Source organism: Lepisosteus platostomus, chromosome 11, assembly GCF_059453375.1.
Source record: "Lepisosteus platostomus isolate fLepPlt1 chromosome 11, fLepPlt1.hap1, whole genome shotgun sequence".
NCBI classification, from domain to species: domain Eukaryota; kingdom Metazoa; phylum Chordata; class Actinopteri; order Semionotiformes; family Lepisosteidae; genus Lepisosteus; species Lepisosteus platostomus.
The window spans coordinates 8,598,733-8,828,514 of record NC_142621.1 but is presented as its reverse complement, the minus strand read 5'-3'; the positions used below and the strand labels follow the sequence as shown (position 1 = coordinate 8,828,514).

General features: G+C 37.4%; 12 protein-coding genes and 1 long non-coding RNA gene across 34 annotated transcripts; 4 read left to right on the top strand and 9 right to left on the bottom strand.

Moving 5' to 3' along the window:
- Window positions 1–896: 896 nt before the first annotated feature.
- LOC148651943 (uncharacterized) lies at window positions 897–4,993 on the bottom strand. Of its 2 annotated transcripts, none has more exons than XR_015925199.1 (4): window positions 3,025–4,993; window positions 1,731–2,584; window positions 1,414–1,504; window positions 897–1,092 (listed from the first exon to the last, which is right to left on the bottom strand). It is a non-coding gene; the product is annotated as an uncharacterized LOC148651943 (long non-coding RNA). The 2 variants fall into 2 exon arrangements; XR_015925200.1 differs by lacking the exon at window positions 897–1,092 and having other exon boundaries at window positions 1,294–1,504; window positions 1,731–1,828; window positions 2,448–2,584; window positions 3,025–4,990.
- Window positions 4,994–8,796: 3,803 nt separating this feature from the next.
- On the top strand, window positions 8,797–23,547 carry LOC148651942 (ferric reductase 1-like). 2 transcript variants are annotated; one of them, XM_088598298.1, is made up of 16 exons: window positions 8,797–9,026; window positions 10,091–10,383; window positions 11,104–11,240; window positions 14,257–14,354; window positions 15,821–15,974; window positions 16,534–16,734; window positions 17,261–17,362; window positions 17,471–17,615; window positions 17,931–18,044; window positions 18,308–18,423; window positions 19,157–19,243; window positions 19,608–19,699; window positions 20,375–20,433; window positions 21,055–21,192; window positions 21,304–21,329; window positions 22,006–23,547. In XM_088598298.1, the coding sequence occupies exons 2-16, from the start codon at window positions 10,185–10,187 to the stop codon at window positions 22,093–22,095; spliced, it is 1,758 nt and encodes a 585-aa protein (XP_088454424.1). In that variant the 5' UTR covers window positions 8,797–9,026; window positions 10,091–10,184; the 3' UTR covers window positions 22,096–23,547. The 2 variants fall into 2 exon arrangements, with proteins under 2 accessions (XP_088454424.1, XP_088454423.1); XM_088598297.1 differs by having other exon boundaries at window positions 8,807–9,026; window positions 10,185–10,383.
- A 1,888-nt stretch (window positions 23,548–25,435) lies between these two features.
- LOC148651941 (ADAMTS-like protein 2) lies at window positions 25,436–47,066 on the bottom strand. 3 transcript variants are annotated; one of them, XM_088598294.1, is made up of 18 exons: window positions 46,717–47,063; window positions 39,696–39,838; window positions 38,167–38,242; window positions 37,460–37,562; window positions 36,601–36,746; window positions 36,343–36,466; window positions 35,380–35,460; window positions 33,830–34,005; window positions 33,262–33,691; window positions 31,136–31,373; window positions 30,732–30,835; window positions 30,000–30,126; window positions 28,942–29,155; window positions 28,368–28,523; window positions 27,701–27,871; window positions 27,148–27,324; window positions 26,078–26,222; window positions 25,436–25,908 (listed from the first exon to the last, which is right to left on the bottom strand). In XM_088598294.1, exons 1-18 carry the CDS (start codon window positions 46,813–46,815, stop codon window positions 25,790–25,792), a joined length of 2,829 nt encoding a protein of 942 aa, XP_088454420.1. In that variant the 5' UTR covers window positions 46,816–47,063; the 3' UTR covers window positions 25,436–25,789. The 3 variants fall into 3 exon arrangements, with proteins under 3 accessions (XP_088454420.1, XP_088454422.1, XP_088454421.1); XM_088598296.1 differs by lacking the exon at window positions 46,717–47,063 and having other exon boundaries at window positions 36,348–36,466; window positions 39,696–39,823; XM_088598295.1 differs by lacking the exon at window positions 25,436–25,908 and having other exon boundaries at window positions 26,086–26,217; window positions 46,717–47,066.
- Window positions 47,067–50,556: 3,490 nt separating this feature from the next.
- On the bottom strand, window positions 50,557–57,659 carry LOC148651940 (uncharacterized). The gene is made up of 8 exons (XM_088598292.1): window positions 57,094–57,659; window positions 55,947–56,081; window positions 54,973–55,119; window positions 54,111–54,209; window positions 53,737–53,826; window positions 53,316–53,465; window positions 52,789–52,848; window positions 50,557–52,546 (listed from the first exon to the last, which is right to left on the bottom strand). The coding sequence occupies exons 1-8, from the start codon at window positions 57,428–57,430 to the stop codon at window positions 51,765–51,767; spliced, it is 1,800 nt and encodes a 599-aa protein (XP_088454418.1). The 5' UTR covers window positions 57,431–57,659; the 3' UTR covers window positions 50,557–51,764.
- A 1,381-nt stretch (window positions 57,660–59,040) lies between these two features.
- Window positions 59,041–65,427, bottom strand: LOC148651939 (uncharacterized). Of its 3 annotated transcripts, XM_088598289.1 has the most exons (8): window positions 65,215–65,425; window positions 64,088–64,255; window positions 63,606–63,788; window positions 63,125–63,307; window positions 62,784–62,918; window positions 62,114–62,317; window positions 61,709–61,846; window positions 59,041–61,171 (listed from the first exon to the last, which is right to left on the bottom strand). In XM_088598289.1, exons 1-8 carry the CDS (start codon window positions 65,246–65,248, stop codon window positions 60,285–60,287), a joined length of 1,932 nt encoding a protein of 643 aa, XP_088454415.1. In that variant the 5' UTR covers window positions 65,249–65,425; the 3' UTR covers window positions 59,041–60,284. The 3 variants fall into 3 exon arrangements, with proteins under 3 accessions (XP_088454415.1, XP_088454416.1, XP_088454417.1); XM_088598290.1 differs by lacking the exon at window positions 64,088–64,255 and having other exon boundaries at window positions 65,215–65,427; XM_088598291.1 differs by lacking the exons at window positions 63,125–63,307; window positions 63,606–63,788 and having other exon boundaries at window positions 65,215–65,415.
- Window positions 65,428–66,819: 1,392 nt separating this feature from the next.
- Window positions 66,820–76,963, top strand: LOC148651938 (olfactomedin-like protein 2B). Of its 2 annotated transcripts, none has more exons than XM_088598287.1 (8): window positions 66,820–67,328; window positions 68,231–68,494; window positions 68,939–69,046; window positions 69,782–69,952; window positions 71,569–71,770; window positions 73,475–74,137; window positions 74,487–74,663; window positions 74,827–76,963. In XM_088598287.1, exons 1-8 carry the CDS (start codon window positions 67,143–67,145, stop codon window positions 75,426–75,428), a joined length of 2,373 nt encoding a protein of 790 aa, XP_088454413.1. In that variant the 5' UTR covers window positions 66,820–67,142; the 3' UTR covers window positions 75,429–76,963. The 2 variants fall into 2 exon arrangements, with proteins under 2 accessions (XP_088454413.1, XP_088454412.1); XM_088598286.1 differs by having other exon boundaries at window positions 66,821–67,328; window positions 73,472–74,137.
- Window positions 76,964–77,373: 410 nt separating this feature from the next.
- On the bottom strand, window positions 77,374–130,157 carry atf6 (activating transcription factor 6). Its single transcript, XM_088598288.1, has 16 exons — window positions 129,893–130,157; window positions 129,114–129,184; window positions 128,369–128,435; window positions 127,781–127,878; window positions 126,683–126,806; window positions 125,661–125,858; window positions 121,433–121,647; window positions 112,612–112,797; window positions 111,918–112,009; window positions 109,300–109,440; window positions 105,817–105,930; window positions 104,126–104,225; window positions 98,837–98,904; window positions 97,230–97,341; window positions 89,409–89,493; window positions 77,374–79,325 (listed from the first exon to the last, which is right to left on the bottom strand). The coding sequence occupies exons 1-16, from the start codon at window positions 130,002–130,004 to the stop codon at window positions 79,123–79,125; spliced, it is 1,986 nt and encodes a 661-aa protein (XP_088454414.1). The 5' UTR covers window positions 130,005–130,157; the 3' UTR covers window positions 77,374–79,122.
- Window positions 130,158–132,178: 2,021 nt separating this feature from the next.
- On the bottom strand, window positions 132,179–137,777 carry dusp12 (dual specificity phosphatase 12). Of its 3 annotated transcripts, XM_088598284.1 has the most exons (8): window positions 137,760–137,777; window positions 136,989–137,074; window positions 136,226–136,539; window positions 135,622–135,735; window positions 135,245–135,363; window positions 134,896–134,992; window positions 132,943–133,132; window positions 132,179–132,726 (listed from the first exon to the last, which is right to left on the bottom strand). In XM_088598284.1, exons 3-8 carry the CDS (start codon window positions 136,477–136,479, stop codon window positions 132,565–132,567), a joined length of 936 nt encoding a protein of 311 aa, XP_088454410.1. In that variant the 5' UTR covers window positions 136,480–136,539; window positions 136,989–137,074; window positions 137,760–137,777; the 3' UTR covers window positions 132,179–132,564. The 3 variants fall into 3 exon arrangements, with proteins under 3 accessions (XP_088454410.1, XP_088454411.1, XP_088454409.1); XM_088598285.1 differs by lacking the exon at window positions 137,760–137,777 and having other exon boundaries at window positions 136,989–137,088; XM_088598283.1 differs by lacking the exon at window positions 137,760–137,777 and having other exon boundaries at window positions 136,943–137,003.
- LOC148651935 (retinoic acid receptor RXR-gamma-B) lies at window positions 137,769–170,404 on the top strand. Of its 5 annotated transcripts, none has more exons than XM_088598278.1 (10): window positions 137,769–137,925; window positions 161,956–162,215; window positions 163,877–164,024; window positions 164,560–164,739; window positions 166,739–166,899; window positions 167,225–167,354; window positions 167,565–167,697; window positions 168,247–168,338; window positions 168,638–168,743; window positions 169,441–170,404. In XM_088598278.1, exons 1-10 carry the CDS (start codon window positions 137,769–137,771, stop codon window positions 169,586–169,588), a joined length of 1,515 nt encoding a protein of 504 aa, XP_088454404.1. In that variant the 3' UTR covers window positions 169,589–170,404. The 5 variants fall into 5 exon arrangements, with proteins under 5 accessions (XP_088454404.1, XP_088454407.1, XP_088454406.1 ...); XM_088598281.1 differs by lacking the exon at window positions 137,769–137,925 and adding an exon at window positions 146,673–146,969 and having other exon boundaries at window positions 161,970–162,215; XM_088598280.1 differs by lacking the exon at window positions 137,769–137,925 and adding an exon at window positions 146,675–146,969.
- Window positions 170,405–173,350: 2,946 nt separating this feature from the next.
- lmx1a (LIM homeobox transcription factor 1, alpha) lies at window positions 173,351–187,633 on the top strand. The gene is made up of 9 exons (XM_088598277.1): window positions 173,351–173,835; window positions 174,210–174,276; window positions 175,251–175,431; window positions 180,556–180,788; window positions 181,016–181,182; window positions 182,653–182,730; window positions 183,715–183,790; window positions 184,212–184,382; window positions 185,033–187,633. The coding sequence occupies exons 2-9, from the start codon at window positions 174,213–174,215 to the stop codon at window positions 185,179–185,181; spliced, it is 1,119 nt and encodes a 372-aa protein (XP_088454403.1). The 5' UTR covers window positions 173,351–173,835; window positions 174,210–174,212; the 3' UTR covers window positions 185,182–187,633.
- A 1,406-nt stretch (window positions 187,634–189,039) lies between these two features.
- Window positions 189,040–204,349, bottom strand: LOC148651933 (P-selectin-like). 6 transcript variants are annotated; one of them, XM_088598266.1, is made up of 23 exons: window positions 204,027–204,342; window positions 203,282–203,360; window positions 202,606–202,995; window positions 200,698–200,802; window positions 200,114–200,299; window positions 199,372–199,557; window positions 199,076–199,261; window positions 198,798–198,983; window positions 198,256–198,441; window positions 197,379–197,564; window positions 196,942–197,127; window positions 196,330–196,515; window positions 196,052–196,237; window positions 195,615–195,800; window positions 194,926–195,111; window positions 194,648–194,833; window positions 194,093–194,278; window positions 193,482–193,667; window positions 193,204–193,389; window positions 191,864–192,049; window positions 191,138–191,260; window positions 190,925–190,955; window positions 189,040–190,763 (listed from the first exon to the last, which is right to left on the bottom strand). In XM_088598266.1, the coding sequence occupies exons 1-23, from the start codon at window positions 204,027–204,029 to the stop codon at window positions 190,712–190,714; spliced, it is 3,759 nt and encodes a 1,252-aa protein (XP_088454392.1). In that variant the 5' UTR covers window positions 204,030–204,342; the 3' UTR covers window positions 189,040–190,711. The 6 variants fall into 6 exon arrangements, with proteins under 6 accessions (XP_088454392.1, XP_088454395.1, XP_088454394.1 ...); XM_088598269.1 differs by lacking the exon at window positions 196,330–196,515 and having other exon boundaries at window positions 204,027–204,349; XM_088598268.1 differs by lacking the exon at window positions 194,926–195,111 and having other exon boundaries at window positions 204,027–204,343.
- Window positions 204,350–207,113: 2,764 nt separating this feature from the next.
- On the bottom strand, window positions 207,114–214,823 carry sell (selectin L). Of its 4 annotated transcripts, none has more exons than XM_088598274.1 (10): window positions 214,712–214,823; window positions 214,328–214,409; window positions 213,343–213,732; window positions 212,264–212,368; window positions 211,500–211,685; window positions 210,643–210,828; window positions 209,873–210,058; window positions 209,552–209,641; window positions 209,209–209,230; window positions 207,114–208,719 (listed from the first exon to the last, which is right to left on the bottom strand). In XM_088598274.1, exons 2-10 carry the CDS (start codon window positions 214,401–214,403, stop codon window positions 208,635–208,637), a joined length of 1,326 nt encoding a protein of 441 aa, XP_088454400.1. In that variant the 5' UTR covers window positions 214,404–214,409; window positions 214,712–214,823; the 3' UTR covers window positions 207,114–208,634. The 4 variants fall into 4 exon arrangements, with proteins under 4 accessions (XP_088454400.1, XP_088454399.1, XP_088454402.1 ...); XM_088598273.1 differs by having other exon boundaries at window positions 214,328–214,406; XM_088598276.1 differs by lacking the exon at window positions 210,643–210,828 and having other exon boundaries at window positions 214,328–214,406.
- Window positions 214,824–219,659: 4,836 nt separating this feature from the next.
- On the bottom strand, window positions 219,660–224,754 carry sele (selectin E). Its single transcript, XM_088598272.1, has 13 exons — window positions 224,505–224,754; window positions 224,055–224,133; window positions 223,544–223,930; window positions 223,306–223,410; window positions 223,007–223,192; window positions 222,428–222,613; window positions 222,136–222,321; window positions 221,707–221,892; window positions 221,112–221,297; window positions 220,881–220,991; window positions 220,523–220,544; window positions 220,342–220,415; window positions 219,660–220,224 (listed from the first exon to the last, which is right to left on the bottom strand). The coding sequence occupies exons 1-12, from the start codon at window positions 224,505–224,507 to the stop codon at window positions 220,358–220,360; spliced, it is 1,695 nt and encodes a 564-aa protein (XP_088454398.1). The 5' UTR covers window positions 224,508–224,754; the 3' UTR covers window positions 219,660–220,224; window positions 220,342–220,357.
- Between the last annotated feature and the right edge of the window lie 5,028 nt (window positions 224,755–229,782).

Here is a 229,782-nt window from a genome sequence, read left to right as displayed (position 1 = left end):
CTATAAATATTGCTGTTGAACTGATGACTCTGAGAAAGAAATAGGTACATGAAAATGTACCTATAGTATTGTTTGATAATCCTAGAAGGGCTTTCTTAAAAACAGCATTAAAAGTATGTTGCGTATCCATTTGCGAATTCAAGCCAGTCAGATCCTGTTTTTACAATAGCTGCCTTTGAAGTTTTCATGCTATTGTAGTGCTTCAGCACTATGGCTTTATAAATTCCTGTTGTTCTTCTAATATGATTTTCTGTTTGGTTTTAAAAGAGATGAGGACACAGACCTTAAGACATTTCATATGTGGAAAAACAAGTGAATCCGGTATTTTGAGTTAGTGGCAGAACAGTGATATATGCAAAATAAATTTAAAAAAATGTGGTCCTAACAGTTGATCTTTGCAGAGTTCTTTAAAGACATTTCAGAGCCACAGAATGTTGTACAGAACAAAGCTGGTTCAAATTGAAATGCTTTGAATGACCAGCGGTCCAGAGTGTTGGAGAATGTGCAGTAAAATAACATGTTTTCTGTCTTGACTAATTTTTGCCATAGTCTCCCCTTAGTTTCCTTCACTTCCACATCATCTAGTCTCTATAGCTACTTGCAGTGAGTAAATTCCTCAGCATCTACATTTAAATGCTGCACTTACTGTACAATGGTACTGCATGTTCTCATTAATTGCCATGCCACTATTAAAGGTTGTGTGCCTATTAAGGAAAACAAGAACATCCTTCCACCTATTTCTCTTATTAAACACACAGCTAGCCCATTCAAAAGTCAGATTGGATAACCCTTGTGCACATCCGATTACATGGGACATATTAAACTGGCATGCAGTGTACTGTACTTTTATTGCGGGTATAAGCCAAAGTAAACTTTTATGTAGTAGCCAAGAGACATAAAATGCTCGTTATTTTATTTACAAATAGAAAATACTACATCTTAATCATTCTTTCACACAGTAATTTGACTTAATTACACATTTGAAATGCTAATAAGATTTCTGTTCTCTACTTTACATGTTTTTGACTCCTACTTCCTGCAGGAAAGTGAGAGGCTCATGGTTAGCAGAATCAGTATAGAATTCTGAAAAAGCTGGGGAAAGAAAGAATGACCGCATGTAACATCATATATCAGCAAAAATCCAAACACCTATCATGTAAGTTTATGGACAGCCTACATATATACATATCATCTAGTTTATCTTCTTGTGAGAGCTGGATTCATCTAACGTCTTCTAATCCTCTAAATCCACCAGTGTTTCCTCATTGAAAGTGATCTGCACATTCTATTCATATAATGTGACTGGAACATCTGCCTGCAGGTATTTAATGAATGTTACAAGTGAGGTCATAAAAATATGAAAAGACAGGTACTGAAATGTAATTATAGTGTTTTAACAGTCAGAATACTTACAGAATTCAAAGATAATGTGGTAGCGGATGATTTAACAGTTGGGCTCTTCACTTTGACCCAAAACGTCTCAAAATCCTTGACGAATGTTGCACTGGGAAATAACAAATATTCCAAAATTTTAGAGAAAATGTGCCTTCATTTTACTTCGTAAATTACAAGAATTAAAAACCGTGATTGCTCTGTTTGTCCCAGTGCTCGGCTTTAATGTGATATTGATGGCTACAGTTTACCATTTATATTTAAAATAAAACTAAACAACGACATTCTACTATAAAGATATGTACCTGTAAGTAGACAAATACAGAAAAAATTTCAACCTGAATTCAATATCGCCCAAGGTATTATTGCTTGGTGCTTTCCAGACAGCTTGCAATCGTGTCTTGGGTGAAGCAGATGTTTGGCTAAGTGAGGAATTCTAAGAAAAGAAAATAGTTATTAAACCAAAAACAGCTGTCAATGTGAATCCCACAATTTGTATTATTTTTATTGTTCAAAACACAATATAATTCAATGAACACATACATGTACAAAAAGACTGAGAAATCAAAATACGAACAACACTCTTTTAGATGCCCGTATCTTCACCAAAACCTTGTTAATTTGTGTTACGATTTGGGATTATAACATTCTATTTATCTGGGATCAAAAAAATTCCAAATTATTACAATTTGAAACAATTCCTCAATACATGCATTACACAACAAGCCCTACAATTTCCATGTTACCGGTTCAAAAAGAATCAAATGGCGAGTTAAAAAACGGAATACAGCAAACTGTCAAATTCAGTTTGGTAGCTGAATGGATTAGTGGTTAGGACTCTGGATTTATAACTAGAAGGTTGAAGTTTTGAATTCCAGGTGGGGCACTGAAATTGTACATTACGAGATATTTTACTCCCATTGCCTCAGAAGAAGATCCCGCAATACAGATCGGAAAGAATCGTATATCCTTGAGCAAGATATTTCATTCACATGGTTTCAGTAAAATGTCCTGGCATAAATGGGTAACAATAATAAGAACACAGCAGAACTTACCACCGCATTATTACATCTTAGGCCCTGACATTGTCCCAAGTCTATAGAGATGAAGGAACCAACAGCGCTGCTTCCATCGATCTTTCGAGCCTGTAGCAAAAAGCCCTCGAATACAGAAGTCTTTGTCTCCAATGTTACTTGAACAAAGAAAAGTGGTATTCAGTCAGGCACAATAGACGGTCAACAGTGAATACAGTAAACATTTCAAATGTAAGTCACCCTACACAAATATTACAAATGACTGATGTCAGGTATACCTAAGGGTAATAAAAAAACAAAAGTATTTTCCTTGTTAGAAGAAAACTGGTGAAAAGATTTTTAGGTGTGGTCTTACCAGGGGATTTGGATTTTCTGAGCAGCTCCATGCATCTTTAAATATATACTTTAAAAACAGGGATGGAAAATCAGAAATGAAGAAATAAAGAAAAGGCTATTGTAGCAAGATAGGATGTTAAGTCATTGTATTTTTTTGGTGTCCGATTCATATGGAAGCCAGAAAACTATCATCTTAAGGGGACGTTTTATTCTGCAATAGGTTAAGTGAAAATGGGGGGAAAAAATGAAAGCTGCTCCTCACCTGTGATTTGGTCTCCTGGTGCATATGTGGATTTACTCGTTGTAACATTAAATGGAGGAACTGAAGTCTGGGCAATATATCCAGTATGCCCTGGTATCATGCTATCGCAGGAGATTGCAACTGAGCCATTAGGGAAACCAAAAACATCTGTCACCAAATAAGCATTCATTAGAAGCAGGCTGAAAATTGTTTTTTGGTGCATCTAAGAATAAAAGAAAAACATTACAAAATTTTGTGATCCATTGATATATTTTTGGTGAATCTTTAACACTATCATGTTTATAGACTGTCATCTCCCATTATTTTTCTGAGCAAAAAGACATTGAAATTAAAAATTTTAAATTAAATTAAATTAAATTAAAAAAACTGCCAGGGTTGAACTCTCATTTACAATGCTTGCAACTTTGCATGACACATTCTTTAACTGAGTTTTCATTTATCAACTGTAATGTTTTAGGGTTTTTTTTATTTTCATTCACTTTCAACATTCACACTCATCCTGAATATCATTGGAATCTGTAGTACATTAATTTTGGAAGTTGGTTGAATTTATTGTCGCGGGAAGAAGACCTAAAAACTGCAGCTGACACTGTTTATTTTGATTTAAAAAGGGCAACCATTTTCAATTAAGTTCACAAAATGCTTTTTCCTTCATACTCTCATGGTTCAATCATATTTATGTCTTTCCCTCCTAAAGCAGAACCTTCTCTACAGATTCCTAGATTCTAGATGAGCTGCAACAGATATTTATCTCCAGGATGCTCAATATACGTGTTGTAAAGAAGCTGGTAAACCACACATGTGTTCTTATTTCAAGCCTGAGATATACAACTTTATACTTCTAAACATTTTATACAACTGATAGAAATGAAACAATCAGGTACTGCAGAACTACAATTGAAATAAATCTCTCCATTAAATGACTTTCTCGGTGTTTCTGAAATTCCTTGGCTGTCTGGTCATACAATTGAAATATACTGCAGTAAAGTTCTGTGATGGAAAGTTGAAGTTGATATATCCAAGGCACTGTAAATATTTGTGCTAATGTAATAGCTTGATATACTGTAGGTAGTATTAAGTGTACATTTATTAAATAGAAATCTTACCTTTTCATCAGTACCTGTAAGAAGTAAATCTTTGGAAAAGTGAGGTTTCCGATGAGGCTAGTTAGTTAATACTGGATGGTTTTATTGTGGTCTAAAGGGTGTCAGGTGTTCAGCCTTTGTCAGGTGTGTTTTACTTCATGCAGTTCCCAAGTGATTGAATTGCAGCTTTTTTTCTCAATAGAAATGTTTCCTATAGACATGTACACTGAATAATTTAACTGGTCAGGCCTTTTTCATATGGACAGTAAATGCAGAGTAGCATTTTTGCAATTACATAGCGTTTTTTACTTGTCCTCTCCATTGCCTTATTTTGAATATACATACGGTACAGTACATTCAAATGCTGTAAATGCTTTCAGATTTATGATGCATGGAGCTGCAATGAGGCCATCAACATTATGTTTGATATTCTAATAAATAATTGTGATATCTGTTAGCATTCTGCCAATAGGGTTATACGTCATGGATTTTGTGCTAATTTGGAATTATGGGAGTAAGTATTTCTGTTGTATTATTCATTGTGCATGTAGAAACCTTGTGTTTTACCCTTGAGCTGTTCTTCAGCAAGAGCAACTGGTATCCCTGGGGAAATTGGTGTTTATACCCAGGTGGTAACATTCATTTTCCCCTGTTCTGGGAGGAAGAGTGTAGCTGTGAGTAGTGCTTGTAACATGCTTGCCTTTGAACGGATTCAGATGAAAAACACTGTAAAACATTTCCACAGCTTTAACCTCTAACAAGATGTCTGCCTCATTTCATACCCCCTCGTGGTGCTTATCTGCCTTATGCCTTATACTTTTTAAAACAAAGCAAACATTAAAAAGAAAAATATAATGAATAAATTATTTATAGATGTTTGTTCCACTTTGAAAGAACCTCATAAGCATTGTTAATCAATCAACAATAATAAATATAACCTTGAACTTGCACCACAGAGTTGTCTTTTCATTTTCTCATATTAAGAGTTTTTCCCATTCATTTTTCTAAGTAGAATCAATATTCATGAAAGACCTAGGTTAGTATTTTACTATGGAAAATTCCATAGAGTTTTTTTTCAGTCCTTCTTTGACTTTAAATAAAGACAAACAACTGAAAACAATAGGTTCACACCCAATCAGCTCATTAGGAAAATTTGAAACCACTGAAATATGATCTGTTCTCTTCAATTGCGTTGCTATCATGTGATTTTTTTTTACTGTAATATGTCGGAAATAAATATAGAAAATTATGTTTGGACACACTAAAACGAATATATCATTTTAAATGAGTAAAAGTCATTCAATTCTTTCATTGTTAATCCATTTGACAGATTAAATTCTATCAGTTTTACGCCCTTACCCATTTCTTATATCAATTATACAACAATTACAATTTAAGAAATTAAATATTACATAAAAAAATATTAACAGGGTTGGAAAAACTCTAAGAGTGATGGGGTATTTAAACGATTTACAGTATTTCAACAATCTAAATTACAAGTGATATGTGGATGTAAACAAGTTTTTTCTATTAATGCTTGATGGTCACCTGACAAGAATTTTCACTTGTGAATTAGAGTTCATATTTAGTACTATACCTGAAACTCGCTTGGAAATGTTGATATAATGTACCAGTATCGTATTTTTTAAGCGTCAGATGAAGCGTGACTTCCCTTTACATTTGCAAGTCTCCAAGAGCTCATATTACCATTGTTTTGCTGAGTCATGTTGACACAGGGCTTTTTCAAGAGAGTGACGATTGCAAAACAAGAGTGCAGTCTGAAGAGAAGTACTGTACAGTATTTCAAAACCAGACTTTCAAGGCATGTCTTTTCTGAGTCAACCGCCAATAAGCCCTTCAAAAAGTTTATAACGCGAAACGAATAAGCTTGTAATAGCTATACTAAATAACACAGGTCCTCAAAGAGTTAATATCAAACATGTCTTCCTCTAAACTGGACGACATTATGTTTCTAGATACTTAGTTCCAATCTTCTGTGATTCCTGATTTTAAATCTGTGGATTTAGCAAATCGAAAAAATGATTGAATGGCTATGAACCATTCATGTGAGCTTTCTCTGTGTGTATGTGTCATCCACCTCGCGATAATATTTAGCAATCCAGGTGGAATAATAATTGGTTATTCACTAAAGCGAATAAAGTTTAATTTGCTATGGTGGCCTGAGCAAATGATTAACATTATTTTAGATCCAAAAACAGCAATGAAATAATGGAGTGAGCAACGCATAATATACAAAAACACAACAAGGTATGTGACGGGCAGAAATGATTTAATGATTTTACTGAAAAGGACCTCAGATAAAATTGAAGTCATTTAATCTTATTCTACAAATTATTCTACTCAATTGCAGTGTATATTAAAATGACTTGTGCCCTAGGGTCAGTCTGAGAAAAGCACAGCATCATCAATTGCAAGATGGTGCAGAAAGCTGCAATAAATTAAAATGACCCTAATGAATTACTGTATGACAAAGTAAGATTTTTTTGCACAATTTGTAACTTAAAACCTGTGAAGCATTGTCTACTTTGCAGAGACAGACAAACAAAATGTAATGACCTACTGTAGTAATGAGTGAAGGGAGCACCGTAAATCTTGGGGCAAGACATCAAATTTCCAACAAAACTTTAGTAGGTTATTCTGTAAACAGCATCAATAAACAGAATATGGAGGTAGTTCAGGTGGGTAGCTGCGTCAGTATGTTTAGTCTGCAAAGGAACAAGTAATAGGTTTATTCCATACTGAAAAGAAGAGAAAAAACAGTTTTGGCTGTGAAGCCTTCTTCAGGTGTGAGCTTTTTTTCCTTTTTTTTTACGCCTAGAGGAACATGTAAAACAAGATGAATGTGTGTGAGATCAAGGAAACCAAGTTTAGACTTGTCTTCAGCATGTAATCTTTTAATATGAGTTTTGAAAGGTGCTGTTCTGCACTCTAGGAAAGGTCAGCTGAACACAGATGAATGATAGGCACTATCTTTCACTAGAGAGCATAAGAATTTATTCACCATATACTTAATATATAAGGGAATATGTCTATGCAACAGCCCATTTAGAAGCATGGCTTGTGTGCACTGATTTCTTATACTGTATGGCTAAAGAGGAGTAAATGAGTGGACTTCAGACGTTCTCAAAAGCCTTAGCATTTCAATCGGCCAGATTGTACTTAAGTTGACAGCTCAGGGAATACCTTATGTTTCGCTTTAGCTTGTTGACAATATGACTAAAACAACCTTTAGAAAAAGATCCAAGCACCTCTGTTGGGAAGAGCAATATTGTACTCCAGTTTATTAGTTAACACACAAACTGCTTCATAAACATCACTGGAGATTCTCTTTTCATGCCACTTCTATTACATGCTGTGAAACAAAGTTCAATACATAGTAAATGCAATTGAAATACATTTTAGCAAAAGATATTTTAACCAAGTCTCAGAAATAACTAGTGTTTCTGGAGAACAGCCTTAGCCGACTGACTTATTAACAGGAGACTGCGTATGTACTATAAAAGATTAAGTAAACCTAGACGGAGCTATGCCAGATATGCTGTAGCTGCTTCGTGAATGGCAGAATTAGAGTAAATAAACTCAGAGCAAGGTAAAAACAAAAAAAATAATCAAGCATCGCGAAAGAATCACCCTGACAGATAGCTACTGTGGAACAGTTGGTCCCAGCCCCGTCATGGGAATTCCTTCTTTTTTTTTTTGTTCCATTTTTTCTGTGATTGAGTTTTAGTGATTTGGGATTTCTAGCGATTTTAGTGGTGGGAACCACTGACACAGTGTTTAACGGCAAAACGAACAAGTCTAATCTTAAATCTTAAAATGAATAAATACATTCTGAGAGCAGACCTGAAAATATTTCAGTCGGAAACAAAACTGTGAATCATCCGTGCTTAACAGAGAATTCCGTAAATGCCCGCCCCCCCCAAAAAAAAATAATCTGCGTCATGTTGTTTGAGTAACTCTACCCATAGCAGAAAAGTCATGTTTAAAGATTTTAGCCTCTGCTAGGCACCATCTTTGATGAAGAGGAAATATAAGGTATTTTTTATGCTTGTGCTAGTATTAAGGAACAACAAAAGTGAACATTAGGGCAGACTGCACCTATTGGCACACCAATAAATGTAAAAGCAATAAAGATTCAGTCCAAATTTTGACTCGCCATCGCTATTTTGTTTCTCTTGATAAATGTAGTGTAAAGTATAACAATTCAGTTCAGGCTTAAAACTGAAAAGCAACAAACAGACCTGATGTCAATAACAATGTAAAACAAAGAATAAAACCAGTGGACCTAGTCTGCCAGTCAACGATAATACAATACAAATTTTACCAAACAATTTAGGTAGCACAACTATCATTGGAAACGTCGTCTGAACTGCACTGGGAAGGAAGCTACAGGATTGGTGTGGTATCATAGGGTCTCAAACCCGCTAATTCCCCACCGGCATCCGCCTCTTCAATGCACTTTCCTCGCTTTCCTCTTTCCCTGAAGTCATGATAATTCATGTACACTGCTCTGAATTTCCCACTGCTTTTCTGTAGAAAACGAGTCCTAATCAGAACCGCCAACTGTAATCACACGAGCACACATGGACATAAGTAAGCAGAATGAACCGTATTATATGTCCAAAAGAAGACCAAGAAATTGAAACAGGAATATTGTACATCGTTCCTAACATGACCTATTGAAAAATCTTGTTCTCCTAATCTGGATGATAATACCTGTTCCGGTATTTGGCCACACCTTAAACCTGTATTACCGTTGTGAATAAGCATCTGTTTTGTGTCTCAAAACTGCTCAAAGAGCACCAAAGCACGGCGCAACTGTTAAAGGGATTTACAGTAACTAGCAGACAATTAGATTACTCGAAAAAGGCTTATTTTTGATTGTCTCTGATTAAGGTAAGTCGCATTATGTTTGCTGTACGGAAGGTGTAGAAACTCCCGTTTTTGTTTTACCCTAGTTGTTTAATGTTAGCTAAACCGTTCACTTACTATTTTCCACTACTTATTACGTGTGTTATTTTATCAAACTGAATAATCCTCAAGCGCTAGTAAAAGCAAGGTAGTGTCGTTACTGGTAAAGTAACTAGAACTGCAACACGAAAGCCAATTGTCAGTTTACTATACACCCCCCACCGCAATTTAAGCAAAAACTGTTTGCCGTTGTTTTGTATTTGCAGTCTGAGTTTGCTGTGTATATATTATTATGTGTTGTATTACTGTTCTTGAATTATTTTAATATTGAAGTTGATATTAATATTTAAACGTATCAATAGCATGATGCATTATTGACGGCGATTAATGTGCATGAAAGCGTAACTTTCCTCAGCATTAGATGTTGTTTCAAATGTGGTCAGCGCTACATGAACACAGTTTATTTCAGATTTGTTTAAGCATTTTATTGTAAACAATTCTTGCAGTTTCTACGTAAATAAAGAAGCGATACAGTCTTTGTACCTTCGGGTATTTCGTGTGAACTATTTCTGAACTAAAAAAATATAATTTAATTTTCCATAAGGGACCACTAATTTAATGTAATTAATTAAAATAAATTAGTGATTTAGTGGAACTGGGAAGCAGGTCAATACGGTATAGTGTGCGGTACGTGTTGAATAGTAATCGAGCTTCGTTTATTATCTCGCATCTCAATGACCACGTATTAATCATACTGCATTTTATCTGAAAAGAGTGCTTCTTTTGTAAAACGTTACAAGAATTACCGCAAACTCTTGATGAAGTCTGTCTGAATGCTACTGGAATAACACCCTACTGATAGAGGAAGAATATAGACATTATTCCTATACTGATAAATCAGAATTTGTTAGATATTGTGATCTCTACAATATATCTCCAATTACCACTTTCTGCACACAAATATCCTAATCCATATATATATATATTAGGGATGATAGTGTTTTCACAAACCTTTGCAATTAAAAACATTTTTTTTTGTAAAAATAAAGTCTACTGATGAGTGCAATTGTTTAATTCAGTTAAAAAAACGTTTTTTAACTGAATTAAACAATTGGACTCATCAGTAGACTTTATTTTTTTTAGATGGACAAACGGAGGCTCTTCTTCATCCTTCTCGTTTGTAAAAGTGCCATACTGGGTGTTATGGGATATGGGAATGGTGCTGATACATCTGCTTGCTCCAATATGGTTCCTAACCACGGCAGAAGCAGTCAGACAGTGACCTCTCCGTACAGTGTCACAACAAGTCAAAACACCTACAAAGAAGGAGACTCGATCAAAGGTAAGGATTATCTTGTCTTTGAATCATATGGTTTTGATATTTCCAACTAAATGTTTTTCAGTCATGTGAATTATAATAATAAGTAATAATAATTGCTTACACTTATATAGCGCTTTTCTGGACACTCCACTCAAAGCGCTTTACAGGTAATGGGGACTCCCCTCCACCACCACCAATGTACAGCATCTACCTGGATGATGCGACGGCAGCCATAGTGCCCAGAACACTCAGCACACATCAGATATCAGTGGGGAGGAGAGCAGAGTAATGTAGCCAATTCATAGAGTTAGTGTACTTAGTAAATAAAGGGGACTTTATTTTTTGCCATATGCTAAAAGAATATCTAATATTTAAAAAAATCTGAATAACAATCGTATTTAATGCATAGTTTTGAAAGTATTTGCAGAATAAGACGTTTGAAACGTTTGCAATTAGTTGATTGACAAGTTGTGATTACTTAATTGCTGTTTTGAGCACAACACGTTTGTAAATTTGCATTTTTCTAAAAGCGGTCTATGATTTAAAAAAATGTGGTAAGAAACTACTGTCCCTCGTGAGATTTTTTTGAGACTTAGAGATGGGCGCAGTTGCATCAAAGCAGTAGTGTGAAACATTTTTTCAAATAATGACACATTGTCTTTAGCTTGATTTAATATTTATACAGTATGTCATTGTATATGCAGATAAATTTAGGTGTGTTTTCTTTTTTTTCTTTTACAGTGACTCTTCAAGCTAATTCTAATTCATTCAAAGGTTTTCTGTTAGAGGCCCGAGAAACTGGAGGAAGCAGTAATCCTGTGGGAACTTTTACTGTAGCAGGTGCTGATTCTAAGGGTCTATCATGCAATGGGATCCAAGTAAGTTTGTTCTTTAACTTATTTGTATTACAAGTTAGGGAAACTCCTCAAAATATTTTTTCCTTTATATGGATTTCCTTACTTCGGTTGTTCAAGTTCTGTAGGAACAGCACTCCATCCCAAAGAATTCCAAAGTGCTCTACATACTGTATAAAAGAGGGCCCAGTATACAAAAGCTCAGACAGAGAAGTGAGAAGTTATTTCAAGTGAATTAGAGGAAATTTCAGAAAATGCAATAGCATCTTTGAGGATCAAGTAGTTAGGACCTCGGTTTTGCCCGTCAGAAATGCTTACTTAAATTGCTAATACTTTTAACCTTTTATTGTTTTGTGTTAACTTCCAAACTGAAGTCAATAAAGTAGCAAAAAAAAGTTACTTAACACTTTGGCTTTTGGCTGTCCTCGTTGTTTATTATGATTGGCAAATCATTACACATGTTTTATTTGAGCTGTATCATAATTAAAAGCTCTTCTTAATTCGGGACATAGTGGAAAATGAGGATTTTGCAATGACCACGTTTTACCGCAATTTCTACCAGTGTACTGGGATTGCGTAACACAATGAAGAACTGCTTCAAGATACAGATTCTCAAGACTTCTCAAGACCAGGAAAGTCTACATTTTTGTCCAAGTTTCCCTCTCAGTAGGAGCAGTAAGGTTTATGTTTGTATCTCAAAACCACTGGTATATCCAGGCGTTTATTGGTAGCAGATTTATCCAAATCTCTGAGCCGGTATCTTTCTGGTAAATTCCAGTCAGAATGGAAGTGTTATGGAAATATGTTTGAACAGAAAAAAAAAAACTGACAGCACACCCCACTTCCTCTTTTGTGCATTATCACAGTTAGACCACATACCTACGTCGAGTGCCAACTGAAAGCAGAGACTGACCAGAAACCAAAAGGACTGTTGTGTAATATTAGGACCCAGAGTGGTGAATTTACAGTGCCATTGAATTTTGTAGTGGTTAGAGGGAAGATGCGCCATGTGTGAGCTTAAAATTGTAAAAAAGATAATCATTTCCACAATTGGAATGTGTTGTCAGGGATAGGTATGCGAATATTGACCTCAATTTGCAAGCTAAATGAACTTGCATCAGACACTACCTAACAATGTTAAGTGTGCTAGGACCCCTTTCCTTCAGAGCAGGTTCTTCTCCCAAAACCATCAGCGCCCCCAAAGGACTGACAAGACAGTTATCCAAAATAAATAATTTTAATTTCTCTTGACAACAATTCTCGATCATCTAATGTTAAAGTATCCACAACTGACACCCATACTCACAGACCAGGATAAGAACTCCATGGACCCCAGGTATCCCAAAACAGTGTCCCAAAAGAGAAATACAGCATGGTCATTCTCCTGGAACAGCTCAGCCATGGGTCCTAGAATCCCTCCTTCCACCATGGTGTAGAAAATGGCGAAATGCTGAATTTGTCCATAGGTTCTGCCTAAGTGTTCTCCCAAATTTATGGCAGTTCCAAAAAATATAAATATATTCCGGCCAAATTTCCCTCTGTCCTTAGCCGATTATGGCCCCCAAATAATACCCATCTATGAACTGGCTTCATCACTCTGTTCTCCTCCTCACTGATAGCTGATGAGTGGCAAGCTTTGGTACTGGTGTGTTTTGGCTCCCATCGCATCATCCAGATGGGTGCTACACATCGGTGGTGGGAGGAGAGTCCCCATTACCTGTAAAGTGCTATATAACTCTAAGAGTGTAAGGAATTATTATTACACTGTTTTCTCCAAGTCCAATATCGAGTAGGGGAAAGAAGACAAGATGCCTGATCTTTTCTCTGCTGCTCTCAGTAGAGTCTCCCTCTGGGGTCCCAGTCCTATCCTGTGTTCAGTAGTGCAAGCTGTGTCTTGAATTCTTTTCTTGATTTCTCTTGACTGAGGATTATCCAGCCCATTGCTGACCAGAGCTCAGACCTTGAAATGAGAGGAGGGAATGTCCTACTTTTCACAGTAGTGTATGCAGAACTAACATATGGAGGCTAATTAATGAACTGACTGTATGGAGATAGCTGGGTGTTACTACGATGCATTGTCTATTCTTCGTCAATAATGGAGCCCCCTCTCAGTCTTAGTCTGTTAAACCTGTCCCACAATCCCACATCAGCTCTGAACGTTTTGGGCATTTATGCAAACAGTGTGTTGTTCAATCTTTGTTGATTGCTAACTGTCCCACTGTTTGTGCTAGGAAGGCACAAAGACTTTAATTAGAGGAAAAGCGCAAAGAAGGCAAATATATCAATGTTGACAATGATACTGGCCATTATAACCATATTCTATGTCAATATAGTCCCCAAGCTATTGCCCTTTTTGAATTCGCTGTTGTATTTTCGAATTCAGAAATAACGTTGTGATAACTGAATCAATGAATTTTATAGGAGTACAGTTAGACAAAATCCCTAATGTTGACACCCTTTAACAGTATTTTAGGATATCACAAAACTGGATATACAGGAGTCCTTGTGCTCTGTGCCTGTAGGAGTAGACTACTCAGCTCCATGCATCCTCTAAGAATAAAATGACTGCTAAAAATGGAGGGATAGATTATTACTTATTTGCTTAGTGGCCAGTCTTATCTAAGCTAACCTAAATTACAAGTTAAATTCTGTGTAAGTCCTCTATAATAATTAAATCAAGTATAAATAAGGCTAGCACAGTAAATGTGAAAGTACAATGCAATTGCCATTCAAAAATAAAAAAAGTAATAACCTACTGCTCAAACTGATATTAACGTCATTGAACATCATTAGTGTTATATCAGCCTTGAAACCATTAACTGATCAGGTTTAACATCTGGTAAATTGCAAAACACAAAACTAAACATACTGAATCCAACTAGTTTTTGATAAAAAAAAATGTTTCTTACTTCTTGTACTGGTACTGAAAATTGTCAAGAAAACCATTAGTATCTGTGTAACAGCAGGAGAGGGAAAGTACAGTCAAACTATGAAGAGATGTAGCCTTGAGCCTTAAAAAGTGTTTTTTTTTTGTCTTCAGAATTCAGCAGTTACTCAGACAACCAGCAGCAGCAAAAGTACCATCAGTGCCACCTGGAAGGCTCCAACATCTGGAAGTCTCAAGGAAATTGAATTCAGGTTTTTACTATTATTTAAAACCTTGTTATTTTTTCTTCTTCTTCTGTACTGTATATATGTTATGCTCAATCAGAAAAATCGGTTGTTCACTGTTGTAGGAAATTCTTCATCAGAGGAGCAGGACACAGTCTTGTGCAGATTCAGTTTTATTGAGCTCAATAAGATCAACAACGCGTGCCGGGTCTGCCCCACAGAACAGACAAACTGCAAGGGTTTCCCAGCTCTTATATACAGTCAGAAGAAAGTTTGTTTCACAATCTGAGTGCTTGTCCTGTTCTATGATATGGAATTACTTCTTGTCTTGCTCTAGGTTCTCTCCTTTGATATGCAGCAGATATTGGTCTGGTTTATCCTGTTTGTGGGTGTTGTTCCTGTCTTTTATTATATTGAGTTAAGCCACTGGACTGGGGCTGCTAAAGCAAGTCAGCTTTATAGCATCTTAGTGTAGCTTTTGTTTGAGGCTAAATTAACAGACCCCACCCACACCTCTCACATTGTGCTTAAGTGGTGATACTTTGATGCTGGATAAGTGAGATATACAGTATACATGTCCCACTTCATTCACCAAATAGATTTCATGATTTAAAAACCAATAACCAATAAATGATTTGATGTTTTCTAAATGTATGTAGTTTATGTTGAATAACAGTTTCTGTATTTAATTGGAAATTTAATACTTCACTTGGTGGACATTTTCAATACCTTATGTTTCATTGCTGTTGGTATTCAGATGAATTTCAGAAGCACCAATATACTGTAGCTCCAAAAAGGCATCTTTGAGTTGACAATTTGATTAGTTCACTGTGCACAAAAACCTAAGCAGCCATGCCTTCTATTTATTTCTCTGCCAGTTTGGAATTTAACTTTTTTTTTGCAATTTTAAATTTTTAAAGCTTTCAGAAATTAGTTTACAAAAAACTGAAGCCACTTTCTTTTAGGCTTACCTCTACTTATTTTGTTTAACTTTTAACAATTTGAGCAAAATGGTATTTTGAGGTTGGTCACTAAAATGTTTAAAATGTTAAAATGATTAAGTGTTTTTTTTTTCTTGTTGTTGAATGACAAATTCTGAGATTGAGTGAAATGGATTCCGTTTTACAGAAGCCATCAGTGGAATGGAAGCCCATAGGCACCACAGGAAAAAAAAAACGTTTCAATTCAATGTTATCTTGTTGAAACAAAATCTTATCTTGTTTAAATGCAATACAACAATTATAGTATTTAAAGGCAAAAAATATTTTATTTAAACATGATAATTATTTTGTTCAGAGATAATCTTATCTCTTTTAAATGCAAATGTTTTTTCTTCGTAGATCTAATGGTTCTGCATCAATAGGTTTCTGTATATCAGACTATTGTTAGAAACGAATTTGTCATAATGTATTACTAATAATTAGAGTAAAAAGAAATCCATCTATTGTGCTTGTTAAAACAGTTGTTACCAACCTTTTTACTGTCTCTTTCAGGGCAACATTTGTTCAATCAAAGAATGTATTCTGGGTTGCAGTCCCAAGTGCCAGTGTTGCTTATAATGGAACCCCATCTTCTGGAAGCACTACGCCATCTGTAAATGCCCCAGCACCTACTTCAACTACCACAAAATCACCCAGTTCTTCTTCAGTAGGTGTTTTGACTGAAAACCTATTCAGAGGCAAATACACCCAGTAGCGTTAAGCTTTACTGTAAAAAAAAAGGAATAGAGCAAATCTGTAATTGTGTTAATGAAACAGATCAGAAAAGGTTTAAAAAATATGGAATGGGTTCTATGCTGAGTGCTTCAACTGCCTTTCGAAAGATCGCTGTGCAAATCCTTGTCTTCTTTCTTTAACCCCTAAGCTCTGTCTTCGTGTGTTGTTGATGTGATCAGTATTTGACTCTTATATGATATCTGGCACTTTTCCATTCATGAATCTGTATCATCGCAGGACACTTTCTAATAATGAACAATTCAGCAAGTTTTTATCAGTACAAATACAATAACACGTGCAGGTGGAAAGTACCCAAGCTGAAAATATTGAAAAGTGAAATTGTATTTTACAAAGCTTAGCATGAATTTCCAGATGGTTAACATGCTGTACTTATGATGAATTCAGCATTGTAAATAATATCATAGTTACCAATCTATAATCATGCTACAAAATCTTCCAATACAGAAGGATTTTTTTTTCTGTGTTCACAGATCTCTGTTTCCAATGATGGTTGTGGGGTCAGTAAAAGCTGTTTCAGTTACCCTAACAGTTGTAATCCAGCCACCAACAGTGACTGTTACTTCATGTCAAGTGCAGTATTGCCTTTTTCATCCAATTCTCCAATACAATTCCAAATGTGTGGTCGCTCTGATGGCTACGTGTCCTTTGGATTTTCAGATGATGTAGAAATGGTAAGTTGAAATGGGCAGAGTTTGTTGTTTGTTCAGATCCTTTGTGCTCACAGGGAATTAGAGATTTCTTAGAAGTCATATATGAGTGATTTAAATTGGCGTTAATCCCTGAAGAACGTCTTATAGACTGGTTCAAAGCATATTCATTAATTAGAATTATAGAGAGGAAAGCCTGCCAAAGAAGGTTTAATTACACTGAGTTCTAGACACAGCTGTACCATAAGACTTAAATATCCATGAACAGACTTATTACCAGTAAATTACTAACAAACACCGAATGTGCTTGTTGTGGATCATGTAGGTTATAATAGATAGACATGTCACACATCATATTTACAGAGATGCTTATTTACAACGAATGAAGTGTAATACTTCAAAACAAAATTCCCTGTGCTATTCTCTATACTTTTCTAAACTGTTTAAATTGAAAGAGTGCCTCTAATTGCATTATTTTTCATTTATGTAATGATCAACAATAGATGCAAATTAATAGAATTGACTTGAATGACTGTATTTGTTTTCTCAGGGAAATGATGACATTTATGCTTGTGTTCTGGATGGAAATGGAGTTGTTCAAATCCAGCATGCGTATTCTACAGGAACAACAAAGCCAAACACATTACCTTTGGTACATTTATATATATATATTGGTGCATACTGATCAAACATATGTACATATGTATTTAAATATGTATTTAACTGTGTATACATTTTGTCTTTTACTGTTGCGTCGTAGGGAAACGTCACAGAGATAAAATCATCTTACAGCAATGGTATCATCTGCTGCTCATTCAATTCAAGTAACACTATTTCAACACAGAGAAGTGCTGGGAACAGTCTCCTGTACTACATTCTGTTTGCTTATGGACCTGCTTCGCAGGGTGAGCATATTAATTTAGTCCAGGGTGGAACTTAAATAATTTCATACTTTAATTTTAAAAAATTGTACTGACTTTAAGGGCTTATGCAGTTACCCATTTTCTAAATTGCTACTAAATTATTTTAATAGTTTCATATTTCTGTACTGTCACCTTGTATTACAAAGATTTATTAGGATGCAGTGTTGAGTATTTTGTCCTTTTCTTTGATAACTTGTTGACAAGATGTACTGTAATACATAAATCATTGCATGTCTTTAATCATATAATGACATCTCTTGCTCAAAAACATCCGGGACTGATTCATGCTCTTGACAGGTGAAATACAATATCACCCAAAAAGACCTTTTGTCAGTACTGGGAAGGTGGATCTTGCAGCCGCACAAGTGGCAAATGGGGGTTCTGAGCAACCAAGCATAATTAAGGCTCATGGTATGTACTGCTTAATATATTAAATTGCAAACTTTCAGATCTAATATTAAAAATCTTTGGTCACCTGGTTTTTAACTAAAGGAAATATTGTCCGTGGAAGGTGTCAGTATAACAGTGTGACAATTAAGGTCTAACTCTGTCTGAAAAGTATGTTACTCTTAGGGATGTATGAAGGATTTTAAAACGTATGTTTAAGTGGACATGGTTCTTTCTAATATTTTGTTTTCTGCTTTGTAAATCAACATTCTCTTTTTCTTTTGCAGGAGCTCTTATGCTAATAGCCTGGATGACCACAGGAAGTTTGGGCATGATAATGGCCAGATATTTTAAGCGAATTACAACGGGGAAAAAGATGTGTGGAAAAGATTTTTGGTTTCTGGTAGGTCTTCTCATTGTGGCTAAAACAATTTTTTTGAGCTGGTTCTTTGTCTTGAGAACTTCTTGGGCAGGCTTGCAGTGATGTTACCGACAGATGCATCATGCCACCAATTGAAGCTAGCTCCCTGTGCAACCTGTCAAAAGAAGCATGTCTGTAGTACATAGACCTCTTCATGCAGTTTTTGTAAAAGAAACAATTGATTATTCCAAATCAGGTGGGTTTACAATGTTTGTGACTCAGCAGTTTAGGAAGCCTTTAATTATCCAATAATGCATTATTAATTGTGCTCTATACCTAACATCTTTTAAAAAATGTGATGGTGGAAATCGAAACAATACTGATACAAATGTGGGAATTATTTGATAAGAGGTGTTGTAAAATCTGATTTGTTTTGTAATTTTTATGTCAGTGAACAGAGAATTCAGGAAACTTAATGATAACCGTTACTCATTGGTGCCGAGAATACAGTATCAGTGTCACACTGCCTGTCGTCAGCCAAAATGTTGAAATTAATTTAAAAATGATAACATACTAGCAACTGTTGGCATGTGTGAGGCTGCTTGGTGGCATGGTCTGTATTGCACATAACCTGACGACAGAAAGTATAGAAGACAGCATCAAGCTTAAGGACAGCCAGATTGCACATACTGTTGTATGAGGTGTTGTATGATAGTTGTATGAAGATGTATGAACATCTTCAGTGTTTTTTTAATGTTAATATCCTATTTTTTAGGTTCATGTGTTCTTGATGATACTCACTGTTGCTGCTACTATCATTGCATTTGTTCTGGCATTTTCATCTGCAGGAAATTGGAGTGGTGTAAGTATTAAGTGGAAGTTTAATACTCCTGACAAGCCTTTAAGTTATGACATTGCTCATTATTTATAAATGATACCATAAATCTCTGCTGCATTTCCTGTTTTCAAATACTTATGAAGACATTTATTTTACCAAAAGCACAAGTGTGTCGCTGGTTGCTATAGTTAAGGATTTTTTACACTTCACTGTGTGGAAACCCAGGTTAATGCCAACAAACTAGATCCCATCTTTGCTGATTTTACACTGGTTTTCACGACAATATGGCATCGTTAAGGTCATGATTCATTTTGTGCTAATTTTGCTGTACCTCCTAGTCTTGACCATTTTTATTCTGAGACATTTCTGTGTGTTTTTTTATTGGCAGGGAGCTCACCCAGTATTGGGGTGTATAGTGATGATTCTTGCCTTTGTCCAGCCAGCAGCTGCGTTCTTTCGATGTGATCCTACTCACAAATTGTAAGGAAATGAAACAGCACAACACAGAGCACAAAAGTCTTAACATTTCTATAGCATCACACAAGTCAGCCTATAGCATTTGCTTGCAAATATTTATTATGGCACTGTTGAGGTCCTTGAAAAAATTATCTACTGGAGCAAAAATAAATGCTTATGGGTTTCTTTAGAATTTCATTTAAACAGTCAGAGCGCTTAGAAAGGATTTTGAGTGCATGGATGGGTGATAACATCCAAATGCAGGTGAAGCTGACATGCTAAATTATTGGATATTTATGTTCAAGGAAATTCACGTTTCTGGTGTAGTCTGCTGTAGCTAATATTAATTTGAATACTTGTTAACCAGCTTATTCTAGCCCAATATCTACAGTAATTCTTTCATAAGTATGTGAGTTTTTAATTATTTGAAAAAAGAACTTGCTATGTTAGTACGCTAAAAGTCCACAATGCCCTAAAAAGATAATGAGTGGGGAGAATAAGGCAAGCTTGTTAGTCACTAGTACTGCAGTCTATTATCACTGGCAGGTACTGACATTTAAAAAAGCAGTGGAAATAATATTGTCTTGTAAATAGACCATTTTTAGTACTGGTTTCAGTTATGAAATCTTGAAATAAAGTATAAAAAGCTACTCGTGTTTCTACAATACCTTGATTTCACTTTTCCCCTCTAACCTTTAGGAGGGTTGTTTTCAACACGTTTCATGCTCTGAACGCCCTGGTAATCAAGATTGTTTCAGGTATGTACAGTACTTCTGTGCTCTAAGGTGCCCTCTGTTGCATGTTTGTCCCCCTAGTGATTTTAGCCAACACATTTGCACAAATACTGTTTGTATCGCCATTATTTAAGAGGTGGTTAACATACTTGATCAGGTGTTCATTTCCAGGGACGTCCTGTATTCCCACTTTCTTCAGCCCTACTTTAACCAGTAATAGCTTCTTGCTCAATGAATTACTTTGGACTCATTAGTTATAGAATTAACAGTTTAAAGTCCCGGCTGTAACAAAATATTATAGACTACGTCACTACTTTTTTTATTACATCAGTAACATTTACATAAGCACGACTGTGTAATTTTTTTGCTGTAAAAATTAACTAAAGATATTGTCGGAAATACAGGTGTTTGATTTACGGCCACAGGTTATGTGAATACTTAGTGAATGTAAAGCAGTAGATTTTGCATTTGAAAAATTACTTTAAAAAAATACTTAAAAACGTCATGTTTCCTGGTAAAAGATTAAAGAAGCACTAGTTGAATATTTGCTTTGAAGTTAAATCTGTCACTTGTGAATCTCTTTAGCCCTACATATTATTGTGCTCTAATGATGAGCTGCTTTAAACTGCCTGCATTGTTTTTCAGTGGCTGCCATATTTACTGGCCTGCAGCTTCTTGATAGCTCACCAAATCAGTGGCTTGCAAAAGTAATGGGAGGCTTTGTTGGATGGGAATTCCTGTTCTATTTGCTCCAGGACTTTCATTTGTTTTACAGAAAAAAAGGTGAGGTTGAAACAACCGCTTTTTAAAAGAAAAATAAAAGGTTACGTCTGTTACTGGATGTTAATTAAATGTGATGTGTTATTTTGTTTGTTTGTTTGTTTGTTTTTTCAGACATTTCAGAGACTTTTCTGAACACGGTAAGAGTCACTAAAGTAAACTGCTTTAGGTCCTAAGATTTTTTTAAAGTCATCTTAGCAGTGGAAAAGTGTGGAGAAAATAGACATACTTCTTCAGGTCCTTGGGTCCTGGATTCTGTTTCCAGGCTTGGGCGGTGCTATGATGGACTCTCCAAGGTGTAGAGCCATTATGTTGCATATGTTTCCAGAAGAGTCTTAGAGTTACCGCAGTCGTTGCTAGGATTACTGGGATTAAACCGTATTTCTGAAAATGGATGTATACGTTGGGAGTTATAGTGTTCTACTACTTATTTAGGAACTAATGTTGTGTAGTTTTGAAAATATTTATTGAAGGGCTTTTTTTGTTGAAATATGAACATTTTCTTTCTACTAATGTTTAAGGTATGTTTAATGCAATCTCAATTTACTGGTACATTTTCAAGTACTGTACCTGTGTGTCAGTTATGAACATTGGGTTACAGGACAGCAGAATATAGAAAAACCTGTTGCCCAGGATACTCTGGTTTAGATAACGGGACAGATTCTGATAGTTCTCTGTAAAAAAGTATATACAAAAAATGTTATAGTTCAAGGTCTTCATTTTCCCTATCATTATTGTAAATCCATCAAGAGGCTTAAATATATAAATATATGTAAATGAAAAAGTAAGGTTTCACTTAATCATTTTGTCTTTCAGATGAGGTTTGAAGTCATGTTTCTGGTCCTGTATCTACTTGGGAATCTTATGTTTTTAATTGCTCTTCTTGTTGGAATTGGTATGTCATGAAGACTTGAGCACAAGGAATTGTCAAATACCCATCTTGATGGGGTGTTAAATACATGTCCCTTACTCTTCCCAAGGCATAATAGGAGAAATCGCTGAAACGGTTGTTTTTGTCAGTAAAAAAAAAAATTTCACACCTGAATGTCTGTAAACGCAGGGTCATATTTGTGAATATTTTTCATTCTTTTCACATCATGTCAATTTAAAAGGTCCCCAGTTGTAAAAACAAACCAGTTTTAGTCCCATTTGTTCTTTTCTGCTTAACTTAATATCCAATCTACTCATACTTAAGAGATTGGGAACCATTTTAAAGATTTAAGTACACAATAATTATATGTCAATCTGACTGCATGCTAAGAGTAAATACAGGCCTTGGGCCTGGACTCCAGGCTTTCCAGGCTTAGGCAGCACTGTGATGGACTCTCCAAGGACTCTCCTCAACGTACTGTCACACTTTAAAAAATTCTTTCACTGTCTTTAAAAAATTTCACATAACTAAAACCACTATATCAAAAATCAAACAAGCACTTTTAAAAGCTAAAAGCTAAAACAAACTTGTTATATGAATACTATTCATATCATTAACTATTTGCTAAGTAATGAGTTTTTCTCATACTGATTCAATTTAAATATATCCATATTGAGGAAATATTTTGTCCTGCAAATATTTCTTTGCAAAGATGTTTTTTTCTAAAATAATAGTCAAATTTACCACAAAGTAGAAAAATGTTTTCATTACTGGCAAACATGTCAATATTTAGTATATTGATTTAGGCTAGTAATTTAAGAAACAGTTCTTTATCTAGTGATAACCAACTATCTCCAAGGTGCTTTAGTTTTAACAGCTACAGAAAAAAAAATGTTTCTCAAATTACTCTTCTCTGTTTATTTTTCCCATGTTTAGCACTGGTTAATGTTTCATTAATGTCATATTGCTGTAATAAACATTGTATCCAGACATTAAGATTTGATCTATATTTGCTGTTGTACAGTATTTTAAATCCTAGTACAGTATGTTTAATAAAATTTAGTTCAAACATCTAAAGCCAAAATGTTTGTTATTAAATGTGGATAGTTTTCTATAATCCAAGCAAAATGTTAATCAATAAAACTAAATCATTATTAGACTTTATGTCAAGTATGTCAAGAATGGCTTTGGATATTTACAATAACTAAAGATAGAACTAATATAACGAAACCACATATATAAAATATATTTTGTAATTTAGTATTTTTACAGTTTAAAATGTAATCAATACATTTTATGCTTGTAAAGATTTGGTGTAAATATTAGCAATTTTAGTACAAGGATTCTCATAAATAAAGACAATTTACCTCACTTATAAGATAAATAATGAAATAATGCCACAGCCAACTGAAACAACTATGTAAAGAACAAAATGTATTAAATGTCACTGTTATTTCTAAAGTATACAATAAAATAAATCTAGAAGATGTTTGGTACTTCTTTGTGTGACACTGAGGCCAATCATAAATAAATAAAAAAAATCTTACATTTACTTCACTATTTCCTTACATCTTCTTGTTCTTGAAAGTGCACAGCTTTTCTGGAAATCTGCTATTTTAACATTTATTAGTGATGTCACATTGTCCCCCCCGAAACAGGTTTTCTCCAGAAGCAGAACGTTAACAGAAATCAACAGAAGACAAAAGATAAAGCCCCTTCTGTTGTTAGCAGAAGTGATGAGAGGTTAAGCTGTATCCCAAAGGAAGCTTGTTGCTGTTTGGCATCACATAAACAGAAACAGGCTTTTTTCCAAACTGTTCTGTGTTAACAGAGAAACAAACGAGAACATGCAGTAAAAGCACTGGTAATTCATTTTTTGCCAAGTGTGATTCAAGTGCTTGTACTGTAGATGTTTGAACCAGTAACCTAACCGGCATTTGTGACTGTGTTCAAAACACTTTTAATTGAAGTCACCTGACATAAAACACAAGCCACATGAGCCACTTCTCAAAGTCATTTGATGGGACCACCCACTAACGAGCATTGACATACATAGTCCTATCATATTGGATTAAACACAACATGGTTTTGATAGCAAGTACACGGACCACCTTGTATATGAGGTCCCAATGTGATGTAAAAGCCTTCTTTCCAGCTGTTTCTATACTTACATGAACATGGTTTGGAATTGAGTGTTAACATGCTTGCTTCGCAGGAGGTTAGTGTGGAGAAGTAACAATGTGTGTTACCCTGTGCACTACTTTTAATGTTTTATTCTGACAGCTTCTGTGGTTATAAGTCTTAAACTGTTGTTTCCTGGCTCGTAACAGTGTGCCCGTGTGGTTATGAAGCAGTAGTTCATGAACAGTAGCCTGCCTGTCCAAAAACAGGATATTTCAAAAGGCAGTTGGCATTAACTCAAACCTTCAAATTGTTTTTGTACTGTACAATGAAATGCTAGGGACCATGATTTTTTTAACCCTTTAAATACAATATATTATAGCTTTGATACTTTTTTGTATATAGGGGAATCTGACATCTTTTTACATTTAAAGAAATTACTAATCTCATTCAGTGATGTTAAATTATAGCAAATTGTGATTAATTGTAGCAAGTTTTATAACGCCATATTTAGGACAATCTGTGCTACCAGTATACCACTCAAATAGAAGCCAGTGATCCACTGACTCTCAATGAAAAGGTGGGTAAAATGTTTTATCCTACCCTGATTAACTCCAGAATAATGGTTGGTAAAACTGGTATTAATGTTTAGGAGGCATTATTAGGCAAATTAGTAGAAATTATTAGATTAACACAAGAATGTCTTTTTACTTCACCAAATATCAGCACTGAGAAAGGGTTTCAATGTTCTTTCAATTTTAGCTTTGTTTGGTGCCGTGCTGGACAGGGGAATTTCAAAATGCTTTTATGTCATGGAGAAAAACAACATGATTTCTCATACATTCAAGTTTATCTCAATTCATGTTTTTACCTTGTCTTTTCTTTCCTCAAACCCTCATACATTGGTTAATTTTCCAGAACCTTCTCTGAGATTTTCTACTTTCTTGCGATGACAGGGAGAGAGAGAACTGGAGCTGAAAGCAAGTCTAGTCACACTTCGAAGATTGATAGTTCAAATTAGCCAATTAGTTCTGGTTATCTGAAATTAACTGATTTTACTGTAACAAAATAATCCATTTATATTTTGTGCTACCTTAAAAACATTATGTTAAATAAAACTGTGAAGAAAATTACGTTATAAATGAGTTTTTAAATAAGACTTCAAAGTACTGTACTTACCTTGAAAAGCGATAACAAGTAGGTAAAAAAAAAGAATGTTGGATGAAAAAGAACATCAGTTTTCAAAAAAAGCTTTTTCTTAAGGTTTATTTCATTTTTCTACCTGTTGCACACATCTTTCAAGAACTTTGATTTGTTGATACAAAAATCTGTACATGTCAAACAATAAGAAACGGCATCTACGACTTCTGCCAAAGAACATAATTCATTCAAGCAAACATTTCTAAATAGAACTACACATCCCGCCATCAGTCCAGATCTTTTTCTTTATCACAGCCCGATGAGCTGCCTCATGGCCTTTGTCAGTCCAAGAACAATGTTCATAGCACCTTTATAGGAGGTCTACCTGGACAAAGTATAGAACCTAAAAACTGTGTTCTGGTAGACTATGTCTTTAACAAGGACAAATTTCACATTCTTTTTGGTTTTCTACTGGGACTTGTTTCTGCATGATAGACAGCAGGCCTTTCTGTAGTACCAGTGTGTGCAGAGTTTCACTTTCAAAACAAGAGCACAGTTTGCAGTGGCTTTGTCCTGACACGCGTCATCTGTGGGGGAAGAAGAAAGGTGGTCACTTTTTCATACACACCGAATGCAACAAACTGGACGGTGCTCCAAGCAAAACGTTCTTCTTCTTTCAGAATGTGTTCCCCCCACGAAAATCTCCACAGTCTTCACTAAGATTTTTTGTTTTGTGTGTGTTGCGGCACAGTGTACCTGGAGCTTCAGTAGGGCAAGGCTGAACTTCACATATCTGCCTGGACTCTGGCTTAAGTCCCGATTCACAGCTGTGACTGATCTCTTCCCCTTGGTAGCATTTCACCTCACGCACCTTCACACCACTCCCACAGGTCTTACTGCACTGCAGCAGGAAGGAGAAAGTGCCCACAAAACACAAAAAACAAACAGGTTCTGCGATCAAATGAAACTCCACAGAAACATTTGGTGGATGGGATTAGATATGCTGTTGACAGATACTCACTTTTTGGTCCTGACTGAATATTAAAAATGACAGTTTAGAAAGAGTAGAGCCTTATAAATAGAAGAAATGACACTTTCAGATTGCCTTCAGTTCTGGACCAAAACTCTAAAAGTCACCAGTTTGATACCAAACCTTTTTTCTTTTGCTGGAGTCTGAGTTCTTTAGCAACAGATGATTATAAATATTTATTTTATAGTTTTTTTTATAGTGTCTTTAAATTGAATAATGATCCCCTCCCTGTGGAAGAAATCTACTATTATTCCCACTCCAGAAACTGCCATGCTAAGCCTTAACAATTATGGACCACTTGCTCTCACATCTCTCCAACAAAAAGTCTAAAGAGTGAACAGTGAAGCAGCACATCACAAAGAGCACACAGAAGCTTACTGACCCCCTGCAGTCTGCATAGAGAAAGGAGCAGAATAGACAACACAATATTCACACTATTAAATCTGGTCTATCAGCATCTCGACCAAGCAAAGACGATTGTAAGGATCCTATGTGTTGATTTTTTCTCTGCTTTTAATTCAATACAACCACTGCCTTGGATGGAAAAACTCTCAAAGAACTTCACTTTAAATAGTAATTTAATCAGATGGGTCCTAGACTGTTAATAAATAGATCCCTACTGGCCCCACTAACACCTCTTCCAGCAAGAACCTTTGCTTTCCCAGGAGGTTTCCCATCCAGATACTGACCAGGCTCACACCTGCTTAGCTTCAGTGGGTTGCCAGTAGTGAGGTACAGGGTGATATACTGTAGCTGCTGGCATAACATGTAGCAACAGAACACGGACGTACTGTACCTGTGACCAGGATGTAGTGAACCATTTGGAGCAGGGTCTCTCGAAACAGGCTGCCTCTACCTCTGGTTTCTTTGTAGGGTCACAGCTCTGCTCTGGGAACTCCTTGAAGACCCCATTCTCCAGCCCAGCACAGATCACCAGCCGAGTTTTCACACCCCGCCCACAGGTGGCATTGCACTGAAACATCCCCACAAACACCATTAAACGTGGCACCTCTGTTAAAGTTATAAACACTACCCACTGGAAAACCCCCCAAAAAACTATTTCTTCAAAATTGCAATTCTTGATATCCTTTTCCATAACATTACATACAAAAGTCAGCAAACTGGAAGCCACTAGACTGATCCAGCTCATTTGGTTGCTAGTGAATAATTAATCAGAGGTTCTCATCAGACCATTTTGTGAATAGAAGTAGTTTACTTCTATTACTTGCAACCCTATAGAAACAAGCAGTGATCTTCTATATAAGAAAACAATTGAAAACCGTCTGATGTACAATAAATATGTAAAACAAAACCACATGATGTGTAAAGGTTCATCTATTATTCAGTACCTTCTCCCATTCCTGCTCCACCCAATGGGCTGGGCAGTTCCTGTCTCCACAGGGATACACCGCCAGGGGCTTTAGGGACAGGTCACACTGTATGTCGGAGATAACGTTGCCATCGCTGTTCTTGCACACCACATAGCGCGTCATCCGTCCCTCGCCACAGAGCCCTGAGCACTTCGAGGAACAGTCCGGGAGAGAGGGAGAGAGCACCGTTTCACTCCGACACGGATACGACAGACTCCGCTTATTCAAGGGAGACCGTGGAATAAAAAGGTGTTTTTCCTTTGGCGAGAGTAGCTACGAATTTACACTCACACCCAATTTCTTTTGAAACCTCTGTTTTTGAGGAAAAAAATAGTATTACTCATTTAAAAACATTTGTTTTGAAATAATTGTATTAGAATAAATGCCTGTAGTTTTCCTGTTTTTTTTAAATAAAATACAGCTCATTCTGTTTATTTTATACAGCTTTTTTTGTTCATCTTTATCATGGGTGCCAATAAATTTTTGAGCCCACTGTATATGCTAGGATACCTTAAATAAATCTGCAACTCATGACGGCGTGTCCCAATACACATTTTCAAGTTCCCAAAGGCTTCCGGTGAGCCTTAAAGCTTCTTTTATGGTACAGAAATCATTCAATGCACTGCTTCAAAACAGCATGACTCACGGGACCCCAGTCGGACACTGTCCACCTCCTGTCACAGGGGGAGCCCTCACACTCCTTCTCACTCGCGGGCTTGGACGCCTCATCGCACAGCCACGTCTCCATGGAACAGCGAACCTCCCGCCTCATGAGGCCCCTCCCTCCGCACCTCGCTGAGCACTGCAGCCCACAGGCACACGACAGTCACACAAGTCACTCAAGCACGTGACCACAAAAACCAAGTTTTACTTTGCTGGCCTAACACTTTTGGAGGACACTGTGTGTTGTGTAAATGGGGTACCTAGTATGTCATAAGGTTACATAATTAACGGTTTTTATTGCCTGTGGAGAACTTTAATATTCATGTACATTTAAAGGAATTTTTTAATGTAATGAGCCTTCTTGAAAGTCGTAACATTTTAATAAGAGACATCTTGAATGAAGCAAAAAAACACTCAACATTATTTCTATTGAGGCCTCACCTAAGGTAATATTTTTGAAGTCTTTCATGATACAGCATAATATAATTTAGCGTTAACATTGTATCCAATACAATGTAAAGAAATGACCACAGGAAGCCTCAGAAGAGCAACTGTACCTCTGACCATTCGGAGATCTCCCACTGAGGCCCACAGCTCTTGTTCTTACACGGTTTGCGTGCCATAGGCCTCTGGAGGTTTGCGGCCTCGCACAGATCGTCGTAGACAGAGCTGTCAAACCCCGGTGCCATCATCTTCCAGCAACGCACTCCCCGGAACTGGTAGCCTTCCCCACAGGTTCGCGAGCACTCACTCCACCTGCTGGTCTCCCACCTGTTACAGAGGCTTATGGATTGAAAGGGAAACAGCACCCGACAGCCAAGAAGCCTCATCAGCCACTACAGTGTCACTGTAAAGTCACCCAAGTTCCAAAACGTACAAAGCTTTGGTCTAACAGTTTGTGCTTGAAAACTGTTGCTACTGATAGTCAATATATATGATGAAATAACAGGCCAATAAAATTAGACGAGTACAACCAATTTGATTATTCTAATAAACTGACTGTTGCTTTGGAAAAGAATGAGCTTGAAAAGGATGTTTGAAATGCTACCAATAGCCTTAAATATACTACTGCTGTTTTTCCATTTTACCGTGCCTAGTTTATTATGCTGTACTGTATTGCTTACTGCACCATAAGAACTTCTGTCTTTCATTTAAGAAATTTGTAAACTTTGTAATAATGGTGCTATTTTAAGATGTATTCATAATAGTTTGTAATACTTTTGAATAATTTGTAATACTTTGTACTATTCTTATTGGAACACTCGAAAATCTTCTTGGATGAAAGCATCAGCCAAATTAAGAACCAAGAAACATATCTGTCTCAGTTCTCATTGTACCTTGTTCGCCCCCTCTGTGGACAATAAGGAAACAAGCACCTTACTGAAGATACAAAGAAAAATACTGTTACAGAACAAAATTAGAACCACTCCTTAGCGCAGACATGGACTTCTACGTATATTTTTTTCAGAAGGAGGCACTACACTGCATAATTGTTAACAATGAATCTCCCTATACTGCTTCTGCTGTGAAGACTCCAGTTTTCAGCGGTTCTAGTCCAGCAAGTTTCAGCAGTTCTAACAGATATCTAATGACACCCTTTTCATTTTAGGCTGACCTCGGAGGGCACTCTTTCCCTGTGCAGAATTCGTGAGTGGGCTCTGGCCTTGCCAAGGCATCACAGTAGTTTTCGTCAACCTCCACTCCATCATAGCGAACACACATAGCGTAAGAGGTGCTTATTCCTGCGGGAAATGAAGATTTTTTTTTAGCATGATAAATTTTCACTTTTGTTTAAAATCAGGATATTGATTCTGTGGAACAATCCTTGTAGGAAGAAAGCCTGCAGGTCTGACAACATAAACCCTACAATTTAGTTCTGGATCAATGAATCCCATCAATTATTAAACACTCTGTTCTATACATATTGCCTGCAATCAACACAAGGTATTAGAAAAGTTTGCCTTCTGCGTCTGCTTTTGTCATTTATGCATAACCAAACTTTTTATCCAAAAAGGACAATCATTTTTTATCTCAATGGCATCCGGAAGGACAAAGGAATGGTGAGGGGCTCGCCTCAATGATATTGAGGAAAAGAACGGACAAAATCTGCTGCTCCAGTAAAGCTTTTCTGACACAACCCTGGAGGACATTTCCCTAATTCAATACACTCTTTGGCCAGAAAGGTTTTCAGCACTTGCACGAACACAGTTACTGATCTGCCAACTGGAGAAGGTTTTACTTATGAAAGATACACATGTTCACAAAGGCTCTTTCTGTAGACAGCAGTAAGAAAATAAGTGTGGAGTACTGTATATGCCAGGATGTATGGTGTGGTAAATAGATGCACCTGTAGTACATGTTGAACTGCAGGGTGCATGCGCGGATACCTTCCATCTGTACATGTCTGCCAGGCTGATGTCATGATCTACTGATTCCACCTCAAATTCGTTGCTAGGGAGACAGGAGAGAGGAGATGGACATATGAACAGAATGAGAATCTTCTTCATTTTTCACTTCAGACAATTTAGCACATCTGCAATACTGTAAGCAAAGTAAGACCTAATGTTACGTCAGTGCCAGATAACAAATCACATATTTGGCTTCCTTAAAGAAAAGCATGCACTAAATATGAATGAAAATTTCAAAGGATTTTGCCAAAGGAATATTTAGAGTACCATAAGCAAGAGAGAAAATGTTGACATAATACCAATATCCAGCTATCATACAAGGTGTTGCCCTCAACTAGCTTACCTCTCCGTTTTGGGTGCCTGTACGGGTTCCACTTGATGAAGATTGAGTAAACTGAGCCTCTGTGAGGAGGTGGAGTTCAGCAGAGAGAGCTTCAGTTCTGGCGTATGTTTGTAAGAGATGCCTCCATCAGGACCCATCTCGAGCTCAGGGGTCAGAATCCCCGTATAGCCTTCCAGGGACAGGTTGTTGTCTAGTGAGGCACTGGAGTTTTGAAGGCCAAGCTGTGCCTCAGGGCTCCCTGCGTTGGGATAGACAGAGTTGCATCCTGAGCTATGGTCCCCTCAAACTCTCAGATGTGGAAACGGTGCCTAAGGATGGACTCTTTAAAGGGGGCTTAGGAGCATGAGGTGTTTTGTTTTGATCCCACAGATCAAATTAGAGTCACAAGGAAACGGCATGATCATTTTGTACTTCAGTGGCTAAAGACAAATTAGTTAAACTTTAACTTTCCCTTTTATACAGCCATGAGGCTCAAATCTAAGCCCTTAAAAGATTAAAAATCTTCTTGAAATAGGCAGGGGGTATCCTCCACACATTTGACGGGGCACTAACCCTAGCCAAAATCAAACCTTGGAATCATGTTCCATGAGAAAATACCATACATGCATCTAGATTCTACACGTCCTCCCCTTGTACCAAAATACCTTTTCTATTTGCAAAGTTATCATACAAAACACAATTGACCCTTCATCTGGAACCTTTAATCCAGACCCACCCACCAATAAACTAACCACCTAATCTAAGATGCAGATAAATATCCAATGGAACAAGTAATAGGTTCATGTCATGCTGAAAAGAGAAGAAAGGAAACACAACGTTTCAGCTGTGGAGCCTTCTTCAGGTGTGCACTAAGCAGTAGGTCTTACTTTGCTCACACCCGAAGAAGGCTCCACAGCCGAAACATTGTGTTTCCTTTCGTCTCTTTTCAGCATGGAATAAACCTATTACTTGTTCCTTTGCAGCCTACGCATGCCGACACAGCTACCCACCTGATAAATATCCAATTGCACACACAGTCTATACAGTATATGACCCCAGTGACCATTTCAAGATCACCCAAAGACCGTCATGCTTGTCTGGCAACATCTTTTAGAAGACCGGCCTCTGAACAGACAGTTCAGAACTGTGAAGATCAAGGACTTCACCAAGCCAACAGCCTCTCATTTTTACATCTCTAATACATGACCACACTGAACTTTACGTCTTTGGCACGGCATTCCTTCACAGGGATACAAGAACTCCCATAGCACTGAAAGCCAAACCTATCCTTAAACTTGGTTCACATACTCAGTGATTGATTCTCTTTCTAATCTCTCTTTTCATGTATAAATATATATCTTCCACAATTCTCCTGGAACACTTTTCCAGTGATACTTCAATTCCCCCAACTCATTCTCACACTTCATCTTCCCAACCCCAACCTACTGCCTCACATTCCCGATCTCTCTCTCATTACCACACACAAATTAAGATGTTTGTTTTCTTTTCTCTATTTATTTTCAGTGTGGAATTTACTAATTTCCTTTGAAGCTCTCATGCTGACTCACGCTGACACATCTCTCCACTCCTACCTCTTTACAGTACTTTAAAATGTCAAAATTATAATTACAAGCACAGAAAAACATCATTTTGTTATAACAAGTAACCATTATAATAATTTGTAGTCTTCAACAGAAGCAAGTCCCTGCAGAAAATTTCTTTTCATTAATATCAATAATGTCAACATGACCTGGTAAGAATCATAGTAAGCCCATAGTATCCAATAATCAAATAGGGTAAAAAATGGTACTACATCCATGATGGGACACCAGTCCTGTACACAAGGATAATTTAGTAGTGCCAATCAACCTAGCCAGCATATCTTTGAAGGTTATGAGGATAGTGGAGCTTCTCAGTGAAAGCCCATACTTGAACCAGGAACCCAAGAAATCAAAGTAGGGAGCGCTAACCACCACCCCATCTCTTTTTACCAAGAGCACGTGATCGTTTCAAAAGAAAAAGCTAAATCCTAGTGCAGTCGCATATTTGACGAACCAGGGAAGAGGTAATCGGGTAAATGCTCAGCAAAACTTGTTTCTTCTTCATGTCCCTGGAACCCAGGTAAGGCCAATAAGGTTTCCACTTACCATAGCCGGTAGGTCCTCCATGGTCCTCCATCTTGTTTTCAAAGAACTTGTTAACAGACTTGAAGAAGACGAAGCCAGGAATGCTGGAGAGATTGAGAGGGGCCTGCAGCTCCCAAACCAACCCTTCTCGGTCTAGATGGGCTCCTGGGCCATTGTCAGAGGCTAGCGGAGGAGTGCGATTTCTATATCTGTACTCCTCTCCATCGCTGATCTCATTGTTGTCATACGAGAGCTCCACTGATATGTTGTTGAAGTTCCCAGTGGGGCCAGCCTTGTCCTGCTCTGGCTGCAGGCCCACACTATTCCCAGTATTTGCCACAGCATCTGAAAGGCCTGTCTCCGTCCTTGGAGGCACTGTCCTGAGCTCCGGGGAGGTGGGCACTGTGTACTCATATGTGATATGAGGCATCTTTCCATTTAAGTTATAATACTTGAAACAGAAAAACAGATCTGTCAGTGCAAAATGACCTGTGCCAAGATCAATCTAAATGTCTATAAATCCCAGATGTTCAGGGAAAATACATTTTGTGTAAAAAGCCCTGCCATTTTTAGCATATGGGTTACCTACCATCACATTGAGACCTTGATTGGTGGGTCCCTGTGCAATGATGTACTCAAATCCATCGGATCTGAGGCTGGAGGGCCTCCTGTACTTGAAAATGGTGCCTGCCACGTGGAAGTTCCTGGGATTGTCAATTACCGTGTTCCCATTAAAGAAGAACTGTCCCGCTTCATCTGAGAGAGCTAGGAGAGGTGAGAAAATGCTAAACATTGTTTAAAGGTAAACATTTGGTATGACAGCCAACAAACAGAGCAATATAAATGTCTCTGTACCACAGGGACAGACCAGATACTGTTTGCATTTCTGGGCATGTTGTTGCTGATGATGTGGAATCATGATATTACAATTTACCTGGACACCTGTTATCAATCATGTTGTTCTTTCTGCTTATCTGTACAAATGGGAAACATCAACCCCAAAGCTGAAGACTACAAAAATAAAAGAACTTTGTTTTAAAGCCTTGCTGCGTTTACATCTTTTTCCTGTCCTTAATCATTAATATAATTTTGAAAGTAGAGTGTAGATTGGGCTCTGTGATCTAGATGTTGCAAGTTCCTGGACTAGAAGATTCCCCAAGAAGTAGCATCATTTCTGCACTGTCAGAAAAGGGCTGGGATTAACTGCCCAGGGCTTTCTTGGCAAACCAGCAACTTTGCAGGCACCTGTAAGCTTGCCATGACATCACTGAGGGACAGGCCTCCACCTGGTGCTGAATCTCCCGTACATCACTACAGAGCTTGCTCAATGACTCAATGGGAGGATGAGCTTGAGGAGCCAATCTGAACTTCCTCAGGGGTTGTCACTGTGAACTGAGACATGTCTGGCGATTCACAATCAGTTGGATATAGCTTTAAAACAATTGGGAATTCTATTGGTGAGAAACCCAAAAGGAAATGTATATATATATATTTTACTGTGTGTGTTTCTAAGCTTTTCTTTGCACTTTCAGAGTTTCATACAACTACCTGATCTTCAATATGCATACATTGCTTGACTTAAGATTAAAACTCATCTTCTCAGTTTTCTTGATGTATGATTTATAGAATTTAGTTAGATAAGATTCCCATTTAAAAGATAAAACACCTCCTGCAATTCTGAATCTGCAGAATCTGTGACATTATGGAGTAGCTGGATGTGGACTTTTCATTCTGTGTTAAGGTCTAAATATATTTATGTCCTCTTCACAACATGATATTTATGGTATAGAAACAAAGGAGCTTGTTCGAGCTACCGTACAGTATGTCTCTAGAGTACATAATGTGCCTATGAATGCCTGAGCTTTAGTGCTTTAGAGCTGTAGAATGAGAATGATGGTGTTTCACTGTTCAGCTCTTCAAAGAGCCTTTTGTGATAAACTTATTTAAAAACTACTGAACTGTGCTGTCTTGCATCCCTACATTATCTACAGCCTGAAGTGCAGGCGCCCCCTAGTGCTGTACAGAAGGAATGATAACTTTGATCCTAGCAGGACAGAACTGGCTTCATTACATTAAAGTGCCTTGGAAGTGATTAGATTCTCCTTTGTAGAGGCTTACATAAAATAATTAGGCAGTTACCTAAGATGTTTTCTGTCTTTCTTCGTTCAATGATCTGGATGTCTGTTGCTCCTGCTGGGATGTTGGTTATAAAGTGGTAACCTAGGTAAAGACAAAAGTCATTATGGACAGTAATACTAATTTCAATACTTGAATTGAAACAACTATAATGGCTCTCTCTTTAATATGTCTAGTTTAAAATACAAAATGTTAAAACCTCCTGAAGCATCATACATTTCCAATTAGGAAATTCATAATACTATTTATTTTAGAAGAAAAAAACTTGCTTCATTACCACTGTACAGATCTCTTAGGTTCTTGATACATTTAGTTCCCTCTTCTGGGGTAGGCTTACCCATATGACCTGAAATATGGGTTTACAACAGCAAAACTGACATAGAGACTCCCAAGTGAATCATCAGGTAAAGGTGCTAGCCTGTGCACGAGCTGAACTCTACGATTGTGGGTTTGAGTCTGGGCCACGTCACTAGCCGACTGTGACTGGGGTTCCCCAAGCGGTGCCTCACAGTTGGTGGAGTCCTGCCAATAGTACTGTAGGTACTTAGTCCAGCCAATAGTACTGTAGGTACTTAGCCTCCTGCCTCCTGGGCACTTGCAGGCATTTTGTGCTGTCAGTAAGAGAGTAAGGTAAGTGTCTTTCCTCCGATGAGCACAGAAACTCTCTTTGGCCTCTGGTCCGTGTGATTTGTTAAAAAGACCAAAGGTCAATACCTACACATTCTCAATCATCCCTGTACGCAGTAGCAGATAAAAGATAAATACACAATTCCAGTCTGGGTGGTTAAAACAAAAACAGGTATTCTTAAATTATTTATTGAGTGAAAACAAATTAGCAGTGCATACAAAAAGATTTACCTAATACGATAGGTACGATATACGATCCCTAATTCATTTAAGTACATTTGATCAGATCAGTATAATGCACAAAGCCTTACAACCTCTTGTTTCCCATGTAAGGTATACCTAACTGTGCGATTCCTTTTCGGTACGATCCTGAAATGCGGCAGCACGATCCGCCATCTCCTCCACACACTCCACACTTGTCCACAGTTTTCCTGGAATACAGCTTTCCGTCACAGCCCACCATCTACAAGAGCACGCAGAAAAGGGTGAAGTCTTCTTGACGGGTCTCTTCTCCCCTGGAGCCTCCCGATTTACGAAGCGCCCGGGAAGCCCAAATCTCCTATCTAAATACAGGCACCCAAGGCAGCCCGGCCTTACCTCACACTTGCCCTCAATGCAGACTCCTTGATGGATGCCATCCCTACAGTTCGTGCCGTCGTGGGCGGGGACCAGCAGCTGTCTCTCCCCGCTGGTGGTAGTGCACTGAAGGTCACAGGGCTTGTTCGAGATGTTGATGTAGTCGTCTGAGCAGTGGGGTTCAGAGCACAAGCACCTAAATCAGAGATCTCCAGCGCTAGTGGCGGAACACCCCTGCCCACTGTTTTTCCTTCCAGCTGAGCTCCCAACTCATTTAATTGAGACCTTAATTTCCTTAACGGGTTTCTTGATCAGCTATTGTCAGCTGAAAACAAAAGGCCTAGTTAAACACATTACTTCAATAGCTTCAGTTGGGTATCTGAAAGCCCCGCTGGAACAAAAACCCAAAGAAACAGAAATTCTCAGCGCAGAAATTCTCAAGTCTATATCATCGTTGAGACCCTTAAAGACCTCCTTTAAAATGTACTCCTTTTTTATCAACTCTTGAAGAATACTGAGATTTCTTATTCTTTATTGAAAATGTAAGGTAACTTTGCTTTATCCCTGAAGCTTAAATGCCACCTTGTATTTCAAAGTGCTTAACCATTTGTCTGCTCAACAGGATTAGGAAAGTAGAAACAGGTTTATTTTCGATGATTATTTAACCAATTAAGGGGTCATCATTTAGAATGACAGACCACGACAATTATACTTTCACAGCATTTTTTCAGTGACAAGGTGAAGTTATACAACTTATACAACTTACAACCTAGGAATTTTAAGATGTGCAGTTTTAGTAATGCATTAATTGCAGAAGGATATACAGACCCACGTGTGTTGGATTTTTAACAAACAATCCTGTCATGATGAAATAGTTTACCTGGATAGAGAGGGATCCAGGTATAATGTTTTCTGCCAAAAGATTTAGCATTGAAAGACGAGCACTGCTGCTGTTTAAAACTGATCCCATTGTTAGGGCATAGCTGAAAACACAAAGAGATACATAAAAGGACAGAAATGAAGTGTGTTCTACACATATTTGGAGACTCTTTCATCCCTAATCTGTTAAATACATAGAGGTTTGACAAGCTGGGGAGGGAGGAAAAAGAAAAGCCTTTATGGTTTTTATAATGTTTGGTTGGGATTGTAATTAAAACACACTGTAGACCATAATCAAACAAACAACATAAAACATACAAAGGCTGATTAGCTTCAGGAAGCGGTTTTGGTTTTGCATTGCATTCTGAACTCTTCATGGATACAAGCTCCATCCTTTACCTCTGGGACCATATCAGTCTCTTAAATTTGACCTAGCCTTGATATGCTTTTGTTACACCAAACCAAATGCTATGACAAAATACATTTGTTTTCAGATTATACAACTATATAGAGTTTAGCACTAAAACATGCTGACAAAAATGCCCGTTCATTCACAATATAGTAGTGAAGATAAAATGATTCAGGCATCACAGATTAAATATGAAGGCAAGGTAGAACCTGTACTCTCATATCTGCAGACAGTCTGAAATTGCCACTACTGCTCTGTTCAGTATCACACTTACTGTACATGTTTTTTTAAACCACTACCTGATTTTGGCAGAGCTGATACTGCTTGGAAGATCCAACACAGATGGTGCTGTTGACATTTTGCATTGCAATGAGCCTGGAAAAAAAAGAAGAATTTATTGCAAAAACTGTGTTTTGCTTCTGGATTTAAAAAAAAGAAACCCCTTTCCTCCCCTTTAGCATAAAGTGGAACTACCACAGAATTGAGCAATTTTTGCTAACCATTGCGAACTGGCAGGATTCCAATGAAGTACAAGTGAATAAAAAGGCAATAATTGCTTCCTTTTCACAAAACATGTTTGTCTGCAGCATCATTTCTGCATTTGGCATCTCAAGCATTGGACCAATGCGGAAAAGTGTTAAATGTTTCATGCCTGTAACCCCCATCCAGACAGCAGATGTTGTACTTTCCCAGGCTTTCTCAGCACTATAATGAAACACTCCAAAGCATCGCCCAGATGATGGTTGCTTCCTTTTTTTTTTTTACTGCTCAAGGGAGTGCTAATGGAAGCCAGCTGTGACCTAAGTCCTGGAGTTATCAAACAAGGAATATCCCACATCAAGCCAGACTTCATATGTTTTCATATAAAGTTATTTACAAAATACATTAGCATTGGTGATCTAAAGGGCTGACTCCTGTCATCTGCATTGTGTCTGCATTTTGCATTATTTTATTTGTACTGATTAGAGCATGAAAAGCAGGTTCCCCTCCTCTCAAAAAATCTTATCTCCACTTCCCTCATATTTTGTCTAAAAGTCTGCTTTTCGTAGAACAAACGCTAGGCTAGAACAAACACAGCAGTCTAAGTATAAGTGCTATGCAGAACATTATAAAAAGAAAAAATCAGAGGGAAATGCAAATGATAAAACTCCTCCCTAAGAGGTCATATACATAACATTAATATTTACAGTTATGATCCTCTGGATAATATTTCACATTTTGTTTTTGTTCTTCTAATTATTTCAAACATTTTCAGAACCCAAGAAAAGCACAAAATCATTGTGCAAAATCTACTTTGTGTGGCTGTCATTGTTGTTGTAATCCACTGGTCTCGCCATGAGCAAGAGCATGTGAAATGGCCCTTCCTGCTCACTAGTCAATGACGATTGTAATGCGATGTATGAGCGAATAAGTACAGGTTGAGGAGAAGACACTTCACCGCAGAAATGTTCCAACATGATCTCCATGCAGAGTTAACAAGTAAGTAGTATTTGTCGGCAAAACCATCTTGAAGCCGAGAGCAACATTAATCTGTTGGATTAAAAGAGATGTATTCACAAGCCTGCTTGTTTACAATGCAATAGGGCTGCTTCGCATCACTGGAACTTTTGTTACCTCGTTCTGAATCGCAGAATATAGCGCCGTGCATACCTGGAAATCTTGTCTATTTCATGATGTAAACGAAATGTTTTACATGCTACTGTGTACATTTTGCTTTCATTTTTGTTTGAAATGCACTCATCAATGCCGATTCTTTCTAACACCGAAATATACAGTAAAAACAGTGCTGCAGTTCCCCTTTAAGCTAGGGGCTCCGGGGAGACTTTACCTCTGCTTCAAGCAGTGCCTTTCCTGGGAACGAACCCCTCCTCCACAGGAACGTGAGCAGGTGGACCACGAGCTCCATTCTCCCCACCACTTGGCAACCTCTTCAGCCTGGCTCTGGACATCCTCTCTCCCCTCACTACTGTCCTGGCAGAGACAAAGACACGGCTCGTCACACCCATCCACAATGCACTCAGGAGGGGGATCTCTCTTTTTCAGGAAATCACCAACCTCTACTCTCACCCCCTTAACCCATCACATTCCACTAGAAAATAGTTTTAGTCACATTTCAAGAAAATCAATGTTTATTTTATGGTGCCTCTCAGGGGTCAAAAGTCAATCACAGACAAGGGGCGAATGGTCAAAATGTGGAGATTCAATTACTGGAGTACCACAGGGATCTGTATAAGGACCCCTACTCTTTATATATTTATAGATTAGATATACAATGATTTATATAGCAATATATATAGCTATCCAACTAAAAATACAAAATGTTAAACACTAAAATAGAAGAGGCTACTCAGGAGAAAAAACGTAGATGTTTATGTTAACACATCTTTTACCTACATCGTATAGACAATGTGGGGAAGTGATAAAAAGAATCTCAAAATGTTACAATATATAGCTAGACATAACGATAGAACTGATGAGAATAAAGTAAACAGGAGTCAAAATATGACATGTATGACACTGAAAAGAGATCTATGTTTGTGAGAAAATTGTTTTTTACCAATGAAAGTATGCGGAACTTACTTCTCTTGGAATCAGCTTATAACGTCTGAGACAACATAGAGCAAGAACCTTTCTTTTGTTTTCCTTTTGTGATTTAGGTAATGATGACAACTATTAATCAGAGCTATAAAATATATTTTTTAAAATATTCTGTGTGGTTGGGGTAGCTTTAATATATAGCATGGCTCCCTCATTACTCTCATGAAGCAAGACATTTTGCATCCTTGTGGGAGATGTTTCTGGGAGACCCAGGGCTTCAAAAGAAGCATTTCGTCTGTTGTGTGAATAATGCTCTGGGTTTCTTCGGCACTCACAGACCACAACACAACAGGTTGATCCTTTACAGTGGATCCTCGGATCCTTCGACCTCTTCCAGTGTTTTCAGCAATTTTCCTAGGCAAACACTAGTTTCCAGAACACTAGGCAAAACAGCTCCTCACTCGGGTGCCCTACTGTAACTGCCTTCTGTGTACAACTTTGGTGATCTACTGCACTTCTACAGTTCATTCACAAATTTTACATTATTGAGTGTAATAGAAGTAGCTATGGGAACGAAGAACCAGTCTTGGTAGTAGTCCCTTGAAATTCCAAAGCAAGTTTTTCACCATTTCCAGTCTCCTTTTTGTTTTTGATAAAATATCTCATCTACGTTGGTGTCATTTCATTGCAGAAGTAGACATGAGAGAAAACCTCCTCTCTCAGGTTACTAATGGAGAGGTTCAGAAAATACTGGCAAACCTGGATTAAATTTCTGATGTCACTGACACTCTGGGAAAGATGATGAAGCAATTTTCTGTGTGGATTATTAGCTGTTTCTTGTGTTTTTACTAATTTCCGTATGTACCTGAAAAAGGGAAGATGATAGTAGAAATTCCTTTATTTTGTATAAGTTCTACCTGTAACTCATTTAATTGTTAAAGAAAACATTTTTAAAAAGAAATAGACAAGAGGCCAACAGTGTTTCCACTGCAACCATTTGAAATATTGCAGTTGCCAATACTTTACAGAGTAGCTTGAAAATGATTCTGAATATACCATTTATATTATAACTCATTGAGCAATTACTTCCACCACTGTTGTCATAAACAAATCTCACTCATACTAAACCCAGTTCACTCCCAGACAATATCTAATCAAGACACTTTATTTCAACAAGGCCTCCTATTCTCACCAGAAGTGGGAGAGTACTTTTGTGTGTGTTAAATCTGTGGTATGAGGGAAAAGAAGCACTGCAGAGAGACACTTCAATGCAGTTCATAAGAACTTCAGGTGTGATTTTCCCACTGGAAGCTGTCTGTAGTCTGGAATGGTAAACAAGCTCTGCATTGCAAAGACAGCATACTCTGTTCACCAAACCAATTTAAAAAAGCCATGGGGCAAATGAAATATCTGTCTCATTACTTGACAAAGAGCAGGCAAATTTGTGCCAAACAAACAGGGTTTGATCCCGACATGCCGCCTGCAAATGCTAATTCAATTCATGCACAGGTGCTTCAAGTTATTTCTTGAAGAACGTTAATCCGCTGCAGACGTTTGGAGTCTGGATGTAAAGAAGCACAGCGGCATACACACCCCAGCCCGCGGAAATAACTTCTTTCTCTGGCTCAACATACCTTATCGTGACATCAAGTCGAATTTTTGAATGCACCTGACTAATGAGCAACTGGATGACCCAATCACGTCAACCTCACAATTTATAATCTGTATTACAAAGTGCAAGGTACAAAGCATGCAGTGTCAAGCCCTTCATATAAATTAGGATATGTCTACAGTTTTTAAAAAATAATATATAATACTGCAATTGCAATAGATATTTGACCTATTGTAACTAATGCTTTACGACGTGGGTGGATTTTAGTTTTCATAACTAATTAGCCTCCATTTGAAATGAATTCTGGAGATCTGTGTGTCATTTTGGGAGATTTTCCAAAGCAGTCTTTTTCAGTACTAGAAAATAAAATCTTAGGATACAGCGATGTGACCACACTGCCTAAACAAAAGTATCTGATCATGTCATGTAACTAAACAAAAGATGAATTTGATATCCGTTCCCTTTGATGGCATAGATACATCAGTCCTTTAAAAATATTTAACATGGATTCGACAACAAACCATTAACAAATGGTTAATAATATATACTGGCTAAAATATCATTTTTTTATCTTAAAAGAAAATATAAACCTCAGACTCTTATCAATGACCCTAAAATGTGTGCCTTATGTATCTCCCTACATGTATTTGCACAACACTGATATTTCATTAAGCAAAGATAAGTATTATTTCTCTCACAAGCTTAAGTAAGTATATCTCACATGTTTCAGTCCTTAAATCCATATTGAAGGAATTATATGACCCACAGAAAATCCAACAATCAGGTTTTAAAATATAATATGCCAGTCCTGCAGGATTCCATATTATGCGATATTGGGGAAGTGGTCATTCCTCCCAGTTTAAGCTATACGATACAAGGAAAAGGTGCTTCATGTTAATGTGTTTTCTTAGAGTCCCAAGAGAAAACACAAATCTACCCCAACCTAATGTTTTATTTAGTCATGGTGTAAAAGTAGAGACATTATGGCTTAGATCTGAAACAGAGCATACGTCTGGCCATGAATCTCCTCTCTTTTCGAACAAAGACAAGCCAAGATAAAAAGCTTTGACATGACTCTGGTGAGTTAGAGAGTGAATCCGTCAGTTGGAGAGGGGGAGGCAGGGGAAGACAGAGGTGGAGGTGGAACACAGACACTTAAATGAGAGCCAGATGAAAGGGCGAGCGCTTGTGCTTAAATTAACCTGACTCTTCTTGTCTAGACATCACGTTAATCTCTCCCTCCAACCCTGGTATCAGGGAACATTAACGGCACTTAGAAGCTCGAGTCTGGCAGCCACTCAAGCAAGTTTTTGGCTGTTTCTGACCTGGCCTATCCATTTCTCAGATATTATCTTGATAGCGAAAGAAACACATCCACAGATCACTCCTATGCAAAAACAACAAGCAGAAAAAAGCAAACCCGAAAAACTGATATTTTAACCAATAGTCAATTCATATTTGAGGTTTTTAACCTTTGCACATGCTTGGTGTCAGATGATATGACACATGCTCTTAACCTTTTGCAGATGTTTTGCAGCTTTTACTTTAATGTAATGGTAGTAATGGGAGAAACAGAGTAATGGTAGAAGGCAGAAGTTCCAGTGAGTTGGTGTGTCACTGGAAAGGGACAACTAAAGGTGAATTCCATGTGGAAAAGCAGAATAAACATTTTTGCTATTACATTGTTTTTCCTTTCTTCGTTTCAGCCTTGAAATAACCTTTACTCATTTCTTTATTTAATGTATGTACTGTATTTGATTTTCTAGGAGATCAATGAAAGTATACAAAGATACAAAAACAAGTAAAGAAAATGTTTTGCCAAAGATCACTTTTGAGAGTTCTGTTGCACTACTCAGGCGAACACCTTACTGTTGTGAAAGACAGACTACAATTTGAATTAAATTTTTGGTCGCTTTTTGATTCCTCCTGTGTGATCATTTTACAATCCTCATTCAAAGATCAATTTCAGGAAACAAGGAGAACACACACACTTACTTTGACATTTCTGTATTTGAGGAGCAGTATAATTAATTCACTAGCATTACCTTGTTCTCTAAGAATAACAACGCCCCAAAATTAGGTGTACTGAAAGGTTTATGGAGTGTTTTCACAATATAATTTGGCTTAACCCGTTTGTCTGAGGGTGAACCTCAGGAGACGAGAAGGCTGGGACCCCCATGCAGAGTGAGGAGTGGAGGTGGGATACAGAAAGACCCATGTGAGGAAGAAAAGGGGATCAAGTATAGTATTTATAGTGTTTTCGGACAGGAAATGACATCAAGAGTGATTAAGAATTACTGACACCTGAGGCTGACAGAACTTCATTGTTGTCATCCCACTCGGACTTTCGTTATAATCTCCATAAAAAAAACATATTCCCAGAATCCATTTCTTAACATCTTATAACATTCACTCCATTCTTTTCCCCCTCATAAACTCTGCCAACAATTCCTAACACTTTTATAGGTCTCCTTTAAGACTTGCACGTAAAAAAAAAATTACAACCACTTTTATCAAATCTGGAACCAAATTTATTCTGGCAGAGAAAGCTCCACAAATCTTTTAGTACATGGTTTCAAGAGACTCAATAAATACCATCTACAGTATATCTAAACAGAGATAAGAAAATGTCCCTATAAGGCACAGTACTCTATAAGTAACAGTTCTAGCGTAACTTCTAGTTTAAGTCCATCTTTTATAAGAATAGCAACACCTACTCTAGCTACGAAGAGACTTTACAACTTGAGGTTGCACAAATAAAAATAATGAAGAAACCTCTTGATGTCATTACTTAGGAAGCTAAGAAACATCCTTCAGCCAATCTCTTCACACCTACAGAGGACATCGAGTCTATCCAAACAAGACTCAGCATGCCTGTGTTTTGTGTCTGGGTATGAGGAAAACGTAACCTCATACTGTAGCTACTGGGGAACACAGACATGTTGTGTTTTTTTTATCATGATTGGGCATTAAGATCTCAATGTTTACCACCTAGTGAGTTAGACCTCCATATACAAAAGGCAAAGTAGATAAAACTGTGACTGCCAGTTTTAAGACTACCACATCAAGACACGCCCAGTATAAACTGAAGTCATGTGAAATAAAACCATGCTCAGTATTTTAGAAATTCATAACTGATTTTTTTCCTTTACCTACATAGATAAAGACAGTAATTTAACCATCAAACAATTTGTAAATGTGAATATATTAAGTATTCTTTAAGCATTAAGTATATGGGCGTAAAAAAACACATAATTCATAGGAAAGGTTTAGCCACTTATCATCTTGTTTGACTACAAATGTCTTCATTTATAACATTAAATGCTAATATCTGAACACACATAATCTTTTATATACGTTATGTACTGCTGTCTTTACAAAGATTGCTAACAAACTGATCACTCTAATACTATTTTTGTAAAACAGCTTAAAAGAAATGGTGCAGAAATGGTTAGAAACTGCACATTAGCGCCATTTGTTACGTCTGAAGCTGTTAAATCTCCTTAATTGCATGACTTGTTGTGCCCAGGTATCATCTTTCAGGCCAAATGAACGTCCTCCTCACTCTTCCTAGGTCTCACGCCTGAGCAGTATTTGCACAGGCGGTCTATGGCTAATTGCTCATTCTTGTAAATTCAAATTCCAAGTCAACAAAACTTATCAATGCACAAAGCAAAACTTCCGAAAGTATATTTGTTGCTGTTGTCAGACTTGCAAGTAAAATGTAATATGAAAAATCTCAAGGCAGATTAAAGCAAACACGTTTAACACGTATTATTGCCCACACAGGGCAATAATAAACTCAAAATGTGCGACAATAACGAAAATATTTTAATTTCGTATAAAAATCCGCAATTCATGTTTCCGTCCTGTTGTCATCCAATTCATTTCATCCAGAACATGCAAAGTGTGCAATACCATATTCTCAGAAAAGCGAGCTCCGTACATGCAAACCCGTACATTCCCATACGTTGTCACCATTTTAAAAAGCTGATATGCAAATAAAAAGACAATACATTTTACATCGCCAATATCAAAATTTTCAGATGTTGATACTTTGTGTAATATTTAAAATGCTTATGCAGCAACAGCTACAATAAATATTAGTTCTTCTTATACCGGAATCTACAAGAAACATAATTTCCCCACACATGAACAGTATGTTCAATTGACTGAATTAGGTATTTATTTTCATTAAACGCACGTCCACTTTGTGTAAATCCCTGCCTGTCGCTCCAGTCTCATTAACCAAAGCCTACTGGACCACGAAGCCCCCTTCTAATAACGTTCAGCCACTTCAACAACTTTGAAAATTCCAGGGAGACATTAAGACTCCAGCTGGGCTTTGATCTCTAAGCTTAAAGACCACAAAAAAGAAAAAAGGTAATGCATAAAAAAATTTTTAAAAAAAAACCTGTGAGCGCTTAACAACGGATATAACCAAAAAGAACTACCTGGTGCCTTGGACCATATCGCATTTAAAGTCTTTTACAAATTCTAATACCTGAACTGCATTCTGTTAAATACGTTTAACATTCAGTTTCACATCCTCTGGATACTGTTAAAATGTCACATTCTTTTTTATTATATAGTTAAATGAACATAGACCTTTACTGATCATATGTGCCAGGAAAGAAAATCACCAGACTACATACAAAAGCTTATATTGCAATGGAACGAAATCAAGAGTGGGATTTACCTTAAAACTGGTGTTAGATGTTTTCCCAAAAGTTCCGAAAAGTAAGAGTGCACAACGAATAAGAATAAAGCCAAATCTTGCCTTCCCAAAACAGTGCATGGTTCATTTGAGAGCAAGGATGCCTCTCCCCTTAACCTCAGCCACAACTCAAAAGGAGGCTAGCACAAAAAAAGTTCTAATGAGGAAAAAAACCTAGATACACTAATGGCTTTACAACCTGCTGGCTTGGAGGAAAAGGGGGCTGGTCACACTGACTTTTGATTGACGTGGTAGACTCGAGGAACTTAGCACGTTGCCATCGTTTCTGCGGTATGTGTGTGCGCCGTGAGTCTCGGACTTACAGATCTGCGTCCGAGCTATAGCATTTGTGAGGCAAGGCGTTAGTAGCTAAGGTGGGGGGGGGGACGGATGCTTCCCACCTCTACAGCGTAGTTTTTTGGCTTCCGCCGGTAGCAGCTCAACAGGACAAACCTTGATTGCACGGTGGCAGAGTTCAAAATGGCAGGTCAAGCGTTCAGCTCCAAAGGCCCCCGACCTCTTGACATTTTAAAGCCCATTTTGAGGCGTATGTTCATTTTTTCCCCCCAAATGAATCAAACGTAAAACAACACAATCTAACACTTAATCATTTCAGCCAGAAAAAAAAAAACATAATTAGTGACTAGTGTACATAAATAATTGTAGTCTTGGTATCATTAAAGGCACATGCTGTCGATAAAAAGCATTCTTTTGCACGGAGGTTTACTATTTTTTTAAGGCCAAACTAAAACAAATGTCAAGGGGTTCTATACTGAACCTGCAACACACAGCATCCCAGTAACAACGTCTTTATTAAATACCATAGACTTCAAAGGAAATCACATCTTGGTTATGCACGTTTTAAAGCCTTTTTGAAGTAAAACATTTTTCTCGCACAGTTGTTGATCCTCACTAGATAAATGTAGCACCAGAGGACCTAAAACAACAGCACATTTCCATCTCTTTATTCACTCGCGTCATTCATAGAGTATCAGAAATGCACACTAAGATTGTTTTTTACTGTGTAGCATGTTTGTAAATGTGAAACGTTTTGGCATATTCATATACTTTCAGAGATGAATTTAAGTATTATGAAAAATGACAGCTGTCTTTGTAAGATAAAATGCTTGTGCAATAAGATAATGGCAGAAGAACAAGCCAATGGCTGTTGCCAATTGACAGTGTCACATCAAACCCTAGAGGTCACATGTTAGCACTGTACTGATGCTCCTAAAACAGACTGAAAAAGGTTAACCCTTCACATACCTCCACCAGGGCAGAGTGGTGGCACTGTGGCTAAGGATCTGTGCCTGTGGCTGGAAAGTTACTGGTTCAAATCCTGTGGCTGGCAGAGGAATCCTACTCTGTTGGGTCCCTGAGCAAGGCCCTTAACCCCAACTGCTCCAGGGGCACTGTACAATAACTGACCCTTTGCTCTGACCCCAAGCTGCTTTCCCTGTCTGTGTGTCTCATGGAGAGCAAGCTGGGGTATGTGGAAAAGATGAATTCATAATGCAAGAAATTGAATATGGCCAATAAAATGATCTTATCTTACCTATGGGCTCTTGCAAAAGTTACCCAACAAGAGATCCTGTAGGTTTTTTGGTTTGTTCTGGACAAGCAACCTGGTTTCACTTCATGTAAAAACCCTAATTATTTCTCATTAAAAAAATAAGTTTTCCATTTATGGCTCAACGGCAAAATTTTATTCTGCCTGGCAGCCCTTTTTAAACTTCTTTAAGAGCTTTCAGCTCGACCCGGACATATGAAAGACCTTGAAGGCTGTAGCTTTCCTCTCGTGTCTTTTCCTTTTTCTCTTTTTTTAGTTTTCCTTCGCTTATCTCTTCCACATCTCTGGTTTCCTTTTTTCTACCCCTTTGTTCCTGTTTTTATATTATTGCTGGATTTACTGTTTAGGTACCCCGTCTGTCATCCCATGATGATTATTCCCATTTGTTCATTCTTGCATATGGTACCATGTAATATTCTTTTCTTTCTGAAAAACCAATAAACAAATTGAACATAAAACTCTCATGGCTTCAGAAGGGATTGTAATTCTTAAAAGAGTTATCTCATTAGAGTCTTAACTTGCCAAAATGCTAGGGAAAACCATCTTTCATGCACTAAGGAGGAAAAATAATGTTAAACTATAGTGCTGTATATCAGAGTTTTAAGGAAGACAGCTTTGAGGTGGATCAATGCATCTGGCTATCATACTTGCCATGAGCCAAAAAATGTTTTTGACAATCATTGCTTTGTTGCCACGTAAAAAGTAAACCTTTGTATGCAGCATTATTTTGTAGATAGGCTTTCTCATTCCCATTCCAGCTAATCATTTGTGTCTGAGTATGTTGCTATTTGCCCAGCTGCCTTTGAAATAGTTATTTCTTAAGATATTCAGCTTCAAAGCTTCATTGGAAGAGGCAGTCCTGTGTGTCTGGGCATTGACTAGATAACATTCATAGTCACCACCCCTAGTCTTTCCAGATCTCAATAAAGGTGGGGACGAAAACAGAACATCAACACACCTGCCAATCACAAATTCCAAGCAAAGCATTTCCTGTATGACCAAAAATTCTCATTCAGGAATTCCACTCTGGGCTTGATGTCTGGCTTTCTTTAAGTTTTCCTTAAATTCAGTGAAGCAGTTTCTCACATCTGATCTGCTCTATAGTGAGGCTGCCGGGACTTAATGGCTACCAGGTGTCATTCAGGTAGGTGGAGGATGAAGTGGGTCCCCTACTCTATGTGAAACAATTTGAGATTCTTTCAGATGAAAATCATTAAAGGACATCTTCATTTCAGTTTTGATTAAATTCAGACAAAATGTATTGAAGGAAACAAACTGGTACATGCTCCATAAATGGGTCTAGACAGCTGCTCACTACTGTAGCCAAACTTAATATATGATCTTTTTCAATGTGAAAATTTTGTATAGACATTTCAGTGATCTTGCATGTTGAAAGAGACTTTAAATATAAAATTAGCTACTGAAGAAAATAACTATTGAGAGAAACGTACAGTATTGTAGTATGCCTGCTGATTCATTATTTCTGAAGGTGAAAAAAGTGAGAAATCAGGTACAAATTAGTGGTTTACATGTGACCCTGAAGAACAGTGATTCTGGTTTCTGAAAAACTTGTTCCCACACTGAAACCTCATGAAAGTTTATTGTTTTAAGAAGCTATCACATTCACTAATCAGTATATACAGGATAAAAATGACTGAAACAGACTAAAACTAGAATGGAAAGAAATGTGAATTCACAGTAGTTAATGGCTTCCCTTCACTGAAATAAACCACCCCTGGAATAACAACGTTTTCAAAAACCAGTAAACCTCCAGCTATGCAACCCCACAATGATTTTCCTATGAATAAATGGATTGATATTAGTCACTCTTTGATACAATGAAAATTTGTGTTCTGCAGTTCAACTTTCAATGTTTTAAAGCATAGAAGAGCAAGGTTCTTGAGCTACTGTTCCCAGACACTGTCAATAAAAGAGCCATCAATACAGTATGACCTCTGTGCTGAGTGTAATTCCATACGTTTCCTTTCACTACATGAAAAACTGTACAGCATCCATGTGATGTGGCAAGAGATGCATAAAATATGCTTGGAAACAAACAATATTAGCTATTATTTACAACTGAGTCACCAACAGACCTTTAAATTATACTGGATGCTAGGCAGAAAAAGTAAAAAATTACTCCCCCCAGTGGTGAAAGGAAAGAAGACACCTTTTAATTTGGTGGAGTCTAAGAACCTTCTCTCCCATTATAACATTTCAGTACTATGATACAAATTAACACAAACATGTGGTAACAAAATAGATTTTTATCTTTAATATTTGGTATTAATTACAAAATTCACAATCATATAATGTATGAGCTCTTAGTAAGGCACAATCAAACTGGTTAGGTAAAAAATCCTAAATCCTAAATCATTAGGATCATTAGCACAGAATAAAAGATATAAAAAAAAAACATTTTATGCTCATGTCGATACCGACTCAGACAACATCAATTCACACCACCTCTCTCCGAAAAACACACTTTGTTGAGAAGACAATAAGGTTTGAGTTGTCTTCTGTGAGTAAGTAATGCATTCTATATACACCATTTGAAAAACTGAATCAAAGGTGTAAAAACAGTTAAAGAACCTGCACACATTTAATTCATTTTTTTGTTTTCTCTTTACCATTACACTATACATTTATCAGGTATTTATGAATGCACTTGCACCCCTGAGAATTTCCAGCTAAAACTCCATACTGGATTTTCAGTACTGCAAAAATAGTTTCACAAGTAGAAGCCTTTCAAGTAAAGCAAGAGCGCAAGTGATAAAAAGCAGAGCAGACAGTATCAAATATACAAAACATTCATAAAAATATTCTTCTCCTTTTCTTCCACTATTTACCAAGAGCTGTAAAGCAAGTACTCTCAAGTCAGCTGGTGCAGAAATTCATCTACCCTTAACGATAATTATTTGTCTGAACCTATAAGATTTGTTTTGAAACGCACAAAAACATATGCTCATTTCTCCAAAAAAAGCAAAACCCCACCCAAACAGTCTGTTTAGTCCTGGTTTTCTTTAACCAAAGGAAAAACGACTGAAACCAATGAGAATGAACCTGAGGACCACACAGAAAGCTGGCAAAAGCAATTTAAAAATGCATCAATTTTAAATCTCTAGAAAAATGCTAAATGATTAGCTGCTCCCCACAGCTTTTCCTTTCATGAAGAATCATACCTGACCATTCGCCTTTTTTGCCGACTTGGTCCCTAAATCTTAAGAACCTTTCAGGACAATGTGAGGATGATTTTATTTTATTATTTATTGGTGTTCTTGTAGCTAAAGTAGAAGGAGAACCAGTGCAATCCCACTTTATTATTGAGACATTGCATCTCCTCTACATCTCTACCTTCCAGTCAAAAAATAGGTTTGAAATGGAAAAAAGTGGGATCATTATCCCTCACTGTAAGTGCTTAAAATTGGTCCCAGGGACAAAGGGAGAACATTTTGCCATCTCAGCTGGGTTCTTTGTAAGAATCACAGCTTTGCTTTTCAGTACCATCTTCAGCTGTAACGGGTACAACCAAATGCGAAATGCGGCTCCAAAGGCCTCCAAATTTGTCAGTGTCCATCTCGTTGAAAGTGGACGGGTGGTGGGAAGACAGGAATTTGTTCTCGATATAGTCCCGGACCTTCTCCTCCACGCTGCCCAGAGTCTGCTCGGTGCCCAGCTCGTCCTCTTCCAGAAGAACGGTGAAGATGAGAGACACAGCCTTGTAGGCCGCGTTCTCGTGGTCACAGTACTTGTAGAAGATGAGTGTCGAGTCTGGAGGAAGCTCTTCAAACCGGTGGATGACTGCTGCCCTCTTGTTCCCCTCAAACGCGGCTGTCAGCTCCTCATCTATTTCCAGTTTGACTCGGTCACTGTCCAGCGCGGCTTTGCTCAAACCGTCTATGTGGAGGGCACTGGCATTGAGGGCAGAGGAGTAGGCCCTGGCCAGGCCACTGGCCAGACAGTGCAGTGTCCTCTCAGCCTTGCGCCCAGCAGTCAGGATCATGCTGACGGGTTCAGTGGGCTCCTCTGACTGAAGGTGCTTCTCCATGTGAATCCTGCTTCTCCTCCACAGCTCCTTTCTCTGGCTGGGGAAGCTGGACTCCAATTCAAGAATCTGCACATCAAAGTTTATGTCTGTCTGATTTTTACTTCGGCGGACTCTTTCAACGAAAGGAAGCACAGCCACGAGAGCCGCAAGGATCAACAGAGCCAGACACACCAGTAAAAATTTAGACAGCCATCCTGTTTGGGAGAAAAAAACAATTCTGTTATTTAATTCTTCCATGTCTTTGGATAATTTTAATTTTTACATTTCTAAAATAAAACGAAAGACTTTACAACTGCTGAAAAAACAAATGAACATGGGTAAAACATACTTTAATACAAAATCTTCTCACAAAATGTTAAAAACATCTGCATGACAATGCTAATCTAAAACAGAACTCTTTTATATTTAAATAATTTCCGCAAAACAAAGTACTGACCTTTTCTGGGTTGGGGAGAAACAGGACCCTTTTTGACAACAGTTTGTCCTGTGCTGTATTCTAAATAAACATAAAAGAAATATGTATTTCTAGTTAAAACCATTGTACTGTATATGAATATAGCTGAATACATTTCAAGAGAACCTACGTTATATTTCTGTTTTTGTGTGCAAATGTTACTGTATTATAACATCTTTTCATATCCTTTGTGTAAACTGGAATAGGAACTAAATTAAATCTGTATTTGCCAATGTTCAACTGCTCTTTGTGTTCTCAATATGAATTTAAGTCATCAAACCACATAGCACAAGGTCTGCAATATCTCATACGTAATTTTGATTCTTACAGACTCTCAAGGAGAAAGGCTTTACCATCTCATAAGAACCACTATATGCAATTTAAAACAAATATACCAAATATTTGAGAGTGGCCATTAAAAAAAATAACAAAATGTGGATTAAAATTACAGGAAATGGCAAGCAAATCAAGTATTTTACTGTTTAAACTAGTTTTAACAGCATCCTTACCTTTTTTCTTTTCACGTTCTACAATCCGATTCAATCGAGGAACATTCAGCAGGCACTCATACTGTTTAAGGGGGCTGCATGGGGGCCCTTTGGCATAGCCTGCATTTGACATACTGTGATTAGAACCTACATAGTTTTGTTTTGGCAGGCCTAAAAAGAAAAAAAAAGTCAGTATTAGAATACTGCCATTAGGCTGTAACCCAAATTCTCAGGCCTTAAAGTCACCTTTCATTAAAATACACCAATGTTTTAACTCACACTGATCTTGAAATAACCAACACAACAACAACAGTTTTTCTAAACCGATTACAAGGCTAACATTTTATTTAATGTGCAAAACTATGAGACAAAATAAATGCCATGCTTTGACCCACGCTGAATTAGCGTCTTTGCATTAGTGCATTCCCAATGGTCACAGTACCTGTTTCACTGTCCTCCACAATTCTGTGACTTCTAATGCTCCTCCTTGAAATACGTTCGTCAGACATGTGTGCCGAATACTGACGAAGACCTGGAATGAAAGGAATAAGAAAGGCATTGCAGTAGGGCAGGTGCTGTTATGCCCCTGATTATAACCAGCTATAAAAAGGTCAGCATCTTTTCAAGTTTATTTAGACATTGAGACACCATAGTGGAGTAACAGAGAGAAACCTAAGCCATCCTATATTCACATTTGACCTTTTCCACATTGTATTATTTATTTTCTATATTGTATAAATACAAATCCTAAAACTGCAACCATGAGTGGTTTTTCTAATTGTCTGATTTGCGTGAGACAATCCATCGGTACTATACCTTCGCTCCTCTCCAGAGGTGGAGGTTTCTGGTTCCTTGATAAGTTTATCGATTCACCTTCAGTGCGGCCAATTGATTTATACATATATCCGAGCAAATCTAAAATCCAAAGAAAAGGATGGAAAAAGAAGAAACATTTACCGATGATGACTGCAGTCAACTTACTGGTCTCATAAGGAAAGCTGTAGTATTGGGTTACTTTCATATCTAGTCCTTAGGGGCCAGAGTTGCAACATTAGTGCAATGTTATTCTGTTAAAACTGGACTTCACCCAGTAAACCCAACTTCACCTTTGATCAGGTGTTTTGCAACCCAGTCAGTCACTAAGAGGAAAATGTAATCTGACGAAAGGCTAGTCATCTTTCCTGTTCAGTGGTCTACTCTCTGGTTTGGTGAAGCCCTGACAGCTCATTATTTTAAGGGTAGCGTTAGTGGTTCCTAAAGGGTTGGAGAGAAACAGAAACCTTTTTGCCAACAGTTTGGCTTGTGCTGTATTCCAAATAAACATAAAACAAATATGTATTTTTCATTAAGACTACTGTATATTAATATAGCTCTGACAGCTCATTATTTAGGGTAGCGTTAGTGGTTCCCAAACCGTCACAAATACTTGCTTGTACAGAGAGCTTTTAAAAAACCATTCTACTTTGAAATAGAGGTCCCAATCTATGCAGACAACACAAGAGTACTTACTCCAAGTCCCTGTTGTCCAACATTACAGCTTTGCCAAAATTGTTTTATATACAGACAAAACCAAAAGAACTGAAAGATGACATCTCTCATTTAGTTGAAGTGCACAGCGAAAGAATGTTTTTCCCAGCTCTGTGGTGTGACCCGATAAATCCCCAGTCTCCATTACTACCTTCAGATTCTCTATCTGCCAGAGGAACTGGGTCTTCCTCTTCTTCATTCATCTCGATATCCTCTTCATAATCCTTTGGTGTCCCAGGATGGCTGTGATCTTCGTCGTCAAACTGAACTTTCCTTATTTTATTGGGAGAATCACCGTCTGTGAAAAGGGATAGAAGAATAACTTGGGATGTTTCTGCACGTAACAATGAGCTTACCCATCATAGTCTGAAACTGGGACGTGATTCATGAAATCTCTTCTGAGATCAGACAAAGCCTGATCCTGTTGGATCCTGTGGTCCTGTTAAAAACTTGGGGAAAAAAATACATTGAATTGATCACATAAATCTTAAGGTCTAAGAAGGCCTCCACCGTTAAACTAATCACGGGTGTGCTGTGAACAATTCCTATCTGGTTCTCCAGGTGTTTTGGGTTTTGATCAAACCAGTGCTGCCAGGATATAAACTAATAACAAGATCAAATGGCTAGTTCTAATGAGTCTTGTCAACTTAAGTGTTAGATGCCTACAAAACCTGCAGCCCCGCAACAGGATCGCCATAGGATAAGATCCTCCTGAAAAAGCATACAACCACCACTATAAAAAAAAAAAACAGGATGTGGGAGGGCATGACACCACATGATAGCTTGGTGGGGTTTAGATCAAAACCGTTACTGCTTTGGAAGTGCTGGGAGAACGTGATATTAACTGCAATATCCACATTATTAAAGTCCCACACTCAGGAGATTGTACCCTTTTGTGTCACCTACACCTCTTAGCTAAAATCGAGTGCGTCGCAGTGGACATTTTGAGATCTGAATAATGTCTCTCTTGAACACTGGAGAGAATACTGGAAATCATTTCCCGTCACCTGCAGTTACCAGGTATTACAGCTGTAGCTGTTTATGAAACTTATATGACAGCATCTAATGTATTAAGTGGTCCTCCCATAAGAGAAACTCTATAGGTCTAAATCCTTCATTGCTCACCCTCGCCATCTTGCTGCAAGTTTTCTTCTTCGATTTCCATGTTGTCATCGCCTGCTCCAGCCTGGCTCCCATTTTCAGCTGGGGTGTCTTTTTTCTTTCTCTTTCTCCTTGCTCTGCTCTCTTCCGACACTACGACTAAATGCCAATGTCAGAAATTCACAATGTTGCATTTAAGATTCTTATGCCAGTACGCACTCCAAAACTCTATACCAATAAATCCATCTGTAACTAACGTACTTAAAAGTTGCACTATAACATCATGAACACTTGAACATCGTGTACAAGACATCCACTTTATTTTAAAAAAGCGTAACATCTTTGGAGATTAGCGCAACACAAAGTAAAAACAAGAAACGTTATCTATGATCAATTCATTCTTTTAAAAAAATCAGTGCCTACGGGCATCTTAGTCTTAGGCCACCAGTCTTAATAAACCTTTAAAAATCGTTTAAAAACGATGTTGTGAAACGATTTTTAAAATTATTTTCATAGAGATCCGAGACTTTCTATATAACGTATTAATTAATATAAAATTCTAAAGAGTTGTTTTAATTTGCGGTCTTCCGATTTCCGGTTATAGCTTAAATTATAGTCCGTTATGAAATGTGAGTTAACAACGGACCCAAAAATATGAATAATAAAGTTCAGCGTGACAGCAACTTCACAGCTGTCATTAATAAAATGCAGGTTTCATTTTTTTATATTTTTAAACAATATTTACGCATTTTGTTTTGCATTAAACGGGGTTTTCCGTCGCAAAACGAAAGTGAAACAAAACTAACTGCGCGGGATGGTTAAGACTAAAAGAATAAAATTCAATGGCGAATAATACATTCAAACTTAATGCGTGCATGTGTGTCATCTGCTTCATTTTTTTTTTCAACGAATGTGCGCTTCTTATTAAGCAAAACCGTGTCACTGAACTTACAGTTAGCAAGAATATTGTATTTTAAATTATGAAAATCCTTTTTAAGAGTCATTTTTTAAGCCCTGCTATGTTATCTAACATTTATGAACAAGGTTCACGGTTTGGGTCACTAATGAATGAAGGCAAACTACTGGCTTGCTTCAAAACCTCCATCCATGTTATGTCCTCAACTCAAAACGTACTTAAAACAGCTCATCCGCCGTTTTTACGCCCACTTACCAGTTTTCGCTGCTCTTTGTCTCGTTTCCCGCATGTTTAATTCCAATCTTTTCTTTAAAAAGTCTTGCGAATCCGACTTCCGTGATACTTCATCCCCTGCTTTTACGAGACACTTGGAGGACTTCCCTGCCGCAAGCCGGAAAGAAGAACTGGAGGTTGTTTCCTGGGGACTAGTTTTGGAAGAACACAAGCGTTTTCCGGAAAAAGCGCCTTCGTGTTGAGCAGAGTCTGAATTTGCGCTGCGAGCCGCAGAGCCAGTAGAGTTTCTCTCCTTAATGGGTTGTCGCGCTGTCACGTCAGAAAAGAACACACGTTTTTTCGCTGTTGTTGTCGACATTATCTCGGTAGTTTTAGTACCGCATAATAGTTGAAGTATTTACAGATAAAAAAATAAGACTTAAGTGTTTCAGGTTGACAGGCCCTTTCGTAGGTTTGATAACAGCACTATCCTGTAGAACGAAAACGCCGAAACGAGGAATCTTGCAATAGAGACTAATTCCAAACTCAGCTTGGATTCCAGTGTTCCGTCTAATATGGCTGTCCCAGTCGCATTCCTGCAGGGTTGTGTCGTCAGATACAGGATCTTAAAGTGATAGCAGCTCGTCAGTGGAATTTGTCCCTCCTAACATGTTGCTGTACACAACGATTTGTGCACACTAACCGTTATAGCAGTTTTGTGGTCCTTACTCCTGGATTACTTTATAGGCAAGGTCTCGACCTTAGCTGGTCAAGACCTCTAAAACTACCTTCTCGTATTGCAACATTAAAGCTTAGATTTCGTATTTAAGTGATAATACCAAAGGAGTGGATTGTCACATTGTACCTATTGAGAAATAAACTATTTTACTTTTTGAGTTCGGACTGCATTAATAGGTTAGCACAATATTTCAAAGTACATTTTTCAATATGAGAAAGACGTGCACCTTATGAGTGTTTTACAAAGTATGTGTTGGAAAAAGACGTCTGTATGGGTTCAACATCTGCTAACTTCTTAGCACAAGAACCTATCTGAATTATGGGTTCTTCAGATTCCAGATCTAATATGAAAATTGAGTTGAAGCAAAGTACCCTATAGAGAGAAATTGCACTCCCAATCTGTTAAAGTCTGTACAGAATTATGAGAATTTCAAATACTTATATCCTGAGTTTAGATGTGGCTACAGAAGGCTCTACTAGTGTAACTATAGATAATTGTGCACATAATTTATTTTTTGATATTTCAGTCTCCTATTGACTAAACCAGAAAAGAGTATGTGTACAGCATTAGAAAGTGTCCATGTATCAGAAATGAAAAGGGGTAAATTTAGGTTATAGAAATGAGAATACCACCCATTGACCAGCAGCCATATCACCCTGCAACTCACAACTGGCAACCTACTAAAGCTAAGCAGGTATGAGCCTCAGCAGTACCTGGATAGGAGACCTACTGGGAAAAACTGTAAGAGGAGTTAGTGGGGCCAGTAAGGGGTGCTTTCCCTGTGGTCTGTGTGAATCCTAATGCCCCGGTATAGTGACGGGGACAATATACTGCAAAAAGGTGCTATCCCTCGCATGAGATAAAACTGAGGTCCTGACTTTCTGTGGTCATTAGAAATCCCAGGCTGTCTCTTGAAAAGAGTAGGGGTGTAACCCTGGTGTCCTGGCCAAACCTCCATTGGTATTGACTAATCATGGCCTCCTAATCCCCCTTTGTGAATTGGCTTCATCACTCTGTTCTCCCCACTGAGAGCTGGTGTGTGGGGAGAGCTCTGGTGCACTATGGCTGCTGTTGCATCATCCAGGTGGGTCTGCACACTGGTGGTGGAGGGGAGTCCCCATTACCTGTAAAGTGCTTTGAGTGGAGACCCAGAAAAGTGCTATATAAGTGTAAGCAATTATTACCACAGATTGTATAATAAACAATGCATACACCAGTATATCTCTGGATTCTACAAACATTTGTACATCTTTAAGGCACATAAATCTTTATTTACTACACAAAGACATAATTTGCATGACAGACTGAATGAAGTTCAGGATCCAGATGGTGGCCGGCTATCATCTTTAATAAACCAGGTATTATAAACTAACCCTGTAGAAAATGAAGAATTTTGTTAGACTATTCAGATGAGGAACAAGCTCCAGAAGTTTTCATTACTTTCTTATCCATTCCACGCAGATCGAAACCTGTCTATCATTAATTTGGCATGATTTATTTATTTAAATGGAGAGAGAAAATATTTGATTCATTTTTCCCAATGCAAATTTCAGTAAAATGTTTAAGAGTGGGTAATGCTACTTAATTTAAACAGTTCAAATTCACTATGACAGTTTTTGTTTCAAAACCATCAGCAACCAAAACATGATTTTATAACTAAGGACAGTAACTGATGTTTCATGGCCTACAAACCGTAATTAAGGAGACACGATAAAAAAGCATTTTCAGAAATGATTACAAAAGCTGACAATTGTGAAAAGGTTACAGAAAGTGTCATGAAATTGACAAGCAAAAAAAATCTCTCTTTTCCAACACTTAATAGAAGACAAAGAAGGAATCCCTGGCTTATAGTTCAGAAAAACTATATAGTATTTTCAACTTTTGTATATCTAAATATGCATGTTATTTTGGGAAATGTATTAAGTGCTGTTATTTAAACATAATATTCTTATTGCTAAACCCCCAGAGATACAAATCTGTTCTTAAACACCCTACACTCCATTTTTGGAGAACTTTGTTCTTCAGTTCATGTTGGTTAAACATAACTTTTGTCTTTTTACTATTACTTCACTTTGTTAAAACTGTGTGAATTCTGCTATGTCTGAGCTGTGAAAAAATTTAAAATCTCTAATTTCATATCTCTAGTGCTATTATTATAAATTTTTCAAGGCAACGTTAAAGTGCATTGACACAAGGTAAACAGGTTTATGATTATGTTACTCAGTGTATGTCCAACGAAACTGTCATTGTCAATGCATTCCATTATAGAATGTCTCTTAAAATTTCCGTTTTTGACTGTACACAATATCTAAGATTCATACTGGAAAAGGTGAGTAAATCATAAGGCTGCAGTTTGGTTTAACAAGAGACATAAGGGAACACACTGGTTAAGACAAATGTCCTGCATTCCTGAGCTGCAGTAGCCAATATCAGTAAAGGCCCAGTTGTACATTCCAATCTCCATACGTCTTTTGGTGAGAACTGAAGGTTCTCTTCACAGATCGCAGCCTAACCTTTCACTTCTCTCCTCAGTGCTAACAGGTAAAATCAAGTGTGAGATCCGACTCCAAAGTCCACTGAATTTATCAGTATCCATTTTATCAAACACAGTTGGCTGGACTGATATAAAGAAATTCTCCTGAATGTGATCCTGCACCTTCTCCTCCACGCTGCCCAAATTCAGCTGTGTGCTCAGCTCGTCCTCTTCCAGGAGAACAGTGAAGATGAGAGACACAGCCTTGTAGGCCGCGTTCTCATGGTCACAGTACTTGTAGAAGATGAGTGTCGAGTCTGGAGGAAGCTCTTCAAACCGGTGGATGACTGCTGCCCTCTTGTTCCCCTCAAACGCGGCTGTCAGCTCCTCGTCTATTTCCAGTTTGACCCGGTCACTGTCCAGCGTGGCCTTGCTCAAGCCATCTATGTGGAGGGCACTGGCATTGAGGGCAGAGGAGTAGGCCCTGGCCAGGCCACTGGCCAGACAGTGCAGTGTCCTCTCAGCCTTGCGCCCAGCAGTCAGGATCATGCTGACGGGTTCAGTGGGCTCCTCTGACTGAAGGTGCTTCTCCATGTGGATCCTGCTTCTCCTCCACAGCTCCTTTCTCTGGCTGGGGAAGCTGGACTCCAGCCGAGTAATCTGCCTGCGAAACACTTCGATACTTCTGTTCTCCCCCTTTTCAGCAGACTGGCTTTGATGCGGCCATTTGAATAGCCACAAGCCAGCACCCACAAGTAACACTAGAAGAACTGCCAGAAATGGACTTAGTTGGGGTAAAGCAGAATTATAAGATTGTTGGTTGTCTCCATGTCCTTGTGGTATCATAGTTTTGTTCTTCTCATCTGCTGGTTCAGACGTAATTTTAGGATGCGTGGGCCTCTTCTTATCTCGTTATGGAGAAAGATTTTACAAAGAATAAATATCTAATAAAAGTCATCGTATTAGTACATTCATTTTTATACTGCATAATACCCACAACCATCCATTTTCTAACTGTTTTTTCCAATACAGGGCTCCAAAGCAGCAAGGCAGTAATACTAACCATTGTACTACCATGCCACCTATACTGCATAATAATAATAAAAGTCTTACTTTTCTCCCACATCTGATTCCTTATCGCTTTTTTAAGATAAAAAGGAACATGGTTTCTTTAAGTAATGCCAAACAGGCAACTGCAAAAGATGGAGAAGTTTCACTATTCTTGTCTTGTTAGGTAGAGTTTCCTGGTGTTTTTGGCGAGAGAAATCTTTGATACGAAGGACAAAACAACTAAAGATGATTTGTGGAAAGCATGAGAGAAAAGAAAGTCTTTACATTAAGGCTTGCAACACCTGGACTCTTATCACAAATAAGATCTTAAGTAAAGTATTTCAGGTAAAGTATTTATGGAGAAATTAGTTGACAAATTAAAACAAACGTTTTACCAGTTGTTTCTTTTCGGAAGGAGTCATTCTGGTCTTTTTCAGCAACTTTCTCCTTTCTCCTCCTAACGTCAGATTTATCAACTACAGCCGAGACCTCTGGGAGGAAAGGCTGTGAAGCTGTGTCAACAACTGAATTTCCTGTAGGCCGAAAAAAACAACAAGAACTTAAGACTTTGTCTTTTAGTCTCATAAAACATAATTCAAAGTCTGACATGTAAAATAAAAAGCCTACAATCATTTGAATCAAGGCCCATCCAACTGTCCAACTGATCCAACGATCTCAAAACTAAGCCATGCATATAAAGACCTTCATACAGATTAAAAAAATATACACGCCTTACAACACTATTCATATATTCCAAAGTAAACAGTCATTAGATTGCATTTATATTATGGTGGTCTTACCACTCTTGTTTCTTTGGTCAGAACCTTGCTGGATTTCTTTATCAATGTCCTGTTTACAGCTAATACTCTTGTCTTTTCTGTCACTGTCCACCTGGACATTTTCAGCATCTTTCTCTTTAGGGCAGGCAGATCCCTCTCTCGAAGCCCAGTCTTTCTGTTGAAGAGGCGGTTGAGTGGACTGAGTGTCAGTTCCTTCTACAAGACCTGAAACCCCCAAGAGAAGGACCCATTTTACTTCCATCAGAACACAACAGCAAAGATGACATCTGTCCCCAATCCCAAAACCTACAGTAAAAGGTTCAACATGTTACACAAACAAAAAAAAAACAGAACTCAAGGTGTCCAATATCTCTGTGCCGCAAACAACAATAATACAGCGGTCTCACAGTTCTCAGCCACCCCACTTTGAACTCCCTAGTTATATGGAGATGGAGTTTCCTGCCTCTACTGCAGGTGGGTAAATTGAAGACTAGTGGAGGAAGACAGATTTTCTGGCAGATCTGCTGTCCCCCAGTCCTCATGTCTTTCAGATGTGCTGTCCGAACGGGCTGTAGTAGATGTTCTGTCAGCGCCCTCTGCTGGTTGTGAATAAATATGCACGCTTGTACCTTTACTCCAGATGTCACCCTAACTTAACAAACAGGCAACAACTAAAGCAAAGACGTTGTACCAGTCTTGGATTTCGGACTGGAGTCCCCCTGGCCCCTTTCACCACCTTTCTTTTCAGGTAAGGCAGATGTCTCACAGGAAGAGTCCTCCTGAAGAGGCTTTTCAGTGGACTGATTGGCAGCATTTTCTGAAGCGCCTGAAACCCCCAAAACAAAGAAACATGTACTTTGATCCATCAAAATGACTAAATGCAACAACACAGTACCAAAGATTACATTTTTGACTTCCTCTCCTAAAACATCAAATAAAAAAGGTTGACAAATCAAGACAAACGAACAGAAATGAGTCCATCAGCTCTGTAAAAACAACTCTAATACAGGAGTGTGAATAAGGAAGTTCTACCAATCTCGTGTTTGTGATTCTCTTGGTCTTTCTCAGGGGCTTCTGTCTCTGATGAGCAGGAGGCTTTGGAACATAATTGTGTTTCTCCATCACTTGTTTCTTGTGAGATCTGCTCATCTGCCACGTGTATCTGCTCATGATGAGGCTCTCCAGTGGACTGAGAGTCTTGTGCAGAATCCAAAGCTGAACAAAAGAGAAAACTACTTTGACTCACCAGGACCAGAAGTACAATAACAAAGAAGACATTGCGGGACATTTCTGAAATCTCTATTTGTTTTCTGAAACATCATCTTCAGAGTATAATAATCACAGCCAAATAGATGTACTGTACACATACAAATTAAGACATCAATAAAACAATAAAACCATCTCCTAAAACATCAAATAAAAAAGGTTGACAAATCAAGACAAACGAACAGAAATGAGTCCATCAGCTCTGTAAAACAACTCTAATACAGGAGTGTGAATAAGGAAGTTCTACCAATCTCGTGTTTGTGATTCTCTTGGTCTTTCTCAGGGGCTTCTGTCTCTGATGAGCAGGAGGCTTTGGAACATAATTGTGTTTCTCCATCACTTGTTTCTTGTGAGATCTGCTCATCTGCCACGTGTATCTGCTCATGATGAGGCTCTCCAGTGGACTGAGAGTCTTGTGCAGAATCCAAAGCTGAACAAAAGAGAAAACTACTTTGACTCACCAGGACCAGAAGTACAATAACAAAGAAGACATTGCGGGACATTTCTGAAATCTCTATTTGTTTTCTGAAACATCATCTTCAGAGTATAATAATCACAGCCAAATAGATGTACTGTACACATACAAATTAAGACATCAATAAAACAATAAAACCATCTCCTAAAACATCAAATAAAAAAAGGTTGATAAATCAAGACAAACGAACAGAAATGAGTCCATCAGCTCTGTAAAACAACTCTAATACAGGAGTGTGAATAAGGAAGTTCTACCAATCTCGTGTTTGTGATTTTCTTGGTCTTTGTCAGAGGTGTCCATCTCTAGTGAGCAGGGGGCTTTGGAAGATGAGCATGTTTCTCCATCTCTTGTTTCTTGTGAGGCTGAAATCAGCTCACGATGAGGCTCTCCAGTGGACTGAGAGTCTTGTGCAGAATCCAAAGCTGAGAAAAAGAGAAAATAACTTTTACTCACCAGGTCCAGAAGTAGAATAAAAAGAAGACATTTCTGAAATCCCTATTTGTTTTCTGAAACATCATCTTCAGAGTATAATAATCACAGCCAAATAGATGTACTATACACATACAAATTAAGACATCAATAAAATTCGGACACCAAATTCTAAATGATATGTTACCCTGCAATGAGACCTGAAATTTGGTTTATTTGCACAAACCATGAAATCTTCACACTAATGCTAAGGATTCAATAGATCTGCATATTAAATACTTGTTGAGTTTCTCTTATACGCTAAGTAGAGAGTTACTGTTGTAAGATACATTTCCATTACTGAACAGCACCGAAAACATTATTAATAAAATTCTACGTTACCATATAAAACGATGTAACAAGATAAATATCGAACTGTAATTTAACGTAAGTCTGTAATATGTCATGACAAATCTGCAAAGTTCACCAACCAGTAGTATCGCTAAGGGATTGAAAAGAAAAAATACTATCAGTAGACGTTACTACTGTTACATAATGACCTTAAAACAAGAGCTTATAATACAAATTATCGAAAGACAATTTAGAAATAGCAAAGATACAGTATAAACCCTTTTAATAATTTAGTCTTGCACATTCTACACTTACTATTAAGCTTCATAAATGAAACCGAAACTTAGGAATTTGTTGCTTCCTCTACACATTGAGAAAAACAATGGACATCAGTCGCAGTTAAACTGAGTTTTTAAAAACGGTATCAAGACACTGCATTATAAAACCTGACAGGATTCTGAATGAGACTCAGTACTCCACTGTAAACAGAAAACTGAAGTATCGCAGTGTCGACGAAAATAGCCCAGCCATCTTTTGACAGCCTCTAGGCTTTATTAATCTTCGATATGTTTTGAGGGTATTTATTTTACTTTATTTCTATGAGCAAGTAACCGAAGCTCACCACAAGTCTTGGGTAACGAAGCATCAATCTCCATGCTTCTTCTTTACAGCGATTTGGACGATGAACTTTGCACGCCGCAACACCTCCACACCATCTATTTCCACATCATAACTTCCACGGCGGTACGGTTTCCCCCGGACTTTGTTTAGGGGAACACGGGGACGTCACACGGCGTCGACTGTGATTGGATCATCGCTGTCTCCGGTATTTACAGTCCTTAGAAAGTCGGAATCGGAAAGTGATACAGTAATACATTTTGAGTAGCGTGCTACGGCCTGATAAAACAATTAAAGTGAAGTACCTTTTCAAAGCTTACAATGATTGCAGGCATTCTAACGAGTCCATTTATTAACTTTCTACAGAAAGTTTAAAACACTATTTTTTTTAATATTTTGAAAAAAAGAACTGTAATTACTCCGGTTTGTGCCAAACGTTTTATCGTAGATTGTATAAAGCGTAGAGAGAGTATTACTCTTTGTATTATTTAATTTAAGAACAGCCTAAAGCTTTTAGATTACTGTGTGATTTTGTTAGCGCTCTGGTCTGGGGATGCTTTAAATTATAAATTTCCCTGATTTTATCCTATAATAGTAATTCTAAATAAACTGATTTATTAATTGACTAATTGGTCAAAAATAAAGCGTGAAACTACAGTTCTGGTAAATTATACCACAATTTATTGCGGTTTATCATAGATTATAATGGTGATTATTGTATCTTTTCATTTGTGAGATTGGCATTTGGCTGGCCAGACTCCTGATGAACCATTCAAGAAGCATAAAGCTCTAGTGATGGAGACGTTTGGCACAAATTCTGCTGTGTCCCAGTGCTACATTTAATTGACCCCTGGAACACGATCCCCATTTCTGATTTAGCACAGTTAGACACGATTTGTGAGGTTACCAGTGGCCTTAAGGATAAAGGACGTAACCTTTCATATAAAGGAGCTCTTGTGGTTGGTTTAAGTGTAAAACTGTAGCTGAACAGACGACATTAGGTCTGAGCATCTTCCCAGGCTTACCAAGAAAGCCCCCCAGAGGTTTGGCAACATAAATGCCAGAAAGGGTAAATGACGTATGGGACATCTTTTCTGATATAAACTGCAGATGGCGCTACTTGCCCAGCTAAGGTCTAGTGCTCCGTTAACAAGTCCAACTGCTCTGAAGAACGACAACCTGCAACATTGTCTCATGCAGAAAGATCAATCATCAACCATTCATTTACAATCCAATCCTGTCTTTTTTTTTACGTTACAAAACTCATGCAACATAACATAATAATAAAAAACACGAACAAATAAATACTTATCTCGAGTACAAATAGCTTTCTGTTTTTGCTCTAGACGATTCAGTACATTTTCTCTTAAAACTACTACTGCTGGCTTCCTTTAAAAATACTATAAAAGACTTCGGCAGTAGGTTACTTCTTACTGCTCCTTCACACAAGCAAAACTCATTAAAAGTATTATTTAAAGACATTTGGGTTCTGTAGAAATTGACCATGCAGGGTGAAATATCCCTATAAGCGAAATTGCTCGGACTATACAATCTTGCAGTATGCGTTTAAACTCCTCCCTGCTTTTGATTAATCCAGAGAGAACCTTCCCACCGAACACTTCTTCGCTGCATTCGAAAACTCTTCTGCTTGCGTCCATCCACTTTTCATACAATCACTGAAGGATTTACGATTACCGGGACTGCACGGGATTGTTTTTTTAATTTAAAAAGGGGACACGTTTCTTTGCAATTTGGTGCTTTTAACTCTATGCTAGAAACTCCTGGAACCCCATACAGAAGCAGAATGCAGTTCTTATTGAAATAAAAAAGGGAGAATTTCTGGATATTGCGAATTGCAAAGAGGATAGCTGCAGCCAGAGCTGGTTTGACCACCCAGTCAATAAAGCACTGACTCTTGCAGAAGTCTATGTGATGGCTAAATTGGAGCTCTTGTGTCTTTTGTGGTGTGTAGCGCTCAGTGGTACTTCACCTGCACCCAATGGAACGGCGAACAACAATATTAATGATGATAAGACCAGAGGGACAGAAGAATTAGACGAAGACTATATTGAAACTCTTGGAAGTGAGACGGACAACCAGGAGAATATTTTATCACAGGTATTAAATGATGCGCTGTGTTTTTTTTCCAGTGGGTATTTGTGTGTGAAATTCCATTCAGCCTTGTTTAAAGATTGATATCTTATTTTTCTCTGTCTTCATGAATTTCCTGTGAGAATTATAAACGCTATTTAGTTATATCTAGATGGAACGGCTTTTGCAGGATTTCTGAAAAAAAAAACGTTTAATCCTGAGCATTAAAAAAATGTAAAAACGCACTATACAGTATGCGCTTCGGTTAACATCAATTTTGGTGGTCCCTTAAAGCTTTAGTCTTTAAATTTGCCAAAATATTCGGCAAAAGCTATAAAACGTAATGCACTTATGTAGCGGAAAACATAAGTACTGTACTAGAGTCACTATGGGATAGTTAAATTCTGGAGTACTGAAGAGGTGAGATTTATATGCCCAATACTGTATAGAAAAATACAGACAATCCATGCTTTATGAAAGATACAATTTACATTTTTTCTTACGGTTTCATTTTTCTATCTGGATTTATTAAGGTGTTTGAGGCAATTATGAGATTATCTTCATACTCATAAACGACAACTAATAAAATAATAATTCTGGAATCTTTAAATTGACATTCTCCCTAATCTGGTTAAGATCTCTCCACAGTGTAGTCTACAACTTTTTAGCGCTGCTTAATTGTATGTTATTTCAAGTAAAAAGACCAACAAAAAACACAAACTATTTTAATGAGAATGTTTTTTTTTAACGAAACGGATCCCTCCACGATATCACCCTTTATGTTACATGTCAGTATTTTTGGGGCGGTGGGGTGGTGACTCCCTTACCATACCAGGGGATTAGAAATTATTTTTCAGAAATGTTGAATATGTCAATATTGTGCACTGGTAACGCTGCTGGAAAATACATACATGTTCTTTTTATTGTAGCTGCTGGGTGATTATGACAAAGTGAAAGCGGTTTCGGAAGGCTCTGACTGTCAGTGTAAATGTGTTGTCAGACCCCTGAGCAGGAACGCCTGCAGGAGGATTGAGGAAGGCACTACCAAAGCGCAGGACTTTTACACAGTGGAGACTGTGACTTCAGGCCCAGGATGCAAGTGTGCCTGCATTGCTCCTCCTTCAGCTCTGAACCCCTGTGAGGGAGATTTCAGGCTGAAGAAACTTCAGGAGGCTGAGGCACAGAATATTAAGGTAACACTTAGACTGGAAGCGTCCTGTATTTTCTGCCACCCATAACAGCCCCATTACATTGTCCTTCAGCTTCATCTTTTGGTGTGTTACATAAACGTGTTTCTCAAATAAGATTCAGCCATGTGTTACTTTGGGCCACATTTCTGATGTGCAAATAAAAACGTACAATATGGCGTTTATTTTATTTTTATATACAAGTCTGTTGTACATTTGGTATGGTGTATGGCTTGGTATAGCTTTTGTGTTTTACCTCAGTTGCTTCAGGAAAAACATATACAGAATGTTAATATGCATATATTTAAAAGAGGAAGCAGAATTTAGATTTTTAAAATTAGAACGTATACTTTTAGTTTCATTAGTGTGCATGTCTAATTAGTGCTTACAAAAGTGTTCCAGAACGTATCTCAGATTGAGCTCATTATGCATCCTTGCCTTTTCTCGTAGCTTTCAACAATTATAGACTTACTGGAAGGGGCCTTTTATGGTATGGACCTCTTAAAGATACATTCAGTCACAACCAAGTTGGTTGATCGCATTGACAGAATTGAAAAGGTAAGTCATCACCTTGTTCAACCAGTTCCAGAAAAGATGCTGCAGTATTTTGAGATAATGTATCAATAGATATTATCAGTAAAACTGATCAAACCCCCCCTCCCAAAAACTTGTTCCTTATAAATACAGTAAATTAATATCTGAACTATAGTCCAAAAGATCTGAAAGAATAAAAGAAAAAGAGTAATTACTTAAGCAATGTTTACATGCTTAAGCCTTTTGTTCACTGGACTAACCATATTCCTTACTAAAAACTACATTTAGTCTTAAAACTACTTTGCCAGGACTATGACAAGTAAGAGCTCAGACTGATTAGATCTGTTGCACTAGTTTCAACAGATTGTCAAAATATGTAAACACCGCATGATGTTAGAGCTTTGCATGCATTGACAAAACTGTCCGCAAGAGCTCTGAAGTTTAAAGAACAAACAAAAAAATCATGATAGCTTTTGAGAGTAAATATGCACTGGAAATACTGTTTTATATCGCCACAGCATGTTTTATATCGCCACAGCATTGTGTTTTTCAGGACAGTGATGTATAATAGTCTCATAGTTGAAAATAGTGTTGGTGCTATTCTTATAAATTCATGTCTGAATGAAACCATCATCACATCAATGAAGTGCTGTGGGCTAGCTGGCAGCCTCCTGTCAATCCTTTGAGTCGAGTCAGCTCAACCTGCCTGCCACTACAGGAGAAGGGTGTTAGGTTCTGAATATTGCCTTGTTTCCTTAGGCTGTTTCTGTAAACAACACCAAAGAAAAACAAAGTGCAAAGAGGGACTTTGATGGGCAGACACAGATTAAAGAAAACCAGTCACTCCACCAAATTGAGAAGAAGAAACGACTGAACAATTTGGCTTTAGCCCTGCAGAGAGATGCTGCTGCTGCATATACACACACTGAGGTAGGACTCATCCCAGTGGTGTAATGTACCCTTACAGAATGGACTTCCTTTCTCTGTGTGGGAAAGTTTATAGTTTGTTTATAATGAGTGCATGCTGACAGAGGTACAGTATAGCTGTAACAGACACCTAGGAACCTTCACAGCACATTCATTACCCTGAATTTGCGTACCGTTTTAAATTATTTTAAACCGTCATTACCCTGATTGTTTGAGAGCACTAGAGTCTCATCTCACAGGGGTCTGGTGTTTTGGTGTAATGGGGCAAATGTTCATTTTGACTGCTGATCTTGGGCTCTCAGAAGAGCTCTTCCATTAACAGTACCAAAAACATGAGAAAATAAGGCAGAATCTTTAATACGGCTCTACTGTATATGCTCTAGAAATGTACGTTTTCAAAACATTCCAAACACATGCACTTCTCAGTCCTACGCTGTGTTTTAAGAAACTGATTTAATGAATCAGGAAAATGAATGTCATGTCTCTTGTAAATAAAACTTACATATTTTTTACCTATGTAAAACTCATTAGTGTCAGATATTTAACTTCCATGCTACTGTTCTTTCTGCTTGTCAGATTTTTGTCCCTGTCTGGGAAAACTAAGGGCTACAAAAGTAGTTCATCAATACACAGATTTATACTCCTGGTAAACGTATAATTTTTAACACACATCCTTGGACTATGAATCACTACAAATGCTTACCATGAACATGATTAGATATTGGAAACAAATGACCAACCCATCACATAATGTAGCTTTACTGCCAAGTGACCAAAAGCATTTTTTCCATTACTTTTCTAATTTGAATGATTAAGACAGGAAAAAAAACTTTAAAATTATTTTCGCCACTTGAGACTTTACAGCTCAAATTATTTATATAGAAAGAAGCTTTTGGCAGAAGATGAATGTCTTTTTGCCGAGCACTATTGGCTTACTTTGTGCAAGATTCCTTCTGCTGCTCCTTACACCTACAGTTGAACTAAGTGTGGAAACTGAGCTGAAAATTTATGAGCCGTTTTACTTAGCAAAATTTAGCACCTAGCTTAACAGGGTTTGGGTTTTGTAGCCGGGATATCTTGTTTTCCTAAAGTTAATTCCTGGAATGAATTATTTTATAATTTTCATTTTTACCACACACTGGATCTGTTAAAGCATCCATATTGTAAAAGCTTGGATCATATCAAAGTGAGCCTTTTCTCCCCCAAATGGCCAAGTCTCAATTCTGTTATTCATGGAACAATTTTTCCGACAAAACTAAGTAAAACAGGACTCATAACAGTGAAGCCAGCTTAATGACAAATAACAAATGGAATGGAAGAATCATATTGGACATGAAAACAGTTAAAGTCCGGTGGGAAACTATTGGAATGTTTGCAATATATGTTTTTATGTGGAGCAAGACCATTAGTGACTTGAAAGACAAGATCATAGATCTGGAATGCTGTTTTTAATGCATTTTGTTTATAGTCACCAAGCTCTTCCATTTGTATGAATGCCACCTTTTCTGTTTGTGAAAAAAGTGATTTCCATAGCGCAGAAGGTGATCAGCATTTGAAACTGTGTTCTGATCATTTCTTGGTCCATAATATAACACTCTTCATATACTTGCCTCCAACAGAAAAAATATGAAGAAAGATTTATCAATGATCGAGAATTCACTAAGCCCCACTTAAAGAGAAGTCACACTGAACTCCCGACTCTGGCTCAGCAAATTAGGGAGCCACAGCAGACAAATGCCATGGGGAAATCGGCCATCATCAGAGGAATAACTTACTATAAAGCCAACAATGTGGAGGAGGACACTGACACTGATGAACAGCGTAAGCAGATCCAATATTGTCCTTAGAGCACCTATTTAGTAGATCCAAGTTTCACCCAATGTACATTTTTGATTATTTACCTACCTAATGTAAAATTGTTTAAGTCTCATGTTACAGACATATCTCTTGTCCGGGTCACAGAGAACCCTGCTCCTTAACAGATGTGTCAGAGCCCCATTCATCATTCAGCATGCGAGTCAGTGCCAACTGGAGCAGCCTGTCTCTAACTGACATCACTGCATACTGTACTTGCAGGAATCCAACAACTCACAATCCAGCAAGCGGTATTGTTTCACCAGAAGCCACAAAGACCCTTGCTAACTGATTCAAGCCAACAATGCAGGGTATCCCAGTCACAACTTGCTAGTAGCACATGATCTATGTTCCAGTAGTGCTCAGCCTTACTCTCTGAGCAAGTGTCTTTCACAGAAGAGCTATTTAGAAGCCCTAGGCATACCATTTTCTTTTGCATAAAAATGTATATTCAAGAGGTTAAGTGAGATGCATATCTGCTTAAAAAACCTAACATCAACCCAAACCAAATGGCAATTACAATACCATTTTATAGTTTCTATACCGAGGATTATTTTTTTAGCCAAATGAATTTTTGTGGTTTTTCCATTTCCCATCATTATAGTGTACACGAGTGACTTATTAGTTCACTCTCAGCTGTTCTGTTGTTTGCTACTTGACCACAGCTGACGTACGCACCAGATTCCTCTCAAAAACAAGACAGGCAACTGTCCCTTGGTGAACAAATGCAAATGTACAGCACAAACCTGCTTTCATGTCTCCAGGCTGCTGTAGTTACATCTACTCTGGTGGTTACAAAAACATTGGCAAGGTGTTTTTATAGCTGAGTAACAGGCTATTTCCCAAACAACAGAGGTGTTTTTTTCCCTTTTGGTTTTGCTCTTGAAAACTGGCAGTTACCTACAGAACTGACCAGAGATTTCCAAAGGCAGAGTTTTGTTTTTATTCAATGCATCTTGCCTTTATCAGAACGCAGCTTATTTCTGGGGTCACAGTAACCCAAGGGGATACTATATCTCAGTAGTATAGTGTGCAAGTCAGGACCATACCTTGAATGGGACGCCAGCTCATCGCAGGGGACACACAGATCACACAGGGACGATTTAGATACACAGCTAACATAGCCAGCATGTTTTTGGAAGGTAAGACGAATCTGGAGCACCTGGAGAAAACCCACTTAGACATGTAAAGAATAACGAATCAGGAAGTGCCCCAGTCCCAGACTGAAACCAGATTTTATAAATATTGTTTGTAAAATATAAGATCTTCATGTTTTCTGTGGTTACTACTTACTGTGGCAAATGTACATATGAAGAAGCTATGTATAATGCTCGAGGACTGTGATACAGTTATTGCTTCAGTTGAATTTCTCCCTCTTAATTGTTAAGTATGAATGGAAGTTGTCTCCACTCCTTCACTGAAACAGCAGGCTATTTGGCTATGAGGTGTGAAGGAGTTGTTTTTTTCCCAAGCCCCTATAAAATGAAACAAGTGCCTTTTTATTAGACTGTGGAGTCTGCTAAAGCAACTAATATTGACTTTTAAGGCAAAAAAAAAATGAAAAAGCATTTGCATTTGGAGATTATTATTTTCACAAGGTTGGCAATTATTTTTTTTGAGACTTAAATACTAGCAGCTTTTAGATCACTTTATTTCTTGCCTATCCAGCAGAGGATGAAAGTTTGAGTGGTGATGGGCCTACAGATTTGCTGTTTGAAGAGCAGCTTATCAAGCAGACAAGTAATCCGGCAAGAAGCAACAGCAGGCCAGAACCAATGGCAGGACCTCCCACACCTACGTCTTCCGAGAGTGAGACAACTCAAAACTCTCAGTCAACACAGTCAGCTACGGACCCTGCCACTGAAGAATCTACAACAGCTGCCACTGTATCCTCTGGGGTTGTACCGTCTTTCACCATGACTGCCCCTAAGTTCACAACCCAAGAAACCACTGTGAAACATACAAGGACCACTCAGCAAAGCCCTGCCATTGCCACAACGGTTCCGGAAACTACCATCTCCCAGGGCACAACCACTGTGGCTACGACAACCAGTACTACAACAGCAAGTACTACAACGGCTAGTACTACGACAGCCAGTTCTACAACAACCAGTACTACAACAACCACCGCAAAGCCGACTACCAGCGAAACAGACTCTGTTACTGTACCAAATCTTACCACAACTAGGGCAACACTTCAAAAAACCATCACTCCTGCTACAGTCCCACAAATAAAAACTGCCGGCCCTTCTCCAGGGGTAAAACCTAGGCAGCCTTTCCGCTTGGATGAGGTTGTATCCCAGGAAAATATGGGGGATGAAGCACAGAAAAATGGTGAGTCCTGGCTTTCATCTTAGGTTTGCTCTGGTATCTCATGTACAAGTTTAGTTTCACTTTTGTTTAGCCTGAGCAACATTTTTTTGTCTTTATCGAGAGCCAAGAACGGATGTATTTATTACGCAACGGATTCACTGAACAATTCACTTGAGCCTATTTATGCAAAATGTTAGTGACACCTTTCCATGTAATCACACTTGTAAATGAGTATGCCTAAGTCAAAGAAAGACTCTTAAATGAAACTACTTTTTTACATTGGTTTTAATGAACTATGCCAGAGGTAGAGGTGGATGTTAAGCACACTGAAAAAAACAAAAACACTAATTTTGTCAACTTTTGTTAATAGGAGTGTGTAAGGACACCTTGTCCACAATTTCTGATCCCGTGACTCATAACACTTACGGTCGGAGTGAAGGAGCCTGGATGAAGGATCCCAAAGCAAGTGATGACAGGATCTATGTCACAAACTATTATTACGGAAACAATCTTTTAGAATTCCGCACCATGGAGAACTTCAAGCAAGGTATTTTCTGTGTCATTTCTTTACAACAGGCAATTACTAAAAGGAGAATTTCTGATTGCCAATAAATATCCTATCATTTTAATTCACAACTATGTTTTTTTGCCCCAGAGAAAAGTGTTCAAAGAGGTTTACAAGCTAAATGTTTTTTTTTACCCTTCCTAAGGTCGCTGGACCAACTCCTACAAGCTTCCCTACAACTGGATAGGCACGGGACACGTCGTGTACAACGGCGCGTTTTTTTACAACCGAGCCTTCTCGCGTGACATCATCAAGTTCGACTTGAAGCAGCGGTACGTGGCGGCGTGGACAATGCTGCACGACGCCGTGTTTGAGGAGGAGACGCCCTGGAGGTGGAGAGGCCACTCGGACATTGACTTTGCGGTGGACGAGAATGGACTGTGGGTGATTTACCCGGCCATCGACGACGAGGGATTCCATGAGGAGGTGATCATCCTGAGTAAACTGAACGCGGTCGATCTGAGCATTCAGAAAGAAACCACGTGGAGGACTGGCCTTCGGAAGAACTTTTACGGCAATTGTTTCATAGTATGTGGCGTGCTTTACGCTGTGGATAGCTACAACAAGATGAATGCCAACATCTCCTATGCCTTTGATACACATACAAACACTCAGATGATACCCAGGCTGCCTTTCCTTAACAATTACACTTACACCACGCAAATTGACTACAATCCTAAGGACAGAGTTCTTTACGCGTGGGACAATGGGCACCAAGTTACATATGCAGTCATATTTGCGTACTAAGAGGGGTCGCAGAAAGTTACAAAACAGGTTCTCGGCACTTTTCTGTATAAAAAAAAAGAATAAATAATTTTATATCCCTGTGCAGATTGTAGATCAATCTACTTGGCTTTTTACTTTTTTTTTTTTACTGGATGATGTAACTCGTACCGTTTTTGTATAGCTTCCTGTTTAATGTCTACCATGCGTATGTTTTTTTTGTTTGTTTTTTTAACTATGTTATTTATATTTCACTCCATTTCTCACCTCCAGAAGGGCTGGCAAATTAACTCCTTCATCACAGCATGACAAGGCTTATATTTTACTGCCTGCTATAAGTCAAAAATATATAATTGTATATACTGTAATTAAAATACCAAATAGAGGAAAATAAAGTACAGAGGAATTTAGGAGATAGTCTCTGGCCTTTCCTTTAATGTTTTAAAAACTAGTGAAAGACTATTGCAAGACCTGAGTACACACAACAATAAAAACAAACCGAAATAAGGATTAAACCATTTGCAAATAAGAATATGCACCTAAGCAATGGTATTGTACAGTGACATTTGTATGCACCTATGCAATAGGTGTGAATTACTGAATGATGTCACTATATGATATATCACACACCTCGTTTAAAACTAACAAAATTAATACTATACTGTACCAGTTTCAGAATTGGTAGCTTTCAATCCTATTTATAGTCCTCTGCATTGTTGTTCCAGTTACACCAGAGACTTAAATTCTTAGCTCTACATGCCCCCCCCCAAAAAAAACCACTTAAGCACTCTTCCTTTGGATTAGTTGAACAGTAACATATCTGAGCAGTGTGCAGTAAAAGAAAAAACATTTTAAACCCCACTTCTTTAGTTACAGGTCATTTTCTAGTTTGAGTAACACAAAAAACAGTCATAAATCACTTTTCTGTACAATACATGAAAATTGCATGTAATTTCCACTGGATTATGGGTAGTATTCTAATCCAGAAATTTGAACATGAAAGAAACTGTGGACAACACTACAGAAAAATGATGGTGTATATAAATGGCAATGGAAATACATCAAAATTGTCTCATTGGCTGTGGCAAAATGACTATGGTTTGCTTTGTGGCTTTTCTTTAATTCCCAAGTTTTAGCAGTCTGCATAACAACTGTTCTCTTTTGAGTTTCTCTAAAAAAAAATGATTAATGTGTTTTTCCCTGTGTATTTTAAAACACAGCTTTTAGAAAGTAAACAGAAAATCGGAGACCTTATTTCATAGGATAAATCATTAATGTTTGAAATCTGTTTGCAAACAAAATGTTTTCAGACTGAAACAAAAATGATCAGTTTTATTTGTCTAAATTTTACAATACAATACAAAGATCAAATGAATCTCACAGACTTGTCCTTTCTTAATGAACTATCACCACACATCCTAGGTTTACAGGAAGGAAAAGCAAGAAAAACTTTTGATCGATACATTTTTTTTTGTCAAAGTAAAAAATAAAGTAGAAACTCAAAACAAAATACAATTCCCAAACAACAAGTAATTTTTCACAGGTTTTGACCCTTGATTTTAAAAACATTTTTTACACTGTTGGTGGTTGTGCATTGCACATATTTGTACATTGTTATAAAAAAGTGAGCACTGCAAGCGATATATAAGCAAAGTTCACAGTTGAACTGTGCATCTGCCAGAAATCCTAATTAACCAACACAGTGCTGTTCAGCCCTTTACCTGCTGTAAAAGGTTTTCCTTAATGACATACTGCAGTCACACTACACATTGACCTGGGTGTAATGGAAAGTCAAGCAAAACTGAGGATTAAAAAATAAAACAGTGTTAAAGTATCAGATATTTATCAGCAGGAATAAACTACAATTTCATTATAATTTAATTAACCCTTTATAAAGCAATTGCATTTCACCAGCAACCTGTGGTTTTAAAAAAGGTTTTCTTAATTACACAATACGCAAGTCCCAAGGTTCAGAATAGCACTGGAAATGTTTTATTACTCTTACAATAACTTTAATATAGCATATCCTTTAAGTAAACTATATTTCGTTTTTTCAAAATAAATACAATATATATTCATCTAGCAACTTCAGTTAATTCTTTAAATTTTTAGCACAAACATTCAGCTACTTTTAATCAAATTGGTCTCACATTCCGCATAATAATGATGTCCTACACTACACCGGATAGTGTATCTGAATAATCTGTATAAAAGTCTGGATAATAAACACTGCAGTGAACAGTAGGACTAGCCCTGTATGTATGCTGCTGAGATCGCTGTGCAAAAAACTGTGTGATCTGTATAAAGAATTAGTTTAATAAAAGTAAAACCTGCACACCTTAACCCAGGTGTTTACACAAGCTTGTCTGTTCACTGCACTGATTCATCAGTGTAGGAGCCAAAAATGTTGGGCTCCTTCGACATGCTCTCTACCATTAGGAATTTGGCTGTAATCTCAGGTCCTAAAGCATTTTTTATTATAGTCTTTTAAGATTTTTTGATAGTTCATGTTCAAACTGAGAATTCTGAAACACCCAAAGCAAGTTATTTTTAATATATTTAATTACATGTGGAACAGTGCTTTTTCAGCACTTTGAAAAAAGGAATATTACAAGCTGTATTTAGAACACTAGGGCATTTCCTTTCCTGAGGAACAGCTTCAGAAATGATAACGTTAATAAGAATCTTTGACATCTTTTTGCATGAACAATTCAAATACCATACACAGTACAGATATTTGTTAAGAAGTATTGCTTTTGAAGTATAAGTTTTCTTAAAATCTTCTTCGTATTTATAGGGGAGTGGTATAATTTTTAATTGATATGGATTTTATGAGGCAGCTACAACGCGAAGTGCAAACATCTAGCGTAATTATACTGTATATGACAGTATAAATATTAAAAAAAACTATATCTCATAACCTGAAAAAATCTTTAAAAATAAAGCAAAATTGAAGACAAGTTATGAATAGAAGTGTGACTTTAGCGGTCAATGATTTAATTTTAATGTCAAATCATAGTTTAATATCAATTGATATGATCCAGCATAATTTAATATTATAGATCCTTTAATGTATGTATTTATTTATACGACTCCAACTAAATTAGAGGATATGTTAAGACTTTTTAGCTTTTCACATCTGTGACAAAAGCTTCAGGTCTTATTTGAGCCTTCATTCTGTGGCTTGGTGCGCAGGACCAAAAAAATTGTTGTATGAACAGGAAAAGAGAGGAACCCCGTAAAAGCAAACACTTCGTGTCGTAGAGAGGTGACTCAAGGTTCATTCTTGAGCCACCTGCTGTTATTCAACAACTTCTTTGATGAGGATAAGAGGCTGGGAGCCCACAGCCAAAACAGAACTTAGACGTCACACACCCGGCAGCTCCACTAATATAGGGCAGAGGTATAGGAGAGGAGCTGTACCTGTTAGTCACAAAGGACACAAAAGCGCCTGAATGAATGTGTAAAACACAACTTGAATTCTGGATTTCTGCAGAACGGGCTTTAAGATATTCGGAGGTATTTACATTAAAGTTTACACTCTTTAGCAGACATGATTGAAAGATGCAGAGGAAAAATACATTCAGTGAAGAAACAGAATTTAGGGAAAACGTAATGAAGGTGACCTGAAACATTATCTTCGGAAAGACGTGCATTCTTAAAAAACAATATGTATAAAACACACTGCTGGGTATCATTCTAGCGGTGCACTCCAGGCTTATGTGGCAGAACCTGTGATTGCTCCGACAGGTGGTGTGGCCTGCCTGCTGGCGGAGGAGTAGAAAGAGTCAGTCTGATTGCCACTGGAGGCCCGTAGGAATGGGGGGATGCTGGAAGCCTTGATGTGGAGGATCCTGGTGTCCATGACCTCACAGTCAATCTGCATCATCACTTCGTATTCTTCTTCCTTTATCACACTCTCTGCAATAAAAAAACCAAGCCATTTCAGGAACACAAACCAACATAACTCCAACATAAGAAAAAAATCCATGTGAATCGTATAAAAGGATTTTTAATATTCCATTGACGGAGATTGGTAGAAAACGATAGCCCTCATTTTCAATAGTTTACAAAATAAGTTACAAAATTCAGTACAGCACCATTTCTGACTTGGACATTAGATGACACCTTTCATGACCAATGTGTCTTCTTCTTCCCTTTATTTTTAATTGTATCTATACTCCCTTTGCAGCCAGTGAACCAGAAACTGGAAAATAAGACCGGACACTGTAGATCCTCAATCTATCACAGCGTAGGCTAGGCTGTGAGAAGTTAATTAGTGCATCAGGAATGGCGATCCAAGGATTTACAACACAACTCATATCATTAAAGGCAGAACCTGAGAGGGAACTCCTATGGATATCCTTGAACATTATCAGAAAATATGAATATTTGAATACAAGTTGATAATTCAAATTTGTTTTAAGAGTTATTGTTAAAAATTCCAACTCCCAAAAACTACTGCCCCCGGTGATCTTGTCTACTGAAACACCACAAATTCCTTTAGACCACTTGAATTAAATCTTGCAGCACCCATTCTAGATCTTAATTCCAATAAATCATTTCCTATAATTTTGTTTTGTTGTTCGGAACAAACAAGCGTGTTTTTGACTTGCGACTAATTTAGGCTACACATTTCACTCAACTTTATCCATAAATTATGAGGCCATAAATTCAGTTGCCGACCAAGGAAGGAAATATCCTGTTGGGCAAGAGGTTCACTTAAGTTAGGGGTGGATGCGTTTACTCTCAGATGCAAACTGTTTTTCAGTTCACTCAAACTCCCATCTTGGACAAATGCCAGATAGCATTTACGTATCAATCCTTAAACCATCTCAAGTTTACAGTACCACTGAAGTTAAAAAAATGCTGTAATTTCTAGGAGAAACTCCTATCATGGGTTTCTTTGTGGAATACTATGGATCCACATAACTAAAACCATATGGATTAGATGCATGTATTATACATTACCAACTTTACTGCCGTCTTGAATGACCCAGCATTCCGGATGAGGACTAAAAAGTCAAATAGTTCCTTAGGGGAAAATCCTCATATCTTAAAGCACCTGCAGAACCCATTAAACCTATTATCATCCTCCCTTTGCCCTACAGAAGCAGTTATAGCTTCTGTAGTTTAAGCTTTCTGCATTTGAAATTGTCAGAATTTACGGTTTCAGGCGATCCCAGCATAATCACAGCCCTCCAGTATAACAATATATAAAACTTAAACTGAACTGTGCACAACTAAATGATTGCCACCACCTTAATTAGCTACCTTCCATTTCATTGTTCCTTCTGCATGAATGAACTCCTGAGAACGGACTTTATATTTGGTCTTTGCTTTTCAAATGTAAACCCTTTAAGAATCATGTAGAAACCAAGATCCGATAAGTTAGCTAAAACACTTTGCTTCCTCTTATTATGCGTTCCTTTATTAACTATGCAATACAAATGATAACAATTAGCATACTGTACATCAACAATAGTTAAGCATTTTTGTCAACACTTTAGACAAACGGATCCCAAATTTCCATTCAGTTTGAGAAGCTTTCACAGCAGATGGGCCAGACAATCCATCAAGCTGAATTGAGAGCACACAGAGGAACATGTGGAGACATATCTGAAGGGTTACATCACTGGAGAGAGCCTGGAAACTGTTCAGATGTCTGACCAAGGCCACATCACTCAGACTGTGGATTTGCATTGTTCAACATACAGTAAGTCCTCTACCCATTATTTCAAGCCACTAATCATAATAAAAAGATCTAAGCAAAGCAGGATTGTAACAAATTTGCTTTTACCAGCATCAGCAATTTAATGACGTTTGCTTTCCTGGACACCCAAGCCCAAGTTTCATAAACAACTCTATGAGAAAAAAAAGCTTAAATCCTCTCTCAGGATAGATTCATTTACACATATCACTTTACCGAAGCTGGGCTGGGTAGTTCAACAGGGAGCTGCGACAGACTTTCATTAGAGAAAGTCAGTAGGCTGCCTAACAGCAGACGTGTCACCAGACAAGCCTCTGGCACTGATTACACTATGAACTGCTTGCTTAGTCAAACAAATCGCACTTGTGCCTTTGACTCTGCATTTCAAATGCAATCTGCATTGTAGTCAAGTAATATGAATCAGTTAGTAGCATCAAGGCTAAAATGCAGTTAGACTGCACAATTAAATCTTGGCAAGTATGGTCACACGTTACTCAAAATGCGTTATTGTACAATCTAGGAAATGCAAACAGAGAAAATAAGGGAATATTTTCAAACCTTACGTTTAAATTTGTATTTCTTCAGAAACATTGTAAAATACTTCCCACAACATAAAAAACATTTTCAATATCTCACTTTGGCCAAGTACAATTATTTTTAATTACAAGTTAATCTCTTAATTAATCTCTGAATTTGACTTTGACTAGTAAAACAAAGACTGGCAACATTTGACCAAGGCTATAAATAAAATATCTCCAAACTCCATCATAAACATTACACAACATTATATAACAACTGCCATTAAACACATATATGCAAATCACATTACAGGCATATAATTATTTTGTTACAATTCATAACAAGACCATTGCAGCCAAAAGCTAAGAGCAGAATCCCAGAAGGGGAAAGTTATTGTACTGGAAGACCCCATTAAGGACTTGAAACCTGTCAAGAACTTTCTGCAGATGCAGCTCAATAACAGTGGTCCTATTATGTTTCGGTGCTTAACATTCTTTCATGCAAGTTGTTTTATTGTGTTGTGAAGTCTTTCAAATTAGTTATGAAAGGGATATTTAAGTCCTTTTAAGTAAAGCAAAACCAAAAGAATTAATCTTGAACTTGTAACAGTATGATATGACAGCATGGCAATATTCTTTACTATTTAGCCAATATGCTGGTATGCAACAGTTAAGATTTTATTTCATGTCAGCTGAGTCTGTTTAACAATCTCTTTATAAATTTCGCAGTGCTGCCAGTGCTTCAGCATATGAGTAAAACATTAACAAGTTTAATTTAACAATGCATAAGGACTGAATTAGTTACCTTAGAAACAAAGCATGACAAACTGGAAGAAAACAATTGCTCAGGGATAAAGCATTAGCATTTCATTCAGAAAATCAAATGGAAAAAATATAACATTTTAATTTGAAATTTGAAAGATGGCAATGAAGATATTAAATATTGACAGTTAACTCCTGATGTGTCATTCTCAAGGTGACACAATATTTTATTACAACTCGGTATTAAAATCAATACCCAAAAATATTGCTCAGTATCAGAAAGCAAAATTACTCTATTTTTTATGATGATAAAAAAAGGTTGCTTCTGATAAGACCGCGGGCTGCAGGAAAAACACTTTGCAGACAACAATGTTAAAATAACTGATTCTTCTTGGTTTTTGCAATACAAAGTCCTTTAACCAGGACCACAGCAGAAAGAAGCAGAACACTGAGTCATTACTGAGGGTTCCAGGTGACAGCCTACAGTCTCAGAAGATCAGAAGTCTGTGCTCTGTGAAGTTGCTATCTCCTCCCTTAGATCAACCTCCAATCCTACAGTATGTTCCCATTCCAGCTCACAAGCTTTTTGTTCCAAATGGCTGAGTCACCTTGTTATGTCCAAAGTTTCTGAATAAAAGAATGGCATTCATTGTTGCACTGCAAGTCTACTTAGTAAATTTAAAAGTAAATTTTTAGACAAAAGCAGGCTCCATCATTAGAGGACAATAAAAAGGAAACATAACCCGCAATTAGGAAGTATCTTCATGCAGACACTTTACCACAGAACGCCGTTTGCCACATTCAGGATTGCATTGTGAATTTACAGAAATACCTGATGATTTCAAATTATAAAGAACAAAATTTTGGTTTGCGTCTGTCTCCGCTACATAGTGATGTAAGAATGTGTCCTCAAAATTAGAATATAATGATTACACATTAGTTTTGATACATATTAAATTGACAGTCTAGAAAAATACCATGTCAGAAAAAACAATGTTACATTATGGACCTGGTAGAATTATCAAATGACATCTGGCAGCCCACGTTCTTTTTAGGAATTACTACCTCCAAAGCGCAAGTTGCTAATTTACTTTAGAAACAAGCACACAAAAAAATCATGTCATTATGATCATGTCATTAAAAGGTAGTAAAAATGACTACAAAATCACAGGAAAACTGTAAAACTGACAGATGAAAATTTAAGAGATCCTTTTTCCTAAAGAAACAAGCTCCTGCTAATTGTTTCCATATTAAAATGTATTTTAAAGTGTCCCACATACCAGTGGAAAAAAATAAATTAGTGGTGTCTTGAGATTTAATTAAATACGAACAGGGTCTTGATTTCGCGGGGCTACACCTACAAATCCTGTAAGATAGTGGTTTTTGACATTAAGATTCCCTGTCGACAATATATTTCCAGTGGAGCACGAGTCCTTTGGAATAAATTATAGCTCTGGTTACATTTTTATTGTTTCCCTTTAGAGAAAAAAAATCAGCATAATTGTAACCATTTTAAATCAAATTACAGTTTTAAAAAATGCATTTAAGCAAAGGCTATTCTCTACACTTGAGGTGTTACCTTGAAAAACCTTTTTATTTACTCAAATAAAGTCAACCACAGTGAAATATTTTATGTGGCTGAAATGGTCATGGATCTTTAGCAATACTTAGACGAACCTTGCACGACTGAATTAAAGCCTTATGGTTTCAGGTTTCTGCTGTACACCTGTAACAATTTCTAATGACAAGAGAGGGGAAAAAATCTGAAAGGAAGCAGCACTTGAGAAATTTAGAACAATAAACTAAAGCTCCATGCTTATAGAACCCACAGCTGGTATAAAAACAGAAAGCATTCTGCACCACACGTCAACACTGTTGATGTTTTTGCACTGCTCAATTTGCTGGCAAGTCTCGATTCCCCAAGGTCACTCAGCAATACTGGGAAAGGTTTAGGGTCAAACGATACACCCAAAATACACTGCACTAATGGTCATATGTGAAAATATTATTGGCCGTTTCCAAAGATACCAAACTGTATCATCTGTGTGATTGGCTGCCTTTGAACCATGGGAATCATTCCTATTAAAATAAATTCTTTCACGTTTCATTCCTTATAGGGTAAAGCTAAGTCCACCTCAGAAAGTACCCTGTGATATAAAACCCGCTGTGTTCAATAAGAAGAAAATCAGAATGCCCTTCATATAGCAGAATACTGGACCACTTTCAAGCTCATCGCATGTTTTGCAGTTTCACGTATTTAGCCACCTTTTTCATATTTGCAGGACCAAATAAAAACAGTCCAGATGGAACCTATTTTTCTCATCCAGAGGGTTTCTCTAAATTAATTCAAGCTGTGACTGGAAAGAATTACATACAATAAGAGCTACACCTGGAAAAATTGCTCTTGGTTTCTTCTTTTTCATATAAAGTATTATTTAGCATGATGGCAGAAATATAAAAATGTTCTCAAGCAAGGAAGCGTGCACCAAATTCAAGAAACATTGAACAATCAGATTTTCCTTCCATTTGGGGAAACAAAACAACTAATAGCTAGAGTACATACTGCAGGCAGTCCCTTACATAACTCCTAGGGTGACTGTCAATTGTTAAAAACAGAAATCGTGTTTCTAAAACAATGCTTCCTTTTATCAGATGAAGTCTTAAACAGAGGAAATTGGGCTGTCATGGGAATGAGCTAATAGAAGAGAATATTAGCTAACAGATTATTTAGTTTGAACAAAATGTATCATTCCATTGTACAGAGCACTAAGGCATGTTTTCCACAGATGTGTAGCACAGCCAAACTTGAAATACCTGGGTTTGATTCATGGACTTGATTAATATTAGCCCTAAGTGGAATTGCAACTCATTATTTTAACAAATATTGGTTCTGCCAAGATCTGCCGCAGATATTAAACAGATTCATTCAAATGGAGCAGTTCTGAATAACAAATGCAAACCATCGATTCACCTTTTTCTCCACTGGGGTCAAAAAAGAAGCCTTTCGCTAGTAAGGGTGCACTGGGTGCTGGAATATTTGACAATACTTCTACTGTAGCTTAGATTAACCACTTGAAGAATGTATACACCATAAATCCCACTTTTTTTTTCGACAAAAGCAATCTGTCAAAGTGAGGCATCTGTGTAGGTTCATCTTAAGTATCATAAAGTGTCAACCATACCATAATGCAACAGGGAGACACAAATAAATGTTCATTAGAAGTGGAATGCAGCCATGTGGACAGAATGTCCAAAAAACATCACCATTTAACCTGAGGGGTTTCAAAGAAGGATTTATTTTGGAAAGTGTACCAATGTTCACTAAAAGCCAGAATAGGTGTTAAGAATATATCTTTTGAACCCTGATTCTTCAACCTTTATGAAAGGTATTTATTCCCTACTCTACTCCTAAAGCATAGTCCTGTTTTATGTTCAATTGACCTATTTAACAAACCATAACCCTATTTACACTAAAAAGACATTTTATTTGATATAACTGAAGGCAAAGAACTAAACTCAGCCCATAGCGTAAGGTAAGCTTTCATACTATATGTTTAAGAAGCATTCCTTATAATACAAGCACAACTAAAATAACAGATGAGTTTCTGTGTTTAAATAAGATGGTATAATGTAAAATAAACACAGATCTGCATTTTTTAAGATGGGACAGCTGACATCTACTGTACCAGATCTTTCACAATACCCTGTATGCATGTAATGGTAATATTATTCATCTGAGTCATCCTTGATTTTTACAGCTCCTAATCCAATCTGATGTGAACTTGATTTCACTGCAATAAAAAGCATTAAAAAACAGCAGGAAAACAGAGACATAAAAGTCAGGGTCAATTAAATAGGATCTTGAGCACCAAATATAAGCACCAAACCAAATATAATAACATGTTTCACCCTGACACCATTTCTTTCATGCATGGTTCACAGACGTGCTTCCTTTTCACAGCTATACTATTTATTATTTGGGCATTCTTTACTGGTCATAGGGTTAATTAATATTCAATGAACAGGGGTTCATTCATTTTAAAAAGAACTGAATTGTACTTGCAGGGATTCATGTTGTGAATAGAATTTCAAAAGTAATGCATTATTGAACTGGAGGTTTCCATTAATCTGTTTTACCTGTGTGGTTTTTCTAATGAAAAAAGTGTTTATGCGTCTCAAAACATATGTTCTAAAGTGTTTCTGTTTAAAAAAAATATCAAAGCTTATGGTATTAACACTTTTTTTTCACTATAGAAATAAACAGTAAGAAGCCCATCGGTCTACATTTTTCTCAAGTTGTGTGTCTATTTTCACATGCGCCATATCTACAGAAAATCCCAACACTATGATCTCCTGCATTTTACTCAAAATAAATTCTGGTCATTCTGGTCTGATGGCATCTACTCAAGACAAGCGGTTTGTTTTTCCCTTTCAAAACACTGGATAGACAGATCAATTAAACTGTTTAAACTGTTTTTTCATTTGTAGATCTCCCTACATCATTTGCTTAGAATATAAATTTGGAACTATCATACATACTGTATGTCCAGTCCTTTCCTATAAGGATTTTCCAAGGAAATCACACCTAGAGATTGCAGCATAGAAAGAAAAGATCTTCACCCTCTAAACATAAGGGGTGAGTTACCGGTGCCTGATCATGCTGGACAGAAAAGAAAATACACTTGTAAAATGCAAGGAAGCACACTTGAAAAATGAAAAGTGGACATCTGTTTTTGAGAGAGAGGGTTTTCTCAACAGAGGCCATCAGGAAAAAGTGATGATTCACTCAGATTTTTTTAGATTTGATTACATGAACTTCCAGGAGGACCTACAGTACAAACTACCATAAACCAGATGGGCATCACTGGACAAAAGGGCCTTCATTAGTAACTTTTATTTTGCTGTTATACATGGACTATAAAGATTATAAACACGGAGCCAGAAGCAAAATGGAGAGCTCTAAAACAATGTTCTTCAAATGTGTTTCTAATTGATTTACAGCCCTGGATGTGCACTATGCTTCCTGTACGTCTAGTTTCTCTGTCACATAATTGTACATTTGTTGTTTCCTAACCATTTGTCTGCATTTGCAAGTTAAATGACAAAACCTTGGGGGATCAAGTCCATCAGTATGATATTCAAACTCGTCACTTCCTTTAAAATAAACTATTAACTTAATTGGAATCTCACTGTTAATGCACTGTTTCCTGCAAAGCACAAAGAATGAAGTGCCTCATCAAATCTTACACAAGAGTAACAGCAGTCCTGGGAGTTCAGGAAATGGTAACAGAGAGTGAATGCACACACAAACTGTCTATTTAATAGATTTAAACTACATGGTATAAACCCACATAGCAAACTTTAGTGGTAGTGACTTATTTCAGCTTACTAAAAGAGAAATAAAATGCATCTGGTTCCTATTAGACCCTATAAATTGGTATAGTCTAACATGTAATTAACAACGTAAATAAGCCAAGCACAGGGCTCACTATTGTTTTAACTTGTCTTTGAAGACAGATTTGCTACAATACAAGTGGGAAGAAAAATGCAAGTGAGATTTTGAAAAGAAAAATATCCATATTTATAATGATAACAAAAAATGATAGCCTTCCAAAATAATTAACAAATAGCTTGTTAAACATATATCTATTCCATTAAGCCTGGGGGAAAAAAAACAACACATAAGCATTTATTCTTTTAATGATGACTCCATAGGTCTTAAGGTACATACAAGTTTTAATTTATTTTTTTTTTTTTTTCCCCCAAAGACAAAAATTCCCAGAAGTGTACTTGCATAACTACTTTCTCACAGTCATGTCTAATCTGGAAGAGAAGTACTATAGTGTATTTATTCCATATATCGGGATAATTAAGTCATTTTGTAAAATAACCAAAGTTAACCGAAGTACTCCCTAATAACAAAGGAACAATTAACCATCTGTTTAGCTATACAGCTTTATGCTTGGTTTTCAAACTCTGACTGTGTGGTCTCCTTTGTTTCTGTCTTGGTTAAACAGATGAAATGAAATGAGTCATGTACTGTTTCCTCTTGTTGTTACTGTTACTGTTTGGTAATCCTTTTATCTTCACCTTAGCTTGAGTCAACCAGTCATTTTACCTTCTTCTGTACAAAAAAGACATTTGTTATCATTTTGGTTTTGACATATCTAAGGGGTTCAATAATGAAAAATGCTGAACTTTCACACAGAATTTTAATCAGAAGAGTAAATGAATAAATCTTATAAAAAGAGTCCTAAATGGCGTTCAACAGAGTATCAATGCATAAAACACGCAAAAACCTTCAGGAAGCACAATGTTTTGCCCTGTTACACACAAGTTATATTACCAGCAGCCATATCACCCTGCAACTCACAACTGACAACCCACTGAAGCTAAGCAGGTGTGAACCTGGTCAGTACCTGGATGGGAGACCTCCTGGGAAAAACTAAGGTTGCTGCTGGAAGAGGTGTTAGTTGGGCCAGCAGGGGGTGCTCACCCGCGGTCTGTGTGGGTCCTAATGCCCCAATATAGTGACGGGGACACTATACTGTAAACAGGCGCTGTCCTTCGGATGAGACGTAAAACCGAGGTCCTGTCTCTGTGGTCATTAAAAATCCCAGGGTGTTTCTCGAAAAGAGTAGCCAAATTTCCCATTGGCCCTTACCAATCATGGCCTCCTTATAATCCCCATCTATGAATTGGCTTCATTACTCTGCTCTCTGGTGTGTGGTGAGCATACTGGCACACTGTGGCTGCCATTGCATCATCCAGGTGGATGCTGCACATTGGCCGCAGTGGAGGGGAGTCCCCATTACCAGAAAAGTGTAAGCACTTAATATTAATTATTAAGTTATAACAATATCTGTTGTTTTCGTGACTGGCTCCCTTGCTTAGAAAATGTGGTAAATGCCCCGTTTTCTGAAGCAAGTAAGGTAGTTTGTCAAAGACGGGGAAAAGGAGGGGTAAATGAAATATCTGAAACGATGACATTGCATATATGCATAATATACTTACCATTTGTGTTAATAGCAGGTAATACCACAGACATCTTGGGCCTGTTCCCCTTAATGTGATTTGTAGCAGGCAGAAGAAGGTGATCCTGAAACAAATGTTAGAATGCAAAGCTATGAATCATTTTAACAAGAAGCAGCATTATTTGCAGTATTAGAAGTATTTCCAGTAAACTAGCTACAGCACTGCAATTACGCGTGGAATCACAGCATTTCAAGGCCAAATGTGAAATTACATTTCGTGTGACCTATTTTCGGATCCAAGGCTGTCAATTTTCAAAACCTGTCAAACAGTCCCCCCTCCCCCCCACATTTGATAACGTGGTAAGAATAAGAGGGACAGTAAATTAAACCAAGTAATTACTACATCTGTGAGATACTTTGCTATTCCTTCCATGTCTCGAGAGGGGGGTTCTTTGCCAAGTCAAACAGGGACTTGGAAAGCTGACATCATTGTCTCAGTCTGCCTGGCGAGGATGTGAGAAGACACACAGACCCGAGAGGGATGGGTTCTCTGGGTTAGCACATGAAATCTACTTTGGGTAGGGAAGAAACTGAACTAAAATAAAATCACCTAGGCACTGTGGTCTTTGTATCATATGAAAAAGCCAATGTGTTCAGATAGTGAACAGCTCCTTCATCCACCTTCTAAACTAACTGATTTCTGCAATACAGAGTCGTGGGGGACTTGGGATCTATCCCAGCAAGCACAAGCCCCCCCCTTTTTTAAGAACCTGATAAGCATGTTTAAAAATACAAATGTAACTTAAAAGGGAACCTTCCATTAACATGTATGTGTACAGGGATGACCGAGATGTGGCAATATGGAAAAATTGCAAACAGGACAAAATTTCAAAAACCGCTGCAAAAACAGCACTACCGCGTTTCCCTTTAATCTTTTTTTTTCTCCCGCATTCCAATTAATTTCATTCAGGACCTGGTCAGCTTACTGCCATCTATGAATAACACCCAATATCTGGGGGGTGGATGTGCACATTCAAGTTTCTCCAAGACCCTAGCATATTTTTTTCTGCAGTTCTGAAGTATGTGAAAGTAGTCTTTGTTGTAATTTATTTTGCTTAAGTAAAAGATAAAAAAAAGCCTCTGAACCAGTCGCTTCTCTCAGTTTACAGTCAGCAACCAGCTGTGTTAATCTCTCACCCCAGAGGCTACAGCTTAACCTACTGCTCACAGCTGCGATTGAGCACTGAGCAGGTCACATCCTTAACTCTCTGTAAATACAGTAGTGCAAACTGACATGGAAAACAGCCAGATTCAAGCTTGAAAAAACCAAACAGGTTGGAGTCTATTTCTTACATTGAAGTCCTGATACTAAAAGGAAGATAATGTATCATTATCAACATAAAAAAATAAATTGACAATATATTTGTCCACAACATGTTAGCTTTACAAAACATTCAATCTCTTCAATTAAGTAATTCACTGTTTTTCTGTCCCAGCTGAAGGCTGTGTTCTCTTATTCTTCCTGTAAAAAGTAAAACAGACATCCTGTTTAAAGAAACTGTTGGTTCAGATCTTCTTTAATACTCAAAGGACTAATGCTGATTTTATTACCCATACCAAGGTAAAAAAAACTTCAGCCGTTGGACAAAAACATCTATTGCAGTATGTTCTTGAATGTAGCGGAGATCTGGAATCTGTCCAGACTATAAATTTATTGCAGGCTAACGGGGTCCCACAGGATAACTCCAGTAAGCAATCAGTGTTAAAAATGGAACTCTACTGGACAAAGAAAAATAGAATGGAAAAATAGAAACTCAAGACTCATTTATTTCTTTTTTTAAACACGAGTCTTTGACTGACAGACACCCATTGTTGCACAGCTGCATCCGTGATCTCAGGGAGTTTTTTATTGTTTTCTATGATCCAAAAGTTGGGATGTCAAGGACTTGAGTAGATTCAAAAGGCTTAGAAATAACAACAGGACACAGGATAAGTTTTAGAACTGACCTACTACAACAAAATGGATTTCATGGAAAACCAAGCTTTGTACAAAAACATACTGTACCTCCATTTTTAGCCTATTTCTGTTGTTTTGTTCTCAGTGTATGATGACTTGGGCCTTGCATTTTCACAATCTACTTTCTCAATCCATTATCCTCAGGACATAAGAACCGTGTAATGCGTCATCATTAAACTCTCATTCCATTGTGTTATTCTAATCACTTCATGAGCTTTCCAACTACCACAAAGTACATAATTAACAGACAAATAAACAGCAAGATATAGCTACATTGTCTTGTAAAAGTATTAAACTCGTCCAATGTTGTCCCAATTCGTTGAATGACAAATTCTGTACGCACTTTTTTTTTTTTACAGAGAATATTTTTAATCCAATAAGCACGATGCCTTGTGTTTTGGGTCATTGCCCTGCGGAAAGGTGAAGTAGCAGACTGAAGTGTTTTTTCCTCTAGAATTTGCCTGTGCATTGCTCTGTCTATACTGTCAGAAGCAGCCCCATGACAACATACTTCCACCACCTTTCTTGACAGTGATGTCGAACAAATTGTGAACACATTGTTTTGAAGCTGAAAACACCATAAACCTTACATATAGCCAAAAGCAAATCTTCAAGATAATGACACTGCTAATAAAAAAACAACTTTTAAATATGTGGTCTGAGCTATACGGTAAAATGGTCCTGAACACTACACTCCGAAGTAACACACAAAAAGACAAATTCACACACAAGGTTGCCAGTCCTCTTTCTCACAGTAACTTTAAGATAGATGCCCATCAGCTGCAGTTCCATGGGTCTGAGATTCCTTGGTATTAGCAGAGTGAAGTTCTCATCATGCTTCATAGGCTATCCTTACAGTATTTTTTAGATAGATAGGAAACAACAGCATTCAAAAATTTACAAACGCCTGTACTGTATCTCAGTATTTTATCAATTATTCTTATATTAAAAGATTATTACCCACCTAGGAACTGGTTTTGAAAGAGTTACATTCAGCCAGACGCTTGGCTCACTTCATCTAGAAATTTCCAACTTTTGGAGAAGCCATTCCTATATTTGCATAGGCTGAAGGTAAAGTTGTATTCCTGACCAGAATCACCTTGAAAACCATAAGATCCAGCTCTATAGCAATGGATTCCTTCTACATCGGGAGTCTGTTGTTTCCATAGCAAATTCTGCCAGATGACAGGAAAACAATGAAATCTGATTCTTGCTCTGCTCATTCCATCAGCCATTGGAACTCTAAAATAAAACTTTCTACCTTTGCTGTCCCAGACTGTGCAGCTGCCATTACCCCTCCTAGCCCCTCAATAAAATGTCAGATGATACCATTCACAGCTCTAGTCAGTTGTCTCTCAATCACAGAATGGAAGGTATGCCTCATGATGAGAAAACTCAAACAAGTTTCACAAGTACTTAAACTCAGACATTTAGAGAGATCCCAAGAAATAACCTAAAATGATAAATGTAAACTAGAAAGTACAGTATTCCTTGCTCCTCTTAAACATGCGAGAGCTTTGATTTGCAAACATGACAATGCAGGTCTCCTTACTATCAACATTTACTATCAACAACAGAACCAAATAACTGTTAAAATTAAAACAATGTGTAGGCAACATGAAGCCCTCAAAGGCCAATGAGGACTAGAATAAAAGGAAATTAAAACCACAAGTGATTGTAAACTTGATACAAAGATGCTTGCTTGCAAAATACTTATTTGAGAGTATTTCTAATCCTGATTTTCTTAAAAATCAAAATTGTAGCATTGATTAAAATCAACACATATTGCAACATAACAGTGTGTTCTTTCACATTTGTAACTGCTAATTTATATTTAATTAGATCTGAATACACGGATCAATCAATTTAAGAATGCATGTGACGTTAATCAATTCAGCAAGCATCTTTTTCATCTCTAACGTGCTACACCATTAATGCACAAAAATCAAAATGAAGAAAAAAACAAGTCATGGGATAAATCATCACAGTATGTATTCCAGTAATATCAACAATATCTTAATATCATCTGTGGTTGATAAATTGGATACTGTACTGAAAGATGTCCTGAAATATCTTCCAAATAAACAGGGTTAAAAGACCAGACTACTGAACTTTAAAAGCTGACCAGCAAAACCAGATCCAGAACATCTGTCTGACTAAGAAACTAACAATGTAAACTTTAAATAACAATGTATTTCAAACTGAATAACTCACTCAAACTTCCTAGGGTTGACTTCAATTCTCAAGAAAATGTATTATCTTAAGAATCCAACCAGTGAAAAATCCAAACACACCAGTTCCTGCGTTGGATCCTATTAAAGTCAAATAAGACATTCCAGGAAATACGTTGCGAAAGAAATAACACAAGAGCAAGACCCTTTGAAATAAAAGGTCAACAACTTTCCTGCTACAGAACACACTTTTACACTTTAAAATGTCTGGACCACAACACTACAGTCTCCCGTCTGACATACTACAACTTGGAAATGAACTCAAAAAAGTTTATTCTCATAAGGCCTTGAAATACTAGATGGTGTAGGAGACCGTGAAATGTTTCAAGAATTCGGGTGTGAAGTCATTCTTGGGCCCAGAAACGTTGAAAAGTCATCCATGAGGGATTTAATCACACCACTGCAGTGTGTTGTGAGGAAACACCCTTGGAAGAGTAGCACAAGAGGATATTTGATCCTCTGGCCAGCAGCAAAAGCAATAAGCGATCCTGACCTTTTCTGATCTGCCCCCAATATAGAAGAACAAACGAACATTTCAGGTGGAGAAGTGAGAAAAAGAAACCACTAACAATGGTCTTAGATTAGTTTAAAAAGATTCTTAGTCCTTATCAAAGAAATATGACCCATTCGTTCATTGATAAGTATTCAGTAGGTTTGAAAGACACTGAAACCTAGTCTTCTTGCTGTCCAGCATGGAGGTGGAGTTAAGAGTTAGAAAAAAAAAATGCATGTTAATGAAAGCTTTATTTCTGTCAGGATACTCTATATCTTGAAATGGCAGAAATGTCACACATCACAGAATAAGAACTGATAGGGTCAGTGGAGACTTTCTTTCTCATTTGACGAAAAGATTAAACAGCATTCGCCAGCAATGAGAGGAAATGGTGAAATTTGAAATCCTGGCATAGTTTCTGCTTTCCATAGGTGTCTGTCGATAGAAATTTCAAGGATAAATGACTCTCTTTCCTGTTATAAAATTGCTTGGAAGACAATACATATGGAGATCAAGATTTGATGTTTTAAAATGGGTATATGCAGCATTGATCACTGCTATTCCTCACTGAGCATTACTGACACCACTGCTGGAGTTACTACTCTCTACTACTACTACTACTACTCTTAATACTGCAACCCATGTAAAATGTACACAGTAACGTGGTAAAACCTCCAATTTACATCACAAAATATACAACATTTAGAGGTATGCACAGCACATTATTGCCGTCATTATGTGCTATTCAGAAGGAGGCAACAAAACTTCTGGTGACGTTAATCAGCCATATTACTTTGTAAAGAAGCAGGCTTATGAATACATCTCTTTTAATTCAATACAAATATTGCTCTTGACTTTGAGATAGTTTTGCCGACAATACTGCTTGCTTGTTAACTCTGCATGCAGATCACGCTGGAACATTTCTGCGGTGAAATGTCTGCCGGCACGACCCGGAATCATTTGCTTGTACATCGCATTACATGATGCATTACGGAGCAGGAAGGGCGGTTTAAGTCACAATCCGTGCAAATCCGCGCTCTCGCCCGGGGCAAGACCAGTGGCTTGCGACAGCATGGTGACCATGCGGTGCTGAATTCGGAATCAGTGCAATTTTGCAATAGTGTTGCTTTGTTTTGTTACCGAGATTTATTAAACTGTCCGAGAAATGGTGACTGCAGTTCCCCTTTAAGCTCTCACTGTGGAATCTATCAAACAGAAATCATACAGCTACACATTTGTATAGACTTACAGCTAGAGTCCCTGATATCTGAGACACTGAATATTTCGTATACTGTAAGTGGGGATGACAGCTCCTGTTAAACTTCTTTCAAATAACTCTGAAAAGTCACTCCTTACGCAAAAGTGAAAATTATACCTTTCAATGTATATACAGTTATGGCAGCAAAAGCCTTACAGTTAATAACAGCCTTTTTAATTAAAGAAAGCACGTCAAATTGTGAAAGACTATGAGGATGTCACAAATAAAAAGCACTTTGAGACTACTGTAACCGTGCTACAGTCCGACAAAATGTGTTATTGGAATATCAGTACAAAAATGACTTTGGGAAAAAATGCTGGTTAGTGTTGCAATGCAATTCTAATATTACCAATGATATATAATAACTCATTTCATTATAGAAGCTACACCCTTCTGTCTACAGGGGCCTATAATTTACACTAATAAATCAATGATGGAGTAAGGGTACATTGCTTTTAAGAGTCTGGCGTTGGATCAGTGGAACAAATAGCAAAATTCTTAAAATACTATGGTGTTTGCCGAGTTTCAAATTGCAGTTGTTATGTTTTACAGCAACCATGCATTATTTTTTCTTTTTAAGAACATCTGCTTTCTCACTTTAGCTTTCCTATTTAATTAAGAAACTGAACTTCAGAACACATCTTCTACACTGGTGTGATCTCAGCAGTTCAATAAAATGATTTGCTGCAATTCTGGTTAAAATCAGCTATGTTTAAGCACCGTTTAAAAGCTTACTGGGGGTTACAATAAAATATGCAAAAGCCAACAAAATATTTCGGTCCTGAAAGGCTAAGCTGAACTGTAAATTTCTTATAGGACTCAATTTTAAAACTAAGAGAATAAATTATAAAGACCAGCTGTGTGCTGAACACAGAAAAGGAATAATTTGAGTTGTTTTGATTGCTTACTTTATTCTGAAAAATATACAAAGTATTGGAGAAATTCCATTTGCACATGTTTATATGACCATATCATTGTAGCCTTTTAGTTTACAACCCTTGAACTGACAACTAAATAAGTTTATTTGTTAAAAAGTGACCATAAACCATTATGATCTTTTTGTTTAGAAGTGTTAAGAAGTTAGAAGTTTTGTTTTAATATGGGGCCTTTGACTACTCACTGCTGCCCATGACCGTACTGTATTCTTGTCATTAGGAGACTTGTGAAAAAGTACTTAGGTTTGCCAAGTACAAGTAGTTTTTAACAGAATACCAATGTAGTGACACACTATTGGCTAATGCTGTACTAGCAGTCCAGCCCATTCTCACAGATTAAGTAAGACACCTGTCAACAGCCAACGCTTTTTATGTGCAGCGTCAGGCTAACTTTTGGGTTATTTTTAATTTTTTAAATTTACGTGAGATATAACTTCAGACATAGAAGGTAAAAAATATACAGGCCCAGTGGGATTATGTGAAAACCATAAAAAAACAAAAAGTCTTAGAAACCTCTGTGGAAAATTTTATTTCATTATTATAGGACATTTGGTGAAAAAGTCTTTCGAATGGTACTTGCAGTCTCACACGGCAGACATGACACGACTAAGGAAGACACTCAGAAATGCAAGAAGTGGATCTAAAAGCCTGTGTTCTCTAATTAACTTTTTATGGAGGTTTTAAATAATACCACAGGATGCAGTGAACATAAACAGCATTCACAAAAACAATAATACTGCATAGCTGTACATACAGGTAGATAAAAACTACAGTCTAAACATGGGTTTTCAGGCCCTTATAGAACATTATATATAATATGTAGACACTTAAAGTATAATCTGTTTCGTTATTATACCCTTTTCAGATGATTTTGCTGCACTGTAAAATAAAGCCTCAAATTGGGATTTAAGAAACATGCATACTTACCCTTCGAAATGACACCACATAGAAAGTATCTCCCCTGCGGTGAATCTCTTCGAAGAAATCATTGTAGCTCCGGTGAGGAGCATAGTACACCTGTAACTCGCTCCCTGAGTTCCTGAGGGGATGAGTAAAGAAGCTGTACTGTATCATCATCATTATGAAATTATTTAACTGATGACTTTATTCTATGTAGGCAATTTGCAAATCAATGAAATGTGAAATATTAACTGTGCAAAAATATGTGACTTTAATAAAGGAAATCAGTTAATACAGAATAATTCCTGGTCTGAAAGGAATTCCACTATCAGACTAGGGGAACTCAGTCTTTTTATCCATTTGATTTCCATGGGGATGTGATCTTTAAAACATACAAGGTAAAAAAAATACAGTATTTAAAATCCAGAAAGGTGATGGACAAAGTCAACAAAAGCAGACATCTTTAAAAAAATGCCGCAACACAAGGACCTAGGGACACGAGTGAAAATTACGTTGAGGTCTTTTCAAGACACAAAATAGAGAGACATCTTTACATGCAAGGTTTTGCAAATCATGCTGTAGGAGTCATGTGGTTGAAGCTGACTCTGAGGCGTTCTTCAAAAAAGATCACTAACTTACGAGCAATAGACAAGCAAGACAGGCTAAAAATGAGAGGAAGACTTTTATTCCTCCTTATGTTCTTATAAGACAGCTGGCATTCTTGCCCTGAATGCGCTCTATCACAGTACCAAAGGCAGACTATGTCAGAATGTTCACAGCTGCTACACTGCAAACATGAGTGATACGCTGCCTTGACCATTCCACGAACCACTTGCAAAGGGCACTATTGTGGGCTTTTGGCAAAATTATAGTACAGAACTTGTGGCAAGCCTTCCTGCTGAAGAAACAGAAATGTGGCCAGACCGTTGCTGTATGGTCATAAAAATGATATAAAGTGGGAAGCTGCCTGGACAATGTTCACAAAAAACACTCGGAAATGTGGAAGGTTAAAAATAAAGCAGAAACTATGAAATAGCATTAAACCTCGTCCTAACAATTATATGAATTGTGCAGTGTAATGGAAAATTGCAGACAAAACAACTGAACAATATGAAGTGAAAATAACCCTTGCAGGATTCACATCCCATTTTACACACATATCTGTAGAGCATTTACAAAAATTAAGGGAAAAACTGTAACCACAAAGATAGTCTGCAGTCAAGCCACTTACCCTACCAGAGCACACAGAGAAGTAAAACTGCAAAGTATGGATATCTACTACATAAGCAACCAAACGCAAAGGCTTGTTTTTATTATGTCTCTGCTCTATTTCATATTAGAAATGTTTAACAGAAGTAATGTTAAATAGAGTAATTTTATCAATTACCATACAACATCACAGAACTGTTTGATTTATCTTGAGATGTCAAGACAGGATTGAGCAAGCTGTACTTTATAGTATTTACTGTAACTTGGTAAGTATACACATATTCATACATGGACATATTTTACAGATGGCCAACCTCAAGTGATTAAAATGATTAAAATGAATTTAAATATATTTTTTAAAACAGTTCACTACCAACATGTAAGACTGGGGACATATACCAGGCCTACCAGAAAAAAAGGCTTACTTATCCAATGTGTCGGTGTACTGGACTGTAACAATCTGTGCAACTTCAGCCTTTTTCTCCTGGGCTTTCTAGAAAAGAAAAAACACAAAATTGAAAACAAATCCAGTGAACGGCAACGATGTCTTCACTCTAATGAAAATAGATCAGGGTCCTCTCACTAAGCTCTATCCTATGTTTTTCTTTCCCCTGTTACATAATATCTTTCCACAGGTCTTTTTGCTTGTACTCAAGGGACTGGTGGGAGATTAACTTGAGTATCAGGGCACCATGCAAATGAACCTGGGACCAGTCATCAAACATTACTTTGATAAACGTCATGGCTGGAACTGAATTCTGATTGGAGTATTTTGAACTACTTGTTTGTTCTTTTGCCAACTTCCATTTTGCCGCATGAATACAGGATATCAGGACAGAGCAGAGCTGTATGACCAACATGATCACTCAGACTTCTCCACCACTACGCATTTCAGTAGCCCACAGAGCTTTGCAAGCAATGATGGAACGTGCATTGTGTCCTTTAAAGGCTTTTATAAGAGCGTATAAAAAAAGTTTAATGATCACTGACGTGACCCGGAATTAGACGGAATTCAAAATGAAAGTTCAGGAGAAAGACCATACCCCATCTGACAACGACCGGATCGCTTAAGAATAAATACGACACTACAAGCTTTCTTTCCCAACATCCTTTGCCCAACCACCACCACCAAAGTGACCAACACTTTTGCGCCTTTTAAATGAGAGTCTCCATTGCCTTGTCCACATGACCACATTTTTCCACCTTCAATCCTAACATACTGTATCTTAATTTAATTTAATGTAATCACATCAACTGGGATATGTCGGCATTTGTCTCCCATTTATCTGTAATAACACTGGGATTGTTAGATCAAATATCCAGTGAAAATATTGTAGCTAAGCGAAATGCTAATCACCCTCCAAGTTTTCTCTCCAAGCTGTGAAGTTTGTCTCACTTCCTTCCTGCCCTCACTGTGCCACACTCTCACCAGACTATGCAGTACTCCGACAGCGAGAAGTTTATACCCAAAGAAACATTCATCGCGATGAACTACTGAAATAGTTTTGCTTTAAAAAAAAATCTTATGTTTCCAAGTTATATGGTAAAAAGCAAAAATTATAAATGATTACTGAGAGGGGCATGTCTTTAGGGTGACAGCAAATGTAAGAGACAATCGTGCTGTCAGTTTATGAATAGGGAACAGCTGGACAAACATTTCTTAGGCTGCTTTCCAGGAACTGGGTTGTTTAGTAAGCTAAGACCTTGCCATTTCTCTGCACGCTACAATGTAGGTTGTTCTGCTGATGACTTGATAATGTTTCTTAGGTTAAAATATGCAACATTAGAGGCTCAAGGATGGTGTACAATTATAATACAGTACTATGACCAGAAAAATACCACCAGGCCACCAGTAAGGCACTTAATTGCAACTTAAAGGTAACCAATAATTTACAAGGAGTTGATTTATAACTAACAACTGCAAATGCAAACAACAGTTCTTTCGGGCCAGAGTATATCCTAACTGTTTTGAAACTAATACCAGCCTGGCTCCCACAAGGAAAGAGCTTTTGTATTTGTACACCATATTTTCCAGAAACAAAGGACTCCTAAGAGTCACGGGATGAGGACTGCGGGGGTTAAATTCTGTGGTTTCCAATAGTAACTGGAAACCATTCTAAAAGCTGAGCGAAAGCAAGGAGGCAGATTAAAGAGGATCAGTGAAGGAAGCCCTGTTTCCCTTAGAGGCCAGAAGAAAAGTGATCATGACAAATAGTTTTCGACCACCTGTTCCATGCTTCACGAAGAGTTTGTCTTCTCACAACAATTGTATTATGAAAGCAATCAGACCAAAGCAGTCAGCCCAACACTCAAACAGATAAAGTTAAAACATCAAGGTCTTTGGGGCTTTCCGTTTCGATAACGGTCTGACACGCAATGCTTCTATCTAAATAAACTGGCTCTGGTCCAAGTGGAGGAGAAACACGTTCCTTTTCAGAACACAGGAGCAAGCTTAAGTGACAAACCCATTGCAAATCAACTGCTGCAGCTTCACAACATATCAGGCATAGTTCAGATACATTAAGTATAAAACATAATAGGACAGCTGGTGCTTTTTAACGGAATCGTATTTACTGTGGAGTGGCATGATGGTTAGCTTTGTTGCCTCACAGCGCTAGAGCTTTGGGTTAAACTCTTGGGATGCTATCTGTGTGGAGACTGTATGTTCTCCCTGTGTTTGTGTGGGTTTCCTCCTGCAGGCCAAAAACATACTGGTAGGTTCACTGGTTTCTGGGACAAATTGGCCTTGGTTGCGAGTTTGTGTTTGTGTCTGTGTGTGTCCTGCGATGGACTGGTGTCCCATCCCGGGTGTACCCTGCTTTGCACCCCCTGCTTGACGGGATATGCCCTGGCTCCCCCTGGATAAAATGGTAAGAAAATGGACAGATGTTCGATGGACTGTTTCCAGCTACACATAAAACATCTAAATTCAGTAGAACAAAAAGTCTACCCTTCAACCTTCACCTCGATCTATTTTTGTAGAATTTAGTTACGTACTGAACAGATTAATTTCAAATAGCTTATCCTGCCTGTAATCTGTCTTCATATTAGATATTTCAAATGTTGCATAGTAGTGCTCCAAATTGTACTAAAAAGGCAGTCATTAATGATGCCTTAAATACATTTTTTAAACCTTCACACCACAACACTCATATACAGTAACTACTCAGTGAGATTAGAAAACATAATGTCAGGACATGAAAGAAACTAATTCATTATAATATAAAAGTTCTAAAAAAAAATCATTATTCTAAAATGTCTAATTTTTATAATTGTATATGTAGCCCACATGAATTACTGAGAATTGTGCTCAGCGGGATTTAAAATACTACAGTCATAAACGTGTCTAGTTAACCTGTTTAACCTACCTATTAAGATAATGACTACAAGCTGTTTTGAGGGAAAAAATAAGTTGCAATGGGATTTGCAATCACATTTTCTGAATATGTAGTACCAAATTAAACTTGTACATCTCAAAAATACAAACTAGCGACTGTATACCAAAACTATTTGTACCAGGAGTCTTTTATACTGATGGTGGTTTATCTCTGTTCACTGAACATCTGCTAAATGTGGTCATAAAACTGACTGCAAAATTGAATATTTAAACCATTTAACTTCCCCTAAGATTAAAAATACCATGACTCATTTAAACCACTTTCACATTAGTAACATACTAATTACAAAACAGATATTAAAAACATTTCACAAAAGGCAGTAAAAAGCAAGACTTTGTGCAAGAATTACTCACTAAATGTTTGAGCAAGAATACTCACATAGTATTCTTAGTGAACACAATTTCAATATAAAAAACAAAGTTAGCTTAATCAGAGTGAACTGCTAAAAAACATGTTTTAATTTTCTACAATAAATGGACCACATCTCAGACTAACTCAGATTGAAAGCAGCTACAATACAACCAATCACATGCTTTAAAAACAAGATATCCTTTGCATCCTTTTAAGTTCAGTGATCAAATGCTTTAATGAAAACAAGGGTTGTATTCTACGAAACCAGCCATTTTCCTCTTGTTGTCACCACAAAGCTGCCTAGAGCCATAAAGGAACTTGCAGAACTGCCCGTGAATGATTTGAATTCTGAAAAAGGGTATGCTTGTTTTATACATCTGGTTGTAGAAAGCTTTTGCCTTCAGGTTCAGTAGAAGCATTATTTCACTGAAAAATATTCAAACTAGCGTACAGTGCAGTGGAAAGCATGTTGTAGCTATTATTTTACCTACTGTGTTCGTAACAAATGGAATACCTATTGTAGTTGAGACCTTTTTCAGCAAAATGCACGCAAGTCCATATTACTTGACATTACTCTTATTATTACATTACTCTTTTTTAAAACGTCAGCATGAATTCAGAAATGTCCGGAAAAGTTTAATGACAGGAAAGACTGTACAGACCAACATCCTAACTGAATAAAATAAAGGAGCTCTTTCAATAAATCCATCATTCCCAGTTTGTTCCTTGTTGGTTCTTGTTTCTGTTATTTTCAGAGAATTCCTTGAAATTCATTATCACCTTGATTTCACTTGTACCTGGGCAATTCTTTAGAAGAAAGACACAATGGTTCATTGTGTCTAAACATGGTTCCTACATACAAAATAAGGCTTCACCGGGATATTTAGTTTGATGGAGAACTTAAGAATGACTACAAACGAGAGGAGGCCATTTTGTCCATCTGGCCTGCTTGTCAGCGAGTTTCTTGGGTTTCATGATATCATGTTTCTTGTAGGAAACCATGGTATTGGCTTCAACAACATGGCTGGGTAGCTTTCTCCTTTCTCCTTTCTCCCAGCTTAGCCTTTTTTATGAAGTTTCTGTTCTTAGTTTGTGGTTCTCATGCTTATCAGGATCCAAATAATGTTCAACTACCTTAGTTACCATCAAGACTGTTTAATCTTGTTTAAAGGTTTGAACAGGATATCAAAGTAAAAAGGCCTGTGAATAAGAAAACTTATTTTGTGACTTGCAGGAAACCTTCTGCATGACATTTGGTTTCATTAAACCGCTGTTGACACAAGCAAAAAGCAATTTCAAACTGCAAAGTCAACCACATTCTTCTCCTGAAATATGCTGGATACCAAAATCAGTGCTGCATAACTACCAAACTTGTTCTAGCAAAAGATTCTTAGGCAACAGATTTCAGTTTAACCTGAATAGTGTCATTGTCAACAATGGCAACACCAGTTAAACAAACACTGGCTATAGAAATGGAAAAAAAAGCAGCCTATAGTGGGCTCCTAATTAAAAAAATAATAATCTCCAATTTGTAGGATTACATTGCACTTCACAAAAACATGCATATGAGCACACAAAGCTCTATTCTAAACTGCCAGTCAAAAAAAATAAAATTCTAAACTACTGTTTCTGAAATACAAACAACATTTTTCAGCTCACAAAATACTTTCAAGAAGGTTTTTTCCATGAGAACTCCGTAACAATATGTAAAAAATGAAAAAAGAAATCACTAGGTACCAATCACTTAATTATGAGGGCCTATTCTGTAAACTAAACCCTTTTTAAACTTGCATTTTAATTATTTTTATTAAAGGTCAGGCACATATAACTGCACACAGTAGTTGCAACTTAGTTCAAAACAACAGCTTGTGGCAACGCCCATGTTCCTTATTTGAAAAACAAGCTGCAAAGTTATGAATATGGACAGTGCTTAATCTAGACGCTGTACAAGACCACACATCATACCGTCATTGTTTTTGTTTTGTGCTGGTGGTTTGTCATTCTTCGGGATTTTGTCCGTTCCACCTCATGACGATGAACCCAGCCACGCAGTTCGTGAGCCAGCCTGCAGGAGAGATGTAAGCAATACTATAGCTCGTATACAGCTAACATAAGTAAAAACATTAGGAGAATCTGGATTGAATTTGGTTAAAAAATAACGATTTAAGCCCACCAATTAGAAAAGAGAAGGCATTTGTGTATTTGTCCGTCAGTTGTTCCACTCAGAAACCCTTTCTAGCTTATTGACAGAAAGCTTCTCTCTTTACGTGGGATTTGCTTTTGTTGTCAAACAGCCAGGACTGTATGAAACTTTCAAGCCCCTGGAGCTATGCATAGAGGTGGAAATAATGGTTTGAGGATTAAAACAAGATCAGTGTGACTAATTCTTTAAAATCAAGGAGCTCTTTACCAACATGTGCAGAAAACATTATGGCAGAAACAATCACAAAAAGAAATATTTAGAAGCTTCCAACTTTGCATTCAATCACAGATTCAAAAATAATATATGTAGTAATGCCACTTAATTTTGACAAAACTAAAATTCTGTCATTAATGAGGACGATAAAGTATAGAACTTTAAAGTACAGGACAGTAGGGTCTCTACATCTACGAATTTAACATGCACAAATTTGCGATTCGATCTTGACTATGGGGTCTTGCATGGGAGCAGGGTGGCATGAGCCCGAGTCAAAAGGTGGTGAAGCACAACTTTCAAATTAGTCACGCCACAGACTGTGATCACAAATCTAGCCAGTTTGAGAGCCTCTCCCTGTCCCCTGCTCAAGTACCCACTACCCAACACCTGCATCGCAACGTGGTCTTATTTCTGTACTGTAACGAACACTCCAGGTTCTGTGTCGGAGGTGTGGGGAATGACAATCTGGAGATTACTTTGTAGGCTCACAGCCATTTATATAGCCCTTTCCACTACACTGAAGTGCGTACTAATCATGGAGGTAGCGAGAGAAAGGGCAGGCATCCGTTGGACACAGAGGAGGAATTCATGTTGTTTATTTTAACTGATTGCGAGACGTTTGTGATTACTGTTGTTCCTTTTAGTTGATCAAGGTTATTTTCATTAACTTAGAGCCAATACTTTAGTATGCAAATTATCATATAAGGGAGGATTACTTAAGTCTTTTAATCATACATACTACACAATGTACTACAATAACCCAATGGTATAAGGGTAGAATCAGTTATATGAGAATTCGCCCATTCACCACAGTTCTCTGCACCGGAGCCTCGAGAATGTCGAACCCCCTCTGTACTGCAAACCACCTGATGAGCTTAGGGTAAGGACAACAAAAGAGGATCCAGACAAATTGAGTAGGAAAGGAAAGCGGAGCAGAGCGGTGGCTCTGTGGCTAAGGATCTGCGCCTGTGGCTGGAAGGTTACTGGTTCAAATCCCCCAGCTGGCAGAGGAATCCTACTCTGTTGGGCCCCTGAGCAAGGCCCTTAACCCCAACTGCTCCAGGGGCGCTGTACAACAGCTGACCCTGCACTTTGACACCAAGCTTCTCTCCCTGTCTGTGTCTCATGGAGAGCAAGCTGGGGTATGCGAAAAGACAAATTCCTAATGCAAGAAATTGTACAGGGCTAATAGAGTGATGTTATGTGTCATTAGAAAGACATCGATAGGCTCAGCACTGACTTGATAGACTTGGTTCTGTTGATGGGGGGCTGACAAGGAAGAGGAGGGACAAACAAAAGGGGCTCCTTCTTCACCACCATGAGAGCCTTCTTCTCCAAGGGAGCACTTTCAGACCTTCAGGGGAAAAAAAAAAGACGCCACGCAGTTAACCAGGAATCCAACTCTGCATCATCATTCTTGGCTTTTGTATTTCTTATTGAGAGCTTTTTATTTGCAGTTCTTCTGGTTTGTTTCGCATTAAATCTAAAAATGGGCATTTGTAAACTTTAACAATGCCAGATCTGAACTGCTATAGATGAATTCGGAATGCTAAACTTTTTTTTTTTGGATCAATGCACAGCAAAAGTAGCTTTAGTCTGTGAGGAAGAAACACATTTTTGAATGTGTTCACACTTATATATTTCCCCTTTTATGAGACAATTTTTCCAAACTGTACATATAATTGTGGGTCTATGAACATCTGTTGGGATGAAGCTTTGTTCTGTTAGCCAATGCTGAGGAGTTGGATGTCACATATATTTGAAGCGATATATTTAGCCAAGCTTCGTTTATTTAGATAGGCAAATTTCAATCTGGAGGCAATCAAACATATGGTAATTCCCAGCTGCCAGAAAGCACATCAGCACAGAATTTCAGCAAATCTAATGCTCTTATCATTTAATGCCAGAGGTGTTTTCTCATACCAAAGGTAAAGAGCCATTAAAAACACTGTAAATTACACCATTATTAACAGGAGTGACACTGACTTGTATAAAGAGCATGCAGGCACATGATCTACTAGATAACATCCAATCCTATATTAAAAAGCCAAACTTTATGGAGCATAGGTCTAAATAATTGAATTTAGAGGGGGACGTAAACTTAATTCTTTATAAACTACCAAATAAAATGCAAAGCACAAGCAAAAGTAAATAGAAAGCAAATGTTTTTTTATTTGTACAGAAAAGAAGAATTAAGCTGAAAACAGCCATCTTTATGAAGAAGTTCAAGCAGATAAGCAACAGCATGCATAGGCTGTAAAGGAACAAGTAAGGGTTTATTCCATGCTGGAAAGAAAAGAAAGACAACGTTTCGGCTGTGGTGCCTTCTTCAGGTGTGTTTTGAAACATTGTCTCTTTTCAGCAATTTATTACCCAGGCAAAAGGACCTGGCTACAATGTTTCAATATAACTGCTACAAGGTGCATTTCATTAATGACTAAGAGAGTGGATGGTACTGTAGGATATTGCTGACTGGAAATATGGAGTAAAGCTGAAGTTTTATACCGTTAAATACTTGACAGGATTCAGGGATTAGTGTAGTGATGTGAAAATAAGCTTTTGCTTAGATACCTTAGATAAAGGTAAGTCTGTACTCAATCCGTGTGGCTTATGCTGGTGTTATATTATCTGAAACATTAAGCAGACTGAGAGCATGCTGTTCATCCCTGGATGTGATACTAGTCGATTGGAAGGTTACTTAGGGCAGTGCTGTATCTATTTGTGAAACTGGGGAAAGCTCAGAGTTATAACCGCAGCGTCCCCTGCAGGCTCTCAAACTCACTGCCTTCTAGGTGGGAGTGCAGAGCCCCATCGTGACTCTTTGTTTCCCCCTAAAGCTTGGAAGATACCACCTGCACTCCCCCTCACCACCACCACTGCTACCACCTCTCACATTCCTTGAAGCAGTGAGGAAAAACAGAAGTGAAACAAGAGAAAATGTAGAACCAATAACAAACAAATCTGTCTTAGTGGATGGATGTCACCGTCTCACGTCAATTTCCATTGTGCAGAGTGTTTTAAAGAGTTTTGCTCCTGGTCAGAATTTTAATGGTAATAGTAGACAATTCAGACATATTTTAGATTGTTCAAGACACAGAAGTAAAGCTGCAAAAAGCACCCAAGCACTCTTTTGTCTTCATAATCTTATGGCCTTCATTCTCAGGCTAGAATTACTTTGTAACAGTATGTTTTGCTATCTAATCTGCACACCACCGTAGACATCACAAACCACTGCTCCAGCCTGTTGCTAAGCATCCTGCCATCAGTGGTGAAGCCAATCTGCACAGATTGGGCACAGTGGTTTCTGGACTTCAAACTATGATAATTTGCCTGCATATAAGCTAAGACCATTTGATCAGCTTTCGCGTGTAATTCTTCCTTTCCTGGCAACAGCCTTCACTAACAGTCATGTTTAATGGGAAATGCCAGCACAGAGAGTCAGAAGCATTGTGAAACTTAGCTTAAGCAATAAAAAAAACTAGGATATGGTTACATAACTTCTCACCCAGTTCAGTGACTATTAATACTAGTACTTCCCTTCCCTTTATTACATAATCATCATTCATAATGTTGTTTTTCCATGGTTGAGGATAAGTGATTAAGTTTATATTACAGTCAGTATATTTAGTGGTTGACCAAATAAAGACACAAATTGCAAAGGAAATCCGCTTCGTAAACACACGGCATCTTGAAGTTTAACACAGGATTAATTTTAGATGGGAAACAAACTTAAACCATTTTTTTTTTAAACCGTGTTTAACACTTTCCTTAATAAAGACAGCTTTATTAAGGTCTTTTTCTATCAGGATTTTAACTATTATTGCCATTCTTAAGATCATTGCTAATCAAAACAAATGTAAAAGCACTCTGCTCATTTTCATTAACTTTTTGAAGTAATGCTAAGTAGATTGATCTCTTATTATATTTCTTTCCCCTCACCCATCACCCCCGAATTTCCAAGCTGTTCTCATATCTGGTCTTGGCACACAGAAGGGATGAGGTCTGGTACACTCTCCTCTGTAATGTGCATTGTCAGGCCATTCGCAGTTTTTCACAGCGCAAGTCCCAAAGCGCCCAAAGCTTCAGAGTTAGAGACAATTAGAAGGCCAGTGTGACACTCAGCGATAACACAGCAAGCCCACAGGAGCCCAACAGGACACGGGGGAAATTGCTGAAAGATGAGTGATACAACTCGCTGTGATTTTCTTACAATTATGGACATGAAGGCTACAACCGAAAACCCTGGGAATGGGAAAAGTCGTGTAGTGTGACGCCGGGTTAATTCTGGCAGAATTGTTTCGAGAATCTGATCGATAACATTCCAGACCAGAATCGGTAATGTCTGAACTGAAAGAATGAATACAGTTCGTGCTTCAAACAAATACCTTTACTGGTATTCCAAAGGCTTGTGTTAATGACCTAATAGTGCTTAAAACTATGTACATGTTCATTATGTAAACCCAAAAGATCATGAAAAAGCAAGAGGTTACAAAATGAAGATCTCTTAGAGATTTCAACATTTTGGTGAAAATGCTCTGTAGAAAAATGTTACAAAAGTTTTATAATTTCATATAGCTGTTTGATCTGATGAACACCATCCAATCATAACGAATTGCTGAAAAAACAGCTCTTAGCAATTTTTTTCCAAGCGCTAAAAAATAATAACCCCTGACTTTCCATATACTTTCACAGACTTCTGCTTCGACCAGTGGTGTATAATTACCTGTCATATGTTTGAGGAATGACAATTTCAGGAGTTTCCGCAATTCTGGTGTTCTCATTTTCTGGGGAGAACTCAAGCAGATGTCTGCTGTTGTGTACAGCACCGGTGGGAATCTTAGATTTGGAGTCTTGATCAAATAAACTGTGGGGAGAAATTCTAAAGTTAAATAAAGCAGAAATTCATAAGGACAATAAAAAAAAATAACCAGCAACAAAATTTTAAACAACACAACATTGGCCAATGGAATCCCGGTTTAATTATAAATGACTATGTAAAGATTTAACTATTGAACCTCTGTGTAATGTTTTGTATTGATAGCCACAAGTGAATCATCTCTTTGGTTAATTGAAATATGCAAACCTTTTAGATTTCATTTGAAATGAAATTTACTAAGCCAATCATAACATTTTTAATATGGTTTACAGTAATCAGGCGTAAAACTGCATCTATAGTTAAATTTGAATACTTTATCAGCACTGAAGTATTGTCTGGTATTGCAGTATGGTTTTATGAAGAGTGTATTAAAAATGTATTTCTTACATAAAATAAATCAAATTAAGAGAAATGATCAACATTGGCTCAAAAACTGTATTCTTAAATCTTTCAACATTGGGTTGGGGGGGAAATGTTGGGGTAACACCATCAGAAATTATTTGATACTAATAAAAGCTAAGATCTAGAAATTATCCAGTGTTTTTTTTAATATGAGTTTAAATTTATTAAAGGGATCTGCAATATGTGAAGAGGAGATCAGTATTTACATGTTGTTAAATAACTAATAGGCTTCCGTGTGTGGGAAACTATGAACCTAACTGCAGAAGGACAGCGAGTTTGAAATCTTTATTGGTTTAAAACAGAAAACAAATGAGTGACACAAATTATACTGTTATAACTAGCATTATTAGTGAGGTCAGAAATTATGTATTGCTGATCTTGCTAATTTCGAAAAATGATCTACGGCAAAACCAAAAATTACACTTCATGCTCTTCTACTTTAAATTTATAGCCTTTTCACTTTAAATTAATAGATGTATATAGCTACACGATGTTTTTCAACCCAACCGCCGTAAAACCTAGGAAAATTATTAATGAGACCCCATATAAAGGTCTATGAATTAATTAAAAAAGTACTACGTTTAAGCTAACATCATTGTATACAGTAATTAAAAAAAATAATCAAGATGGAAAGGGAAAATTAGACATGGCTAGGAAACAGAAAGAGAAACAGAAAACCATAAACAAATGAAATCAGCACACAAGTGCCTGAAGTGTTTATTCTGAAATACATTAGCACTGGTCTGCAGCATCATAAAAACCTCTGGTATGAAAGTAAAGATAATTAGACAAGATTAATTTTATCCCAAACTGTAACTGAGGCATATTAAACATAACATGGATCATAATTTCAAAAACCAAAATGTTTATACTCAATCTTTCACATTTTCTAATTCTGTTAGCATAGCATTAAGTTAATCTTTTTAAAACCACAGATTTGGCCTGAAGATAAGTTTTCCTCTTACAAAAATTAATTTATAAATCAAGACATTCTTACATATATGCTAGCTATTTTCATCAAGTAATACCCATATGGATTACGGTGTTAAAAATGACATTTTCTTAAGTAAACTTTTATCTAAAAAACAAAAACAAAATGTCTTTGCACTTAACAGTAGACTGCACATTCCTTATTCCTCTAAAACTGAGAGCATGGAAATTCCCAGTCACACTGCTCTCCTCCATCTTTCCAAAACTTCATTAAAACTTTTTTTTAGGTTTTATTGTAAGCGATCATTTTTTGCCAAAAGCAAAAAAGGAAAGGTAGTCTATACAGTTCGTCTGGAAATAATGCTACAGCTGCTAAAGCAAGGGACATTTGCAAACACTTAATTAGAACAGGGCTATATTTAACTGTCACCTTTTGTTTTTAGCATCCTGCATTCATTTCAATTCAAACTGAAGATGTAAAAAAAGGTATATCTTTTATGACCAAAAATTCTAGCGTAAATCACAATTACCACTCATTACTGGCAACTATGGCAATGCTCCATCAAAAACTGTCTTTAGAATAATGCCTATTTCCCCAAACTGTGCCCAAGTAAATGATCTGAAGTAACACTAACTGACTGAGGTGAAGCAGAGCACATTCTGAAGTTATTTTCTAGTAATGGGCTCTCTTCTGAAGGAGCAACTATTTTAAATCTTTCCATACAAGCTCCTTAATCTTGGTATGCTTTCTATTGAAAACTCTACAACAGAACAAGGTTAGCTATTTAACTGACCTACAACTATTACATTTCTATAATGAATAGCAAATGCATTCTTGACCTATAATTCCTTTGTCTAACCTCCCTTAAAATAACCAATACCAACATTTCTCAACAGTCAAAGTCAACTCGGGTTTTAATAGAATATATCCCTACACTGTCATATTAATTGGGGTACATTAGGCACTCAGTAATCCCTTCTAATTAAATAGACTTGAAAGGCATGATTTACAAATTGTCATCCTTCAGGTTTCAACTGGATTTTACTCCTCTTTCGCTGGGGGAAAGTTTAGCCAGATTGCTTATTGAACACAGATGATTTTAAAATAGTAAAATAATAACGTAAATACTTACCTTATTGGACCACTATTCAGCATAACAAACGCCAAGACCACCATGACACACACCGCTCGTCTTTTAGGTGCTGTCACTTTAAGAATCTTGTTCTACAAAGAAAACCCCAATTAGACCCATCAGTCCAAGATGCTTGCATGGAGTAAATCAGTTTATTATCAGACATTATTTAAGTCTGTGCCCGGCCTAAGCCATCTGCAACCATGACGGCCGTTAATGCAACACACAAGTGTCAGAGTGCCCTCAGGTTAGGGTTGGGATTAGTCCGCCAAGGCTCTTGGACAAACAAATTCTGTGGCTTGCTGGGTACCGGCACGTTTGTAGTGATGTCAAGGACAGATGCATGACATCTCCAATGCACCTCTCCAGTCAGACACTGTGGAGTTCACGGCATGTTCCCAGCGACAAATGGCTCCTTCTCTCCTGAGTGTGCACAGGAGTCACTGCAGGACAGGCAGGTCTAAAAACAATCGCCAGCTCTACACTGGGCGGTTACGCGATTAAAAACAATTGTCGAACAATTTAAAAAAAAAAAAACAACACTGAGAGCTACTGAAACTTTTTGTTTTTCAGGTCACAGCTGAAACAGTGATTAATTGCCAAGTTGCAACCGCCGCTGACCCAAAGTCAAGCCTTCTGCGTCGAAAGCCCCCGCGCGGTATTGGCCGGTCTGTGGCGAATGTTTCGCTCTTACCTCGGTCAGAAGCCCTTCGAGCTGCTTCTTCAGGGAGCCGTTCTCGTTCTTGAGGTTTTCGTTCTCGGACAGCGCCATTTTCAGCCTGGCCTCCAGGGTCAGCAAATACTCCTTCTTCTTCTTCCGAGACAAGGAGGCCGACTCCCGGTTTTTAACCATCCTCTGTTGCCTCCTCATCACACTTGTCTGGGGGGGGGGAGGGGGAGAATATACATTTCTTCAAAATACAGGGTCAGTCAAAATGTTGTCGACAAGTATAAATGCCAATTATTTAACGAAAGTTTAGTTTATTCCTCCAAAGATGGCGCAGGATAATAAGGTAACTGTTAGGAACTTTGATATTTATGCTTTTGTTTGAAACCTTTTTTTGTCACAGTAACCCATGTAATGAATTTGTAATAAACTGTCAAAGTTGTCCACCGCATTTTGATTAACCCTGTTCATGGACTGAAGGGGTTTGAACACTTTTGGCAAATTTGAGATTCAAGGACAACAACCTTCACCCAGTGCTTTCAAAAACAAACAGGCAGCCATTAACGCAGCTCAAGAAACATACTTAAAATTAATCAATGCAAACCTATGTCTTTCAAAGACAGTTTTGCTTCACATACTTTGAGCTGCAAGGCTGTATTCAATATGATTGTTACATAAAAACACAACGAGTGAAGGAAAAACCAATCATTTAAAATAAACGTTCGTTCAGCCACAATGAACATGAATTTCCCATCAATTTAAAGGGAGCTGTGAAACATTTAAAAAATAAAAACAACATTTCTCCAGAAATAACTGGAACAGGCAGGCATATTGAAGGCAGCTTGTCTTTAATTTCTCCGCTGCTGTACAGAGCCTGAAAGAAGAGGTGAACTGAATTCAAGGTGAAGAACTGGAACCTGAACAATCTTTGGCACTTCATGGCCACACTCTCCAGCTGCATAACTTTTAGTAGTTTAGAGCACTGGACAGTGTAGCAGCACCTCCATAACAGGTGTTGAAGTACATTAAGCTAAGATGGAAAAAATTACAGGAAATCATAAGCTCACGAATGGGCAGCAAATGTGAAACAATATTAATGACTCCAACATGTGTCAAAATACCTCATATGAAATAATTCAAAACCTTTTTTTTTTCCATTCACTGCACGGTTGGTTGTACAAGGGTAGACTATTTTATGTCTGCTTGGCAAATTATTTCCTGTCCATTAAAAATAATGTATTAAAAAAAAACAATGTTAAAAACAACTTATTTTCCCTTGCACGTGCTACAATGGAGCTGAAGGCTGCCAAATATCCAAAGCCTGCATTTCATCATAAATCTAACCTAGAAACAGAAGTGACATTTTTAGGAAAGCTGCTGATCTAACATGTCAGAGTGACAAGTAATAAAATGCACGACTTTAAGTAAAAACAAATCTGCAAAGTTATTCCAGACATATGCAGCTCTCAAGTTATTTGGGACCAGAAAGAACAACATATTAAAATATAGAAATGTTTTATACTCTTAAAATATCACAATCGTATAATTCACGCAACAGGATTTGTATGGGAGCTTTTACCTACTTTATCTTTAAGGTCTTGTTAATTCAGGCCATTAACATAACATAAGTCTGTTTCAGTTGTCATTTGAGATGCAGTTATATATTTAGGCCTTGGTGAAATTAATGAAGGTTTGTTATGTGTACCACAGCAGGAAAACTGTATTTTTTCTCTGGCAAGTGTGCCCTTTTCCTAGAACCAAAGGTGTTTCCTGAAAGAGCCATAGTCTACAAATCTGAAAAGATATTTGGTACTGAACACTGAAAAACAAAATTCTAGACACTTTTTTTTTTTAACTGTGTTTTCATCCTGCTTCAGTATTCAAAAAGATGTATATTGAAGAAGTTTTTATATATGAATAAAATTTTTCCAGAACCAAAAATGTGTTGCGGTGAGCTCTCATATGGTATAGAGATCCATTTTTTCAAATTAAACATTGCTAATGCATCTTCCAGAGCAGATAATATTTCAGGGCTAAAGAACTACCTTTCAGAAAAGGAAGGAACAAGCAGAATCGGGAGCTTTAAATCTTTAAGCACCTCTGAAGCCTCAGGCAGAAGTACCTCTTTTTTAATGCCCTATTTATTATTGATCTAAAGATTACAAAGCATTTAACTGATTTAATTAAAGCAGACCAATTCAGTCATTTACAGATTATTCCTGACATGTTGATGAGCAGGTGAGGAGTGTTAGTTGAACTTTGCTTTACAATCTGTTGGCAATACCCATTCAGAAAAGGATGAAAGCAAATAAGACACTCCAGACCTTTCTATATGCACAATATTCTTAGCTGTGGTTAGTGTCAAATGATTATTTTACACAGATTTATTTGTAAGGATATGCTCGGGTTTTCAAAAAACATGACAAAGTTGAAGTCAAGCATTGAATTATGCATTTTGTGAAAATAAACATCACTTCAGCCTTGTGTTTAAAAGGGTACAGCACACTTAGCTTGGGAATAAAATAAAGGAATAAAATGGCCAGACGGCTTGTCAGAATGGCACATTCCAAAGGAAAAAAAGCTTCTATGCAGTGAAACAAAGAAATGCAGTGAGGGTCTCATCTCCATTTGTATGCTTAATCAACTGTTACAATCTCTGGTCTCTAGCTTTACCCAGCTTTGAAATGGGAGACCTTATAATAAGAGTTTTAGAATTCTAATAGCTTCTGCTATAAAGTTATTTGAATTCCAACCACAACGTTTTAATCAGTCTCCTAAGAAACCATTTAGTCTGGGACCACTGCCACTGTAAGGTCCTGGGAACAAGACGACTGTTTAGCTACAAAATTAAGGCTGGGTTCTGTACCCACATCCCAAAAGTAGTACCTTGCACAATTATTATAATAACATTCTCTGCCCCTTTTAAAGAATGAGCCCTGAAACAGGAGTCAGCAGAATTTTGTAACTGTAAGCAGTGAAAGAAATGGCTTGTCCGATTGTGCAAGTCTGGGCTGAAAGGGTAAACAAAAATGGTGATTTGTGTGAATAATACCAGTACTATATCATCATTATTTTCTATGTTTGAAACTGGAGAGCATGGGAAAATACAGATACAAAAGGAGACTTAGTATAAGCCTATTTTAGATATTCAATAAAAAATGTGTCAACAATGGAAGAAATAGGGGAGGGCAAGATTTAAAACGCAAGTGTCCAATCTAGGTCCTGGAAGTCCAATGCGTTTCCAAGTTTTCCAGTGCATTGCTGTCTTAACTAGGACCAAACTGGTATTTTCTTTCCCAGCTCTTCCAGTACTGGTTCTTTATAGAGACCTAGAAAACATACAGTCTCCCTTCAGGGCCTTGACAGGATTGGACACCTCCGTTATAAAACCACTGTCCTCCTGACCCTACAAAGCATGATGAACATTGTGTGACCATGCATCTATAGAATGAGTCCACGGAGACTGGACTATTGCTAAAAATCTAAAAGCCATCTTACAATATCTTGGTATATCTTGTATTATAGTATAATAATTTATGTACCTTAATGCATTGTTCAACTTTTTACCTGATAATGTTCTGGGATCTATTCCAATCTTATATGTTTTAACAGTCTAATTCAGCAGTTCCTTGGCCACCTGCTCCTACTGCTCTCTTCGTTTATGCACCCTTGTGTTGAATACACTACTGCAGGCGATGTGTCAAATATTCAACAGGATTCTCTTTGATACTATCTGCAAGCTAAAGCACGGACCTAAAGAACCCGGTGCCATTAAATGAGATGCATGTTACCTCCTCTAACTCCTGTCGTGGTCTCACAGCTTAAATAAAAAAAGGACTAGACCTTCACTGTTCTGAAAATGTTGTGATTGTGTAAAGGTCTTAACAGACAATAGCCGGATAGTATTGGGAGGCACATTTTAGCTAGCATTCTGACATCGATCGTAACATGTTGCTAAACAGAGGACGTCCTAAGAGGCTCAACCAGTAAATGTGCTCTCCAGCAGCAGGGTTGAGCTTGGGTCACGTTACTAGCCAACTGTGACTGGAATTCCCCAAGCCATGATGCAACATTGGCTGAACGCCACCGAGCGTAGGTTGGGACTAGTCAGCAAGGCTTCTAAAACACAGCGAATCCAGTGACCCGCATAGAGCATGCGGGAGGGAGCTCCAGTCAGTGCTGAACCTCCAGTAGGAGACGGTGTTGCCTGTGAAGTCTGCTACACTTCCTCTCTCTCCCCTGTGTGCGGTCACTGGGTTCGTAGCTACAAGATGGGATCTTAAAAGCCCCATAATCTGCATTTCAGAATGGGGTGGGTTTAAAAAAAAAAAGTGGCAATCCTAAATCTCATCCTAAAGATTTTATCTTATTCTAAATCTTATTAGGACAGACTGATTATTATCATACCAGACAAAGCAGGTTCACATCTTTTCCCCCCAATTAAAATTATTGTGCTCGTCCAATATTTAATTTTGATAGCATATGTCATTGTAATCAATGCTTCTTTTAATTAGCTCTATCTTATTTGGAAATTTTAGGTTGGTCTTACTGTAAACATAGCCCATCTATCTACAGTTTTCTCATAATGATCCTGCTGTTTCAGTTAATGCTCTCTCTTTTCTGTATTTTTAACACTAGCCTTTCACCTCCATATTGTTCCCACTACAGAATTTAGCATATTAATTGTGCCTTTCAGAAAACACCATTTGAACCTGTTACATTTTTACATACTCAAATCTTACAGACTTTGTGAAATTGAGAAAACATACTGTAATTTTTGTAATTGAGGAAATCACAGCTGTTTTAAGTCTATTCAACATCTTCGTCTGGTGGCTGTTATCACTTCCTCATTATATCTACTAGAAAATTTGGCAGTAAATTTTATGAGACATCTATCAGCCAGGCTTAGAAGAGACTGGAAGCTTTTGCTTCTTCAGCATATACTGTTTTTGGTATCACAGCCTTTTCAAATTCAAAATAAAAATCCAGATTTGCAACGCTAACCAAAACACAACCTCGCCCTTGGCAATATTCTGTTCTTTTATGTGGTAATCACAAACCTGTGCAAATCAACCCATTGCTTTTACGTGATACCATTTGCTAGATTTTGCACATCGATTTATTAAATTGTGGGAGTATAAGAACAAAGATCAGTATAAGAAAATTACAACAAAGTGAATTTCACAGGTTAATACTGACAGACAAAAGAACAAGATGTATAAAGATAGACAAAATAAGCAATCTGTTAGCTGACCACTTGCTGCGATGCATTACTTTTTTAAATTCACCTAAAAATACCACATTGCCTTCACCTTTGACCAAATAAGGAAGACAACTACAACTATCTTATATCATTACAGTCATTATATCTGTGAAAGTATTCTCAAACCTCTCAAATATCCTGTTTTTTCAGCACTTCTATTATTTTATTCCCAGTGTGATGAGATTATAACAGAACAGTAATTTAGGCTACATCCATGGAACAATGGAGAAAACAAAAGATCACTCTCAAATAAAGCATTGTCCACAGAAAGACAGAAACACATCTCCTGAATCAGGAGAGCCGTGACTCAAATTCCAAATTGTGCACTGCCTGCAAACAGGATCATGAGTCCTTGGAAATATCCTGAGACAAAAACACACGAGCCCTTGCACTTAACTCGGAGTTGAGTTGGCTGGGTTTATCATTTCGAAATGCTTTCACAGATTAGACACATTAAGAAACCAGCAGGGAGGGTAGGAGTGCCTCTACCTAGACGGATCAAAAATACTTTAAAGACCCCATTTACAGAACTGCAGTGGTAAAGAACGTAGATTTAAATTTCACAGAAATCCTTAAGAAACCCCTTTTATTTTAATAAGCTCATGGGTCAATTTAACTCAGTCCATCTTAGTTATTCACAAAAATTCAACATGTAAAATGACATTTTTCTGTTATTACAGTACAAAACTATCGTGCATTAAACACCTACAATAACAAACTATTTTTTGTTTAGCATCGCCTTCCTAGGAGGATTGTATTAGCACAGCAGATCTGGGAACTTCACACAGAAACCACGGGCAAACAGTTATTCCGTCTACAACTGTGCACTTAGAAAAATAAGTTAGCATTTAAATACCCCCTCATCATCTCCAGCACAACTATATATTTTTTTCTGTGTAATTACACTGTTGTTATTATTACAAATAATGGAACAGGCCTGCAAAGAAAAGTTCCCAGCAAGATTAAAGCAAGTCTCTGCAGCTGTCCTTACATCACACCGTCGGAATGAGCTCCGTGGAGGAGCCCTGTGCAGAAACTGCACCCAATCCCTCTCTAACTCTTTTTTTCTCTTTAACGGCCATGGCTACCAATATCTTACAATTTTCATGTCAACTCAAATACCCCTCCAAAATCGTACTGATGAGAGGTTAAAAAATGTTGCTTAAACCACTACTGTTTACAAGCATAAAAGGTTGGATTAACAGCATTTTGTGACAGCATGCTACATGGTGTTCCGCATTTAGAAGGATTTTGTTTTTTACAATGTGCATGCAGTGCCAAATATCCACAGAGTGTCAGGAAGACACTAATTCTTGTGAGGACTGCATCAACAGTCAGTCCCAGAACCATGCAGTGTCATGTGGACATTACTCTCACCCTGAACAGGACACCAGTCCATCACAAGGCTACAGAGAAAAGGACAGTCCAGAACAGCCACCCAAACCTAGACAGGATGTCTGTAGGCGGTGGAAATCGGAGCATCTTATATAATCCTTCTCACTGCCCGGATAAACTTCTCAAAACTGAACAAAAGAAACTGAAATGGAAAAAAAATATGTCCGCTGCGCAGGTTGTAGTCTTTTTAGAAAGCTACGCATGAGCATAGGCAAAAAAAAATCAATGCATAAAACTAGACAAAACTCTGATTTTAAAACATAACAAGAAACAACGGGCAAGCAGATAATAGGAATAGCCCCTTTTATAATGTTAATACACCTCCTTAACATCCTTTCAGTTTGTGAATTCCAGTACAACAATTTACTTCTTTTTTTGTGCAGGTGTGGAATTAAGTGCTTAGGTTAATATCACAACACCTCTGCAGGTCTGATAAGGGTTCCTAAATGCGTCACCTAGCAACATGCCATGAAACATGGTGTGGATTACTCAAGTCAAACACTGTTAGTGTACAACACAAATAAAGCAAATTGAAATAAACTCTGTACTCAAGAGTTTGCTGACAGGTTGTAGCAAACTATCCATTTCCTTATCAAGTTTCATCACCATAATACATTTTATGGGCAGGTTTCAAGCAGGAACAAGTTTTATGGAAAGAACATAATTGTCAAAATGTGGCGATTGTCAAAAAAAACAATCTCTAAACAGGAAAATAACTCAATTACATAAGCAACAGCACATTTATTCACCTAGACACTTCACCATTTCACCCTACTAAGGAACTCATTGACTTCCATAATGTTAATCGTGGAAAATATGATGGGAGAATGTTTTGATCGAACAGTAGAGATGGCAACTAAAACATTCCTCACAGGCCTAGGGAAGTCCTGCCATTATTTCACTCAGAGGATATCTGCAGGGGATAGAACTGTTTCCTATCAAGCAAAGTTTATTGAGCACATACTTCTAGGCACAAAGTCAATTGTGTAATCTTTTTCATTACATAGCTATTTAAAAAATAAAACATTTGTATTTTAAAGCCTGCTTAAAATTATGTGGTATAAATTTCGGTATGCAACATCAACAGATCTATAACATATGGTATATTCCATCTCTGTCCTGTTGCAAATTGATCGATTCAATGTATCTGACTGAATCACACCTAAACATATAATAGATCTTGGAACTTAACCTTTTTATTTTAATTTATTGTCTTAGGCCTGTTTCTACCCTGAATCTATGTTGCTCTTATACTCATTTCTCAACACAGACTTTCTTTATGAATTTTTACAACTTAAACCAGTTCCAGATGAGTACACCAAAGAGCTTGGATGTCTTCAGTCTGGAGCAAAAAATTACTTCAAACTTCAAACAGTGTGACTCTTCTTCATATGCTTGCTCTCAAAAGGACATTTTGATAAGACTTCGGAAACTTTTTGTTTCTTTACAGAATAAGGTTAATTCTATCTTTTCAGGATAACTTTGTCTATTAATTTGTTTTAATTCCAGACATCCACTGAAAATCCTGTACTCAAAAGATAAAATTCGATCATATATCCCAGCACTTATTTAAATCAAGGGATGTTGCCTTTAAAATGTGTGCAGTGCATTAGTTAGACTTCATTTGAAATGGTAAAGAATTGCTGCTCTGGAATCAGTCCAGAGAACAGCGACCAGATGCATTCCTGGGTTTAAAGGAATGTCACATACTGGCAGGCTAAAAGAATTTAATCTTTTGTAGTTTTAATCAAAGACAATTAGAAAGGGGACCGAAATCAAGTATTTAAAGTCCTCAAAGACAATGAGGAAATCTACTCAAAGGGTATCTTCAGAACCAACAGCGTAGCATGAACCAACAGACAACAGAAAGGACAGGAGAATGCATTTAAAATTGAGAATGGGAGACACTTTTAACCAAAAAGGGTGTGGCGGCCTGGAACAAGCTACACTGTAATATTGTTGAAGCGTATACGCTGACTTCTGCAAAGGCATAAATGAAAAGTTCAAAAGCTACTAGAAAATAAATGAGCTAGCTAGGCCAAATGGCCTCCTTTGATTCACAACCCCTCCAATGTTTTTAATTTTTCAAAACCATTCAAAGTCTTTTTTATTTTATTTTTTCTGTATTTTTAAGTACAGGCATCATTAAAAAGCCTCAGGTTTAAGTATAAGTATCGTGCTAAGACTTACATCTCCCAGGGCAGAGGTGTTCTGAATGGGTACAGTCAAGACAGGCGGAGTGGCTGCAGGAAATGAGCCATTTCCATTGGGCGCGTATTTGTCCTGGGCGAGAGTGGGCACGGTGATGAGCCCGTTAGGCATGGCCAGCACCGGCTGTGGTGGAACAATCTGTGGACTCTGCAGCTGCACCAGTCGGGTTGGCTGGCTCAGCATCACAGGTCGTCCTGGCAACAAAAGCAAGAAACTTAGCCAACAGCAGCATACTTCACAGCTTTAAATGAGCGTTCCCTATATAGTAATACTTGCCAACTTACTGTATACGTGAGGAATATTTTCTTAGTTTTTACTCAATAAAGCCAACATATTCAGCTGCGACAATCAAAGAAGGGCACCATATCAACGAGGTAAAAAAAAAGACAGAAACTTAACTTAAAATCATGAGTAAACTGCAAATTATACAATAGCTAACAGCTATTATATAGATTACAAACAGCTATTTAACAGATTAAGGGGGTTAAAAGATGCAGAATTCTGGAAAAGATTAAGCCTATTTAGTATTTCAGGAGATAAATCTCGGTAAAGTAGTTCAACCTTGTCGTGATAAAGTAACAGATCTAGATTTCAGTTGGGAAGTCCTAGTGATCCCCTGATAAATGTCCTTGCAATTCAGCAGCATGCCGTATTTGTATCGAAAGATAAATATAGAAGGCAAAAACTACTGAAGGGGTTTCAAGAGTTCATTAGGTGCAAGACGAGACTGCGATTAATCTGCCATCACCTCTTCCAGAATTGGTGCAATAAACGGTCAATTAGAAATACCAGCACTGGACTACAGGGGATCACTAATGATGTTAGCAGCAAATGGGGAAGCAGCAGAGAATCTAGCATTAAGTAGGTATGTAGGTTTGGGGTCCAAGATACAGGCAGCAGGTCTCATTTGAAATATCAACTCAGTCACACAAACAGAAGGGAGCTGCTGACATTTTAGAAATCTCCATTATCACTGTGATTTTCAGGGGACGTCAATCTTACTTTATTAAAAGCGATTTAAATAAGAAACAGAGCAATTACTTCCCCATCCAGTGTTATCAAACTGTCGTCACCAGCAACTGTTTGAATGAATTAAAAGCATGGCTGTAATAAAAAAAGCACTGAAAGCTTCCATGCTGGAAGCAGGGGTCTCCATGGCGATATCAGCGGTATGTCATTTCCCAGATGGAGCAGAGTGAAGCTGGCTTTGTTAAAATGCAATGCAAGCGCTTGTTGTGCTAAAAGGTAAGATTCCCGTCTTATGAAAGAGGAGAAAGCTAGCAATGTGCACAGACCCATGAAAAAGTTACTAGATTTCCCATTTTACTTTTGTTGTTATACTTGTCAGAAACCAAAAAGCCACCTATAAAAACACTTTTCCCCCCTCCATATCAAAACTATCCTAATAAGAAAACAGTATACTCACTGTGTAATGAGTAAAACAATACCACGTTAAGCGAAATGATCACTAAGGTGTGAAAAAGTTCCAAACTTTTTAAAAAATCTGTCCGTCTCGCCAAACATGTACTTCCGACTGTTGGTGTTTTGGGTCTCTGACCAGACTGACAAGATGACCATTCTAAATTTGAGGGTCACAGTTCGTTTGTAAAAAATCTATTAGTACTCGCTGCCACCCACTGGGGTCTATCTATATTCATCATAAACAAAGTAATGGATAATGGTCATTATTGTTGAAAATTAGGTCTGTACCATGTAGTGCTTCGATATTGTTTTAGTGACATAATCCTGAATGTTTACTTTCCCATTGTACAGTAAATTACCAGTCATTAATCTGATTTATTCTTTCTAATTTAGAGGAAACCTTCCAGCTCTCAGTGCAGGGAGAGCCCTTGTCCTGGCTGGGCTATAGGAAATGGGTTTGTATATTATAACTATTCCCAACACCATTCCCAGTCACAGACAGCAATCACCTTTCCCACCCTCTTAGGAGCAGAATGACACAGCATGGAATATACGAGCTTGGGAAAAACCTCAGGCAGTAATTGCTGTGAGGAATTCACAAGACTACAACCAACCTACCAGATCCTATATATCTGTCAATGCAGTTTTAAGAAACAAGCCGTATTTTGCAAGCCCCCAAACCCATTTTTATGCAGGGAGCATAAATTGGTAACAGCTGAGCCCAGACCCAATAATATAAGTTTTTGTCTTGTCACATGCATGTTTATGAATTAGTGATAATTAGGCATAACAAAATAAAATTATTTTAAATAATAACAATTCTGTTTAAAGAGTCCTCTCATTAATCTGTAGACTATAGTAAGGGTAATATCAGTTCCTATGCTGCATGAAATTCAACTGAAAGGGTGATCAGTGTGTGTCAGCTCTGATACAGGTCATTCTTCTTTAAGCAGGAAACTACTTGGTAGAATGCAGAAGGAAAAAGTCTGCACTTTGTGAAGCAGACAAAAGGCAGACAGCACTTGGCCAAAACCTTAAAAAATACTGTTCTGTTGTTCCTGGGGTTTAGGCTAAGGGTGGGAACAAATTCAAAGACAGGAATTCCCCACGTTCTATTCGCCCAAGGACAATTGCAGCAGACCACAAAACAAAACTTGGATTTTTGTGTTCATTCATGCTAGCACTTGGACAAAAAAGTGATGGCTATGGAAAAACATAACACTCCCGCTAAATCTGTATTATTTATTTCACTGATCTGTCAAGGGCTTCGTTATAACTAACCAGCAGGCTGAGCTGGGACCTGTATTCCTAAATGAATCAGAATCACATTAGGAAAAACATTAGGAAAATTCAAGAGCTATTTCATGAACACCAGTATTCCTTGAGGGCCACAACTGTGGATATAGAACTGGATTACATGCAAATGCTTTCTAAGGGCGCCACAATCTTTAACAAATTAGCTATGCCAAAGGCACTCATAACACAGGTTATAACGACTGAGATTAATATTAACCGTGACTAAGGAGTCTTTGTTGTTTAGATAGGCTGCTATCCTGGACACAAGAATACCAAAATAAGTTTCCACAACGACATTCCCTAACACAGCCAAGCCCTGCTGGCTTTCACGGGAGGCCCGAAGGATATTTAGACACACAAGAGCAAAATCATTCATTGGAGACAAAATTATAAGCTCGAGGAATTTCAGAAATGGATACTTATCAAATGATTTATGTTGGCCTATCAACTTGTGTGTTAGGTTGGAACAAGGGGAATAATGAACGATGGGAAAAAATACAATTCCTTTCAGTGTGTCTGAGAGATAAGAATACATATTTGAAACTTTTCAGAAATAAAATATGGATTGCAATAAATACAAAAATATCCCTAGTGACTGCTTTGTATAATAAATACAAAAATTATATTAAAGTAGTGACATCTGCTGGATATTCTCTACAACTGCAGTTTAATATGTCAGTACTATGGTACTGCACTCATCCAACTGTCTCCGTAGCTGTAGTTTATCTGGAGTGAAACACGAACAGGTAAATGATGTTACAGCCATCCATCGTCTAACTGCTTCTTCCAATTCGGGGTCTGTGAGGTCCCGGTGTGTCTCCTAGCAAGCAACAGGCACATGGCAGGAAACATCCTGGACAAGAAGCCAGTCCATCACAGGGGCAGACACAGACACACACACTCACACCAGGGACAGTTTTCCCAGAAGCCAATTAACCTACCAGTATGTTTTTGGTCCACAGGAAGACAACAGGGCAGCTGGACAGAAACCACACAAACAGGGGGCAAAGAAACAAACTTCATGGAGATAGCACCCTAGGTCTGGAATCAAACCCAGGTCCGTGCACTGCGAAGCGGCAGTACCAATGACTGTGCCCTGACATTACGTTTCATATTTAAAAAATAAATTCAATCTTAAAAGCCATTCTATAATCTCATCACCATTCAGCCAATAAACGTCCTTCCCTTTGGTGGATTTTTTTGTGTGTGATATAATTACTCTTAAAATGTTTAACATTACAAAGCCTTGAGACCCAACCCTAATCACACATGGGAGATGCCCTCTTGATCTGGCTCTATAAAAGATTAAAGAATGGGATAGTTTAAACAAATGTACTGTGCTTTCAGAAACACAAGGGTTTAGACACTGGCTTTAGGGGTAGACTTAGCAAACTGTAAGGGTAAGGGTTAGTATTCAGTGTTAAGAGTTTGAGATCCAGAACACAAATTTGAACACAGCTAATAAAGTGCCAGCAATTGCAATTCTTACCACCAGGGGGTGCAGGCTGGATGCTCACAGGTGGTGGTTTGGACACGGAGAGCAAGGTCTGAAGAGGCTGAATTATTATGGTTTTGGCTGTAAGAGGAGCAGTGGAGTGGGCAATTGGAACTGTTGTGATAACCGGCTTGGGCTGAATGGACACTTTGGGGGTGAGTTGAATGGGACGTTTTGGAGCACATGATTTTCCTGCAAAGGCAAACCAAAAATTATAACTGTTTTGTGTACACAATAAACAGGTACATCAATCAGAAAACAATAGACATTTATTTTTAACCCAAGGTGATCTACAAATGTCAGACCAATAAATAATAATTAACCATCCCATACTCTGGCAGAAGTATGTGTATCAGAAAACGTGCTACACCAGTTTTAAAAGAGAATGCTATTTTCATATTTTGGGGTTAGAAAGAATCGGCATTAATGAGTGCATTTCAAACCCCAATGAAAGTCAAATGTACACACTAACACCACAAAATCGATACACTTTCCAGGTGTGCTCAGCACCATATTCTGTGATTCAGAAGGAGGCAACCAAACATCCGGTGAGGCAAATGTAGGTAAAAAAGCAGATTTGTGAATACATCTCTTTTAATTGAACAGAAGTATTGCTCTCTACTTCCAGACGGTTTTGCTGACAAATACAACTTTCTTTTTAAATCTGCATTCAGATCAAATTGCAACATTTCTACGGAGAAATGTCTGCTGCAGAACATGTAATTATTCGCTCATACATTGCATTACATTAGTCATTTCAGTGACTAGTGAGCAGGATGGGCCACTTCACATCATAATTCTCACAAACTGTCACCCTCACCTATGGCGAGAGACCAGCGGTTTGTGTCAACATGGCGACCACACAGTATTTCACAAAGTCAAATTTTGCGATCCAGCCTATTCATTTGTTATCTCGACTGAATAACTTGTCTGAGAAATTGTGACTGCAGTTCCCCTTTAACATCGTTTTGGGTTCCTCACAACAACCGTCTTAATTTTGTCACAGCAGGAGATACCTCTGGAGTTCTGGCCTGCCCTCTTCTGCGGCTTCTTTTCTTCCACAACATCATAAGTGCTGCTGGCGTCGGAGCAGACAGACACAGGCGAAGCCTGGGACTGTGGAGAGAGATCTAACTCCTCCTAAAAGAAAACATTGCAGGAGGAAGATTAGTAGGCGTGGGTGCTTTCAAAACAAAATTGGCCGGCTTGAAAAGAAATAAAAGGCACAATACAAAGACTAAAGCCATCCTTTGCTTTGTTGGTGTTGTCTGCCACACACATCAAGAGCTTTGCCTCATAAAAAAAAGACCGTATTGCTAGATTATTACACTGTCTGCGTTGGTGTGTGTCTGCCCTGTAATGGACTGGCATCCCGTACAGGATGTACCCTGCCTTGTGCCCACTGCTTGCCAGGATCCTGACTTAAAAGAAGTGGTTAGAAAATGAATGGATGAATAAATATATTATTACACACTACAATGGGACGATACTGTAAATTAATTGTTAGGTTTCAAGAAGATCACAGAAGAAAGATAAAGATGGCAAATGAAGCAACCTCTTTATTAAGAGGTCCACAGGCCAGTTCAGGTCGGTGGCACAAAATAAAAACTGTCTGCCAAATGTAATGCCAATAAAACCGTTCTTTATAACGAGCGGGTAATTTGAGAAGGTGGCGGCATAATAATATGGAGCTGAGCCGATAGAAAATTAAGACATCAATTTACCGTACAAACAGGATTTTAATCATTACTGGAATCCACTGGGGCATTGTGGCAGTTTTTTTTCTCTCATTTCCAGCTGCTTAAAGCACACAGAAGCAGCTGGCATGGAAAAGCAATCCCTGGAAAGAATCCATCTGCGATGTTTCCTGATATAACTCCAAAACAGGGCAGACATTTCTTTTGCCTTTATCTCGTCGCATAGCTCATCGATTCTAGCTGATTCTGTTGTTACTCTGCGAGCTGCACAGTATGTTTTTGTATGTTTTCTGTTGACTCAATGTCCACTGCCGGAGTGGATGTTTTGTTAATTAAATAAAAAACGAAAAACAAAACAGGCCAGGCGTATTTTTACGGTGCAGTGTTTCTGAGAGGGAAAGCAGAAGGCCGACTTACAGGAACACAATAGGAAGAAGGGGACGCCACCGAGCAAGGAGAGGAAACTGAACTGAGAGTAAGGCTTGGCGAAAAAGGCCCCGCAGTTGTATCTCCATCTACAAAAAAAATACCATACATGAAATTAACTGCTATTGTGTTCATATCATTATAAACACAGAATTTTCAGGAAGGGAAAAGGCTTTACAGCAGGTAACTGAAAAGATCTTTTCTAATGACCCTACGCTGGAACACTAGCAGTCATACAGTTGCACGGAGTGACTGAACATTTCGGCGCTTTATCCTTTACCAGGACACTTCAGCACAATGGTTAAAGCGGGCCTAGTTTAACTGATTTGCACTGCTTAGTCTAATTCCAACAAAATGCAGTTAATTCTGTGCTAGTTGAATTTATACACCCTGGAGCACGAATATGAGCCCATTCATTACAAGTTATTTTGACATAGAAACCAGCCATTTTTAAAGAATCAGGAAAACAGATTAGGAGGACTCTCACAGTGTCTGCACTGGTGCACTTATATTTCTCTTAGCCCAGGGTCAGGTTGAACTGCCTCGCTCCCCAGTGATCACATTCTGTAGCTGAGTTACCTGTGCAGCTGTCCGAGTGCCAGGGCGTCAGATCAATGTCAAAGTCGAGATCTGCCACCTCGCCGGTCTGAGAAACGGGAAAAATAAAGATGGATATTTTTACGAGAACGGCATGCTCACGTAACATGAAAAGATCCTTGCAAGGCCTCTCCTCTGTGAGGGGCGGGGCGAGCTCTACGATCAAGGGCCATCATCACGGCACTAGCCCACTGTGACTGGAATTCTACAGGTGAGGGTAGGGCAGGCATAGTTGGCTAGGGCTCTCTCGGCTCTCAGCAAACACAGAGACCCCTGCTGCCTGCCAGCCACTGAGGGATGCCTTGCAGTCGATGAGGACGAGGGACACACCACACCTGTCCTCAAGTTGGCACTAAGCCACTGGTATGGGTTTGTGTTGCCCGTTAGAAGCAAGCAGTTCAAAGATGGGCAGGTCAGAGGAGTCTGCCCACACTTGCTTATACTCCAGTGTGCACTCACAGGGTTCATAGCCATGACCCGTGAAAAAAATATAAAACTTGAGAATCCAAATTTACACGTTACCTCTGAAATTTAAAAATGATAATCAATATAACTCGGAATTTTAGGCAAACAATTTAAGCAGGCAGATAAAGTCAGCAATCTTTGGCAGTGCACTGTACAGTGGCATATTTATCACTAAAGGTGAGCTCCTAAACTAAACTTCTAATAGCAAATCAATTGAAAAGCCGTGAAACACAAGGTACGAGACATGCAGTACTGGACTCACAGCATTTCCCAGAGCCTGTAATAGCTCGTCAGCATCTCCTAAATTATCCAGATCATCAAACAGGCTGAGATCTGGAACGTAAAACAGACAAATGCAATTTAAGAAAGTGAAAAAATTTATAGCAGAGTCTTGATGTAAACAACAGAACTACAGCTATTATTGTAACAGTAAAAGACGTTACTATGTTTTTAACATGTAAAAAAACTTACGTTTAAACACTGTCAAGAAACTGTAAAGCTTCTGTGAATTACTACTAATAAGAGAAAAAAAATGCCCAAAGCTACAACATTAAACTAAGGTTTTATCCGTTCATGTGTTGAAAGTACCAGCCAAATAGTTGTGTTAAGAAGCTTAATTTAATACAATTACATTTTATATTATGAAGATCATGTTTATTACTTGTTGGTATCAGTTTGCTAAATTGACAGATCTGATATTGGAGATATAATCACAACTTCCTAAGTTGTTTCAAGCTGATTTCTTTGAATAGACTCATTAGCACATTTTCCTCGTTTTTAACATATTGAAAAACACTTTAAAACTGTGTTGCGGTCTTCACTTGCTCAATATATTTTAATTAAATAAAAATAAAAACTAGAAGATTCCTGGAAATAAAATTCGGCCCTGTCAGTACCCGTAGTCAACTTTTCAAATGTCTATTATCACATTTAATTACACGTTTTACTATTCGAATGGAAATTAAATTTAGCCGTTGAACCTGAAAAATGTACAAATGTACATTTATGGTATCGGGAAAACACAGATTATGGAACACTTACCCCACTCGCCATCCTGGTCGATACAGACATCCCCGCTGTCGCTGTACATCTTAGTATCAATATGATTTAGCAGAGAACGAGTCTCTAAGTCTAACATCAAATCTGCCGACATTTTTCCTTGAATACATTAGTTACAGAGATAATAAACGCCGTGAATTCTGCGCAGATCTATAACGCTCAGTAAGAGATTAATCATATCTTCAATGTTCACACTACACTTCCTGCTTCAGTAGTAAATACACGTCTCTACTAACCTGTACTTTTAACAGCGTCGAAGTATGGAAACTGTAGAAGGACAAACCTTACGGAATAGAAAAATGCAATGAAATTCATATCACAATTTCCAAAGTAAGCGGAAAATGTGTTAAACGTCCTTATCAGAATGGCTGGATGTTTATTGTTCTTACACAGACCAGTTTTCTTTCTTTCCTTCTAACACCAAAAATCAAAAGTATATTTGAAGCCAGACAATTACCAATGCAGTTATCAAGCTCAATGTTCACAAACATATTGATGGTTACACATCCAGTACTAAACATTGGGCATGTCTGCCAACATGGAATATGCATTTTGGCAATAATGCTACAAAAGCCGGACCTGTTGAGTTGAAATTCACTGAGTGTTTTGTTAATCATAAGCACATTATGATTAATCATATTAATCATATTGTTAATCATTTTCAATCTTATTAATTTTGTACATTTTCATCAATTCAAAGTGGCCAATGTGATCCAGCTGAAATCCAAGAAGTTGTTCAGAATTTTTTTTAAAAATGTTTTAACTATATTTGACCTATGCTGTAGATATAAAATAGCATTATGAGGTCTTGAGGTGTGGTTGCTACATTAGCGTTTGCATGACTTTTATCAGTTCAAACTCTAAATGGTATACTGTAGCTGTGAAAATGTTGTCTACAGATGCCTCTCATATCTACAATTGATTCTATGTGAATGGATAAAGCACATGTTGTGGTGGTTACGCTTTTTATGCTCATGAAGGTAGCCTCATTACATGTTTGGAACTGAAAGCAATTTAAAAAATCAAATTAAACCTGTTTTTAAGCCACTTGAGGGTTAAACATATAACTGAGAGTCCATCTGGAACAAATATCATTAGGTGATTGGGTCTCCATGACCAGAATTGGGAACTCCTGAAGTTGGGTATTTCTGAAACTCAAGAGTGAGTGTGAACAATCTGACCACATCTAAAAAAAGCCGGCAGAGCAATTAAAGTCATCAAATAGAACAGGAGATGTAGATCAGCTAGAATCAGCTGGACAGATAAATGTACCTTTAATGAAATGCATGTTTTTGTGCAATCAGCTGTAAAAAGCCTTAAAAAAACTGATTTAGAAAAAGAATTAGGTTGTCTAATTGTAATAAAACTTAAGACACAAGGCTCTCCAGAAACTGAGACTCCCTGGTGCATACTTACAACCACACTGAGCAGTAGATGCTTTATGCAAGTATTCTCCAGAAGTGAATCAAGCTGATTAGTCATGTGGCTTGGTGGCAATATTCTAATTTCTCCACAACGTGGACAGATTTAACGGAAATGTTAGTTGTGAGTTCTGACCATCATCAAAAAGGGAAATTTGCAGATTGGATCGCCTTAATATTTGCAAAGGGAAGTTGTACATATTAAGGTGATCCAATAAACCAAGAGAGTCACTTTCAATCAAAATGTTTCCTTTTTAAAAGCTCATATGTGATTGAAAACACCTGATTGAATAGTTGTTTTTGGATTCCCACGACCTGAATATGCTGTTGGTTTACAGATTAAGCAGTTGCATTCGTTGCAAATGGCCTATATCTGATGCCATGATAAGAAAGCAAGATATATCCATCTTCTAAATGCTTTTTTCAATTCAGGGTCTTGGGGGAGCTGGACCCCAACCCAGCAAGCAATGGGCAGAAGGTTACAACTTGGACGGGATACCAAGCCATCGCAGGGTAACACAAACACACTCACCCAGGGGCAGTTTCCCTTGAAGCCAATCAACCTACCAGTATGTTTTTGTACTATGGGAGAAAACCAGAGAATCTGATGGAAAACCATGCGAACACGGGGAAAACATATAAAGATAGCACCCCAGGTCTGGAATTGAACCCATGGCCCCCACGCTGAAAATCAGCAATGCGAACCACTGAGCCACCCAGAAAGCAAGGTCCTGTCACATGTAAAAGCAGAAGACATTACGCTGATAAGCTTAAACATTCTTTTCTATGATGCAGGAAACTGATGCACGATGCTTAAAAAGTACAGTAAGCTGTGGAAGCCATAAAGGTGCTTGAAACGTCTAGATTTTATTTGTATTGTGATATATAATTAGAAGGTGATTTGCATTATTTATTTATACGTCTGCCACAAGCACCCATGTATTTTTTTAAAAAAGCTACTAAACTATGGCGTTGTTACAAAGGCAGGTATTTTATTATGTCTAGAATATATTAGCTGAAATAAAAAAGCATCAACCAAAGCTCTTTGTGTACTGCATGGATAACCCAGAGCACAAGTTTGGAGAATTTTCTTCGATGAGGTTTTAGCCTGTTGTTGTGGGAAGACGTGACCTTTCCAGTTCAATTACAGGTATGACAATGTTCTCTTCCCGGTGTAAACTTTAGTTTAAATGAAGAGAGAAAGACGCAGGGAAAGAGTCGTCCACATCCAAGCTAGCTGTTTCCAGACAGGAGTCCAGGCACGTGTAGGGGCTTGATTTCATCCACTCGATTCTTATGGATCTGAAAGGCCGGGGTCACCCATCGGCCACATGAACACTGCTCGCCGTACCAGTTGAAAGAGCCCAGCTTTGAGCTGCATTTTGGACACAGAAGCTAGAGAAAAATCAACAAGGATTGTATGAAATAACAAGACTTTTCTTTTCACAAAATCGATAAACCAGAAACAGTCTTAGGAATCAAAAACACTTTGAATTACCAAAAAGAATGCAAGTTAAAAATAATTCATATTTCTCTCCCACTAAAGGATAACTTTTTTTATTAACCTTCCAACTGACAGCTTTTGTTAGAAGATTGCCAATGTATTCTCACCTGCCCATCGAGAACACCAAGCAGTGCCGGTTCCATCCACTGTACTGGCTCAATAAAATGGGACGTACACTGCCTTTGAGCTGCACTCCCAGCATGTTGTATTGTACTACCTATCTTTTTATGAGCAAAGGCTGTTGGTCCAGTTCCAGCGTTGTGACTTAGAATACTAGAATTCCGAAATAAGGTGCGTCTGTGAGAGGGAGACAAAAAAAACAGATTTCAAATCTTTATTACTAATTTATGTATAAAGCAGTCCTGCTTTCTGTGGTGCATTCCAGAAGGATTCCAACACTCTTCTGAGAGTATAAACGGTTATTTCATTGTCATCAAGATAAGGTGACATTTAACTGGACAGAAACACGCTGCTCTCTTTCAGATAAACAAAATCCTCTGAGAAACCGTCATGTATATACAGTATATATGTTTTCATACAACACCTTTATTATACAATGTCCTTCTTAACTACGATGAGCACCACTAAAAATACTGGAACTGTTGCCACATATGCTGTCTTTGATATAAAGGATAAAAAGAGAGGCCTTAAGTTGTTAAAATGGCAGATTTGTGTTTAAAATGCCTCACGCAATTACTCTTGGCCTGCCAGACAGATACATGTATATCATCCTCACCCAGTTTACTGACTGGCATTGCAGCTGCCAGCACACAGCAGTGAGATACCCTCCTGTAGAGGTCTCTAGTGAATCGCAGTTTACGAAATTCAGCTCCTGCAGATGTGTAGGAGCATGGAGATCTGCAGGCAGCGGTCTCCTGCTATCCGGTTTGCAAAGAAAGTCACGAAGGTGTAACTGTCTCCGTGCAGGCTGCCACTGAACATGGTCGGTAAACGTCTTTTTGAGTGTGGCCATTTAAATGCTGCCAGCTCCTTCAGTGTTTCATACCTATCACCTTCTAAAGAAGCATATTACACGTGTTTCATTGCAGGAAAAGGTGCTACTTGCCACACAGCTAAAATGGCAAGAATGTGGAAAAGAAAAAAAAGGCAAAAAGCCTTTTTTTTCCCCATAGAGCTAGATCATAAATTCCATGGAACACATATGGATAAGTCCAGAGAGGGAGTTAAATACAACAGGTCCATCAGTTTAAAGCTGTTGAAGAGAATATTCTTCCGTACAGATTGAGTGGGTGGAACCAATGCAGATGTGGATTGATACCAGACCTATTTGCATACAAATATTGGTGTCACAACAAAATACTTGTACAATAATGTAGATAGCTCATCTAACATTTTTCATTGTAACAGAACAACTGTGTAGTTTTTCTATTTCAATTACATTAGTATTATTCTAGCTGTTATAGCTCCCTCAGTGAATAATCTTGAAATAATTATTATAATTGCTTACATTTATATAGTGCTTTTCTGGACACTCCACTCAAAGCGCTTTACAAGTAATGGGGATCCCCTTCACCACCACCAATGTGCAGCCCCACCTGGATGATGAGTCATACTGCGCCAGAACACTCACCACACATCAGATATCAGTGGGGAGGAGAGCAGAGTAATGAAGCCAATTCATAGATGGGGATTATTAGGAGGCCATGATTGGTAAGGGCCAGTGGGAAATTTGGCCAGGACACCAGGGTTACACCCCTACTCTTTTCGAGGAACGCCCTGGGATTTTTAACGAGCACAGAGAGTCAGGACCTCGGTTTTACGTCTCATTTAAAGGACGGCGCCTGTTTACAGTATAGTGTCCCCGTCACTATACTGGGGCATTAGGACCCACATGGACCGCAGGGTGAGCGTCCCCTGCTGGCCCCACTAACACCTCTTCCAGCAGCAACCTTAGTTTTTCCCAGGAGGTCTCCCATCCAGGTACTGACCAGGCTCACACCTGCGTGGGTTGCCAGTTGTGAGTTGCAGGGTGATATGGCTGCTGGCTCAGTACCTACACTTATATACTGTACCTACACTTACCTACAAATACCACGTACCTACACTTCCTGCATCTGTAAATGATGTCATTGTCCCTTGTCTGTCCACTAGTTGTTGGATCAGCAGCAAACACTTCCTTTGGTACACTCTGAAGCTCTGAGAAGAATACAATTAATAACACTTGACCTGGAATGTATTTTATCAATCTTGATTAATCCTTAGCTTTTACACATGCAACGCTAATCAGATATGGATATCAACTGAGAAAAAAATGCCTTTATTTAAAACAACTCATTCAAAATAAAATGAAAAACTATCTTGGGAAAAACTGCTTACGTTTCTTACCAATTTCATGCTTCAACACATTTATCTCATCTTACTGCTCAAGGTGGCAATCAGAACTATTACCTGGATATTTCTCTGTGAGCTTCTTCAGTCTGTATTGCTTATACAATGGACTACTGAAATCCACTTCACACCCCATCATCTCATACAATTCCAGTTGGTCCAGAAACTCATCATTAATTCTAAATAAGAAAATAGCGATTTAAAAATACTTTTAATCAAGCCATTTATTTTATTTTTGTTTCATGTTGTAAGCAACCATTTACTGTATGTTAATAAATGGAAGCTACAGTAGATTGGATTATAGACCTTTCTTTAATGAACAGTGAAAAACAATCAAGTCAGCTAGTGTTTAAATACAAAATTTTAAAATAATACAATTAAAATGTTATGTTAACCATTTTGCATCCCCTTAAATAAGGTGTAAACTCACTACTAACCTGACATCAGGCTTGACTTTCTGGAGTGTAGTATATGCAGTCATCAGGCTCACTTTGTTAGACGTCATCAAGAATGCAGTCACCACTGCTGCACTACGACTTTGCCCTGCGTGACTAGGACAATGTACTAATGATTATTAATGAATATCACAAATTTTATAGAGATGTAATATACTTTACTGTCAAATGTAAAGAATACAGTTGATCATGCTTTAAATTGTTGGTAACCCAAAAAACATCCACACTTCCTTTGATTATAATAAAACAAATATGCTGCAAATTTGATAAAACAGCAATATGAATCGGATTATAAAAGCATTAAGTTTACCACAGGTACTGTACAAGGTATACTCCTTTTGGAGGGAAAAGTATCTAAGCAAACAGACATGCTGTATAGATATACAGTATAGATGTGTTTATGTAGATTTAACATCTACACAACTATCATAAAATATTAACATTTAGAGCACTACAAATCTTTATTAACAGTTTTCAACTGCACGTGATCAATATCATTATTAACATAATATTAAACCTTACAACAGTGTGAGAAAATCATAGAATAAAACTGATTACCAGGTGCTTTAATTAAATGCATGCCTACCAGTGTACTAGGACTGCAGAAGATGGATTAGCAAAAGCTTCTGAGATGAACGTAACGCAGTCATCCAGAGAACTGAGCAGATCAGTGCAGGACTCGTCTAGGGCATACACAAACTTGCTCTGAAAGCACCCGGGAAGGTTTGGTGCTTCCGAATCTACCGTGAGAACGTGAGTTATACCATCCGCTGTCAAACTCTGACAGTCTTTCAGGTCTGAAGCAGCCCCTATATACAGTCCTGTCTGCACACAAATCATGTCCTCTTCTTAGCCTTTACGCAGAGTATGAATGTTTAGAGACAGCTTTGAGCTAATCTCCTGAAGAGAAAAAAAATACAAATTAGTCGGTTAAAATCTAGTTTGTTTGTTTTCATAATTCACCATTGATTTGATTCACTAGAACGAGTTACAGAATTGATCAAATATCACAGTACGCATTAAAATGCTGAAGTATACATATATAGTAATTTGAATACGTTTGTGTGGGGAAAATAGTTTTCTTGTAGTTCATGTTGTTTCATTGAATAAGTAAATGCATTTTATGTGGAAAGCTTGTATTGAACGGATCAACAGCTAAAAAAGTTTTATTTAGTTCAATGTGCATGCTAATTCTGATTATTCATTATGTTTAGACTGAATATCTGTATTTAGATAAGTACACTTTTCCGTATCCTATTTATTCAGAATAAAGCTAATATAATAATAAGCTTATATCAGTCACCGTTAGTACAGCAAAGCATCAAGAAGAAACACAAAGTGTGATTTACCATCCAACCTCTTCCTCATTGCTCTTGTAAATAGCATCCGATCAGGAAACAAAGACGACGTATTTAGTTCCCAGCATTAAACTTTTCTTCGTTTTGTAAAATACAAAAGAAATCATGAGGCAAGTATGATTTACAAATTTTAAGGAAGATCACAATTTTGCACACACGTGTCACCTAAATTTCGAAAATTAATCACAATTTTATTCAACACCTTAAGATTTTAAAAACAAACCGCAAAGGTGTCTGCAATTTGAAATCAAATACCCGAGATAGGAGGGAAAGAAAGAAACTGCAAAGAGCAAAAACGACTATTGTTAGACAAGGGCGGGTATTGTCCGTTTATAACTAATAACACTATTTCTGTCGATTTGTATCGGACAAAAATTAAAATATTGTTTTCATTTGATTTGAACAAATTCCTAGTTGTGTATTTAATTTTGAATCCAGAAAAAAAACTGGAATAAAGTATTTGGTGTATCTGTGGATATAGTCACTGTACTATGTAAGAGGTGTCCTTAACTATAATGTTGAGGGGGGTTCCATAATTAGTAGCTGGTATAGCTATGTCCTAATGAACCTCATGGACGTTTCGTATGGGGGAACACAAATGACAGATCAGCGAAGACAGTAGGCAAGTGTGATTATGGCCCTGAAGGGGCGGCCACGGCGAAAATGAGAGCCCCCTCCACACATTAGGACTGGCTTCCTTCCTTGCAAAAAATGACAAGTGGAATTTTGTTAACAGAGCTGAAGAAGTGAGCTTAACTGCACCCTGCTAGGATGGCCGGCGTGGCTGCGGCGCTGAGCGGGATGCTGTGGAGATACAGGACCGCTAATGAAGTCAGGACCGAGCATGAAGGATCCCAGAGGCACGCACAGGACAGATGGCAGGAATGCGGCTCCGTGCTGGTCACGCTGGGCTCAGCTGATTGGCCAGGTAAGTGTGATATTATCTTATGCTCAGCTGTGGCAGTTCAGCTTAATTTACAGTTGTGCTGTGGAGCGCAAAGATCCTAGTTTTCGATACCACTGAAAACCCTCCCCTCAACGAAAAAAGGAAAGAAAGAATGCATTTTAGATTTACAGCGAGGTTTCAATAGTACGATGTATCTATTTCATTTCTTCCTTAAAAATTATGCAGATTAGCGAATGTTGTAGTTTTCCTGTCGATTCTACATTTATCTTTTAACTTCGTTAAATGATTTGCCGTTCAACAATATGCAGTTTATCCGGGAAAGGAGTATAAATGCAGAGAGTGCTGTAGTAAATTGGAATACATGTTTGAGTTAGCGAACAAATGTCTGCCCTGTGTTGTAAAAGCGATGTTGTGATACATACGGTTTTTTTTTTCATTTTAAAAACAGAGACAGGCGTCCTGTGATAAATCACCTCCGCATTCAGTTTTAAGGCTCTTGTGATGAGCTAGAAAAGCATTCTTACACAAACGGTAGATGGCAGCAAATAGTCCCTTCTGAACAAGTGTAAATCGCTTCAAGGAACTTCTGGGAGGCCGGATGATTGCACAAAATCTTGCTGATATAGTTACAAGAGCTTTCATTTTAAATCAGATTATTAAAAAAAAAACAAGTACGTGTTAAATATAATTGCTTGAATAGTATGTTTAGATTGTGTGATGAACTTTGATCAGATGTCCATAGCTATCAGTTCATACTTCTGCGTGGTGTTTACAAAAGAAAAATTCAGACGGTAAACTTCACATACCAAAAGCTGCTTATTTTGTAAATGAATTTATCTTTATCCTTTTGATTGTCTTGTAACATTGACATTTTTAAATGTCATACAAAATGGCAATGAAGAAATCTGAAGAAGGCACAAGGCTTGAGCCTCATTTGTAACCTTTATTAAAATTACATTATAAATAGTTCAGGCTGCCACTCCTAGGTGACCTGTTGATATGCTAGTATGAATTATTATCCTTAGTGGAATATAGAAGTATTCCACTATATATATAGAAGAGTGTAACATCAGACAACCACTATGATTTATTATCAGAGGACTCGATCACACAAAATTGGTAGCACATATTAAGCAGTGTTTTTAGTATATTTTTCTTTGAATGTAATTGCTTAAGTACACAGGGGCTATTTACACAGAGCAGCAATGTTGATGTTTTGGCTCGTTTCTTATTTACTTATTTTTTTCCCCTGTCTCTTCAGCGTGTTCTGAAAACTGACACTGTGACATTTGAGTAGGTGTGACTCAGTCTCTCTCCGAGCTCCACCAGAGAGAGAGTTATTATTTAAAGCAGCAGTACCTCTCCGTCCGGCTTAATTTTAACAGAATCGTTTTCTGTTTTGTTTTTGTTAAATGAATGAAGTCGTCCTCGGAGTCACATGCGTCTTGTCCGCTAAGGACATTGTATATCGGAGTTTCTCTCATTAGAACATAAAACAATGAGAGGAGGCTGTTCACCCATTTAGCCTGTTTGGGCTAGATCTCACCCGCTGAAAGCTGTGTGAATATATAACACATCAGATAAAAACAAAACAAGAACTTCTGCGATGTGTGATGCATTTATGTTGCTCCCCAGTAATATACTGTAGGAATATGGTGCTCCTCTTTCCAGGCTCCATGTTGGATGTTCTTAAATTACACATTAAAAGGTCACATTCACACTTAAAGATCCAGAACAGGTGATTAGACTAATCTCGTCGGTTTCCTCGGGACACATTCAGATTAACCTGAAGTGGTCCTTTCAGAATCCCTGCAAAATCTCATCCAGTGACTAATTTCTGCAAATGTATTTTCGTTAAGTCTGTCCTTGGATCTGTCCTTTGGTACAAGTATACAGGAAACACTAACAAATAATTAGAATACTAGAATTCAACTCACAACTCATTTCACTTTGTTCAATAGCATGCCTGTCGGCTCTGAGACTATTTTTCAATAAAAAGTATTCATAGTTCTGTAGGATACCATGACTGTTTTAGCTTCACAAAACAAACGAAAATGTTATAACAGAGTAAATTGACATTTTGTCCCATTGAATCAATTGTCCATTGGTATTTGATAATAAAATCCATAGACAATACATCACACTTGGTAAATAAAGATAAAGATGTATTATACACCAGCTTTATATAACCTTCAGTTTATCCCATGTGGCAGCAATAAATAAGTCTGAAGCTTCCAGACAGAGATGTAGGATTAACTAGTTAGTCTCGTGCTTCTTAAAGATATCATCTGTGAAAAATGGATTAAATCTGCATAAAGTAAGAGGTTGCCTTAGAAACTGTCTGAATTTGTGAAATGGTAGATTTCAACTCTTATGTAGTAGAAACTGCGTTAATTATAATTTGGCGCTCCCTGACATAAAGAATACTTTTTGTTTTTGGAAAGATAGGCTTAGAATTCCCTTCTGCACATAAGATAGCAATTATTCACGTGAATACAGCAGGCTTTGAGGACTTAATTTCACCATCTTCCTATACACATTCAAAAGCATTGCTCAACTGTAAGAAACTAAAGCCAAATCAGTAATTGCATGCACATAATACAGTGTTGTGTCATTTCTCAGAAATTATTCCATCATAAACATGTATTAGTAATTGTGGTTAATTACGGAGTTACAAAATCACCATTGTTATTGCTCGATCAAAATGATCTTCTCAGCTGTCATAATGATCTAATATGAAAAGCTTGTTTTATTTTATTGTTCTTCACTGTGACCCTGTGAATCTATGTGGTCAGTTGGTGAAAGTCTTTCCCGCTAATCAGTCTACATCCATTCTCAGGATGAAAAGATGATAGTTTTTGACTGAAATAATAACACAATTTAAAGGCTTCATGCCATATATTTTATGTCTAAGCATTTCTCAGCTGTCTTAAAAATACAGAGCTCCTGTTATGTGTCAGTCTTGCTAAAGGACTTATTAATAGCTGTGTCTGAATTTTGTACTACAGTTAAAAATAGATTTTTCCAAATGGTGTTACTACCCAATATAAGTGTAAGATCCTGCTGCTTTCTTCTGTATTAAATATTCATATTTACATTATATAGCTTTGTTCATCTATAAGTATCCTGAATTTTTTTACGCACAGGAGCAAATCAACTTCAGCCATGACTGCAGTTACCACCCACATGGATAAAGTAAGACACTCATTAAAAATCTGTCAATCGGTCAGTCAATCATTTTGCTAGAGCTATAGCAACCTTCACAACTTTACAGAATTATATAGCTGTTAATATTGGACAGCAACAGTAGAGCATGTGGGCACAGACGAGGGGAAAACAAACTCCCAGTTGGAGAAAATAAACGTCTAGAAGTCCCAGGTCTAATAGTTGCCCCCATCCAATCCAGAGGAGTTTGTTGAGCAAAAATTATAATACATCTTGGACAATCTCTGCAATGCCAAGAGCTGAGATCCTGTTGTTCTGGGTACTGTGCTCCGACAGTCTCACTTCACAACAATTTGAAATAAGTGTGTACAAAATGGTATCACCCCTGCTCTTTCAAAAACCGCCATGAGATCTTTAATGACCATGTAGTCAGGACCTCAGTGTAATGTCTGAGTTAAATAACAGAGACCACTGGGCATTGATTTAGGAAATTATGGTATAGAAGGAAGAGCACCACCTGCTGGTCAACAAACAGCACTTTCAGTTGCGTCTTGGATGCCCTCAGAGGTCTCTCATCCCAGCCTGACCAGACCTTCACCTACTGAAGATAAACTATTGTAAACAATTCCTTGGTCACTTTCTGCTGTAGGCTGGCTGTTGGCTTTTTTTATCAGAGTTAAATGATTCACGTGCCTTGAGTTTAACTTTCACTCTGTTGTGCATGATTTATGATTAACTTCCTTTGCCAATAAACCAAGAAATAATGACTCATGAAATAAAGGCTCGTCTTTCCTGTAGAGCTACACACTTCCCTTGCTTTTGAAAGTCACCAACAGGAAACTTTGGCGGGGTTCCTCATCAATTATATTGCATAAGAACAACTTTCTGTGTGCTTTCAGGAAGAGTATGAAGTTCAAACAACCACACAGGAAAGAGAAGCAATAAACAGTATAAACTTTGTAAATCTTATTTTTCTAATTTAATTTCAAAAACCTCTTGAGCTCAATGTACTTCCTAGCTGTAAATGCTGTGATACTGAAATCAAAGGACTCCTTTATTGCAAAGAAAATCCCATGGCTCCAATTCGGTTTTACATTTGTCTATATCTTACTATACCTGGAAATACAATGCATTTTATGAAGTAATGGTATTGAAAGATTCATGTTGTTGTTTTTCTTAGACGAGAACATGAAAACAAGATTTTGTTCTACAAAGAAACTGAAGTTAATGGGTATGAAACCAACATGAAATAGAGTTTACACTTTTATCAGAAAAATGTAAAAAATCAATGAACTATATGAACACAGAAGTTGTGTGTTGGTTCCACTGTGGTAAACTTTTCACATAAAGAAGTGTGTGTGTTTAAACCCAGCATTCATATGCCTTCTGTTTGGGAAAATCCCATACATCTCTACACTCTTTCTTGAAGACTTTTCTGTCTATTTCATGAAAACCATAAGATGATTACCATGACACACTGTCCTTTAGAATCCAAAGGAATGATTATGAACTTTTCTGAAGAACAAACAGAAACAAATGTGTTGTGAAGGCATTAAATCTTTGAGATAAAAGCTGTTTATTTGTCACCTAGACAAATAAAAAGGTGTCACACACCTCACACACAATTTTTTGTTCATTAATCAATCTCTTATTGTCTTTTATTACAAATGAACAAAAGCATGAATGGTTTTATAAAAATTAATGAATATGACTGCATTTTCCAGACATTTACTCTCATCGGAGAATTATTTGCATTAGAATCAGAATTAACACAGATATTTAAGGTTCAAAACTGATGCTTGTTCCTTTTCTTTATGAAAGGAGAAGCCCCGTTTCGTGCCTGCACATACACAAAAACCTTGGCAAGTCCAGTTTTGGAGATCTGTAATCAGTACTACAGTGAAAGATGACAGGCTTTATAGAGAATGACAAAAGAAATGAAATTGAAATAAACCTTGGAGCCTTGTGCCCCCTGGACAACAACATTTTTTTACTGCAGCAGGTTTTCTTATTCTTCCACTGATGAAAGATTTTCTTTTCTGTCTGCCTTTACAAAATGTAAAGGTAAAAATAAAGACGTAACAACTGAGGCATGAACATTTTTCATCTTTTGTTTTCATGATTGATGACCCATAAGATTGATGATACTTAAAATTGTTGTTTAGGGTCTCATCACAGCCACAATCCAGCAGGATACACTTATCATTTTGGCCTGTTTAGGACTTGATAAAGCATGATGTGCCTAACTAATGAACGTTTGACAGATGGAGAAAATGCTTTCTTAGCAGAGCCAAAATCATTCTGTCTTAGATTAGACAAAAAGGCTGTGTTCCCTTTGATTTGCCTCGGCATTATAAACAAACGTTACCACTGCAACTAATTGGTATGTTGGGGTTGGACATTAAGAATAAACAATGAAGATAATATTATTATAGCGTTTGCCATATCAGTATGTGTTTTATCAGTAGTTTCACACAACTGTTTTCTTTCTGTTATGAATTGTGCAAGTTATTCAAAATATAGTTACAATTTACTGTTTTAAAGAATTGTTGTAGAAATATGTTGGTTTTAAGTCCTAGTCAATAATTAGAAGGCAGTAATAAAATATCATGGAAGATGAAATTTTATTCAGATTCAATTTATATAGATAACAATGGCATCCAAGTCTGCTCTTGGTAATTTTCCGCAGCGGGTGACAAGTCCAAGTGTTTTATAAGATCCTTTATTTTGCTGAAGCTAACATGGAAAATTGAAATACTAAGTTCCTATATTTCCCAACAGATTGTCTCCTCCTAGCATTTTCTCTTCAAATTTCAAACTACTTCAGCAGGAAAAAATGGTAAAATTAATAATAATAATTGCTTACATTTATATAGTGCTTTTCTGGACACTCCACTCAAAACGCTTTACAGGCAATGGGGGTTCCCCTCCACCACCACCAATGTGCAGCATCCACCTGGAATGACCCTGGAATGAAAAAAAAATGATTTATATAAAAGACTGTTACATTTGAACTCCATGTGTAATAGGAAATCAAGTTCTATTATAAATGCAAAGTAATAAAGTCAGTGTGTTAATAACTAAGAAGAGATGTAACAGGAAAAATAGAATATCTCAAAACCATGTCCAAAGGGGGGTTTTGGGATGAAATAATTAAATGTTTTTTAAGCACCAAAAAACAGAAGAGATCTATGCAATTACACCTCCGGAAGAACAGCACATATTACTCCATGAAGAATCCAAGACAGGTTTACTTGTGAAAATCCTATAAAGTGCAAGCTCTGCTACTGTTTGTGCCCATCGACAGGTGGTTCAGGTTTGTAGTGTGGGATGAGGGATTAGTACAGAGGTCATTGTTTGGCTGGATAATGTTGTGAATACAAAAGGGTTACCACAGGAGGTCTGGATCGTTGACTGTGCTGTGGGGGGAGGGTCTTTGAGATTTTAGGTGATGACGGAAAGCAGGAGGGTGTGGTGAACCCGGTATATTGAATTATCTAGGCCAATTGTTACAGTCAAATAGTGATATTATTGTCATTTTTTCTCACCATCACTTTATTGTCCTGAGGTTTTCAAAACAAGGAGTGAGGTGCTGATATTGAGTCATTAACTTTCCATAAAATACCCCTTTGTCTGATTCATGGCTGCTAGGCTGTATAGCACCAGGTCAGAAAAAAACCCCAAGACATTGCATTAAGTGACAGAAATATATTAAAGATTTTTTTTATTTCTTCATATAAAAGGTCAAATCTACATGCACTTACAGTACAGTACTTGTATTGCAGAATGCACACAAGAACAGGACAATAAGGTTTATTCTCTTGAAATCACAGCGCAAACACCTATTTATATTATTTTCTTTAAATTATTTTTTTCAAGTGTATTTTTTCATCAATTTTATTTTTAGGCATATTGCTTTCTAAAACTAATGCTAAGAGCTGGTAGGTTTGTCTGAGCTTACAGAAGTCTTGTGGAATATACTGTTTAATCTTCCAAACCAAAAGGAAGACTTTTGTATTATTTTATTCAAATTTCTACAATAGGTCGCAATACCTATATATATATATTTCAGTACAGGTTTGATATGAAAGGTTTCCTTTCCAGAAGCACCTAATTTAGTGAATCTACTTATCAGTATTTGCACGCAGATACAACAGATTAACCGTAAAGAGTACAGATAATACATAATTCGTCTAAACGACAACTACATAACAGAACCTTACGCTAACTTACACAGACAAAAAAAGCCGATTAGAGTAAAATATAACAAGGGTTATGTCCCAAACCATGTGCCTCCATTAGAGAGATAAAAGAAGAGATTGATAAATTGCCATTTAGTCCTTTTCTTTGACTTTCATGAATTTACATTATCTAATGGGGGCAGAAATGAAAAGCCCTGATTAGTGTGGAATGAGTTGGAAAAAAAGCTATTTGTCTTTGTTAGCATCCTCCTGTGTTCTTTTATGACCCGTTTTTACAAGGGTGGGAGCCGAAATGCCTTTCCCATTAGATTGAAGAGCAAGGAGGCTGAGTGGTCATCCCGAACACTAAACGGAGTGTCTCCAGAAACAGAGTTCAAGATTGTGAATGCTGGTGACTCCTGTGTAACCTTCTGAGGTACTGAGAGCTCACCCTTAAATGACCCCTAACTCTGAGGAAAGATCTGGGTGCTTCCAAGGGGTCTCCAGACCAACAATGAGAACTTCAGTGTTTAAATAAATTGACCAGTTCTCCCTCAAACCCTTCATCTTTAAACACGAATAGCGACTGTATTACAAAAATACGGTTACAATGTTGGTAAACATATGCCATTCTTTGTTTACAATTTTGTTACAAGATCCTAATTGTAAACAAACTACTTTTACTGATATTTTGGGAATATCTCAAATAATATTACTTTGTTGTTAAAGTCAATGTGGTATCTTAATTAGCAAAGGACAGAAACATTAGAAACACATAAATTACTTTTTAATTTTTACCTAAAAGTTGCGTTGTTAAATGATCTTTTTTTTTCATTGCATGGTAATTAAAACTGGAAAATGTTGTACGTGCGAATAAAGCCTTACTTTACTGCTGCTATAATGGAATATGACCGTAGGATTTTTAAAGCGTCAAATTAGACTTTTTAATTAAGCGCTTTTCACGAATACTTGGCAGCCTGATTGCCAAGATTCCTGAATTTCAAAGTAGCTGTTACTAAAACACAGCCTTTCCAAAGCAGCATTACCCTATACACGTTCATTTAGTCAATTTCAAACAATATTATTTCCTCGATAAAATGACGGGGGGCTGAGTTTAAGTGTGTTGATACTGTAACAAGTATGAGCTTAATTATGTTGTACTGTAATATCAGTAAACAAGAACTAAAACTCTGGGTGTTTTTGATGATAATGAAATGTTTAGTCAACAAAATCCAACAATGTTATTTATTTTAAACGTAAAACATAACACCGTTAGATATAAAAACGCGTTTTGTGGTTTAAAGGAGGAGAGAGCGCGCTTGGGTTAGCCGACGTTCACCACTCGGGATGGAAAATTTTCCGTCTTTCTTTTCACGAAATGTCCTTTCCCAGAAAATTTGAAAATGTCCAAAATAAATACAAGAGCTGTCCGGGGATGCGACCGCTCTTCAACCGGGCGGTTACACGGAAACCCTGATCTGATGATAACAGCGAGTGATGCGGTCGTTGGGATTATCCCAGTTTTCGCCACCCCCTTAGCGGGGCCCCTCTGTGTGCCAGTCCTGCTGTAGCAGCAGTGAGAGTTCAGTCGGGTTGGGGAGAGGAATTCAGAGGGAGATGCTGCTGTCTGTGACGGCGCAGCTACAACAACCCTAAGGAAACCACCCCGCAAATAAACTCATCTCGCAATGGATAATAATGACGCGTTTCTGCACCTCAGTAAGTGGCCTTTCCGCCTTGAACATTTCACCGTCGTCGGTTCCTTGTGCAGTTTTATTTAGTTTTCCCGTCCGTGTGCCATGCTTGCGATGTACTGTACGGCGTGCTTCCCCTGCCTGTAGGGTCTGGCAAACTGAATTCCATCAGCGGACTTTAGACGGGATATAAATCCAATGGCCGTGTTATCTGTTTAGCTAGCACTTGTCTTGCAGTAATGTTTATTGACAAGAAGGCTGTGCCAGTGTAGAAAGTCAGGTGATAGCAATTCTCCCTCTCTCAGACAGGGTCAGGGGTTGGCAGTTTAATTACTCTTATGTAATATATGGCCTTTCTAGCGCGTCTCCTACTAAACTGTTTGCAGCTGAATGGCTATTTATTAGTCTGCAATGGTACGGAAGACGTCAAGTACTTGTAAGAGGAGCTGGGACTTTTGCCACTTTGCAGAAAAGTTCATCTGGCCAACCTAACTAAATGGGACTTGATGTACAGTGCTGGACAGTTTTTAGAAAAGACGTCTTAATGGGCACAGTACAACTGCCTTAAATACATTGGGTTTTTTTCAAAGTACAGATATAACGCATATTTGTTAAGGAGTCCACATGCGTGTGTAGCTTAATACCAGATTTCTTGGGACAGATCTATGTAGTCGCACGTCTGAATGTTTTGCAATTTTGATGCTATAATTTGCCCGTTACAGACATGGATACACAACACCGTGCTAAGGCTTGATATTAAACAAATAGACAGGGAATGGAACATTCTTTTTCAACACGATGGCTTGAACCTGAGAAAAAGCGGGCAAACCTGAATATTTCGTTTCTTGTTCCATCTATGGAAAAGATGTAAGGACACAGCGCCTGCATGTGGTTTTTCCATAGGTTTTGCGCTGTTTCCGTGAATTGCAGTCAACGAAAGTTGATTTTTATGAAAGATCTTAAGTGAATACAGAAACAAAATCTGTATGGCTTTTTCTATATACGTCTGAATTCAGTACTGAGTACTGAGTGACTGCTGCCTAAGAATTGTTAGGGAGGTCATCCACGATTCTATTACCTGAAGGTGCCAAATAAATGTGTGGAAAGATAAAGATGTTTCTCGTTATTTGGCAGCTGTGGTTAAGATAGATTTGTGGCTAAAGTCTTGTCATGTTGATTTATCTTTAAAAATAGTTTATTTGTCAACAACTGCTTTTAATAAAATTAAAGCAAGGATTTGTGAAGCTCTGTTTTAAAATACTAATTTAAAGATTTTAAAAAGTGATAGTAAAATTGGGAAACATAACTGTATAGCTGAATACTGTTTCAATGTCACCTTAAATTTGTCCTTTAATACACATTTTGTTCTGGGTAAAGGCTTCAGCAAAATTAATATTTAGGCCTGCAGTTGTTGCTGCTGCATAGTGTTGTGTAGGGCAGAGAAAACTGTTGTGTGGAATGTATTTGTGTTAACCTGAGATTTGTTTGATACTGTGGACTTTGACATCCAGTGTCAATAATTTCCTTGTTTGAAGATCTGAGAGCTCTTGCTGCTCCACAGTATGACAGAGTACAGTGGATTTGTTGTTTTAAACCTTGGTCTCTGATTATACTCACTGATATGATCTAAAGTTGTTGCTTCTGACTGGATAGTCGTGTTACTGTAGTGTTCTCTAAAGCATCAAGTAACGCTTTTCAGGCAAGAAATTGCGTGTTTATAACATCTGTGAAAGTTAGGAGTCATAACAATATTAATATTAGAGTTGTATTTTTTGAGCTGTAGATGTCAAAGACTATTTTGTGGAATTTCACATTTAACATTCACGGGAATGACTGGATATTTGGCTGTGTCCTACAAACCAGGATAAGTGGACTGACGATGGATGGTGGATATCTTGGACAACTTTGGGAATATTTTAAATATTACTATAATGTGCTATCTTCAGTATTGAATCACTAAAAAAATATTGCTTTACACTATTACAACAGTGCATGATTGCAAGCTGGCTAGTTTCAGAGTGTGTTGCATTCTGTTGGTTAAACATGCAGTGTCATCTGTCCTTGGGAGAAATTGCTTAATGTGAAAGTTACATACAGTACAGTCGCACTTAAACTAAATCAGCCTTCCCAGTGACCACTGGTATGAGATCAGTAAATATTTTACTGTCTGGTAAGCATGTCAGAGGTCATAATGAATTATAATAGCATCTTGAAAAATAAATTGTCTACTAAATAAATTAAAAACTGTTATACCGCATTTGCTGAGATAATTATACAAAATGATGTTATAAGATGTTATACAAAATGTGAGTGAATCCTTCTATGTGTTAAATGTACCTCTAAAATTACACAGCTTAAATGAAATGCAGAAAGTCACCAAATTCATTGCACTCCAGGAAATTACTTTAAAATTTATTTTAAACAACCACCCACATTTTCTAACATTATTGCTGTGGAAGAGAGTGTATTTATTTGATCAAATACTCCATAAGAAATTGGAACGAGGATTGTTTATTGCTCTCAGCTAAGCTATGTTTTATCTTTTGCATTACGGAATCTACACAGGGACAACATTTGTGGAGTTTCATGAACTAGGTTGCAAGAAAACAGGATCTAAGGATCCTTCTGTGTTGCTGACCACTGAGATTAAAAAAAAAAGGGTTGTAGTTCATTTTCACAGCATCCATTAACAACTCGTCTTGTAATATACTTCTTCCTCTCCCCTCAATTCTTTGTAAATGGGATACTTTTGATTTCTATTATAAGGTTTCAAAATGTCTCCGTAACATGGTTGTTCTGTCTTGCAGTCCGTAATGTTCTCTAATGTCACAGTCTGCCTCAAGGCTTGCTGATACCAATGAATTAATTGAATTATATTCAATTCATTATGTACCGAGTACGATAATCTTCTGGTTCACTGTGTTTTGTTTCATGTCCAAAGGTGTAATACTGCTTATTAAGACCTTTTTCTAGTTTCAGAAACATGGAAGGAAATTGGGATTGTGTTTTAAAATAAAAGTTTAGTAGTAAAGCTTGTATGTGACTGATCATATATAGGTCATAGCCTGAAAAAATAAGAAGTTCTGATTCTGAAACCTACAGTCTTATAAACCAAACAGTTTGGTTATAATGAAGTCAAGCTCTTTTCAGAGGATAGTCAGTTCACTGGTATTATCTAATAGTATCAAAACTAACAAACCCTGTATGTGATTTAAGGCCAGCTGGTCAGGCACATTTATGTTATGTTCCTTGTTATTGTGCAAGCTTAATTACTGTTGTGTAGATATAAAATACTGTATGGTGATGAAGTAATGCTATAAAAAGTGCAAAATGAAAATGTAGTTATTTTTCATGATGTGGAAATTGAAATGTAAGTGGTCTGGATAGTATGTACTTTTGTTTATCCTCCTTATATTAAACTTGATACAGTATCCTTTATGCCATGAAGAAAAAAATACTGTAAATCTAAAATTTAAAATCAAATTGCTTGATTGGAATTTTTGTTTTCACATGCCTCATTTTGTGTTTGGGTTACCACATTTGCTGATATTTTTCTGGAAATTAATATTTGTGTTTCTTGCATCTGGATTAAATTCAAGATTTGACCATATTCAGAATGTGTCTCTCGATGGCCACCTATTGTTTGCTAGATACCCAAAGAAAAGCCCCTATCAAGTATTACTTTTTCAATTTGTAATTGGCAGTAGGTTGGATGTTCTGATTGAATTTGAGCCCTAGTTGAATTTCTATTACTTTAATCTTCTAGTGGGTCTCTGAAAGCCGAAATGATTCACAGCCTTCTTGCTACTTTGAGATGTAATCTTGAAATGCTTTCAAAGACAAACGCTATTGTCTTTGAAACATGAACCCATGTACCCCTAACATTTATTTAATTATGTGCTTTAATAGGAGGTACAAAACCCATGTTGTCTCTTTAGGTATGCAAATGCCATTTTTATCAGCAGATGTTGTAAAGGGACCCTAGGAGAGGGATTGATTTGCTGGCTCACAGTGTACCTGTAATGCACTTTGAAAGCATAATGTGATCTGTTTTGTTCCCAGCCTGGCTATTGTGAGTTATGATTTCAATGGATTTAAAGTGACTCAGATTCATAGAGAAAAGCAAATGTTTTACTTACTAAAAATCAAGCAAGCCTGAGGAAGATTAAATCTAAAAAGCAATATTAAGATTTAATATTACTCTAAATTGATGTGACCAATTGGGTGTTCTTAATGTAAAGTCTTTTTTATCTCTACACATGATGTTTATCTTTATGATCTTGAGGCATCAACTTAATTCATAAATGTGATTTTTGAATTAACATGGTAATACAGTATGTCAACACGGCACACAATATACTGTACTGTACTGTATATACATTTAGCAGCCATTATTTGCATTACAGCAGAAGCAGTACCATAACCTGGAAGTGGTCAAGTGGTTTCTGCTTAAATTGCTTTGTATAAATCTGTTTGGAAGGAGGTTTGTATTGGTTAAACATCTATTTTTTTTGGCAGTGGACACTTACTGATATTTTATCACTTTAAAACGTAACTCCCAAAACTGGAGAAATCTTACAGTAAGGTATACTGGGGCCTTTTTAGCTACTGCAGTTGAATTTGCACTTCAAACATTGTGGGATTGTTTTTAGTCTGTTATTTTTAATTTGTGTTATTTCTCTCAGTGCAGAAGAAGATAGAAATGGAAATAAAGAATCTATTAGATAACATTCAGCATGCACTGATATGCAGTGCAACTGTGACAATTACCAAATGTGCAACGACTCTGTCTTCTAATGAGCATGTTATGTGCCCTAGTTACAGCAGTCGTAGTTACAGAGCTACTGGGGACATTCAGAAAGAAGCAACACTTTCAGTTGCTTACTTCTGATTATGACTTAAGAAAAAATAACTTACTGTATACCTTGAAAACAAAGAAGACCATGAATTTTAATGTTGCTCCATAAGCAAATTAAATTTTAGCTACAAAGGTTATTTGCTCACATTTTTAATATCATTAGACACCCAGGTTTTACTGTGGCAGCCAAATGTCAGCCAAATCAGATAATACTCCCGTGTTCTGCAACTCTTAAATCATTGGAAGAACTGTAGGCTGATTTAGCTCCTGAAAAACATGCTGCTAAAACAACAGGTGTTCCTGAGCAGATAGTTGTACTGACGCTGTGAGCCTGATGAAAAATAATCTGATCTGCAGCAATAAACGGTTCTTCTTGGACTGATCTGAAGATAATCTTTCTAATCCAGCACCGGGCACAGTCTTTTGTTTTTTGCATCTTCGCTCCTGTTTAGCCACTTGTCGTGTCTGGTTTCACAGCTCTGTTGTCTGCTGTATGTGCTGGAAATGATTTAGTTTATCTCACTATGTGGCACCCACTACATTCAACTCCTTGTGAAAATGTTACTGGATCTTCTGGCTACCCACACTGTAAGTATCCTAGATTCAGAGAATGGCATGGTTTTTTATTGAAATTAAAAGGTAATATTCATATTTTCAGTTCCTATGTGCGTTCACTTTTGTGTTCGTATAGGAACTTTTAAGTATCATCTTGTAAATTTTCTGTCTTGTCATAGTGTCGGGCTGACGATAAGCTGTTTTTTTGTAGCAGCTGGCCATGCTTGGTTCATCCTAGAGTGTTCAACCACAGCACCTGTGAAATTAGTAGTTTTCTTTGTTCACTCTAGTTCGGATCAGGCTATTTTTAAAGCTTTGTGTGCTCAAATTACTCATGAATATTTCTTAATTCTTTTCAAACAGGTAGATTAAGTCTGTCTCACAAATACATGTGACATTCAACTGTCAATATATTTTTTGTGATAAAAGAAAAGCCACTTACAGCTGAATCAGTTTTATCATGACATTTGAGATTGAACTAAAATGACCTAATCTATCAGTGTATATTATATTATTTGTGTGGGACATAAATTCGTATTGTGAAGACCTGTAAACTTAAGACAGTTTTTTTTTAATTTCAAAATGAAAGAAAAACTAGATCTTGTGCATAAGATGACATTTGTAGTCACAGTGAATGATTAGATAAACAGCTGAGCGAGACAGATTGAGAAAAAGAACCATGCCACATTCCTTGCTTGTATTTTCTTAGTTTTATATAAACTGTATTTTAAATTGAGAAAATAAATAAAACCCTTTATCATTAACATTATGTCAAATTCAATTATCACATTTCAAGCCCATGCTTTTTAGTCTAATAAGTCCACGCATATTCAAGATGTCTTTGTTTTAGGAAGCAGAGATAAAATTTAAAGAATTAGGCAGAAAATATTTAACGAACCTGGTAAGTATTTGAATTAATCAAAACATTGTTAGATTGGCATATCTGGAATCTGGCAGCCTGAAAACCCTCCAGTCTCTGTGTCATTTTATACTTTTCTGCTCACTTTTGGTTAATCATTAGATAATCTGTCATCAGAAACATGTCATCAGAAAACTGTCTATTTGCTTTTTAAATGCATGTTGATGCCTTAGTTTATAGAGGCTCAGTATTTATAGAAAGATATAAAACTGTACAGAATTGTAATGAGTTAATTTATCTTTTGGGCTTTTTTGGTGCAAATGCACAATACCAGGAACTGTTAATTCCTGCATAACCCTTTATGTAAGAGCCTCATTTTTAGCATGAGGGTCATGTGAATTTTAAAATGTTTTATTCTTACGTAAGTTTCTTTTTGTATGAAGTGAGTCAATTGTACAATGCATATATATTTGTCATGGAATGTTGCCTGCATTTACAATACACTATGAATTCTCAATTAAGGACAAAGAAACTCTTTCAATGTGATGTCCCTGGCCCCTTGATAGCCAATTAATATGAATTGTTTCTGCTTCCCAGTAATTAATAAGTAAATGAATGGGTTCCTTTTACAGCAGTGTAGTGCTTACAATGAAACTGCTCTGTTCTGGCTGCAGTCCAAGACAAAGAACTACCCCACTGGGCTTCATTCTGATAAACACTGTCCGTCCTTTGCTGTGAATGTAATTATAGCTATCAGTGACAGAGGGCTCAGGTAAAACCTAATGGTTGAGCTAATCTCTTCCTTTTTCAACAGTTCATTTTCACTGGGAAATATTATACCCATGGCTACTATTCCATAGGTGGAGGAAGTCTCACGTCTTAAATCATACTTTTTCATTTGTCCAGCTATTATTTTAATACGTGAACCTTTAACTGATACCAGTAGAGAAGACTAGTGAGATTGCCCCTAATGGTTTGTTGTTATGTTTTGTCTGTGATGTAACAATGTAAAATAATCAATGTTAGGTGAGTTAATGTGGGCTGAAGATTGAGGAGCTAAGCTAATTTTCTTTCACATGGCTTGATTCCCCAAAACCACCTAAAGCACTGTGCTTCACAAAGTGTTATATTAAGACATCTTTCTCCTTCTTTTCTCGGCCCGGTTTAAAAGTTGTTAATGATATCTGGTGTTCATTTCATTACACAGAAGTTTTCATTGGTTTCTCTCAAGTTAAACACGCGCTGCTTGTATTTTTAAGACCAATGTACAATTTTAGCAGTTGTATTCTGAGTAAAAAATCGGAATGCATTATTAAAGTTTTATTATTTTAATTTAACAATTAAAAGGCTAGACTTGTTTCATGATTTATATTCATATTACAGGTTAGGTTTAGATTTGACATTAAATTAGTCAGTAGTTTTTCTATAAGGTCACATGAAGTAGGGTCATAAAAGTAGCCTCAGGTATGAGCTTGCCTAGGCTACTGGTAGAAGCTGTACAGTGTCATCAGTCAATCACTGGGGGACCTCATGTCCTGGAGTTACAGTAGCACCCACTTATTATTCTCCTTCAGGATTCATTGGTGATAAAAGATGCTGTCAGCCCTCATTCATGTTTGCTTGATTTGCATTATAGATTGAAAGTCCCCTTTACTGCAGGTCCTGTTTGAAAGCATTAATTGAAGATAAGATCACTTTATTAGCCAGATACAATTTCTTGCATTAGGAATTTGTCTTTTCGCATACCCCAGCTTGCCCTCCATGAGACACACAGGCACACAGACGGGGAGAGAGAAGCCTGGGGTCAGAGCACGGGGTCAGCCATTTATATGGTGCCCCTTGAGCAGCTGAGGTTAAGGGCCTTGCTCAGGGGCCCAACGAAGTAGGATTTCTCTGCCGGCCACGCAATTTGAACCCGTAACCTTCCAGCCACAGCCGCAGATCCTTAGCCACAGTGCCACAACTCCTTTCTTGACATTCGTGAGAAGAAAAAAGTGTGATTTTCCAGTATTCAGAATTTTCCATGCGCGTCAGTCATGTCTTTGTTATGTGTCCAGTTTGTATGCCTGTCTTCACTTCAAAAGTTTGGTGAGGCAAGCAAACCATACCCAAAACAAAATAATATGAACCAGAGACAATGTGAAAATAGAGCGTCATCAAATTCGAACCAAACAATATCGAGATTAAATGTTTTTGTTATGTGTTTCTCTGGATAAACATGAAGGAGTATTGAATTCTGGGCATAGGTTTTATAATGTGAGATTTCATGGTTTAGGCTACACCTTGTGTATTGAATTAAGAATTTTAGTTAATAGCAAAACAAAATCTTCTACTTTCTTAGTCCCAGCCTTAAAATTTTTCAGTCAACTTTTTGAATTCATATATATATATATTTCAATGAGCTTGGCAAGCGCTTTGAGAAGCCACCTTTAAAGGCTCTATATAAAATAAAGTTTATTATTATCATTATTATTATTATTATTATTATTATTATTATTATTATTAATGATAATATATTTCTCTGGAGCCCATTGCTCTTTTATTTAAATAACAGTTTAAAATTTATGGTTGTTTTGAATGTAATTCTGAATGCACAGTACCTGGCTTCAGTTGGAAAAAGCAATGCTTCACACTGCTGATCTAATGGGGACTGTCATTTCTGCCAATAGAATTTTCTGTGTGGATGTCCAGTAGCAGACTGCTTCTTTACCTGTGTGCAACTGTTTCAGCCTGAAACCCCCAGCCATGTTCTCATCGATCGAAGACATTGACCTTTTGTTGGTGGGATCAAGGGATTTTGACGGCAGCATCATGAATGTTTGGATTTGCAGTGTTGGTATCTGCTATTATTCTGCTATTATTATAATTGTTGAAAATTTGAGGTTAAAATTCTATGATATTTTTAAGGGAACAGACCTGCCAGTCTTCTCTCACAGCTTAATCCAGTTTGGATTTATCAGTTTTTTGTGTTCACAGAAGATGTGGAAAAAATATTCTTAAGGTAACTGTAAACGAATTGGTCAACACATTCAAAACTACCTAGCAACACTTATCCCCAGTTAGGAAAGAACTACCTGAAATAGTAATTTGGGGGAATTATGAAGGATGTATATAACACTGATCTAACCAACTGAATGTGACCTTCTTTGGGTATTCTATGTTGATGAAGTTACATTACAGCTCTTTGTTACCTACAGTATATGTCTATATTTTGTCAGATGAAAAACAGAGGAGACTCCTGTAGCAACAGCAGTTTTACAGGTTCATTTAGATATTCAGCAGTACATAATTCAGTTTCAGGGCAGGCAGGCCAGGTTAATCGTTAAAGTTCTTTCGTTCAGGAAAAATTAAAATTTGCAAGTTGTACGGGGAGTTTTGAGAAAACATTTTTTTCCTATCCTTGTTCCGTGTTTGTGGTAATTTAAAGCTTTTCCAAAAATGTTTTTTGTTTTGTTTTATTCTGAGTTTATAAGTTCACCTTGTAACTTCTGTTGGCAATTACAAAAATTACAAAATCAATATGCTAGAATGTATATCTTGTTATGTTTCTGCTTGACATGATCTGCGGAAGGAATGCTTTATCGTCTTCACCATGACCAAGACATCACGGAAAAAACTAGATGAGATTTTATCCTGAGGAATTTGAATTGTCATTTAAATTCTGTTCATTTAATTTTGAAATTGGGTTATGCTTGGAGGCTAGAATCTGTAGTAGTAGTTTAATGCAGGTATGGGACTGAAAAACTATTATGAGCAAGCTACACATTCAGATATTCTGCACTAGTCTGCTGGTCTGTTGCACAATCCTAGGTGTATAGGTTTAATGTGGTATTGAATATATGTAGCTTTTCTGAAAAAATGTAGCAGCATGCTATGTTGCTCTTGTTCTTAATTAACTCCTGGTAACAGTGGTATCTTATATAGCTGCTGTTTAGGTAAGACATTTGGACCAGCCGGTCAAGAATCAAAGTACCAGAATTTGTTACAACTCTACCACATCAAACTGTATGAAATGTATTGAATAGAAAGTTGCATATGTTGCTGTAGCCATTGTACTACAAGACGTCTGTGGAGTGAAAAGGGATGTGTATTTGGGGATGAAATGAAGAATATTTCAAATAAGTGCTTAAGTATTAATACTGTACTGTATTTTAATAACCTATGCAGGACAGCGAAAGAAAAAAGGATTGTGATATAATGTTGTCAGCTTGTTCAGGAGATTAGAAGACTGTGTTTAATCAGGTTCTGTTTAATGTCTTCAGCCAGGGGGGCTTAAGCAGGAGGTTGTGTTTGACTAAGAAAATGTTTGCCCCAGTCTGGACAGCTGGGCTCCTGGTAGATAAACTGGTTGGAGATGCTTACGGAGGGATAAGAGGATTTAGTGCCACAATTGATCAGGCATCAAACTCTTTTAGAAATAAATGAATGTATTCTTCAGTGGATTGGGTGATGGAAGGGAGGGTACTTTGGAGGGGGGTGCATGGATTAGGTTGTTTAATCTACCTAATGTATGTTCTATATTTAGTAACTTAATAAAATTATATTTGCTTTCTATTGTTTTGCAATCTGAGGCTCTTAGATTAAATTAATTGCTCTAATCATTATTATGATATTATGGACAATTTGGTAATTATTCAGATGCAAACTATAGTAAAACTGTTAGTCACTTGCTTCTGTCTTACTATTAGATTTAAAATGTAAGCTATTAATAGATTATTATTATTGACTGCGTATATCATAATATCATAACAATATCAGCATATTGAAAGTTTGTCACATTTAAGCAATCAAGATTTCTGATGTAACAGCATTTTCCACCTTTGTTATGTTGTGTGTTTCTAAAAACTAGGTCTGTCTTCATTAATACTTGTGGCTGGAATAAATCCAATGATCTTTTGTTGTTCTGCATTTCACAGCATCCGTGTTCTCTTGGAAGTGTCAGTATTTCCACATTTTATCTTCTTGAACCTTCTCCAAAGATAATTTTAGGAGACTGCATTTCAATGCTTATAAAATGTCTCCCAAAAATGACTTGTGTAATTATGTATTTTAAGAATATCACATTGAAGTGAAGGATACAGGAGAAGTGCATTACAGAAAATGTGTTCTTTGCAAGAAACACTGATCAGCTTGTGTGTAAATGTTATGAGTTTTACCTTACCACTACATGTTCCCATTCTTAAACACAGCCACAATTTTGTGCTTTTAATTTAAGATGTTATCAATGCTTTTGAACTCCGTTGGAACAAAGTGTTTCTGACCTTTGAGTTAGAACTGAACTGATCGAAGGTCAGTTTTTTCAGTGTTTGGAAATCGAGGTTGACTTCCAGACACAACTAATAGTTCAATGTAGGTTATTTCTAATTACTCAGAACATGGCCTTGCTTCTTAGACATTAAGTTAATAATAACTTTAGCTTCCACTGTCCCCATTGTGGAAAACATGATTGGAAAATGTCAATATATTCCCTAAAATGGGTGAAGAGTGTAGTGTTTAGAATTGAGTGTAACACAAGTGCAGTTTTCCCCTGTTCACTTGTAAGTGTACAAAATTTAACTGTAATATCTTACCATTGTGTATAAAATTAAAATGCAGCAAATGTATTAAGCAAAGATTACAGAGACAATATTTGATACTGATATTTGATATTGATTTGAATTAAAGATGCTTGTATCCATGTTTAATGTCTAAGAATGATTTATATTATTTGGACTGATAATAAGTAATACATCTATCTAATGCTGAAGCCTTCACATTCACAGTTTACAAATTTTAATAAAATATTACTGCATTTCATTAACAACTTTGAACTTGATAACAAAACTTGGCTTCTGTGTTTCTGGCATTTAGAGATAGTTTTGGTTCAGAGATAGAGTTTGTTCAAATCCTACTTATGGCACAATTTTAAAACATAGATGTTTAAGACTGCCAAACGAATATTATAAGGGGCAACTTCATCTCATTGAACAGAGCGACATTGGTTAATGGCTGCAGTCCATCGAAGTAATGTTAACTGGATTAATACTTCATAATTAAGCTTGTACATTCTAATTAGACTAATTTAAACGCTCAGGATGCTACTTTTAAATACTCATTCTGCAGACTGAGGGCTTATTTTAGCATAAAGTCTTGTATTATATTGAAATGAATGATTTTACTGATTCTGATTTGATTCACACACCTGTATTGTGAAGAATGGTATAAGAGAGTGGTCGTGTGTTTTGTACAGTAATTTGAATAAAAAATCCTGCCTTTGGCTTCGTGAGGCAAATTGAAAATGTTCAAAATGTATTACCAGACCCTCTGCTTGAATTACTCTCCTTTAAAAAAAGTAGTTATAATACATTTTTGTATCTGTCTGCAGTTGTTTTAGCATACAGTATGCAGGTGTTTCTCCTCCATGAAAATAAGCCATTTGGAAGTGACATTTTGTGACAAGCAGCAGTGCGAGGACTAGACCTTGCTGCGGGCTGCTGTGTCGCTGGTGTGCGGTGTGTGTTGACTGAGTAGCCAGGAGCAGTGACACTTGGCAATGTGAGTCTGTCAGTAAGCCCAATGTTTCTAAACCCTCACAACAGCTGCTACACAGAACAGGCAGAGATACCAGCTCATACTGGAAGTGTCTGCTACTATTTCAGTGCAGAAGCCTTTCAGAATAGTTCAGGGAGAAATCCCTGCTGAGATGTAACTGCAGCTCCTCTCTGGCTTTGTAACAAAAAACTGCACCTGAAAATACACCACAGTTTCCAAAATGTGATTGGAAAGTGCAACCATGTAATCATCCATAGCAGTGAAGCCCGATAGGATATTTGGTCTATTTCATAGATCTTCAACCAGAAGTTAAACTAATTAGCTTAAATGAACTTTTAAAATGTGTGATGTCCATACAGTATGTATGATAAGATGTCCTGTAGCGCTGAATGCGTCAACGTTTATCTATATGAGATTTGTGTTGATCTAACTCAAACATGCATTCCTATATTAGCATATTGTTCACCCTATAGCCAGGTAGGTATTGTTTTATATGTTTTGTATGCAATTACTATACAGATTTTTGGTTATTTAAGAATATTACGAACGGGTCATTTGTAAAAACTGTTCATTTGGCATAATATTCTTTGTGACATATACTTATTTCATCATTGGGTCTCTGTGTTTGGTTAATAAGGAGAACTCTATTTCATATTTAACAGTCAGTTAATTAGAAGAGTGAGTCCCCATTCGGACACATCAGGTTGTGATGGTTTGTATTTCATGTTAATAATACCTGGATCAAGTCTATTCATCTACATGGTAGATAAACTTATGAATGGTTTATTTTAGGCTATACTGTCGCTTTGTAATGGAAAGATCAGATCTTTAAATTCTTCTTTCTTTGGGATGAAATGCTCATATAAATGCAAGAATTATTTTTTTTGTTATTACTAAGTTTATTATAATTTCTTTGAATTGAGAATTACAGTGCTTTGAGACTGGTATCAAATTCTTAACATGTCAGTATTCTTTTAAAACAAGTACACAGTTTGATATTCATATAAATAAAGGAATATATGTTTAATCCAGTCTGTTGTTCATCAATATTTTATATCTTTGGTGTGTTGTTTGCCAATATCTTGAGTGCTAGATTTAGCAATCAGGAAAAAAGCCTTAAATGTAAGTGTCCAAAAGTCAGTCCTGTCCAAAATCTAAATCCATTTTGTGTAATGTGAGAGCAGTTGGCACAGGTCTCAGTGGCACTGTTGATTTAGCACTACAGAATGCAGATGCCATGCCATAATATCATAATGACTGACAGATTTTCTAGCTGAGTTTGGCCATCTAAACACTTGTTTATATTCTCAGACCCAAAAAAACCCATTGAAGCTAAGCAATTTAATTTGTACTGAGGGATATTTTCAGTCAATTAATATAGCTATATATCACTGGATATGACTTTACATTTGACAAGTTTATATATAACAAAACATTGCATTCACACGACATGTTACAGGATCCATGTCATTTACAGTGGACAAAATAATACTAGTTCTAATGAATTCAGATTAAAAATTCACCAGTCTTTAGACTTCATATGGTCATTCGTGATTATATGTACTGTATAGTCAGGCACAAAAAAACAAATACTTCTTTCTTGGTATTTGGTGAAGGCTAGTTAATGATATTGCTGGTGTAATAACGGCAGATATTTAAGTCATTGCTAGTAAACAAATTAACACTTCAAAAGTCTTGTGGATGTGCTGTATTCCAGTACACATACAGGTAGTGATGGGGAACATAAATAGTTTGTACAACGATGACACCTGTACAAAGCACAATGGGTTTATTGACACATTTGAACCTTTCAATTAATTAATTTGTCCTCAGGAAAAAACAAATTATTTTAAACAAATTAGCTCACTACATGTCATAGTCATGCAATATTTGTAGATGCTAGCTACGTTAACATTCTTTTCTGGGTTTGCATTTTTATATTATACTCACAGGTAAATGAAGTGAAACAAATTCCTCGTTTCATTAAAACTCTGAATTAGGCCTACTGTATGTGTCTGCTTATCTTTATTCTAATCTACTATGCTTGCTTTTAGTACACCCAGAGAATTACATTATTAACAACAAGAAAATGAGAGTTAGCGCAGATTTGGTTATTCGTGATCAAGTCATGTAAAATTGTAATTATGCATCTGTAGGGAAGTCCCTTATGCGTTTCTCTCAAACTGTGATGTTTTGTTCTGATTGCAGATTCTTCTGTGCAGGTAAATCACGCCTCTGTGACCTCTCCTCCGTCTCAGCCTGCAATGAACACCATGGTCGGACACCCATCCGTGATCAGTGCTTCGATCAATTCCTCAAGGCCACTTCCATCTCCAATGAACACTATGGGATCCCCTATCAATGGACTTGCTTCGCCTTATTCAGTTATAACATCCTCATTAGCCTCGCCATCTGTTTCTATGCCATCGACGCCTGGTATGAACTTCGGTTCATTAAATAGTCCACAGGTAGGTATCTCTCCTTCACTGCAGCAATGGATTAGGATTAGGCTTCCCTCAGTTCTGAATTGGATGGGATTCAGTTGTGCATTCCACCAGGGCATTTATTTAATATTTGTAGTGTTCCTGAACAATTTCCATTGGTCACAAAAACCCGTTCCAAATTCATGTGCGTTTCTAGGCTCATCCTTTATATGTTTTGCTATTACAATTGCTGGAATTGTACCGTTGTATCCATTAGTCCACAAATATAGTAGCTCATATTTAAATATTTGGAGAAGATGAGGCACTATCACAAGAATTTAAGCCGGGCACTTTTAAATTGATATTTTAGAAAAGATGTCGCGTTTCGTTTTGGAATGTCAGATTTCTCGCTGCTGTTATAGGAATTGACATTGTGTGCCTTCAGCTTGGAAGGGAACATTTTCCTGGCTTTTGCAGTGATGAGGAGTGACAGGCCAGACCCATGGGAATGAGTAGCTTGCCAGTTAATGGAACCTTAACCGAGTTTCTTTCTCAAATGTTATACATCTTTGCTTTGAGCATTAAGAGACCATTTCTAAGTAGCTGCACTACTAGTTTTCCTACGTTTTCTTTGTGATGTTGCTACATGAATTTGAAATGTATGTATGTACTAGAAATGTGATGTTTTTCTTTATGTCAGTTGTTGCATTCATCTATATGTCTTTGACTCAGCGCAGCTGAATCAGGTGTTGGTAACTGTAATGGTTTCTTGGTTTTATTTTCACTTCTAGGAATGTGTTTGCTTTTCTTGTTTAATGTTTATTTTGTATCGGTTGGCCTCTGTTCTGATGGACCAAGTTAACTCAGGACCTCAGGTTGATCTCGGTTAACTTAACAGACTAAGTCAAGACTGTGTTGGTCTGCGCCTGAAGGGATTCAGTTTCTTGATTTTCCTGCACCGTTCAAGTAGTGAAATAATCCAGATATTATTGAATTCAGTGCCTATACTTTGAATCAGTGAATCAGTTTAGAAAGAAACACTTTGCTTATAATCTTTTTCCCATTTTCTAGATTACACCTTCTCATCTTTTAATTATATTTTATTCTAGTGCAAGATCTACTTTGCATGGAGAGTTAGCTTTTTAGAAAAACACTCAATTATAAATGAAGCACCATTATTTAACGTATTCAGCAGAGCATCTATAATCTACATCTGATGTGCTTAACATTACATTTGCAGACTACAAATATTTAGGTCAGTCCTTTTTTGCTTTACATGCCAACAAGTCTGTTCTCCTAAGGAGGAATGCAGGTAGAAAACACTAACTGCTGTCTTGTTCAGTGGCTTTTAGGCCAATTCATTGTACTCAACGTGAGGAGAGCGCTACCCTTAAAAATCACCCAAAGCCTTTTTTTTCTTTTTAGTAGACTGAAAATCTGCTGACCTCTACTGGCGATTAGATGAACTGCAAGCAATGACAACGACTTTTATTGAATGTTTCGTGAAAACGCACATAAAGCGCATGAACAGTGCATTGTTGTGCTGTAGTTCTGTGGCATTATTCTCCCTCATCTACCATTGAAACAGCTCTTCCATATTATTGACACTTACTTCCATAATGGCCAAAGGCTGAATGGCCCAGAGATGACGAAGATGCTTGAAGCACTTCACTATACCTGATGACCACTTTCTTTCTTTTTTTCAGATGAGTTCAATGAATAATGTAAGCAGTACAGAAGATATTAAACCTCCACCTGGGCTTTCTGGAATTGGAAATTTAAGCAGCTACCAGTCTATGAGTCCAGGATCTTTATCCAAACATATTTGTGCAATATGTGGCGATCGATCATCGGGTAATTACACTGCACCTTGGTCATCCTTGCTTTTGTGTATTTTTTTAAGATGCTAAACTGTTGACACCTAATACCGAAGACTACTCGCTTAATAAAGGAACTTTCCTCAAGTAAAAATATTTTATATTTACATTTATATTTAATATAAGATCAATGAAATTCGCGATCGTAGGATTCCTTAAATAATCAATACCTTGGAACAGAAAGCTTGAAGCATTGTGCATCTTTTATGATACAACTCCACAAGAAAATATGAATTGCTCTGAAGAGTTCTTACTTTTCTAGCGATTTCATCCCAGTGTTAATAGATTAGCTGAGTGGCAACTTATTTGTTTACCAGGAGAACCACAGGAACTGTAGGAAATATGTTAAAAGTGTAATGACTATGTCACACTCTTAGATGTTCAGACAAGGTGTGACAAGATTTCGAGAAGAAAACACATTAGTAAATCAGTAAATCAAGCTACACTTCTTCCTGTATCTGTTGTGCACTGTTCGGTGATCACCGACACTGACAATCCTGTCATCTTCACAGGCAAGCACTACGGGGTGTATAGTTGCGAAGGATGCAAAGGCTTCTTCAAAAGGACCATCAGAAAAGACCTTACCTACACGTGTCGCGACAACAAAGAGTGCCTGATTGACAAGCGCCAGCGTAATCGGTGTCAGTACTGCCGCTATCAAAAATGCCTAGCAATGGGCATGAAAAGAGAAGGTAGGCTACAGGAAAACACATGAAATACATACAATATAGTATTAATAACATTATATCAAACTAGTGGAAGGTTGCATAATTCTTTGACGAAAGTCTGAACCCTTTAGGTTAGGGTTAGGATTTCCCTAGGTGTTTGGGGAGAGAAAATACATTTAGGAAAAGTGATACAGTATGTCAGTGTTATCTTTACATTTTTTTTCTTGCATATATGGCTCTTTGCACTGCTTTGCCCTAAATGGGAATGTTGTCTAAATTGCCCTAAAAGGAAACGATTGGAGGAAACTGATTATAGTTTTCAAGCTCTTGCATTTTGGCATGGAATATACTGGCATATTAACAGATTAGCCAAAATGTATTGAGTATTTCAGACTTTTTACCTATTGAAGCCTGAAAACATGCTTATTGAGAACACCATTGAACATGAAATTTCCAATATCAGAACACTTGTCAAAAAATAGAATTCTACCATGATGTCACATTATTTTTGGTGTTCAGTGATTACTTAGACTTTTTACGCTAATATTTGGATGTACCGAGGTATATTTTCCACCCAAATGAGTAGAAGGTTGCATTAACTTTTTTAGGGCTAATCTGAACCGTAACTCTAACCTACCAAACCCTGAGCTAGGGTTAGGGTTAGGATTCCTACAACATGTAGAGAATGTTTGATGGCATGGCTGTGTTTTATGAGTGAAAAGAAATTTAGGAAAAGTGATATGTCAGTGTTATCATTACATTTTTTTTCTTGCATATATGGCTCTATGCACTGCATTGCCCTAAATGGGAATGTTGTCTAAATTGACCTAAAAGGAAAAGTTTAAAGGAAACTGGTTATACTTTTCAATCTCTTGCATTTGGGCATGGAATACACTGGCATACTAACAGATTAGCCACAATTTATTAGGTGTTTCTGACTCTTAACCTATTTAACCCTGAAAACATGCTCATTGAAATCACCGTTGAACACGAAATTTGTAGTATGGAAAACGGAGAATGTTTGATGGCATGGCTGTGTTTTAAGACAGAAATTTAGAAAAAGTAAAATGTCAGTGTTATTTTCACATTATTTTCTTGCATATACAGTATAATAAATAACATTAGAAGAAACAACGAATTTTGAGTTCTTTCTGTGTAATATTCATTGTATGCTGATGCAGAATTCTTGAGGATATCCATCCATTTATTTTCTAGTAGCTGTATCCAGTGCAGGGTTGCAGCAGAGATGGAGCCCTTCCCAGCAAGCAACAGGCGCAAGGCAGGATACACTATGAACAGGACACTGGTCCATCACAGAACAGACACGCACACTCAGATCAGGGCCATGTTTTTCCAGAATCCACATAACCAAGAAGTTTGTGTCTAGACTGTTGAGGAAACTAGAGCACCCAAAGGAAACATGCGCAGAAACAGGTTGAATATACAATCTCCACGCAGACAGCACCCCAGAAATTGAATCCATAGTCACTGCACTGTGAAATTACAATGCTGAACACTTCACTACTGTCCTGCCTGTTATATATGATAATATATTAGAATAATATGCTTGTTGTCTCCCTCACGACCCTGTACTTGACAATGTGGTTAGAAAATTGATGGAAATAATAATAATAATAACTGTATAGATAATTATTATATTTAATAGAGTAAATATTATAGGAAATTAATTAACTTAAGTATTTTGAATCATTGAGGTTCCTGAGAGGCTTCAGTATTTGCTGCGTCTGAGTTCACATAAGCACAGATCGATGCTTTTCTAAAACCTTTTATCTTCTGCTCTTTGAAGCCCACTGGGTATTAGGGAGAGTTGTTACACTTAAGGGTATTTCTTGGTTTTTTTTTCTCGAAAGGGTAGTTTCAATCCAGATTTTCCTCATACCTGACCTTTTGTAAATGTCACTTGGCGTTCCCTTTTTTTTATACTTCGGTTAACTTAAAATAAAAAAAAACTACAAAAAAGGCGAAAGATTTTGCACTCATGAGGCCCTGACTCATCTTTCAGCTGTTCAGGAGGAGAGACAGCGGGGCAGAGAGAAGAGTGACAACGAAGTGGAGTCCACAAGCAACTACAATGAAGACATGCCAGTGGAGAAAATTCTGGAAGCTGAGCTTGCAGTGGAGCCAAAGACGGAAACATATATGGATGCCAGTCTGGGAAACTCAGTATGTACTTTGCAAGAGTGTAAGATAAAAAATCATATCCATTTCCTACATGTGCTATCATGATTTGACACATAGTCAATTTGCTTTTGAGCTGTAAGAGTACAAGGATGTTTCCCGTATTTCAAATGATTCTTTTGAATCTCTGTGCTCTGCGCCGATGCCAAATTGTGTCATGCATGAAGCACAAAAGATTTATTGAAATGCTTAGTTTCTGTCAGAATTGAAATATCATAGTCAAAACAACTGGTTATTACAGAGTTTCTGTAGTGCTGTCTTTACAGCAACCATGTCTAGTGTGGTAATGTGTCTCTCCTTCTCTTGTCAGTCTAATGATCCTGTTACCAACATCTGCCAAGCAGCTGACAAACAGCTCTTCACTCTTGTGGAGTGGGCTAAGAGAATCCCCCACTTCTCTGAACTACCTCTCGATGATCAAGTCATTCTTTTGCGTGCAGGTAAATGAAAGTGGTTACCAAACGGTGTTTTTACCTCTCAAAAGAAATGTTTCACTGCTTATATTGTCTGTTCTGGCCAGTGGTGAGATGGTTGAAAAGAAACTGTCCAGGCAAGACTTAAACCTTAGCTTGTCGTCACAATCTGCGGTGCTGTTGAAAGTGTAAAAGCAATAGCTGGACGTCTCTAGTGTGTTTTTCTGTTGTTTTCAGGTTGGAATGAATTGCTCATCGCCTCCTTTTCTCACCGCTCAGTCACTGTGAAAGATGGCATTCTCCTGGCCACTGGATTGCATGTCCATCGCAGCAGTGCACATAGCGCTGGGGTTGGCTCGATTTTCGATAGGTATACTGGAATTCATGTGCTCTCAGTCTAACTTAGCACTCTCTACTTGTATTGTGACACTACTGTAGCTGTACTGTACTGAAGAAGAGCATAACCAGGATAAAACACTTTCTCGTACTGTATGACTGTATATTGTTTCTTACCTCAACTTCCAGTTTAATAACAGCTTAATAAAGTGACTTAAAATATACTAATTTTCTCTCAGCCTGAAGATCTGCATGAGGAGCTACTGAGATGTCTGCATAGCACCAGAAGTGGGAACTATAGGTGCCTGTTGATTAGCCATTCTTATGATGAATATAAGCAATTATTTGTTTTAGATTTAAAATTCAGATACCTATATTTATTTCAAGGATGTTATTATCAAAAGGAGATGCTTTATATCCTGCACTGAAGTGTTTTCTCCTTCAGTATAAAAACTACATGCATTTTTGTATAAAAATAATACATAAATTTTAAAATGGCTCTTACATTGTACAGTTTGATACAGTAACACAATTTGAGCCAGCCATCAATAATAATAATAATAATAATAAATTATTTCTACAGAGTTCTTACTGAGCTAGTGTCAAAGATGAAAGACATGCAGATGGACAAAACAGAATTAGGGTGCCTGCGAGCCATTGTTCTTTTTAATCCAGGTAAGAAGCTTTTCATTCAAAATGTGAATGTGCGCGTTTATTTTAAGCTTCTATAAACCGTCAGAAAAACAGGACAGTTTTCAAATCATTGTACTCCCATGCAAAATCTCCAGAACTTACTCTGTCTCCGAATCAACGTCTTCAAATCGAAACAGTTTTGAAAACTGACCATTCCCGGCTACTCTCAACAAACCTGGAACAAATTTTGCTGTGGAGAAAAAAAAAAAGATACGTTCCGACAGTCTCAAGACATATTGTGAGGTACAGGTCTTTGAATTATTTGACCTTTTTTGTTGTAGATGCAAAGGGCTTATCGAACCCATCTGAAGTGGAGGGACTGAGGGAGAAAGTGTATGCGTCACTTGAGGCTTATACAAAACAGAAATACCCTGAGCAGCCTGGCAGGTACGTGTCCTTGTTCCAGTAGTGCTTAACCACCTCTGAGACGAATCCTATGAATCCTGTACTTTCAGCACATGTGTCTGTTTTAATAACCGTCAAAGTAGTAGGTCTTGAAACACGTGCACCTGTTTTTTTTAACCTTTTACAGCCTTTAACATGCTAAGCTCAATTATTTGATGAGCTTTCTTAATTCAGCATGATGGCGGAATGGTTAGAATTGATGCCTTGAAGTCCTGAGGCTGTAGGTTCAATTCCAGACCTTTAGAGACTCTGCATGGAGTTTCTGTGTTCTCTCTGTGTGGTTTCATGTGGGCTTCCTCCCACAATGCAACACTGTACTGGGAGGTTGGCTTCTGGGAAAATTGCCCCTGGTGTGACTGTCTGTGTCTGTGTACTCAGTGATGGACTGGTGTCCCATCCACAGTGTATTCTGCTTTATGCCTGTGCTTGTCAAGGATAGGCCCTGGCTCGTGTGTGATCTGAACTGGAAGAAGCACTTAGAAAATGGGAGGATGGCTAGTTTTAGTTGGAGCCTGTGCTGACAAACAGTGGACACAAGGAAGGAGACACCCTGAAAGGGATGCCAGTAGGAAAAAAAAATAACACTGACAAGAAGGCGAACGTTTTTTGGAACATTAAAATAGCCGCTGTCCTTTCAAAGTGCACGAGAAACACCATTTGTCTTTTCCTCCTATTTCAGATTTGCCAAGCTTTTGCTGCGACTTCCAGCTCTCCGGTCCATTGGTTTGAAATGCCTAGAGCATCTCTTCTTCTTCAAGCTAATTGGAGACACCCCCATAGACACCTTCCTAATGGAAATGCTTGAAGCACCGCACCAAATAACATGACATAGACCTCTTCCTTTTGTAAATATTTTGAAGACTATGTAATTGATATTAAAAATGATTACATTGTAAACTACATATTTTGTATCATGTCCAAGCACAATTATTAGTGTGGAAATTTATAATGGGATTTAAACAGCTCTGTCAAATGATTTTCATAGAAATGTAACAGCAAGGTTTTGTAAATAGATCATTCGAGTTATAGTTTCCAATTTAATAGTGGCTTAATGCAATGTACATCTAATTTTATTTAACAATAAACTGTTCAAACAGAAACTGTCAGAAGCCATGAATTTCTAGAAGATGTACTGCAGGAAAAACAGCTTTGCACTTTGTTTTCATTTTGAAATGCAATTTTTGTAGGTCATAAATTTGCAAAAACAGATACTTAATACAGATACCGTTACATAGATTGTTACAAATTAACAACCTTTTATACAAAAGGGGCAAATGATGAACTAGGCCAAAAAAATGTGTCTAAAAGTATAAAATTAATCGTGTGCCAATTATATGTAATTTAAAATATTAATTTAAAGGGATTTAGTTACATTAATAGAGCTTGATAAATCATAAAATGCGTAGTTCTTATTTGCCCATTCTGAAAATCAGGCTGTAGTTGTTCAGAATGCAAATATATCACTAATGCGCCGCTAGGTGGCAGGTTTTGAAAAGAAATCGTCCCTCTTTGCTGTACTGTATTTAAACAGTTCTGTTTGTACTATTTTTTTTAATTCTAAAAATGTCAGTCTTACACACTAATTGCACAAAATCGTCTCACCGTCTGCTTCAAGGTAAAGATGTAATAAAAACTTGACTTTCCATCTTTGTCTCAGTTTTACTTAAGTTCAGTATACTCGGTCTTATTGCTTGAGGTTATGCATAGGTAGGTATCGTCCTACAGTACCTTGTGCCCTGTGCGTCTGGGATCGGCTCAGTGGGTCGCTGTGACACTTATCAGAAATAAACGGCTTTCTGATGATGAATGGGATTTAATTCAACAACTCAATTCTTCCGCACAGCAAACAAAGCTTGTATTCTATTGATAAGTAATATGGGGGGTAATTATGTCTAGGGAAACAAGCTGGTACCGAAGTAAGCCCCTATGCCTTCATTCATATAAAAGTGGTATGCTTTGTTAACCAAAGACCGACGAGTATTCAAGTGGAATGTGACTGGTGGTGGATTTTAAAGTTTCAATTTTTAAGTCAGTATTTAACTATTTAATGCATCATGTTTTTATACACAAGGAAAAAATACTGTAAATGGATCAGAAACATGATAAAGCTTCTTTTCCTGAATTGATTTTACTACATACTGTAGAAGCTGTTTGGTCGGTATCGGCATTTACAATTCTTCGTTTATTCGCTTTGTTGGTAAACCAGTATTTTTTGCTACTAATATAGTCTCAACACGAACACATCTGGGCTTGGTTGAACAAGGTCTGTGTTTACCTGAAATTTGGAAGATAAGCATCATTCTGAAATGTACAGTAAATGGGTGGTTTTCAAAAACTGGTAACAGTTTACCAAAACGTCAGAATAATTCATCCACAATTTAACTGCGCATCACGGTCAGAAAGTTTTCAGATTGCCATTCTATTTAATGCAAATGCAAATCCCTTTTCCTAACATTTCAGTGCTGCCTGAACAATTGTAACTGTTCCACGAGTCTGCGTTAAAACAATCGGAAATGCACTTAAAGACATCATGAAAACGTCTTTCCATCCAAGAAAAAAAACGACGAAGAACGAAAGTGTTGAGTACACAAGTGGAACCTTGTACACCTACTGGGTTGTTCAGTATGTAAAACGAACAACAAAAATATATGTGGTACCCTAACACCACGTGATGTGTAGTTTTCATTTACAGCACATTTCTTCCTTTAAATACAGACACATTTTGTAAAAAATTATATAGCCATGCATAGGCCTTCTATAAGGGGTGGTGGCACAACTGCGATGGTGCCGTAAGGCGAATGGCATGAGTGCCCTTCAGTGGCTTTTATCAGCAAAATACTGTCCAATCTAATGTTATTATTTCGTTCCGCTTCACATTGGTCTCTACTGCTGAATGTGTGAGAAACTTAGATCATGAAAAACTGTCTTCCTAGGCTTCGTTCAGTAGGCAAATTTAGTCCAGAGTCCAAGCATCGAATGATGTCTATAAAATGTAAAAAACAAAGGGAAAACAGCTACGCATTGTAATTTTTCTGGCTGCTCTTTCGGCTTTCGGGGGGCTGGAATCAATAACTTCCAAAAACGTAACATTAGCAACAAAATGGGATTTTTAAAGGAATGTTCGAGGACTTTTTTTTTTGCTGTGCTGTGCTGAAAACACTTCTTCGATGACATTCGAGCAATTACAGAATCTTAGAAGTCTTAGCTTTCGTTCTAACCAAAATGATAAAAAATTTAAATATTAAAGTTGCAGTTGTTACTTTCATACTAATGAAGCAGTTTCACTAGACACTTATTAAAATATTGTATATTTAGGTATTGAATTATACTGAATGTTTTAATCTCTGCATAGCTAGGGAAGACCTCAGTTCTTCCGTTATGTTTAAGAAAAATAGATGTAATTCAATGGTAAAATGTGAAAACTAATTATAATTGCTCAACTGATTTTACGGGTTTATTCTATGCGTTCATCAATTCTTTTTACCACGAACGCAGAAATTTATTGCATTTTAATTAATTTACCACTTTACCATGAACACGTGTTATTTTTGGGAATGTGTTATCAATTTAATGTGAAAGGCCAGTGAAGGAAATAATTCTGGACACTCATTATTATTATTATTATTATTATACATTTTAATAACAGAATCTGATAAAAAAAAACGTCAAACGTATTATTTGCTGATATCTAAGCGTGCTAGCTAAAATCACATTATTCACACGTAAGACAGATGTATACGATTAAAATAATAAAATACGTACAGTAGACTCAACAAAAGTGGCATTCGGGATTTTTGGCCGTCAGAACTATTATATTATGATCTATGCGTTAGTACTAGCTTTTGTCAGTTTGATTTTTCGAATTACTTTATTTTTGTATAACGCTATTCTCATTGGATACAGATGTCTGATTTTAATAGTATCTGAATTGTATCTTTTGATATATTCATTTGTTGCACATTCTAACTTAAAGAGCCAATTCCTGTTTATTGATATACTGTATTGTCTTTCTAAGTCTAGTGTGGTAGCCTGATGACAGCAGATTACAATAACCTTCGCTAGCTACTATAATACACGTGGGTGATGTATGAATATATTATGCTAATAGTTTCATAGATTACGCACGTGTTTCCATATTATAGATAAGTTATAGCCATTTATATACCAGTTATCACAAGTATTCATAATTACTTAAGGATATATTTATTTTATCTATAGTTTTATCGAATATTTGATTTTTCCGTAGGTTTATACTAAACGTAATGTATAGGTCTATTAACAATTCATTTGAACAAGAAGCGAGACCTTTTTTCTTTCCGAACCTGCTATTTATTATTCACCTTTAATTCTATTTGTTTAAAATATACTTAGGGGGGGTCTAACTTTTCTCTGACTCTAAATACTTAAAAAAAAGAGAAATCCAGAAATAATACTTTTTACAGTCTCGTCTATTATGCAATTCGAAAAAGCATCTTTCTTAAAAAAAACGTAAATACAAATTCCTATAGGAAACTGAAAAACGTATGGAAAATATGCAGCCAAATTGCTTAGGATAGCCGTTTCTTTTTTCTGGAATAACTACACGGAACGATTTTTTTTCGCTTGCTTTTGTTTTTATTTTTTTTATTTTATTCTAGTAATGGATGCATTTCTGTGTTTAACAAAACAGACATAGGAAACTACAGTACCTGAAAGTTAATCTGAAATCGCCAAGCGAGCGCTGAGACAGCTGTAGAGAGATGGGAGGAGAGTAATTCTGGTCTTACAAGGCAGCAAGGCAGTAAGTAGTCTTGGTTAAAGAATCCCTCAAACTCCTTCTAGGTGGAGAGATGTAGAGATACCGCTAATGACGGAGTAATGGGTTAATTCCTCATCAGTAAAAAAGAAGCCGACCTGGAACAAGCTGCGAACAAATTAGGACAAAGAAAACTGAGTACAGTTTACCTTTGCCTCTGGCCTAAAGGAGATTTTAGGCTATTAAGGTTACATTGGAGTTTTTCTTTCGCACCTTGAACTAAATTAAGCCGCAATTAAAGACCCATTGAAACACCTTGGACCGAGGAGTCATGTAAAGGTGACGTATTAAAAAATGGACAGAAAACATTTTGTTGTTGTTTTTTTATCCTGTGATATGTTTTATTAAAACGTTTTTAACACAATACTTTCTTTTACGCAAGAAAAACTGGGGGAGAAAGTCCAATTGTTACATATCTGTTGTCTTACAGTCCATGCATTTTAATTGATTCTTTAAGGTACCGTAAGATAATCACATTATGCTTGGTCTAATTTTATAAATGTTTATAAGAGGCAATAACAAAATACACATAATCTTATAATCTTGTACCATTCGATCTCAAGGAGGAGTGTACAGTTATGAATGCAAGAGTATAGGTATTGCACAGTTGCAAAACTACTGACTATAATTTTAAATTGCTTTTTTTTCAATAGGCGATGCTAGAGATCATTAAAATGGAAGAAGACATTCAAAATCTATCTTCACTCCCATCCTTGCATGGTGAGTATTCAGAAAAACAATCCTATTTGTCTTTTCAAATAAGTAGAATACTAGAAATAAAGAGCCCATCAATTTATGACTGAGGTTAAGGTAAAACAGATTTAACCCATTTTACAGTTCAACCTTCTTTCCTTCTGTAACGCGATTGTTATGATAACCAATAAATCATAATCTTGTCCCTTCGAGGTAGATGTGGCTAGAGTCAAGTACCCGCTTCAGGAATAAAATGTTGTGTTTTAATGTAACGGGAAATGAATTGAACTTACACCCTTAAACCAAACGTAATTCTTTTAAAAATATTATTTGTAAATATTGAGATTTAATGTAATAACCAATTTTAACCAAAAATATTTAAGTGAAAGAATAACGTTAAAATGAAATTAACTTTTTTTTAATTAAATACCTGATTAGTTTTGCTTCGCTCTTAAATCTTAAAACGTGCAGCATTTTCAATACTGTCGAAAGAAATATAATTGTTCTTATTTAACTTTATTTCTGAATTATAAATATTTGCTCAATTAAAGTTTTCTGTATAGTCCATGTTTTGATCCGACAATTCATTAGAGATTTCCATAAGAAATTGTATCATTAATGACTCTTTGACATTAATTCCCATTACAGATACAAAATCCAATATTGCGTACTGTTTTTTTTTTTGGTAGTTAATCAGTATGTGCTTAAAAGTTATTTCAAAATATATGAAAGTACATGAAAACTCTTAATTGGGACTCTATTAGTTTAAACGGACGTCTTGGTTTCTTAAGCCATAAGCATTGAAAGGGTTCATTAGTATTGTTAGATATTGTATTTATTAAAATGGATGTGGTTTTGAAAATAGCAAATATAACCCACCTCACGCCTTTTTTCCCCCAAAATTAACCAACTTTTCTTCTGTTGGATGTGTCCTGTTGTTTGAATAGTATCCTAAGGTGTTCCACTGTTTCATCTTTTCTCGTTGTCTTTCCAACCTGCAGGTTTAAAGCAGAAAGCCGTGTGCGAAGGCTGCCACAGACTGATCCGTGATAAATATCTACTCAGAGTCAATAACTGTTTCTGGCATGAACAATGTGTGCATTGTGCGGCGTGCAGGGAAACCCTTAAGAACACTTGCTTTCTGAGAGAGACGAAACTCTACTGCAAGCGTGACTATGAAAAGTAAGTACTTGAGGTTTTTTTTAAGAGTGCCCATTAGACATTTTTGGAAATACGTTCAGTATTTAAGAAAAGTAACGTTCGAATTCGTTAACTTCGTGCATCTCTGTCTTCCTTTAAAACTGTTTAAAACGTTAGTTCGCTGTACAGTATGTTACCTGCCTTACTACCAAAGAGAAAGTTTTCAGAAGTGCAGAAATTAACTAAAGACGTTATTGTAGTGTCCACACGAAGAAGAAGAAATTTAAGCTCCTCGGGAAACGAGGCTTTTCTTCATAAAGTTGTTTTTCCAGCTGTATTGATTATAAGGGATGCATTATGATATTTCAGAGCTCAAGCACAGGCCATTTAAGTGAGGTATGATTTATAATTTATTCAAAGCAAACGTGAGCTAATTTTTTAAAGTACCGTTTACAATAAATAGAATAATATATTAAAAATAGAATAATAGCTGTACAGTCTTATTGCGATAACCGTTTTTAAATTGTTTTCTGTAAAGTATCGTTTTAAATCGTGTACTACTGTACACTGAAGTGGTTCACTTCAGCCCTACTTTAGAGATGTAGGGACAGCTGGGCCCAGGAAAACTGGCATGTCAGTAATCCCTATTGTTCTCTGTGGGAGTTTTCACTGCATGACTGGTGACTTGTGCTCCACAGAGTCTGAAAAAAGGACATTCTTTATGTATAAAACATGCTTTCTCACTTTTCCCCTTTCTTCTCATTCTCAAGCGGTGCAGTCTAATTAATTTTCCCCTCCCCAAAAAAGGGGTTTATTAATTGATGCTTTCACATACCCGTGAAGAAAAGATCCAACCCAGTTCTGGGTTCATTAACATTGTGTGGCAAACTGAATGTCTGTTTTAACATCCATTAGGGAACTTTGGAATAGCATCGCTTTACAAACGAGTGGCTTTAAAAGGAATTCAATTTGAAAAAGAGAGGCCTCACGGTGTGACTTCATTTTGGAGAGTACCTCTTAAGAAACCATAAATGCAAAATTATGTTGAACTCCTCTTCTGAGAACTGCGGCACTTAAGCCAGCACTGGTGCGTTCTGCAACAAACACAGTAGGTTATTGTTGAGGTAGGTCTGAAAGGCTGGTCCTGCTTGCTCATTAGTTTCTCTGTTGCTTCTCTACACACACTCCAAACTGCAAACTGTGAGAGATCGCAAAATGGAATCAAAACAGCGCCCATGTTACCACTTGCAGTTCTCCCTATGCATGTGCTTATGTATAAGTATATTCTATAAATGTCGGTCTCCTCACAAGTATGAGAGTGAAATTTACCAAACATTCCCCATGTACAGTACAATCTCCCTTATGTCTGAGTGCTCAGAAACTGATAACGTGTTACAATACTGTATTTAGAATCCTGGAAGTAGGGTTGGCCAGACTGAGTACGAGGAGCATGATTCAGTTAAGGTACATGAAAGACAAGGTGACTGCAAAATAGAAGGCACTTTGGGCTGTGGAATGTGAGAATACTGCTACAGGCAGGGAGAGTTCTGGGGAGAGCTAAAGTGACACATTGTCAAGAAGTGTTAAATTAGTGAAATCCATTGACTTGGTAACTGCAAGCTGGGAATGACATATGGCCGTATCAGCATGGTTCATCCCGTGCATACACTGAGAATATATAAAAAAAAGACAAACAAAATGCTGCTTATGCTGTCATATTCCTCTGCAGCTTAATAATTCCATCAGTGGAGCTGTGTGTTTTTACAATGTGTTCTTTACATCTGAAAAATACTTTGTGTGGAAGATGCACCTGCTGAAAATGATTGTCTGGCTGACGGAGAATTAAGGAAAATCCTATCTGGTGACCAAACTGTTTTTCTGCCATGCTCCGATAGCTGTGCTTGTGCCAGGGCACATTATGATCTAAAAAAGGACCACTGAGTTTTTAATGGATTGGAATAGGCTGCCCACATGGCTGATAGTGACATGTGTAGAAAAGCTGCATCCCAAAGGCCCCGGTGTGGGGAAACGGGATAGGAACAATATCAGCACCATATGTTCCTGGCTTTGATAAACTTGCAGAAGGAGATCTTGAGGAGACGTGAGTACATGGGCCGTGTTGTGGCATCTGGATAACCCTTCCCCAGGAGCCTCTGTACTGTGGTGGGACACTGCTCACCCAACCATGAGTTATCTGACCTGACCAATTAGCCATTTGCATTGAGCCAAGCCTTTCTGTTCGCTATTCACAGTCTGCTCTGATGCAGCCTTATGCCTTTTTCAGTGGGGTGGATGGTGCCACTGACTGGGGTCAATGTGACAGACTCTGCCGCTTATTTCCTACTTTGCCCTGATCTCATTGAGTATAATCAAAAGAATAATGAACTCTTTGGTGTAGCCCAGCAGTATACAGACTACATCAGTCTCCAGCCATCACATACTAAGGGATCAATGACTGACATGCTAAATCATTGCCACTCTGATCTACTGTAAATTAGTAGAAAATGTTCACAGCTGATATGTCAGTTATTAACCAAGTGGGATTTGTATTTTTAATTACATAATTTGTTATATTATATATTGTAATTAATATAGAAAACTAAACAGCAGTTTTTAATTTACTTTTGGACAGTCCTTTGTTTGTACAGAGGTATCATACTCAAATGACTGACTATCATTATCATACCAGAAAAAAAAAAAAAACAACTTGATTATAGGACTGACCCCTAACCTGCAGAAGGCTTCTCCTGATACAAAGAAACCCATTAAAGAAATCCTTCCGATGCATTTGAAAATAATCAGGAACAATGAAAACCAATAGCCAGGTCTATTCTGATCTGTATGAATCAGCCTTGAGTTTTGATTGATCTTCCATAAGTATTTAAACTGATAAACTCCCAAGATCATTAAATTTTAACGTGCATGGAGCGTGATTCTTTTAAGCTCAGCTATTAGTGCTGGGCAGAGCAGTGTGAAATTAATTTTTACGGATATTTTCGTTAATACCCAGCCACTAATGGCTTTTATTTAAATTCACCATGTCCATTTTTCTCCATTTGAGTATTTTCAATCCAGCTTCAAATTCCTATCTGTCAATAACTGCAGAAAAAAATGCTTAAATTATTAATTACTCAGCTTCTTTGCACCAATTAAATACTTTTTGTATCGGCAAACTTCAAATGTGATATGAGCATTGTGAAAGTAGTGTTATGAAATGCACACTGTGTGAAATTTTGAATGAATTGAGGGTTTCTTTGAAATAATTTGACTACTACAATTGTACCATGTAATAGAAAATAAACTGGATGAAATTAGATACTAATACATATTTTTTTGAAAGAATGTATCCAGATTTTAGTTTAGGACAGAGTCTGCCAAGACCAAATACCTAATAGAGGTTGTGAATAGATAAAGAAAATAATATCTTTTAAATGATTTATTTTGTATTACTGTACCTTTTAAATGGCTCTTTTAAAAATAACTTTAACCAATCTCACTGTCATGTGAATAATTACAGACAGAGATTCAGACTGGTCTATCAGACCTATCTCAAATTTTCTTGCTGGTCTCCTAGGTGATTTTTAATGACACTAATAAGCAGCAACAATGTTGTTCATTGGGATGGTATGTACTTAAACTATAAACTTCTCCGCTGGTATCTTTGTGACTTGTGTAGTAGGCAAACAATACGACAGTTAAATAATATTAATGTCACCGATCTTGTTTTCCATATTTGATCAGATAACCTAATGAAATTAATACATTTTAACATTTAAAGAACTCATAAAGCGGCAAACTTTGGTGTGAGCAGTTTTAAGAAGAATATTTTCATGTCAGTCTTCAGCATTTGGTTTTTGTTTGGTCTGTTCTATAAATAAAGAAAACAAAATCCTAAAACTCAATTCAGATGGTAATTTAAACACACATTGTGCAGCTGTGCTGCTCTTCATTTTCATTTACTTCATTGAAAAACATGAAAGTGCTTTAAAATACTTCGGGGATTTAATGATCAAAATGGTTTCGAAAATCTAAAAATGTTCAAATGTAGTTCAGTGTAATAAGGCCGAACCCCCATCATTTGGAATAATGCAACTGTAGTGGAAAAGAAGCAGGAGACAGACAAATGTGAATTCATTGAGAATAAGACAATGAACATGAGGCTACGTTAGCGGCCTTTGTTTTTGTTTAGTTAAGTATAGTTAAAATAATACCATGGATCAGCCTGCCTCATGGGAGAGCTGATTCCTCCCCTGACTGGAGCCATTGCATGCAGAGTTTTATTCTCCTATCTCTGTAGGACTGAAGCCCTTGGTTCAGCAGCCAAAAACCACTCATAGTTTAAAGAGCTTAGTCCAAGTTTGGTTGCCAGGTGCTAAAACGCACACTTGCCACTCTCACATGGAGGGGTAACTGGGCAGCGGGGGGGTCATGTCAGCTACACCAATAAAAGGCACTACTCAGCAACATTCCAAGTTCCTTTGACATATTTTTTTTATGAGCACTGGAGGAGGAAGTTAGAAAAAAAAGGTGATCTTTTACAGAAAAAAAAACAACTATTTTGGTGACAGAAGGTAAAAACCATTAACGCTCAGATCTTATGCAAAGTTTATGACAAATTGAAGATCATACGAAAGTATTAGATATGTGGAAATGTAAAAATAACATTATGTTCTCCTTAACTACAGTACTTATTTTTGCTGTCTCTCAGTCTTTCTCAGTCTTTTGCATACCATATGTCAGCATTGCTTCAGTTGTATGCTTGGTAAAACAGAAATCCAAACTTATTGTATTCGATCTTATTTTATTGCTGACTTCATTTTCTTGAAGTCACTAATGCACATTTCATATAGAGTAATGTTTTACTACCTAACAAACGTATGCTCACAACTCCAATGTCTTGTGACTTAGATCCCTTACAATACTTTTTCAAACGAATATTTTCTCTAATATGGAAGAGCAACAGTCCATACCATGTGTAGGAGATTTAACGAATAGAAATTATGCCTACAGACAATTCTGTCCAAGATACCCTGACATCTCCCATGCAAGTAGAGCCAGCATATTTTGACAGCAAAATTTAATGAGGCAGCTCACGTACTGCATATTTAAAACAATGACTAGGAATCCTCTGTCATAGTCGTTTTCTTTCTTTCCCACACTAATTAGATTGTTTGCAGTGAAGTGCAGCGGTTGTTTGGAGGTGATTACTCCAGCAGAGTTGGTGATGCGCGCCCACAAGTTGGTGTACCATCTGCAATGCTTCTGCTGTTGTGTGTGTGAGCGGCGCCTGCAGAAGGGGGACGAGTTTGTGCTGAAGGAGGGGCAGCTGCTCTGCAAGAGCGATTACGAGAAGGAAAGAGAGTTATTGAGCCTCGTCAGCCCGGCCTCATCAGATTCAGGTACGGACTGGCTAATAACAGGGAAGGGCTAAAGGAAGTCATGGCTACATAAAAACAGCTGCTGTGTGAACACTGTACACTGTACACTGTCAGTGATGAATCTGAAAATATATCTAGGATAATGAATGACAACAGCTTGCTGCATTATTCAGGTAGCATTTGAGGGTTTGTTTGCATGCAATGGCAAGGATCTTTGCTAGAAAAGTCTTTTTTTTTTCAAAATCCAGGCAAAAGTGATGAAGATGAAGATAGCGCTGATAAGTCTATGAGAAGCACAAAAGCAGGTGAAGACTCCGAACACAAGCGGCCTAAACGCCCCCGGACAATTCTCACAACCCAGCAGAGAAGGGCTTTCAAAGCTTCCTTTGAAGTCTCCTCCAAACCTTGTCGAAAGGTCAGCAACAGCTTTTTTCATCTTTCGGTCCATCCATTGTCAGAAAGTCACTGAATTCTGGACGGGGCTGAGGCAACCAGGAGCCGATCCTAAAAGCTTAGGGTGCAAATTTGGACTGCACCCTGGAGGGGATACCAGGCGATCACAGAATGCTTGTGCGGTTACACACACAGTCGCCTAAGAGGAACAAATTAACCAAATCAGCATTTCTTTTGGAGATGGGAGGAAACCACGTTGAAATGGTTAGACTATGAAGAATCCTGACAGATAGTATCTCAGGTTGGAATCAAAGTCAGAACCCAAGAACTAACTGCTACACTACCATGCCCCCACACTAGTTCACTTGGGGTGTTCAGCTTTATAAGTATTACATTGCAAATAAATAAGAGGAAAGAATGAAACAAATCACAGTAAAGAGATGACTTGCATAGAAACAAAGTATATTTTCCAGACATCTATTTATTTATCTTCTAATTGCCTTGCACTACAGTATCTGCACCTACAGTACCCATTATAAAAATTGAAAGTGAAAGTTTCAAGTCCTTCTGTAATCTGTTTTAACCAAAAGCAAGAGTAACACAATCCACAAAGAAGTGACTTGATTCTGGAATGTTGTAAATGAAGTGAGTTGATAAGTGATAGACATGTTTTTAAAAAAATGTATCTCTATAATTTATAATTAACATTATGATTACAACTTGTAACAGATTTACATATTTATTAGCAGAAACGTTTGATGCTAATAAATGTTGAACAGTCATTGGTTCTACAAAAGCTGCATTTGTACCCGTTAGCCTGATTTAGTCAAATACTGACCTTTGTTGACCAAGATACAAACTTGGTTCATGTTTAGTGTTATTATTCCAGTACGATAGCTGTTAGCATCAAAGTCTTTGCTTAACAGCTGTGATTTTGCAGCTTATTCATTTTGAAATTTCAGAAGCTAAGCAAGACTGGGCCTGGTCAGTACTGGGATGAGAGACCTTCTGTATCAGGAAAACCAGGGTGCTGCTGTATGTAGGACTGGTGGACCAGTACATGGTTCTTTTCCTGCTAGACTAGAATTTCTAAGACCAGAGCCTTAGGATTGTGACAGTGGACACTATGTTTGGAGCCCATCGTTTGAATTTGATATTAATTCCAATTCTCCTGACTTGAAGACCCAATGGTAGTCTTGTTCATCAAAATATAGCAGTTAACACCAGTATCCTGGCTAAGATGTACTCTGGGTGTGGCATGAACAATCTGGACTGCTCCACGTTCTCCTGAATTCAATTAGTGAATCTGTTTTGCACTTCTCTTCCTGATCTACTGGATAGTGTAGCTAATAGATGATTGGTTTTGGGGGTATCAGGTGGGTGCTGCACTTCAGAGGTGGGTGAAGTGGCTCCATTCCTTTATGTAAAGTTCTTTGGGATGCAAAACTCCATATCATTATAAAAAATATTATTGTTTTTTTGTTAACTACAGGTAAGAGAGACACTGGCAGCAGAGACAGGATTAAGTGTGCGAGTTGTGCAGGTCTGGTTTCAGAATCAAAGAGCTAAGGTAAAGAAAAGTTTGGTCTTTGTTCACCTATAGCCAGTCATGTCTGCCTTTACAGAATTTGCAGCTATTGGAAGTCTAATATATTGTGCAGAAATTGATTTTCTTTATTGTGCACACTTATACTCTTTATACTATATTTGACTTTTATCCTTCTTGTTTAAACATGTTTAGATATTTAAAAACAAGTGTACTGTACATATATTCAAATAGAACACAGCCTGTCATTTTCTATGATGGCTGTAGTTTTCACTTGCCTGTAATAGAACCCTTCATCTTTTATTTTTTTCACCAATGTTCTATGTTCCATTGAGAGTCTCCATAAAGAAAGGTTAAATAAATGAGAAGAGGCACTCAACGACAGTAGCTGGGCAGTTTGTTACAGACACCTACAGCCTGACAGACTGGATTTCTCTCCTCAATGCATTTCTTCATTATTACATAATTATAATTTAATAAATAATATCTTAGTTTACTCCTTTATAATCTTGGGTGCTTAGGATTTTATGAATTCATCCTCTGGATTGATTTGGTCAATAACTTTCAGGGTTTAAATTACTTTAATTGATTACACTTGACTCCTCTGTTATAAAGAGATTCACTTCCTTTAACATACCTGTTTAAGACATTCCTTTATGGTCCTGACTGTGCCACAGTGGCTAGGGTTCTAGACTTGGAAGGTTGTGGGTTTAAATCTCAGATGAGACACAGCTGTTGTAGCCTGGAGCAAGACACTCCCTCCGAAGTGTTCCAGTGAAATACCCAGTTATACAAATTGGTAAAAAAATGCCTGTTGCTTTGGATAAAAGTGTAAACCAAATAATAAAAAAAAATCAGACATTGATCTGATTACCTTCTTCTGAACTGATACCAAATCAGCTTATACGCTCTGTCATGTGGTGACCAAAACAAGCATTATTTTGTTTTTACTTCAGTAGTAAGAGCCTGTGTTGTCTTATTTATATGCTTGTGTTATTTTATTGAAAGATGAAAAAACTTGCCAGACGACAACAACAGCAGCAAGACCAGCAAGATCAAAGTAACTCCCAAAGACTTCATTCAGGTACATAAAATCGGATTGAAAAACCCCCATTGTTCCAAAGGTGCTTTAGCTCAGAGACGTGAGCAAAGACGTGGAAAGGCATGTTCTTGTTATAACCACTTTGTTTTGTACTATACTGTTTCACTGATAATAACAACACCCAAGAATTAAGCGGATTTGTCTTAACTCGCTTGGCTGAGGGCTGACCTCCTAGCCATACAACATGGAGGCTGGGACCCCCATGTGGAGTAAGGAGTGACCAAGGGGTAGCTGCAGAGGTGGAGATGGGCTGGAGGTGGGATGCAAAAGATGTATGTGAGGGAATGAAGGGGAGTCTGTAAGATGAGGAATTGATGTCAGGAGTCATAACAAATTACTGACAGTTGAGGTTGATCCCTTCCAAATTTTGTTCTGTCTCTAATTTATGCACTTTCATAAACAGTGACCACAAACAGAGTTGTCAACCCTGGCATAGACAGCAGACACCCTTTCTCCGACGTGCAGCAGCAGCAGCATCACATTTTAGCTCTGGAGCAGCAGTCCTACAAGGTGGACCCTTTCCGACAGGGACTTACACCCCCACAGATGCCTGGGGATCACATGCTCCCCTATGGTAACCATTTCTACCATTTCAGCTTTTCGCAACTTGACAGTCTGAAGTGCTTAAAGTTTTTTCTAATTCTTTTTTTCACTGCCGTTGAATGCTGATCAATATATCACTATATTGTCTGCGTCATAGTTAAAGTTCCTATGCCTAATAGTTCAAGGCAGTGTACTGCCTTAGTCTGGTGAATTTGCTCTTCAAGATATTGAGAAGATGTTGTTTCAATATTTCAGTTTTGTTTTTAATTTTTAAAATTGTAAGGTATATTTTCATTGCACAAGTAGGTGCATACACTAGCACTTTGGAAGGCTTTTCTTCAAGGATTTTGTTGACTTGGTTGAATAATAAGATTTTTCATTATGGTGTGTAGAAATACGTCAAAACAGGTGTGTTTTTATAGAACTGACAAAGACACCTATAAACACCACCCCAAGGCCTTCACTTCTTTATCTCCAGAAAAGTTCAGGAAAAGAGAGAAATTAATTTTAAAAAAGTCTCACCCATGTAATCTAATAATAATTGCTCAATTATATTTCTTCTATTCTAGATCTCAGATGGAACCTAAAAAAACATATACTGTATTTCTGTGCTGGACAGCTATATAAATAATGTAATTTCTTAATTGTCAGCTTACATGTACTGTTTTTCTATATTTTCAGGCAGCGAAGGCCTTTTCAGTGAAATGGACAGTGACACTGCAATTAGTAACATTGGAGATTGTCTTCTGTCTTTGTCTGAGGCAGGACTTGGAGTTTTAAACCCTATTGACCGTCTCTACTCAATGCAAGACTCTTACTTTGCCTCATGAGTCTCTAAAACTCCCACACTTCTGAATTTGCTTCAGGTTATTGAGCAGTGGTTCAGTAGTTCCTAAGCAAGTGGTATATATGTTTTGTCAGTACTTTATCTAAAAAAAGCAATGCAATGGAGACTTATTACATTTGAAATTCTGCATGGATAAAATAAAGTTGTAAAGCACCTCAACATCTTAAACAAAATCTGACATTTAGGTTTGTTATTTATGAAATGTGAATCATGAAAATCATACTGAGATCTAGACATAGGCAAGAAGGACATCAAACGAAATAGTATGCAATAATAACAACAATAATCATAATAATAATAATCAGATTATTGGACATAGATACAAAAGTGACAAGACTGTATTAATGAATTAATTTAAGTGTTTGTTACATCTTACACATTTAATTGAAATGCTTTACACACTCAAATATATTGTATTATTGGTAAAGCAATATTATTGCTTTATAAGAATAAAGCAATTTACAATACAAATTATTATATGTGACACAATTCTTATATAATCCCCCTTTCAATTTCTTTTTTTTACCATTTTGATAAAAGTTGAGCAAAAAAGCACTTATACAAAAAATAATAGGCTATGCATTGCAAAATACTGTACAGTAAGTAGTTTGATTAAGAAACTATTAATACATGTGAACAAAATTCATTATGTGGAGTTGGGCTCCTTTACGGTTTTACCATACAAAACACATCCCTCTATTGATTTATGTTTTTAGAAAAATGAAAGATTGGACACAGAGCTCCCCAATACTCACTGATGTACAGTAACAGAATGTAACACCACCTCAAGTGGACTTGTCAGCACTGAAGCCAAGTCCTTTTTAGCAATGAATGAAGATTTTGTATTGGTCTCCCTTCTGGACTGCAGCAAAAAAAAACAAACAGATACACTCATTGTAATACAATTAGTCCAACAGACTAATCACCGGGGTGGTCTAAGTGTGGTAGTCTGGATATAAGTGTGCTGAACAGTTCTCCATTTGTAGTGACTCTTTGCAATCTGACCACACAGTGCTACAGTGTAGCATTGATCAAGTCTTGGAACCTCACTTACTGCCCTTCCTGCAAGCTGATCCTTCGGGACAGCACACGGCTTCATGCTGCTCATGGAACAACACCTTACATGTGAGATAAGAATGGGACAGGTCAGCAGTTGCTGGCCTAGTCTCTACGAGTGAGCCACACCAACCAGTTCAGTTCGGTCAACCCCTAATTTGGGTGGAGATGATGCATGATTCAAATGGCTGAGGAGAACAAAGATGAAGCCCTTGAAATACCCTCCTTCAATGAGGAATCAGCCAGGGAGTTGCAGCTTGGGCAAGGAGGGGGTAGTGGAAGGATACAAAAACTAAACGCACAAGGTTATACAAAAGAAGTACAATATTATATGGAAGTGGGCGAGATTAGGGTTTGATCTCCCCAAGATTTTTGCTTTAAATTCCATACCTGCCTTGAATAGGGACAACATGCTAGTCCAGACGCTATGAGAGCACTGAGACAGAATCCCCCAAGACCATCTCTAAAGGTGGTACAAAACACGCATTGCACATGTGCATCTCGATTGCTTCCAGCAGTGGCAACACATGCTACCAGCCTGCAATTTGTACAGTAGATCCCATTGATCAGCCCTGTTGATGACGAATGTTAATCGGCATCATGGATTCCCCTCTCGTGTCTGTTCATAAAGATGTCAGCACGCCTGCGATCATCATTTTTCAACTTTGTTAACTTTGTGGCAGTTGAAAGCGATATTCTTCTTTGGATGCTCAGTATATTAGAAAATCATTTAATGGCACTCTGATCATGTATAATGCAGAAGCACCTACAGCATGAAGCTGGTGCTATGAAATTCGAAACAAACAGAAAATGCCGTCACAGTTGGAGAAGCACTATTGGATCAGGAGCTGTCACACGGAGTAATATAACACCCACACAGTAATGCTGTGAGCAGCAGTGTGTGACAAGAGAGCATGGAGAAAGAGGTGAAGATGCTAACAATAGGTGAGGCCAAGGAAAGGAAAGAAGGAAGAAGACCACAATCACACCAAATCTTAAAAGCAGATTCTTTCCTAGCATTTTGGTCTATTACAGTACCTTGTTCTTCAAAGACAACTGAGTATTGAAAGGTCCCGTACAGTTTAAATCTCATCTTCTGCTTATGACCAGCTACATTTTGCATGTTACAGCCACTTTGGAGCTTGTTGCTCTTTATTTATTCCAAACATGTTCAAATAGGCATTGTAAAAGACCCAGTTGTGTTTTTACTGTAATGATTTGAGTGTTCTGTGTGTTTATCTGTGGTCATATTTAATTGAAATAAATTAAGTGCATTTGAAAGCTAAATATACTGTATTGTGTGTATTGTAGTGAAGGGGAGAGGACTTGATGATACAGTTAATTGGATGTGTCTCCAAGAATAGTACCAGAAACTGGAATATACCTCCAAGACGTTTTGACTGCAACAATGCACCATTACAGGAAATAATTATATGAAGCGATGTGAACTCACCGTGTATGTCATCTGACATAAACCAATAGCAGTATTTTCTTTATGAGTTCTTATTTGTGCAATAATTGCTGTAGCATTATTTTAAAACTTTGGCTTGCTTTGTCAAGTCTCCTACTATGAAGTAAATAGTGACTGACACTTCCTCAAACCTTCACCAACAGTAAATAGTATTTTAAACAGTCTTATTGCTAAAGGTAACTTGCGAGGCTTTAACAAACAGGACAAATGAAAATTACTTCTATGTCAATCCCAGCACTGCTCAAATCGAGAATGCTTCACAAAACACAGCATGAAGCTGAACCTATAAAATTCAAAACTAAAAAGTTGCACCAGAGCCAACAGAGGAGAAACAGGCTTCCTTTTTCACTTTTACTTGTTCTTAAATGTTTTATGTCAAATTTCAATAATGTTGTAATGTATTGTCCCATCTTTAGAAAATGTTCAGGGTGGCCTGTCACTCCTGCTGCTGTTCTTACTCATTTCTGGCACACTAAATTCTGCAACACTTGATTCACCTGACTTTTATATTCACATTTGTTTTCTTAATACCATTGAACAAATGTTAAAGTCATGCTATAAGTTCTCTGTCACTCCATAAAAGTTTTCATCATAAATTTCTTGGGGAAAAAAAGGTACATAAATTGACACTTCTGGGTAAGGTAGGGCAGTGCCAATTCAATCATCCAAATGAAGCATCTCCATTCTTTCCTGTTGGGCTGCTGCTGAAAGCTTTTTCACCCAGAAAATCCAATGCCATTTGGAAAGAAACACAGTCCAAACACAGCTCTGCAAAGATGCAGTTTAGATGCGTGTGTTAAAGACCACTGCCTGTAGCAATCATATCATGGCTAATTTCATTAAGGCTAGTGTCTAAATGCCACTAATCAAAAAGGCACTCAAAAAAAGGGAATGTCTTTGTTTTTTGTTTTGACCTTTCCTTTACAAAGACCACCCATGTTCAGTCTTGATCCTAATTGTTGGAATGTACTTATACAGGGGGTTCAGACATCAGAAGACTATGACAGAATAAAGGCTCTGTATGACACACAAATATGAAGCATTTTTTTCTCTTAATAAGTTTTACCTCCTTGCCCTTGCTATGAACTTTTTGGCTCATCTCAAATTTCTTTCCATGGAATCAAAGCTGGACAATAAGACTGCAATTCACTGACCAGGAACAATCTGAACTGTCTGTCACATTGTGTATTCAGACAATGTTACAGTACAGTAGTTCTACAGCAGCTGCATTATGGAATTAAACCTAATATAAACTTTAAACTATATTATAGCTTCATTACTAATATGTACGCATAAATCATTAAAAACAAATAATGCTTTTAAAAGAAAGTAATTTAATATAAGAACATAATGTTTTCTTGAAAATAACTGTTTTCTAGTAAAATCTTATAGTCATGTAATTATTTTAGTTCTTAATCACATATACAATAGTTCTAAGCATACTGCAAGTGCACGAAAACCCTAACAGACATACTGTAAATACCATTCTAGGGCATAAACACCAAAACCATTGCCAAACTTTGTACAACAAAATGGTTTAGAAAAGAGGCACAATTCCAAAAATCTGCATAAAACCCACAGAAGAGCTGGCTAATTGCAATATATATCAAAAAAGGCAATTAAATATCAAAATATCTCATGCATTACTAACAGTACATGGATATATTAATGGATTTTAATGAAATGTTTGTATTTTAATGTAATTTTGTAAATTTAATGTATTTTTTGCCATTTTTAAAGATGTCAACATTCTGTGAATAAATGGACAGTAATTATTAAGAATGATTTTAAATCCATAATTTACAAATATTTAACACATTTTAATCAATGCTTTTCATAATTAGGACAGTAACTTCGTCAGTTGTTCAGAACTCTAAATTCACTTACTGTATTTGATGTCATTTTATAACAGTGTTACTACTTCTACCAAATGCACTAAATTCAAATCACAAAAATATATGCAGCTATTGGCAAATGTGTCACAGGAAGGAAGAGAACACTGTTTAACTTGGAACACTAATTAGTCCAAAATGTATAGACATTGTACACCATAAGCTGAATTGTATCTGACAACATCTATGTAGGGAATAAGAACGAAATTGCTCTCAGTGTGGTTTGTTGTCCCCTGTGGGTTAAATAATTAACATCATTAAGTAAACCTTACTGTAACAGCGGGAAGAAAATCTTAAAAATGTTCAAGGAAAGGCTGAAGACCTTCACCTGTACTAATTCCAAAAACTAATGTTTTATTATTGATGGAGAAGAAACACAATGTGTTGTAAAGTACTGCCCTCGAGTAAGTTTGAAAAAGTTATGGTAAACTCCTAACAGCTCAAACAGCAGGCAGCAATAACCTAATTATTATTCTGAAAATAACTGAACAGCAGTCCTTCTGTTGGTCCGTTATTTATTGTGGGTTTCTGTGCCAACAATTGGCTATAAACCCTCTGTCTTATAAATGTTATAATTGGCGTCATGCTGGTTCATAGCACAGACAGATGAGGCCATTTTGTAAAAGCAGCCCTACAGGATATTTTCATAATTAAACATTATTAGCCAGATAGTTATGAATATTTATACCCCATACAATGCTTTTAACAGGTAAACCTGAGCAGCAGTAAGAAACATTTAGTTACCTGAAGCTTGGGCTGTTGCTGTTGGGTTTTCTAATCTCACTCGAAATTTCTTTGCATTATTTTTGGCAAAACAAATATTTGAAGCAATTTAAAAAAAGCAAATCTGGGCACGAACTGTACCCCCTACCCTTAAATGCGGTGTGTAAAACAAATGAATGTGATAGGCATGAATTAAGAAGTATGAGACTCTGTTCAAGATATCTGCATATAGGGTTGTATTTGCAGAAAACAATATACAAACATTTAAACACAGAAAACATAAAAACAATAAAACAAGACTGTTGAGGATACACAACCAAAGCAAAGATCATGCATTTTCTCATTTCATCAACGATTCTTCTGCTATATTTTCACATTGCCTCAAAAGCAGGGTTTTCCAGTTCTTCCATAACAGAATTATTCCTGTATGAACAGTAATGACAAAATATTTAAAGCAAAATATCAGATCACTGCCTCTTCCAGCAGTCATTTATATCATATTTCATTTCATGGACATTAAATATTTAGACAAATGTTTAATGCAAATATCAAGGTAAAAGAAAATCAGCTGTACAGTATCTTACCTGTTAGGATAAAGTTTATTGTCACGTGAACCTAAAAGTAAATACACATCAATAAAATATCAATTTCATCAATGTTTCCAACTTGAAAATGCACGCTGTTTTTACAAACCTTATTCTTTTTTATCTAAACCACATTTTTACTATTTTATCAGGCAAACCACATAATTCAATCTTAATTATTACAATGTGCATGAAAGTTTGCATTGCCCTTACCTCTCCTGGAAAGGCGTTTTACAATGAAGAAAAGTCCTCCACTCAAAAGGAGCAGAGAGAGTCCTGCTCCAGCACCCACTCCTGTGTAAATCAACATTGCCATCCCAATAGGAATTTCCAGCGCTGAAATAAAGCACATTTACCTTAAATGCGCATTCGTTTTATGTAATAATTTCAGGTCTTAAAGATTACGTTGTATTCTTTCCCTACAATTCTGTAAATAATGGAATATTATTCATTTGCTTTTGCAGGTGCCCTTATCCAGGGTGACGTAGAACATATAAATTAAGTAACAATCATATACTTATACTATGCAAAATGCGCCCAGGACAACATGAACAGTACAATTTAAAACAGTAAATTGATAGTGTGGACATCAAGCAACATGGAAATGCAGACTTGTGTACAATTAGCAGGAGCAAGAAGCAACTCACACTAGCAGCCTGAGAAGCAAGGATACACTGAAGACTGCAGCTGAGAGCTAAGAGATCACAGGTGATGTCTAAATGGATGAGTCTTGAACAGGTTTGAAAGGTGTTCCGCAATTGAGTAGTTCTGATAACTACAGGTAGTTCAATGCATCACTGATGAATGTAGTCTGGAAGTGAAACCTCTTTGTAAGGAAATGGTGAGGAAATGATAAGTTAAATGATCATATCTGACTACTTAAGTGCAAGAAAATGAGTAGCTAAGTGAGAAAGCAGTTCAGTTACACAGTATATATACCTTCACAGGAAGGCTGCAGGTCACTCCAAAACCCAAATGAGTTACAAGATGTTTCTTTCGTTCCATTCAACCTGTAGCCCTCGCTACAGCTAAAGTCACACTTCGATCTGAAACTGAAGTTCCCCAGCGGATGAGAGCAGTTTATTATCAGTGGCCACCATACTAGCAGTGCTTTACACTCAATAACTGAAAAAGAAATTCAGAAAAGGACTTGAAACGTCATTGCATTTAGGAAGAGTGAACAATTTATGTTTTTCATTGTTGCTGTAATTGTTTTTAAGGTTATACTGTAAATGAGAAACAGGCTGTTTACTTCCATTATATTATATAATCTAAAAATAACAATCTATGATTACTATATGATAACATATTATGCAATGTATATTATATAATAATCCATCCATTTACTAACTGCTTTATCCAGTACAGGGTAGCGGCGGAGCTGGAGCTTAACCTGGCAAGCAGTGGGTGCAAGCCAGGGTACGCCCTGGACAGGACAACAGTCCATCTCTAGGCACACATAGACACAAACGCGCACACACTCACACCAGGGCCAGTTTTTCCAACAGCCAACGAACGTACCAGTATGTCTTTAACTGTGGGAGAGAATCAGAGCGTCCATAGGAAAGCTATCTGAACATGAGGAGAACATACAGACTCCACACAGATAGCACCCCAGCTTCAGACTTGAATACAGGGCCCCCGCACTGCAGAGCAGCACTGTAACTACTGCACCACCATGCTGCCAGCTGTTCACTTGTTGCGAGTATTCCAGTATATGTAGAAGAGTGAAAAACTCACTGAGTGACTGAACATTCTGCTACTGTACATGCTAACAAACTGTGTGATGTCGTACTGGACATCTATATCATAATAAACTGGGTCCAGATGGACCCAGGTCACAACAACCTTTTAGACACCGATATAAGTCCACCTTTTGTGAAGTAGGCAACTACGTTCATTGCTGTTTTCTCAGTTGTGTGCTGTTTACAGGCAATGTCTTTGGGTGGCTGGTGTGAGGAGCATTAGACTGACTTCCATCTCCTTCCCTGGGCAGAAAGATTCCCAGATCTCAATCCAACTGAAACTGGTATAACTAGTTCAGTCCAACTAACCACTGCCCTCATTACAGCTTCAGCTGAAGTCTTTATTACCAGAATGGAATGGGACTGGGCTGAAAAAATAAAAATAAAAAACCTTGTGGAAGACACACCACACCCTATTCAATCAGGTAAGGCAGTACAAATTGACCTGAAGAATAGGAGACTTCATTATTTTATTTATTAACGTTCACGAAACTGTTGCAGTCCATAGAGAGTCAGAGTGTTGATTGAACTCACCCTGGCAGGAGGGCAGTGTGTGTGTCCACAGTCCAGACGCAGTACACTGCAGTGTGTTTGAGCCTCTCAGTACAAAGCCTTCCTCACAGTCCAGCTCGCACCTGGAACCAAACCTGAACTCCTCATGGGGATGAGAGCAGTTCATCAGCCCCCTGTCTAGAGCCCTTAGTGGGGCACATTCATGAGCTGGAACGACAAAATCACACATGCAAGAGACAATAGCAGGAAGGGCTGAACTCATATGAGATGCAGGTTATTTACAAACCGTGGGGTTTTACCTTGACAGACTGGAGTGCTGTCAGTCCACTGCCCTTGTGATGTACACTGTATGAAGTTGGCTCCACTCAGGAGAAACCCTTCTTCACAAACTATCTCACAGCTGGAGTTGAAGCTAAACTCTCCATATGGGTGAGAGCAGTTCATAGCGCTGTGCTGAGGCACTCTTAGTGAGGTACATTTATGGGCTGAAATGATATTTAAATGATGAATAAAGTTAAAGTCGAGATTCGTCTTCTAATACAATTAGCCTGAAAGCTGAAGGAGCGACACCGCTTTCCAAAACGGTCCAAGCCAGTATGTCTTCAACAGGTACCCAAATAAACCTGCTCGACTAACCCTGACGTGTTTCAAGAGTGTTCTATTGATGGAATCAAAAAATAATGTATTTTCACACCACTAGGGGGAGACGTTAACTCACAAATACAGCTCCAAGGGGAGCAGCATGGAGGAAGAAGTTCAAAGCTCATATAAAAATCCTAAACAAAGATACAAACAACCAGGTTGTTAAAGGAATATTCGAACACTCCTGCATCTTCAAATAAAATAGACAGTATTGAAAAATACGGATTTGGCTGCACGGATATTTTTTAATATCCAGTTCATACTTTACCTTGACAGACAGGAATCCTCTCAGTCCACAGCCCTTGTGAAGTGCACTGGGTAGCATTTGCTCCGTTTAGCAGAAAGCCCTCAGCACAGCCCAGCTTGCAAGATGATGTGTAGCTGAAGTTCTCTATGGGATGCTGACAGTCCATGATACCGTGAGAGGGAGCGGTGAGCTCTTCACATTTCACAGCTGGAAAGAGGATAAGGGAAAGCTTCACTTTTCAAGACGTATTTTAGGAGGTATATTTTATATGCAATATTTAGGTGTTACAGCTATCTAAACTGTGAACGCCATCAGTTTTTTCACAATTTACATGTATGTGTGATAACTCTTATGTGTGATGTATAGGCTCAGAAGTTTTTATTTTGGCATATTTATTAATATATATTTATTTAGCATATTTAGACCTAATTATAGGTCTAATTATTTTAATATACCCAATACTGACGTATCAAACATTTTGTAAGGAAGAAAAAAGGAAAGGCTGTGTCATTTGCTGGTACTGTATCTATGCACTATTGTTTTCCACTCCAAAGTGTGAGTGTTGATTGAACTCACCCTGGCAGGTGGGCAGTGTGTGTGTCCACAGTCCAGACGCAGTACACTGCAGTGTGTTTGAGCCTCTCAGTACAAAACCTTCCTCACAGTCCAGCTCGCACCTGGAACCAAACCTGAACTCCTCATGGGGATGAGAGCAGTTCATCAGCCCCCTGTCTGGAGCCCTTAGTGGGGCACATTCATGAGCTGGAATGACAAAATCACACATGCAAGAGACAATAGCAGGAAGGGCTGAACTAATATGAGATGTGGGTTATTTACAAACCGTGGGGTTTTACCTTGACAGACTGGAGTGCTGTCAGTCCACTGCCCTTGTGATGTACACTGTATGAAATTGGCTCCATTCAGGAGAAACCCTTCTTCACAGACTATCTCACAGCTGGAGTTGAAGCTAAACTCTCCATATGGGTGAGAGCAGTTCATAGCGCTGTGCTGAGGAGCTCTTAGTGAGGTACATTTATGAGCTGAAATGATATTTAAATTAAAGATAATGTTAAAGTCGTGATTTGTCTTCTAATACAATTAGCCTGAAAGGCAAAGAAAGGACACGACTCACCAATATGTCCTTCTACAATAGTTCTAATATGAAAAATGCCTTTTCTATCCATAAATTAAGATGGTAACATCAAAGTTTGATTGAATATGGATCATTCTTAGCTTTCATGAATCTATGTGAGGACTGACTTGACAAACCCTGATTTGTTTCGCGTGACCTATGGATGGATTTAAAAAAATCTTGTCTTTTCACACCACTAGGGGGAGACGTTAACAAACAAATACAGCTCCAAGGAGAGCAGCGTGGAGGAAGATCAAAGCGCCTTTAAAATTCCCAGACAAAGATACACACAACCAGGTAGTTGAAGGAATATTCGAATACTCCTGCATCTTCAAATAAAATAGACAGAATTGAAAATATGAATTTGGCCACTCCGATATTTTTTAATATGCGGTTTAGAGTTTGGTTTACCCTGACAGACAGGAATCCTCTCAGTCCACAGCCCTTGTGAAGTGCACTGGGTAGCATTTGCTCCGTTTAGCAGAAAGCCCTCAGCACAGCCCAGCCTGCAAGATGATGTGTAGCTGAAGTTCTCTATTGGATGCTGACAGTCCATGATACCGTGAGAGGGAGCGGCGAGCTCTTCACATTTCACAGCTGGAAACACATCGCAGACAGTAAGCTGCTTTTATTGTACATACTGCTCATGAAATAACTCAAGTATTGCAACTGACACAAATTCCTATCCAAACACTCCTGATGTTTTATAAGACCAGAAACTAGTAAGAAACTTGTTTCGTGTGCAGTGCAGCTTGAGTCAGAGCTTTGCTATACCAAATGGTGCTGTTTCTTGGTGTCTATTCACTGTTCTTCTCCCAGAACAGAGTGTGAGTGTTGATTGAACTCACCCTGGCAGGAGGGCAGTGTCTGTGTCCAGAGTCCAGACGCAGTACACTGCAGTGTGTTTGAGCCTCTCAGTACAAAGCCTTCCTCACAGTCCAGCTCGCACCTGGAACCAAACCTGAACTCCCCATGGGGATGAGAGCAGTTCATCAGCCCCCTGTCTGGAGCCCTTAGTGGGGCACATTCATGAGCTGGAACGACAAAATCACACATGCAAGAGACAATAGCAGGAAGGGCTGAACTAATATGAGATGTGGGTTATTTACAAACCGTGGGGTTTTACCTTGACAGACTGGAGTGCTGTCAGTCCACTGCCCTTGTGATGTACACTGTATGAAGTTGGCTCCATTCAGGAGAAACCCTTCTTCACAGACTATCTCACAGCTGGAGTTGAAGCTAAACTCTCCATATGGGTGAGAGCAGTTCATAGCGCTGTGCTGAGGCACTCTTAGTGAGGTACATTTATGAGCTGAAATGATATTTAAATTACAGATAATGTTAAAGTCGAGATTTGTCTTCTAATACAATTAGCCTGAAAGCTGAAGGAGCGACACCGCTTTCCAAAACAGTCCAAGCCAGTATGTATTCAACTGGTACCCAAATAAACCTGCTCGACTAACCCTGACGTGTTTCAAGAGTGTTCTATTGATGGAATCAAAAAATAATGTATTTTCACACCACTAGGGGGAGACGTTAACTCACAAATACAGCTCCAAGGGGAGCAGCATGGAGGAAGATCAAAGCGCCTTTAAAATTCCTAGACAAAGATAGACACAACCAGGTAGTTGAAGGAATATTCGAACACTCCTGCATCTTCAAATAAAATAGACAGAATTGAAAATATGAATTTGGCCACTCTGATATTTTTTAATATGCGGTTCAGAGTTTGGTTTACCCTGACAGACAGGAATCCTCTCAGTCCACAGCCCTTGTGAAGTGCACTGGGTAGCATTTGCTCCGTTTAGCAGAAAGCCCTCAGCACAGCCCAGCCTGCAAGATGATGTGTAGCTGAAGTTCTCTATGGGATGCTGACAGTCCATGATACCGTGAGAGGGAGCGGCGAGCTCTTCACATTTCACAGCTGGAAACACATCGCAGACAGTAAGCTGCTTTTATTGTGCATACTGCTCATGAAATAACTCAAGAATTGCAACTGATACAAGTTCCTATCCAAACGCTCCTGATGTTTTATAAGACCAGAAACTAGTAAGAAACTTGTTTCGTGTGCAGTGCAGCTTGAGTCAGAGCTTTGCTATATCAAATGCTGCTGTTTCTTGGTGTCTATTCACTGTTCTTCTCCCAGAACAGAGTGTGAGTGTTGATTGAACTCACCCTGGCAGGAGGGCAGTGTCTGTGTCCAGAGTCCAGACGCAGTACACTGCAGTGTGTTTGAGCCTCTCAGTACAAAGCCTTCCTCACAGTCCAGCTCGCACCTGGAACCAAACCTGAACTCCCCATGGGGATGAGAGCAGTTCATCAGCCCCCTGTCTGGAGCCATTAGTGGGGCACATTCATGAGCTGGAGAAATATAAAAGATGAGTTTGAAATATTTTCAACATTGACCATTCTCAAAATATGGTGCATGCGAAAAGCATTGCCTTCTGTTGGCAAACACCCAAACAAATAATTTTTTAAAAACAAAAAATAATATACACAGGAATTTGTATTTTTTATGCATATAACAATCATGCTGACAGGAACAATATCCTTTCTTATCAGAGTGTCTCAATGGAGTGGGTTGTAATCTGCAATAGGTATGCCTTTATTTGGGGAGAAACTCTCCTGCAGGCTTTGTAGGACACTTTGAAGACCACTTGCTGAAAAGTGGAAAAGAATGCTTAATTGGTTCCATTTAGAAAATTAGTGGCTCAATTGAATTAATTGAGAATGAGGTGGATTAAAAGAGGAGAGACTCATTTGGGTTAACCATAGTTTAAGGAAAGATATTTGCTATTGAAAAGTCAAACTCTCCATGCAAAAGTTTTTAAATACGTTTAGAGTAGAGGTTGTTTGGAACAGTGTATACTATCCACCATTTCCCAATTTGCTCCAAGGAAGGCAGATTCTTTCTCTGGAAAAACAAATGAAGTGTTCTGGAAGTCGGATGATAAAAATAAATTTGAATCTTCTCTTAGAACCTCAGAAGAGGTCTGTCTTGGCTATGGAGAAAGGTTTTCTCCCATAAGCAGTAAGAAAACTAGTGTTTTACCCTGACAGACAGGAATCCTCTCAGTCCACAGCCCTTGTGAAGTGCACTGGGTAGCATTTGCTCCATTTAGCAGAAAGCCCTCAGCACAGCCCAGCTTGCAAGATGATGTGTAGCTGAAGTTCTCTATGGGATGCTGACAGTCCATGATACCGTGAGAGGGAGCGGTGAGCTCTTCACATTTCACAGCTGGAAAGAGGATAAGGGAAAGCTTCACTTTTCAAGACGTATTTTAGGAGGTATATTTTATATGCAATATTTAGGTGTTACAGCTATCTAAACTGTGAACGCCATCAGTTTTTTTCAGAATTTACATCTATGTGTGATAACTCTTATGTGTGATGTATAGGCTCAGAATTTTTTATTTTGGCATATTTATTAATATATATTTAGCATATTTAGACCTAATTATAGGTCTAATTATTTAAATATACCCAATACTTACGTATCAAACATTTTGTAAGGCAGAAAAAAGGCTGTGTCATTTGCTGGTATCTACCCACTATTATTTTCCACTCCAGAGTGTGATTGTTGATTGAACTCACCCTGGCAAGAGGGCAGTGTGTGTGTCCACAGTCCAGATGCAGTACACTGCAGTGTGTTTGAACCTCTCAGTACAAAGCCTTCCTCACAGTCCAGCTCGCACCTGGAACCAAACCTGAACTCCTCATGGGGATGAGAGCAGTTCATCAGCCCCCTGTCTGGAGCCCTTAGTGGGGCACATTCATGAGCTGGAACGACAAAATCACACATGCAAGAGACAATAGCAGGAAGGGCTGAACTAAAATTAGATGTGGGTTATTTACAAACCGTGGGGTTTTACCTTGACAGACTGGAGTGCTGTCAGTCCACTGTCCTTGTGATGTACACTGTATGAAGTTGGCTCCACTCAGGAGAAACCCTTCTTCACAGACTATCTCACAGCTGGAGTTGAAGCTAAACTCTCCATATGGGTGAGAGCAGTTCATAGCGCTGTGCTGAGGAGTTTGTAATGTGGTACATTTAAGAGCTGCAACAATATTGGAAAAAGTCATGGGCACAAGGATAAAGAGCACACAGAGCTACTTTCTCAGCTTCCCCCTTTGTTTTTGCTCCTTATGTAAATGAACAATGAGTTACCTTGACAGTTTTGAGTTGTCTCAGTCCACAGCCCTTGTGCTGTACACTGAGTAGAGTTTGACCCATTCAGAAGAAATCCTTCTTTACAGCCCAGCCTGCAAGACGACGAGTAGCTGAAGGGTGCGATCAGGTGCTCACAGTCCATGATGCCATGAGATGGAGTAGTCAGCACTTCACATTTCACAGCTACAATAAACAAACATCGTTATTGGCGGTGAGCTTGTTTTCAATTTTCAAGCATGGCTGATAATTCCACAGGTTATTCAAACCATCACAAAAAAATCTCTCATTTTTTTACAGAAAACTCTAAAAGAAAACTGAAAGATTTCTGAGTACGAATTTACTAAAACAAAATAAGAACAATATAGTTTAGCAGAGTACACATCACTACATGTGAAAAACTGGTTTTGTTTTCAGAGATAGCACTGGAACCATGTGCACAAAGTGCTTCCTTATGGTAAATTAACAGCAAATCCCTAAAAGCGACAGCCAGCAGTTCTGACGGACATCATATCCTATACTCAGTAATTCAAACCAGGAATCCCAGTGCTGTGAAACAGAATAAATTAAGGGTGTAAAGTATGCTTTTATATATTGGTGTCCCTGCTGTCCATTAAGTATTGCTCGTCTAAACTTTCAGTTTTCACTGTTTATTGGTTCTTGGAATTTAAATGATTAGAAAAGTTAGGGGGTGATAGTTTTGAAGACTGACAAGACCACAGATCTGAGATGTTCCTCATACCCTGGCATGCTGGAGTGTCTGCGGTCCATGCCCCAGAAGCCTGGCAGCGCAGGTGCTGAGACCCACGCAGCTCATAGCCCCGGGCACACTGGAACGCACAGGTGGAGTTGAAGTGAAAAGGCTTGAAGATGTGGGTACAGTTCATGGTGCCGTGGGCAGGAGCTTGCAAGACCTCACATCCCACAGCTGCAGGGTCAGGAAAGCAAGAAAACCGTCATTACCTGCAAACCTTCCCCATCCGTGAACAAGACTGCTGTGGTTTTATCACAGCGATGCGAGTCACAAAAAATGCAAAAACGTGGACACGAAATGGCTTGGCGTATAAAAATACAAAATGTGCGTTGTTAATGGTAAAGCCACTGATTGGTGTTATCAATAAGTAGGTCCTTACTGTCTACCATAAATATTTAATACATCAAGAGTACCAAGGGATCTGAGAAGATTAGATCCTTAAAGAATTCCTGGTGGGAAATAAAGATTCTTTTTAGTTTTGAGCCTCTGTGGAGCCCTTTCCAGTGATGGCTTAAATTCGTAGTGGATTCACTCAGATCCTGGATAGCATAAAAACCATAAAGATCTCTGACCTTCACAGTATGGTCCCTCGAATCCCTCAAAGCACTGACATGTGTAGCTCCCTATCGTTTCCACACATTCTCCCCAGGGGCTGCAGGAGGACTCAGTGCAAGACGCTGTGTGGAAGAGAACAAATGGACAGGGCTGAAGAGGAAGAGGTGAAGCATAAATGATGGAGATGGTAAAGGAGATGAAACTTGCGATTTACTAAATGAACATGTGTGCATGTGCTATCTTGCCTTCTACTCACAAGAAGCAGCAAGACCTTCACTCTCCTGAAAGTAATAAAGAGAGGCAACAAGATCAATCAGAACAGCAAATGAGATCCCTTATACCCGTATTGGAGACTTACAATGATAATTCAAAATGTGTCTTCTGATGGCTTAAATTCTTTCTGGTATTTACAGAGTACAGGGAATTAATTTTAAAAAATGAGTGACCTGGTATCATTTTACTAAACTGGATTGGTTTTCTGCATTGTCCTTTTCTTTGGCAACAGATTAATTCCGTTGACTTTCAAGTTACATAATTCCATAATGGTGACAGGTTTTTTGGAGGCTGTGTAAGACTTTATTGCAACATTTATTAAAATAGTAATTCTAGGAGACCGTCCTATAAAATTTCGAAGAAGAGGGCAGTAAAATGCAGACCTTGGCCTGTTTGAGGATGTGGTACAGGCTTAAAGTGCAGCCTGGTCTAAGCAACGTGTTATCTTAGATTTTAGTACTGCTACTAAATGAACAGTGAGTCAGAATAGTGCGTTTCAGGGGGTTCTCTAGCTTGTTACATTGTTGATTGTGTTGCCATGATCCATCAGTAATTTGGTTTGAATGTCTACCATATCTTCCCTGAGAATACAGATTTTGGCCAACTTGCAATTCACCCGTTTGGCTCTCTGACATGTGATCTCTCCTAAAACTGAAGTTGTGCCAGTGACCATGAGGTCCCCCCCACAAAAAGCTTCTGCCAGAGTTGAGGTGCCATGAACTGTATGAGGTGCTGTAATGCATGTTACAAAGAGGATGGACTGTGTGGAGCAGTGATGTAATTCATTACAATAAATGATACCGGGTCACATACGTGTTAAGGTATGAATTGTCTTTCTGTTTTGAAACACCATTGCATAGGGGATTCAACCATTGAGACCAATGATGATGAAGATAATAATAATGAATTAATAATTGCTTACACTTATATAGCGCGTTTATGGACACTCAAAGAACTTTTCAGGTAATGGGGACTCTCCTCTACCACCACCAATGTACAGTACCCAGCTGGATGATGCGACAGCAGCCATAGTGCACCAGAACACTCACCAGCTCTCAGTGGGGAGGAGAACAGAGTAATGAAGCCAAATCATAGATGGGGATTATTAGGAGGCCATGATTGGTAAGGGCCAATGGGAAATTTGGCCAGGACGCCAGGGTTACATCCCTACTCTTTTCGAGAAATGCCCTGGGATTTTTAATGACCACAGAGAGTCAGGACCTCGGTTTTGCGTCTCATCTGAAGGACGGTGCCTTTTTACAATATAGTGTCCCTATCACTATATTGGGGCATTAGGACCCACATGGACTGGAGGGTGAGCGCCCATCCAGGTACTGACCTGACACACCTGCTTAGCTTCAGTGGGTTGCCAGTTGTGAGTTTCAGGGTGATATGGCTGCTGGTTGAAGAGCATCTATCTTCAGATAGATGAAGGTACCAAAGATAGAAGAAGGTACACATTTTCAGCTTTTGCACTTTAGTATGCTAGCTCTATTGCATGCAAGTAAAATGTATACAATGGCATACAAATGCAGAAATTGCATACTAGTTCACAGGCCTGCACTTAATTTTTTCAAATATTTCTTTCCCAGTGAATTAATAAGTGTTTTGCCAGTCATTCAGCAATCTCCTATTTTGTAGTTACAAATTACCTTTAAAACAAATGACTCCCTTTTTCCTGTTGCAACGCTCATCATTCCACTTTGCAGTATCCAACTTTCGCTTTATATAAATCTCCACGCAGTCTTGAAATTTCCCTATGTTATTCGGTTCACCCGTAGCCCAGTTTTCAGTTTCTTTTGTTAAAGCTTTGTTGGTACCAATCCATGTCCAGGTGTCATTGATTTTCCGAATTCCGATCCAGTAATAGTTTGCGTTTGGTGGCAACATTTCATTAAGATACGCGATTTCTCTTTGGTTCTGTATTGCTACCATGTTTGTGTAGTATTTTTTGCACCAGTCACTAGCAGTATTCCAGTCCATGTTTGGGGTGATATTGTAGTGATATGTCCATGCCTGCACCCCTGTATCACCCTTAAAATCTAAAAAAGAACAGAAGAATTGTGTGCAAAATTCAAATCGTTCAAAAGCAGACATCTTCATACATTTTCTGACACACTGATAAAAAGTTTTTTTTTTATTTGAACAAATTACCAATACTTCCTGTAAGGCATTTATATAAGTTTATCATGACCACTGATAATAAAAATAATGCCTTTTTCAACGTATTAAAGCTCGAGGGCATCTTAATGAGTTACTGTATATGTTCCCTGGTCGTATCTATAATAGTAATGTGGAATATTTATACAGTTTGCTACAAGAGCTCACCATTACTGATGACAAGCATAGTAACAGCTTGCATTACAAGCTGGAATATCCAGTCTAGACAGCATGAGAAGTGCAGCATCTGTTGGAAATAGAAATAAACATTTAACAAATATGAGTACAAAATAAATTCCAGATTTCTTTTGCATGTATTACCCAGGTTGAACACATTTAATTTTCTGAAGTACCTCCTCTTTTGTTTGTAAGTTGTGTTTCCTTCTTCTATGTTATTAAATATTAACAGGGTTTAAACCATTTAAAGATAGCAGATACACTTCAAATGGTACATCAGTAATACAGTTATCTAATATACTATATAGATTTGCTATGCATCTAGATTTTTATAGGTTTAAGTTTATAAGATGGATTTTTTCCCCCAGTCTTAGAACTACAAAACTGTGATAGGTGGTGTGTAAGCAATGAACCCTAGTATCATAACATAACAATAAATGTCGTTTTTTTTCAGTTCATTTCAGGAATATTAAGCTTTCATTTAAAAATACCAATTGTCAGGGAACGACAGACATCACTGAAAACATTGATAACTCCAATTACTTCATCTGACAGTTGTATATCTGATGCTTCATCTTCATTGTTAATTTTTATGCAAACTTTTAAAATTCATGTGACTCCAAGGTGTCTTGGCTGCATGTTATAATAAATAAAATATTCTCCTTATTCTTCCAAATGTAATTTAATTCATGCACTACTATTGTTTTTAGTATTAATCATAGACAAGTTGGCTTACCATTTCGTAAAGATATGTGGTAGTGGCTTCCTTCAGTTATTTGCAATTTCACTGCTGTGCAGCTGATCATAAGGGTGTTGCTTGAACTTCCTTTCTACCTAAGATTTTGCAAGAGAAGCACACTTTGACAATATTATAATGACAGCCTTAAAAACATCACGTTTGATCCTACTGATAAATGTCTTCAGGCAGTAGAAGCTTCAAAGGCACCCATTACCATATTCTAATTTAAACGTTTCAGTTTATAAATTACTTTCTCTATTGAGCTTATGTGTACCCGCTAAAAGATCCCTGCTTACAGTATTTTCAGCTTTGCTTCTCAGCCATTGTCTTCTAAATGTCTCGTAGTTTAAAAGAATCTGCTCTTATATTTGATAGATTGAGTTTTAACGGATTAAGAACATTAAGAACACTGGTTCTTTTGTTAAGTAGGGAAATGATGAGTGTTTCCTGACTTCCTTAGGCTTTTATGTAGAATGACAAATGGATTTCACCGCAGTTTAAACAAAATAAAAAATGGAAAACTCTTATGTTATTGTGAAGGCTTTCGTGCACATTCTTTCCCACTTACTTTTTACAGTCCAAGTGAACTGCAAGTAACCTAATGGGAAACGAGAATGATACCTTCTACATTTAAAGCTCATTGGCCAAACAGTTTCTGGAGAGAAGTTAGCAGCACCTAGAGTGTTTCAACAAGAAGGGAGACCTGATCTGGATATAGAAAGCTTCAGTGTGACATGTGAGGTACAAATTTGAAACAGGTCAATCAGTGTAGTGGTTCAAAGTCTGAGAACAAAACAGTGGATGGTTTAAACAGGAGTCCCCACTTTCATTTTACACCTTGACACTGGAGTGACAGCTATGGATGTAATAGGACTAACAGGTTTTGGAGAACAGCACGTTTTGTCAAGCAGGCGATTAGCTTGTTTGGGTCTAAAGCATCCTGGGAGGTGAAGTTCTGAAGCATCTCTGGGTGTGATGAATCCTGATAAGTTTCTAGTCAATCCATGCAATGGTTCCCAAGATAATGGCAGTTTGGCTTTTGTAAAACAACTGTTGTCAGGTGGCTGTTATGGGTTGTACGAAACTCCCATTTTGTGACAGGTCACCTGTACCCACTTGATTCCTAACAATTTTGTTGTTAATTGGCTAAACAGTCCTTGAACAAGAGCAGTTTGAATAAGGAGCTTGATTTTGCTTAGAATCGTAACAGTTCATGTGGACAAATTAGTAGCAGCTTTAGTTGTTCTGTCCAGTTCTAATTCAATCAATACTGTGCTTAGTTCCAAAGATAAAAGAAGAAAATGGCTGTCATGTCGCCATTTTTCTGAATACAGAAATAGCAGTGTGTTAGATGTTACTGGTATCGGTACTGGTATTTGGAGTTAATTGACTGAATGTTTTTTATATAGCAAAAGTTAGTGTTAACAGTTATACAGTACGTGTATCAGCATACATCATCCACAAGTCAACAACAAAGAAAAAGAAATGTATGAGGCAGCCATGTTGGAACAAACAAGAACCCAAATTTTACATGCTTTACTGTATATTCATTCCTGTTGGTTCTAGAATAACACCTGTTTGGAGTTAATTGTCCTGAAATTTAATTGGATTACTTAATTGGTTTCTGAGAAGGAGCAATTTATGACAGCCAATTTTTAAGATTAGGGCCTGTTGCAGGTGTACAAATGTAAAAGCGTAAAAAAAAAAAAAACTTTTCAAAGCCTTTAATATTGATAAAACCATTCCAATTCAATCAGCGCAGCAGTTCATCAGAAGATTTTAAAGTTTTCAAATACCCGGGTCTAGCATGTTAATTCAGAAGCCAGGTTTTTGTCACAAAACGTATTGGATTTGAATCCCAGTATAACCGCCCCAAATGAAGTTGTTAAGATGCCTGGTCTTTGATCACAAGCAATTTCAAATGTAAATGGAGCAAAATTTGATTTACAGGGCAGTCAAACATTTATAGAGCAGTCGATTGAATGCGAATTACACTTGGCTTTCACCACTTTGAAGCCTGAAGCGTGAAATATGAGAAATAAATCTTTCAGGACTTTTCTCGATGCAAGAGAATAGTTGCAGTGAAACATGCACTGTAGGCTGCCAAGTCACCAGAGTCTTTGTTATCTGCAACAAGGGGTTTTTCCTGTGTGATGCAATATGAGCTGTTTAGGAAGGGTGCTGAGGGAGCTGAAGGGTGAATGTACATTACCCAGCCTATTCAGGTTTACTGTTTAGGGAATATTGGCATTTGTGTGAATGCGTGAATCCACAGATAACTAAATCAGATAGCGAAGGAGATGATTCAGCTGAAATGGGTTTACAATCCTATTATCACGTGAAATTAGTCAAAATCTAAAATGGAAAGAATCTGCCTGGAAACGTACGGTAACTGAGGCACGGGCAGGAGAAGAAAACTGTTTAGAAAATTAGGATCACTAGTTGTTGTTACTACCAAGCTAAAGTTTGTTGTGGGTTTAAAAAATAAAGTCCCATGTAATGTCCCTTTGCCGTCTGAAGTAATGTATGAGCCATCAGTTTGAAATATGGATTAGTGATGATGTTTCTTGCACACAAAGCTTTTTTTGACAGTTTCAGTATTATCAAATACACGGAGTGCACAGGAACATTTCCCATGTTTATTTACGATGGCAACAATCCGTATATTAATTAAGAGAACACTCAAAGCAGTTAAAAAAATACAAGGTGACCAATTGTATAATAAAATAATAGTGTATTTTTAAAATTGTTTTAGTATTAGATTTGTATATTAATATATTCATTTTGGTTGATTTTACCACTGTTGTTTTTTTACCTACAGATGTCTCTGTTTCTATATTATGTTGTCCAGCATTGCTAACCGTGGTGCAAATGTTCATCTCAACAAAAGGAGCTGCTACTGAGCTGCAGGAACACAAAGCTTTTTCATGAAGATCAGATTCATTCTCCTCAAATGCACCCTTAATTAATTAATTTTTCTTTAATTCTTTAACAATGAAACCTGAATTCCTGTTATTTAACTATTAAATAACAGTCGAGAGCTTATTTTAAACCTAGACTGGGAAGCACAAATGAGCCAGACCCTACAGTTTATTTTGTTTTAATGACTGAGAGTCACTGACATATTCAACACAATGGATTTTCTTTTCAGAATCTACAGTGAACAACAAACTACAGGACACAAGTGAACACACATGAAAACTAAGTGAAAGTAGTAGTAGTAGTAGTAAATAGTCTCATGGAAGATATCCACTCATGGTGTTGAAGTTGAAAACATGGTCTCCATCTAAAAACAGCAGGTTGAGATCTTCGGCTGAAATACTAACCACCAAACAAGATGTGTGTTGAATGGCCTCCTCTTATTTTTAGCTTTTCATATGTCTTTATTTTAGCAATGGCTATACCTTTATTTTTGCACTATAAACAATATAATGTGTCTAATCACAAAAATCTCAGAAAAACAATTTCAATTATTTACTGTAAAGGTTTTTATAGTATAGAAAATAGCTTCAGAAATAGAATACAATATTTTGTAACTATCGAGTGCCATGAACAGATGATTTTTAGTGATTTGTTTATTTGTCACTCATAATGTCATGATCAAATATTTTACAGTCATAATTTAAAGATACAGGTGCTCAGACATATTTTGCCATAGAAAGGCATGTTTTTTGTTGGCAATTATATTTACTGTAGTACATTGCAATAATTACAATGTGATATTAAAACATATTTAATTGAAAAGAGAAATTATAGCATTGTTATCCTTGACTGCATGAAAAGGGTTGGTTTAATTCTTCCAGTGATGTTGTACAAATCTACAAAAGTCTTCTTTTACCCTTGTTTAACAACAGCAAGTCATAGAAAGTACTACTTAAAGCAGTAATAAAACTACATATAGCATTCATTACTAATAAGCAAAAAATGTTGAGTTCTTTATAAAGCTGCCATTCACAAGTCTAATAAAGCATGTTTTATTATTATTTACTACAATTTACCACAACTGTGTTGAAGAAAGCCTTTTTCTCATAGGAGTAATACATGAATCCACTCAAATACAAAGTGAACTGAATTAGGCTAATTCGATTGTAAAAAAAGCTTTCTACTCCAGTACTTTATTACAAATGGGCTTCAGCAATGCAGTCAAGCATTATCAACAGTAAGGATGTCTGACATTGGTTTCAACATGTTGCTCTTTTGGCAATCTATTCCACAGATTTCTTACAAAATACAATTGCTTGTTCTACAAAGCCCTAACCTATCTTACGTTATTCTTTATTCGTCATTATTTGATAAACAGTTAAAGTGAAATTCTACTGACTTAATCCCCCTGTGTTGTGAAACCTGACATCTCAACGCAAGTGAAATTCGGTTAGATCTTAGTATCAATGCAGCAGGCCATTATCTCACTTTCAATGTCTAATGGGATGTGAAAGTGTCTGTGCCAGAAACTTCCTGTGGTAACAGATGTTCCTGAGCTTTGTGAACACCACACCCTTGCCCTGGCTTTGTACCTTACACAACAAGATATTTGTCAATACTCAAACACGGGCAGCTCTGGTCCGAAAGTTTCTTTAGATGAGATCTGTCTGAAATTTGTGTAGGTTATGCTGCAGGTCTGTCAAAGATTTCTTTCAGTTTATGTTTCTCCTCAGGAACTTCAACTTCTTCAGCACTAGCACCAATCATCCTAAAAAAAAAAGAACAGTCCACAATTGAATGTTGTTTTTCAGCAGGAAAGTGAATCCTTACCTTCTTAAAGCAACTCAATTTCTCAAGTGCTTTGAGAAAAACAAAAGGCTTTGTCTGTACATAAAGAACATAAAAAGTTTTAAATTGTATAAAAACAGTGCACTTCAAATTACATGTAATACATTAGAGTCACAGACAAATTCGATTAGAGGCCTTGGGGGTGCTGAAAAGCCATGTAAAAACCCTGTGTCATAGTGACACTGCTTACAGCCTTCTGCACTGAAACCATTTGACAGCCTTTGCTGTCTGCATATGGCCATCTGCTGTAAAGGTGACTAAGGATGAGACGCTAAACTCAAATAAACAAATTATTATTTTTTGCTAGTTCTTGTTCTTAGCTTGCTTTACAGATCGTATTTATTAGTGGCCAATGAAAATGCAGATTGAATATTTCACTGTTGTCAAAACAAAATATTAGCAAACATACCTTTTCTGAACATGCTTCTTTCCTGAAAAAAGAGTGATAAGATATAAGACACATATTGTTTTACTCTGTATTATGCATGCAGTCATATTGTTTTATACTAAACGTGTTGGAGAAGAGAAAATACAGATTTTGAAATCATGAACGGTTTCCCCAAATTTGTTAAATCTGCCTACATGAAATTAAAACTCACATACTCCCTTCATAAGGACAACATTCATAGTAAAAAAACTTACAGTAGCTGAGTATTCATAATGATCCCCACCCCTACCCTTAATCCTAACACTGACCATTACCCTAATCTGGACTATATTGTACAGAAATATTGAGTGTCAGGATTGCTTACTTTTTCTACAGTGTGTCAACAGAAGTAGTACGATACAGGAACTTGCAATAATACTGGCCCCGATGACAGCCATTATAAAATTCTCATAATCTGGAAGATTGAAAAAACAGAGAATGATTGGATTTAATATTCACTGAACATGCAAATTACAGTTCTAAAAACATCATTCTTTCATGCTTAATTTCCTATCAGCACCATTGAAAATCAGTCTGGCTGCACAAGTAGTTAATTAAAGGAAAGAAGGTATTTAATATAGGTAGATCATAAAGGATGACACTGTAATTGTATGCATAACAGAAAGTAAAACTTTTTTTGTTTTACCTGCACATATTGGTTTTCGTCCTGTCCAGATTCCTGAAGGACCACACGTAATTGTAGTTGGCCCGAGTAATAGAAAACCGTCGATACAGTGAAATTCGCAAGTTGAGTTAAAACTGTGGTTTCCATTGGGGCCTAAACACTGGATAACTCCATTGTCTGGATGTGACTGCAATTCACATTCCACACCTGAAATAAAATAAGGAAGGAACTTGCACTATGCATCAAACACATTAAACATTACACCTCTAACCTTCCAGTTGTTTTTGTAGAATATCACTCCTTGATTTAAAGTACAGTAGCTTATTTTAACTTGGAGGCTTCATAGTGTAACTGTTAACAAACAAAACACAACATTTAAAAAACAAAGTTTATGTACAATATTCTTAATGTTTCTTTATATTCACTGATAGTTTTAGTAGTGTAAGACATAAAGAGACATAACCATGCTTTTCTGACATCAATACAACTTTATACTTCAAACAAAAGAAATTATAAATCCTGTTTTACTATGAGTTTTCCATGTCAACCATCTTTACAATTTATTTAATGGGAAAATTGCTCTGACATTTAAATGTTGATCGCTTTTTTTACATTTCCATTATCATGAAGAAAAATGTAACATTTTTACACATAGTTTCTGCTTCTGCATTTAAACAGAGAATAACAAAAGTAACATTAGCGGTTTATCTTAAAGATGTTCAGTGTACTAACCACAATGTGGACAACTTTCGGAGGAAGATATCTGAACCAGAAATATTTTTGGGTCATACCTTTACAGACAGGGACTTCTCCTGTCCATTTCCCTGAAGAACTACATGTTATACTCTTTGACCCGTTTAAAGAGAAGCCATCAAGACAACGAAACTGACATGTTGAATTGACACTGTTGTTCCCATAAGGTTCGCAGTAGTCGATATGTCCATGGGCTGGCTTAGACAGGGCTCCACACTGCACAGCTGAAATTAACTCATTATCACAAAATGTTAAACTTTCTGCAGTGAGTTTAAGCTTCCCAGTATGTTTTAGCGATGAAAATGAGAAAATTGTTCCTGTACATAGTCACCAAAGGAACACATAATAGGTTTATTCCATGCTGGAAAGAAACCTGAAGAAGGCTTCACAGCCGAAACATTGTGTTTTCTTTCTTCTCTTTCAGCATGGAATAAACTTATTACTTGTCGCTTTGGAGCCTATGCATGCTGACGCAGCTCCCCACCTGAGCTACCATAGTCATCAGAGGTTACTTTAGCGTTTGCAAGCTTCTTTTGTTTGATTTCAATGGTTTGGTTTGACTTTTGGACTTTTTGAAAACCCCAAAATTTCAAAACTTTCACAGAGCAAAATGTCAAAGCTGTTTTAAAAACAGTTAAAAACAGAAGTTTTATAATCATTTGAATATCCTCACTCAAAATATCCATGAATAAAAATAGCCATTGATATGTGGCAGCATTTTTGTCATCATGAAGGCTCTGGGTATATTGAAAGGTCATACCAGGCTCGTTAGTGGGAGATTACACACAAATCATAATGTTGTATAAGACATTGAGCATAGAAGGCAAGTCAAGTTGAAGTGTGGTCAGAATTTGAAAGAAAAGGAGGAAAGTAAGTGAAACTAGCAAGTTCATACCTTGGCATGTTGGTGCTGCTCCTGTCCAGTTTCCTGATGAAGTGCATGTAATAGTGTTTGACCCATTTAAAGAGAAGCCATCAAGACAATGAAACTGACATGTTGAATTGAAACTGTTGCTCCCATAGGGCCCTGAACAGTTGATATATCCGTGGACTGGCTTCGTCAGGGCTCCACACTGCACAGCTGTAAAGCCCATTAATGATAGTTTTTATCACAACAAATAGCAACATTTGTCTTGAAAGTGAAGTAACGCATACTGAAATACTGAAGTAAAGTGTTTCTTAAAAAGCTGTCTAGTACGAAGGGTTTAATTGATTTTCAGCTTAGTGGTAGAGTTAGTAAGTGAGTAATATGGTGAATACATAGTTTCTGAAGTAAGAATTGTATTAGTGCAATTTCCAAATAGGTTTATTGTTGTTTTAACTTTAATTGGACAAAGTGAAACCATACTATTGCTCTGTTTATAGTCTAGGGTCTGTTTCTGCCCAGTTATATCTGCTGCAGTTTAATCTTAATAAAGTATAAAATATCTTAATCTTAATGCTGATTATATGAGGTCCCAGGTGAGAAATGACTTTTGTTAATTTTGTAACTGACAGTTTATTAATTAGCTGTTAATTGACAATTGACTGTCTCAGACAGATTGGACAGTGATACATTGGTTTAAAATACGAACTATTGTGAAATTATTTTAAAATGTGAATGTTGCACAGGCATATGAGTTAAGTATTGTATGTTAAAAAAATGGTTTTAGCTCTCACCTTGACACTGGGGTCCAATAAATCCTTCTCTGCAAATACATGTATAATTGTTAATAGTTTCTCTGCATTCACTCCGAGAGTTGCATGTCTCATTATTACAGTGAGCTGTAAAAGATCAGAATATACAGGGTTCACATTTATTGACAAGCATACTCATTCTTCTATTGTACTCCAGCTGGCTTAATGGAATGTCATACTGAGCTTTTGCAAAAGTACATTTCAAATTCCTAGCTGCAGCAAATTACAGGCATTCAAATCACAGGCATTCAGCAAAAGTAGAAGTCAATGTTGCCAATATGGCAGATGTGGAACTAGGTGTACTGCTTTAAGGGAGTTCAGCTTTTATCAAAGCACCTAGCGTAAAATATTGTTCCTAGCTGTGCGGACATATTAAATATGCAGAGGAAAGATTTTTCAAACTTTAAATCTATGACAAAATACAATGAAGACTGACAGGGATTTGGAAGGCACAATGTGCCTTGATCATGTGTTCAATGCTTCTGAAATTAACTGTAACATTCTGTGTTTGTTTGACATCACAATTAATAATGTCGACCCAACCACTTCTGCTGGCTCTTGGGTTGAAAAGTAACGTCTGGTAAAGTTTTTCTAAATTGCATGACTTTTGAAGGTGCACAAGTGCTTTACTACAGCTACAGCTAGATTTACTGCACACACGGTCAAATTGTAATTACAAAAATGCAATGCGAATAATTGATTTCCATTTGGTAAAGAGGCTGAAGGTATAATACATTCGGGAGTTTTTCATATTATTGTTGTCAGAGAACTTATGTTACCCCTGATTTCTGGCATTGCAGTGACAACAGTTCTTTACAATGGTAACCAGGTCAGATTGACACAAATATCAAACTCTGTATTGATGTATTTCACAGGCTAGATCTTTTTTTTATCAGGTGAGGTTAAACTTGCATATTTAAAAGAAATATTGGTACCAGTTCCATAACTGAAAAAGACAATGCATAGTCTTAGGAATCTAAGTTAAGTATAGAACAACTTAAAATAAGTTGTTAAAGTTTTAAGCCTTTTTCCCAATTAATTGTCCATTCTATATTGCTTACCTTTATAGCACAGTGCAAACTTTGAATTTGAACAAGGATCATCATTCCATTTCCCACCATCAGATTCTCTTTTAATGTAAATTTCCACACAGTCCTCTCCCTCCCCCTGCCTGTTATTGGGCTCACTAGAAGCCCAGTTGGAAAACTCATTAATAAGTGTTTTCTGAGTTCCAACCCATGTCCAGGTGTCATTAAGTTTCCGTATCCCAAGCCAATAATAGTTTGGGCGTTTGGCCAAGGTCTGATTAAGGTATAGGTTTTCTTCTTGGTTTTGAATTGCAACCATGTCGGTGTACTCTGTTTTGCACCAATTTCTAGCAACTGTCCAGTTCATAACGTTTTCAGACGAGTGGTAGGTCCATCCTACTGCACCGGCAAACATTGAGAGTTCTGAAGGAAATAATAACATTTACAAAACGTGAAGAGAAGTTAAAACAAGTGATCAAAGTCTAAAGCCATGTAGAGGATTCCATATGTTTTCTGTATCAGTTTAATCAAAGTAAGGTCCCATAGAAAATTCCCTGTTTTCCGTATTTCTTTCATTGAAGTTTTTCTACACAGCAGAAAAGTTGTTACTTTCTGGTTTAAAGAAATTATAACTAAGGTCTTGCACAAAACAAGAAACAATGGTTTTAATAAATGTGTATAGATTTTTTACCTTCCATAGTTTTGCCTTTTCTATAATGAAATTCTTTAATAAAGATTTTAAAAATTAATCATAGTTTTAGAGAATGCCAGTTAAAAAAGGAGAAAAACACTGATGAACTATTTCCCTAAGTGAAGACATTTTCAGGTCATTTTCAGAAAAATTAGAAAATCAGGAATGGTAGCCTCACCTTGTAAACTATGAAAATAATTTATCGTCTATTACTGGAGACCGTAAATATAGAATTATATATAACTATAATTATATAATTATAAATATGTGCTATAAATATGTGCAATTATTCTATGCTCACAATCTTATTGAGATATTATTCTGTACCACAATTCAGGATGAGAAGCCACTTCAAACTCATCATCTGGAACACTGGCTTGGAAGGAATTTTTCTTCTGTGCATTTTCTGCTTAAATGGAAAAGAAGAGCCTTGAGTTAAAATTAATGTAAGCATTCCAGTAAGTCTGAAGGCATCCTCAGAGGTATCTGGCAGTATTTGTCTAGATGTATAATAGTCAGGCGAAGGAATAACATTCCAAGCTAAATTTCCAAGGATGAAATGTTGTTTTATTTATAATGGTTTTCTGAGAAGCCTTGCAAGAAGTACAGTTCAATATGATACTATGAAAACATTATAAACATATATAATTTAATGACATTCTGGTGCATAAAGCATCAAGGTTTATTTTAAGAGTGCTACAAATAACTTACCTGTGTTCTTTTTTCATGTAATGTCACTGAACATTCCTCTTTAATTGTATTCTTTTCCTGTTCTCAGCCTCAGAAATGTGAGGCTTGTCAGTGTTGCCAAAATGAATAAAATGACCAGTTGTGAGTATATATATATGTCTAACAAAATGTTCACTCCCGTTTCCTTTCTGAATTATATGCATTTGCATATAAATGCATTTTTTAGAAGAATTATGCTATCTTTGTTTTCTTTTGAAATTTGAATGGTGCACATAGAAAGAGCAAGGATGTTAATCTCTTGGCCAACCTGAACTGTTACAACACAGACACTGTACATTTAGTTTACTTGACAGAAAAGTAAAACTTGAATAAAACAGGACTATTATAAGTTTGCATTTTATTTACATCCAGGACATACATTAACCATGAATTAATGGTCATTTTTATTATTGTATTTGTTCTTGAACTGGACAAACTGTTATTGAATTGTTAGAATTTTCCTGCTGGAGTCTCGTATCATCCCTGTGATCCAGTGACAGACTGTCACTGTTTCAGAACCCTTCACTTATAGTGATGTGGCTTCCTCTTACTTATTCTAGGTCCAGGGGGATCTGTGAGTGTGAATGATGTACACAGAGACAAATATATTATTTGTTCATTAGTTTTGTTAATCCCTGGATTATTAATATGGTATCTCTGTTAATTTGACTGCCATGATGATTTTGATATTTAATAGATTATTAATGAATTTTTGTGTCTGAAATATGATACTGAAATATAACACTATAGGGATCCAGTTCTCCAGGACTGTTAGGGATTTGTGTGCCAGGAGATTATTAATAAGCTTTATTAAGTTACATATTACTTCAATGACCTGCATAGCACTCAGCATAACTGCCATTTCAGAACTGCAAGAACTATGTACTGTCAGGCACAATCAAATACCAAATTGAAAATGTCATTCCCACATCCAGACATACCCCCTCACCCATCCCGCACAGTCACACTACCCTTAAATTTTCTACCTAAGGACTTATGTTAAAAAGTCCCCCCAATGTTGCATTACTTAATGAAGGAGAAGTAGATGCTAATGGAGTTGAAAGCTCAGTGTGATACCCAGTGCTATCTAGTCAGCACCTCTCATTTCTCATTGGATTAATATCTAATTGTAAGTGATGTGGGGTGGCTGGGGAACTGGGTTCAATTTCTGGGGTGTTATCTGTGTGGAAATTATATGTTCTCCTCCTGTGTTCGTTTGGTTTTCATCTGTGTGCTCCGGTTTCCTCCCACAGTCCAAAGACCTACTGGTAGGATAATTGGCTTCTGGGAAATTTGGACCTGGTGTAAGTGTGTGTTTGTCCTACAATGGATTGGCGTCCTGTCCACAGTGTATCCTGCTTTGCGCCTGTTAATAGCTGGGCTGGGATAGTTCTCTGGCAACCCGGTATTAGACGAAGCATTTAGAAGAGGGATGTCACAAGCCAGCAGGCCAACTGAGTAGTTAGCCCCTATGCGGTGTCTTAGTTGTTGAAGATGAGCAGGTAAAAGGTAGGAGGAGAAGACTAAGAAGTCTCGTATCCGAAAGGGGCTAGGCTGTAGACGTGGTCGAAGACTAAATCTGAAGTTCAATTCCGAAAAGTCTAGAGAACTAACTTAGACAAGAGGGAGAGGTAAGGAGTTCCTAAAGGAGAGACCGATACCGATCAGTGAACAGAGGGTAACGCAGGTTTAAGTATTACGGGAGGTGGAAGGTGTGGTGATTAGTGAAGTGCTGTGGTTGGTTGATGGGTCAGAACGATGTGGTTTGCTAGAAGTGCACAGGGCTGGAGTGCAATGAGAGTGAGTATGTTTCCGCGTTGGAATCTGGTTAGTTGTGGGCGTGACAATGGATAGACGTGAGGGGTGGCAGAAAGTTTTCATGCATAACCCTAGTGGTTCAGTTCCCTAGACACCTCTGCTTCATCAGACAAATTACCTTTCCAGACATTGTCAAAGGACCTTTACCTCACACTAAATGAAAGGAAATCAAACAAATTCAACATTTCTCAGTTTGTGCTTATATCAAACTACTGTAATGGAGGAAGAAGACATTTTTTAGAGGAAACTGGATGAGGAGATGTGATCTCTGACATTGTATTTTGCTGAAACAGTTGAAAAGGAGAGGAACAATGGAATGGAACACAGTACAACATGTTTTCCAAACATTTGCAGTTATACATCTGCCAGACTGGAACATACCTATAATTAATAGTTCTGTACAAGCTTCCTTTCAGGATGTTATTCTGCATCTTGACCTATGCCAAATAGTAGCTATTGAAATGCTGAACAGAAAATGAACAAATGAAAGAGTCTCACGCTTCCTCAAAAACAAGAGTGTAGTCTGTAATTTAACTTTTAAGGTGTATATTAGTTCTTTATGATCACATATTAACACTTAGAACATCATAGACTGGTTAGGTAAAGACCAGAACCACAGTGGCTCATTGGGCTAGAACTTGTCCTGGTTTCGGGAGAGTTAAGTGGACTAGAAAGCACATGACTCTCATCTGGATAAGACACTGATCCATTGCAAGACATCATGGAGACTAAATGTGTTGTTTTGCCAGTATAATGAGTCTAATATCAGTTATTTATTACCAAGGAATTCACATTAATATGCTTTTTGGAATAACGTTCTAAAGCATTCATTTGTGTCATAGATTACACATTTACACTAAGGTGATATGAACCTTGTTTTAACCGAGACAATTAAGTTATTGATCACACCCCTACATCAAAGGAAGATTTGTAATCAATCTACTAATGTTTTATATCTATTTAGACAACTTTTGATAACATATTACTAGGCTGTTCGTGGACATTTGTAACAGATGTCTAAAACTTAAGTATTACCATTCTAAATCCACAAGTTCCAAAATGAATAATATTTTGATTAAACCATTGCAGCTTACAAGGAACACCACAAGTAGTCTAATTGGTCTAGAAAGACAACATTTTCAGTGTATGATGGCCTCAATAAGTATTTTGACAGTGAAGTCAAAATTGCTATTTTTGCTTTACGCTGTACTTATACAATATTGGGGATGAAAAGGTTAATATGAGGAAAAAGCACAGAATGTTATCTTTTATTTCTTGGTATTTCTGTGCTTATATGTTGTACCTGTTTTAGAAGAATATCATGTTTTGTGTTAATTCCCCCCATTGCAGGTGAGCATACATTGTAAGTATTGGGATAATTGGCTGTCAGGCGTTTCTTATGAGACAGGTGTTTCCTCTTGCTTTGATTGTGCATGTATATAAGAGCTGTGAATGTGTAGTAATGTGTAGCCTTTGCTCTTCCTTTTCTTGTCTGTCTTTGAAGTCAGTCAGCCTAAACCAACATGAAGACTAGAGAACTGTTTATGAAAGAAAAGACAAATTCAGTCAGAACCATAGCACAGAAACTGGGCATGGCAAAATCAACAATCTGGAATATCTTGAAAAAGAAAGAAACCACTGGAGTACTTAGCACTCCGTAAAGACCATGTTGGCCAAGGAAAACAACTGCAGTTGATGATAAAAAAAATATCGGAGCCGTGAAGAAAAACTCTAAAACAATTGTCGCTGAAATCACCAACAACCTCCCCAGGGCAGGGGTGAAGGTATCTCAATCTACTGTTAACAAAAGCTAGAATTATAAAGGCTAAACCACAAGATGCAAACCTCCCATTAGCACCAGTAATAGGAAGGCCAGATTGCAACTTGCTAAAACGTACAGACATGAGACAGTAGTGTTCTGGAACACAATGTTATGGACAGATTAAATAAAGATAAACCTCTACCGAAGTAATGGCAAGATGTAAGTGTGGAGAAAGGATCAAACTACAGATCCAAAGCACAGCACTTCACCTGTGGGCTTGGAACTGGCTCACTCATCTTTATTGATAATGTAACTAATGATTTATAGAAGCAGAAGTGTACTGAAACATTTTGTCTGCCTGTCTACAAGAAAATGCCTCCAGACTCATTGACCAGGTGCTCCATCATGCAACAAGACAATGACCCAAAACACACCACCACACAACATAACCAAGGAGTTCATCAGAGGGAAAAAAGTGGAAAGTCTTAGATTAACCAAGTGAATCTCCCGATTTAAATCCAATCGAGCGTTTCACTTGCTAAAAAGCAGACTGAAGTCAGAAACCTCCCCAGAACAAACAGCAAGTGAAAACAGCTGCAGCAGACGCTTGGTCAAACATTTCAGTGGAACTAACCAAGAGTGTCAGTGGGTCACAGGCTTGATGCAGAGATTTTGTGCAAAGGATTTGCAACCAAATACTAAGTTTTATACTACGTTAATTTACCTTAAGTTAATTTGACTCAATACTTACGCTGACCTAAAATGGGGTGTGGAACACAAAAAGTGGAATTGTTCTCTAACATTAAAACATATACAGTATGTGCAGAAATTCCCAGAAATAGAAGGTGACATTCTGTGCTTTTGCCTCATATTCATCTTTTCATCTCAAATCCGAATTGCTTGAGTAAATAGCAAAAATAGCAATTTTAACTTCACTGTCCCAATACTTATGGATGACACTTTAAATACATAGACTCTTCACACTCCCTGACAGTCAAGAGTAAATCAATAAATCCACAATGCTCAAGTATGAATACTCATGTTCAACAGTGTAAGCTGCAATATACTCAAGTATGAATAATTAAGTTCAAGAATCTAAATTGCAATATTTTTCAATTGTTTCTTTCTGTCAATTCATGAATATATATTTCTGGTGTTCGATTTTGAGATCTTTCACTCTCTTTCTGTATACATGTACTGTATACATATTATATATAACTGTGTAAATAGATGATCTCCATTAATAGATTCAAGAACAGGATTCAATACCAAATTCCAAGCGGCATTTTCTATATTCAGTAAAAAAACAAGAAATGTATTTAATGCGAGCACCATTAAAGTAACAATGGGTAACAAGGTAAAAAAACATTTATTTAAATACAAAATGACATAAATAACAAGTACAGTCAGTCTTCTAAAAAGTAGTTTTCAAATATATGGGATATCATTTAAATTTATTATGAACATATATCTTTACATATTTACAACATTCAATTTGTTACAACATTTATTTCAAGTCTGATCTCTGTACGCCAGAACAAAGTTCAGAAATTTGTAGTGACCCATTAATTGGGTTTATGTCTGCCTTTCCAGTATAACTGTCTCAAATCATTTGCTGGCAGCTTATTACTATACAGACTGAACAGCTTTCATGAACTAACCTGTTTTATTTCACACCTCCCTTGGGGAAGAACAAAAATGTTATTTCACTCTTATAGTGAAAGTCTCAAGTATGAGATTACAGTATATCCCCAGTTCACACTTTACAGTTTGGATTTTCTTTAAGAAAAAAGAACTCTTGTCAGTAGAAACACTCCTGAACAATACAACACAACACCAGTCTTAAAAACCAGTGCATCCATTTAAGCAGTTTCTCAGATGGCGCCATTTTCTTACATTCGATGTTTTCCAAATCCTGAAAAATACAGAGATGTTTATAGAAAATATTTCACAAGAGCTGGACGTTTTCTATATTAAGATTTTGTCTGCCTATTGTACAAATATCTAATAGTTAGAAACTGTGTATATTTACCTGACTTATAATAAGTCTAAATCAAGCTGTCATTGCTGCTTTTGTACGTCTGAGGATGGGGCTCTTCTGTGCTGCTGCAAAACACAAATTAGATACAACATCATTTACATGGAACACAACTGTAACTAAAAAGTTGCAAACACAGATGTCAGAAAGGATCAATAATTAGAGTTGATCTTACCTGTTTAATTCAAGCTGTTGGGCTGAAAAGGAACAAAAACAAAGTTTGTTAGAACCTTTTAAACAGCATCTGCAAAATGGCAATAACCATTAAAACCAATGTTTTTTATATCTAGTACTTTTTATACAGTATATGAAGTTATAATAAACTGTGTAATTAAACTGATTACTGACTGGATGACCTATTTTCATTGTAAATCAGCAATTGGCCTAATTTTAGTTGCATGAATGTTAAATACGTTTACAAAACAATTCATTGTCCTGGATTGGGAACAATGAATTCCTCTCACATTCATCAGACCTGGCTCTAATATTGCCAGTGGTTTGAAGTGGTTTTTGAAAATGATTGCTATGTTTACCTTTCCTCCGTAGGCGCTTCACAATCCAGGCAGCCAGTGACAGCCCACTCAGTGCAGAAACAGATCCAGCCACGCTTATAGCTGTATAGATGTGCAGTGACTGAGGCTGTTCTGTGAGCAAAAAGGGTCTTGGTTAGTGTCAGTCAAACCTCTGGGATTGAAATTCCTTTAGTTGCCAAACATTCTGAAAGTTAACAATAGGTATATATGTGCACTTTTTAAAATATGTACCATGACATGAGGGCATTTCTCCTGTCCAGTTGCCTGATGCTTCACATTTCAGCATTGCAGAGCCGTTAATAACCTGCTCGTCGCGGCAGTGAAAGAGGCAAACGGACATGTAAGCAAACTCCGCCTGTGGGTGCGAACAGTTCGTAAATATGCTTTCCTGCTCAGGCAGTGGGTCACATCTTACAGCTGTAACGAAAACAGAGAGATGGGTGTATTAAAGCTTCAGTCAATATTTATTTTCCATTTTGTTCGATTTTCCAACTTCGGGAAAATGAAATGTCAATTTAAGTGCCATTTCACAAAGCAGATATGTTGAGTAAGTGAAGAAAAGCATTCCGTAGCTCTAAAATCTGTTATTACTGTTAGCCAGATAATATATAAAACTGATTAAAATTAATTATGCAAGAGCATAATACTAATGAATATTTTTGTATTCATCATTTTTGCTCGTTATATTAGTTTGGATTTTTATAGTTGTTCTGTTCAAATAGAAACACATTTTGGCCAATATTTTTTCTTTTCTTCTCTAAAGAAACAGTGGAGATTGTCTTGATTCTCTCAGCCCAATAAGCAAATCAGATGTGTGGTTTTCTACCTGTGCACACAGGTGGCTGTGCAGTCCACTGTCCAGGGCTTGTACACTGTAGGCTGTCAGCCCCTTCCAGAACAAATCCTGGATCACAGCTGAACTGACAGGACGAGTTGTAGCCCAGACTGTCAGCAGGATCACTGCACACAACAGCTCCATGAGCCACTGTCCCTGGAGCTGCACATTTAATAGCTGACAGAGAAAGTATGAGAGAGAACATAGTTATTTATGTGCTGACCATATAGTTCACAACTCAAAATGCTCATTGCTTTATTAATCCTTTGTCAATCAATCACTTCCCTTTGAGCCAGAAATATTATGTTTGCAGTTTTAGTTAATGAGCAGAAGAATGAGGGGTCATGTTTAAAGAATAGCATAGGCATACAGTTTTCTCAACTCTAGTTATGGTTTGATTAAGGCAACTTGGATCATTACCTTCACAGCGCGGGGCCTCTGCTGTCCATTGTGTGGATGCAGTACACATGATTGTGGAGGAACCCTTTAACACGAACCCCTCCGCACAGCTGAACTGGCAGAGAGAGCTGTAGCTGAACTCCCCGTTCGGGTGAGAGCAGGTCATATTGCCGTTGCTGGGCTCTTCCAGTCTGCTGCACTGCACAGCTGTAATGATAAGAGACAAGGTTACAATGCAACAATGTGAAGCCATGACATTCTGTTTTTGTTTTCGGGAAATTGAAAAAACAAAAAACTTGTCAAAGTGAGATACCTTCACATTGTGGTTGACTGTCATTCCATTGTCCAGATGCTGTGCAGGCAAGTGTGTCTGAGCTAGTGAGCCTGTAGCCTTTCTCACAGGCAAACTCACAAGCACTCCCAAAGCTGAAATTGCCAAGAGGATGCACACAATTCATCGAGCCCTTTGAAGGGATCACTAGTGCACCACATTGAACAGCTGAAAAACAAGAGCAAGATGATTTAATAAATGGGGCATAGGCATTTATTGTGCAGAAAAATGGGGATTATCATTCGCTCTGATGAATGATCAATGATTTTACTGTTCTGTCACGTCATAAATTTAAGCAAACATTAATTATAGGAAAGTAAATCAATATATCAGTATCAAAATATCCATATTGTTGAGAAAACTGACAGCAATATTTGTAAATTACATACTTCACACTCAAATTTATATTAATTTATTTCAGCACCATTGTTATTGAAAGAAAACAGTCTGTATGGTGCAGGTTGGCAGGCAGGAGGGATAACATCAAGATTGTGAAGCTAACCTCTTAAAAAATACAGCCCCTTTATTAAGAATGTAAAATGAATATTCACGGAGACATACCTTCACAGACGGGTGGATCTGAGGACCACTGCTTGGAAGCAGTGCAGTGGATAGTTGTGGTAGCGTTTGGTCTATATCCATTTTCACAGCCAAATTCACAAGTTGATTTATAGAAGAACTTTCCAAAAGGTTGGGAGCAATTGATAAACCCATTGCTGGGACTCTGCACGCTGTCACAGGCAACAGCTGAAAGAACAGAATTTTTGAAAGCAGGAACATTATTGATATTATTCACGGGACTTTTGAAAGAGCGTTGCAAGAAACACAACACAACCTCACAATCAAAATTCAACACCTACCATGTTCGCATTTTTCTCCATAGAATCCATCATAGCATTTGCAGGTGTGGTTATTTATTGTTTCAATGCATTCCCCATTGGCACATGAAAAGGGCTGGCATGATGCTAGAAAACAATGAAAACAGTTTAGTTTCCTTAAGTCTCATTTCAGTGTATTTGCTTTAGTCACACACGAGCAATGCAGACCTTCACTTCTGTTTGAATGGCACTGCTCAGGCCGACTTCAATTTCAACATACCTGTATAGCACAAAGCAGTTTTGCGCCGTTTGCAGTCTTCATCATTCCATTTCCCCTCATCTTTCTCTCTTTTGATGTAGATTTCCACACAGTCCTCGGCAGTCTTCTTATTGTTGGGTTCTCCTTTGGCCCAGTTCTCAGCTTCTGTGGTAAGTGTCTTGTTGGTTCCAACCCAGGTCCAAACTCCCCCTCTTTTCCGAATCCCGATCCAGTAATATCTATTTTGCTTTGGCAGAACTTCATTCAAGTATTCAATTTCTGCCTTATTCTGGATGGCAACCATATCGGTGTAATGCGTTTGGCACCATTCCCTGGCACTGTTCCAATCCATAACTTCACTGGAGTAGTTGTAGGACCAGCTATCAACACATCCCCAGATGGAGAGCTCTAAAAACAAAAACAGCATGACAGTTTGAAGAAAAACAAGTGGCACAGTGATTATCAAGGTACATAATGGAGAGAAGTGGATCTTAAAAAAATTTACCCATTTTTAGGGTAAACATTTTCTTACCATGACATATTAAGCTCAAAAAGAACAAGGTAGTAAAAGCCTTGGGGGTCTCAAACTGCTGTTTCCCAGTAAGAAAATCCTGTAGAAAAATAAAAAGTAACCATTTAATGACATTCTGTAGAAAATGTGAAAACTGCTCTTAATAATCAAGTGTTTTGAAGTAGGTTCGTGCTTTAATTTGTGTGAATTAAAATGTAGACATAGTGAGCCTTTCTTTTTAATTACTTTATTTTGATAAAGTCTAATAAAATAATATTTATAATCTAATTATACATGTTACTGCTAGCTTCATAAGCTAAAATCAGAACTAACAAAGCTTCCCTGTGTAAAAATATAAATCCTCATTTTAACATAAAAACTTAATAAGAGAGAAGAAATCGATGGGAAAATGAATTAGTAGTAAGAAATGCAAATGCATTTTTCACATAATTGCCTTTCCCTTTTGCTTACCATGGTAAACTGGAAGGTCTGTTTGGTGGATCAGCGTTGCAGATCTTTTCGTGTCTTAATAGAAAATCAGCTAGTGTTCTTCACTGACATGCTGCAGGTATATATATGGTATGTTGACAGCAATTTCCACTGTTTCCCAGAAGTTTCTGTGATGCTGTAATGGTCAGCTTTGGAATTTCCCTCACAGGAAATTGTTTTCCCTCTGCTTGGATTCTTTACAAAGGCATTGTTATCTAGCACCGAGCAGAAGTGTTCATTTAGAAGACCAGTTGCAGAAGACAAGGAAATGCACTCAAGTTCTGTTCAGGAAACCCTGTTTAGCAGTTTTCTTGTCATAATAATCCCAGGAGAGCTCATGTGATTTCGTTTTTGACAGATAGATAAATAAGTAAATAGCAAATAATTTTAGAGAAAAATTGTCTTGAGCTAAAGATATTATTTCTTCATGCTAGCTAATGAAGTGAATATACAAGTAAAAATAGTGTAGCGGTCTTAGCCCAATTTATTTGTATATCTCTTTTGCATATGCTATACAGTGCCTTTCCAAACTATTGGGAAATGTTGTGTCCTTATAAAGACACATTTTTTCAAACTAGTGAAAATGAGTCTGCGCATGGTCCCATGACTGCTGAGAATTGTAAAGTAGTAGCAGACCAGACCTTTTTTCCCAATGTGAAGTCAGTTCCCTTAAAAGGAGCAGAGTGGTTCCATATCTCCATGGACCTTTGTGAGGTTTGCCACTTTAAACTAAATAGATTGAAACTAGAATCTTTTAATTCCATCTATAGTAGGGTCTCGACATTTGCAAGCACTCAGTGCAGTGAGCCATTCCCAAATTTGCATATAAACTAGTCCACCCCTATACCTTCACATAATGTGCCTTTTATGATAATTAAAGTACTAATGCATTGGATTCAAGTAAATTAAAATAACATTGATCAATTAAAACAGCCACAGTAATCACAAACCTATAGTAACCATGAATGTGGACGCCTGCACTTTCACTCCCAGACATTTCCCTACTCTGTGATGAGCACGCCCTATTGTAATGAAAATAAAACTGTCAGTAAGCTTGTAAAGTAGTCTCCAGCCTGTAATGCCTGATGCCATGGCCAAAGAACTATGAGCATTTGTTACTATACAAAAACAAGGTGATGTAGAGATGCAGATGCTCGATAGTGGGTACCTGGACAAGAGGCAGGGATGGGGCTCACTCACCAGCTAGATTCGTCTCATGATCCTGGTCTGTTGTGCCACTAATTTGAATGCTGCACTTAACTTTCTGCTTGGTTTCACCCCGCTCTGCTCTTCGTCTATCCAAGACCCAGTCAACAAAACCGAAACATCAATAAGAAAATCTGTGAATGTTAAATTTGCAGATGCTGAGACCCTATGGTATTCATCTTCAGCTGTGGATTCTAGAATATTATATAATGATTCTTCAATAATTTCTCCTGACTCTTTGCTACTTGGACAAGAAGGTGTATAATACCCAAACAAGCACAGAATAAACCAAAAAGAGGACATTTTATTAAAGAGTGTATTAAGTAGAAAATGATGGCGTGACTTGATGCAAATCATTAATCTGTCTCCACTGTTAGTCTTTGTTGAAGGTGGACCAAACAAGTTTTACAGTGAGTGTTTGCAGAACTAACATTTTCTTGACTTTCACAACCGTTTTCCCCTTCAAATTATGAGCTGAAAAACGGAATGAAAGGACCTTATTCACATTAATGAAGCAATACATTGTGACTGAGAATTTAGATACCCCTCTGTTCGTATGCAGGTTTGCATTCAGGAATTCTGGGGCATGGAAAAAATAATTAGGGAAGGACCACCATGTAGCAGCAAGCGAAACAGCTAGCACACATTAACCAGATTATTCTTTTAAATCTGACATTTACAGCATTATTTAGAGATATATAAAAACATGCTGGTGGAACAGCAGAGGTGTGGCCAGATCAGGGCGGTAGACACCATCAGAGCCTTGCAAACCCCAACCCTAAATACTGGTATCTACTGGCAATTCTTAAGGTCCCACTTTGGGGATAGAGGGAGTTTATCCCAGAGAAGAGGTAATAGGCTAGTAGTGGGAAAAGATGTGTAATATGCAGGTGTATTGTATTTCCCAGTTGTTTCCCTAAACTAAAAATAAGACCACAATTAGATAAATGCAATTTAGAATATTAAATACAGTGTATTAGAATACATAACGAATACTACAATGACTTGAAAATCCAGATGGATTCAATCAATTTTGCAATCAATTAAAATCAAGACGCAATCAATTTGGAAACTGTTTAATTACTCGATTGTGTTTGATTACTGATTGTGCTTTCGGTGGAACGTTAATTCTCCTTTATGGATTCTAATAGAGCCAAGAACCTGGAGATGTCACTCCCATTCAGGATAACTGTGCATAATAAAAAGGGATCGTAACTCAATCACCACACACGTTACCCCACAATCAATATCAGTGTTCTAGTATTGAAAATTATATATATATATTTCATATATATATTTCAGTTGTGAAGATGTCATAACCAAATAATATTTTTAGACAGATGTCAGAAGGGAGTTTAATCCAGTAATCTCACTGCTCATTACAGGAAAGGAAATGACCAGACAAAGTTTATACAACCAAACTGGCGCCTTTCCTACAACACAATATTGGAGAAATTCCACTACGTCTGCTGGGCTGAAAGTCTCTACATATATTTCCTGGAACACACTTCAAATTACTCTATACATAGCTATAAGCAAAATCTTAAATATTTGTATAGTAAAAAATATTTAGTACAATAGGTATATTTTATGCCACTAACTCAACACATTCTCTTTTTAAAAATTGGACATTAATGTGCACCTTCAACTGTATAAAACTGTGTGTTATCATCTTGATGCAGAGCCAAGGCTTAGGTGAAACCCTTGGAAATTGAGAAAGGAAGCCTGTGAAACTCTTAATGTGCAGTATAATTATATTATAATGTCTGAAGACGAGAAGGATAAGTGTTTTACCGTTATAACTTTGTACTGGGAAAGCACCTCATGTAAATAGGAAATCCAGAGAGCTTTTTGCATGCGAGCCAAAGTAAAAATGCTTAATACTGTCACACGCTTCACTGCTAAAGTTTTGATTAAAAAACAATTAAAAAAATAGTCAGCCCAAGAAATGACACCTTGTTTTAAATCCGGTTTATCCCAGTGGGTGAAGGAAAAAAAGAATTAATTTTAAAAAAATTATTTCAAATAACAGAATGCTGAACACATCAAAACAAAGGAGTCCATCAAACAAAGTAGAAGATACAGGAAACAATTCTTTCAATTTCACAGCGATGATAACAAACATCCCATTTCGCTTTCTTGAAAGATAAGACTTCAGTGTACTGTAGTTGTATTTAAAAATCCATTAATCAAAAAATATTATGTTCCAAAGAATTTATTACAATACATCTAAATTGTATTCACACTGTTCCGGTTAATCAGAGTTAAGGTTTATGTAATCTCGGCTGACAAACTCACAAAAGTGAGACAATAAGTAAGACTTAACCTGATCAGTGTGTTTAATCATTAAGTGATGATGGAAAATAAAGACGAAATAAAGCTGAGATAGAGATGAAACAGCTATGGAATGAAGCGGAAATAAATAGGAATGGAATAAAGATGGAATTATACCTTCTGCTCTGAAAGAATATAAGTGAGAAAAAATATTTGAAAATAAATTAGATGTTTTTTATACATTGTCAAATGCCAGAAAGATCTAAATTCACATGGTCAACAAACAAAAGTGGCACAAGGGAGACTAGGTTTGAAACAAGGTAGAGAACTTTCTTTCTTTAAATTAAGAGCTACAAATGCACTATAAACTAATTGAAAAACAAAATCAAATGGAAAACATACAAATCTCGTAAATCCTTGGGACCAATACAGAGCAAAACATATAAGGGTAGTCTATGAATGGATTCTAAGAGCCCCACAGAACAACCACAATTCAGCCAACCCAGAGACTACAATAAGTAGGGACTATGCTTACTCAGGATTAAGACTTCGCTGTACTTTACTACATTTGACCATGGAAACACCATATAGACACGTTTACAATAGTGCACTATTGCACTCCTGGTGCAAAATGTTAGTGAAGTGTCACATGCAAGACTCCTTCAGTAAATGTGTCATGGTAAACGCTGTTAAGGCAATGGCTGACGTGCCTTTACTGCCTGTCAGCAAGTCCCACCAAACAGACCCATTGAAAGATGTAAACAACTCTTTCCTACTTTCTTTCGCAGCGCAGATATGACTAATTTTAGCACCGAGTGGGTTTAAATACAGTAGTTGTGCCTCAGTGGAGCTTCAGAAACATTTCAAGTTCTGATTTCCACAAAGGAAATAATAAAGACGTGAGGGTGTTAGTCACACTGTTGCCATTCTAAAAGTACAGCCTACTGTAGCTAGTTACTGTTAATTCCAGCTGAAATCATTTCACTTTATCTGCACGGTCATTTGTCCATTGTTCTCTTCTAAATCGCCAAAATAAACGTTTGGATTAATTAGTCATACACATTTTGGATTTTCCCGACTCAGGAAATGTCTGCAGGGGCAGAAGCTAGCTGTTAACACAGCTTCTGCCTGGGGCCTGCACTGCATATACACCTTGATCAGACAATGGTTTGCCAGTCAATCAGCAAATTATTTATTTTTTTTATTAAATGAGGCAACATTTGAAGGTAAGCATTGTCTCTAGGTGCTTCCTTTTAGAAAATACACCAACAAAGCACAGTTAAGGTACCGAAAAGCTTTAGAGAAAGCACAGGAAGGTCTCAAACCACAGATGAAAGACTCAACATAATGTATTTTTACAGGAAGCTTCTACGTTTTTAAGAACCTAAGCGTTTTTAAGCACCCTAAAAACATAGGATGGTGTACAAACTGGATAAACAAACACCAATCAGAAAGAGGTGGTTCGGTGAGAAAGAAAAACATTTTAAAAGAGGAAAGTCTGAGCAAATGATTTCCTTCCTAAAACACGAGATAACTTATATATGCAACTTACATTTATGTAAAAAAAGACTCTTACAGTGTCATTATCAGCCAGATGGGTCATTAAAGTAAAATAAACAACATTATGAGAAGGCAAATAGAGCAAACAATGAAGGTGTCTTTAAACCATACAGTTTTAGCAATCCTAACTCTTCACAGAGATATTGGGTATTTAAGTACTCTGAACCTTTCGCTGATGCCTGCTCTCTTACTGTATGTCAACTTTCTTTACCCTGTAATT

Bases quoted from the DNA above. Each gene is read 5' to 3' on its own strand.
- LOC148651941 (XM_088598294.1), bottom strand. From the start codon at position 46,815: ATGCACTGTTTTGGGAAGGCAAGATTTGGCTTTATTCTTATTCGTTGT. The intron at 36,747-37,459 runs GTAAACTATTTC...CCCACTGCTCAG, and splicing joins CTGGATCCCTCTCTATCCAG to ACGACTACATCAACATCTCG. The intron at 27,325-27,700 runs GTACTGAATAAT...GGGATGTTTCAG, and splicing joins TGGAGCAGGAATGGGAGAAG to TGCAATGCCACCTGTGGGCG.
- lmx1a (XM_088598277.1), top strand. From the start codon at position 174,213: ATGCTAGAGATCATTAAAATGGAAGAAGACATTCAAAATCTATCTTCA. The intron at 180,789-181,015 runs GTACGGACTGGC...TTCAAAATCCAG, and splicing joins CCCGGCCTCATCAGATTCAG to GCAAAAGTGATGAAGATGAA. The intron at 182,731-183,714 runs GTAAAGAAAAGT...TTTTATTGAAAG, and splicing joins TTCAGAATCAAAGAGCTAAG to ATGAAAAAACTTGCCAGACG.
- LOC148651939 (XM_088598289.1), bottom strand. From the start codon at position 65,248: ATGGAGATTGATGCTTCGTTACCCAAGACTTGTG. The intron at 63,308-63,605 runs GTAGAACTTCCT...TCTTTTGTTCAG, and splicing joins GAATCACAAACACGAGATTG to CTTTGGATTCTGCACAAGAC. The intron at 61,172-61,708 runs GTAAAACGTTTG...CTCCATAACGAG, and splicing joins CTTCCGAAAAGAAACAACTG to ATAAGAAGAGGCCCACGCAT.
- LOC148651935 (XM_088598278.1), top strand. From the start codon at position 137,769: ATGGCCGGCGTGGCTGCGGCGCTGAGCGGGATGCTGTGGAGATACAGG. The intron at 164,025-164,559 runs GTAATTACACTG...TCATCTTCACAG, and splicing joins ATGTGGCGATCGATCATCGG to GCAAGCACTACGGGGTGTAT. The intron at 167,698-168,246 runs GTATACTGGAAT...TTATTTCTACAG, and splicing joins GTTGGCTCGATTTTCGATAG to AGTTCTTACTGAGCTAGTGT.
- atf6 (XM_088598288.1), bottom strand. From the start codon at position 130,004: ATGTCGGCAGATTTGATGTTAGACTTAGAGACTCGTTCTCTGCTAAAT. The intron at 127,879-128,368 runs GTAACTCAGCTA...TTTTTTTTGTAG, and splicing joins GCACTCGGACAGCTGCACAG to ATGGAGATACAACTGCGGGG. The intron at 104,226-105,816 runs GTCAGTGCTGAG...TCTCTCCTGCAG, and splicing joins AACAGAACCAAGTCTATCAA to GCTGGCTCACGAACTGCGTG.
- sele (XM_088598272.1), bottom strand. The intron at 223,931-224,054 runs GTAAGAAAATGT...TTTTGTTTTTAG, and splicing joins TTTGAGCTTAATATGTCATG to AGCTCTCCATCTGGGGATGT. The intron at 221,298-221,706 runs GTAGAAAACCAC...TTTTCGTTACAG, and splicing joins ACAGCCACCTGTGTGCACAG to CTGTAAGATGTGACCCACTG.
- dusp12 (XM_088598284.1), bottom strand. From the start codon at position 136,479: ATGATTTGTGTGCAGACAGGACTGTATATAGGGGCTGCTTCAGACCTG. The intron at 135,736-136,225 runs GTAGGCATGCAT...ACATTGTCCTAG, and splicing joins TCTGCAGTCCTAGTACACTG to TCACGCAGGGCAAAGTCGTA. The intron at 134,993-135,244 runs GTAATAGTTCTG...TATTCTTCTCAG, and splicing joins GCTCACAGAGAAATATCCAG to AGCTTCAGAGTGTACCAAAG.
- LOC148651940 (XM_088598292.1), bottom strand. From the start codon at position 57,430: ATGTCGACAACAACAGCGAAAAAACGTGTGTTCTTTTCTGACGTGACA. The intron at 55,120-55,946 runs GTGAGCAATGAA...CCCTTTTCACAG, and splicing joins CTTGCAGCAAGATGGCGAGG to ACGGTGATTCTCCCAATAAA. The intron at 52,849-53,315 runs GTAAGGATGCTG...ATGTTTATTTAG, and splicing joins AGAACGTGAAAAGAAAAAAG to AATACAGCACAGGACAAACT.
- sell (XM_088598274.1), bottom strand. From the start codon at position 214,403: ATGCACAGAAGAAAAATTCCTTCCAAGCCAGTGTTCCAGATGATGAGT. The intron at 210,059-210,642 runs GTATGACCCAAA...ATTTTATTTCAG, and splicing joins AGAAGTCCCTGTCTGTAAAG to GTGTGGAATGTGAATTGCAG. The intron at 209,231-209,551 runs GTAAGCAATCCT...CTCTTTTTTCAG, and splicing joins GTTGACACACTGTAGAAAAA to GAAAGAAGCATGTTCAGAAA.
- LOC148651942 (XM_088598298.1), top strand. From the start codon at position 10,185: ATGGACAAACGGAGGCTCTTCTTCATCCTTCTCGTTTGTAAAAGTGCC. The intron at 15,975-16,533 runs GTAGGTGTTTTG...CTGTGTTCACAG, and splicing joins AATCACCCAGTTCTTCTTCA to ATCTCTGTTTCCAATGATGG. The intron at 21,193-21,303 runs GTGAGGTTGAAA...TTGTTTTTTCAG, and splicing joins TTTGTTTTACAGAAAAAAAG to ACATTTCAGAGACTTTTCTG.
- LOC148651933 (XM_088598266.1), bottom strand. The intron at 199,558-200,113 runs GTATGAGGAACA...TGTTTATTGTAG, and splicing joins AGACACTCCAGCATGCCAGG to CTGTGAAATGTGAAGTGCTG. The intron at 198,984-199,075 runs GTAAAACCCCAC...TTGTCGTTCCAG, and splicing joins CAGCACTCCAGTCTGTCAAG to CTCATGAATGTGCCCCACTA.
- LOC148651938 (XM_088598286.1), top strand. From the start codon at position 67,143: ATGGCTAAATTGGAGCTCTTGTGTCTTTTGTGGTGTGTAGCGCTCAGT. The intron at 68,495-68,938 runs GTAACACTTAGA...CTTTTCTCGTAG, and splicing joins CTGAGGCACAGAATATTAAG to CTTTCAACAATTATAGACTT. The intron at 69,953-71,568 runs GTAGGACTCATC...TGCCTCCAACAG, and splicing joins CTGCATATACACACACTGAG to AAAAAATATGAAGAAAGATT.